We start from the raw sequence: 233,923 nt of genomic DNA on the forward strand, positions 1-233,923 counted from the left end.
CCACTTCTATTAATCTGTGTATTGCCACATGGCTTTGGCTTACCAGCTAAAGTTCCAGCATCTGTCTCCAGTGGGTTCAAGGTCATTCTCTGACCCTGCCTTTCTTTCTCCCAGCATTCAGCCTAGCTTTTCCTGTCTACCTAAGTTCTGCCTTGCTATAGGTCCAAAGCAGTTTCTTTATTCATTAATGATAATCACAGAACACAGAGAGGACTCCCACATCACCAACGTGGCTAACTAAAATCTACTTAAAACCTGATAAAGCTTAAAAAGTAATTTTAGACACAAAAGAACAGAATTAAGCAGGGCTCCTTGGTAGCGAGCATTTTGCTGGTGGCATGCCACAGCTCCTTTAAGAGAGGTTTTCCTGATTCTGTGGTAGCAGGAAAAAGTGGCAGTTTTGAAATGCCAGATTTCTGGGCCATGCTGCCAGTGGGAACTCTGACTCAGGCAGGAGATCCGGCTACAGATCATTTGAATGGGGTTTGTGAGCAGACTGCTGCAGCTTGCTTAATGGTGACATGAACTGGCTGTGTGCCTGAGAATGGGGTTGTGGGAATGGCTCTCAGAGGTAGCAAACAGTTCCACCATGCTGGGCTGGGCAAGGCAAGCAGAACGTACCGTATACACCCTAGTAATGGTGCAGCTTAAATTTTTAAGAGGCCTTAGCATTTTAAGAAGCACTCTTGGACAGTAAAGATTTACTGATATTCATGAGGACAGAATCAGACATAAAAAAAAACCCTAAATGTGTCACAGTGTTGGATAAATATTTGTAGGCTTGGAAAAGAGAATTAAATGAGTATAGAGAGTTGCTCTGTGTGAGCCTTGTCAGTTTGGTTGCTCATCTTCCTGGACTTGGGGGGAGTTGGGAGGACCTTGGACTTAACATAGTGTAGGGAACCCTGATGGCTCTTTGGCCTGGAGAGGGAGGGAGAGGGGTATGTTTGGAGGGGAGGGGAGGGAAGGGGGGGAGGAGAGGAGGAGATGGAAATTTTTAATAAAAAGAGAAACAAAAAGAAAAGAAAAAAAAGTAAATGGGTTTTTTTTAAAAAAAAAAACAAAGGCTTTAAAGACACAGAGTACAGATAGTCATAGATTAAAGGTGTAAAGATAATAAAGTAACAGAGTAAAAACAAGCCACGCAAAAATGGGAAATTCACAGAGAGTCTAGATTATGTATATTATTGTGATATTTTTGATTTTTTTTTTTGACCATGAAGGAGCTAAGTACAGAGAGACATTTCATTGTATGGGCTGCTAACCTAAACCAGTTTGTATATTATAAAGGTATTATGACTTCTAAATTTGGGTCTAAGGATATGTTACTTTGGAAAAAAGGTTTTTCTTTTGTTTTCACAGAGGATGAGAACCTCTGGATTCATTTCAGGCTAATGTGGCTTGATAGACCAGGACCCCCAGAGAGGTTGCCATGAACACCCCCAAAATTACTTCACCCAATAAACAGCAGGAAGAAGTTTGGATAAAAGTATGCCCATATTCTCAAATATTGTTTCTTAATGCTTCCTTACATTTAAAGAGGGATATGCTATAGAGATTTTCATTGGTATGGATCTTGGTTTATTGATACAAATTTAAGGTCAATTTTGTTATATGTATATGTATTTTTGTTTTGTTTTGTTTTGTTTTTTGAGACAGGCTTTCTTTGTAGCTTTGGAGCCTGTCCTGGAACTAGCTCTTGTAGACCAGGCTGGCCTCGAACTCACAGAGATCCACCTGCATCTGCCTCCTGAGTACTGAGATTTATGGTGTGCACCACCACCGCCTGGCATATTTCTGATCATGATTAAGGTATTGTGTTTGTCTAGCTCATTTAGAAATATCATGTATAATTAAGAAATATAAGTTAAGATCTGATGGGAATGGCAAAAATCATGAAGCCAGCATGGCTGCTTGACAAAAATTCAGCAAACCTGAGCCACATGATGGCCACCATGACACTTTTGGTTTTATCTCCACCTGTTTCATACTTGGAAGACTTTAAATATTTATACAATTTGGAGCACAGACACTGAGAGGAACATTTAATAAATGGGACCTCCTGAAACTGAAAAGCTTCTGTAAAGCAAAGGACACAGTCAATAAGACAAAATGGCAGCCTACAGAATGGGAAAAGATCTCCACTAATGGGCTGGAGAGATGGCTCAGGGTTTAAGAGCACTGACTGCTCTTCCAGAGGTCCTGAGTTCAATTCCCAGCAGCCACATGGTGGCTCACAGCCATCTGTAATGAGATCTGGCGCCCTCTTCTGGCATGTGGTCATACATGGAAGGAATGCTGTCTACATAATAAATAAATAAATCTTAAAAAAAGAGAGAAACAGAAAACCAGTGTTGAAGGCACAAAGCTAAATAAATATTATTTTAAAAAAAGATCTTCACGGCCGGGCGGTGGTGGCGCACGCCTTTAATCCCAGCACTTGGGAGGCAGAGGCAGGTGGATCTCTGAGTTCAAGGCCAGCCTGGTCTACAAGAGCTAGTTCCAGGACAGGCTCTAGAAACAACAGGGAAACCCTGTCTCGAAAAAACAAAACAAAAAAAAAAATCAAAAAAAAAAAAAAAGATCTTCACTAACCCCACATCAGACAGACAGCTGATCTCCAAAATATACAAAGAACTCAAGAAATTGGACACCAAAAGATCACATAATCCAATAAAAAAATGGAGTACAGACCTAAACAGAGAACTCTCAACAGAGGAATCTAAAATGGCTGAAAGACACTTAAGGAAATGTTCGATATCCTTAGTCATCAGAGAAATGCAAATCAAAACAACTCTGAAATTCCATCTTACACCTGTAAGAATGGCCAAGATCAACTTATGCTGGAGAGGTTGTGGGGAAAAGGGAACACTCCTGCATTGTTGGTGGGAATGCAAGCTTGTACAACCCCTTTGGATATCAGTATGGTGATTTCTCTGAAAATTAGGAAACAACCTTCCTCAAGACCCAGTAATACCACTTCTGGATATATATCCAAAGGGTGCTCAATCATGCCACAAGGACATATGCTCAACTATGTTCATAGCAGCTTTGTTTGTCATAGGCAGAACCTGGAAACAACCTAAATGCCCCTCAACCATAGAATGGATAAGGAAAATGTGGTACATTTACACAGTGGAGTACTACACAGCAGAAAAAAATAAAGACATCTTGAATTTTGCAGGAAAATGAATAGAGCTAGAAAACATTATTTTGAGTGAGGTAATCCAGACACAGAAAGACAATTATCACATGTAGTCACTCATAGGTGGTTTTTAAACATAAAGTAAAGAAAGCCAGCCTACAAACCACAATTCCAGAGAACTTAGACAACAATGTGGACACTAAGAGAGACTTACATAGATCTAATCTACATGGGAAGTAGAAAGTAGAAAAAGACAAGATCTCCTGAGTAAATTGGGAGCATGGGGACCTTGGGGGAGGATTGAAGGGGGAAGGGTAGAGGCAGGGAGGGGAGCAGAGAAAAATGTAGAGCTCAATAAATATCAATAAAAATGTATAAAAAAGAAATATAAGTTAATATATACTCATCTATAATAGTCAAGCTTACAGACATGTTAGATTTTCTAGATGTATAGAGATATATTTCAGTTAGATAGGTATTCTTTAAATCTTTCAGAGACCTTCAGAATATGGCATTTAAAATGTTTTAACAACTTAAGACTTTTCATGACAATGAGGCACATCTGCTCCTGGCAGCACCAAGCTACTTCAAGAGGAAGATGGGTATCAAAGAGGTTCCTTATGGAGTTGGTTAGCCATGTGGGCAAGAAACTGGACATTCAGGACCCGCATTGAAATGACTGATGAACTTGCCTAAAGGTGAAATGGTCCTTCGGGATTCCTGCTTCATGAACGTGTCCACCAGACGTTCTGCAGGACACAGAAGAAAGTGACTGACAAACTACCAATACAGGTGGAGCTGTCTTTGTAATTTCCTGCTTCATGGAAAAGTCTGCTGGATGCTATGGTCCAGTAGGCTGAAGATGGATGCCCCACAGTACAGAAAAACTCTGGGTGACTGTCCAGGCAGCGAGATGTCTCTGTAAATTCTAGAGTTTTGGAAGTTGCTTACAATGTACTTCCTGTTTACTTAGGAAATAGTATAGCCTTCTGGAGTCTTTGATGGAGTTGAAGAATTCATAGTTATAGTTTTCCTTAGTTATGATAAAAGATAAAGTAGATATAAATATTGTAACTGAGGGCTGCAGAGATGGCTCAGTGGTTAAAAACATTGTCTGTTCTTCCAGAGGACCCGGGTTCAATTCCCAGCACCCACATGGCAGCTAACAACTGTCTGTAACTCCAGTTCCAGGGCACCTAACACCTTCACACCAATGCACATAAAATGAATTTAAATAAAAATAAATAAATAAATATTGTAACTGTAATTCTTGTTTGATACCTTTTTTGTTATATGTAATTTTACTATGTTAAAGTTAAAACCTTCCTTTTTATTTAAACAGAAAAGGTGAGATGTGGGAGTCCTCTCTGTGTGCTATGATTACTATTAATGAATAAAGAAACTGCTTTGGATCTATAGCAAGGAAGAACTTAGGTAGGCAGGAAAAGCTAGGCTGAATGCTGGGAGAAAGAATGGCCGAATAAGAGAGAAGCCATGTAGGCCTGCAGGAGACAGATGCTGGAACTTTGCCAGTAAACCACTGCCATGTGGCAATACACAGATTAATAGAAATGGATTAAATTAATCTGTAAGAGTTAGCCAATAAGAAGTTAGAGCTAATAGGTCTAGCAGTTACTTAATTAATACAGTTTCTGTGTGGTTATTTCAGGGCTGGGCACCTGGAATGAACAAGCAGCCTTCCTTCTCCAACAAGAACATGTTTCTGATTTCTTTCCCCTTCTGTGCTATAGTTCTGATAAGCTGATAGAGCAATGACTACTTACTATTTGGGTCATTTATTTTGGTTGTCATCTAGGTATAGACTTTAAGATGTTTCTCATCAGGCTAAAGACATCTCTGAACAATCCATACCTGGCTGTCTGGACAATACAAAAATATACAAACCAAAATCTGTAGTTTTAGCTAGGACTCAAAGGTATGCTGCTGTTTTACAGATACCCCTTACCCGCTTTTTTCTATGATGTGGATTTCAATATGGGCCTGAAAGTTTCAAATGTATTCTTTTCCTTTAAATACATAAATTTTAACTTCTGTTCCTAGTTTAAACTTGTGTCAATAGGTTCCCACTTGGCTGGCAGACACATCTAAGCACCAGTTGCTGACTACAACCTGCTCTGAATGACTGTGAGCCCTGGACTTCCTGAATGCTGATGTGGACCAGTCCAGCTGATGTGAGTGCTCCCTGTCTTTTCAATAGAGTCTGAAAACCAGATTCTTCTGAAGAATGCCCCATTGCCTGAACTGCCTCCTTGAGTTTGGTTAGCCTTTCAGCCTCCTGGGGCCTGATAACAATGCCCCAGTGTCAGTTTGAAGTTGCTAAAGAAAAGAACATGTTGTCCCATGTTCCCTGTCCAAAACAGGCTAAATGCTGAGACAAGGGTACTCCCTGCAATGGGGGACAAAATGGCTACCTTTAGAGCCCACTGACATAGCAGAAAAATAGGCCCAGATTGTCAATTGATAGATTTATTAACTAAAGTAATTGCAATAAGACAAGACACTTGACCTTCTTCATACAGAACCAAAGAGGTATTATAAGGCCCTAAAAAAACTATTTCTACATAGATCACTTAGGATTATAATCTGGCTGTACTCAAAGATCAAAGATACAGGGCTTTAAGAACGGCAATAGATGCAAATGTCACTGCCCTAGAAAATTTGTAGTGAGATCCCAGTACCACTGCCTTGAGTCCCTAAGCAAGCAGGACCCATGACTGGCTCCTGTCACCTGGTTCTTGTGAAAAGGGGGGAATGTGGGGCCCAGGGCAGCCTGACCACACACGGGGGCCCAGGCCATGTGGGGCTCAGGCTGCACAGCTGCCATAGCAGGCAGCACCGGGTTCCAGGAAAAGCCCTAAGCCTGCACCGCACAGGAACAGACCATCCAAAGGAAATTCCTAACGTTCCAACCACTGTAGATGGGAGCCCCTGCCAGCACACACACCCATCGCTTTTCACCAGGACACCCCTAGACAAGTGTCAGCAATCATGGGTCCTGAGCCTTAGAAATCTCTCACCCCTACCTCTGTTACTATAAAAACCCAACCCTAACTGAGCTCGGGGCTCTCCGATCAATCCAATACGTTGCACACATGAAAAGTCCGAGTTTGCAGACTTGTATAAGAATAAAGGCTCGGGGCTGGAGAGATGGCTCAGAGGTTAAGAGCATTGCCTGCTCTTCCAAAGGTCCTGAGTTCAATTCCCAGCAACCACATGGTGGCTCACAACCATCTGTAATGGGGTTTGGTGCCCTCTTCTGGCCTGCAGGCATACACACAGACGGAATATTGTATACATAATAAATAAATAAATATTAAAAAAAAGAATAAAGGCTCTTTGCTTTTACACACAGGACTCGGTCTCCTAGTTGGTTTTGGAGGACTCCGTGATCTGGGTATAACATTAACTTGACCATATTTGAAGGTGCGAACATTCTTGGCGTTTAACTTGGGTCCCCAGCAAGGTCAGCCAGCTTGGACCACAAGACACGCACAGCATACACAGCAAGTGTGCTAGAAACACCTTCAGTGATTTACACGCCACAAGGCAGATCTACTTGAGGCCCCCTCACACACACAATTTTTTATTTATCCCAACCATTTTCTTTCACATCTCCTGGTTCTCTGCCCAATTCAAAGTGGAGCTCCCAGCCCGGCCACAGGACCAGGAGCAGAGCACGGACAGAGAACCTGGGTCAGGAGAGGCCACAGGGTTCCAGAGAGGGTGCAGCTCTGGGGACGGTGACGAGGCCTCAGAAGCACTTCCTGGGAAATGCGTCTGCTTTGGGAAGGGCTCTGCTGCTGCCATCTTGAGGCAAGGCCTGGCCTTCATTTTGCTATCTCAAGAGTGCCCTCTTGAGGCTGTTCCGCCCCAAGACCTAGAAAACACACCTGGCAGAATGAGTAGGGCCGACCGCCCCAGCTCTTTACTAAGGCCTGTGACAGAGAACCTCCACCAGAGTCACTGTAGTGGGCACAAAAGCCTGAGCTCCCCTGAAGCCAGGCCCTGTGAGGCTTAAGGTTCCTATATTTGGGGAGCCCCTGTATCACCTCTGAATTGGGGACCAGCCACTTCTTGGGTAGGAGTGGCTCTCCCTCTTGTGCTTCTAACTGCTCCTTTTCTCATTCATGCCACAGGGATGTCTTCTGGGTGACAATCACCTTGCCAGCTCAGGCTACCCAGAACAAAGTAAGGAAAAACGGTTCCTTTGGGGACAACTTAGGGACTCACCATGGTAGTCAGGGAGGATCCTACAGCAGACTCTAACTTTCTTTGAATGTCCTGACAGACAGGATAAGGCTCTCTTCTCCTGGCCATCCCTCTGAAGTCCCAGCTCCTGTTCCCACTCAGCAAACCGTATCTAATTGTCTACAGAACAGACTAGCTTCCTGTCTTTCTGTCTGGTAGGTGACTTCACAGGGCGATGGCTGGGCAGACCTGGGAGAACTGGCTGGATCTATCAGTGCCATGTGTCACCCTATCCTCATGGTTCTTGCTGGGGATATGGTTCTCTGATGTGGGATTTGTTGGCCTTTCTCTTATAGTTTTTACATCCTGCTTTCATGGGTCTTGTAGCTCTTATTTGTCCCTGTCCTCGCTCCTCCAAGACTTCAGCCTCAAAGGTCATCTCTCGCTCCCTGCGTCTTGTCCTGGGTCAGCTCTACACAACGGCAAACAGTGGCTGTGATGGGATGGGAGCTCTCGGAGAAACTGCACACACCTGGGCATTGCCCAGAGGGAAGCCATGATACCCAGAACACGACTGTGTGAGCATGTCAGGCTGGACACCTGGGGTCATGAACATCGGCTGCTGGACTATTCCACTTTAGCTGTCCTCTCTTCCTCCCCAGTTCTACCAGGCTGGAGACCCATTTTCACTACCCTCCTTGCAGACAGCACTGGCCTCTGCTTCCTCTTCAGTTGGCCTGACCGTAACACTAGCTAACCCACACGTGGCAGGAAGATGCAGGACTGGCACTGGCTGGGATTTAGCCAGAAGCAGGGGGCTGGCAAGCTAAACTCCTGAGGTAAGAGGGGCTAGGGCAAGTGGGAACAGGCCAGGATCCCAACCTCAGGACCCCACCGACAGCTGTCCTCCTACCTGCCTGGATCCTTCTAAGCAAGTGTGTCCAGGGCCACCAGGCTGCAAGCCTGATGAGGGCGACAATGCTCCTGTCCCACGCAGTCCCGGGTGGTGTGGCTGGCAGGGGTCCCTGTGGGGAAAGCGTGGCTGCTGTTGGCCAGAGTTTGGGGCGGGCAGTGGTGTTGGATTCTGCGGGCTCTGCTGTGAGCTCCCGCCCAGAACCCCCACTAGCCTGGCCTGAGAACAGCCACGCTCATTCTTCCCAAGAGCCCACCGCAGCGCCGCTCCTACAGAAGAGTGTGGGGACAGCTGACTGCAGGACACTCTTCTCTTCTTCAGGCAGGTTTGACCAATGGCTGGGCCCTAGTAGCCGGGTAGGAGATGTATGCCTAAGTGGGGAAGGCAGGCAGGGTTTCTTATAGATCCCATCAGTCCAGCAAGGCTGACTATAGGCCCGGATGGGCTGGGGCTAGATTCTGTCTGCCTCCCAAGAATATAAGAGAACTCGCAGCCTGATACTTTACAGTGTTAGGAACCAGAAGGTGGAACTCTGAAATTACCCAGCAAAAAAACGTGCTTACATGAGGGGCTAGGGCTTAGGGAAGCTGGCAAATTCTACACTAAGGCTCCAGAATACTGGGGCAGGGATTAGGCCTATGATATGGGCAGGGGAAGCATCCTGTTTGGTAAATGGCAGTGTGGCACAAGCCTGTGTAGCTCTCAGCCCAGGTACAGATTCAGAGGTAAGGGTTTATGCATGGGGTCAGAGAAGTCCCCAGGTCTTCAATTCTCAGTAGGGAAAGTGGAAGGCCTTAGTCCTAACACTTCCTGGACTCTGGATTTCCGGTTTCCAAGTGCCCTGACATCCGGCACACACCTTATGCTACTTCCTGCTTTTTGTCTTTCCTCCCATATTTAGACCCCAACATCAGCTCCCCATCTGCTTTGAGGGCCTGAGCATTGTGGGAAATGTGGGGATTTGGATCTGTGCCTGAGATTCAGGGTAGCAGGTGGGATCCCTGCCCAGAAAGGCCCTAAAAATCTAACTGCAGGGTTCTAACCCTGAGTTCTAACGGAAATTCAGGCTTCTGCTCTCTAGCTCCCAGGTAGTGTTGGTTTCCAGCCCCCGTACTCCATCCTTCCCTCAGCTCTGTTCTCTGGTTGGACACCTGGGTGGGAAAGGGTTAAGGGTAGAAGGCTGGGGTAGACAGCAGAGAGGCCAGGGCTGTTTGGCAATAATTCCTCTCCATGCACAGCGTGTGGAGAACAAAGTTAGAACCCCATGTGGGAAAAGCTTCCACTCTGATCTACGTCGGCCGAGGCCTTGGCCTCTGCTTCTGATTTCCCTTGGGCACCACCCGCTGGCTCTCCCTTCCCTCTTAGGCTCCTTACTGTACTCGGGCTTTCCCGAGTGTCTCTGAGCCAACCTGCTCTTCCCTCTCAGCCCCAGGTCCTCCTAGTTTCATGCCATCCAACTACCCATTCTGGTGTCTGTCCTCTGTTCTACGGTCTGGCTTTCCCCAAGGTCAGTGTCTCTTTCTTCCCCCAGCCATGCCCTCCATCTCTTCCTTGACACACCTTTCTAGGTTTTCACATCTGTTGGCACCGCTGCTTCATCTACCCCTCACCCTCTCCCAGCGCCTCTACCCCCTTGACACTGATGGATAACTTTGGGGTGTTAAGCTCTGGATTAGTTCAGGCAAAATTCTTGATTTTGCTTGCGTTCTTTTCCCTCTGGGTTATATAAACAGTAATTCTCCCCAGATGGAACTATTTTCCTCGCTTCAAGGCAGTTGGGGAGGGGGCTCAGGCAGGGCGGGAAGGGACGCAGGCCCACAGGGATCCTCAGCAGGGTGGAGCTGACTGAGGCCCCATCTACCACCTCTGTCTACAGGTGCCGTTTCCTGTGGCCATGCCCATTGCCTTTGTCCTCTGGCTTCTCCTTAGCCAGGCCACCTCAGATCCATGCTATGATCCAGGAGGGCGCCCTCGCTTTTGCCTCCCTCCAGTGACCAGGCTGGCTGGCAGGGTAGCAGCGCCCTGCCCTCAGACCTGTGCTCTCCCTGCAGTCAGTCCTGGCTCTCCCTGCAACGGCAGTCTGACCCTGGACCTGGATGGCCCCTTCCTCTTGACATCTGTCACCCTGCGATTCTGCACCCCGGGGCCTCCTGCCCTGGTTCTTTCTGCTGCCTGGGCCCCTGGAGGACCTTGGAGGCCACTATGGCGCAGGCCTGCCTGGCCTGGAGTTCTGGGGGGGCCCGAGAGGGTAACCTTTCGCTCTCCACCAGGCCCCAAGGCCAAGATAGTGGTCAGCCACCTCCGTGTGGAGTTTGGGGGCCAGGCCGGGCTGGTGACCACTGGGGTAAGAGGCCGCTGCCAGTGCCATGGCCATGCAGCCCGCTGTGCTGCCCAGGCCCAGCCCCCACGCTGCCGCTGCCGCCACCACACTACTGGCCCAGGATGTGAGAGCTGTCGTCCATCCCATCGAGACTGGCCCTGGCGGCCTGCCACACCCCAGCACCCTCATGCGTGCTTGCGTAAGTCGTGGGTACTGTCCCCAACCCTTCCACTACTTGGCCCCCTGGGACAACTTGCAACTGGCCCCTGTCCCAAAGCATGCAGAGTGCTCTCCCCTCAGAATTGCTTCGCTTTGCTCAGCCTCACACTGTGTGGTGACCTGGTTCCCTTTCCTTATTGGCCAAGCATGTCAGATACATAATCCACACACACACACACACAAACACACCTACCCACCCCCCACACAAACACACACACACACACACACACACACACACGAACCCCTCTGTCAGGGGCTCCACAAGCAGCCACCTGACACCAGAGGCAGTACTGAGCAGAACATATCCCAGGGCTTGGTGTGGCACTGGGTTCAGGCAAGGGTCCAAGCACATACATTTCCTGACTCCTAGGAGACACGACACAGAAATATTTAATTATAAAACATTATAATGGACCACCAACTGCCAGCCCACTGTCTGCATGGAGAGACTGTGTTCTCAATTAACTTACACAAGGTCACACAGGTACCAGGTATGACCGTGGATCCCCTCCTGCTCAGCTCCCAAGGGTGCTATCATACCAGGTGCCCCTGGACGCGATCAGGAGCAGCTCCAGCAGATGGCCTTGGCACACAGCTGTGTGGCCCCAGGCAAGGGAGCTGACTCACTGTCCCTGTTTTCTTATCCTATGAGTGGGGCCAGAGACTACAGTATCCTGAAGGCTGCAAAGAAGCAGGAAGCCCGGTGCACAAAGTGAGCACAGCCTCATCCCTCCCTCGGGAGCACCTGCTGCCTGGGACACCACTCCCAGGCAGAAAGGAGAGTTGAGATGACTGAGGGACTTGTCCTAGACTCTGTCACCCCCTCTTCCTCCAGCCACACTGTCCGCTCTGTTTCTACCTGTCTGCGACCTCAGCCTTGTGGGTGATCAATGCACTGGCAGACTGGCAGACAGGTGCAGACAGACAGACATTCCTCAGTCTTTCAGGGAGGCCATGTCCCAGCCTTCTGCCCTCCACCACCCCCAGAAACAGCAGGAGAGACTCACGTGTCCTGAGGCTGGGGCAGGCTCCATCCTGGGCTTGGATAGGGCCTGGTTGCTAAGGAGGCTGTCTTCCCGAGTATGATCACAGTTACCCAAGTTAAGAGAAGTGCAGCCCTGGGGACCTGGATAAAAGGCAGTGATACACTCCTGTGGCTCTACAGATGAGGCAGCTTGACTGTCCACTACCTGTCATGTTGTTTTCGGGGGAGTGAGGCAAAGCTATCACTCCGGATCAGAAAGGAGCTAAAGTCTGCCTCTACAGAGGTCCTGGAACAGCAGGCCATGTAGAACCATCTAAACCCTCGGGGAGGGCAGACAGCCTCACTAGACAGGGAGCAACAGGGGTGGGGGAGGGAGTGTCACTCTCAAGGACATACAGCCGTCTCTACCCTTACTACATCGCCCCTCTGCTCTGCCCCAGGGGAGCTGCCAGCCCAGGCTCTCGGCCTCGAAATCCAGGTCCTGCCATAGAGTTCCCGGGTACACTGATTTAACATCTCTGAAGTTCCTGCTAACATACAGATCCCTGGGCCTGGGGATGCTGACTCAATTATTCTTTGATTTATGTGGGTGGGTTTTTTTGTTGTTTCATTTTTTTTAAAGACATGTATTTATTGTGTATACTGTGTTCTATCTGCATGTATGCCTGCAGGCCAGAAGAAGGCATCAGATCTCATCATAGATAGTTTTGAGCATCCATGTACTGGGAATTGAACTCAGGACCTCTAAAAAGCAGCCAGTGCCCTTAACCTCTGAGCCATCACTTCAGCCCACCTCCCCCCATTCTTGACAGTGCCTCACTATGTAGCTTCAGCTGCCTGGAACGCAATATTTAGAGCAGGCTGGCTTCGAACCCATAGGACCCACCTGCCTTTGCTTCCTGAGTACTGGGATTAAAGGTGTGCCCACCATGCCCAGCAATTTATGTGATTAAGAACTAGCTAGGCAGCCAGACAGTAGTAGTGTACGCCTTTAATCCATGCACTCGGGAGGCAAAGGCTGGCTGATCTCTATGAATTTGAGGCCAGCCTGGTCTACAGAGTGAGTTTCTAGACTGCCAGGGCATTACAGAGAAACCCTGTCTCAAAAAACTCAAAGCACCAGCCAGGCATGGCAAAACTCTATTATGTACCAGTACTCAGGAGATGGAAGCAGTAAAATTATAAGTTCTAGGCCAGTCTGGTCTTCATGAGGCCCTGTTTCTCCTGCAACTAACCAAACAAATTATGAAAACTCTCCTAGTGTTTCTGATCAGCAGTAGGGTATGTAAGATATGAAGGTCCTTGCGCTGACAGATAAGCACCAGAGAACCAGGAATGTTAAACACACAGTCGTCCCTTCAAAGGGAGGGATGTATGACCTGTTATACATGTTATAACCCAGAAGCTGGAAGCAGCCCTGGTTAATATCCTGGTGACCTGTGCACTATCTGTGTGGCTGAGACCACACCAGATCCCGCCAGACCCGCGTTTACTGTTTTCAGTCTGCAGAACCCATCTCTATAAAAGATGTCACTTGTACTTTACCGAGAGTTTCAAGGCAGTCATGTCTTAAACTTTGTTGTGCACACAGGATTGAGTTCATTATCACCAAGAAATGTCACCAAATTGTCCCGTGCTTAACTATGCCTAAAATAAACTCCTCAGGGTCAGACTCTCAAAGCTTTAGCCAGCACCAGTACTGAGTCATATTGCACTGAACTATCTTCTTGCTTCCCGTGGGCCGTTACTCTGCTGGCTGTGGTGGCTGCAGAGCAGTGGGGTTTGATAGTTACTGCCTTCATGAATCTGAAAAATGCTCCCAGGAAAACACACGTGTTCAACAAATCTGTGGGCTTTGTGGAAGCCTTAGGACACAAGCCCAGACACTGCTTCTGGCTCCTTCCTTGTGCTACCTCCAGCAGGTGACTTCAGCGCTGTGCTTCATATCCCAACCTATGAAACTGGATGGTGGTGTCCAGGATGGTGCACACTCGGTAAACAGTGCCTAACGTATGGCAGCACCACAGGCTTAGCGCACACTCTATGCTGGGTTCTAGTTGAGCATGCTTATCTTAATCTCCTTGGATGTAAACACAGCAAATGTCATCCTGCAGGCAATGGGGCTGAGCTACAGGATAGAGTAGTCCCCTTCATGCAGAGGCAGGGGTTCCCCCAACCTAGCCCATTCTTTCAGCACTATGACCTCTCAGGAGGGTCACAGGCTAACTAGTCCAATGCCACAGCTCAGCATGTGAATTAAGACATCCTGGGAATGAGCCGAAGGCAGTTTCTAAAACCACAGAACTACCTTCTTACCAAGAACAGGATGGTAGAGAGAAAGCTGGGGATGGGAGGTAGACCTGGCCCTAATGTGCCTGTATGACAGTTTCTGACATCATCTTATCCCCAGCCTGCTCCTGCAACCAGCATGCCCGACGCTGCCGATTCAACTCCGAGCTATTCAGGTTGTCAGGTGGCCGTAGTGGGGGTGTGTGTGAGCGGTGCCGCCACCACACAGCTGGGCGGCACTGTCACTACTGCCAGCCAGGGTTCTGGAGGGACCCAAGCCAGCCCATCACTAGTCACAAGGCATGCAGGGGTGAGTGTGGCCTGAAGCCAAGCCAAAGGGGAAAGGACACCGCTAGGATTCTGTATTGGCAGACACAGAGATGGGTGTGAGGGAGGAGGCTGGATGTTCAGGTCTGGGGGATGGTTCACAGGCTGTAGAAAGCCTACTGGTCCCAAATAGCTCCTTCCCTTTGTTATGAAGCCTGCCAGTGCCACCCAATTGGAGCAACGGGAGGGATGTGCAACCAGACCAGTGGCCAGTGCTCTTGCAAGTTAGGGGTCACAGGCCTGACATGCAGTCACTGTGGTCCAGGTTACCAGCAGAGTCGCTCACCCAGGATGCCCTGCCAACGTAAGTCCCACAGCACTTGACTCCGTAAACCCCGAGCTGGGACAACTGTACTGTGGCTTTTGCTTTTGGGTGTCAGTGGATGAACTCTGATTCTTCAGAGAATCTGGGTCTGAAACTAAATTACAGACTCTTCAACCTTGGGAAAAAGGCTAAGGTTTTGGGCTCCTTGTTCTTACGAGGGAAGGGATGGGTAAAGGATGGGTGCACCTTTGGGAGTTGGCTTGCCTGGATCCCTCACAGTGATTCCTAGAGATTAAACTGAATTTCCCCTCTGCTCTGACAGGAATTCTGGAGGCAACAACTGCCCTTGCTACTACCCCTATTGCATCTCGGTCTGGTAAGAGGCTGGCATAGACACTGCGGGCAGCAAAGGGGATCTGGGAAGGGCTTCCTGGGGCTGGAAGGGACCCAGCCCTCCTTTTAATATTTATTTATTTATTTACTTATTTTTATTATTTTTTTTTTCACTTGGTTTTTCGAGACAGGGTTTCTCTGTGAAACAGTCCTGGCTGTTCTGGAACTTGCTTTGTAGACCAGGTTGGCCTTGAACTCACAGAGATTTGCCCGTCTCTGCCTCCCAAGTGCTGGGATTAAAGGTGTGCACCATCACTGCCCAGCGGTGTATTTTTGTGGGTTTTTATTTTTGAGATAGGCTTTCTCTGGGTAGCCCTGGTAGAACTTGGTCTGTAGACCAGGTTAACCTCAAACTCACAGAGTGGCCTATCTTTGCCTCCTGAGTGCTAGGATTAAAGGTGTGTGCCACCATGCCTGGCCTCCAGCCCTTACTGAGGTGTAGACAGTTCAACTGCCTGTGGAAATGGGGTGGGGAGATGGGTTGTGCTCCAGGCCGCCATGGAGCGCACTGCAGAGAGCTTGACCTTCTCCAGACCCACAGTGTCAAAACTACTGCAATGTTTCGGACACCAGCGTGCACATGAGCCTTCAGAGATACTGCAAGCAGGATTACAGTAAGTGATGAAGGAAAAGGGGCTGCTTTCTCCCCACCCTGCCATTTTCTTATTTTAAATGGGAAAGAATGTTAGAGCCCAAAGGACTCTTCCTTGCCAGGATGTACTGGAACAGAAGACAATGGTGGGGGACAGTGGGGAGGAACCCCTACCTTCCGTGTGTTCTCCTGTCGCCCGCCTGGCATCTGGAATGCTGCAGAAAGAGGGGCCTAGATGAATAGAGGGCCCTTGTTCTGCCTATCCTCCTGACATGAGCCCGTGTCTCCTCCCACGAGGGCACACCAGTCCCCAGTCCTGAGGCCCGTGAACTCAGCTCTCATACAGGAGTCAGGGCTAGCTAAGAGATACAAACCAAGCCCAGCCACTTCCTTCTGTACTGGACCATGGCCCCTTTGCTCTCAGGATCATCAACCGACTTCCCTGTCACAAGTCTTTGAGGTGGAACTTCTTCCCCCCCTTCTCAGGGGCACTGACCTGGCCTGTTGGTCAGAGACTTTAACCTAATCGCAGGCCTTGGCACTCGGTTCATCCTTTGGACCCCCAGTTCACCCCAGATCCATCTCTCCCGAGGCCTCCACTCCCGGGAGAACTTCTCAGCGTTCCACCAATACTCTGAGTTTAGCTAAGCACAGCAGTGCAGGCTCAAACTCACCAGTTCCCAGGAGGCTGGGGCAGAAGTGCAGTGAGTCCTGGATTAGTTTAGGTTACAGAGTAAGTCCTAGCCCAGAGTCAACACTTCACTGTGACCTTGTTGCCGGGACAGGGGAATCCTGAGGCTACTAGTAACATGGTCCCAAAAGCTCTAGCCAGAATTATCAGAAGCTCTCAGCAAACTCTCGGTGCCTGACCCGCAGCATCGTCCTGAACCTCCACCTCCCTCATCTTTCTCAACCACAACCCGACTTCACAGGGCCCTTACGACCCTGATCGTGGACTTCCCCTCCCGCTCACATACGCCACGGCCCCCACCATCCTAGACCACCTCACGCGCCTTCCCAGCTTTGATCCTGGCCTCTACTTCATATATTGAGTGGTTCTCAACCTTCCTAACGCTGCGACTCTTTAATATAGTTCCTCATGCTGTGGTGATCCCCCCAACCATAAAATTATTTTGGTTGCTGCTTCCTGTAACTTTGCTACTGTTATGGATCACAATATAAAAACCTGTGCTTTCCGATGGTCTTAGACACTCCTGAGAAAGGGTTCCACCCTAAAGGGGTCGAGACTCCACAGACTGAGAACGGCTAATCTCGACCCTGCCTGCTCCTTCCTACCGCCATTTAGTAGGGTCTTCTCCACCAGGCCTGACCTCACTCCTCAGGGACAGCCTCCCTCCCGCTTGTCTGACATGGTGTCTTCCCGCAGTTCTGCACGCACAGGTTTCAGCGTCGGAGGCGGTGGGTCCTGAGTGGTGGCGCCTGGCCATGCACGTGCTGGCTGTGTACAAGCAGCGCACATGGCCCGTGCGCCGCGGTGGCCAGGAGGCCTGGGTGCCCGGCGCTGACCTGGCCTGCGGCTGCCTGCGCCTACGTCCGGGGGTCGACTACCTGCTGCTGGGCAGTGCTGCGGCCAGCCCCGACCCTGCACGCCTCGTCCTGGACCGCCACGGCCTCGCGCTACCCTGGAGGCCACACTGGGCCCGGCTGCTGCGACGCCTACAGCAGAAGGAGCGCGGTGGCGCCTGCCGCAGCCTGCGGCCTCCCACACCCAGCCGGCCCAGCCGCTAAGCTGAGCCTGAGGGCCCCAGGAGCCATTCTGGGTGGGAGTCAGCAGAGCCTCGACCTCGACGGGAGCGCTTCGCTGTGGAGCCAATCAGAAGCTGCGGCGCTCGTGGCGTCATTCCGCACGACTTTTAGCCAAAGGCTTGAAGCCGCATGCAGGCCTTAGGGGCCCAAAGTTGTCACGGAACAGCCTCATGTCCGGTGGAATTGTGTGTACAGACCCCTGATCCATGTTGGGAGAGTCTTTAGGAGGCGAATAAAGAAGGCCTTGAGTAAATCTGCCCAGCGGAAGTTCTAAATAAGTTATCTGAGAGAAAGGGGCCAACGCTGTTGGGAAGGACTCCAATAGAGACCCTGAGTGCTAGTTAGATTCGTGTCGCTTGATGAAAAAGACAGTAGGTTAGGTGTGGCTGGGAACAGCAAGACATTTGACAAAGGTACCCAGTAGTCTCATATATCTAGAAAGTTTGGCGTTCATATACTTTAGTATTCTGATAGGTATTAAGATAGTCTCTGCAGGGGGTTGGAGAGATAGCTCAGTGGTTAAGAGTACTGCCTGCTCTTCCAGATGGACCTGCGTTCAATTCCCAGCACCCACATGTCTGAAGATCCAGTTGTAGGGGATCTGACACCTTCACACCAATGCAAATAAAATAAAGTTAAATAAACCATAAAAAATAAAAAAAGATAGTCTCCGCAGGGCTAGAGAGATGGCTCAAAGGTTAAGAGCACTGGCTGCTCTTCCAAAGGTCCTGAGTTCAATTCCCAGCAACCACATGGTGGCTCACAACCATCCAAGATGAGAACTGGTGCCCTCTTCTGGCCTACAGGCATATAGAACACTGTATACACAATACACAAATCTTTAAAAAAAAAAGTCTCTGTAGAAGAAGGAAACTTGAATATCACCTGGTCTTGAAATATGGTGTAGAGCCATGGGGTACACATCTCAGCCTCAGCAGATGGAGGATCAGGAGCCCAAGGATTTAGCTAACAAGTGCTATTTTGCAGATAAAACCGATTTATCTACATGAAGGGTTTGGACCCGGCCTGGCCCAGAGCAAGCACCAAATGAGTTTCCTGTTGTTATTTGAAAACCCAGAGGCCTCCCTGGCCTGCGAGTACTTTGATGGGCCGCAGGAGCCTTGCTGGGGTCCCAAAGCAGTGGAAAGCAGGGGGAGAGAGTCAAGGAAGTTCACAGGGGCTGTGGGAACCCTCGGAGCTACTGGGCGCTGGCTGTCCCGCCTCCCACCCAGAGCCTGGATGAAAGTGTGGTGCAGAGGGAGCCTTACGTGTTTCTTGTGACTCAAACTTTGTTTCTAGCAGCCGAAGCAAATTGGCGTGAAATCCACATCTGTGCCACTTGCCGACCAGACCCTTCCCATCCCTCTCTCAAGGCGCCAGCCCTGCCTGTCTGTGCACAATAATGGAGGTGGCACAGGTGGCCGCCAGACCTCAAAGGAGGCCCCTGTCCACCTCAAAACATAGCCAACTGACTTCACTGCGGTGGGAGGGGGCGGCTCTCCTGAGCCTGTATTTGTTCTGTGAGGACCTAGCCTAGAAGGGTGGGGGGGGGGGGTTGGAAAGATTCAGTAACTGGGGCTGGGCCTGTAGCTCAACTCATAGAGTGCTTGCCTAGCATGCATGGGTCCCTGGATTTGGTCCCCTTTACTACCCCCCTGAAAATCAGGAGTGGTGGTAAAAGTCTACCATCACAGCACTGGAGAGCTACAGAAGAAAGATGAGAGGTTCATTCTCAGCCACAGAGTGAGCTAGAGGTCAGTCTGGGCTACATGAGACCCTCTGTCCAAAACAACAGCAAAACTCCAGCAACTAAAGGCAGAAGAGAGATTCCAAGCCAGGTATGGTGCATACCTGTAATCTCAGTGCTTGGAAAACTGGGGCTGGAGGAGCTGGAGTTGGGATTTGAGGCTAACCTGGGCTATACAGTGAGACTTTGCCTCAAAAACCTATTTTTCACAGTAAACTATATGGCTTAAGAAAACAGGTATTAGCCGGGTAGTGGTTCACACCTTTAATCCCAACACTTCGGAGGTAGAGGCAGTGGATCTCTGAGTTTGAGGCCAGCCTGGTCTACAGAGTGAGTTCCAGGACAGCCAGGGCTACACAGAGAAACCCTGTCTCAAAAAGAAAGAAAGAAAGAAAGAAAGAAAGGAAGGAAGGAAGGAAGGAAGGAAGGAAGGAAAGAAAAGAAGAAAGAAAGCAGGCATTGTGTAGAGTGATGGGGGCAGGCTGATCTCTGAGAGTTCAAGGTGAGTCTGGTCTACAAAGCGAGTTACAGGACAGCCAAGGCTATTACCCAGTGAAACCCTGTCTTGAAAAACCAAAAAACAATGACAATGACAAAAACAGGTATTTGTAGTCCCACATTCTAGAGTTAATTTTTTGTTTTGTTGTTTTTTGGTTTTGGTTTTGTTTTTCAAGACAGGGTTTCTCTGTGTAGCCCTGACTGCCTTGGAACTCACTCTGTAGGCCAGGCTGGCCTCGAACTCACAGATCTGCCTGTCTTGGCAGTAAAGGGCACTTGTCCTTTGATGAAGGTCTATCATAATAATGAAGGGGATGATATCTCAAATAATACTCAGGTGGTGAAGGATTGCCATCCCAGTCACACAGAACATTGAGGCAGGAGGCTGGAAAGTTCAAGATCTCTCTGAACTAGAATGAGTTCAAGGCCTGACTGAACTACTTACTAAGAAACTGTATCAAAAGAAGAAGCTACAGGGCTGAAGAGATGGCTCAGTGGTTAAGAGCATTGCCTGCTCTTCCAAAGATCCTGAGTTCAATTCCCAGCAACCACATGGTGGCTCACAACCATCTGTAATGAGGTCTGGTGCCTTCTTCTGGCCTGCAGACATACACACAGACAGAATATTATATATATATATATATATATATATATATAATAAATATTTTTTTTAAAAAAAGGAGAATCTACAAAAGGACTGGAGATGGACCTTATCTGCAGAACGCTAGTCTAAAATCCCCTAGTTAGTAGAGCACCTGCCGAAAATTCCTGCAGCAAGGGGCTGGGGGCATGACTCAGCTATAGGGTGCTTGCGTACCTATATAAAGCCTGGGGTTCAGTCCTCAATAATGGGGTAAACAAACAAACAATTCTTTAATCACACAAGCTAAGACCCCTTTGTCAAATAAGGCCTTCTAGGTTCCAGGGCTTGTGGCGTTTTAGCAGCAGAGTGAATGCTAGTCAGTCTGCTGCAGCGGGTGTCACCCTTGCTGGCTCCTCATTCCACCTGTGGAATAGGGCAGATGCTGACCCCACATTATGGGCATCTTCAGGGCTGAGAGAAAGACACAGCTGGGCCTTTCTGCCAGTGTCCCTGCTTCTGGTATGTTTGTTCTGTTTGCTCCCCATGCCCTGGTCTACATTTTTCCTTTGTTTTTTGAGACCTGGCCCAGGTGGTCTCCATGAACTTTTCCAACTCACCATGTCTCCCTGCCTGCCCCCTCTGTCCTAGAGGCTCTCTTCAAGTCATTCGGTCTGTGACTGGGCCCTCTCCTCTGCCTTTGGCTTTGCTTTCTGCATGAGTAACTGTGTTTAAGGTCCCCGATGTTCAGGTCTGTTTCTATGTTTCTGTCTTTTATCTCTGTCCTGCATTTCCTGCCTAAATGGTCAACTCTATCCTGTCCCTTAGTGTCTGCCTCACCCTATGTCTTTCTTTGTATCTGTTTGGCTCTGTCTCTCTCCTTGCTTGCCCTCCTGGCTCCTTTAATCCCATGGGTGGGTCGCTCTGCTTCAACCTTTAATGTATTTCTTTTCTTTTTCTTTCTGTTTTTCTTTTCTTTCTTTCTTTCTTTCTTTCTTTCTTTCGTTTCAATTTCGTTTTCAAGACTGGGTTTCTCTGTGTAACCCTGGCCTCCTGGGACTTGCTCTGTAGACCAGGCTGACCTCAAACTCAGAGATCCACCTGTCTCTGCCTTCTGATTGTTGGGATTAAAGGAATGCACTCCCACCCCAACTTCTAAAGTTATTTCTTGGTGCCTGCCTCTTCCCACATCTTTGTCCTCTGTGTCTCATTCATTCTCCTTCTCTGTGGGCTGCCAGTTGTTTTGTTTAGACAAGCAAGGTCTTATTGTGCAGTCTAGGCTGGCTTCAAATCTTCACCTCCTGAATGCTGTGGTAACAAGTGGGACCCACCATGCTTGGTCTGTGTGTTTACTGTCTTTGTTGCCTTCCCTGTGGCCTGGCACCATGCTTTTCAGTGCCTGCGCTCTTGTCTCTCTGTCTCTATCTCTCCTTTCTGCATGGCATCTTGATCATTTTTTTTTTCTCTAAGCATGTCTCTGACTCTGTGACTCTAACGTGTCTCCGTACTTGTCTTCCTTCCTACCTGGTTCTGAACATGAAGTCTCTCTGTGTCTCTATTTCTCTGTCTCTCCCTCCTATCTGACATCTTGCTTTCACCTGCCCCCTCTCCCCGCCTTTCTGAGCACCCAGCTCGCCTCCAGCCTTCGCCTCACACCGAGTCCCCTAAGCCTCTACCTCCCCCTCCCGGCCAGCTGCCTTTCTGCACTCCAGGTCCCCAATGCCTAGTGGCATTCTGGCCTTGGCACCTGGAGCAGGGGGCCTCGGGCTCTCTCAGCTGCAGCTCCTCCCTTCCCAGGGCTGGGTCCCGGGGTGCGGCCCTTTTTACTGCGGAGGCCCCCAGTCAAATATCAAACCAGTGGGAGCAAGCGGGTGGGGAAGAGGAAAGCAGGATCAGAGGTGATGGGGGTGGGGATAGGGAGGGAGCGTGGGAAGAGGAGGAGGAGATGGAAAGAGGGAGAGGCAGCACCGGGCGAGGGAGGAGGTGAGATAGAAAGGAAGGCTGAGTCGAACAGGGAGGAGGAGGACCGAGGGAAGAAGAGAAGGCAGGGTGAGGGAGGAGGCGGAGGGAGTGCACGCGGCGGGTGCGCGGCTGGGTTCTCTGGTTGAGAGCGAAGAGGGGGTGTGCATCGGCACCAAGAGGGACCCGGGGCCGGCGAGACCGATCGCAGCTCTGGGAGATAGAACGAGAGCAGGGCGCCGGCCCAGGAGGGCAGAGGAGTGCGCTTCAAACCGGCACTGGGGTGCGCGGTCCCAGCCCCTGCATCTCGGGAGCTAGGTCTCCCGTGCTGGGGACAGCCAGGCTGGAAGTCCCAGGAGGAGGGGAGGGGAAAAACTAGGGGGCCGGGAGCTGGGAAAGGGTCGCTCTGAGGCCTCTTGGATGGGGGGTGCGGCTCGCCTGAGCGCCCCTCAAGCGCTGGTACTCTGGGCCGCATTGGGAGCGGCAGGTAAGACCTGGGGGTCCGGGCAGTAGCCCCTAAGGGAGGAGCGGGGTGGGGTGCCTAGGAGAGGGATGCAGGCTGCTCTCTTCCTAGCTCACATCGGACCTGCACCTGATCCCGAGGACTGGTGGAGCTACAAGGAGAATCTCCAGGGAAACTTCGTGCCAGGTGCAAACAGGGTGGAGACCCGGAGCCCGACCCCGTATTCCTAGGCGCTGTTTTCCCCAGACTCCAGACTTTGGGTCCTCGATCCTCTCATCTTCCACAGGACCAACGCTCCCAACCCCTTCTTTCTTCCCCCAGGAGTGAGCCCCGGCCTCTGAACCTCAGCGGCTCACCACGGGACATTATACATGCGCATTTCAAGTAGTGAGTGGGAGTGAGTGCAAGGAAAGAAAAGTGTGGGGGTGGAGAGATGGAGGTGGTGTTTGCAGCCGGAGGCCGGTCCTATTCCTGCTGAAAGCACAGGCTCAATAGCTGTAGCGCAGGTCCCTGCCCCGCCCCTCACCCGTGTCTTCGAAGCCCTCTTCTGCAACTCTCCCCTAATACTCTAATCCAGCTGTGGGACTTGGGAGACTAAAAGAACTACAATTCCCATGGGGCATTGGGACAGAAAGATGAATTAGTTGGTTTCACCTCTGAGGCCTATTGGAGTTGTAGTTCTGTTTTTACATAGCCTTAAATTGGGAACAATACATGGAGGAGTTAGGAGCTTTTGGGAAAGGATTCCAAAATTCTTCTAGGAAATAGGATTCTGGCTTTTCTGTGCTTTTCTCTTAGCTTCAGATTTATGCCCTCTTTCTTCAGACGGGTTGGTTATCCCTGCCCCAGTCCAACACAGCAGGTCCTGACCGGGAACCAGTTTATTTCTGTTCCCACAGGGCCTCCCTTCTGGGGCCTGGTGAACGCTGCCTGGAGCCTATGCGCTGTGGGAAAGCGGCAGAGCCCCGTGGATGTGGAGCTGAAGCGGGTTCTTTACGACCCTTTTCTGCCCCCACTCAGGCTCAGCACCGGGGGAGAAAAGGTAAGGAGCCTTGCATTGGGGTGAGCAGAGGGCCTGTGCTGAGGCGGATGGTGAGCTGTGGGGAACAAAAGTTACCAGCTGGGTGGAGAGAGGCCAGGCACCTCACTCTCTGGAGATCACCTGTTCTTCCATTTCCCACTGGTTTCCTCGACTTCCCATGTTTGCCAAAATTGATGAAAACAAAATGCAACCCATGCCAAGTGTTTGAAAATGCTAAACCCACGAATGTGCACAAGACCCACACAATAGGTGCTGTTTTCTCATCTTTAGTCTATATTCTATATTATACACTCACCGAGGTACCATTTAAGAGAGCTGGCACTCTGAGTCAAAGCCTCAAATTCATTGTCTAGTGTGTCCCTCAGTTCCTCAGATCTACTTTCACACTAGGCTTATGACAATCATCCCTGTCCTTTTCATTTCCTGCCCCTCCATCGTCCTCCCTGTCCTTTGTCTAGCCTTTAGCTCTATATCCTGTAATCCATTATTCAAACTAAAGCCCCCCCCCATGTCATCCTAGCTACACAGAAGGCAGAGGCAGGAGGATCTCTGTGAGTTAGAGGCCAGCCTGATCTACAAAGCAAGTTCCAGGACAGCCAGAGCTGTTATAGAAAGAAACCCTGTCTCAAAACAAACAAACAAACACACAAAATAAATAAATAAATGAATGAATGAATGAAAGGAAGAGGACTTACTCTATAGCCTAGTCTGGACTTGAACTCATGGCACTCCTCCTGCCTCGGCTTCCTCAGGGCATGGATTACAAACCTGAAATAGTACTCCTGGTCTAGTACTCGTTAACCAAATTAATTCATCAATGTTGAATATCTGTAGAAGACATGGTCTGAGCCTGGGGAGTGGCTTATGCCTAATCAATATTAAATTATTGGACTCAGGGAATGGACGAGTGGAGCATGGGCGGGAGCCATCTCTGTGTCCCCAATAGCTTCTACCTCTCCTGCAGCTCCGGGGAACCTTGTACAACACTGGCCGCCATGTCTCCTTCCTACCTGCACCCCGCCCTGTGGTCAACGTGTCTGGGGGTCCTCTTCTTTATAGCCACCGGCTCAGTGAACTTCGGCTGCTGTTTGGATCTCGAGATGGGGCTGGCTCTGAACACCAGATCAACCACCAGGGCTTCTCTGCTGAGGTGGTGACCTCTAACCTATGACCCTCCACACTAGGCCACCCTATTTTTTTTTTTTATCTTTACCTCATCCATCTACCAAAGGCTACCTGTCCCCACCCTAAGTACTGATCCCTAATGCAATTCCGACACCAAATGCCTTAGCCTTGAAACCATTCTCTCGACCCCTTCTGCTAAGGACCCCTTCTCTGTGTGCCCCTACTCCACCAGGTGCAGCTAATTCACTTCAACCAAGAACTCTACGGGAATCTCAGTGCCGCCTCAAGGGGCCCCAATGGCCTGGCTATTCTCAGCCTCTTTGTCAATGTGAGCGGGGCAAGATGGGCAGTTGGCTTCCAGGGTGCAAGGGCCAAGGGAGGTTGGGAGGCTAGGCTCCTTATTCTGGGGTGGTGGGCCTTTTGGGAGCCCTGGGCTGCTGTCTCCTCGCCTCATGCCCCCTGCATAGGTGGCTGGCAGCTCCAACCCATTCCTCAGTCGCCTCCTCAACCGGGACACCATCACCCGAATCTCCTACAAGAGTAAGTCCCCAAGCTTGGGGTGGAATCCCAGCTATTAGAGAGGCTGGGGAAGGAGGGTGGCAAGGCCAATCTGGGCCGCAGAGTGAGTTCAAGGTCGGTCTGGGCTACTTAGTAAGATCCAATGTCAAGACAAGAAGTGAAGAGAGTGGCTGGTGATGGAGCATTGTGACAGAATCCTGATTTGAACCCCTCGGGGAAGGGCTCAGTGGTCCCTGCCTCGCATGCCTGAAGCCTAGGTTCAGTCTCCATACTGCAACAAAAACGAACTCCCCATGTATTGGTTGTGCACAGGTGGGTTCCCAGGGGACACCCTTTCATGCTGGCTTGCTATCCCCTCAGATGATGCCTACTTTCTTCAAGACCTGAGCCTGGAGCTCCTGTTTCCAGACTCCTTTGGCTTCATCACCTATCAGGGCTCTCTCAGCACTCCACCATGCTCCGAGACTGTCACCTGGATCCTCATCGACAGGGCTCTCAATATCACTTCCCTCCAGGTGACCTCCATGTGTGCATGCTGCCCCTATCCTAAGTACTGCATTCCCTGGGCTCCGACCTTCTCACTCACCTATGTCTTCCTGTGCTTCTTGGGGCAGATGCACTCCCTGAGGCTCCTGAGCCAGAACCCCCCATCCCAGATCTTCCAGAGCCTCAGCGGTAATGGCCGGCCCCTGCAGCCCTTGGCCCACAGAGCCTTGAGGGGCAACAGGGACCCCCGGCACCCCGAGAGGCGCTGCCGAGGCCCCAACTATCGCCTGCATGGTATGCTTCAAGTGTACTCTCCTTCTCGATACAGTCCACATTATTCCAGGGCTATCTGTGGGACACATTCCTCAGTCCTTTCTCCCTCTCCCCACGGAGACACCTGTTTTCCTTGTGGTACAATTACATACTCATCCATGCCCTCTGCCTACCAGCACTTTCCAAGATGGTACGATCCAAGTCACGTGTTTACAAATGGTATGACCCTACTTATGGCTAGAGTCTTGTCTTGGCTATCCCCTTTCTCAAAATCAGCGTGGTACAATCCCTCTGTCTTCTTCACTGCCCCCGGAAATCTTCTCAACAGGGTACCATGGTACAGTCCAGTTTCCCATTTTTTCCCCCTTCGTGTACAACAACCTTTACGCAGACCAGCCTAATCTGCACGTCCCATCTGACCCTCTTCCCTCCCTAAATGGTTCGACCCAGGAGCTATTTCCCCCAATTTGGTTTATTCCAGCATCCTTTAGCAGCCAGACTGTGGTAGAGCCTTATGCACTGAGACTCTCCACCACAAGCCGGCACCTTCTTTTGCAGTGGACGGTGGTCCTCATGGTCGCTGAGACCGCCCCCCCAAAAGAGGATTACTCCCGCCTGTTCTGAGCTTCCTCACGAGGAAAGGGGAGTCACCCTAAAACAAAGCTATTAAAGGGACTGAATGTGTCCAGCTTCTCGGTGGTTTGATTTTCAGTCGCGATTAAGAAATATCTGGGTATTAAAAAAAAAATCTTTCCTGAAGCTCACGTCTTTCTGCTTTAACCTGCTGTAATTGGTGTTCTGCGTTTTTCCTAAAGCAACGAGCCCGTGTCCACGCGGCTGCTTTAAGAGGCACCCCCTTCCTGTCCCACACTCGAATCGGGCAGCACGCGTAGGTCCATGTGCTTCCCCTTCTTCCTGCCTCATTGGCTCGAAGTGGGTCACGGTCCCGCCCCCAGCGCCTCCTCTCATTGGTCAAATATAGGTCAGTGTCCCGCCTTCTTCCAAAAGGAGAGGCAACTTCACAAGCTCGAACCCCTCACGCGCCTCCAGGGTCTTGGCAGATCCCGTCACTTCATTGGCTGAGCGTATCAAGGGCTCGAGATGTGATTGGCCCTTGCTTGAGGCCCGAGGGAGGCACGCGGCTGGGGTGCACGGCCCAAGAGGAGGGAGGGGGCCCAGAGGAGGGGCACGCGCTCTGGCGTCGGGTGTTTTGGTTTGGATTTTTTTTTTTCCGCGAAAGAAGTTTGCTTTGGCCACGCCTCAAGGCTGCCGCCTCCTCCTGCCCCCTCCTCCGCCCCTGGGCGCACACCTCTAGGTGCAGATTGCAAAGCGCCTTTCCTTGCGAGAAGTGCAAAATTTTCAAGAGCCAGAGGTTCGCCCTGCTGGTATAGAAGGAACGCGCGCCTGTGTCTCTTGGGGACTCTGAGTTGCAAAGAGACAGCTGCTTGTTCCCCAGTCGCCCAGACTATAGGATCCTTCCCAGGACACTCGGAGCTGCACCTTTCTGCAGAGAGGACTGCCTGGCCCTCGGAGATCTTAGGATCTGCAGCGATCGGATACGGGAGGCTTGCACGCCACGCGCTCCCGATCCTGGACACACTCGCCCGAACTGCAGAAGTGTGCAGGTGACTGGCCTATCATCGTCGACTCGCCATGAGCTCATGAACCTGGGAGCAGGTGTCCGGCGATGGCGCGGCCTCTGAGCGACAGGACCCCGGGCCCCCTGCTGTTGGGAGGCCCGGCCGGGGCCCCCCCTGGCGGGGGAGCGTTGCTTGGGCTGCGGAGCCTTCTGCAGGGGACCAGCAAGCCCAAAGAGCCGGCCAGCTGTGAGTTCTAGTCTCACTGTCTTAAGGACTCAAATGTTGGGGTGGTGGTTCGCGGCACCTATGTGCTAGGTATCTCGTCTTTGCTAGTCCTCATTCGGTCACTCAGGTGTTTAGCCATCTCAGTCTCCCCGCGTCCATGACCAAATCTGACACCTGGAAGGCCCAAGAGTCAAGTCCCCAGAGTCTTCCTCCATTAGGACGCAGTCTAGGTGCCAGCCCCCCCTCTGTCTTCCCCTTGGCCTCGGAGTCTGGACCCCTGGCGTCCTGGGGAAGGGAGGGGGTGTGTCGAATGCTCACACGGTGCTGACACGGGCTTGGGCGGGGCCTCACAGGATCACGTGGAGACTAGAGACGGGGAAATGTGCCTGAGCGGTGGCGCCCCTTCCTGCCCCGAAAAGAGCGTGGGGGAGGGGATGAGGGTGCCAGCGGTGGGGGAATTACTGAGCTGTTACTTTTTCTCTCTCACCTGCCCGACCTTTCACCCACCCTGTCTCTAAATCCCTCTTTGTAAACTTGCATCGTTTGTCTCTGGGTTGTTTGCTGACACTATCCCTATTCCTCTCTACACCGTCTCTTTCCTCTTTGGGTCCCTGTCCTCTTGACCCTCTCTCTGGGACTCCCCATCCTCTATCTGTATACCCCTCTCCTCTTTCTGGGTTCCCGTTTCCCTCCTTGTTTCCACTTCTCTGGGTCTTTGCCCTATGACTCCCATCTCCTCACTTCTTTGTATTTTCGCCATGCGGGTTTCTATACTTCATCTGTGACTTGGGGTTCCTCCTGTGTGTCTCCATCCCATTCCGTCTCTCCCTGACCCACAGGTCTCCTGAAGGAAAAGGAGCGGAAGGCGACTCTGCCCTCAGCTCCCGTTCCGCCACCGGGCCTGGAAACGGCTGGCCCAGCCGATGCCCCGACTGGGGCGGTTGGTGGCGGTGGGTCCCCGCGGGGGCGCTCAGGGCCGGCGGCTGGCCCGAGTCTTTTTGCGCCGCTGCTGTGGGAACGCACTTTGCCTTTCGGCGACGTGGAGTACGTGGACCTGGACGCCTTCCTGCTGGAGCACGGGCTCCCGCCGAGCCCGCCGCCCCCCGGGGCCCTGTCGCCGGCACCCTCTCCGGCACGCACGCCCGCGCCCTCCCCGGGGCCCGGCTCTTGCGGCTCCTCTTCCCCCCGCTCGTCGCCGGGGCACGCCCCCGCGCGGGCTACGCTGGGAGCCGCCGGCGGCCACCGCGCAGGTGCGGTGAAGGGGCGGGGCTGGCGGGCAGGGGACGGGCGTCGCCATGCTTTTGGAAGTCTGCCCAATGAGATGCGGTGATCCATTAGGGCACCTGGGCCCCCAAATGCGAGGGGGATTGTCTAGTGAGAGGCTGTATTTTTCTCTAGGACTAAGTTTCCTAACGCTCTTGGAGCCAAGACTAGAAACTCAGAACACCTTAGTTAATTGGGGAGCGGACTGTCTCAAAGTCTGTCCAGATTATGGGAAACGAGATAGGACTGGATTTCAAGGACACCTAAAATGGGAGCAGGCCAGAGCTGGGCGCTAGGTTCCCGGCTCCACCCCCTCCTTTCCAGTTGAGGGTGTTGCATTATGGCTCTCAGAGTCTTGAAGCAGAGAATGTCGGGATCCCGATTCCGGATTGTCCAGAGGGAGCTCCCCATATTCCTGCAACGGGCACCTAGGATCTTAGAATTGGCAAAGGGCTTGTCAGCCTGTTCTCCCACGATCCCCGTAAGTGCGGGGTGGGGAGGTAGGATCCTTGGAGATGTTGGAGCTGATACCAAAAGGAACAAGAGGGGAGGCGGACCCCCCTATCAAGACAAGGAGTCTCGATGTGGGATGCCTGGGTACACCTGTCCCTGATCCGACCTCCAGGCAAAACACTGCTGCACATTCCCGCGCCACGTGAGTCCTCCTTCCCTGCTGCGCGCACGCGCTCTCACGCGCGAGGAGGCGGGGCCGGGGAACGTGAGGGTGCGTGTGGTGGGGGGGTGGAGAAGGGAAGCAGTCGGCCGGCCACACGTGATGCGGCCCTGAACCGGTGTCCTCGTTTGGCCCCGAAATGGCTGTTCTTAAAGGCACAGGCATCACCTTTTTTTTTAGCCAAGCTCCTGGAACTTCGGAGCAGCTTCTGCTTTTCCATCACTCTTAGGAGTGAGTCTAACAGGTTTAAACTCTGAGCATACAGATGATTCAGTAAGTAGAACTCAGACGAGAGTGAGAACAAAGCTAATACCAAATATGAGGTTTGGAGGTTTTGGAAGCTGCTAGCAGACTCACGGGATGTTTGTGCCTTACTCGTAAAGGTAGAATTACTTTCATGGAGGCTGAGGGTCTTTGTCATAGGGTTGATGCTTGACCGGCAGGCTTTGTGTTAAGTGCAGAAACTTAACTGCCCTCTGAAACAGCAGCTCCCAAACTGAATACTCAGGCACTCGTGATGTGTATTTCTCCAGGCTTGCCCTCTAGGGACACACCCAGTCCTGTGGACCCAGACTCCGTGGAGGTGCTAATGACCTTTGAACCTGATCCAGCTGACCTTGCCCTGTCAAGCATTCCAGGCCATGAGACTTTTGACCCTCGGAGACACCGCTTCTCAGAGGAGGAACTGAAGCCTCAGCCAATCATGAAGAAGGCAAGGAAAGTCCAGGTGCCTGAGGAACAGAAGGTGAGCCGGTGTGAGGCATGGCCTTGATCAGGAAGGAAGCTTCTCTTTGGGATGAGGTTTCAGAGCCTCATCCCTATAGGCATACCTGGTTCATGAGGCTCCTAGGGACAGGCTTTGTTGTGAGAGTCACCGAGATGGTGTCACTGTGGAGTCCAGTCACATGGACCTAGAACCCCCATGTGGATCAGGGCACAAGTTCCCAGAGACCTCTTTGCTAGTTACAGCTTTCTTTAGCTTCCCATTAGCATCTCAGCAGCTGGCCTGGCTGGGGCTGACATTGTCAGCCTGGGGCCTGAAAGTCACCTCTTACCAGCCATGTTCTAATTTTCAGGAGATTCATCAGCAAATGAATCCTAACGTTCTGCTTTTGCTGTTATTGGGGTCTCTGCTAGCGAAGGCGGCTTTTCTCGTGTCTTTAACACGACCTTGCATTTATAGCTGTTCCAGCATCCAGTTCCCTCTTAAGTGGCTTTTCTTCTACAGCGCTCAGCTGTTGCTAGGGAATGTGAATGAGTCCTGGGGGGCTGGAACCTTTAATTAGGAAGCTGGGTGGAGGACCCTTAGTATCCTCAGGGGAAGCGTCAGCTTTCAGCTCTTCCTTCAGTTAGGTACTGGAGAGAGAAAGGGGAGGGCAGACAGCCCCCCTTCATCAGCAAGGGCAGAAGGAAAGAAACTGGGTCAGATCATTGGGTCTACTTACAGCTCCTGTTTACTTACTGAGATGAGGTTGCCTTGGCAACCAGAACATCAAATCCATGGTGGGGGGGGGGGGCTAACCAAGCTTTTCTTAGCAACCAGGGTCTGGAAAGGTGATGTTGTAGGGCAGTGTGCTCTTCTATAGGATAAGCCCCTTAGACCCTGAAGGCCTCGTTGCTAGGTAATAAATATCCATAGCAACCAGCTTTCCATAGGTCCTTGTCAAGTGGCCAGGCTTGCTCTGCACAGTGGAGAATTTGAAGACCAGTTATTTTTTTTACATATGTGTACCTGGAGTCTATCTCACGTTTTAGCTTTCTGCTAGGGACCTGTTCTTAGCAGGTGGGGCAGTAGACAGCAGAACTTTGGGTACCTATCCCAGCACAGACCTTTAGGTCTTACTGCTGTGGGAGTGTTTCCAAACCTGCCACTTGTTCCTTTGTTGAATCTCAGTACCTTTCCACCCCTCCGTCCCCAGGATGAGAAGTATTGGAGCCGGAGGTACAAGAACAATGAGGCAGCCAAGAGGTCTCGAGATGCACGAAGACTCAAAGAGAATCAGATATCAGTGCGGGCAGCTTTCCTGGAGAAGGAGAATGCCCTATTGCGGCAGGAGGTGGTGGCTGTGCGGCAGGAACTGTCGCATTACCGCGCTGTGCTTTCACGCTACCAGGCCCAGCATGGGACACTGTGAGGCTCCTTCCACCCTGCCTGGACAGCGCCCTATTCCTTACTCAGACTTGCACCTGACACTCTTCCTCCCTCCTCGTTCCGTGGCCAATGGTCTGGCCAGCTAGGTGACCCCAGGGACGATATGATACAGACAAATACATTTATATTTTTAAGAAAAAGCTAGCCTTCTCCCACCTCCCTCATGGAGGTGGGGAGGGTCCTGTGTGTGCTCTTAGCACTTCGGGGAACCTGTCTACCCAACCGCCTCCGTCAACACAATCCTGAATAAATCTTGAGAACCCAGGAGACAGCTCTTGTGGGGGACAAAGCAGCTACTGGCTCTGAGTCCAAAGCCAGCAGCAGCTCAAGTTGGGTGCATCTGCTGCGACCCTTAAAGGACAGATGTCACAGAGAGGACCGTCTGATGGAAGGGCGACTAAGAGAGCGACACTTTTATTGCATAGACCTTTTCAATTGCTTTTTAGACCAGGGACACACAAGACATACAACATGAGAAGTGAATCTCCCACCCCCAACCGGCAAGGGGTGGACCATTAGTGCAAATCCTGGGGGGGGGGGGTCCTGCCCCTCAAGGGCTGATTGGCCAGTCAAACGGAGGCACTGGAGTAGGCAAGAAACCCTGGCTGGCCAATGAGCTGAGGCCTTGCTAGCTCATACATTCCAGGCCCCATCACTGGACAGCAAAGAAGGCAGGCCCCACCCTCAGCCGCTAGGTCCTCTGGGAATTGAGGGTCAGGACCAGTATTCACCCTTGCTACTGTCAGTCCTGGTGTTGCTTCTACCTATAAAAGCCAGGCCATATCATATGGTACTGTGGTCCCACCACCTTGTAATATTTCAGGCTCCTTTAGGTTTACGGCTTTTGACCCGCAGGCCCAGTGAGCAGCGTGGCAAGACTGGGGTGCACCTGTGCCTGCATTGGCCCGTACTCCACTAGCTCCCCGTCCACAGTGAGCACGCCACGAGGCGTGAGTGGCTCGAGGCGGAAAGCTCGAGCTGCAGCATAGCTCAGGTGCGGGCAACCCAGGCTGAAGTGGTTTCCGTGCTCCATGGCCAGCAAAATACGCAGTAGTGCAGCTCGTGAAATGCCGCCGCGCACCCAGCACAGGTGCACCAGGCCGTCATCAAATCGAGCATGTGGGGCGGCCACCAGGTCTGCACCGAGGTGGCTGGGCAAGATGGCCAACATGAGCACAAACTCGCCCTCTATCGTCACCCAGTCTGGGGGCAGTGGAGAGCCCAGGGGAGGGAGCAGGTGGTCAGATGGGCCCCAGGCGGAGACTTTTGGAGTATTGGAAGTAGGAGGCGCGGACCCTGAGGATGCTGGCATTTCTGGGGGCGCTTCACTGATGGGTGAAAGCTGAGCTGTTTTGGGAGAATTGAGGGGTGAAGGAAGCAGCGGGTCTGGGGACAGAGGTGCATCTCCAGCTCCCCCCCAGTCTCCAGTTAGTTCAGGACCACCACCATTGAGGGAAAGACCAGGTAGAGGTTCAGGAGAGCCAGGGGAGGCCAAGGCAGGTTGGGGCAGGGGTAGGGGCAGGTCAGACACTGAACGATGTAGGGGCGAGTGGGTGACGGCTGGGGGTGGGGCTGGGGCCAAGACTAGTTCTGACTTGGCTCGAGGCAGGCTATGGCCTGGGATGGGCAAAGCTGGCTCTGTAGTAGCGGGGAGGTAGGAGAGGCGTCCACGGTAGGTATGCAATGTGGCCAGGCCTAGCACTGCACCCAGTGTGAATCGAGCACTGCCCAGGGCCCTGAAACGCTCGCTGTGAATGTCCACGTCTGACAGGAATCCCCAGGCCACTGACAGGAAGGAAAAACAGCGGGATCCTGATGCTAGCGTGACGGAGAGCAGGTCCAGAGGCTTGCTGCCGCCGCGGCAGAGGAGCAGCGAGCAGTTGAGCAGCAGGTCAACACCGACAGCAGGCTCAAACCTTCACGGCCAGAAATGGGTGTCACAGGGGAAAGAGCAATGGGGTGGGGGTGACATAGCCGGGGGAGGGGGGGGAAAGGGGGACAGTGTGCCCACCAGGGAGCCACCCCCCCAACAGGAAGAGGGGCAAGATGCTGAATTGTCTCGGGACCCTGTAGCTCCAGACTCATCCCTCTCTTCAGCAGGTATCCCTGCTGTCTCAACAGAAGTAGTCAACATACCCGCCATGGTGGTTAACCGCCCCAGCTAGGGCATTGCCAGAACCGCAAGGGAGGACCCCAATGGGCATCCGCACGGCATCTTTCCAGTCTGGACGATCAAGGAGCCCGTTCAGCACCTGCGGTTGGGATAGGGCTGCCTGGGTCCTCCTTACCCTCTCCAGTTACCCCCAGGGCAGGGTTAGGGTGTTTGTGGCTTTACCTCATAAAGCAGCCCATCTCCAGAAACAGTGACGATGCCTTCCCATTCACTGAGGTTCAACCCCTGTACCAGCTCACGAGCATGGTTCTGTCGTTCTAAGTAGACAAAAAGGTTAGTCAAGAAGCCTCCTCATCCCTCCACTCCCCTCCAGAAAATCCCGGGAGTATCCCTCCCCACCCTACCCCACATCCCCTACCTGTCTGTATGAGGTTAAAGGACAGTCCAGCCTCGGAGATCATGGGCACCACGTGGTCCATACAGCGCTGCCAGGCCAGGCCCCGCCCCCCAAAAGGATTAACCAATATAAGCAGCCTTGGCCTCCGGGGCAGCAGTTCAGGGGTGATTTCTGGAGAGATAGCAAGAGAGAAACAAAGGGCTGACCATGCCAGAGGCCAGAAACCAGAGCTCCTCCTCTTGATAAAGGAACTCCAAGGAGACTTGATAAGTCAAGGGCAGGTACCCAGGGCCTGCTGGGAGTTTCCCTTCTGTCACCTGGCCTGTGTGGGCAGCCCAGGTTTCTCACTGGTGCTGAGATAAAGGGTTGGTTGTGAAAGCAAATGTGTGCCCTTTGAGCTCTTATATGGGAGGTGAAGAAAGAAGCCTTGATCCCTCAACACTGTTAATGAGCTCTGAGGCCTGGGAGGCACACACAGGACATGGGGCTCTGGGTGAGGAAGGCTCTGCTGGGAAGAGTCCTCCCTGTGGAGACCTGTGTGGTAGCTCTCACCACCCTGTCAGCCTCCCAGGTGACGGGCTGTCACTCATCTGTGGTCCAGGGAGGGACAGACAGTACAGCCAAGAGCAGAAGACCTCACTCTTCTGAGACAGACCCAGAACAACACAAGGTACAAGCACACGGAAAGAGAGAGAAACCCCTTTGTGGCTCTTGCCCCGCATCTCACCCTGCTCCCCAGACAGAGGCACTCCTCGAAGGAGACACATGAGGGCAGTTGCCCAGCGCTGGGCCTCTGCACGGTTCTCCTCGTAAGTGGCCGCGCCATCAGCCCGGAAGGTCCGAATAGCTCTGCATCGGCCCCCGCGCCGGCACCGTGGGTAGGTGTAGACACAGAAGTAGGCTGCGGTGTCTGAGGAGCTGCGGCTCTGCAGAGTGCCACAGCCTGAGACCTCTGCCAGAGGGACTAGGCCATTACGGGGACGGGCTTCTGGCTTTGGGCGCAGACGCTGTATGTGCAGGGCTTGCACTGTAAGGGTGAGAGCAAACCGGGGGCCATGGGCTGGGTAGGAACCAAACTCGCCGTGCAGGATTGGAGTACTGGAAGCCAGTGGCAGTACTGGTGGTGGGGCCATGACTTCAGCCCGGTCCCAAGCACTCCTAGACCCCTGGCTTGTGGTCAGCTTCTGGTCCAGCCTCTGTGGGGAGGGAGAAGACAATGGTCAGAGTCCTGCATCCTCGCCATAGGTGGGGAGGGGCTGTGAGAAGGAGACAGAGTATGGGAAGGGAGTACCATAGACAGACTCAGAAGAGCATGGAGAGACGACATGATGCAGGGCAGAAAAGCCAGTAGCCAAGCATGAAAACATTTATTTATCTTGCAGGTAATTACTCAGGACTCTGTGTGCTACTAGTTATACCCCTCCCACCCCCATATCCCCACACCTGCCCAGGCAAGGCTTTGCACAAGGCCAGCCAGTGACACCTTGTTTCTGGAAACAACCCCACCCACAGAGAAACAACTAAAACCCACACCAATCAGAAGACAAGAAAGAGCAGGGCCATGGTGGCACACGCCTTTAATCCCAGCCCTCAGGAGGCAGAGGCAGGCAGATCTCTGAATTAGCAGCCAGCTTGGTCTACAGAGCGAGTTACAGGACAGCCAGGGATATGCAGAGAAACCCTATCTTGAACCACCCCCCCAAAAAAAGTGGCCAAAGGCTAAGATACATGGTATACTGGGTGATGGCAAGGGCTTGAGGGAAGGGGAACAAGACACAGAGGGAAACTACATGACAGAGACAGGAAAAAATAGGCTGAGACAGAAAGACACCATCCCCTCCCACACACTGAGTCACCGTAGGTAGAGAGTGGAGAACCATGCATACACATAGGCACAGAGAAGGAAGGGATAACTCCAAGAAGCAGGAAACACAGGCGACAACAGCTTTTGAGGCACAGGCCAATAGAATACTTAAAAGTTTCTCACCCCAATGAAGAAAGCAACAGACAGGAGAGACCGGGCATGACACCCAGAGCGGTCAGAGGGCAGCCACATGGGAGTGACCAAGGGAGTGGCCGGCCACCAGCTGGTTTGTCGGGAAGCACTAACCTGGCTGGTCAGCCGCCTTCTCTTCGAGAAGAGGGTGGGAGCCAGGGCTGAGTCCCTTCTGCTGTGCATAAGGTCCAACCACTTAACTGCTCACCTCTGGGCAATCTTACCCAGCCACCTGGGACACGCCCCCATGGACACTGTCCCTTGGGATCTACTTCTGTCCGCTGCCATGGGCCGCTCTCTTAATGCCCAGGTTATCTACCCCGCCCTCAAACCTCCCTCAAATCAGATACCAGCACAGAGTCCTATACATGCTCCATTCTGGGTTGGGTCTCGGCCTCCCAGGACTCCAGATTTGGGCCTCCATCCAAAGGTTCCCAGCTGTCCGCTCCGTCTGTCCCTGGTGTGTACCCTTATTCCAGGGCCGCAACGCAGGCCTGGGTCTGGGTCTCCATCCCAGGCATGGCCCTGGTTTGTTTCCAGATCCCACCAAGTGTTTCGTCTGGACCTGAGTGTCCGCCCCTCTAGGGTCATCCGGAACCCCACAACCTGCGCGCACGCCGCGTCCTCCTGGCCGCCCCTCCAGAGTCAGCACTACCGCCCCCATCAGATCTAGGGGTGGGGGAAGGGTGTGCGCCTGCCCAGCCAATGCCTGCGCAGCCAGTCTAAGGCGCACCAATAAGAGAGCAGGGAGGCGGGACCGTCCGCCTCCGGAACTACGCGATGAGACCTGACCGGTCGAGTGAAGAAACCGGGAGGGGCTACGGCCAAGCAAGGAGGCCCCATCATAACTGAGGGCACACACGCAGCAAAGGTAAGGAAGTGGTTCGAGGCAAAGCTTAACTCGCCATCTTTGTTGAGGTCAAAACGGCCTGTCCCAACAGAGTTTAAAAAAAGAAAAGGGGCGTGGGGAAGAAGTTCATCCACTGCAGAGGCCAACTCTAGTTAATGTTGGTAACAGGGAGAGACAGAGCAAAGTAGAGATAGAAACAAAGAAATGAAAACATTAAGATTGGGATTAGTGTGGTGGTACCCTGTAATTCTAGTACTTGCGAGGCTGAAGCCGAGGCATGTAGTGTATGTAGGTCGTCTGCCTTTGCTGCACAGATGTGACAGTTATGTGACCTCTTGTGTCGAACAACATAACAGTAACAGACCCCAGAAAATGACCACCATAGGTGGAGACAGTTCTGGAATGACAACCAGGATGGGGAAGCTCATTAATTTACAACCTGTTTAGCTTGGACTCTAGCCTAGAGGAGGCAGAGTGAGATTAACATCTGCCCAGGAAACCACCATGTGACAAGACAGAGCCCCAGAGAGGCAGGAGGGAGAAAGCTTTGGAAGCCTGGAGTCTGAGACAAGGAAGCCCAGGGGGAAAAAAAATGTTGACAAAGACAGGCAAGACATGGTGAAATGAAAGCAAAGAGCAAACCGAGAGGACAGCGGGGACTGGCAGCACGCGCGTGTGTGAGTGTGTGCACCTGTCCAAATGCACCTCCCACACTGGGGGCAGAGCCCACTCCCACTGAGCTACACTCTCACAAGACAGGGACAAAGCTTCACAGAAAGTGCCAAATCCCCAGCAGCAACAGCCCCAGATGAGTGCTAAGGAGGGGGGCAGCCCCAGTGAAATGGGGACTGGGAACCCACCCACTGAGCTCTGAGAACAATTAAGGCAGAAACCAAGACTAAAGGAGAAGGAAGACCTCAGCAGAGAAAGGGAACAAGAAAGGGGAAGTGCTGGCTCACAAAGTCTTGTGCACTCACCCTGGTAGCCTCGGTTCACTGTCTGAGAAGAGGGCTGCTCACGGATGGGAGGTCTAAGGCAGATGATAGAGACTCTGGGGCACTGGGGTTCCTTACAGTTCCTCATGCTGTGCTGACCCCAACCTCAAAATTATTTTTGTTGCCACTTCACAGCTGTAATGTAGCCGGGCGGGGGTGGCGCACGCCTTTAATCCCAGCACTCGGGAGGCAGAGGCAGGCGGATCTCTCTGTGAGTTCAAGGCCAGCCTGGTCTAAAAGAGCTAGCTCCAGGACAGGCAACAAAGCTACAGAGAAACCCTGTCTCGAAAAACAAAAAACAAAAAGAAGAAGAAGAGGAGGAGTGGGGGGAGGGGGAGGGGAAGGGGAGAGGAGACGACGATGACGACGATGAAGAAGAAGAAGAAATTGTAATGTAAATATCTGATATGCAACCCTGCGAAAGGGGAGTGGCGACCACATGTTGAGAGCCATGGCTCTAGCCAGAGCCTTACCTGGTTCCATTGCCCCTTGGATTCATGGTGTCCAGTGGGCAGCCAGATCTCTGCTCTGTCACAGCAGGGCCTGAGCCCAGCACAGGAGTGTCTGGTGGAAACTTTTGCCTTCTCACTGTGCAGTCCCAGCTTGCGGCTCTGAAGACCAAGGGTACATTGCAGGCTCAGGGTCCCAGAGCCAACATCTCCCATCCAGCTAGCCCACCTTGTCCTCCCAAGTTCCAGCAACTGATTCTACCTAGCACTGCGAACCAAGTGTTGACTGAATGCTTAGAGACAGACACGACCAGGGAAGACACCCTGTTAGGATTATTATCACGAGGAAAAAAATATAGAAAAGTGACTTAACCAAGGTCACAATTTTAAACAACAGTCAGGCACTGTAAAACTGTGATCCCAGCTGTAGGAGCCAGCCATGATAAGCTAAATAGAAACAGACCACCCAAACGAAGTTCTTTACTTCCAACTATTATCATCTGCCAGAGTAGGACTCAGCCATCGATAAGTTTAATGGAGGCCTGAGTCTCAGTAGTTTACCCTAAAGCAACCTGAAGCAACATCTGGTTGCAGGAAGGACCATAAACTGAGATTACCCAGCACCACCCAAGAACAGACCACCCAAAGGAAACGCCTAACTTTCCAACCACTGTAGATAGGACCACCTGCCAGCACACTCACCAGGGCACCCCTAGACAAATGTCAGCCTATCAGGGGCCCTGAAGCTGAAGAAACCCCTCACTCCCACCTTTACTACTATAAAATCCCAACTCTTAACTGAGCTCGGGGCTCTCCGCTTATTCCAATAAGTTAGACATACGCAGAGACCGAGTTTACAAACTTGTATAAAGTAAAGGCTCTTTGCTTTTACACATGGGACTCGGTCTCCCTGTTGGCTTTTGGGGGACTTTGCGGATTTGGGCATAACACCAACTACATGGGAGGCTGAGGCAGAACGACTGAATCAAGCCAGGATGGTCGACTTTGTGAAACCCTGACCTTAAAAAACAAAACAAACAGCCTAGTCTGAGTAGTTGCCAATTTTCCTCTCTCTCTCCTTCGGCGGAGAATTCCCTGGGCTTTTCTCCTTCTCACCCTCACCCCACCCCTGCCGGGGTCTCAAGCTCTTTCTCTCCGGGGCAGTTCACTCCTCAGGAGCCTGTTATCCAGCCTTTCCACTCCAGATCCGATCCCGGCCGAGGCTCCGCATACCATCTCTGCACATAAATACTTTGTATACTAAAAATGTTGCGCCAGTTCAAACCGACTGGTCAAGAAAAGAAAAAAAAAAGAAAAATACGTTCTCTGAGGAAGGAGACTAAGGAGAGATCGGGGCAGGGGGAAAAGCTGAGTCCGTATGGGGTGGGGGTTAACTATTGCAGAAGAAAGTCTCAGGTTAGAGACCTTGTAGGGCTCCCTGAACTTCAGTTGCGTCCATTTAACTGAGCATAAGGAAAAGGCAACTGCGGATTTAAGGAAATTCACGGAAATGTGAGATTAGCTTTTTCTTCAGGCCGGGACAAGCCTCACCTCGAATACACAGCCCACCCGGTCCTCCGGGAGCCACCGAGAAGCGGTCGGCCTGCGGCCAGAGCGTCACCGCGAGCTTCCTCCTGCTAACTCCAAGCATATCTCTCGCTCTCGGGTCCCTTTATCCTGAAGAATACAGAGAACAGGGACCGGGACAGGCTAGAGAGGCTCTCTGCGTGCCAGCCCTTTTCTCTGGTGTCGCATTGTTTTCTCTTCGATGGTTCTGTGGGACTCTGTAAGGGGGTCATGCACTATACCATAGAGAAACCCAGGTTGCGGTAGAGCGACGCGTCGCGCCCATGTGGCGTCACCAATACACCACAGAGATACGCTACTCGGGGTAGAGCGTCCTGCGCGCGTCACGAGTGCGTCCCGCAGGGAGCCCTTTCCCCGCCCACCCCGGCGGAGTTCTGTCTTTCCGGACCAGGCCGTGCAGGAGGCGCCATCATGGTGAGCTTGCCGAGTGGCGCTCTCGGCTGTCCCATCCGCAGCCATCCTCAGCGGAGCCGGGTCGCAGCGCGTCGGAGGGGTGCGGGTGGCCGCGGCTGGTGCCAAGGAAGGCTGGGGGGTTGGTAGCGGACGTGGCGCCGCCGGCAGCAGCGTCCGGCCACGGGCGCCTTCGGAGGCTCGTCTTTACGAAGTTTCGCTCTGTAGCCCAGGCTCACAGGGAGCCAGTCCGGCCTCGAACTCACGGCAGACCCGTTGCCTCAGCCTTTTGAGTGCGCGGGCTGCAGGCAGCACCCCTAGGCCCGGCCTCCTTACAGGGAGAGTGGAGTTGTGTGTTCCGGGCTTGGGCTGTGCTTAGTGAGCAGTGCCAGTGCGCACTGTCTTGTTGGGCGGAAGGGGGGTGTAGTAATCCCGTCCATGCCATGTGAGTGGGGGAGACGTTCGTGTAGGTGCAGGTTAAGCCGTGCTGTTAGCACTTAGTAACTACTGTTAGGGAAAGAGCGGGGATAACAAGCATCTGGCCTTCCTAGGACTGTTTTGAAGTAGATAACAGACTCTCACTTTGTCGTACATAAAGATATTGCCATGTCTAGAATGAGCTGTTGGCTTCTTTTGACTATTTTCCAGATTTGGGGTGGGTTTTGAGCACATTCTTGCAAGGATCTGAACCCCCACCCATACTGGGCATAGAACCCAGGGTCTTTGCGTGATAAGCGAGTTCTAGGTAGACTGAGCTAGCCGTGTGTCTTGTACATCTTAGGTTTTATTCCAAGACAGATTTCCCTGAGTTTGGGAAGAGTGATCCCATATCGTGGGTGGAAATGTCAAGTGGGAGCACCCTCCTGGGTCCTTTTGGGATTTTTTTTTGTTGTTGTTGCTTGAGAAACTTGCTGGCAGAAATTCCAGGCCCATTACTGTCTCTCGCTACTCTGGACCACTAAGATGAGATTTGAGTTTTTATTCTATGAGTATTTGAAACTGCTTGGTGGTGGGCCTGGGGTTTGAATTGTAACAATTTCATTTTGTAAATCAAACAAAAGTAAAGAGCAGCCAGGCAGAGGCAGGCGGATCTCTTGAGGACAGCCCTGTCTTGGGAAAGAAAAGTTTTGATGTGGGGCAGTTATCCCGGTTAGGCATCGGCTCCATAGTCTTGTTTGACCTCCCACAGGGTGTTGACATCCGCCACAACAAGGACCGAAAGGTTCGGCGCAAGGAGCCCAAGAGCCAGGACATCTACCTGCGGCTGCTGGTCAAGGTAAGCTTCCAGACGCCCTATTGGATCAGGGGAGGGTGGGCCAGAAGTTGGACAGGGATGGATTTTGGAGGGTGGCTGTCACATGATCGCTCTTCTTCCTGCCCCCCAGCTGTACAGGTTTCTGGCCAGGCGAACCAACTCCACCTTCAATCAGGTTGTGCTGAAAAGGTTATTCATGAGTCGCACCAACCGGCCACCTCTGTCCCTGTCCCGGATGGTTAGTGCCTGAGCGGGGGAACTGGGTCTGGAATGGGTGCTTGACACCAGATATCACAGGGCTCCACCTCTGCAGGTCGGGGCCAGCAGGGGGTGAAGAACTCTGTGCTTGGGTTCCACTTTGCCGCCCCAAGTGACAGTCACTTGTGCTTTTCTCCCTGGGCATTTCTCCGCCTAGCGAGGCCCTCAGAGCCTTATCACTGTCGGGGAGATGGACTTGGCTGTCTGGGTGATGGGTGGATTCAGAGTCACTTGGCCTGTTTGCTCCTCTCAGATCCGAAAGATGAAGCTTCCTGGCCGAGAAAACAAGACGGCTGTGGTTGTGGGGACAGTCACAGATGACGTGAGGATTCTCGATGTGCCCAAACTGAAGGTAAATGACCAGTAAGGACCTAGGGAACATCTCTCCAGCCAAACTCCAGCTTTGCTGTGGGGTGTTGGCCATCTACAAGAGAGGTTGTGGTGGCAGTTGGGGTCAGTCTGCTGTATGAGGTGTGTGACGGTCTGCCCCCTCAGGTGTGTGCACTGCGGGTGAGCAGCCGGGCCCGAAGTCGCATCCTCAAGGCTGGGGGTAAGATCCTCACCTTTGACCAGCTGGCCTTGGAGTCTCCCAAGGGCCGTGGCACTGTGCTCCTGTCTGGTAAGTAAGGGCAGGTTTGGGGAGCCTTCCCTGTGGTCAGAATTCCTGGTCTCTACTTAACCTCTCCTTCCCGGGCCAGGACCTCGGAAGGGCCGAGAGGTGTACCGGCATTTTGGCAAGGCCCCAGGAACCCCACACAGCCATACCAAGTGAGTATCAGGCTTTGTCCCCTGTGTACCTTTTAGCTGCAGTGGTTGGTGGGGGGTTGTCATAGCTATGGGCTACCCAGAGCCTGTGCCAAACTCTTGATTGGCATGTGGTCCCCATGAAGGCTCTCCTAGCCCAGAAGAGGTTCCCAGCATTACAGGAACAGGCCCTATTGGCCACTGTGAGCTGGGCTTCTCTCACCCGTATCTTCTCCCCACAGACCCTATGTCCGCTCCAAGGGCCGGAAGTTTGAACGTGCCAGAGGCAGAAGGGCCAGCCGCGGCTACAAAAACTAACCCTGGATCTTACTGTTATTAAAAGAAGCTTTGGATGTTAATGGTCCTGTGTGTTCATGAAGTTGGGATGGGGCGGGATGGATTGAGCCACCAGTGAGTGATTGGCAGTTGGTACAGGCCCAACTCTGGGGAGGGGCCGTGTGCAGCCTCTGCCTGTGGTCAGAGCTCCGCCTACGCTGGCTATCAGGTGTCTGCTTCCTCCTAAGATTAGTCTTTCCTGAGATGGTGGTGTGGGGAAGGCGTGGGAACAGGCGAGGCACTCCCTGGGAAGCTGGTGAGACAAAGGCCAGTCCCTGAGCAAGACGCCCATAGGCCCTCCCCTGCATTTGCACAAGGGGTTGTGTCCTGACTCCAGCGCCCAGTGGGGCAGTCCCGGAAGAGCTGCACAGGCGAAGGAGGACAGCTCTAAGCTGGCCCTAGGCCTCGGGGCCCAGCGGGACTAGCGCACACAGATGGGGAGACCCGCCCTTATTCCAATTCCTCTGAGCTGTGTGATTCCAGGCCGGAAAGGTACATGGGGTGGGAGAGGGTTCCTATCCAGGAAGTAGGGTGCAGCCAGGAGACCTTGAGACTGGTAGATACCCAGGCTAAGTTCTGGATCAGAGGATGAAGACAGCACTCTGGTCTTGGGGGTCATGGTAGGGGCATACCTCCCTATCCTGAACCTGGGACGTCCCTGAAGGAGCCTGGCAAGTGCCTGGGGGAGAATGATGGATTCCTTCTGTCCCCATGGAGGACCTAACTGGGAGGTGGGAGCTGGTGGACAGCAAAGTTGACTGAGACTCATCAGGTGCTGACATGATCTGCTATGCTGCTCTGAAGACAGTGGGTATACACCATAGACAGTCCAAGCCTTGGAACCGCCGGTTATAGGCAGTAGGACTACCTGGGACAGGCAAACAGCCATTTACCTGGAAATGGTTGGGCAGGTTGCCAGAATTACTAGGGCAGGCAGGTAATCATCCAGACAGGCCTGAAGCTGCCAAAGGTCACCTTAGACCACTGTGGCTCCAAATTGGAGGTGGTCCTGCAGTTTGGCAGAGGCATCCCTTCAGTGTACCACAATGGGAGAGATGACCCACTGACAGGTGGCCCTTGGGCACATGGTTTTTAGATAGATGGTGTAAGGAGTATGGGTAGTCCATGGGAATTGAGTTAGGGACACCTTCAGGGAACTGGATGTTCACAGGGCTACCCTGGGTGGCTACATAGTATCGCAAGACCCCAGATGCTCAGACCCCAAAAGCCATACAGACCTTTCAAGAACTGGCCTCTTGATCTCGAGGTCCTGTGTGGCTCCAATGGCAGCCTCCCAGCTGGCCGCACTGGAAGGAGAGGGGCTGGAGACTGAGCCAGCCCTGACCAAGGCCAGCCCTGGCTTCTTGTACTCTGAGGGCCAGCGGCTAGCTCTTGAAGAACTGCTGAGCAGTGGGGAAGAGGCCTTCCGGGCCTGCGTGCAGCAGGAGAAGCTGCCCCCCTTTCTGAGTGCAGATGAGGCTCAGGCCCTGGCTGCAGCTGCTGAAGACTGGACAGTACCATGCCAGGAGCCATGTGGCGCAGGCCCAGGGACTGCTATCACGGATGGAGATATTGGCAGCCTGACCTACTGGCCCGGGCAGTCTGAGGAGCCGGCACCTGTGCTGCGGCTGGGCTGGCCCGAGGACACTGCCTGGAAGGGCATCACCCGAGCTCAGCTCTACACCCAGCCGCCAGGGGAGGGCCAACCACCTATTAAAGAACTGGTACGCCAGGAGATCCAGGCTGCTAGCAAGGTGGGTGTCACCACATCGCCAGTCCCCCATACCTTCCTGGAATTTGCAAGGCTGTTCCTGCGTTCCTCTGGTCCATGGACTTGGAACCTAGGGTTTATCCCTTTCCCTTCAGAACTGGAGGCCTCTTACTGAGACCTGGTGTCCATGCTTCTGAAGTTGAGTTGTGACCACTTGCGTCTGCCCCCTTTTGTACCAAACCTCCAGGAAAGCCCTGGGGGTGGTTCCCCACTCTGTAGCCCCCTGAAGCCCCATTTCTTAGGGAGTCTTGGCGTTTCCCTGACTCCAATACCAAGTGGTTAGTATATACAGCCTTTCACGATTCAGTTTATGCTCTTTAAACTGACTGACCTGGCTGGTGAGTCAGACGCCATCACAACCTCACCTGCCTGCAAGTCCGAGCTCTCGGCACGCCTTGGTGGCCTAGCCTTCCTGACCTCCAACACCCAGCCTTGTCCTGGAGCTGGGAACTTTTTGAAGAGTTTTCAGTTGGAAACGGGTCTCTTAAAAGGGCTGCCTGACTCACTCCATGCAGGAGAGAGTGTGTGGGTGTCTCCCTGCAGCCCCTGAGCATGTCTCCAGAGCCCATGTCTGCCTCTTCCTTTTCCCACCTTAGTTAGTGGCTGTGGTCATGGACGTCTTCACCGACCCTGACCTGCTCACAGACATGGTGGATGCTGCCAAACGCCGCTGGCTACCTGTCTATTTACTGCTTGACCGCGAGCATCTGCCTGCCTTCTTGGCACTAGCCCAGCAGCTAGGGGTGAACCCCTGGACCACTGAGGTAGGGGCCAAGCCAGAGGCATCTAAATGTCTCTGGCCCTCAGAGGGGGACTTTTCCATGGGTTTCTAAGTCACTGGGGTTCCCTAAGATCTGAAACCCATGTCACTGGGGAAGGGGTTGGCTGTCCTAAAGGGATACTTGAGCCAGAGCTTGGTATCCCCAAATCTAAGATTTAGTATCAGTGGCCCTATGGGATCATAGAGTTTTGCCTTTCCAGAACCTGGATGTCCGGACGGTTCAGGGCCATACCTTCCAGAGCCGCAGGCAAAGGCAGGTGAGCGGCCACGTGCGGGAGAAGTTCCTGCTGCTGGATGGTGACAGGGTCATCTCGGGATCTTACAGGTGTGTCCCCTCATGACGCCCTGTGCCCAACCCTTCCTCCACATGCTCAGGTGATGGGGGAGGGATTGCAGGCGGCATACCCTTTCTGCTCATCTCTAAAATGGGTCCATATGCCCTTCCTGGGGAAGTGTTCTGCTACGGAGAACACTCAGGGCCTTCTGAAGTGTCTCTCTAGCCTGGTGAATCCCAACTTGGGAAACTGAGGCATGAACTCTAGGTGCCAGATGGCTGGATTCAGATCCTAACCCTGCCAGCTATAACAGTGTGTCTTCAGGCAACGTGCTCCCTTCTCTGCTTCAGTTTCCTCACTTCAGAATGAAACGATAGCGATCAGACTATTGAGAGCCCTTCCATGTGCATACTGAGCCTCATCCCCACCTCCACCCAGCAGATGTCAGTGGTGTCCCCTACCCATTCTCAACATGACAATCACAGCATCCCCCAGACACGGCCAGGTGCTCCAGGGTATGAGGTGCCATCCAGGAGCCACTATTCTTGAAAGGTGCTGAACCACAGCTGCCCACATTCACCTGACCGCTGGTGGGGGCATGCGTTCCTGGTACGTTCCCTCTTGGTGCTGAGCCTCCAGCCCCGAGACCACGGCGCTGTGCAGCGTCACTATCGTCTTGGCTTTGCCAGAGGACAGAGCAGTGCCCAACACATGGGCTAAGTGCTTCAGAGCTGGATGTGGTGGTGCACAGCTGAGAGAAGGAAGATCGCCAGCCTCAGCTGTGTAGATAATTTGAGGCCATCCTGGGATGCAGGACACTGTGCCTCAGAAAAGCACCCTGCCCCACAAAAGAGCTCTCTGAAACCCCATCCGGTATTACTGGTACTGTATTTCACCAACTCTAAGGTGACGCCGACACGAAGCACCTGGGCAAAATAAAAAAAATGTGCATCTTAGAAACAACGGGGCAGGGCAGAGCCGTGAGAGTCACAGGCCGTAGCCCACACAATGGCATGCCAGCCGGGCTCCCATGGGCCCTGGAACGGAGGAAGCCAGGGCCACGGGAGGTAGACTGCACCTCTGGCCATTTAATGAGGGAAAGGGGTGGAGGTGGGGGCACAGGGCACAGCCCCAGGCCCAGCGGTTCCTGTGGGTCACCACAGCCAGTATTGAAGCCGCAGCAACAGGCCCAGGAACAGCTGCAGACCCAGCGCCAGGCTGGCAGGTCCCGTGGCGGAAGCAGCACCCCCATTGCAAAGGTGGCCGGAGCAGCAGGTGGTGGTGAGGCTGTAAGTGAGGCCCATGTAGCTGATGGGCTCCTCGCGGCCACAGCTAGTGGAATGCACGCAGCCTTTGTTGATGATGGGCCCCACACCCTGTGCTACTCCGCGGCCTGTGAAGCAGTCCTCGTCGTCCCCACAGCGCATGGGTGTGCCTGGGCACTGAGTGGAGTCAGTCAGCTCACAGAAGACGCAGTCCTTGATGCCTGTCGCACCTGGGCACAACACCAATACCAGAAGCAGTGGCCAGCCAAGGACCATGGTGGCCTGGCGGCGTGGAGAGCACCCAAGCCAGGCCGGGGGCTCCCGTGACCTCCTGGATGGCACCTCCTGATCCTCGTCCTGGCCTTGGGGGGTCAGCACTTGGAGTGTTCCTGGTTCCCAATACAAAGTGTCCCTCTCAGGAACTCGAGTCCTTGGGTTGGAGATGGGCCAGCACCCCTGCCCACAAGCCTTTGGGCCATGGAACTCAGTGACCTCACAGACCCTCAGGGTTCCCTGACTGCTGCAGGTGGGGGAGGGGTCATAGCCTGTTCCACCACAGGCTGAAGGGCCCAGAACTGTCACCTGCCAAGGTAAGGACCCTTGTGTAATGCTAACTCACTCATGCCTGCGCGCAGCGATCTTGCTTTATCGGTGGCGCACTGAGCCACAGTAGGGTGCTTGATGCGTGCAGAACCCCTGAACCAGAGACACCTCTGCTGTGTCACATCTGTGAAGGGTGAGGGCAGTGCAGGTGCCACCCTATGCGACACAGGCCCACGCAGGGCACTTGCTCTGTGTGGCGGACGTGCTCCCTGGATCCTGGTGCACAGTGCACATGCTTAGGACATAAATGCAGCATTTCTGGGGAGCCTGTGGAAATTCAAATAGTTCCCTGGGTATTAGAAGACCAACCCCATCTCCTGATAAAGGAACTGAGGCACCGAGCTTTCTATCCCTGGGGACAGAGCAGAGCCCATGCTGAAGGCTCTTCTGACTTCACGTGATCAGTATAAAGACTTCCCAGGTTTGACTATTTGGTTTTGTTGTTGTTTTGTTTTTGTTTGTTTGGTTTTGGTTTTTCGAGACAGGGTTTCTCTGTAGCTTTGGAGCCTGTCCTGGAACTAGCTCTTTTTTTTTTTTTAATTTAAAAAAATTTCCATCTCCTCCCCTCTTCCTCCCCCTCCCCTCTGGAACTAGCTCTTGTAGACCAGGCTGGCCTTGAACTCACAGAGATCCGCCTGCCTCTGCTTTCCCAGTGCTGGGATTAAAGGCTTAAAGGCCTGTGCCACACGCCCTGTGGCTTGTTTGTTCGTTTTTGATAGTCTCATGTAACACAGGCTTTTCTGGAACTGTGTAACAAACTCCTGATCTCCCCGCCTCAACCCCGAGTGCTGGGATTACAGATGCTATTACCAGGCCCAGCTTGGTATAAGTGTCTTATCTCCTGTTGTCCCCAGGTTGGTTGTGACAAACAGCAGGGTAGATACTTCTTGTCCTACTCACCAGAGAGGCTGAGGCCTGTGAGATCATGACTTAAAGTCACAGTGGCTGGGGACTAGGGTGGGTGCCACCCTGCACAGATCCTGACTATTACTCTACATCCATAGCTTCACGTGGAGTGACTCACGCCTGCATCGGGGCCTGGTGACCTTGCTCACAGGAGAAATTGCGGATGCCTTCAGCCAGGAGTTCCGTGTCCTGTACGCAGCCTCCAGTCCACTCCCACCACCACCAGCTCGAAGCCCCTTGCTCAGCCCTTCTGAGGGTCCACGGCTGCCCCGAAGCCCACACCATGTGGCCCTGCGCTGTCCTGTGGCCCCTGTGGCCCCATTGCTGTCTGACAAGCCTTTGGCCCACCGCCTGGCGGCCTGTCACATCTTTGAGGGGAACAGACAGGAGACCCCCACCACCACAGGGCCAGCTCTCAGTGACATCTTGAGGAGTGTCCACCGTACCAGGACAGCCAGTGGTCCCCCAACCAGGCCCAGCCGCTCCCTGTGGGACCTTAGTCGCCTGTCCCAGCTCTCTGGCTCCAGTGATGGTGACAATGAGGTGAGACCCCCCCATAAGGACTGAGGCAGACAAACAGATAGAGAGGCCCAAAGAAGAAGCAAGTTCTCTTTTTGAAAGAGTCTTGGAGCCCCTGGCCTTGAGCTGATTCTCTTGCCTCCACCTTCCCCCAATGGGATGACAGGTATATACCACGCCTGGCTAAGTGGGTTTAACTTAATCTACCCACTTCACAGATGGAGAGACTGAGGCACCAGAGAGAATCCTCCGGCAGATGTATGTGGAGAGTGGGGATCCACTCGGCTGCTTGGTTAACCCTGGGCTAGAAAAGGTTTTGCCTCTGAACCTCAGTCTCTCTCACTATGAGACGGGTTGTTACATGAGAAGAAGCAGAGCCATGTGGGGCGACAAACAGCCCCCCCCCAGGATGCAGGCAGGTGGGCTTACATCCCTCAGTGAACTAACCCCTGCCAGCCTCAGTTTCCCCAGTCTGCTCTCTGGTAACTGAGCAGAATCACTTGTGTCAGTGAAGCCAGAGGAAAGGGAGTGGGCAGGCCAAGGTCCTTGCCTCGCCTCTGCTGAGGTTCCCCTCCCTTGACAAATATTTGTCCCAGAGACGGCACAGCTGCTTCCTGTTCTTCCACAGATACAAGGTGAGAGGCATCCTCTGTGGGTCTGGGGTTCCAGGTCTTCACTTACCCCAAGACCTTTGCTCCTAGAATCCCCCCCCCCCTTGTTTTTCTTTTTGGTTTTCCGAGACAGGGTTTCTATGTAGCTTTGGACCCTTGTCCTGAAACTCCCTCTGTAGACCAGGTTGGCCTCGAACTCACAGAGATCCTCCTACCTCTGCCTCCTGAGTGCTGGGATTCAAGGCGTGCGCCACCACCACCCGGCACCTCGTGAAGCCGGATGTTGCCGCTGGAGGTCCTTCCTCTGTCACTCTTCACATTATTATCATTATTGTGTATTGTTGTTCTAAGGCAAGGTTTTCCTGTGTAACAGCCCTGGCTGTCCTGGAACTTATTACTCCCTCTGGAGACCAGGCTGGTCTCAAACTCACAAAGATCTGTCTGCCTCTGCTCCCAAGTGCTGGGATTATAGGCGTGCATCACCACCGTCCAGCTTGCCTCCTTATTTTGACAGGGTTTCATGTGGTCCAGGTTTGTCTTGAGATTCTGATCCTCCTGCCTCCACATCCTGAGTGCTGATACTATTGTGTGCCTGTTGTGCCCAATTTATGTGGTGCTGAGGACCAAACACAGGCCCTGTGCACGCCAGGCTAGCACCGCCCCATGAGCCCCAGAAACTGCTCACCAGATTTTTTTTTTTCCCCTTTACAGCTCAAGAAGTCCTGGGGCCACAAGGATACTCCAGCCAGGGCCCTGATGAGGCAGAGAGGCACTGGAGGGGGACCCAGGGGTGAGATGGATTCTCACTCACTAGCCCGGTCACAGCCCTGGAGTGGCCCCCTCCCTGGGATTCCAGCCCGCCATCTGCGTTACTTATCTCCAGCCCAAAGGCGGTTGGGAAACAATGCTACATCAGACTGGGCCTCTGGCTCAGGCCCTGGAAGGCACCGCTGATGGCCAGATGTGGCTAGCCCATCATGGGTCAGCTCAGAGCCCCTACCAGACATTGGCTGTGTCTCAGTCCTCTGGCCTGGGGTCTGGCAGTGGAAGGGATTGGTCTTAATTGCTCTCGAACTGGGTGAGCTCAGCAGAGCTAAGGGCTCGGGCAGAAGGTTCCAGAGCAGCCGGTCTTCCATAGGACTGCTTCAGAGACAGGTCTGGCTGCCTCACCAGTTGTGCGGCAACCCCAGAGAAGCACCCACACCCATGTGTGGAGCAGAGGGTAAACCGAGTCCAGGAGAGGAGTGTTAGCAGTGATGGAGTTTAAGAGGGGAGGGACAAGGCTGAAACACAAGGGCCCAGAAAGTATGGGGACACTGAGACACTGGGTATGTCTGGAATGTTTTGTGGGAGCTGATGGGGAGCAGCAGAGCGTTCTCTATTTCTGATCAGATTAAACTCTGACAACACAGACATGAATTGCCATGGTTTCCAACCTCCCCCACTCCAGAGTCCAGACCACGGCATCCTCCCCAGTTCTCCTTGAGACCCAGGGTTTCCCCCGCAACTTCCCTCCCTCAGTTCAGGCCCAGCCTGGCGGTCCTGTTGCGTTCATGTTCAGTGCAGGCTTCCCCACCTCCTTTGTTCTGTTTTGGTCCCTGAGTAACCCAGGCTGGACATGAATTTGCAATCCTACTGCCTCTGCCTCCCAAGCACTGGGATGAGATGTGAGTCACACTGACCCTCTGCAGCTCCTTTGCATCCTGTCTCTGGTGTGTGATCCCTGTCCTCTGTATTCCACCCCATTGTCCCCTCCTGCTACCTCCCCCACTCTCCCCTCCCACTTCCCCCTCCCTCCTGCTCTCCCCCCTCCCCTTCCCCTTTGGCTTCTACCCCCCACTCTGGCTCTCTCCTCTCCTCCTCCCTTCCCCCTCTCCCCTCCTGCTTCTCCGCTCTTCCCTTCCCCTTTCCCCCCTCCCTTCCTGTTCTCCCCTCCTTCCACCTCTCTCCTCCCGCTCTCCCCCTGCCCCCCCACTCTCCCCTCCCCTCCCACTATCCCCCTCCTCTCCCCTCCCCCCACCTCCCCCGCTCTCCCCTGCCCCCCCACTCTCCCCTCGTGCTCCCCCCCCCGCTGTCCCCCAAAAGTGCAGAAGGAGGAAGGGGCAATTGGAGTGTCAACTTTATTGTGAGGCTGCTGCGTTGGGGTCATCAGAGGGTCCTGGGTTAGGGCCAGGACTGGGGCTGGGCTCAGGATCAGGGTCTCCATCAGGGCTGGTATCCTCTGGGGACATGTCCCAGGGGAAGCTCGGTTGTCCTCTCATCTGCTCACGGTAAACGCGGTCGAAGGCCTCACTCTGCGCCACAGTGAAGTGGTTCTTCCAGTCACCACTGATGCCTGGGGGGTGACAGAGGAATGGACCACTGAGGAACTCCCCTCAGGACCAACTACACCATCTGCGTCACCTGGCCAGGTCACCCCATGCTTATTGCCTCTTTCCCTTACACCTCGGTGATCCTTGTCAGCCCTGTCCTTTGACCTCTGACTTTCCAGATCTCTCCCCAGAACTCGCTTCCCTCTTAGCACCCAAACACCCCCTTTTCAGCCTGCATCACCTCCCCAGGGAGTTGCCTCTGCTGGCACAGGGCTCTCTCATCCTAGTACCCCTCAGACACCCAACATGGCCTTCAGCAGGCTTGTGCCTGGATGGCCAGAGCATGCCAGTCAGGCACTCTGGAAGCTGCACGAGCTTGGACCAGCTTGAGGTCCCCACAGCCAGGGAGCTGCTTCAGCGAGGTGCCCCCCAAGCATGTAATCCTGAGTGCTGGTCCCTTCTATCACAGCTTGTTGAACTTTATTGCATGTGAGTCTTGTTGCCACTGGTGAGATCAGGAGTCTCGCCAAAGGGGGCTGGTACACCTTAGAGATACTCATTTCTTGGGGTTTAGAACGTGAAATTACATGGCAGCAGGATCAGGCGGCTGGGGACCAACCTGAACCACCTGGGGATCCTGTGTCCTCACAGCTTTGTTTGGAGACAGAATGTGAAGCAACCCAGCCTGGCCTCAACTCTATAGCTGCATAGCTGGTTTGATAGGCAAGCACCACCATGTCTGACTAAACACTGAATTATTCGGCACTAAAACAAAGGTTCCTGGGGACTTCATCCTCATGCTGTTGGAGCCTGGCTTTGAATGCCCTCAGAATGCTTGGTTTCAGGCAGATGCCCAGATGGAGGCTGGTCAGCAGGCAGGCACCTGGAATGCCAGGCCTCCTACTAAGAGCGAAGACTACTAGTCTAGGTGGCCCTGTACATTCCTTGCAGCATCTGGGCAAATGAAGGCCCACCGATGCTGTGAACCGTCCAGAAGCACCCAGTGGTACCTTTGCGCAGGAACGCCCCTTGGCGGTGGTCCAGCAGGCTGGCCGGCAGCAGTGTGTAGTTGGACATTGTATTGGCCTTCATGGCACCGAAAGCTGAGTGGGCCACCACAGAGCTCAGGGCCTCTTCACCCAGTGGCCGGCCCAGGAACTCACAGACACGTTGCACAGAGCCTCGCAGGTCCTGGGGTGGGAAAAAGAAGAGTGAAGTGGGGGCCACTTTGGGCAGCCTTGGGGGGGCGAGTGTAGGCTGGCGGAAGTCAGGCCAGCCGTTTACAAGTTTAATCAGAAGCTGACGGCTGTGGGTAGGGCCGCTCTGCCCCTTCCCACACCCCCAGCACTGGTCTCTAGGGCCTCCCCTTCCCCGGCTGCCTCAGCCCAGATTCCTGTCCTGCCTGCCTTCTTTTGCCATGTCTTCATTTCTGAGTCCCCAACATCCTCACCCTGGCCCACATCTCATCCTCCCTGACGCCCCTCTCCCAGCCTGCCTGCCTCCGGGGGGCCCCCCATCTCCTCACTTGAGCCAACTCTTCCCTGGCGCCTTTGATTCAGAGTCCTCCCTGGCCTGGTTTTCAAGGGCAGGGTGGTTTGGTGTGAGCCCCTGCTTCCCACACTGCTGCTCCCGACCTTTCACCCCTCCACATTTCAGCACAAGATTTCTTGATAATCCTTGCCACTGATAAATTCAGTTGCTGCCTTCCTCATGACACTTGGCTAGAGTCCCTGGAACCAAACTGTGACCCAAGTCCTCGTTCACATTTGTGCTGATCCTGCCATCAGCTTTGCAAGAAAGGTCACACCCTAGCTGACAAACGGAGGTCCAGAGATAGCAAGATACTTGTGCAAAGTCACATAACCCCAAAGCTCAGACTCAGTCCCCCAAGTCCCACCGTCCTCTCAACCTCCCAGCCATGGCATTGGTGCTCGGCATAGCTGGTGGCTGCGTAGCCCCACGGTCAGCTTTTCCAGGTCAATTTCTCTTTCATAAGCCTTTGTTCTCTGAGCCACAGGCCTGTCCCAGAAACACACATGTGGGCGGCGCCGTGCCCCTTGCAGAGTCCCAGAAGCTCCGCTCCACTCCGTGGCCCAGTTTTTGGTTTGAAGAATAAAACTCGATTGGATGTAGGGAGGGAGACACAGCGCCGAAAGCTTTTCCAGAGCTTTGCATCAGGAGAAAGTATCAGGATGGAAAAATTATGGGGGCTGCGGGGAATCTCTGTGTGTCCGGCAAATGCCTGACTCTCTCCAGAGTGCTAAAGCTCATACCCTCCTCTGAACGGCTGTGAGGACTTCCCAGGGCGAACCTAAATAATTACGATTTCCACAGCTCAAAATTGGTGGCCTATTGCTATTTTAAGTGAATATGTACATATAATATAATGTAAATTTTTATTACATTCATGTGTGTGTGCTGTGTGTGTGTGTGCACATGTGGAAGTCGGAAAATGGCAGAGATCAGTTTTCTCCTTCCACATCTGGGGATTGAACTCAGGTGGTCAGGCCTGGTAGCAAGTGACTTTACCCTTTGAGTCAACTTGCCAACTCTTTATTTGTTGTTGTTTGTTTGTTTGTTTTTTCAAAGACAGGGTTTCTCAGTGTAGCACTGGCTGTCCTGGAACTCACTCTGTAGACCAGGCTGGCCTCGAACTCACAGAGATCCACCTGCCTCTGCCTCCTGAGAGCTAGGATTAAAGGTGTGTGCCGTTACTGCCCGGTTCAACTCTACTTTTTAAAAAAATTATTATTTTATGTGTTTGAGCGTTTTACCTGCAGATATATGTGCCATGTGACCCACGGAGGCCAAAAGAGGACATCACATCCCCCAGAACTGGAGTTACCACCAGTCGTGAGCCACCATGTGGGTGCTGGGAGCCAAATCCAGGCCTCTGCAAAAAGTGTTCTTGTTTGTTTGTTTGTTTGTTTTTTGTTTTGAGACAGGGTTTCTCTGTAGCTTTAGAGCCTGTTCTGGAACTAGCTCTTGTAGACTAGGCTGACCTCAAACTCACAGAGATCCTCCTGCCTCTGCCTCCAAGTACTGGGATTAGAGGCGTGCGCCACCACCGCTGGGCCAGTGTTAACTGCTGAGTCACCTCTCTAGCCTTCTTATTTATTCTGCTGTTTGCTTTATGTTTTTGAGTCAGTCTCACCAGGTAGCCCTGGCTGTCCTGGAACTCTCTCTGCTGCCTCTGCCTCCTGCGTGCTGGGGACAGGCTCTTGTGGGTGAGTCTTTCCTGGGCTTCTCCGCCCCGCCTCTGGCGCCCGCCTCTGGGCAGCCGCACACGGACTCTCATTGGTCCTTAGCAGTAGGTGTCAGGCTCTGGTTGGCTCTCCTGGTGGCCAGTCCCGTATGCCCTTACCCAGACCTTGGCACTCAGCCCCACGTGCCCTCACCCAGACCTAGCTAGCCATCCGCACTCTGCAGGCTGACCCAGGGCTGGGCAGGCTCGGGGTAGGCACAGCACACCAGGGCCGGGCACACTCCTCCCGGCTGTGCTCGGAGCTGCCCTGTCGCTGAGAATCTAAGGTGGTTAACTACCATAAGTGTCTCCGGAAGCTAGACCTGGTGACACAAGCCTGTCATCTTAGTCTCCCTGGAGACAGAGGAGGATTGAAAGTTCAAGGCCAGCCTGGGAACCTTAGTGAAACTCCAGTTAAAATTTAAAAAGCAAAGCAAAGGCTAAGGACGTAAAATCCTTGCCTAGAATTTCCCAGCAAGGACTTCGAGTTACGACTCATTTGTTACTTGCCCAGTGTATATACAAGGCCCTGGGTTCAATCCTCAGAACTGAAAAAGGTGACAGTTGTGGAATATGCCTGTAATACCAGCACTTGGGGGAGACTGAGTCAGGGAGATCTGGAGACAGAGGACAGCCTGGTCTAGAGAGTGAGTTCCAGAACAGCCAGGGCTACACAGAGAAACCCTGCCTGGAAAAATAAATAAAAGAGAGAGTTTGCTGCTAGAAGGCCTGAGTTGTCCCTAGCACTGCAGGAACCAGGCATGGGGGTACTCCTGTAACCTCGGGCATTGAAAACAGAAGAATTAGAAGTTCAAGATCAGGCTGGAGAGATGGCTCAGTGGTTAAGAGCACTGGTTGCTCTTTCAGAGGACCTAAGTTCAATTTCCAGCAACCACATGGTGACTCACAACCATCTGTAATGAGATCTGGCGCCCTCCTCTGGCATGCGGGCATACATGGAGACAGAATGTTGTACACATACTAAATAAATAAAATCTTAAAAAAAAAAAAAAAGAAGTTCAAGGTCATCCTCAGATACTTGGGCTACAGAGACTTGGAGTGATGGAAGGGAGAGAGAGTGGGGGAGGGGCGCTTCCCCAGGCCCTTTGCCCTGGCTGCTCTGGCTACAGACTCTCTTAGCCGCTTGTCCATCCTATCTGATCGTGAGCTGACGAGACCTGTCTGCCTATAGTTACCCACTTCCATCTCCAGACCACCATAGGTTTCGTTTCCCCAGGATGAGGCCGGATAGGAGGTTGGCTGACATCCAGGAGCGTGTGGTGAGGGAGAGGTGCCAGGGGCACACACCAGACCAACCTGCTGCAGCTCTTCGTAGGTGATAAACAGGAAGTTCTCATGGCTCTGCATCCGGATCCAGCCCTTGATGTGGTCAAACCAGGAGCCAAACTGCACTGCAGACGGTAGAGAGGTGTGAGGGTCACATGGCTCTCAGGACCTCCCCACCCAGCTCTTGTCTGTGCAGTTCCTCCTGCCACCACCCATACGTCTGACTCGCAGACAAGGGACAGCAGCTCTGCTCTGGTTTGTCTGTCTACTTGGTCTCTATCTCCATCTCTGCTCTCCTTGATCTCTGCCTCCCCCACTTTCTGTGTCTCTCCCCATCTCTGTCTCTCCCCGTCTCTGCCTCCCCCACTTTCTGTGTCTCTCCCCATCTCTGCCTCCCCCACCTTTGTCTCTCCCCATCTCTATCTCTCCCCATCTCTTTCTCCCCCACTTTCTGTGTCTCTCCCCATCTCTGCCTCCCCCACCTTTGTCTCTCCCCATCTCTATCTCTCCCCATCTCTTTCTCCCCCACTTTCAGTGTCTCTCCCCATCTCTGCCTCCCCCACCTTTGTCTCTCCTCATTTCTGTCTCTCCCCATCTGTCTCCCCCACATTCGTCTCTTCCCTTCCCAGTGCTCACCTTCTCCTTTGAGGAAATCCTGAAGGAACTGGTCAGGTGTACCAGGGTCCTTCAGTTGCCCTGCAATCTTAGAGTAATAGTAAAGGGACACCACGACGTCCCGGGGGTTCCGGCCCAAGTAAATCACCTGTGTACAGACGGCGGCGGAGAGGGAAGAAGGTGTCAGGTATGGTAGGACCTGCCCCCAGGCGGCCTGACTTCCTCCCCCTCTTCTGACCCTGCAGGCAGGACACACTCATGGTGGAGTGGGCTCAGCCCAGTCCAGCCCATTCTTAGGGACAGAGCCTCCCCCAGTCACATGAGAAGGAGGGCTGTTTCTGAGCCAGTTTGGTTTCTGGAAACAAAGTAGGGAGGAAGGCCTGAGAGTCAGGATGAGGAACATGGGACATGCTGCCGGGGAGGCAGTGGCATCATTCTGTAGCCTAGGGTGCCCTGGAAATCATGACCACTCTCCTGCTTCAGTTTCTCAAGTGTTGGGGTGACAGGCACATATGACCACATCTGGCCGAGAGTCGGCTCCCCTTTAAAAGGCAGACACCCAGGGCCACACGTCAAGACTGTTTTTGCCATGAAGCTACTCATGATTAGTCTCACAGCCTCACCCACCTCTGCCCACCTCACCTTGGCCTTGGAGCTGAAGGCCGCCTTGGTGAACAGTTGAATGGGGAGGTGGGAGCTCATGAGGCGGGGGCTGGGCCGGTCTGGGAGACTGAAGGCGCTTATGATGGTCTCGCACCAGGGTGCACGTTGCCAAATGGGCTCAGAACGGATCCACGAGGGGTCCCCATCTTTCAAAATTAAGCATAGGATCTCAATCATCCAGTTGGTACCTACAGGGAGAACAGAAAGGTTAGCTGGGAGCAGAAGGGACGGCAAGGGGTGGGAACGGAACCATGCTCCCAGTGGTGGCACTGTGTCTGAAGGCACCTAGGAAAGAACGAGGCAAGGCAGGGAACAGCCTGGCCAGACGCTGGACACGGCTGTCATTACAGCACTCTGAGGCCAGTCTGAATTGTAGTGTGAAACCCTGTCTCAGAACAAAACCAGGTATGTGGTGGTTAATTAAGAATGGCCCCCATTGGTTCATAGATTGGAACGTCTGGTCACCAGGGGGTGACCTTGATGGAGGAAGTGTATCACTAGGGGTGGGCTTTGAAATTTCAGGGGTTCAGGTCAGGCCCAGAGGCTCTCTCTCTTCCTGCTGCCTGTAGTTCCAGATGGAGAACTCCCAGCTACCACGTCTGCCTGCACGCAAACTTTGCTCCCTGTCATGAGAATAATGGGTGAAGCCTCTGAAACCGTAAGCCAGTCCCAATTAAATGCTTTCCTTTATAAGGGATGCAGTGGTCATGGTGTCTCTCACAGCAACAGAACACCAATGAAGATGAGGGGGGGTGGAGAAATGGCTTAGGATCCTCGCAAAGGACCCATGTTCAATTCCCAGCACCAAGATGGCAGCTCACAAACCACTGGTAACTCCAGTTCAAAAGGGATGTGACGCCCTCTTCAGGCCTCTATGGGCACTGCACACACACTGTGCACATACCCATCTGCATAAAATAAAAATTAAAAGAATTTCAATGAAAGAAAAGGCTTAGGGCCAGCAAGATGGCACAGAGGGTAAAGATGCTTGCTGCCAGGTCTGCTTATCTGAGTTCAGACCCTAAGATTTACAGGCCGAGAACTGACTCCCACAAGTTCCCCTCTGAGCTCACTTGCTCTGTGGCACACACACAAAGACGGGGGCTATGTTCTGGCCTTTTCTGGCCTCTGTGGGCAATGTGCACACACATGTCTACAACATCCATATATATAAAATAAAAGCAAACATAGCCCGGAGCCTCCGGTCCTAGAAGAGCTATGCCCGTCCCTGCGCTGGCCGCTTATGGAGATCCTGGGCTTCTTGGGAGTGAATACTGCTACCTTAGTGTGCATTCCTTCCCCTCACTGACCTCTGCCTCCCTGCAGGACATGCTGCAGCCTAGCGGATAGGTAGGAACCCCGCATTCAGCCACCAAGCTGCATACTACACGCAAGCTCTGCCTTCTGAGTTGACTGCCTCTCTGCGTGCCTGTGTGTGTGTGCCTGTGTGTGCATGCATGCGTGTGTGTGTGTGTGTATGCATGCGTGTGTGTGCGCGCGCGTGTGTGTGTGTGTGTGTGGTGCCTGCCTGCTTTGGGAAGATATGCCCACTTCTGAATGTATGGAGGTTGGAGGAAAATACTGTCTCTTCTATAACTCCGCTTTATTGTTTAAGAAAGGGTCTCCTACTGAAATAGACCTTACCATCTCCCCTAAACTGGCTGGCCATGGAGCACCTAGAATCTGTCTCTACCCTCAGCACTAAAGTTATAGGCACAAGCCACCTACCATGCTTGGCTTTTATGTGGGTCCTGGGACTCACATTCAGGTTAGCAGCCTTGGGGGCAAGTGAATTTACCTGGTGAACCATTTCATCATCCTTATTTCCTTAATTAATTAATTTTGTTATAGTTGTTTTCGAGACAAGAGCTTGAAACCTTTCTCGAAAGCTTTCGAGAAATCCTATCTCAAAAAACCCAAAACAAAAAACAATAAAACAAAAACCAAACCCCCAAACGAAAATACAAGAGACCAGCCGGGCGGTGGTGGCGCACGCCTTTAATCCCAGCACTCGGGAGGCATAGGCAGGCAGATCTCTGAGTTCGAGGCCAGCCTGGTCTACAAGAGCTAGCTCCAGGACAGGCTCTAGAAACTACAGGGAAACCCTGTCTCGAAAAACCAAAAAAAAAAAAAACAAGAGACCCTGGCCTAGCAAAGACAGCAGGCCAATCCCAGCAGGTCCAGTTTATCTTATCTGTCTGATGTCAACCAGGAGCCCTGTTGTCTCTTCTACCATCAACCTTCAAGGGTCTTGGGCGCCTGGGCAGAGAAGGCGCTCTCTAGCGAGCCGTCCCAGTTCTCACCCACCAGCGGGGGGCGCCAGAGGAACATGAATTATCCGACATTGTTCTCGGTGGCAGCCCTCTTCCGCGCCTCGTCACTAGGGCAAGGAACACACAATGAAATGACAAGAATCCTCCACCTCTCCCGTGAAGCTGAATCCGGAGAGAGGAGCAGGGAAGTCCCGTTCTCCAATTTACCGCTCCCTGGGGTTCCCTTTTCCCGCAGACGGTGGGGGTTACTCTCGCGTCTGGAGCTTCTCTATGCTCCAGTTCATAGTTGAAGTCGGCTGGCAAGTTTCCCTCCCCTTTGTGTTAGAATACACACAACGCAGACCTCACCATCCTAACCATTTCCGTTTGGCAGCATACATACAACCACATTGTTCGCTACAGTCGGCCCCATCACTAAATAATGTCCTCCTTTCTCACCTCATGCCGCCCCATACCTGATCTCTGCCTCAGTTTCTCCCTCCAAACATGGCTGCTTTAAGGGCTTCATGTGAACTCTTCTGGGTCCGGTTTATTTCTCTGAGGATGGTGTCTGTAAGGCTCGCTCTTGCAGTAGCTAGCATGAGTCAGACTTTTCTATTTTTTAAAGGGTCTTCTCTGCCTCAGGCTGACTTTAAATCCAGTCTGTAGCTGAGGATGATCTTTAACTCTGGCTTTGCTTCAATATGCTGGGATCACAGATGTGCACCACTTGACCTGACCCAGCTCTCCTAGTTAGCTGCAGCTGTCTACACAGTCCAGAGTTACCCCGGTCTCCGCTGGGGCATTGCCTCCGGGACGTGTCTGTGAGGCGTTTCATTATTTATTTATTTAGCTCTAACTGGCCTGGAATTTGTCCGTAGACCAAGCTGGCCTCACCTGCCCTTGCCTCCTGAATGTTGGGTTGGGCATATTCTTGACTACTAATTGATGTAGAAGGGCCCAACCCACTCCCAGGCAAGGGGTCTTGGGTTCTATAAGGAGCTGGGAAGCAGTGTTCTGCTTGGTTCTGCTTCAGGTCCCTCCTGAATTCCTGGTCTGATTTCCCTTCCTGATGTACTGTGGCCTGGAAGTGTGAACCACTGAGCCATCTCAATATCAAGGTGTTTTTTTTAATATTTATTCATTTATTATATATATAATATTCTGTATTCATGTATGCCTGCAGGCCAGAAGAGGGCACCAGACCTCATTACAGATGGTTGTGAGCCACTATGTGGTTGCTGGAAATTGAACTCAGGTCTTCTGGAAGAGCAGACAATGCTCTTAACCACTGAGCCATCTCTCCAGCCCACATCAAGGTGTTTTTTATCACACAAAGAAAAGAACAAACTGGGTGGTGGTGGCACATGCCTTTAATCCCAGCACTCGGGAGGCAGAGGCAGGTGAGTTCTCTGTGAGTTTGAGGCCAGCCTGGTCTACAGAGCGAGTTCCAGGACAGCTAGGGCTATTACACAGAAAAACTTGTCTCGAGAACACTGACTTTCCTTATCTGTGAGGCCGGGTAATTTCTGTGAGTTTAGAATGATGTGGAGAGGAAGAACATCCCCACCAACACATTAGGCAGCAGGCGTGGTTCAGGAGGATCACAGAAAACAGCAATGTCCAATGCAGACAAAGCTCTCAGGGAAAATTCAGGAAAGCCTTCCAGTGAGAAAGCAGATTCCATCAACGAGGCTGGGCCTGGAGGCACACATCTGCCTCCCAGAACCTAAGACACTGAGGTGGGACGACCAGGAGTTCAAGGCTAGCCTGGGCTACATGAAAACCTGTCTCAACAAAAAGTACTCACCAGACCACACAGTGTCTGAGGGGATAGGGGAGGTCTGGGGACACTCAGTGCTGTGGGGGATGAGGGAGGTCTGGGGACACTCAGTGCTGTGGGGGATGAGGGAGGTCTGGGGACACTCAGTGTTGTGGGAGTTGAGGGGATGGGAGGTCTGGGGACACTCAGTGCGGTGGGGGCTGAGGAGATGGGGAGGTCTGGGGAGATGGTTGCAGCCCTGGAGGGGAAGGGGGTTGGCCAGGTCTTTGGAGTCTGCCTGTAGCAGGGAGTTAGTGGGCAGTGCCCAGGACAGTGCTTCCAGAAGAGGTTTGCGGGCTCCTTCCCTCCCCACTTCTCCAGAGCCCAAGCTGTACGTACCTGATTTGGGGTAGGTGACAATGAAAATGTCCTCATCCCGCACATTGTCAGTGTTCTCTGCCAGGCTGAGGCTCTCGGGTGAGTACATGCCGACAGGGAAGGGAATGCCTTTGTACCGGAAATATTCCCCCTGCAGCTTCTGGCTGCGAGAGAGGAAGACACACGTGAGGGAGAGCAAGGAGGCGGCAGGTTGCAGGGCCCCTCCATTGACACCCTGCTGAGGAGAGTCCTTTCTCTGAGCCACAGCCACCCCACCATGTCATGTTTGTTATCTTCATGGGCACAGAGGGTGGGAGAGGCTTTCCCAAAGTCGAGCAGCTGGCAGGAGGCAGAGTCCTTCCTATCTGTGAGTGGAGCTCAGTGTTCCTAACCCTGGAAGGTGACACCATGTCACCAGACCATTTTATAAAGGTGGCAGGTGCCCTGCCCATGCTGTGTGATGCAGAGCACACGAGAAAACCCCCCCATGACTCACCGAGAAGCTAAAATGATCTAGCTGCTTTTTCTAAAGCCATGACGCATTTATGCAGCCACAGAACTGACTTTCCAAAGAAAGAACTGATCCAGGGCTTCCGGAACGGCACAGGAAGTATCCTACCACCACGCCATGCCCTAGCCCCACTGGAGGATTCTAGGTAGGGGCTCTACCACTGAGCCATGCCCATAACCTATTAATTTGTTGGGTACAGGGTCTCACTGAGCTGTTCTGGATAGTCTTGAACTTTTGATTCTTGTGTCTCTCAGCCTCCTAAATTCCTCAGATGACAGATCTGGGCCACCAGGCTCATCTACGACAAAGGTTTTGTCTAATGAGTTAATACTGACTGAGCTGGCGTAGGAGCCCACTGTCCTGCTGATGAGCTACAACCCTTGGATTTATGTTTCCTGGGGAAAAGAAACCACAGCATATTGCTTTGTTTTGGAGAACAGTACCCACTAAAAGTTCATAAGGACAGCGTTTGGCTGTATGTGCTTCAGACTCTTGATGGCAGGACTGAGCATGCTCAGACATGGATTACAAGGTCCTGACTGGACTGAGCATGCTCAGACAAGGATTACAAGGTCCTGACTGGACTGAGCATGCTCAGACATGGATTACAAGGTCCAGTTTCTGTCGACAGTTTCATGTCGCTCTATCTCAGGAAGCAATTTCCGCACTCTACTTCTGTGTAGCAACTGCAAGCCTTCAGTGTCCCACTGAAGTTCTGCATGCTACCGTTGCAGGTCCCCCATCTCTGTCCCTGTCAGTATGGAAGGGACAGGAGACCCAGGGAGGTTAGGATGGCCAGAACTGTGGGTATCACCAAATACTCTTCAAACACCCAGCTCTCTTTGAGTGACCAGTGGATCAAGCAGTTTGTTCCCAAGACAAAGGAGGCTGAGACGTGAGAACAGAAAGCTGAAGTTCATCTCCAGAAGCACAGGGAGATTCAGTCTCAAACAGTAAGAAGCTGCCGGGCAGTGGCGGTCCACACCGTTAGTCCCAGTGCTCAGGAGGCACAGGCAGGCAGATCTCTGAGTTCAAGGCCAGCCTGGTCTACAGAGTGGGTTCTAAGGCAGCCAGGGCTACACAGACAACCTTGCCTTAAATCTCCCTACCCTCCCCTCAAAAAAGGGACTGGAGAGTTTTTGGCTCGGTGGTTAGAAGTACTCACAGCTATTTCAGAGAAGCCAAGTTCTGATTCCGGGACCCACGTACGGGATTCCAGCGCACAAATAGCTAATGCCTCTGATACCTTCTGATGCCCTCTTCTGGCCAACATGGTACCCACACAGACACACAGACACACATACAGATGAATACAATAAAAAACATCTTAAAAAGAAAGAAGAACGTTTGGAATGTAAACTCCCCAGTGAGGGGTATGGCTCAGTAACAGAGCTCCTGCCTGTGAGCCCCCAGTGAGGTGTAGGCATGGCTGTGTGGTCTGTCACAAGGTCCTGGGTCTCATCCCAAGAACAGCAACAGCAAAGATGATGGTGAGAGTTTGTTCTGAACACATAGGTGAAGCCCAGAAACATGGAGGGTGACACATTCAGGAGTCCACACCGTGGGTCGCTGTCTTGGGATATATATCTACAAGGTGACAAGGTGGATATATATAGCCACCTTGTCACCTTGTAGTATTTTATAAAGAGCTCAAGCCTCTGTCTAGCATGGAGAAAGTGCGCTATCGAAGCTGGTCTAATAGAGAACCGTAGGAGGCTGAAGTGGTCAGTGTGCGGTCTGGTAGCCTGGTTGGAAGCTCAGATCCTATAAACCTGCGTTAAAACCATCACTTTCTGCAACAGTGGAGCAGCCTGCGGTGCAGTGTGCCTGCAGTGAGGTGGAGATTCCTCAGCTACTTCATTTGCTCGGTGAGGTCATCGGTTTCCCATAGGTTGAGCCTGAGGGTAGAATGTGTGATATCACCAGCTACCAGGAAGATTTAGCTCCACAGGTGGGAGCAGTGAGGTCACCAGTTACCAGGCAGACTAGCTGATGCTTGCCTGCCCAAGGCTATGCCTAACCCGCCTTGCTGCTGAGCCTCAGTTTCCTCAGCTGTCATAAGCAGACAGCAATAATCACTGCTTCAAGCCTTCCATCCTACTGAGGATTATAAGGGCTTGAGTATCTTAAGTACCGGGTTCTTGAGAGACACTTAGTAGCCCCAGGTATGATTTAGTCTTTGATCTCAGCAGCTCCTTGAGAGTTATTTCTTTCCCATTATAGGAGAGGGAAACTGAGTCACCTTCTAGGGGAGAATATTGTTCCCTTAGGCACCCTGAAATGATTCCTGGATGATTAAGTAAATTAATGTGGACACCTGGGCCACTGCTCCACTGATAAAACAGAAACAAAAGTCTCTGAATGCAGCTCACGTCCCGAGAGGCCAAGCAGCAAGGGCCCAGGGCTTCTGGCTCAAGTTACGTGTGACATATGAATGAGTGAGGGAGAGAGTGGATGGCTGGTACAGGAATGGCCGGGAGGGGGGGGGGGGACGACGACAAAGGGACAAGTGGGAGAATGAGTGAATGAGAAAAATGCACAAACACCTGACTGACTGGGAGCGTGAACGAATGAACGGTTCAAGAAAAGAGTAGCCGGGCGGTGGTGGCGCACGCCTTTAATCCCAGCACTCGGGAGGCAGAGGCAGGCGGATCTCTGAGTTCGAGGCCAGCCTGGTCTACAAGAGCTAGATCCAGGACAGTCCCAGAGCATCCACGTCCCCTCCCTTGCCGGTGCCTCCAGCTCTGGATGCTGCAGAGACTTTACCAGCCAGGAACTGGAACTGGAACTCAGATTCTCCTGCAGGCTCCTCCACAGTCCTCCCACGCCCTCCTCCTCATCCCCACCTTCCCGCCAGCTCTGGCCTCTGCGGAGGAGTCCTTCTCTCTAACCCTGCTGCTCCTAGGCTCACGCAGCCTCTTTGGATTTTATGTCTTGTGGTTTTCTCATTCCTGGTGCCCATGCCCACCCACAGGCGGTCTCCACATTAGCACTGAGAGTAATGAGGACAGGGCCTCTGAAGGCCGCCAGCTCAGCCCCTTGGGCGGGGAGAGAGGGCTGAGTTTGCAAAGGCCTCTGTGTCGGGAAGAAGAGACGCCATCACTTACAGCCTCCACTGCTGCAGTCACCTGTTTTTATGACCCGGTCCCCACTAAGGCCCCCACGGTGAGTTCTCCCACCAGCAGGAGAGGACCCACCTAGAACCAGCTCTGCCCTCTGCTCACACCGCAGCGCCTGTCTTCCTAAAAGGCATAGCTATGTCATTACAAGACCCCACACGGCGTCCCGTCTGCCCTGTCCCTCTGTGCCATCAACTCTGTGGCCCCACATTCCGAGTCAACCCTGCAGTGGGGTTCCCCTTACCTTTCATTCCTCTCCAGACTCTTCCCTCCCTGTGTGAAATATGCATGTTCTCACTGAACCTCACCCTGGAGGACACCTGTGGACAATGGGCTGGACACGCATACATCCTTCAGCCAGCTGCGCCCCAAGCCCACACATGCGCCCACACACGCGCCCACACACGCGCCCACACACGTGTCCCTTCTGAATTGTTTCAGTTCACCCAGCTCAAGCTGAATATTGCCTCATCTCACCCAAACGCAGGGTTCAGAAATGTCACATGGAGACTTTTGTCTTTTGAAATAGTTGCACACACACACATACACACATACATACATACACACACACGCACACACACATACACACATACATACACATGCACACACATACATACACACACATACATACACATACATACACACACGCACACACACATACATACACAAACGCACACACACATACATACACACATACATACACACATACATACATACATACATACATACGCACGCATGCACGCACGCACGCGCACGCGCACACACACACACACACACACGCGCCTTGGAAAAGAGACCTGAGTCCAAACTCCAGTTCCAGATGTGTCCCGCACACTTTCATAGCCACAAAGGTATTTCACCTAATATTTTTGTTCCCCATGTTTTGTCTCTTACTTGGTTCCATGAGTTCAGGCATGCAACCTTCTGCCTATGGTGTCAGGCCAGCACTAAAATAGGTTGGGATTCTAGGACGCTTGGGGCTTCAGATTTACTGAGTGAAGGTAGTCATGCCATGTATTCTGACTATCTTCGTTGTCCAGGGGCTTTCAAAAGTGAAAGATTGTCTTTAGATTAATTTATTTATGTTATATGTGTGGATGTTTTGCCTTCATATGTGTCTGTGCACCACGTGCCGTGCCTTCAGAGGCCACTAGAGGGCTCTAGAGCCCCTGAAGTGAAGCTACAGATGGTTATGAGCCACCATGTGTGTGCTGGGAACTGAACCTGGGTCCTCTGCAAGAGCAGCCAGTGATCTTACCCGCTGAGCCACCTCTCCAGCCTCAACGACTGTTTATTTTTGGTCTGTCTGTTTTGGTTAATGTCTCCAAAATACTCCTAGCACTACCAGCAGTGGAGAGAACTTCAGCAACACCACAAGGCCTCTGATGATCCCTGACCCACAGAGGAGACAATGGAGGCTCAGAGAGGTGGAGCAACCTGGCTAATGACACACAGCCATGGAAGGCAGACATATTTGAATTCCATAAGTCAGGGAGACACGAAATTGACCCAGGGTGTTCAGAGATGCCCTGGTCAGACCTGCACCCAGCCCCACCACCATGTCAGTCCCATGAACTGCTCAATGTTATCTTATAGTTAATATGCCTGAATGAAGTATTGCAACAATCCAGGTGGCAAAGCACTTGCTTCTCTTGGGTGCTTATCCAAGAGAAACAAACACTTGGTAATTGCTTGCCCCAGAAGCACGTGAACTTGGGCTTGCTCCCAACCTTGATATGGAAGCCCTGGTGGGTGGTCCTGCAATCCAGCACAAGGGGGACAGCGGACCCCTAGAGCCCACTGGCCAACTACCCTGCTCTAAACGGCCATCTTTAGGTTCAGCGAGGGGCCCTGTCAAAAGAAGACAGACGCATCTGGCAGGATGGCTCAACGGGTAAAGCCACGCCCTGCCAGGCCTAACAACAACCTGAGCTGTGAGCACATGCCGCTGTACACACACGCCCACACACACCATACACACACACTCGAAATAAGCAAATAGTGGGTGACACCTCTGACAGCCAAGATTAACCTCTGGCTTTCATGTTCACCCACACATCTGTGTACCTGTGCGCATGCACACACACACACACAGAAGCAGCAGTGGGCAGCAGGAGACGAGAAGAGGCCCTTGTGGTGCTAAGGTTTGCAGGGAGTCATCCATCAGCCTGGAAGCCAGAGAGCGGGACAGCGCTATGCATACACCTGGCTCTCCACCATTTTTATGTGACTTCCAGCCATGACTGTGTGTGTGGACATTGTGCCAGGACAGGAGCAGGAAGCAAGCACAGAGACACCCTCAGATAAGCAGAGGTCAGGGGACAGCCCCGGCTGTTGGAGGGGCTTTGCGAGTCTCCAGAGGTCAACTTATGTCACATCTCTGTCATTTTGCTTCTTGAGACAAGGCCTCGCCTAAGTAGCTCAGGCTTGACTCAAATTCCTGGCAGTCCTTCCGCTGTAGGCCCCTTAATGGTGGGATTCCGGGTGTCACCATCACACCAGGCCTGTGTGGTACTGGCATGGAACCCAGGGCCTCATTGTGCTGGGAAAGTGCTTTGCCAGCTCAGCCTGAGCCTGTGATTCTCTCTTTTTTTTTTCTGGAGTGTGTGGGGGGGAGTAAGAGGTGGGGTGGCTGTTCTGGAACTCACTCTGGAGACCAGGATGGCCTCAGACTCACAGAGACCCGCCTAGTCCGGCTGTGGTTCCATCTTTTACGAGTCTCATTCAGATAAACTCAACATCTGTTATTACAATGATGGCCAGGGACTTTTTTGTCTACCCAGGATATTTGAGAAGACACTACTACCCCACTGCTGGGGGACATGTGAGCAGGCTCCTTCACTGGGGTGTCTGTTCTTCATTGATAGTCCATGAGCCCTGGTCAAGGGACAGGGGCTCAGAGAGTACTGAATCCTAATGACAGGATTGATCCAGCCAGCTCCAGATGACATCATTATAAACATCAGAAAGTGATGCTATGTGGGTCTGAGACAGGAGGATTGCAAGTTTGAGATCAGTCTGGGCTACATATCCGGACCATGTCTCATAATAAAGGAAGTGAGAGAGGAAGGAAGAAGATGAGCAGGAGGAAGAGGAGGAGGGGAGGAAAAGGGATTAATCTCAGATGGGGAGCTCTGGAACAGGACATTTCCAGTTTGGTCACAGAAGGTCTGGGCACCCCTCTGAGGAATGCGCTGTGGGGGTCTCAGAGGAGCCACATGAGGACTCGGGTGTCTGACAGGCTATAGCCCTGCTCAGCCAGCCCCCACTGTCACAAATGCCAGGCTGTTCTGCTGACTCACGTTGGGGTCAGCTCACCAGAGTCCCCCAGCCTGAGCCAGCTCCAGTCACATCATGGCCAGTGTTTACAGCAGTCCAGCCGCCCAGACTGTGCCTCCAGGATGCCCTTCCTCACATCCGCGCTCACCTCCACGCTGGCCGCGGCACGGAGTGCATCTGTGCCAGCGTCCCTAACTCCACTCGGCAGGATGACTCACGCGGTAGCCGGAGCCAGGGGAAATCTACTGAGTCGACGCTGACTTAGGCTCGCTGGGAGCTTCGTTCCCAGCATCACTACGATGCGCGCTGGCGCCAGCCCAGGTGCATCACTGGGTCTCCGCCTTGTTTACTGCCCCTACCATCACGTACTACTTAGTGACTGTTTTCTTTGTGTGTTTCCTTCTTTCAGCGCAGCTTCCACACTGATAAGGAAGCTGGGATGGTGTTCCTCCGACAAGAACCAGGAACAGCAGGGTCGGGGGCAGTACTCATCATATCTGTTAGATGAACAAACTTGTCCCCCACCCCTGAAATGTGCCGGATGCGCAGACGACCTTGAGAAAGAACCCAGTAAAAGACACAAGGTGTTGTCGGCAGCACTGAAGAACCAGAAGCCAAGAGGGAGGAAATGAGAGCTCAGGAAAGTCTTGCACCCAGCCCCTCACGAAGACATGCTTCTATCCCCCGCCCCTCCCCGCGCGCCACCTCCACCCCGGGACAGGGTTTCGCTGTGTAGCTTTGACAGTCCTGGAACTCGTTCTTTTTTTTTTTTTTTTTTTTTTTTTTTTTTTTGGTTTTTCGAGACAGGGTTTCCTGTAGTCTCTAGAGCCTGTCCTGGAACTAGCTCTTGTAGACCAGGCTGGCCTCGAACTCATAGATCCGCCTACCTTAAAGGTGTGCGCCACCACTGCCCAGCAGTCAGCCTGTTCTACATAGAGACCCTACCTCAGAAATAAAAACAAACAAAACCAAAAGTAAAAGAAAGGGAGGAACACATTTGACGGCAGAGCATTGGCCTGGCATGCAAAGGGCCCTGGGTCATCCCAGTGCTACCCAAAACAAAGTTTATTTAGGTCATAAAGTATTTCTAGCTGTAGATCACATATATATATATATATATATATATATATATATATATATATATATGTCTGCAACCATTTATTCATGATTGAGCAACTGCCAAGGTCATCACCATGTGAACCTCAGGAAAGATATTCATGTGTTCATGCGTGTGTGCATATGTGTGTGCATGCATGCACATATGTGTTTGTGCACACACTTGTGTCTCATTTACTTTATGCTGCTCTAGGATTCCTCCTCTGGTTCTCGCTCTTCCCAGCCTCACTCACCGCAAAACTCACACCCCCTCTCACTCCTAACCGTGTTTGCTATTTGGTGACTTTGAGGTCCATCTCACCTCACCCCCAATCCACCACCCCGAAATGGAATTGCATGCAGGGCCTGGTTCATGTTAGACCAGAGCTCTATCACTGAACCACATCCCAGCCCCTAGGCAGGGGCTCTACCATGGAGTCATGCCCCAGCCTCATCTCATGCTTTGCAAAGAATACCCTGCTCACTCCTGTTACCATCTTCTGGGACTGGAGAAATGGCTCAGTGGTTAAGAACACTGGCTGCTTATCCAAAGGACCCAGGTTCAATTCCCAGTACATACACGGTGGCTCCCAACCATCTACAAGTCCAGTTCTGTGGGGTCTTATGCCCTCTATAGTCACCAGGTACATGTGGTAGACAGACATACATGCATAAGAAACAGCCATACACATGGAATAAAATATATATATATATAATATATATATACATATATATAAATGTACACCCTTGTCCTTCAGAAAGCGTTTTCACTTTGAGGAATGATGCCCAACAAAGTATTTCTGACAAGCAGAAGTCCTATCTGCTCTGATATTCTCCACCCCAGACTGAGTGAGACCAGCCCATCCTAGGATCTATTCCCTGGTGTCTGGCTGGTTTTGCTCAGGCAAAGAGCAAAAGATGGTTGCTCTTTGCCTGAGCAAAGATGGTTGATGCTTCCTAGGTTTGTAAATGAAGTCACCCTCAGCACAGACAGGACCTGTATAGATTCCAGAATGTGAGAATGTTCCAGTCCCTGACATAAAATGGAATACCACGGACCTGGCCACACAGGCCTGTGACCCCAGTACTCAGGAGACTGAGGCAGGAGGATTGCTTCAAATTTAAGGACATCCTGGGCTATAGACCCTGTCTCAAAAACAAAACAAATATCTATCTATCTATCTATCTATCTATCTATCTATCTATCTATCTATCTATCTATCTATCTATTGGTTTTCTGAGACAGGGTTTCTCTGTGTAACAGCTCTGGCTGTCCTGAAATTCACTCTGTAAACCAGGCTGGCCTTGAACTCAGAGATCTGCCTGCCTCCCTAGTGCTGGACTAAAGGCGTGCACCACCATGTCCAACTCAAAACAAAAAAATTTAAATTTTAAATGGTGTTTTTATCTCCAGCAGCTGATTGACGACAGAATACCTAATTTAGATTTTGAGGTATGGTCACCTGAGGGAGACATACCTGCTCAAGATCCTCTCAGGCCTGTCTCCCTGAAGGGCCTGCAAGGCCTCCTCCCCACCTGCTCTCGACCAGCTCAGTCTGTTCCCTAAATGTTCCACGCTCTGCCACACCAGGTCTCCCAGTGACTTCTTGCCTGAGGCTCTTTCCACCTCTCTCTGCTGTGTACCCCCATTTATTAACCCCCCATCATGTGCCTTTACTACACGGAACCTCATAGAGACCCAGGTACTGTCTAATGCCACAGTCACCAGCCACATGTGCTACTGAGTATTTGAAATGCGACCTCAGGGACAGGGGGATGGGGCTCTGCGTCTTCCCCATCTGTTACTCAGGAAATGTCAGTTCTGACCCAGGAAAGCTCTGCTAACCGGCTGAGAACAGCCAGGGCCTGCTAGCCAACTTGTCAGCCGTGACCGGGATGGGATCGAAATGCAAATGGATCTCTCCCCAGGCAGAGCAGCTGCCTGAGCAGTCACCAGACAGAGAAAACACAAACCGCAGCTCTCAGGCTTAGTGTGGGAAAGAAGTAACTCTACTTAATAGAGTGTGGTTTGTTGTTTTTGTGTAAGACTGGGTGTCACTCTGTAGCCCAGGCTTACAGCCTTCACTTCCTACACACTGAGACCCCGGTGTGTGCCTCCTCCTCCACTGGTTTGTAGCTGTGGCGTCGTTGAGGAAACATTTGCCTGGGGCTCGTGCTGTATCCGAATCAGGGAGGTGTTGGGAGGCTGAAGGCAGGACTTGTGGCAATGTCCCTGTCTAGAATCCTCCAGTGGGGTATAGGGTGTGGTTCAGTGGTAGAGCCCCTGCCTTAGAGTCCCCTACTGAGGAGCTGGGGTGTGCCTCAGTGGTGGAGCCCTGCCTAGAATCACCCCCCGGGTGGGGGCTGGGATGGGGGGCTGGATGTGCCTCAGTGGTTGTAATGTGCACAAAGGCCTGGATTCCATCCCACCTAACACAGCAGAAATCAGGAAGAAGGTTCAAGCTAGGGAGATGGCCTGGTATCAAGAGCTTTCTGTGCAAGCACACGTGCTTAAATTAGGGTCTCAGCACCATATGAAGTTGGCACTGTGATGTGTGTCTGTATCTCAGTGTTGTGTGTGTGTGATCAGTGCTGTGTGTGTCTGTATCTCAGTGTTGTGTGTGTGTGATCAGTGCTGTGTGTGTCTGTATCTCAGTGTTTGTGTGTGTGATTAGTGCTGTGTGTGTCTGTACCTCAGTGCTGTATGTCTGTATCAGTGTTTTGTGTGTGTGTGTATGATCAGTGCTGTGTGTGTCTGTACCTCAGGGCTGTGTATGTGTGTCTGTATCTCAGTGCTGTGTGTGTGTGATCAGTGCTGTGTGTGTCTGTACCTCAGTGTTTGTGTGTGTGTCTGTATCTCAGTGCTGTGTGTACGTGTGTCTGTATCTCAGTGTTGTGTGTGTGTTTGTGTGTGTCTATACCTCAGTGTTGTATGTCTGTATCAGTGTTTTGTGTGTGTGTGTATGATCAGTGCTGTGTGTGTCTGTACCTCAGTGTTGTGGTGTGTGTCTGTACCTCAGTGTTGTGGTGTGTGTCTGTTTGTATCTCAGTGTTGTGTGTGTGTCTGTACCTCAGTGTTGTGGTGTGTGTCTGTTTGTATCTCAGTGTTGTGTGTGTGTCTGTACCTCAGTGTTGTGTGTGTGTCTGTTTGTATCTCAGTGTTGTGTGTGTGTCTGTTTGTACCTCAGTGTTGTGTGTGTGTCTGTTTGTATCTCAGTGCTGTGGTAGGGCAGTGAAAAGCGGACCCCTGGGACTCTCTGACCAATCAATCTAGACAAATGGAGAGCTCCAGCATTTGTGTGAGAGACCTTGTCTCAGAAAATAAGGTGGAGGAGTTAGAGAGACAGCTCAGCAGTGAAAAGCACTTGGTGCTCTTGTGAGGGACAAAAGTTTAGATCCCAGAACTCATGTCAGGCAGATGACAACTGCCTATAACTCAACTCCAAGGGCTCTAGTGCCCTCTTCTGGCATCCTATGGCACCTGCACCAACACAGCAATGCGTATGCACACACACACACACACACACATACACACACGGACAAACATGGACACACACACAAATAAACAATGTAGAAAGTAATAGAAGCTGCCAACTTCCAGCTGTCACATGTACATGCACAGGTGAGTAGACCAGCACACACGTGTGCACACAATACCTACATCACATTCAGAAGCACACACACACACAAACACAAAATAAAGGAAAAGAAAAATGAAAAAAGTCAGGCAAGGTGGCCATGCTTTTAATCACAGCCATCAGGAAGCAGAGGCAGGCAGATCTCTGAGTTCTAGGCCAGCCTGTCTTATAGAGATAGTTCCAGGACAGCCAGAGAAACAGAGAGAAACCCTGTCTCAAACAAAGAAAGAAAAGGAAAAGAAGAAAGAACAGAAGGAGGAGGTTGGTGGTGTGTTACCCAGGAGTGAGCCTGTGAGCAGGGCCCTGCGCTCAGGTTTGGCAGGGAACATTCTCAGGCCGCTCCTGGTCTCTCTTTCTCCTCCTGCCTCCATTTCCTGGCCCAGGAGGACTCACTGGAAGTTGGGAAAGGAAGTAGGAAAAACAAAATCTCCAAACTAGCTAAAAATGCTATCATTTCCCAGCACTTGGGAGGCTGAAGCAGAAGGACTGCCATGAATTCAAGGCTAGCCTGGGCTACAGAGTGAGACCCTGTCTCAAAAACCAAAAACTAGGGCCGGAGAGATGCCTCAGTGTGTAAAATTGCATCCTGCTCCAATCTTCATCCGGGAGATTGAGGCTTAACTCCTCGGACACACACTGGCAGATCTTAACCAGCTACAGCTACAGATGAAGAGTCTGGCTCTTCTGGCCTCTATGGGCGCCCACAGCCTTGTGCACATGCTCACAAACACACACATATACAGAAATTCATAAAATATAAATTATCTTTGAAAAAACCCAACAAACGACCGCTTCCCCTCATAAATCCCTCCTCGGAACAGACAGTTCCTTTCCATATGGGTACCAATCTCATCCCCCAGCTGTTACCCACTGTATAGACACTGCAGCTCCTCTGGGCCATCTATTCTGGGCAGCAAGGCTGGTGGCCTTTGAGCTCAGGATGCCTGGTCCCTACTGTAATGTTAAGTTGGGGGCGTCACTCCAGTCCCTGGCATCCATCCAAGACCCCTGGCCTGAGAGTTGTATTGGTCTGGACCCCAAATCCCAGCATGCCAGGTCCTGACCCCTCCCCGGGGTATTTAACTGGGTGCCCAGAGGAGGAACATGTGGTCTCGGGTTTTGCACGTGCTCCCTGCTTTTCTGTCTCCCCTGCCATGCTCTTGGCCACCGAGAGTGCTGCGTTTAATAAAACATGGGCATTTTAATTCGGTTTGATTTGACCTGATTGGATTTCTTTGCACTGGCAAAGCAGCTTGTCTTAGGATTTTTCCTAACACCTGCTTTCCTGGCCTTGGTCCCCTCTTGAGGCTTCTGGTTTAATCTCCCTGCTGCTACTTGGTGTCCTTGATGTCTCAGCATTTGATGCCACTAATGTCTGTTGGATCCCACATTTCCTCCTACAATGACCACACACACTGGGAGTTTCCACTCTCCAGCTTCTGTCCTGTTGGTGTGCCCTCGGGACAGTAAATCATGGCAGAGGGGACTGCCTTGGATCTCTATGGGCTACAGATATCTGCTCACTCTTTCTTTCTTTCTTTAATTTTTTGAAACAGGGTTTCTCTGTGTAGCTCTGGCTGTCCTGGAACTCACAGAATCACCTGCCTCTGTCTCCCATATGCTGGGATCAAAGGTGCGAGCCCCCAGCCCCCAGCCATCTCTTGCTTCTTTTTCTTTTTTTCTTTTCTTTTCTTTTCTTTCTTTCTTTCTTTCTTTCTTTCTTTCTTTCTTTTCTTTTCTTTTTGTTTGTTTGGTTTTTCAAGACAGGGTTTCTCTGTGGCTTTGGAGCCTGTCCTGGAACTAGCTCTTGTAGACCAGGCTGGCCTCAAACTCACAGAGATCTGCCTGCCTCTGCCTCCTGTGTGCTGGGCATCTCTTGCTTCTTACCAAGGGGCCTCTACTCTGCCAGCTCAAGCCCCAGGTAGACATCACTGCTGTGTTTATTACTTAAAACCTTTCTAATAAATCCTCAAGCAGAAAACCCAGCTCCGTGCTCCATGTTAGGTCTGTGAAATCTCCCCAGTGTTGAACTGTAAAACCAGAGACAGAGACTGCCTGGAAGGCCTGATAGCCCAACTATTCAAGAGGTAGGGGCAAGAGGATCCCAAGTTCAAGGCCAGTATGGACACCCTAGCAAGATTATGTCCCAAAATAAAGACAGGGGAAGTGTCTCCCTGGATAAAGGCCCTTGCTGTCAGTCTGAGGACTTGTGTTCCATCCCTGGGACCAGCATGATGGAAGGAGAGAACCAACTCCATAGAGTTGTCCTCTGACCTCCATATGTGTGCAGTGACAGTCACAAGCCCACACATATGTACAAGAAAGAAATAAAAATAACAAAAATTTTGTAAAGGAAAGAGAAGGCTGGGGGCGTGGCTCAGTGGTAGGGACTTGTATAGCATCTGTGAGGCCCAATGTTCACCAGAAAAAGATAAAGCACCCACAGAGATTACCGGGTGGGGAGAGTTCTCTGTACAGGCACAGGAGCCCAAGGCTCCTCTGGTTCTCAGTCCTAGACCTTCTCCAGAGGGGGTGAGGGACTCCCCAGTGAGCACTCACTAAGCCTCTGTGCTTCAGAGGACCGCATACCTTCTATGTCCCGCTCCTCCCCACCTTCCTCATACCCAAATTTGTGGAAGGAGAGATTTTGCTTTATGTGACTGAGATCTTGGCTTCACACTATTTACGTCTGGGTGACCTTAGGCAACCCTCTTACTTTCTCAGGCTCTCAACTCTTTGGTGGGATGCTGATATTCGGCCATTCATCTGACTCCCTCTCACCTGGTCAGGTCATGGGGAGGATTAACTGGAAGGAAACACACGCAGATAGGTTACTAGCGTGGATGAAGAACCTCCTAGGCTCCTTGCCACCATGGTTCTGACACCTGCTCCCTGTCCTTGCCTTGCCTACCTTCTATATCGCTTTCCTCTTACCTCCTCCCCTTTCTTAAGAGAAAAGGGCCTCATGTAGCCTAGTCTGATCTTGAACTCACGCTGTAGCCGAGGATGACAGTGAAGTCTTCACCCCCTGCTCCACAGTGGCTGCTGTGGCCAGAGCTTCACACACTAGGAAAGTGCTCAACATTGAGCCACGCCCCCAGGCTTATTCTGTCATTAGGGTCCTCCAGATTCACAAGAGGCTGTGAGGCTTCATCCATAAGAAGCGCACTGCATGACCAACACCATTAGCTAGAACAGTCCAAGGGCTGCATCTTGCCGACTGTCCTTTAGTCCGGATTAAATCCTGGACAGTTTGCATCACATGACCCATATCTAGAACAGATAATGGATCACCTGTTCTTGTTCAAGAGGCTTAAAAGTGGAATCATTTGTTGCCTCTGGGGTGTGGTAGGATGAGGTGCTGCTCTTTGCCCTATGGGATTCTGTTGATGCCCTCTGCCCACCACGCCTGGTCCCTCCTGTAGTCCTGACTCATCCCAAGAACAAAGGTTTCCTAATCTCATTCTTCAATTCATTCATTCATTCATTCATTCATCCACTCCTGGTCACTGTTCTCATGAGTTCCTGTGCCATGGCAGGCTGTCATGGTGCCCAGGACAGATCTGAAGATGGGCCATGATAGTCCGGGTTCTGTGGACCCCTCACTCCCTCTCCCCTGCAGGAACCCTAAACAGCTGAGGTCTGAAATCCAAAATTACATCTTTAACCTTGACAAGCAGTTTGACCAATAAAAGGGAGCACAGAGATTACCAGGGAAGAGGAAGGACCAAGTGCTCAGGCCCAGAGGTGGACTGTGTGCATGGGGGTGGGAGAGGAGAGTCACAAGGGGCTCAGTTTGCTCAGATGCACCAGGAGAGGAGAGCTGGGAGGTAGGGTGCAGACGGGTGGGCCATACCTGTCTCCACCTCAGATCAGATCCATCCTGTCCTGATTTCTATTAGTTTTTTTTTTTGGGGGGGGGGTTCAGGAAATTCCTTCTAAACAGAACAATTCTAAGCTTTAAAGAGCATTGGAGGTCATTGCCCTGGGTGCTGGGGAGCCATAGAAAACACTGCAGCAGGGGACAGTGGTGGACTTGTTTAGAAATGAACCTTTCTGGGACTCTCCACAGAGGGAAAAAAATCAAAAAACTGGATGTGCAAAGGTACCAGGGCAGGGAAGAGTGGGGTGTGACCAGGGAACCTGAAGTCGTGGGGTGAATGGAATGTAGGAGAGGAGGAGAGTGCTGGGGTGGGGGGTGGGGCCGGATGCTAGGGAGTCACATCGCGGCTGTCAGGATGGGTGAGGCAGCTCTGGGACCACTGGGGTCGGCAGGCTGGGGAGAGGCTCGAGGGAGATGATGGGCCATGAGAAGAGTCTGGGAAGGGGGTGTGGTGTGGTGTGGGGACTGGCAGGTCCCAGAGACACACGGGAACACACGGAAAGCCGAAAGCACTGAAGCCTATATCCAGAGTGACGGTGCTGAGGTGCAGAGAGAGAGCAAGTGACCGACACTCAGTTGCAGAGAACAGTCATTCCAGGGACCCGGTGACCCGGCTAGGAAGAAGCACAGCGTCAGGTCGGGTTGAAGAGAGGCACAGAGAAGAATGTTGAACCAAAGCTGAGGGCCCCAGGGATGCTAGCAAGCTTGTCTGGGTCATACAGCAATCAGGGTTCAACTACCTGGGCCCCAGAGTGTGGGTCCCTTCATGCCTCTCCACACCCTGGCAGGTGAAGCGAAGCAACCAAGGTGGCGACAGGACTTAGCTGCTCCTCCAGCCCCGTCCCCCCACACGCATCCCAGGGTACCAGAGGGTCCTGGGAGGACAGAAGAGTCCTTCCTGCCTTGTAAGAGTGTAAAGAGTTGGTGACGAGGGCGGCAGCTCACTGTGTGACCTGAGGGAGCTGCGAGCCCTTTCTGGGCTTCTGCATGCTTAGCCAAAAAGTGAAGCCAAGGGGAGGGGTGTGGAGTGGTTACAAAGGCTCCGGGAGAAGGGGCTCTGTGATCAGGACACTTTCCCACCAGCCTCAATTTCTCCATCTGGTAAGTGGGTACTCTGAGTGCCTGACTCATCTCCAGGAACAGAGGAACTATGTGCACTCCCTACACGAGGAGCAAGGTGGGCCCTAATCTCTCTGGGTTCTCTTGGCACCCAAGACCCATTTTCCCCTCTGTGAGCATCCCATGCTCCCTGATGTCTCCCAAATGGAGTAGGCACACGTGAGAAGTGGGCTTTATTGGGAGTCCCCAGCTGATGCAGGATCCAGCAACCTTGGTCTTTCAAAGCTTCTGGGGACCAGGTTCCCGGTTCCCCTTACCCAGTTTAGGTTAGCAAAGGTCCTAACCCCCGTCCCACGACAGAACAACCGGAGCATGAGAGAGGCATCCCATGTCTGAATCCAGTGGGGGTCCCTCCCTGGCCAGGGCCTGACCCCACCCTCCCCAGGCCCTGGCAAGCACGCCGCCTCACCTAATTTCGGAGATACTGTTCTCGAACTTGCCCCACAGGGCCGGGGGCTGTGGCCCGTCCATGGCGGGCAGGGCAGGAGCTAGCCGGGCGTGCGTCGGGGCCAGGTGCGCAGCGTCTGCCGCGCCCGCCAGTGCCAGGTGCCTACCAGGCCGGCCCAGGGGAGGGGCACAGCCGGTTCTCCCAGCTGCTGCCCACGCCTCCTGCCGGCGGCAGGGAGGGAGAGGCTGGTGCCCTCCCAAGGCGAGGGTGGAGGCTCCACGCGACCAGAGTCCAGGGCCAGCTGTGGGATTTCCGGCTGTACCCCTACCCCAGTGGTGTGTGGTGCCCAGCTTGTGCCCGTCTCACGCCAGCGGCCCTCTTCGTTTTGAAGGTTTTGCTCAGCACCTCCTGTCCGTGTGCGGCTCTGCTGAACACTCGGCATGCTGGAGAAGGGCAGTGTCCACCTTGTGGGCTGATTTTGTAAGAGACAAGAGACAGAGGTGCAGCCAGGGGAGGACAAAAGGAAAGGGACAGAGAGACACACAGAGATCATCAAAGACAGGGAGAGACAGAAATAGTGAGAAAGACAGAGACATGCACAGACAGTCGGAGACAGAGAGAAGCACAGAGGTAGAGACAAGCAGAGACACAGAGAGACAGAGACACTTCATACAAGCTTTGTCTGTCTCACAAGGACGGGTCTGCTGCGTGTGTATCAGCTGCAGCTTCCCAAGGAAGTGCTTGAGGTGCTGTGGGCTTGCTGGTGGGCTAAGTCACTCACTGCCCAGAGACAGGAGCCAGTGGCAGAGTATGGGTGCCAGGGGCCAGCTGAGTCTCCGAGTACATGGAAGGCAGTGAGCAGATTCAGAACTTACAAGAGGGCTTCAGACTCCTGAGGGGTACAGAGGGCAGCTTCAGGCAGTGACAGATGGGAGGGACATTAATGGAGGCCACTAGATCACAGATATGGAGAGGGTCGTGGGCACTCAGGCACAGGGAAGAGATTTGAAGGTGGACACAGTAGCAGAGCAAGGGACCTCACACCGCCTGGGGTGGATGGAGGAACAGAGCCCCAGTGAGAGTCCCCCCAGCCAGGCACCCGCTTCCGTGTGAATACAGTTCCTTCTCCGGAAGGGTTCAAGACCCAGAGCCCTTTGTTGCTGGGATTATGAGGGTGGAAACTTAATACACCCATGATGTGGAGAGGCCGAACCTTTGGGAAGTGATTAGGTGAGATTAGGTCACCGAGGTGGAGCCCCCTCCCCCCACATCCAGGTGGCTTTAGGAGAGGAAATCACCACAATCAACAGGACAAAGAACTCCGTGCAGGCGCCCGCACACACACCTGTCGTGAGAGGTGCAGACATGAAACCACATGCATAAGACTGTTTAGACCTGGTCCTTCCAGATCTGGGAGCCCAAACCAACCTTTTTCCTTCCGAAACAGCCTGACTCTAGTATTTTCTTCTATTAATGAAAAGCTGACTAATACACACGCATCTAATCACAGATTCCTCCCGTCACAGGTGACCCGCCCATTCCCCACGGCTCATTTACTCCACCCACTCATGAATCCATCCTCCTATAGATTCCTACCTTCACCTAGCCACACTCTGATGTACTGTTCACTTATCTATCGACACATGTACCCACTCCTCCACCCACTGACATACCTCCCCTGCCCGTCTGTCCGTCCATCAATAAATGCACATTACATCCACAGCAGCACCCACTATCCATCCGTGCACCCATCCACCGGTCTGCACACTGATACACTCAATCGTCGATCGACTAACTTACCTGTTCATCACCCACACATCCACCATCTGCCTTCTACTGCTCTATCTGTTCATCCAGCTCCCCACCTCTTCGCTCATGAGCCCATTTTAATCCATTTATTCATCTATCCATCCACTAATCCACCTACCCACCCATCTCACTCACCCATATCCAGCTACTCATCCACCATGCATCCCTACCACCCACTGATACACCTGTTATCAGTCCATCCACCTACCTACTCACCATCCATCCATCCACCCACCGTAACTCCCACACATCCACTGACCCACCTATTCATCTACCAGCTACCCTTGATGCATGCATGCATCCATCCACTGAGCACATATGCAGCCACCCACCAATGCATCCATTTATCCACCCATTCATCTACCTACTCTCGATGCAGTTCCTCTACTCTGCACCCATTCATCTAACTAGCCACCCATATACCTACCAAGCCCTGGACCCATTTATCCGTTCACCCAACCACCTATCAATAAATCCATCGTTAGCCAGGTGATGGGGTGCACACCTTTAATCCCAGTGGCATGAGGATCTCTGTGAGTTAGAACTCACATCCTGGTCTACAGAGTGAGTTCTGGGACAGCCAAAGCTACATGGAGAAATCCTGTCTCAAAAAACAAAATTAAAATTAAAATAAAAAAATCCATCCTCACACTCACTGACTTATCCACCCATCCATCCTCCCACTCACCCTTCCATCCAGCCAATCGTTTGTTCCTCAATGAACCACCCACCCAATCATCCGTTCATCTGATAACTACATATTCTCACTCATCCATCTACCGTTTATGTGTCTACTCACCCATCTGTCCACCCACCCATGCCCACACCCACTGCTCCATCCTCCCATCTACCCATCCATTCATCCACACATCATCCATCCATCCTCCCCCCATTCACACATCCATCGTCCTCCCATGCACTTGTCCCCATTCACACATCCATCGTCCTCCCATGCACTTGTCCGTCTTTGTGCTCACCCATCCAATCACAGATCCAGTCACCTGCCACCATTCATTTAGACAGCAATCTTTTTTCAAATTTCGTTTTATCGCATAGTATTTTGCCTGCATTTATATCTGTACTAAATGCCCAAGGAAGCCAGAAAAGAGCATCAGATGCTTGTGAGCCACTGTGTGGGTGCTGGGAATTGAACCGTGGTCCTCTAGAAGAGCAACAAGTGCTCCTTACCAGGGAGCCAACTCTCTATCCCTGGATATCGATCTTTCAATTTATTAATCCAGCCACCCACCCACACACAGCTATCTGTCCATCTATCAACGCATGCCACCCACCTATTCACCTCTCTACCCTTACACATCCACCCACCTGCCTGCCTTCAGCTAGCCTCTGGAGAGGCCCACCGTGACTCTCGTAAGGAAACCATGGAGTTGAGCTAATCTATTTAGAACTGAAAATGAAGTACATGTGACTAAGAAAATAAGACCTTTCAACCTATTCCTGTCAATTAATTTAAATAGCAGTACACTTTGGGAGATTACATGCCAATTAAACCATTGAAAATTGGGCATTGCCATTGAAAGTACGAGACCTGTAGACGATCTCAATAAATGGGTATGAATTGCATTTTGAAATGATTTAATTCAAGGTACCTTGGATTAAATAAATTACATTTCCAAAATTAATTTCATCTATCTTTTTTCAACTTTCAAAGATAATTTTGAAGATTTTATTTATTTTTAAAAGTTATATATGTGTGTCTGTCTGTGTTTGGGCATGTGCATAAGAGTACGTGGGTGCCCAAGGAGGTTAGAAGAGGGCACTGGATCACCTAGACCCGAGTCACAGGTGTTGGTGCTGGCACTGAACTCCAGGCCTCTGTCTGCCCTTAACTGCTGAGCCTTCTCTCCAGCCTCTTTCCACTTTAGAAACTACATTGTGGTGGTGCCACGGGACAGCTCCCTGGTTAAGAGCATGCACAGCCAGATGTAATACATGCCTTTAACCTGGCATTTGGAAGGCAGAGGAAGGGTGTATCACTGTGGATTTGAGATCAGACTGTCTATTGTCTACATAACCAGTTCCAGGACTACACACAGAAACCTTGTACAAAAAGAAAAGAAAAGAAAAGAGAGAGAGAGAGAGAGAGAGAGAGAGAGAGAGAGAGAGAGAGAGAGAGAGAGAGGAGAGAGAGGAGGGGAGGGAGGGAGGGAGGGAGGCGAGGGAGGGGAGGGAGGGAGGGAGGGAGGGAGAGGAGGGAGAGATGGGGAGAGAGAGGCACTCTTTGGTCTTTCAGAGGACCTAAATTCAGTTCACAACACCTTGTCAAGAGGCTCACAACAACCTTTGACTCTGGTTCCCGGGCATCTGATGCCCTCTTCTGGCCTCCAGAGGCAGTGCACTCATGTGCACAAACTCACACATAAACCTAAAAATAATTTTTTGTTTGTTTTTCAAAACAAGGTTTCTCTGTGTAACCCCGGCTGTCTTGGAACTCACTTTGCAGAGCAGGCTGGCCTCAAAGTCACAGAAATCTGCCTGCCTCTGCCCCTCAAGTGCTGGGATTAAAGGTGTGTACCATTATGCCCAGTAATAAAATATGTTTGAAAGGCATTAGGAACACGGTGTGGTGATGCACACCTGGAGCCTGGAGTGACAGTGTTTCGATTTTGAAGTCAGTCTTTGCTATAAAGAATGAGGCCACAAACCGGGCCGTGGTGGCGCATGCCTTTAATTCCAGCCCTTGGGAGTCAGAGGCAGGCGGATCTCTGTGAGTTCGAGGCCAGCCTGGACTACAAGAGCTAGTTCCAGGACAGGCACCAAAGCTATAGAGAAACCCTGTTTTGAAAAAAAACAAAAAATAAAAAATCCTCACAGAGAATGAGGCCACAAAAGTGATCCCAAAGCTTTAAAAGTTATATGATGGGCTGAGGAAACAGCTCAGCAGTTAAAAGCACTGGCTGCTCTTGCAGAGGACCCAGGTTCAGTTCTCAGCACTGACTTGGTAGTTCACAACCACTGGCAACTCTAGTTCTAGGGAACCCGATGCTGTCTCCTGACCTCTGAGGGTACCAGGGACATCCCTGGTACACAGCTGTACATGTGGACAAAAAGCTCATATGCATAAAACAAAATAAATAAATGTTCTTTAAAAAGCTTTGTGATGGATAAACTAGGAAACAGATCAGTTTATAAAGTACTTTTGCTGGATAAACATAAAGAATGGATGAATTTGGATCCTTACAACTCAAGTAAAAAGCCAGGTCTGGCAGTGCGTGCCTGCCTGTGGTCTCCAGCACTGAGGTAAGAGGCTGGGGCTTGCTGGCCAGCCGGTCTATTCTCACCAGGGATCCCCAGGTCATGGTGACAGGGACCCTGTCTCCACACAGAGGTGGATGGCTCCTGCAGTTGGATGCTGGCCGCTACATGAATCCATGCACGCACATGTGAGCGTGCACACACTCACGCACATGCACTGTTGCGGATGCGAATGGTCGGACGGTTGGGTGGAAGGGTAGTGAGTGGATGACTGTAGAGGTGGGCATGGCATCCATGTTGCGTCTGCCAACTGTGGCTGGCATTAGAATGTGGGCAGTTAACCTGAACAGGGAAAACGGTGGCCAGGATGGCACAGCAGTGTGAGATCAGAGAAGATAGGCCTGGTGGGGGGCAAAGCTGGAGAGGTGCTGCAGGGAGGGGCTCCAGCCACGGAGGAGAGCCAGGAGTGACTGTCCCTGGCCCAGACCCCAGTGTCATTTCCGAGCTCCTCTAATGTGTCTTTAGACCCTTCCCTTCCCCCGCTCCCAGCACTGCAAAGTCTCACTGTGTTGATGGAACTCACGTGTGGGAGAGTGAGGTCACTGGGTCATGAGGTCATGCATCCAAAGAATCAGGCCATTATCACCTCCAGAGCCGAGCCTTTCCATTAAAATCCAGTAATTGCCAAAAATACCAGAAGATCTCACTGTGAGAGGCAGGGTTCCCCAGAGGGCGAGGTTGGGGCTTCAATCCTGAGTCAGGGAGGAGGAGCTTGGATGGGGTGGGGACAGACCTGGGTTCCCAGAGCTCCAGGACACGGACAGATGAAAGTGGACATTTAGCATCCTAATCCTGGAAATGGGTGGTAAAAGGGCAAGTTATGGGAGGGAACGTCCACTGTCCCCAGGCTACTGTAGGGTCCCTTTGGGAAGGAAATGAAGACCTCACACAGGGTGGGGTGACACCCCAAGTTGGCTCTGCTTGCCTCCTGTCCCCCCTCTAATCAGCAAGTCCATCTTGAGGTGGGTGGTGTGGCAGAAGCCCCACCTTCTCTCCACCCTGATTGCTCCATGCAGAGGAGCTACCGCCCGGCACCCGTATCCAGCCCTGCTTCCCTGTGCAACCCCGCACAGAGCTCAAGGCCACATGGAAACCCCCGCTCCTGTCACCACTCAGAAGGTGTGGCCTGGTCTACGGCTGGTGGACACTGAGAGAGATGCTCCATACAAGAGAACCTGGGTCTGGATGGGCTGCCTGGCCGCAGGCAAGATAGCTAGAGGCAGATAGGCAGGCAGAGAGCAGGAGAGTTGAGAGCTCCCAGGGATTCAGCATGGGTGAATGTGGGAGCAGGAGCATGGCGCCTGGGTCTAGTCTGAGGAGGTCTAGGGTCTGGACTCCTGCATCTGACCAAGAAAGGCCAGGTCTAGACCCACGGGTCTGAGGGAAAGGAATTTCACGTGTGCCAGGGAGGAGACAGGCACAGCCTGTTTTAGATGTGGGTGTGGCATTTGGGGGTGGGGTGTCAGGTTTGCAGGAGGGACAGAGGATAAAGGCACTTACTCCCCCTTCTCTCCAGGACCTAAGGTTGTCTTAGCAACTCTCACCTCTCCCTGGTGCTGTCTTTTGCCAAATACAGGGACCAGCCAAACCCGCTGTGCCAGTTGAGCACCCCCCCCCCGTGTCCCCCTCCCCATCCTCTCCTTTCCCTGCGGTGTCTCCTGCAAGGCCCAGCCCAAGGAAGTTGCCTAGGCAGACTCAAGTGGGAGAACAGGACGCCCCAATCCCTGGCTCAACCTTCCACCTCCTGCCTCCTGGTGGCCCATCCCTGCCCCACACCCCTGCCTTCAGGGGCCTGGGTTTCCTCCTTGGCCCTTGGTTCCCAAAAACCTGTTGCACCAAACTTTCACCTTCCTCTCCTTCGCTGTTCCCAGAGCACTCAGATCATTCCCTGCAGAGCGCCTGCTGTGTGTCTGGCTGCTCAGGGCGTCTGGACAGACTGCAAGAAGCAATGACAGTGGCCTGGATGGTGGCCCAGAGAGCCTGTGGCAGGAGGAGCCCTGCAAGGTCCAGGCCAACTGGGTTACTTAGTAACTCCATATCAGACAGAGCTCCAGAGTAAGACTTGATCTCAAAAAACCAAAAACTTCCAGCTAGGAGGTGGAGACAGGAGAGGGTGGCCAAGGTCGGCTACATAGTGGCTTCTAGGCCAGCCTGAGCTACATGAGACCCTAACAAAACCCAAACACCAAAAAACCAAAATACACCCACCAGTGGGGCTAGAGAGATGGCTCCACAGTTAAGATCACAGTTCAGTTCCCAGTGTCCAAGTGAGGTGCCTGTTAACCGTCTGCATTGCCAGCCCCAAGACCTGACGCCCCCTGCTGCCCTCCTCAAGCACCTGCACTCACAGGCACATACCCAACACAGACCACACATGCTCACACATGAATAAAAATAAGACTAAGGGCGGAAAACCCGCTACATTTAAATTTGTTCTGTGAAGCAGCTCCACATTGTTGATACAAGGGTGAAAAGGGAAGACAGGACCAGACAGTCACCCAAACTGATGTGGCATGACAAATGACAGAAGAGGACTCAGGGCAACTGAGCCAGCTGGACTGTGCAACGTGACGGTTTTAGGTGGGCAAAGGTACCCTTTGGAGGCAGGACACAGACTGTAGCTGACTGGGGACATGTTCCAGGCATGGGGAAGAACCAGTGCAGAGGCCCGGTGGTCAGCGGGACCTAGAGACCTGAGGGGAACTGGGGGCTGGTGTGACTGTGGCCAGGACAATTATAAACGACAGCCCTTTCTCCAATGAAAAACAATGAAAGATTTTATTTTTGCTGGGTGCCACATGCCTTGTAATGCAGAGGCAGGAGGATCTCTGGAAGTGTGATGCCAGTCAGGGCAACATAGTGAGCACCTTGTGTGTACCATTGAGTGCAGGTAGGTACCTTCGGAGGCCAGAAGAGAGCCAGTTCCCCTGGAGCTGGAGTGACAGGGGAGGGGGAGATGTGGAGCCTGGGTACTAGGAACCAAACTTCGGTTCTCTGCAAGAGTAGTGCATGCTCTCAACTACCGAGCTATCGCTCCAGCCTCTAGTTTTAAAATAATATTAATGGGTTCCACCTGAGGATTACTAAATTTAATTCTTAATTTTCACATAGCTGCTAAAGCCTTTATTTTTATTTAATATTTATTATGTATACAACATTCTGTCTGTGTGTATGCCTGCAGGCCAGAAGAGGGCACCAGACCCCATTATAGATGGTTGTGAGCCACCATGTGGTTGCTGGGAATTGAACTCAGGACCTTTGGAAGAGTAGGCAATGCTCTTAACCTCTGAGCCATCTCTCCAGCCCTAAAATAATATTAATGCCGGGTGCTGGTGGCACACGCCTTTAATCCAAGCACTCGGGAGGCAGAGGCAGGCAGATCTCTGTGAGTTTGAGGCCAGTCTGGTCTACAAGAGCTAGTTCCGGGACTGGCTTCCAAGTAACACAAAGAAACCCTGTCTCAGAAACAAAAACAAAAATAAAACAATAAAAACAATAAACAATAAACAATAAAAAAATAAAAACAATAAAAATAAATATAAGGGAGCTGACAACTATGTTCATAGCAGCATCATTTGTAATAGCCAGAACGTGCAAGCAACCTAGATGCCCCTCAACTGAAGAATGGATGAAGAAAATGTGGTACATTTACACAATGGAGTATTACTCAGCTGTAAAAAAAAAAAAAACAATGACATCATGAAATTTGCAGACAAATGGATGGAACTAGAAAAAAATCATCCCGAGTGAGGTAACCTAGACCCAGAAAGACAAACATGGTATGTACTCACTCATAAGTGGATATTAGATGTAAAATAAAGAATAACCAGGTTATAATCCACAGCCCCAGAGAGGTTAGGTAACAAGGAGTGCCCAAAGAGGGACACATGGATATATATATTAGCATATCAGTGATGCTTGGATGGTACTTGTCTATAATATCAGCACCCGGGAGGCTGAGACCAGGAGGTCTTTTTTTTTTTTTTTTTTTTTCGAGACAGGGTTTCTCTGCAGCTTTAGAGCCTGTCCTGGAGCTAGCTCTTGTAGACCAGGCTGGTCTCGAACTCACAGAAATCCGCCTGCCTCTGCCTATTGAGTGCTGGGATTAAAGGCGTGCGCCACCACCGTCCGGCGCCAGGAGGTCTTGAAATCAAGGTCCGCCTGGCAACACAACAGGACCTAGCCTGGAGACAGAAAAGGCAGTTTGTATGTGATTCTGCAACTTTGTGACTGAAAGTGCAGTATCAGAGAGAAACGTAAGGCAGGTGGGAGGGGCTCGAGAGACAGCTCAGTGGTTAAAAGCGCTGCCTGCTATTCTAAAGGTCCTGAGTTTAATTCCCAGCAACCACATGGTGGCTTACAACCATCGGTAATGAGATCTGGTGCATGCAGGCAGAATACTATTTACACAGTAAGTAAATCTAAAAAAAAAAAAAAAAAAAAGACAGGTGGGAGACTGGAAGGCTTTGCGGGCAGGGAGCCAGCATACCTCTATGCAGGCGCACACATAAACAAACGATATAACAATGTCTCTAAAGGTCTTTGCGCAGGAAGGGAGTGAGGCAGAGTGGGGTGGCTTAAGTAAGAGGAGACTTTCAGGAGTCGGGACTGTAAGACTGCGCCTCCCCGTGGACAGGACAGAGTCGGAGTCGGACCCTGCCCATGCCCTTTTCTCTTTGTCTTTGGTGCTGACTTTTTCTGGGAAGCCTTGCTAACACCCAGACCCGCACCAGCACAAGGCCAAATATCTAGGAACACAGCCCCATCACAAGATGGTCAGTTTCGTTGGTCAAACACACAGGTCAGGCCAGGCGATGGTGGCATACGCCTTTAATCCCAGCACTCGGGAGGCAGAAACAGGCAGATCTCTGTGATTTCGAGGCCAAAGAAGAAGAAAGGAAGGAAGGAAAGAAGGAAGGAAGGAAGGAAGGAAGGAAGGAAGGAAGGAAGGAAGGAAGGAAGGAAGGAAGAAAGAAAGACAGACACAGGTGGGACATCCTCGGTATTCAGTCCTGGCCAAGAGATCAACAAAGCGGGGTCTTGTCCAGCCTCTGAGGCTGTTGTGTCCGTGTGTCTGCTCACTGCCTGAGCTGGAGGAAGGGCAGGCTGGGTGGGCAGAAGTCTGGGCTCCAGTCAGTTGTAGAGAATTCTGTGCTGTCCGAGGGTCGGGTGGACAGGGGACCCAGGAGGCGCAGGGCTGGGGATGCTATGTAGAGGACAGTAATGATAACTTGAAGACTCCTCACTGTTTGATACAGAAGAGGAGACAACCAGTAGACCAAGAAAATCCAAAACCAGGCACCCAGAAGCATCCTTCCTCCACCTGTTCTTTCAGTGCGGTTGTAGTCTATCTTCATTGCCTGTAGTGGCGATTAGCTTGCTGCTGTCATGTGACTTTTGGGCAGTGAAGAATGTCACTGGTAGACCAATAGTTGGCCCACCTTGGTGGAATCATATTGATGAGGATGGGCAGAGCCACTGGGCGTTTGAGTCCAGAAAGACAACTCCACAAGACAATAAAACTGTTTCTGAGCCAGGCAGTGGTGGCGCACGCCTTTAATCCCAGCACTCTGGAGGCAGAGGCAGGTAGATCTCTGTGAGTTTGAGGCCAGCCTGGTCTACAAGAGCTAGTTCTAGGACAGGCTCCAAAGCTACACAGAGAAACCAGGTCTCGAAAAACAAAACAAAAACAAACAAACAAATAAAAAACAAAACAAAAAACAAACAAAAAAACCCAAAAAAGTGTTTCTGAAGCTGAGTGAAGACTCTTGGTTAGGGCTCACCGCCTGCCCAATCCTGCGGGTGATTCTCCTTCAGAGTGAAGAGGCTGGCTGTGGTAGTCATGGGTGTGGTGCTGCAAGGTGCCAACCTTTGTGGTAATATCCGTGTAAAGTGGGCAGTAAGAACTAACCAGTGGCTACCTCATATCTTGGAGAGCAGTTCCTAAGACAAAACTCTGGGGATGGCCAGAAGCCATGAGTGAAAATGGAGCCTATGCCAAGGACCCTGGGGACGGCGGACAAGATTCTTGATCTTCAGAACTCAGTCTGTGTTGCAGTGGGGTGTTGTGTTAATTTCCTCTCTTTAAAGCATAATTTAAAAGAAGGAAACCTGGTTTCATCTTAAACCGTATGGGGTTAGAAAGTTTGGTGCTGCTGGAGACAGTCAGAGTTTGCGGCTGGTGGTGGCATGTGTATTAGACGGTCCTGTGACAGTAACATGTCCCAAGTTCGTGTGTCCTCCACCTGACGGATCTTCGCATTTTGATCCACAGAATGTAGGAAGAGGTGTTCAGTCTGTCTCGTCTCTGCAGAGTATTTTTGTACATTGTTCTCAGAGGTAAGTTTTGATTTAGTGTAAGGGTGAACATGTTAGTTTATGTATGAATTAGAAAGTTATTCATTTTAATGTGTACTTTATGATAACATTCCTTATCTTAGACATATATAAGCAGGTAAAAGATAAATTAGGACAGTTGTGTTAACTGATTTCTAAATTTTGTTTTTACTTGGTAATAAGTCATTTATTCAAGGTCTGTTTGATGTAAATGGATATTTGTAGCTGTGTGGTTGATTCCCCTAGGGGTTACTGATGCTATGTTTCTTTTGTGGCCATAATTCACTCTGAAACCATCTAAAATCTCTTAGTGGTTGGTGGGTTAATGAAATATTGGCTTTTAATAAGAATATTATTCTTATGTAACAGTGGGAGTAATTGTTTAAATACTTGGCATAATAAATGCCTATGGAACATTATATGAATCTTTTTCTTGTTATAATGGGAATATTGTAAATCACACATTTGTATTAAGGATATCTCTAAGACAAAGCAATATACTATAGAGTAAACCAAATGTAAACTATTGTAGACAGATGAATTCTTTTGTAGCTCCTGTGAATTTTGTTGGATTATGTTGTGAAAACATTTGTCCATTGTTGGCATTTTTAAATGTCTGTTTATTGAAGAAGGGTCTTTATTAAGAGTGTAGCTAGGCAGGTGCATAACTTTATATTTATATAAAACATCAGTTTACAAAGTGAGAGAGAGAGAGAGACAGAGACAGAGACAGAGAGAGAGACAGAGAAACAGAGAGAGAGAGATCAACAAAGCCACTTATTGTCTGGAAGGCTCTGAAGCCATTCCTTGTTCACAGTCAAGCCTAACACAAGGGTGCCACATATTCCAGCTGGTGTCAGGCTGTTTTAGGCCCCAATGAGAGGAATGAATTGGGCATAAGGCACAAACGTTGTGACTTCTTCCGGGATAACAATTCACACTTCATGAAGCCTTACCCAGTGCTACACAGTTCCCCCTGGTTCGCTTCTGCAGTGCTGGGTCAAACCCCAGTGTAACATGAGTAATAAAAACCCGAAGACAGATAACAGAGTTCAAGCTGAAGATCAGAGAAGCAAGGCGGCCAGCCACTAAAGAGTTCTCACCTCTACCAACGCGCGAACCCAGAAGGTGGTCCACTGAACCTCAGACTGTACTGCTCACCACCAGACCTCAGATCCACCGGGACCACACTGAACTCCTCCCTTACATTCTTCTCCAGTGCTGGGATTAAAGGTGTGAGCTCTGTTTCTCTTTTTAGACAGAATCAATCTCGTGTAGCCCAGGGTGGCCTTTAGTCCTGGGATTAAAGGTGTGAGCCACCACTCCCTGGCCTCTAGTGGTTTAGCTCTGCACTCTGGTCTTCAGGCAAACTGTATTTATTAAAACACAAATAAAATAATCACTACACCCAGGTGTTACATGGGTAGGCAAGTGGTCTGTTACAGAGCTATACCCGGTCCATTATTCCTCCTTCTTTTCTTCCTTCCTTCCTTCCTTCCTTCCTTCCTTCCTTCCTTCCTTCCTTCCTCTCTTCCTTTCTCTCTCTCCCTCTCTTTCGCTGTCTGTTTCTCTCTTTCTGGCTTATAGTACCACACTTGTTATTTTTATTTTGAGACAGTCACTAAGTTACTTGGCCTGCCTTTGAACTCCTCATCTTCTATGTCTCCCTCCCAAGTGCTGAGGTTTTTGGCAATGTCACCGCAAGGGGAATCAAACATAAACAGGAGCTATAAGGACAGACTTTCGGTATTTTTTTTTTCCAAGACAGGGTTTCTCTGTAGCTTTGGACACTGTCCTGGAACTAGCTCTTGTAGACCAGGCTGGCCTCGAACTCACAGAGATCTGCCTGCCTCTGCCTCCCGAGTGCCACCAATGCTCAAGGACAGACTTTCAGAACTGGTTTGGGATATCTGGTGACCAGTAAGGTGTGCTCTGGGACTGTGGTTTAAAATCAGAAGTGGCTAAAGTGTTGCCTGTCTGTGATCTCAGCATGCTAGGGATGGAGGCAGGATGATCAGTCAGCTCAACGTCAACCTTGGCCGCATAGTAAGTTTGAGGCCAGCCTGGATTACACGGGACCTTTTCTCAAAATACCCAAAACCAACCAAAACAAAACAATCCTTACCAGTAGTCTTCATTACTGACTCTCCTGCCTCAGGCTGGAGCCTGGCTGGAGGCCCAGGTACCCTCTATGCTATAGGTAGGATTTCTGGAATCCCCAAACTTGCAGTGCCTGTTTTTCTCCCTGACCTGTAAGTGAGGTTGTCCCTCATTGTCCCTTGCCTGAAAAATCTTTCTGTTCCTGAGGCAGGCTGTACCGTCAGCATTTTCCCTTCTGCGTGCCCTTTCGACCTGGCCCTTCATATCAGGAGCTGAAGTTTACATCTTGGCACCTGGAACCCAAGGCCCCTGTGATCATTAGGATTCAATAGAAGTAATAAAAAGTCCTGATTGGGCCGAGTGCTGGCACACGCCTGTAATCGCAACTCTCAGAAGAGGGAGGTGGGAGGATTAATGAGTTCAGTGTCATGCTCTACTGTGTAATGAGTTTGAGGTCACTGTGGGCAACAGGAAGCCAAGTCATGCCTTGTTCTCCGGGGACCAGTCTTAATACTCTTCCGTGCTGTGAGGAAACCCAACAATCCCCAAGAGAGAAAGCTACCATGAGAGCCCTGGAGCCCTGAGTCAACACTGACTGGGTCCCGGCTCCTCCACTGAATTCCATCCAGACTGCAGAAGCCAGAGCAGAAAGAGCTCAGGGTGAGAGGGGCAGGGCTCAGTACCCAGTACTTTGTCATCAGTGGGAGGCGCAGTGAGTGCAGGCCCCAGGCCTACCCCTAACACCAGGGACTCCCTTCTGAATTCTCCCACTGTAGTCTCCCAAGCCTCTGCTATTCCCAGCCTGTACTGGCTGCTGTGGCTATCTGAAGTCCTGCTTAGCCTCCTCCCCTTTTCAAAATGTCAGTCTGAAGGAGAGCACATCCATGCTGAGACATTAGCACACAGAAGTTCAAACACCGGGAAAATGCATCCTGTGTGTGTGTTGACAGTTGTGTTTCCTGGGCTCCTTTTGTAATTTGGCAAGTTATGTATATTTATTAAGTTTTGCAGTGTTGGGTGTGGAACCCAAGTCCTCTACTCCTGAGTCATGTGCCTACCAGCTCCCTACTGTCAGGACAGCTCCGAGAAAGTTTTAAAAATGGTGTAAACTGGGCAGTGGTGGCACAAGCCTTTAATCCCAGCACTCGGGAGGCAGAGGCAGGCAGATCTCTGAGTTCAAGGTCAGCCTGGTCCATAGAATTAGTTCCAGGACACTCAGGGCTACATGGGAAATCATGTCTCAGAAGAAAAGAAAAAGAGGAAAAAAGGAAAGAAGGAAGTCGGGCAGGCAGGCGGGCGGGCGGGCGGGTGGGTGGGCAGGGGCTCACTTTGTAGGCCAGGCTGGCTGCTCACTCGTGGAATTTTTCCTGCCCCAGCTGTCTAATGATCGGGTCTACAGGTGTGTGCCGCTGTCCTGGGTGCGTTTCCTAGATCTTCACCTGTTACTCCACCTGCAGCAAGAACAGGGGCAGTCTGTTACTGAGCATCAGCTTGGTGACAGCTGCAGGCTGCTTAGTTCCGGTGACCTCTGGGAACTGCCCGCAGCTGTCGCTTCCACTTAGCAGATGGTATAAATCTGAGTGATCCTGGAGGGTGGGGTTGGGGGAAAAATCAAACAAGCAAACATCACCTGAGTGTCAGAGAGGCTAACAGTTACTCAAAGTCACACAGCCTTGATGACACAGCTGTGATTCGAATGTAGACAGGCCTAACGTCTCTTCTCTCTTTCTCTTTCCCACACCTTCTGAAGTCCAGGCTAGCCGGGCTGGCCTCATGTCGGCTGTGTAGTTGAGAAAGTCCTTCAATTCCTGACCCTCCTGCTTCCACCTCTGAGTGCTAGAATCGCTCCTGGCTTGTGTAGTTCTGGGGGCGGAAGCCAGGGCCCGGTGCACACTGGGCAAGAGCCCTCCCACAGGGTCTCCTCTAGCTATCGTCTGACAATTCTCTTCTCTCATAATAAAGTTTCAAAGATTCTTATTGAGATATAGCATACATACATGAGAACGTATTCCACATTTACTTTATTTTAAAATTACACTTCTTTTTTTTTTTTTCAAGACAGGGTTTCTCTATGTAGCCCTGACTGTCCTGTCCTGAAACTCCCTCAGGAGACCAGGCTGGCCTCAAACTCAGAGATCTGCCTGCCTCTGCCTCCTGAGTGCTGGGATTAAAGGCGTGCGCCACCACCACCCGGCCACTTTCCATCTATTAAACCACAACTCCAGAGCACCATCTCCCTGGCCAAACATATACCAAGTAAGTGCCAAGACTGGCTCCCAGCAACTCATGCTCAGGCTTGCTTACCACTGTGGCATTACTGCCAAAATCCCACCAACTGGGAGACAGAGGCAGGGGGATCAGGGCTTTAAGGGCAGTCTGGGTAACCTGGTGAGATGATCTCCCAAAATAAACACTTAAAAGTGGTCTGGAAGCGTGACTCAGCACCAGAGCCCTTGCCTGTAGCCCGTCAGCCAATGCAGGCCAGACCCAGTCCCACCACTGAGAAAGTAAAGATAAGAAGTGAATGACTGAGAGTACCTGGGGAGGGGTGCAGGCCTGGTCCTTAGACCTGGGGGCAGTTCTAAGCAGACACCCCCTCTCTAGCTAGATACAGCCAGGTGAAGAGACCTCAGCTCCTGAGTAGAAGCCACAGGCTGTGAGCTCAGCGCGCTGGGAGGAGCCCTACTCACTGCAGCTCGGGTCTTAAGAAGTGTCCAGGGTCTGTGTGAAGGCCTCAGCCTCCAGCAGGGAACTGTGAAGGACATGCACAACAGAGCACTTTTCCGCCTGAAATAACAGGAAATGCTGTCACCTGCAGCAAAATGCACAGCCCAGAGGCCATTGCTGTGTTGAGTGGGATGAGCCAGGAGACAAGCGTGACCTCACAGGTGCAATGTGAAAAGAGGGTGGAGGGGGTGGGTGTTCCACAACCAAGGGGAGCCGAAAGCAGGAGCTGGTTTGGGTGCAGTGTGTAGGATGGGGTAACCAGTGTCAGAATCAAGCACAGAATCTTTAAAAGGCACAGGAAAGCGTCCTCTCAGCACAAAGAAGGGTTGAGTGTCTGAGGAGGGGGACATGCTGACCTAGACATAGTCAAAACTCGATGCCATCATGAGTGAGTACATGACAAATGAATGAATGAATGAATGAATGAATGAGGGAGTTAATGATGGTCTGGGACATATTCTGGGGTTGCCTCTTCTCTCCTAGCACCCAGTGTTTCTCAGATTTCATAAGGGGACTGTGCAGCCCCAAAGTGGCTGAACCATTTTGGAGACCCAGGAGCTGGACACAGTGCAGACGACATGTTCTCCAGAGCCATGAAGAGGTGGGCTGACCCCAGAGAGGAAGGGGGGCAGAAGTCAGGAGAAGACAGGGTGGGTGACCATCTCAGATGCCAGCAGAGGCCGGTGTAGTCCACCAGGAACTGAAATGCTCCTCAGCTATGGAGGACCATGGAGAGTGGCAAAACTCCTGGAGCATCAGGAAATGGCTGGGTTGGGGGTGAGGGGAGGAGAAGACCTGACGTGGGGCATGGAAAGATGGAGAGGTTTAGTGCTCTGGAGATGTGAGCCCTGGGTGGACTGGGAGCTGAGAGGAGCTGTGATGTGCAGACAGATTCACAGACACTGCTTTCGTGAGGAGACCACGGGGATGGGGGCAAAGCACTAGCGAGTGAGGAGGCTACCGCGATAGTCCGCGATAGTCCGCGATAGTCCGCGATAGTCCGCGATAGTCCGCGATAGTCCGCGATAGTCCGATAGTCTGCGATAGTCCGATAGTCTGCGATAGTCCGATAGTCTGCGATAGTCCGCGATAGTCCGCGATAGTCCGAGCTGACGAAGGCAGAGGTGACGACAGGCGGATAGACTGGCACAGCCAGTTGCGGGTTAGATGTAGGAGTGTGAGAAACGACTGTTGTAACAGGGCCTGGACCTCAGCACGACTGACTCCACACACAGACAGTACTACCTGCGAAAACTAAAACAAAGCCCTAAACATCAGAGGCCATAGTTCTGCTTCTGGCTAACTGTTCTTGGTTTTTTTTTGTTTGTTTGTTTTTCGAGACAGGGTTTCTCTGTAGCTTTTGAGCCTAATTTGGAACTAGCTCTTGTAGACCAGGCTGGTCTCGAACTCACAGAGATCTGCCTGCCTCTGCTTCCCAAGTGCTGGGATTAAAGGCATGTGGTGCTACGCTGGGATCCCAAGCACTCAGAGTAGTTGCTGGTCAGTTAATAAAGAGCTTCTATTGGTTTAAACCCATGTCCGACAATCTTCTTTGGTGGATGCCCATAATACTGTGACGTTTAGGAGCAGCGGGTGTTTCCTAAACGCCCCTAGCTATTTCCCTTCCTGGGGTTAGGAGTTGGATCATCCTTCTTACTTTGCCCCAGCTTTATCCTCTTCCTGGACACAGCAGTCCAAATGTCACCCTCCTCCTCCCTAAAAGGCCCTCTGCACAGGACCTTGGCCCAGCACAGCCCATGCCTTGTGTTCCCAGACCCTCTGCTCTTCCTCTTCCTGGGAATGGACAGTCAGAGATACCACCAAGCACTGAGGCACAGGAAGGCCATGATTAGGCAATGAACTGACCCACAGCAAGAGACACAAGTTCTTCACGCCAGCAAACATTTACTGAGCACTCACAGTGTGCTCAACTCTCTGCTAAGCCGTGGAACGGAACAGGACACTAGAGATGGAGGAAAATGTCAAAACCAAGATGGAGAAGGAAAGGCTCAGAGGGAATGGAGGATTCTGTGTGCTGGGTCTCTGCCCACGCAAGGCCTGCTCACCAGCAAGCAGGTGTCAGCGCTTTGTTCTCTCCCGTGGAATAAGGTCCACTGTGTGACTAGGCCACATCTTGTCTGTCCATTTACCTGCTGATGGGACCCAGGGCTGTCCCATATTTTTGCAAAAAAAAAAAGACTGCTGCTGTGTGCTGTGCTGCTAGGGCCATTTGTGTACAAAGTTTGGGATTTTTTTCTGTTGTTTTTTTTTTTTTTTTAAAAAAAAAAAAAACAACACCAAACAGGATCTTGTGTGGTGCATTTGATCCTAGGCTCAGGAGGTAAAAGCAGTCAGATCTCTGTGAATCATTTTGAGGATTTAAATATGTATAAGGTTTTGAATATGCATAAGTCCTGGACTGATTAAGTTAGTGGACTCAGCAGATCCCCCACCTCATTTGAGGCCAGCCAGGGCCACATAGTGTCACTTGTCTCAAAAAAAAAAAAAAAAAAAAAAAAAAAAAAAAAAGCAAAAAGGGAAACAAACAGAAACCAAGGCCTCCAGTAGCACAGGCTAGCCTTGAACTCCTGATTCTCCTAGGTCTACCTCCTGAGTGCTGGAATTCCAAGTGTGTGCTGCCATGACTCACAAGAACAAGTTTTTATGTGGACTGGCTGGACCACTAAACTACCCTGTGTTTAGTGTTTAGTCTTCTGAGTAACCGCCTTGCTGCTTCCTAAGGCAACTCCACATACCCCAGTATCAGATGTGGGAAGATGCAGTGCTATGCCACGGAAGGGGGGGAATGCAGCGCTATGCCATGGGGAGGAACGCAGTGCTATGCCATTGGGGGGGTTGCAGCTCTATGCCACTGGGGGGGACAGAGCGCTATGCCACGGGCGGGGGGATGCAGCGCTATACGGCAAGAGCAGTTGTCACCTCCTTCCCGCTCATCCGCTCTGACAACTAGGTGAGCCAGTGTCTCCCTTCCCTGTACTCCAGCTCTCTGCAGCCCTTTGGTACACCCTGGGCTGAGGACGCATTCAACAGCATTCAACAGCATTCAACAGCTGCCTGAGCCTGAGAAGCAACCCAAAGAAATAAGTGCCTTGCGCCCACTGCGCCCTGTGACGTCACTCGCTCCTTCTGCTCCTGCGATTTGAAGGTGGCTACACAGCCTCTCCCTGACCACAGGGTGCGCCAAGTCTGCCCACAGACAGCATACCAACACCATCCAAAAGACACTTGCCCCAGTTTCTTCCCAGACTACATCTGTCTTCCTTCCTCCCTCATCTGGCTTTGTTTGAAGTGACAGCTGACCTGAGGATTATCACTCTGGGTCTGTGAAGGAATGTGGATGTTGATGGGTGGCCATTACTTTAAAACCTGGGTGTGGCAGCTGACACTGCAGTTCTGGTACTTGGGAAACAGGCAAAAAATATTGTTGAGAGTGTGAGGTCAGCCTAAAAAGTGAAACCCCCACTTTTGTGGCTGGGGCTGGAGAGATTGCTCAGTGGTTAAGAGCACTTGTTCTTACAGAGGACCTGAGTTGCTGAGTGGGTTGATTCACGCCTTTAATCCCAGCATTTAGGATGCAGAAGCAGGTGGATCACTATGAGTTTGAGGCTGGTCTGGTTTACATAACAAGTTCTAGGGCTATATGGTGAGACCCTGTCTCAACCTCCCCTCAAAGAAAACAAAACAAAACCCCAAACAATCAAACACACACACACACACACACACACATATACACACACAGGAGTAGGTATAGCTTATTTTGTTTTGTGGCTCTGGGGATAGAACCAAGGGCCTTATCCCTCCTGAGCACACACTCCCGCTAAGCCACACCCTCCATGTGACAGGCTCTCCATGTTTCCTAGTCTGGTCTTTGGCCTGTGGTCCTTTTACCTCAGCCTCTGGGTAAACAAGGCAACAGGATGACAGGTCTGGCTGGGTCTGAGGTCTCATGTCAATAAAGTTGCAATTTAGAAAGAAAGAAAGAAAGAAAGAAAGAAAGAAAGAAAGAAAGAAAGAAAGAAAGAAAGAGGGGCTGGAGAGATGGCTCAGAGGTTAAGAGCACTGGTTGCTCTTCCAGAGGTCCTGAGTTCAATTCCCAACAACCACATGGTGACTCACAACCATCTGTAATGAGATCTGGTGCCCTCTTCTGGCATAAAGGCGTACATGCAGGCAGGATAGGCTACAAACTACAGAGAAACTCTGTAGGGGGAGAGGAAAAAGAAATCTGAGAGACACAGAGAGACACACAGAGAGACACAGACACACAGACACACACACACACACACACACACAGAGAGAGAGAGAGAGAGAGAGAGAGAGAGAGAGAGAGAGAGAGAGAGAGAGAGAGAGAGAGAGAGAGAGAGGAAGTTGGGGACCGGGGAGGTGGCTCAGTGAACGCAGTACTGACTGTGCAAGTGCCGGGACCCACACTCAGATCTCAGCACCCACAGAAATGCTGGGTACTGAGCGCACACTAGTACTCAACACAGAGGGCAGAGGCAAGTAAACCCTGGGGGCTTGCTCATCAGCCCATCTGAAACAATTAATTCCAGGTTCCAGGCTCAGTGATGGCCCCTATCAGAGAAAATAAGGTGAGGCTGATGGAGGAGAACCTGAGGTCAGTCTCTGGTCTCCATACTTGCCTGCACAGGTAAACACAGCTACGCAAATATGCACGCACCCTACAACACACTGACTGCATCCTATCTAACGAAGTTTTATCATAAATTTGGGAACAAAATATGTCCTAAACACAGAGTTGAATGGCCCACAAGTGTGACCTCAGCAATATCCAAACAGTCAGGGTATGATATCAGCAGTTCTGGTGCTCATGGCCCTAGTGTTTGTATACCAAATCCATCCTCAAGAAACCCTCTGGCGCCAGGCAGTGGTGGCACACACCTGTAATCCCAGCACTCAGGAGGCAGAGGCAGGCGGATCTCTATGAGTTTGAGGCCAGCCTGATCTACAAGAGCTAGTTCCAGGGCAGACTCCAAAGCTACAGAGAAACCCTGTCTCGAAAAACCAATAATAATAATAATAATAATAATAATAATTTCCTTTAAAGTGAGCAGATTCTGCTGGCTCTACCTTACTCCTTTCCATAATAATAAAAAACTGTTATGAATAACATTATTAATAACATTAAAGAAGCGTTCCTCGAAGCCAGAGGATTGTTGCAAATTCATGGCCATCCCGAGCTACAGAGTGAGTTCTAGGAGAGCTTGGGTACACAGTGAGACTCTGTCTCAACAAAGCACATTCATACAAAATTTTGGTGGAGATTGAGGAGCTGGGTGTCACAGCCAGCTCTTTCCAGCTGGCCTGACTTCTGGCTTCTAGCTGAACTAATCACATTGATAGTGCTGTAATAAACATTTGCTGAGTGAACTTAAGAACAAACAGCAAGCTTCCCGACCTCATCAATGGTAGCAGAAGCCAGACCTGACACCCTCATGCTAATCCCCGCAGGTGGCGCAACCTGAGCCTCCCAGCTGGACCGAAAAGGACTGCATTTCCCAGAAGACTCTGCGCAAGCCTACAACTCCCCATAAGCCTCTCTTCCTTTAGGTTCTGGTTCTTCAGCCAGGGAGGGGGTTTTGCGTGTTCACGCCCCGTTCACCCCAGTCCCGTTTCCTGTACCTTGCTGCTGTATCTCCATCCCACGATATTCCTGTCTCAGTTTCTCCAGTGAACCCCTGTGAGGCTTCCCCCCTTCCCAGTGCCCCCAGAGAGCAGCGCTGCGCACGCAGCTCCCGTCCAGCCTCAGAGGGGACGAGTCCCAAGTATTCCTGGACCATGGAGACATCCTCGCCGAGGGCGGCAGTCTGCGCTTCTGGGTGTGTCTGCAGCTCTGTGTACCGCCGGTTGGGGTGGGACCCCGGGACTGCAGGCTGGCACGTGATGTGTGTGTGTATGTCTTGTCTGATGTGTCGGTGTCCCTGAAGGCCAGTTTCCATACTTAGCTCTGTCGATTCCCCGTTGTGTACATGGGGCAAGTGACTGCTCCTCTCTGTGCCTCAGTTTCCTTACCTGTACATTACGCATGATAAAAGCACCTGTCTTCCTTGGGGGCTGTTGTGAGAATCAAAAGGCAATGCTCTAAACCTCGGGAAACGTCTGGCACAGAGTAAATCCTGCTAAGAATAAATACATGAAATAAACTATGCTTCTGCATCTTTTGTGCCCTTGTGTGTTGGTGTATGTGACGTGAGGCTGCAGTGAGGTAGCAAGTCCTCGTAACCATGTCTAAAGAGTGTGTCCATCCGTACTGTCTTTTTAGGTAGGTGGTGTGCCTTTGTGTGTATACTCGTGACTGTACTTTTGCACAGAGCATGTTTGTGTTCCTTGTCCTGTGTTTATGCTTTTGCATAAGCTGTGTGACTTTGCATATATGAACTACTGTGTGTTCCTGTGTGTGTATGTGTATGCATTGTGTATTTATCCCTGAGGGTGAGCAATGTTCATCCCCAGTGCCTGCATTCATGTATGTGTTGCTTCTGTATGTTCATGTATGTGACTGACCAGCCTGTGTCTGTGTGCATGCAAGTGTCTTTGCGTGTATGAGCTAGTGATGGCTATGTGCTCTTTGTTGCTTATATGGAATATCAGTTTATGACAGCATGCCTCTTCATATCCCAAAGGGTCTGTGTGGATCTTTGGGATACCTCCTTGTGTTTGGAGCTCTGTGGCTCTGTGGTGTGTGTGTGTGTGGTGTGTGACTGATGCTGGGACATTCCTATGTGACTGGGTGAATCTGTACCAAACAGAGGCTGGAATGCCTATGCATTCTCAGTGTGGTCTGTCCCTGTGTCTTTGTGTGTGACGCGTCCACGTCTCCGTCTGCTGATGGCTGTCCACCTTTGTATGTGATGTGCTTGTGAAGGTTCCTGTGACATGTGTCAGCTGTGTGTGGGCTGCGTGGGTTTGATATTTGCATCTTAGCATGTAGCACACGTGTGGGTACCAGTGGTGTGTCACAGTGGTGTCAGGGCCACGCACTGTGGACCCCGCCCCCAGCCCCCCCCAAGGGTCTGTTGGCCTCTGTCCCTCCTCCCCCTTTCAATTCTCCCCTCCCGCCTGGCAGCCAATGCAACCGGGAACCAGTTGTCATGACAACGCTCCGTCCTCCCTCCTCCCACCCTTCTTCTGACAGGCTCTCTGCTCCCCCAATCCCGGTTGTCCTCGGGGGCGGGGCCCTCGTTCTCCCCCCCCCCATCTTTCCCTCCCCCCCTACCCCAGCAACCCGGGCTCCCTAGCTCTTCTCCTCCGTCCGCCTCTCCATCCCTTCATCCGTCTGTCCTTTCGAGGAGGGGGAGGGGGGTACCTGAGCCAGTAAGCAGCCCCTCCCTCCTCCTGTTCTGCGTTTCCCGCCCCTCTCCTGGGCTGGGGGAGGCCAGGGTTGAGCGGGTCCCCATGGCTGGGGGCTGAGGGCCCGCCCCCCCTCCTCCCCAGCCGCCGATACCTCCACCTCCCTTCCATCCTGGACAAGATGCCTGCGCCCGGCGCCCTCATCCTCCTGGCGGCCGTCTCCGCCTCCGGCTGCCTGGCGTCCCCAGCGCACCCGGGTGAGTATGTCCAGCGGTCCGCGGCCGGCGCCCCACCCCCACCGGGCCATCCTGGCACCTGTGCGCAGTCCCTAGGGACGAGCGGGTCTGCAGGGCCAGGGAGATCAGCCAAGGCGGGTGGGGAGTGGGTTGCGGGCCGAGTGCATGCATGTGAGCGTGCATGTGAGATCATGTGCACGCGAGTGCACACGGGTGCGCGAGGAGATGGAAGGCCGCGGCCTTTCGGAGAGAGAGACCCTATTTCTAAGGGGGACACAGCTCTGGCTTTGCAGAGTCCCCTCCCTCAGGGTTAAGGCTGTGGTTAGAGAAAAAGCCTGTGTTCCCAGTGTCTTTAAAATAAACATTTCTCAGTCACCTTTCAGGCATGGGATAAGTAGGGGGTTCATTCAGCTCCGGGCAAAAATGTTCGAGCAACCCGCAATTGGGAGGGGGTCATGAAGCTATCAGTGGTAGCATATTATAAATCCTCAGAGCTTCCTCTAGGCCTCACTTTTGCTCGTCACTGGAATGTATCTAAATACAGGTTAGGGGATGCTATTGGGACGAGAGGTTGGGGGGGGGAGAGTCCCAGCTTGGGAGGAAAAGCGGGACCCCACCCCCAACCACCTGGGAAGGCCTTAAACTACAACTCCCACAATACATTAGGCCACCCGGCCTCTCTGCCAAGGAGGTCTCTGGGTGCTGAGCATCATGGGAATTGTAGTCCAAGACTGGCCCAGGATGGGAGGGGCATAGAGTCCTGTAGTCAGTGTCTTGAATCCCAGACCCCAACCCAGCCTTGTGCCCACAGATGGATTCTCTCTGAGCCGAGCTCCTTTGGCTCCGCCCTACGCTGTAGTCCTCATTTCCTGCTCCGGTCTGCTAGCCTTCATCTTCCTCCTTCTTACTTGTCTGTGTTGCAAACGGGGTGATGTTCGTTTCAAGGTGAGGTGCCCTGGGACTAACTTGGGGAGAAAGACCCCAGCCAGAGAAGGGGCAGGAAGTCCCAGAGCACTCCCAAACCTGGGGACTTGGGATCATCACACCAACGGATATGGGGCTGGGGATTTGAGGGACAAGTCTGTGAGCTGTGGGAAGGCAATTAGGGCAGGACATTGGCTTCTCAGCACCCCGCTCCTGGTGCTCCCGTTCTTTGCCTCTCGCACCCCAGGAGTTTGAGAACCCGGAAGGGGAGGACTGCTCTGGGGAGTACACACCCCCTGCGGAGGAGACCTCCTCCTCACAGTCGCTGCCTGATGTCTATATTCTGCCGCTGGCAGAGGTCTCACTACCAATGCCTGCCCCGCAACCTGCACACTCAGGTACTGCCCCTTCACCCCAGGATTCTGCGGTCCCAACACTGAGGGCTTCCTTTCGTGGCTCAGGGAGGGCAGAGGGCAGAGCCCTAGATTCAGGGAAGAAATTTATAGGGAGGCCACAAGCACCATCTTGCAGAAAACCACAGATCTGCTGGAGAATCCTGCAGGATGGCCCTGGTGCCATCAGCCTAAATCTCAACCTGGAAAGCCAGCCTATGAGCTGACTATCCTGTCTTGGAGCTAGGGTTGCCAAAGGGAAGGGCTGATTGGACTCTGAATCTTATGGGCAGCCAATGAGGAGGCTGGACCCTGCCATGGAATGTTGGGGACAGCCAATAAAAGGAGACTGCTGTCTACTCCGATCTCAGACCCCACCCACTGGTGGTGTGGGGTATCCTGGAAAGGAGAGGAGCTCAGGGCATCCCCTCCCGCCCTTCCTCAGACATCAGCACTCCCCTGGGCCTGAGCCGCCAGCATCTCAGCTACCTGCAGGAGATTGGCAGCGGCTGGTTTGGGAAGGTGAGGGGCCTGGGTGGGAGGCAGAGGGTGGTATCCATACATCTCTGGCCTGTGCTCCTGTTCTGTGTCTACCCCCATTTGTCATCTGCTCTTGGCCTCCCCAGCCCCTCAGCCTGCCCCTCTCCCTCCACTCCTTACCCTCTCCCACCCATCTCCCCCACATCTGTCGGTCAGCGCCTCCCTCCTCACTCCATTGACCACTCCGCCTCGCCACCCGGCTCTCCACGCGTCCGTCAGTCTGTCCATACTTCCATCCGTCCCCGCGTGCATCGGACTCTGGGCCTGTGAGTCTCTCACTCCGTGTCTGGTGGGGGACCAGGGAGGTGGGACATGAAGGGAAGGCCTGGAAGGTGGTTGCGAGTGTGGGGTGTGTGGAGCTAGCCTGGGGTGGGCTGCGCAGAGGTCAGCACTGACCGCAACACTCCTTGACCAGGTGATCCTGGGGGAGGTTTTCTCAGACTACACGCCAGCTCAGGTGGTGGTGAAGGAGCTCCGGGCTAGCGCAGGGCCCTTGGAGCAGCGCAAGTTCATCTCAGAAGCTCAGCCCTATAGGTAAGTCCATGGACAGGGCTTCTAAAAACAAAGTATCAGGTAGAGGAAGTGAAGTTGAGAAGTGGATGGAGCCCAGTTTGGTGCCAAACCCTGCTTCCAGTTTCAGATTTCTTCCTGACTGTATGGCTCTGGTGCTGGGATTCCCCTCCTGAGAGAGCCTGTCCACTCTGATCCTCAGGGTCTTCATCCAGCAGCAGACCATACCCACGCTATTACCACAGAGTCAGCCCCACCTCCCTTCCCCGCTGTGAGAAAACTATGAGCAACCTGCTTAGGCTCCTCCATTCTTTTTTTTTTTTTTTAATATTTTATTTATTTATTATGTATACAACATTCCTTCCATGTATGCTTGCATGCCAGAAGAGGGCACCAGATCTCATTAAAGATGGCTGTGAGCCACCATGTGGTTGCTGGGAATTGAACTCAGGACCTCTGGAAGAACAGTCAGTGCTCTTAACCTCTGAGCCATCCCTCCAGCCCGGCTCCTCCATTCTTAACACAGAATTGTGCTTGGAGGTAGGAAGCTGGGCGTGGGCTCACTAGACTCTGGCCCATCCTTGCTCCAAGACCTCCTATGGCTCCTTCTCAGTGCTCCCAGGACACGGCTAAGCTCTAGTCCACAGGCCCTGCATAGTCTGCTCCTATAGTCTCGCCTCTGTCCTCTGTCCTCAGTTTCCTTCCCACCCCTACTCAAACACACACACACACACATACACACGCACACACGCACATGCTGCAGCTGCTCTCCTGCCCCAAGGCCTTTGCTTCTCACTCTGTAGAATTCCATTTCTTACCTGCCCATCTCTAATGCTGAACTGGGGATTCATGTTCCCGTCTTCAGTCTCAGCTCGCAGGCCCCAGGTAAGGAGGGTCTTGCACAGGCTTGGTGAGCTTGACCTGCAAGTGTACTCAGAACGCTAGGGCAGCACGACTGTGAGCCTGCGGCCAGCTACAGAAGGAGACCCTTTCTCAGAAAGTGTGTGTTGTTGGAGTTTTGCCTGGCTACTTGCATATTGTCTGTTTATCTCTTTATAAACCAAGGCTCTTTAAGCTAAATAAAATGAAATCAGTTCAGACCTCATTAAGCCATATGGTGGTTCACCCCTGCAATCAGAACACTTCAGAAGTTGAGGCAGGAGGATCTCTAGGAATTTGAGGCCAGCCTAGGCTACTAAAAATGAATTTAAATAGTCATTTCCCGAGTGACACTTGGCACATTTTGGGTGCACCCCAGCTGACCCGTGTCAGAAACCTCTGGGGACAGCCCAGGCTGACTGGCTGCTCAGGTCCTCGCTGTCTGAGCACGGGTGTGACTAGTTCTGTCGGCCCTCAGTAGATGTCTACTGATCCAGACACGGACCTGAACGATATGGCCCTTCCTTTGTGACCAAATCCAATCTGTGTGGCCCTACGCAAGTTGCTTTCCCACTTCGGACATCTGTGCCATTCTGGGTCACCCTGGTCTTTATTCTGCTCCATGGAGTTGTGGTGAAGCCCTGGCTTTCTCTCTCCCTCGTCCTTAGTCCTTACCTCCTGCCATTTCTCAGGTTCCAGCACATGGCAGTCACTTTTCATAGGCTTTTAACCAAGTGGGGGTTAGAAGTCTCCTCCTAGGAGGGGAGGGGCTGAGGAGCCGGCCAAGCTGTGGCTGGAACAGAGATACTAGCCTGGCCCGCAAATGGCCCATAAGAGAAAGAACTCATGTGCACTGGCCTCACTTGAGGTATCAGGATGAGGAGGGTTGTGGGGAAGGGAAGGGTTTGTAACAATGACAGGGCTACTTTCAGAGACGGAGAGGCCTAGTTCCGTAGGAGCCAGCAGTCTTGCAGAGCCCTGTGGAAAGCTGGTTACAGCGAGAGAGAGAGAGTGGAGCGTGCTAGCATTGGGCAGCAGCCAGCAGCCCTGCAGACACAGCTGGGATGGAGGGTGAAAATCAAGTCAAGTATATGTCTAAGTGTCAGAGTAAAAGTAACAGTAATGGTAGGCCTGGTGGTGTACACCTACCTTGTATCCCAGCACTCTGAAGGCTGAGGCAGGAGGATTGTGCACTCCCAGGCAGCTTGAGCTGCAGAGTAAAACCTTACCTTAAATGTGCAGAATAGCAGGACCCACCCTCCTCACGAGCAGCTCCCTCACAGCACGCTTTCTGCATGGCTTCTGTGCAAGCCCCTGTCCCATCCGTCACAGGAGGGAAGCAGAGGAGGCAGCTGGCCTCCCCAGGAGACCTGAGAAGGATCCAGACCCAGGGCGAGGCTGAATGATGGGGCAGTGAAGGCACTTTGGGAGAGTATTGACGCTGGGGCCTAGGCAGTGGCGGAGACAAGAATGGGCTGCAGAGACGCTTCAGCGGTTAGGAATGTGCGCTGCTCTTTCAGAGGACCTGAGTTTAGTCCCCAGCCCTGAGTCAAATGGCTCACAAGGGCCTGCAACTCCAGTCCCAGATCTGATGCCCTCTCCTGGCCCTCGTGGGCACATGCACACACCCACACATAAACACATATGTACACATGATTCTAAAAAGCAAAAATATCAGGAGGAAGAGAAAAGAGTGAGGGCGAGGTATGGTGGGGGCGCACACCTTTAATCCCAGCACCGTGGAGGCAGAGGCAGGCGGAGCTCTGTACGTTTGGGGCCAGCCTGGTCTACAGAGTACAGGACTATATAGGGAGACCCAGAGTAAAAAAGAAAAAAAAAATTAAAAATGAGAGAGTGTACCCTATGGAGGTGGGCTGTAAGAGCAAAGGCCCAGGGACCAGGGAGCACCAGAGAGGGAGGGTCTCATGGCGCTGCTGGGACCATAGAGAGTTGTGCACATGTCAAACAGATTAGGGGCAACCGGAAGAGGAGGTAGAGCATCCAGGTCAGGTCTACAGGCCTGGTAAAGGGTTTGGTGAGGTGTGTCCATGGAATGGACACAGGCTGCTCTTTCTCTGCCCCCCAAAGGAGCCTGCAGCACCCCAATGTCCTCCAATGCCTGGGCGTCTGTGTGGAGACCTTGCCTTTCCTGTTGATCATGGAGTTCTGCCAGCTGGTGAGGGGCTGGGGAAGGGGGGCTACTGGGAGCTGGAAGCCAGCTTTGGTCTCAGGACTTGGAGGGGGGTCTTAGGTTCCTGTGGTCTCCTGTGTGGCTTCACTAGCTTCTTTTTTCCTTTTTCTATTTTTGGGGGCCAGGGATTGAATCCAGGGTATATCATGCATGTCAACTAGGCTGAAGCAGCAAGGGAAACTGAGGCTTGGAGGGGCTGCCCAACATGGGCCAAAGGCTACTTTGTATTTGCTTCAAATTGTGTTGAACTGCCCTTGTTTCCCTCCCAGGGGGACCTGAAGCGATACCTCAGGGCCCAGCGGCCACCTGAGGGCGTGTCCCCTGAACTGCCCCCTCGTGACCTGCGGACACTGCAGAGGATGGGCCTAGAGATTGCCCGGGGTCTGGCTCACCTGCATTCCCACAACTATGTGCACAGGTGAGCTAGGAGACCACACAGCAGGGGAAGCAGAGAAGGATTGAGGAAGAGGATTCTAAAGTGCCAGGCACTCTGAGCTTCTGAAGGAGGCAGAGGAAGAAACCGGGAGGAGCAGCAAAAGGGGAGGGAGGGGGGAGATCAGGAAGGGAGGAGTGGAGGAGGAGAGAGGAAGAAAAGGAGAGTCTGGGAGGGAGGAGCCAGAGAAAGGGAAGCATTGCTAGCAGAGAAAAAAGACTGAGGTGTCAATGAAGAAGGTGGGGAATGAGGAGAGAGGGCAGGAGTTAGTAGAGGAAAGCGGGAATTCAGGGGAGGAGGAGCCAGAACAGGAGAGGGAAGAGCAACCAGAGGAAGATGAGGTGTCAGGAGAGAGGGAGGACCCAGAGGAAGGGGAACAGGTGGGTGGTGTGGTGGCGGAGGAGGAGGAAGGAGTTGGGGTGGAGGATCTGCACTAGAAGAGCAGGGTGAGCAGAGGGAAGGAGAGGCGCTGCACTGTGGGCAGGGCTTTCCCCTCCCTCATTCTGCCTCCCCCACCCCTACTCCTCAGCGATCTGGCGCTGCGCAACTGCCTGCTAACTTCAGACCTCACTGTTCGCATCGGAGACTACGGACTGGCGCATAGCAACTACAAGGTGGGCAGTGAGTGTGCGTGTGTGTGTGTCTGTGCGTGTGGACCAGTATGTGTCACCTGCTGACCTGCTGACCCTGCCCGCCCCCAGGAAGACTACTACCTGACACCCGAGCGCCTGTGGGTACCTCTGCGCTGGGCAGCACCGGAGCTGCTGGGCGAACTGCACGGCAGCTTCGTGCTGGTGGATCAGAGCCGTGAGAGCAACGTCTGGTGAGGCCACCGCTAGCACCTGGGGGATGGGACTCCACTGCTCTCTGACCTCTGACCTCCTACATCCCACAACAGGTCACTAGGGGTGACACTTTGGGAGCTATTCGAGTTCGGGGCGCAGCCCTATCGACACCTATCCGACGAGGAGGTCCTGGCCTTTGTTGTCCGCCAGCAGCACGTCAAGCTGGCCCGGCCCAGGCTCAAACTGCCTTATGCTGACTATTGGTAAGGCACCTGACTCTGGTCAAGCCCAGGCCCAAACTTCCTATCCCAGCCTCTGAGCATCACCTGATGCCTGGTGTGGGGAAACTGAAGCAGGGTACTGGCGTGGAACTCTGCCCTAACCACCAGTCCTCACCTGACTTCATTCATCCCCTCTTCTCCCCCCTCCCGGGTCTCTGCCTCCCTCTGCCTCAGGGTCTCGGTCTTTGTCTCTCTCTCTGTTGGTCTCTGTTCCTCTCCTACTCTTTCTGGAGTTCTGGCCTCTCCATTGTCCCCTCCCTTGTCTTCCAGGTATGATATCCTGCAGTCTTGCTGGCGGCCGCCAGCCCAGCGCCCCTCAGCCTCTGATCTCCAGCTGCAGCTCACTTACCTGCTGTCTGAGCGACCCCCCAGACCCCCTCCGCCGCCACCCCCTCCCCGAGATGGGCCCTTCCCCTGGCCCTGGCCCCCCTCGCATAGTGCACCGCGCCCGGGGACCCTGTCCTCTCAGTTCCCACTTCTGGATGGCTTCCCTGGGGCTGATCCAGATGACGTACTCACGGTCACCGAGAGCAGCCGAGGCCTCAACCTCGAGTGCCTGTGGGAGAAGGCCCGGCGTGGGGCAGGCCGGGGTGGGGGTGCACCTCCCTGGCAGCCTGCCTCTGCTCCTCCTGCGCCCCACACCAACCCATCTAACCCCTTCTATGAGGCGCTGTCCACGCCAAGCGTGCTGCCGGTCATCAGTGCACGCAGCCCCTCGGTGAGCAGCGAGTACTACATCCGCCTGGAGGAGCATGGTTCTCCACCAGAGCCCCTCTTCCCCAACGACTGGGACCCGCTGGACCCAGGCGTGCCGGGTCCCCAGGCCCCCCAGGCTCCCTCCGAGGTCCCCCAGCTAGTGTCCGAGACCTGGGCTTCCCCCCTCTTCCCTGCGCCCCGACCCTTTCAGACCCAGTCCTCCGGATCAGGTGGCTTCCTACTGAGCGGCTGGGACCCCGAGGGCCGGGGCGCTGGAGAGACCTTGGCAGGAGATCCTGCCGAGGTGCTTGGGGAGCAGGGTACCGCACCCTGGGCCGAGGAAGAAGAAGAGAGTTCCCCAGGCGAGGACAGCAGCAGTCTTGGTGGGGGACCCAGTCGCCGGGGACCCCTCCCTTGTCCCCTGTGCAGTCGCGAGGGTCCCTGCTCCTGCCTGCCATTGGAGAGGGGGGACGCCGTGGCTGGCTGGGGGGGGCACCCTGCCCTTGGTTGTCCCCACCCCCCAGAGGACGACTCTTCCCTGCGTGCAGAGCGGGGCTCCTTGGCCGACTTGCCACTGGTCCCCCCTACCTCAGCCCCTCCCGAGTTTCTGGACCCCCTTATGGGAGCCGCAGCGCCCCAGTACCCCGGGCGGGGGCCGCCTCCCGCTCCCCCCCCTCCGCCGCCACCTCCCCGGGCCCCCGCGGAACCGGCCGCGTCCCCCGACCCCCCGTCGGCCCTGGCCAGTCCAGGCTCCGGCCTCTCGTCTCCGGGCCCCAAACCGGGGGACAGCGGCTACGAGACCGAGACCCCTTTTTCCCCCGAGGGAGCCTTCCCAGGTGGGGGGGCGGCGGAGGAGGAAGGGGTCCCTCGGCCGCGGGCTCCCCCCGAGCCACCCGACCCAGGAGCGCCCCGGCCACCCCCAGACCCGGGTCCCCTCCCACTCCCAGGGTCCCAGGAGAAACCAACCTTTGTAGTTCAAGTGAGCACCGAGCAACTGCTGATGTCCCTGCGGGAGGACGTGACAAAGAACCTCCTAGGGGACAAGGGGTCGACAGCAGGGGAGCCAGGGCCCAGGAAGGCGGGGAGAAACCCCGTGAACAGAGAGAAGGACCCAGGCCCGAACAGGGACCTGACATCTCTGGGCAACAGGAAGAAAGTCCCCACCTGGAACCTCCCGGTGAACGGGGTGACAGTGTTGGAGAACGGGAAACCGGGAGCCCCGGACATGAAGGAGAAGGTGGTGGAGAATGGCCTGGAATCTCCCGAGAGAGGAGAGAGAGCCCTGGTGAACGGGGAGCCCATGCCCCCAGAGCCCGGCGAGAAGGTGCTGGCGAATGGGGTTCTGATGTCCCCAAAGGGCGAGAAGGCGGCAGAGAATGGGGTCCTGAGGCTGCCCAGGAACATGGAGAGGCTACCAGAGACTGGACCTCGGAGAGCCCCAGGACCCTGGGAGAAGATGCCCGAGACTGGGGGTCTAGCTCCAGAGACCCTGCTGGATCAAGCCCCTGCGCCCTGCGAGGTAGCCTTGCCCCAGAACGGCTTGGAGACGGCCCCTGGCCAGCTTGGCCCAGTCCCCAAGAGCGAGAACCCGGAACCCGGGACCGAGTGGAGAGTCCACGAGACTGGGGGGGCACTGAGAGCCCCCGGGGCTGGGAAGCTGGACCTCGGGAGTGGGGGCCGAGCCCAGGGGGGCGCGGGGATGGTCCCCGCCGGCGGCCCCGCAAGCGGCGTGGACGCAAAGGTCGGATGGGTAGACAGCTCGAGACCACTGCCACCTCCGCCACAGCCACTGGGGGCCCAGCAGAGGAGGCCGGAGCCAGTGCCCCTGAAAGCCAGGCCGGAGGTGGCCCTCGAGGACGAGCCAGGGGTCCCAGACAGCAGGCTCGGAGAAGACACGGCCCCCAGCGTAGACGAGGACCCCCCCAAGCCGGAGAGGAAGGGCCCCGAGATGCCACGCTTGTTCTTGGACTTGGGACCCCCTCAGGGGAACAGCGAGCAGATCAAAGGTGAGGAGATGGCCAGTTGCTGGGGTAGAGGAGGTCGTGAGGGAAAGCTGAATAGGCCCTGGCACTGTGAATGCCTATGTAGGAGTCCTTGTACCTTGGGCCTAGCCTTGACTGTGGCTCCATCTGTATTCCTAAGGACAGGTCTTTACTGATCTGGGTCTCAGTTCCTTCCACCTGCCAAGAATGGATGATAGGGAAGGCCCCTACCTGGCAAGGTGGCTGTTAGGGGCAGGCCTTAGCAAAGCCCTTAGCTATGGCCTATTGTCACCCCTGAACTCTATAATATAGTGAAGGCCTGTCTTTGTTATTTAAGCTTGTGTAGATGGGGTCTCCAAGTTTGGAACCAGAAGGTACCCAGAAACAGGAAAGGGCTGGGGAAAGGTGGGGAAAGTTCCGTGTCTAGGAATAGCCACTCCCAGGAAGGCTATGGGAGTTGTGGAATTTGCTACTTTTTCTTGTTAGTTCAGTGTTCCGGGTGTTTGGATGGTTGTAGCCAGCTCTGAGGACTGGTGCTGCCGGCCCTGGCTGTGTGAGGGCTCCTCTAAGCTGAGAGTGACCAAGAGTGGAACCACATGGTGATAGTGGTCAGGGCCGTGTGAGGGCTCCTCTAAGCTGAGAGTGACCAAGATGGTACCACATGTCCATAGTACCAGCACTTGGGAGAGGGAAGCCAAGGATAGCTATGAACTGGAGGCCAACCTGGGCTGCCCATCAAGTTCCAGGCCAGCCTGGGCTACATGGTGAGGTCCTGCCTCAGACAAAGCAGGAGATAGCTCAGTTGATAAAATACTGATCCCCAAAAGCCACACAAACTAGGTGTGCTGCTGTGCTTGTAATTATATATAAAGAAAAAAAATTCTGGGAAGTAGAGACAGGAGGATGGCTGGAGCTCACTCTGGCTAAACTGGTGAGCTAAGGCCAGTGAGTGACCCTTTCTCAAAGGACATGATGTACTGAGGACACCTGAGGTTGTTCTCTGTCCACCCACATGTCCCCCATAAAAAAAAGGCAGGCAACATGGCCCAGTAGATGAAGGTACTCGCCACCAACCCTGATGCCTGGAGTTTGATCCCCAGTGCCATGGTTGAAGGAGAACTTCTTGTTCCCTAACTACCACAGACATGCTGTTGTACATGTGTGCCTACACACATGTATAAATACATGCACAGAGACATACACAAAATTTAAACATTTAAAGGCAGCAATAAACTGAGGGGTCTCTCTAATATGTCAGGCCATAGGTTTCCCGTGGCTGGACCCCAGGGGGCCAGGACTCACTGAGAGGCTAGGAGCAGAACGGTGAGCCACACAATGACATCTCGAGAGAGATGGTGCCCACCCAAGCTCCTGAAACCCTACGGAGTATACTGCCCTATTCCTGCTCTGCGCTGGCACCCCACCCATGTGTCTAGGAAGACACCAGGGTCACATGACACTATTGGGTGAACTAAAATGTCTCAGAGAGTCTGGGTAAAAAGAGGCTAGGAATGGCTTACTATTTTCCACCCAGGGAACTGCTATTCATCCTTTAACGTCCCACATAAACTTCCCCTTCCCTGGGAAGCCTTTATGATTGCTAAAGGCTATCATCCCAGCCTTGTGCACACCCACCACTCTGCACAGCGCCGTGGCTGCAGCAGTGCTTATCCCACTACCCTGAGGGGCAGGCACCTTCTGAGCCAAGGCGAAGGCAAGGAGGCAAGGAGCTGAGTGGATAGCAGGGGATGGGTGGAGTGGGCACCAGCTTGGCACATTTAGAGAGCAGCAACAGGTCAGTGAGACGGGAGTGCAGGAAGTGGCCTCACCTGTCCCCTCCTCCATAGAGCCTGCAGGTGGTTTAAATGTGCACTGAAGGAGGAAGGAGTGGCCCTTTCCTGTTGCCTGTGGCCCAGAGAGGTGGATGTGCTTATGGAGGGGCACAGTGAAAGAATGGGATAGGACTGGATGGAAAGTGGCCTTAGGGACCTTTGGGGCAGAGAAAGTGCTGGGAGGTGGCAACCAAGGGCCAGGCAGGGAAGAATTTCCCTTCTGCAGGGAACATGGGTTTATTAACCCTAGGGATTGTGAGCACTTCTCTGTGCACAGACCAAAGCTGAGCCAGCACTGTTCTGTTCAGAGACCAGGTACACTAACTAGGGCCGGACAGCTGCGCTAGGAAGGGGGTGTGGCCAGAGCATGTGGGCCTGGTCAGTGCTGGAGAACCGGCAGTGTTAATGTCATATACAAATGTTGAGAGGGGGCAAGAATAGGGAGTTCTGACTGAGATCGGGACAGATTGCAGAGACTAGCTGGGCCCAGGTGGGAGAAGCCTGTTGCTCTGGGTGCTGAGATTATGCATTGCAGTGGGGAGAGGGTCTCTCACTCTGCCTACAGAGAATCCCTCAGCACACAGCCGTGGGCAGAGCCTGACCTGTCTCTCCCCTTGCAGCCAAACTCTCCCGGCTCTCGCTGGCGCTCCCTCCGCTCACGCTCACGCCGTTCCCGGGCCCGGGCCCGCGGCGGCCACCTTGGGAGGGCGCGGACGCAGGGGCGGCTGGCGGGGAGGCCGGCGGGGCGGGGGCGCCGGGGCCAGCGGAGGAGGACGGGGAGGACGAGGACGAGGACGAGGAGGACGAGGAGGCAGCGGGCTCTCGGGGCCCCGGGAGGACGCGGGAAGCCCCAGTGCCCGTCGTGGTGAGCAGCGCCGACGTGGACACGGCCCGCCCGTTGCGGGGGCTGCTCAAGTCTCCACGCGCGGCCGACGAACCCGAGGACAGCGAATTGGAGAGGAAGCGCAAGATGGTCTCCTTCCACGGGGACGTGACCGTCTACCTCTTCGATCAGGTGAGCGAGACCTCAGGGCAGACCGCAGCAGGACTGGAGGGAGGCGGACCCCCGGCTGGTCCTGGTGAAGCAGGCGGGCTAGAGGGAGACTCACCTTGTGGTGCCCTGGGAGGCCGGGGTGGGTGGGCCGAGCCTAGCAGGAGGAGGACCAGGAATGGGCTAGGGACTTGTGATGCGAAGGGGTCTGGAGATCTAGAAGACTGTCAGGTAGCAGCCTAGATAGGCTGGGAGACAAAAATAGAGATTAAATACTGAGCGAATGGGGATGGGGCCCAGATCTCTGCGGGCGGAGCCTAGTGCTTTGGGGTCTGGTTTGTCTTTAACAACTTTAACGTCTGTGGACTTGACTCTAATTTAGTTTTTTTAAAAAGATTTATTTATTTATTACGTGTACAGTATTCTGAGTTTTCTGTCTGCATGTATGCCTTCAGGCCAGAAGAGGGCACCAGATCTCATTACAGATGGTTGTGAGCCACCATGTGGTTGCTGGGAATTGAACTCAGGACCTTTGGAAGAGCAGGCAGTGCTCTTAACCGCTGAGCCATCTCTCCAGCCCCTCTAATTTAGTTTTTAATAGTGTTTGTCTGTGTATATCAGGGAGTGAGGGTGCCTCCAAAGACCATAAACTTCGAGTGCTCTGGGTGGCCCAGTGAGTGGGTGGAGCCCAGAGGCAGGTGTCCCATGTTGCTCCTGGGTAACAAACCCTAGTCATTTGGAAAACAGCTCTTAGCCTCTAAGCATCTCCAGTCTTTTGGGGTTGGGCTTTAAATGGGGTAAATCTTATCATGTGTAGGTTTAAGAGGGAGCAGGCTTGGCTTGGTTGCTCAGGTTTGCAATCCCTGCTTTCAGAAGACAGAGGCAAGACAATCTCTAGTTTTTTTGTTTATTTATTTTGAGACAGTTTCTTTGTAGCCCCTGGCTGTCCTGGAACTAGCTCAGTAGACCAGGCTGACCTTGAACTCACAGAGATCCTCTTGCCTCTGTCTCCTGAAGGGAGCACTACCACCCAGCCACAGTCTGTGGCTAATTAAAGGCCAGCCTGACTTGCACAGAGTTCAGGGCAGCCAGGGCTACATATCAAAACCCTGTCTCAAACAAACAAATGAACGAACATACTAAAAAAAAAACGAAGTAACTGGGACCTGAAATCTCCATACTGTTGAAAATGGGAGGTCTTATGGACTGAGACTATCTGAGGCCAGGTTGTGAGACACTTGAGGACAGGATCAGGCACTGGGTTCAGGGACCTGGGATGCCAAAGTGGAATCTATGTGTAGCCCTGGGTGTCTGGGAACTCATTCTGTAGACCAGGCTGGCCTCGAACTCAGAGACGCACCTGCCTCTGCTTCCCCAGTGCTGGGATTAATTAAAGGCGCACCACTTTGCTGGGCTCAAGTGGGACGTTGAGAGTTTGAGTGGAGGCTGGGGTCATTGTCTTTTGGTGCTCAGCTGCCGTTAGGGATCGGGAGGGCCAGAAGAACAGGCTGTTAGTTCTGAGACACAGGTTTGGATCTCTGCAGCCCAGATCTCTTAAGGTGGTGGCATGGGCTTTAGAGCAGTGCCTTGGGTTAAGGGCTCTGAGTTCAGGCTGAATTTAGGAAGCAGAAAGGAATTACTGAGCTGGGTGGAGCTTCACAATCAGGTAAGAAACGAAGACCAAGGTGAGAGTAAGGCCGGTCGGAAGCTTACATTCACTTCGTCTAAGTTAGTGATTACAGGCTAGGGTGCCTAAAGCCCCAGCAATATCTTTGATTTTATTGTCCCTTGGAGCGGTGGTTGGGATGTGACAATTCATTCCCTATCGTTTCCTACCCTTCCTTGCTTTCACAGGAGACTCCAACCAACGAGTTGAGCGTCCAGGGCACCCCCGAGGGGGACACGGACCCATCAACGCCCCCAGCGCCCCCGACGCCTCCCCACCCCGCCACCCCAGGAGATGGGTTTCCCAACAAAGACAGCGGCTTTGGTGAGGGGCGGAGCCCACGGTTTGGGCGGCGGAAGGGCGGGGTTTGGGAAGGGAGGGGACAGGCCTTATTATGCAGTGGGCGTGTCCTGTAGGGAGCTCGGGGCTGGGAAGGGACCTGGGACTCCGGAGTCCGTCCAGCCTTGAAGGCGGGAGCCAGACCGAGGGTCCTGGGAGGAGCTCTGGAAGACGGCCTGGTAGAGGCGGCCAGGGGCCGGGAGGTAGCTGAAGTGGGAGGGGCGGGGCCTTGCTGGAGGGTGGGGCTAAAGCCTGCGAGACTGGTGTGTTTCTAAGGTTGGTCCACTCTCTCCCTAGGCGGCAGTTTCGAGTGGGCGGAGGATTTCCCCCTCCTCCCCCCGCCCGGCCCCCCCCTGTGCTTCTCCCGCTTCTCCGTCTCACCTGCGCTGGAGACCCCGGGGCCGCCCGCCCGGGCTCCCGACGCCCGGCCCGCAGGTACAGTGCTTCCAGCTGGACCCTGTCCTACCCCTCCCCAACCTGCCCTCCCTTGCCTTGTCTAGCTCGTAATTTTCCTGCCTCTCTCTCTTCCGTCCCCCCACCCAGTCACATTGACACCTCTCAGCTCAAACCAATTGGCTCCCTTTCACACCTTGGACAGTTACATCTCTTAACCTCAGTTTCTTCTTCAGTGATTCCCATATGTACACTCTCCTGCCCGTCTTTTCCATTTCTGGGCTCAGACACCTTGCTGGATCTCCATCTCCTCTCTGAAAGCACTTAAAAAGCCGGCAGAGGATATGGCAGACCCCCAGAGACAGGAGTCATTATAGCAGCGGCGAGTTCGCAGCGACCTGCCGCATTGTAAGCCACTCAATCCTCAGTGCAATCGTTAGAGTGGATTCTAGTCCCCTCATTTTACGGAAAGGAGAACTGAGGCACCTAGAAAAGAGGCTTGAGCCGGAATTTCTCTCCTGGCTGCTGGCCCTGAGTGCTGCCCTCTCGTGGTTAGCATCTGCTGCATTCTCGCACTCTTGAAGCCAGCCTCTCGGTTCTCCCCCTGCTGGCCACCATGTGGAACGCCCAGGATCGGCCCTGACTTTTTTCAGGGATGTAATGTGGGCCAGTCAGTGTCCCTCTCTGCCTCAGCATCCTCATCCATAGAATGGGTATGATAGACAATCATGCTCCTGAGTGTTCTGAGGGTTTAAGTGGTTTAATCCTCCTGATGGGCATGGAGACTGGAGCTTGTGTAATGCCGTTACTGACCCAGAACTGTGAACAGCTTGCATGAAGGCTGGAGGCAGTAGAGCTTAACTAGTTCAAGGAACAGAAGACTCTGCTCCTGAGGATGCAGAGTCAGAGTGAGGGGAAGGGATGGGACAGATTATTTTTTTAATTTTAATTTTAATTTTATGTGCATTAGTGTTTTGCTTACACATATGTCTGTGTGATGGCATAGCATTTCCAGACAGTTGTGAGCTACCATGTGGGTGCTGGGAATTGAACCTGGGTCCTCTGGGAGAGCAGCCAGTGCTCACAACCACTGAACAATCTCTCCAGCCCTGAGATGGGACAGATTATAAATGACTTGGGGGCCTGGTGTGATGCACGCCTTTAATCCCAGCACTTGGGAGGCAGAGGCAGGTGGATCTGTGAGTTCAAGGCCAGCATGGTCTACAGAGTAAGTTCTAAGACAGTCAGGGCTACACTGAGAAACCCAGTCTTAAAAAACCAAAACATATAAAATAATAATAATAAAACAAATAAAGGACTTGGGGAAATTTTGTCCAGAGGATGGTGGTGAACCGTGAAGGAGTGTAAGCAGGATGTCTTACACCTGAGATGGCCTGGTGTCTGTGGAGAGGCTGGCAGAGAGTCCAGGTAGGAGAGGCTAGAGAGCAAGCTAGGCAAAGGGAGAGAGAAGGGGGAGGGCAGAGTCAAGGGAAAGACAGGATTGGGGCTGAACCCCCAAATATTGCTTCCTGACACCTCCATCTCAGTATCCCCAGGAACACAGGGCAGGGTAGGCCCAGGGTGTGAGGACACTGGTTAGACAGGGAGTCAGGGCCAAGGCTGGTAGAATGACCTCACTGTTAGTCACCAGGAGTGGAGATGGAGGGCCCAGTGGTAGGAAGCCCCAAATCCTTACCTGCCATCACAGATATTCCCGCCAGGCATGGGCGGGGAAGTTGCTAAGCATGTCTGTCTCCCCAGACCACTGCAGGCACTCCTGTGGGCTCCACCTTTACACCAGCTCCTGAGTGAATAACTCAGCCCATGTACTTTGAAAAGGAGCAAGGGCCACGTTTTCCACTCAAGGAGGAAGTAGGCTCTGGTGCCTCCCCTTGGCCAGGCCCCCAGCATCACAGCTGTTAGCACAAAGTGTGAAGGAGGGCTGACCTCACTGGCCCTGGTGTTCTAGATCCAGAGAATGGGTCAGGCTGTCATGGTGTTTGGGAAACTGGAGGATCACCTTGTTGGTGAAGGTACTGTAGGTCCCATACACTATGCAGTGGAGGTACAGGCAGACATGAGTTCTTCCATTAACACTCAGAGCAAGAGTGGGATGCCTGAGGAAGGCTGAGGAAGCGGATGGTAGCCTGAGATGTCCAAGGGTGCCGAGATGATTCACAGTGGTTGTGAAAGGCCTCTAAGAGGGGGCCTGAATTACCTGGGAAGAACATTTTAGACACTGGGAACAGCAGATGCAGAGACCCTGGGGTAGACTGGTATCTGAAGCGTTGAGGGCAGAGGATGGGCTAGGCATGGTGCCACTACTGGACCTTCACCTTGACTGAGTTGGAAACCATAGCCTGTCTTCCCTGATTCTGTCTCTCCTGATTCCCATCCTTTCTCTACTCTTTATCCTCAGGCCCCGTGGAGAACTGACTCCCCAAAGACCCAGCCCCTTTGCGCCCCAAGAAGAGGGTTTGCGAGCAGAGTCTTGTGTGGACGATGCAGCCATTGCCCCTGACACTGACACAGCCTCTGGGGAGGCACCTGACGCTGGGCCCTCCTCCTCCTCCACCATGTGCCAAACAGGAGGCCCCGGCCCTCCACCCAGTCCCCCAGATGGGTCCCCTGATCCCCCTGACCCCCTTGGAGCCACATGAGGCAGGAAGCCCCATCGCTGGATAGCCACACTTCCTGGAACTGAACTGAACTCTTTTGGGCCTGGAGCCCCTGGCACAGCAGAGGTCCCTCCTGATCCACTCCTGGCCTCATGAGGGCCACTGGCTTCAGGAACTTGGGTCCCCATCTTGCGTCTCCCCTCACCCCCAGCCAGGCCCCTGGAGGGGCCTCTGGTTCAAACCTTCGCGTGACATTTTCACATTATTTAAAAAAGACAAAAACCAACTTTTTGGAGGAAACTGGGGCCTGTGTGTGTTTGGGGAATTGGGAGGGGGGGGGCTCTAGTAGACACTGAATGGCGGTCACTGTCCTCTCCCCGTAGCCCCAAGGCAAAACGCCCATGCAGCAGTGGGGCTTGCCTGCCTCTCCCCTACTCTGGGTCTGTTCCTTATAGCCCCTGACATTGGTGGCTGCTTCAGGTTACCCTTCCATGTTCCACGAGGAGTCCAAGCAGTTGTGGTGGTGACCATGTTTCTGCTGTCCCAGGGCAGGTGGTGGTGGAAAAGTGCTCAGAGCTGGTCTGCTGAAGCTCAGCTGTCATCTGCTAGGCACTGCCTGGCCTACCTGCCTGCATCAGCCTGTTTCAGCTCACATCTCCTGAAGAAGCACGCAAATACGGCACACACACACAGAGGCACGCAAATATGGCACACACATACAGGCATGCAAATACTGTACACTGGACAGTTCTTTGCCTGGACAGGCACACAACTACTGTACACACACACATGCACCCCTCTCTCTGACCCTGGACAGTTGTACACACACACACACCCCTCTCTGGCTTGGACAGCGGTACACACACACATACACACACACCTCTCTCTGGCATGGACAGCTGTTCTCTGCCTGCCTAAGTGTGCAGTGGCCTCTGACTCTGCTGCTGGCTCCTTCCTGTCTCTCTTCTCCCATGTGTCTCCCTGTGCTTCTCTGCCTCAGTTACATGCTGGGTTTTATCCCTGTCCCCTCCCTCTTCTCCTGTGGATACCTGTTCCTTAGTTTCTCTCTGGCTAGGCTTTTGATCCCACGCTTGGGGAACCATATTTTTTTTTTCCTCCGAGACGATGTTTCTCTGTACCTGTGTAGCCTGTCCTGGAACTAGCTCTGTAGACCAGGCTGGCCTTGAACTCTCACAGAGATCATCCTGCCTCTGCCTCCTGAGTGCTGGGACTAAACGTGTGTGCCACCATGGCCTGGCAGGAGAACCAGATTTATTGGTACATGAGGAGAGTGAATTTGCATGGTGGAAGAAGTCAGAGCAAGGGGTGGATTTGAGCAGGATGTATACTCTGGGTTATGACCTAAAGTGACAGGACAGGGGTCACACTCTCTCCACCAGAGGATCAGTGCCTAGCAAATAGTGACTGACACAACCTAGAGGCATGACAGCCCAAGTTGGAGAGGGAATCATGGTAGTAGGCCTTGAGGTCCTAGTTCAAATAATGAGGGTTACAGCCCTCAGGCCAACTCTGAGAACGGGCTAAGGCTAGGATTTTTCTTATATCTATTTTGCTCTGTGTGTGTGTGTGTGTGTGTGTGTGTGTGTGTGTGTGTGTATGCATGTGTGTAGATAGAGAGGAGAGAAGAGGGAGGGAAGGAAGGAGAGGAAGAGATTTACTGACTCTGTGGCCCTGGCTGTCCTGGAACTTACTCTGTAGACCAGGCTGGCTTCCAACCCAGAGATCAGCCTGCTTTTGCCTCTGAGTGCAGAGATTAAAGGCACAAAACTACTGTCTGGTCAAGGCCAGGATTTTTAGGTCTGAGGGAAAAGGGCTATGGGCGGAACTGGTGGGTGAGGGAGGACGGCGAGGACCTTCAAGCCTCAGTGAGTGAAGAGGATCAGAAGTCCTGGTGTTGAGAGGCAGCTGATCCAGGCCTGAGAGGCTAAGGTCCTACCTAGGTCCAGGGAGCAGGGTTTGAGTCCTCATTCTCTTGTCTGAGGGAGGAACCTGGGATGAGGATCCCGGCAACTGAAAAAGGCTGGGGCTCACCCTACAGACTCTCCAGCCACAGAAACTCACCGCTTCAGTTTTGGAGGCTAGAAGACACAGACCAATAACACCAGTATTTGGGAAAATCTCTTCTGTGGTGTTGCCAGCCTGGCCTCAGGTAACCATTGGCACTCTTTGGTTATGTACCCTACTCTGCATTTTTTCCACATGGCACCCTCTGTGGCCTTCTGCCTAAACACCCACTCTGGTGGGACTTTTTATGTGTGCGGACTTTTTATATGTGGCAGGCATTGGGGGAGGCATGGTCTCATATAACGCAGTCTGGCTTTCAACACCTTCTTTTTGCCTTAACCTGCCTCTGAGGACACCCACCCCCCATGCTTGGTCTGAAGGACAGTTTCAAGCATCTTGCGGACTTGAATGTTCTACACATCCTTGAGGCTTTGCAGCTTAGTTTGGCCAACATTTCCTTTAGCTCCTGTCAGGCAGCAACTGCCAATCATCAGAACTCTGGGCTCATGGTGGTAGCTTCTCAATACCCTCTTCTGCTCCAGTCCCTGGACCACCAAGGACTAGACATCTCTTTCCACTCTCTCAGATCATCCTGACCACTCCAAACTAAACACACTACACTCCTGTCTCACATGGTAGCTTCCCAGTCAGGCCTGCATAATGTTCTTGCCCCACACAGCCACACCAGCACACGCCAGTCACGTTTGCTAGGCACTGACCCTGTGGTAGGGACCCTACTGCTACTGTTTTCCTATGCCCCATGTCCTTGTCATCTTAATTTGTGAGAGTACACCATCCAGCTCAAACCCACCCCTTTCCAAACTCTACCAGTCTGTGCTACGCAAATCTGGTCCCAAGGTGTAATTGACAGGGTCACTCACGGATGGGAAACTGGGACCCATATCCCACGCAGTGCCTCTCTTCTGCCAGTCACCATTCCCTGACAAGTCCTGGGTTCAACCCATGGAGGCAGACACCATGGGTGAAAGGGTGGCTAAGAACCTCTGGAACAAGAGTCATTGCTCAGTGCTTTCCTGGCCCTTTGGGTGATGCTGTAAATCCCATTTTATTTGGGACTCTCATTTCACACCAGCTCCTGGGGAAGAAGTAGTTCATGCCTCCTTGCCAAGGTCTAGGTAAACTCCGGAAAACCTTCCATACCAAGGAGACAGGACTCTGTCTACTGACATACAGCCTGAGCCAGAGTTCATCTAGACTGTAATCTGGACACTCGTACTTTACCTGGACCAGTGCTGCTGGGGTGGACACCCAAAGGTGCCTGTAGCCAAGGGAAGGCAAGACACAGAAACCCCCAACAGAGGTTTGCAGATCCAATACATACCTTCTAGAATCTCAATTCCCAGAAGGCTACAGGGTAGCATCTTTCTTTCCCCGTTAGGCCGGCATGGTAAAGCATGCTGGGAAGTAGTGGTTCCTCTAGAAATACTTCAGGTCTGGCTTGGTAGCTAGCAGTCTATGCCAGCATTAGGAGGATGAGGCAGGATTCAGTTTAAGCTCATCATGGGCCAGGAAAACACAAACAAGCAGCTTCTTGGTTCCGAAGGCGGGCAGTAGGCACTGGGCCTTTGATCTCACAGAGGGCAGGACCAGTTGGGGACTCAGCATTCCTGCTTCCACTAAGACTCCTCCCATGGGTCAGGACACATGTGCCTAGGCCTTCTGACAAAACAACTACCTCTACAGGAGGCCGACTCTGCCACCTCCAAGGCCATGCCATGCCCCTCATGGTACCACCGTGCCCTCTCCAGTCCACACTGGAGCCCTCAATGGACAGCACAACCAGTTCCTAGTGTCCAACACAGGGTCTTCCCTGGCCTTCTTTCCTCCTGATCCAGGCCTTTGTTGTTCTAGTGCTAGTCTCCCAATGATCACAGGCCCCACAAGAACATGGTGGTCTGGCCCATGGGCAGAGCACATTCCAAGAGTATGCTATACCTGATACCATCCCTAGACACTATATCCTTCCTTCACTCAGCAGCTGAAGGGGCAGAGGGACTTGTCTGGGAAGCACCTGCCCTTCACCCTGTATCTTCTAGGGTCCTGGCTAATAGCAAGAAGATGGGTTCTCAGTTCTCCCAAACCCAAGAAATGAGGGCATCGGCAGGCGCAAGGGGTTAAATAATTAATAAGATTACCAACATGTTAATTACAAATAAGGAGCCAGGAGCTAGAGGCGGTGATTTTCCAAATGGGGAACCAGGATCCACAGCCCCAGGGCCCAGGGGTCCTGCCACCCAGGCGGGGCAGCTCCAAAATAAATAATGGAGTTGGGGACAGGGGTCAGGGTTGTTCCTGCTTCTTTTTCACAGAAATCCGCTTCTTTCTTGCTGCCAGCATCTCATAAAAGGGGTCCACGCTTACAGCAGCCCTGCAAAAAGGGGTCTGATGAGGACCAAGGGCCTGAGCCCAGGCCCAGCCCTCCCAATTCAGATCGCAGTCCCATGAGGCTCACTGGATGGACTTGATCCACTCGTCTTTCTCCTCCTGTGTGGGTGCAGAGATTCGATATACCATGTGGTTTCCCTCTACTACCCGACCATCAGCCTCAGTTTTGCAGGCTTTGATGAGCTGGCCTTTATTGTTGGGGATGTAAAGCTCAAAGCAGTTCTAGGACAGAGGAGGGGACAGGTCAGAAAAGCCCTGGCCCAGGACAGGGAGGTGTAGGTTTAAGAGCGCCTCATGAATCTTACCGGCTTCCGAGGATCATCCACCTCCCGGATGCTCAGGTTCTCTAGGGGGATAATCCCTCGGGGCTCCTTGTCCTAGGTGGCAAAGTCAGAGTTCAGGTTCCATGGGTCCCCCCACTGCCTCCCTCAGAGTGAGGGCTGAGTGCCCTGCCCCCCAGAATCTTGGCTCATCTGCAAGCTCCACCCTCACCGTAGTGTACTCAAAGTAGTAGAGGCAGTTGTCTGTAAGGATGAACCAGCGCCGCTTCCAAGTCTTCACCCGGCCCCCTGCAAGGGAAGGGGTGGGAGGGGCCGGGCTCAGCGGGGAACCGCTGGGGGTGGGGCAGAGTGGGGAAAGGTAGGGCTCTTAGGTCTAGGACAGAGGCAGTGAGGGAAAAGACAGGCAGGCAAGGACAGGCTGCTGGGGCCCCAGGAGTGGCACCCCTGCTTGGGCCACAGGTTCTGGCTATTCTATTGGCACAGGCCCAAGCCCCTCCCCCGGGCCAAAGCCAGGGTAGTCCCTCCCTCTCTGTTTGGGGGCGGGCAAGGACACCAGGTACCTACCTCCTGGGGCAGACAGCAAGAAAGCAGGCAGGACCAGGTGTGGAAGGGAAGGCAGAGGGATGGGATGCCCCCAAGAATCGCAGCGACAGAAATAGGGGGTCAGGGAAGGGATGCACAGGGGCCAGAGCCACAGCAAGAGAACAGGCAGAGGGGAGGGGGAGAGAGGAAGAAAACCAGTTACATCCACATGGGGAGGAGCCAAAGCTTCCCCTTGCCCACCATGCTCCTGGCCTGGCTTCAACCTTTCCCAGGGGGTCCTCAGCCTGCTAGAATGGTCCTAGAAAACACATTCCCTGAGACTCTCTACCCTGACCAAAGGGTTGGGGTGGTCTTAGCTGTGTGATCTTAGGAAATCCCTGGGCCTTTCTGATTCCAGCCTGGAGACCCACCCACACACATCTTGTCTGCAACGAGATGGCCTACTGTGGCCTGTGGATGAACAGTGCTTCTGTCAGCCATGATGGTTAGTAAGTGGCGGAGGCACCTCTGCACCTCAGTTTCTTCACGTGAAAAACGAGAGGGCACTACTGGCAGAGCTCAGAGCCCCAACTTGAGGGAAACTGCCTTCTTGCTCATTCCCTCTAAGGCTCAGGGAGACCACAGTGTGCTGAGGAGGCTGATCATCAGTGACCCTACTGACCTCCTTGCACCCTACAAAGGGGCCAGGGTCAGGGTGATGCCAGGGTGTGCACTGGCTGTGAAGATGCAATGCCTTGCTCTAAGTGCCCAATTCAATGCAGGACTTCAGACCTGGACGGTGCCAACTCACTGCTCGCCAGAGCCCAAGGAAAGTGAGGCCTGACTCTAACCGCGCCCTCACTCTGCAGGGAGTGCCCAACTGTCCTACTATGGCCCTCACACTGTCTCTGAGGAGTGACCATGTAAGCCTTTCCTCTATCCCTCCAGTTCAGGCCCAAGAGACAGCTAGCTGCACTACAAGTAAGTATTTGGGGAGCTGTAATGGTAACTAATGGCTGACCTGTACCCAGATCCTGCCTGCAGGAGCCTAGGGTCCTCAGGGTTCACACAGTACCCACTGAGTGTTGAGAACAACTCTCTGGCCACGGCTGGCTGAGCAGCTGGTTTAAGGCATGGTGCCACAGGACACATCCTCTGCCTCACGACCACCATTGCGCTGCTCCCTCCCCAGCCGGGCCAGAGGGCCCAGTCATCCTGGCTCTCCTAGGGATGACTGATGCTCAGCTGGCTGACAATGAGCCCTGGTCTAGGGCAGACAATCTACTCAACATGTGACCTGCCCTGGGGAGCTAACAGCCCGGTCCATCAAGCTCTGGCATATGAGCATGTGGGGGCCAGGAGCACTTTATACAGGCTGGGCAAATATACAGCCTGCTCTTGCTCTCAGCCCTATTTACAGGTGTGGAAACTTGATGCTCCCAGAGGTGCAAAAACAGGGTGCTCAGTCCTGATCCAAGCCACCAGGGCTCCCTGCAGGGTTGCCAGCAGGCTCAGGGAGGGACGTACCCAGCTTTAGGAGCCAGCCCTCACGGTCTGGGTTGAAGAAGGTGTGCGTGAGATCATTCCCATCATCCTCAGGGATCTTGAAGGGTTCATTTCGGATGCTGTCGTAGAGGTTCTGAGGGGCAAAGAACAGGTCAGAAACTCCAGGCACTGAGACGTCACAAGGGACAGAGAAATCATCAATGGGAGAAAAGCATCAAAGTGTGTAGAAAGGGAAACAGAGATGGGAAGAGTGAAGAAAAAAGATGAAGGGATAATGGTGGGAAAGTCTGTTGAGTTCTCAGAGATGACAGAAGACAGAAAATAACCAAGGGCCAGACCAGAAAACTGGGAGCAGAAGAGACACATGCGAGGGTCATGGGCACACCACTGTGAGCAGCCAGAGCAGCTCAAGCACCAGCAGACCCTGGAGCATAGGGTGGTGAGGCTGCAAGATGGGTGGAGCTGGGAACAGTACTGACCCTGAGCAGATCCTCAGGCAGATCTCCACCCTCATTGATGCCCCGGTTCATGGCCACAAAGCGCTCCAGGCCTGGCTTGTCCCTTACATTGGGGTTGTGAAGGCTGGTGTTCAGCATGATCACAGCAAAGGACAACACATAGCAGGTGTCTGCAACAACAGAGTAAGGTAGCTGGTGATGACCCAGGACCTTCCCAAAACCTTTGTCCTGTCCCCTCAAAGTCTGGGAATCTAGATCCTGGCCTCTTCCTTCAAACCCAGTCCAGATTCCAGCACTCCTCCCTCAGACTACAGGTCTATGCCCTGCCCTCTGGTCCTACCTGTAGACTGGAAGACCCCAGGGTTACACAGGCAGTATCGCTGGGCAAAGGCCTCCATCATCCGGTCAATTTTCTGAGCCTCTCCAGGGAGGCGAAAGCTCCACAGGAATTGCCTGGTTAGGGGAGGGCGGGGCAGGCACAGGTTTCAGGGCTGGAAAACACTCTACTTCTTAGTCCCTGTTAGAAGTGGACAGATCATTATCCAAACCCTGCCCAGTGTGGTGATGCACACCTTTAATCCCAGCACCCAGTAGGGTGAGGCAGATGGACCTCTGTAAATTCAGGGCCAGCCTGGTCTACATACAGTTCTAGGTTAATCAGGGTTACACAGTGAAATGCTGTTTCAACTCCAACCCCAAAACAATTAGTCGGAACCAAATTTCTCACCCCAGCTGTTTGAGTTTGTAATCTGATCAGAGCAGCAGGTTCTGGCCGTGAGCTCTGGAGGGTCTACAGAGGACAGTCTTCTCCACCCCCAAGTCTACTAACTGGACTGTGCTTTTGCTGCCAGGTAGGAGGCTCCACTGAGCACACCGAGAGAAAGGTGTGCTGAAGGAGGCCCCACCTGGACTTGTCTTATTAGAGACAATCATTTCCAGAGTGCTGCTTGTCTCTGTTGGAGTGGTTTGTCCCTCACAACTGAGAAAGCCCTGGCAGGTGCATCTCTGCCCCATTCTCACCGCAGGGCCTGCACCAGATTGAGGTCGGTGAACTCATGCAAATCCACAAAAGCATGGAGCACAGACAGGTTTAGCTCTTCCCTGGAAGGAGAGAGAGTCCCATCAGGAGATGCACCAGGAACTATAGTAGTCTCATATCTCGTTTACTGTGCCGCCCTCACGGCAGCTGGACCTCTCACTCGGCTCCATCCACAGGCTGGGTCCTGAGTAGGACACCTTGTTCTTGCAGCTTGTCTATCTTAGAGCACACAGACTACCCGATGGCATCTCTGTTCTCCTGTTCCCCGATGCGTTTATCTCAAGAACTGACCTTTACCTAAGAATTCACAGCCCGTTCCTAGTTCCTATGCACTCCCACGTCCACAGGTCGTCTCCATCACACACCTCAGCTCTGACCCATGATCAAAACTTCAGGACGACACTCAGATGCTAGCTTGTGTGTACGTGGTAAAGTGACTGTCACTCAGCCATCAACAGTGCCCCCAGATACAAGCAGAGCCCTTACTCGCGGGATGACCACAGGTACCCCTCCTACTGTCTCCAGCTCCCCCACTGCATCATGACTCAGGTGGAAGCCCCAAGCCTGCTCCCTACACGAGCCACTAACGAGGCTGGGGTACCACGCACGTGGGAGCTTACCTTTCCCCCAGGTAATCCCCGATGGCCGTCTTGTTCAGCCCCTCGCCCTTGTACAGGAAGCGGGCAATTTCCTCAGGTGTGTTCTGCAGAAGTTCGTGCTCCACCAAGAATTGAATCCCCTGGAGGGAGGGGGCCAGATTTGTGCCGAGGCAGAGGGTGCTGCGCCCCATAAACTTCAACACCCAAGTCTCTCCACCATAACAGAGTATGTCAGCTTCACACTCAGTTTCTTACAGCTCCCCTGAATCATCCCTAACCCATGCCCCCAGCCTCTGCTTAACTGATTCCAGCACGTACAAATGTGTCTGGCAAAGAACAGGTCTGAAGAATTAAATACGTTACCCACTACAATGAAAAGTGAGCGCAGACACCTGTCCATCAAGCTGTAAACATGCACCCCCTCCATTACTGCCATATCTCACCCTGAACTGTACACTTGGAGCTAGGGGGAATCCCCGAGAGTATGACAGGGCCTTAGGATTCCTAGCACAGCCAGGCTCCCAAGGGGCCTCAGTACACGGACATTCATGGAACAGATGGTCAGAGATCAGGACTCTGTTGCCTAGAGGAAACCTATTATCTTAACACTTCTAGAACCTAGGATGTCAAAACCAGGCCTAAATTTCTGCTCAGCTAACCTTCTTGGGGTCCATGTTGAATTTCTTCCTGCCCATTGCCATCTTCCGGTTCCGCTGCAAGGTCTTACTGCAAAAGCAGGGTGGGCAGCAGCCAAGGTCAATGCCTGAGCACCCAAGGCCCTGGCCAAGCCTTGTGCGCCATGAGCTCCCCACGGCCCTCACCTGCCCTCGTTGGCCTCCAGCCCCTCCACCTCGCTCATGGCTTCGCTCAGCTCCTCTCGCAGGCGCTGGATCTCCACCAGCAGCTCCTGCTTGCGCCGGCGGATGTTCTCGAGCTCCATGCGCTCCTCTGGAGTCAAGTCTGGGGGCTCTAGGGGTCAGGATCAGGAAATGAGATCTGGGGGCCAGGACTGCTGCATCCTGGATTCCTGTACTCAAGAGCAACGGCTACTAGAAACCTTAGGGGAGAAGAAAGATCCTGAACCCCTTAGTCTGGGGGATGAATTTCTGGGCCCAGTACTCGGAAGGATGGAGCCCTGGCTTCATCATGGAAGTGGGGACCTAGATCTTGGGTATGATTTGGAATGAAACCAAGGCCTGGACCCATCACCGCAGTTGGGAACTTGTGGGTCTGAATTTTGGATGTCCTGGCTCCTTGGTTCCATTATAGTAGAATGGGAGGCTTGGATACTAAAAACATTTGGAAGGACACAGGGCCTTGGGCTCACGGCTCCATCATCTCAGGGGATCTAGGGCCCTGGATCCTGGGTGTATTTCTCGAAAGGGAGCAAGTCCCATCATCATGGCTGAGGTCCTGGGGTCCAGGACCCTGGGTGCATTTCTTGAAAAGACACCAAAACTCTGGTTCCTGGCTCCACCACGGTGGGGACCCTGGCATGGACCCTGGGTACATTTCTTGTAAGGGGGCCGGATCCCTGGCTCCATCATAGTGGGAGTTGGGGTCCTGGATCTTGGGTGCCTTTCTTGAAAAGGAACCTAGGCTCTGGCTCCTGGTTCCGTGGTCTGAATCTTGGGTGCACAGGGAAGACAAACTAAGGCAGCAAGTCCCTAGGTCCGGGACAGCAGGCAGGAAGGTTGTAAAGAACCTCAGCAAGAAAGCCAGGCCGCGGCTCGCGCCGGTGTACTCCCCGCCCCGCCCCGCCCCGCTCTCGCCGCCCCGCCCCGCCCGCCGCCGCCGGAAGAGGGCTCGGCCCAAACAAAGCCCCGGAATTCCCGGCTCTCGGCCGGGCCGGAAGCCGGTTCCACGCGCAGAAAAGCGCCTCGCAACCGCTCGCCCGTCCTGGGCTGAGCTTGGGAGCCACTCCGCCCGTCCGCCTCGCCCGGCCTACCGTAGACACCGTCCTCCATGGCGGCTAGGAAGGCCCGCGGGGAGTCCGGGGCGGTTCCGCCAGCTGGGCCTGCGTCCGCGTCGGCCCGCGGGCTCGAGTGAGCCCGCTCAAACGCCCCAGGAGCCACCGCCGCCTCCTCAGCGCCCGTCCTCAGCGCCGAAAAGACTCTCCCTTCACGGCCCAACCGCCCGGCCGGTGGGGCCCGCCCCTCGCTTTGATACCACCCAATCCGCTGCGGGTTTCCCCGACTGATCCGCCCCCGACGCCACAGTATCATCTCCGGGGCCAATAGGCACGCGAGAAACAGTTGCAGGAACGTACAGCTGGCGATAGACTGCTAGAGTGACCAATCAGAATGCGGACAGAGTGTTTGATCCCGCCTCCGAAACAAAGGAAAAATCTTTGGCAGCTTTATTCTCCAATAAGAAAACTCAAAAAGGAGCGATCAGGAGGTGGGGCTTCGTGGAGCAGGGAGGATTGCGCCTGCGTAAAAGCCAGACTAGGCTGAGGAACCTCTTTTAGGAATTCGTTGTTAGGGGGCGGGATTTGATTAGTTTTGTTGTCAAGGGCGGGGTCTCAACCTAGAGTTGCTTCCTGGAGCCACACCTCCTGCGCCCTCCACGCTAGCTTTTGACCGCGGCGGTTGCCGAGCAACTGGGAGCCTCACAGGCCTGTCTCTTGCCTCCTTTCTCAGGGCACTTCTTTCTTCAGGCGGTTGCTATCTCTGAACTCTTTCCGTACCACCTCATGTGACTTTCCTACATACCTCAATATCCCAGAGTCAAAGGATGATAAACTAAAGGCATTATCTCTTCCAAATGTATTGGGAACCATGAGTACACTGGCTCTACCCTCCCAGCGCTGTCTCTCCTAAACTCTTAGCTTCCTCCTCCTCCTCAAATCCTGCCTTCCCCAGGCATTCTCACAAAACAACCTTCCCCCGCCCCGCCGCAATCGTCCGCCTGCTCTGACTTTCTCTTGGCAGCTCTCCAGGTCCCTGTACTTAAGGTCCTCCTTCCACCCAACCTTTTCTGTCCCCACACTCCTGCCCTTCTTAACCCCCTCATCCTCCTCCTTTTTGCTGTGCAGTGAGGGACCGGACTGTGATGGGGACTCTGGCATATTTGTAAATCAAAGGCCCATGATGAGGCTAGAGGGACTTCCAGGTCTTGTCCTCATCTGTGTCCCTGGGCTGCCCAGGTGAGGACGGATTCAGGGCCAGGACTTGGTTAAGCCTTTGGATTAGTCATGGAGTCTCTTAATCCCCTCTCTGACCTTTATGAGTGGCCCGGCCCATGCCCTCCCTTGCAGAGCTCTGGCTGGGCCAGCCCTCTCCCACCCTCTCCTTCCCAATAGAACCACATGCCCCTGCCTCTTCAGCCCAACTTAGCATCTTTCTCCAACATGGCCTCCGTCACCCTTAGTCCCTGCCCTGGACCTGGATGGGGGAGAGTTGCCAGCTAATTAATCCTGTCCGGTTATTACCTGGGGATTCTGAAGGATAAAGCATGATATGAGCCAGAAGAGGGCATGGGTGGATTCAGCACTCAGGCGAGCCGGTGCCAGTGCTGGCTCTCAGTCGGGAACATAGGTGAGGACACCTCCTTCTGGCAGTTCCCCTGAGGCTGGCCACCAGCCTGCTGGGCACTTAGGTGACTGCACTGTGGGTGAAGGCCAAGAATAAGAACTAAAATTCCAGAAACACAGGCACCCTGTTGATGCTCTTGGACCTTTAAGACAGTGACAGGGTTACCCTAAGAACTCCACTTTTCTCACAGTGAACATAACCCTGGAGATAACAGCTGCCTCTTCTATCCCCAGACCCTGACCTGAAGCAGGGAGGTGGTGACATTGACCCTTGGTGGTAGCCCGTGTTTCTTGCTGGTCCTATAATTTACATACAATATGGAACCAGCCATCAAGTCAGCATCCCCTTCCAACTACCCGGGAAGGCTGTGTGTTTCAGCATGAGGGTGGGGACAAATGTCCTAGCCTCCACAGGTGAAGGACCATCCTGCTTGGGAGGACCCTTGGAGAACTTCAAGCACTAGTGGTCATTGTTCCAGGAAAAACTGAAGCAACACAAGGAAAGGTTTGCCCGGAGTCACTTGGAGCTGCTGGGACTTAAAGTAAGTCTTCCCAGATCTCTGCAAAGGGCTCCGAGTGGCTTGAACCTGTTTACATCTTACTGCAGGAATGAACGGAAAAGATAGAGATCTGTATTTATATATGATACACATATGGATAATATCTTTGAGCAATAGACACACATCACTAAGTGTAGTATTCCAGAATATTTTAGGCTCCCCAGCCTCAGCCTCCCCCTTCCTTTGCCCCCTAGCCCTGGGATCCTCTAGGCTCTTGCTTGCAAGCGCCTCCCAGAAAAGTGTCTGCCTCCTACAACTACCAGGCTGTCCATCTGAAGGTGAGTAGGACTTTGGGAAAGGACAGCTCTGGGTCCCTGGAGCTTTGATTCCTTTTGGCATCACAAAACCACACAGGAAGTCACCCATGGTCATGGAGCTCCCCAACCCTGCTGGGCAAAGTGGAGCAGCAAAGCACAGGCATCTAGACTCCTGCCTGACCTCTGATCAGCCTCGACCCACAGAATCCTGATTCCTTTGGATGCTCTAAGAATGGCACTTCAAACAAAGCAAATTTACCCTGTGGACATGGAGAAGCCAGACTCACTCCATTAGCTGGACTCTAACGAGCCAGTATGCTAGAGTTCTCCAGCATCAGGAGCCTCACGTCATCTTAGTCCTACCAATGTTCTGTGTGTTGTGGTTTCTGGAGTAGGTCCCCTCCCTAGCCAGCCTGTTCTAGAATCCCCCGTGTCAACCTAGACTCAGGATTTCAACTCTTGGGCATTTCTTCACATAGAGTCCGGGTACCAGCCTCTCTTTGGCCAATCATGATGATCCCGAATCCTTGGAGTACTCTGCCCACTTCCTCCTGAGGGTAGCAAAGCCATCATCACTTGACTCCATTTCTTGATCTGTGTAAATTGACATCTTCTTCTCTGAATCCATGTATCTCACTGAAATCTAACCAGAATTCAGCCTTTATGCCTTGCCTCTTGGATGGTCCAGAAATGTGGATCCCTCAGCTCTTGTAAGACGCAGGAATCCAGTTCCTAAAGGGGTCTTGAGAGTGAGAATGGAGCAGAGAAATGAAGGTCTGGTATTGTCTGTGGCAGACAACCTCATGGGTAATGGTTGTCCCAGCAGGCCACTGGTCCTTGGAAACCCCCTCCTTCCAATGGAGTGTCAGTCATCTTTGGGAAGGGGAGCCACATGGGGAAGTGATCCTCAGCTGTGTCATGGAGGCAGGGTCAGTGCCAGGGTTGGTGTAAGAGCTTGGGGACTGTCAGCCCGATCTGGGGTCTCTGCTGAAGTCCCCTCCTTAGAATCCTCGTCTTCCTCTTCTTCCTGGCAGCAGCTCAGAGCAAGTTCATTCTCATAACAAAATGCAGCGAGGGAGCCAGGAAAACTTGACTTAGGGCTGTGGGAAGCCTGCTCTGCCCGTTCATCCAGCTCCTTGGCACTGCAGACTGGTGTCCCCGGGACCTCATATGTTCGATGGAAGTGGCGATAGTCAACCTCATACTGGGAGCCACGCTGGAAAAGGACTGGTTCAAAGCGATGTCCCCAGAGCAGCTCACCTGGGAGGTAAGATGAGCGGCACTGTGTCGTCATGGCTGTGGCCTCAACCATACCTTCAAGGATGACCACCAGCTCAAAGTCAGCCCTGGCCAGCTCCGCCCGCCCCAGCTCATACAGTGGACTGGCTGAGTCAATCTCATGTACAATGGTGATGGGAGACACGAGGAAGATGCGGTCGGTGCCTCCGTCAAAGCCAACATCCACATCCTGGTGGTCCAGCGGAATGTACTCACCCTCCGGGGTCACACGGGGCTGTGCAGAAGCAAGAGAACAGAGCCAGAGAGGTGAACACAGACTATAGCAAGAGAGGACTAAAAATACAAAGAAAGAAGAAAGAGCAGTGAGGTGAGATACTAGAGAACGTGGACCCAGAAGAAGGCACAGAGACTGAGAGAGGGAGACCCTCAGAGATAGGGGGCAGACAGACACCTTCCCCGGGGATGAGAAACCCAGGAGCAGGGGAAGACAGTGCGATAGAGGCCTGGGGACAGAGAGGGACAGAGAGAGAGAGAGGGACCCAGAGGGAGGGACAAGGGAGGCAGATCTGGCTCCAACAGGAATGACCCCACCACTGTTTCAGGTAGCTGTGCCTCTCCATCCCACTGAGTATAGGTGTGAGCCCATTGAGAAGTGTGTGTTATACTAGATGCTGGTGGTTTTGTCTCCTACCTACTGTTCTATGTGTCTCCCAGGTGGTGTCACTACCCACCCCACAGACCTCTGAAAGAAGTGTCCCCCTGGGTCCTCTGTTCTCTGTACCCCAGAGGCTTCTGGAAGCTGAACTTCTCACAGTCACCCACTCCCTCTTCTGGCCAATGCTGACTGCAGCTCAGCGGTTTGTTGGGAGCCCAGATGCTTGAGCAATGTGGCCCCCAAGTCTAGGAGCATCAAGGCTCCTACAGCAGGGCTTGGAGGAGGCTGCTACTCCAGTGCGGGTGGGAATGGCTTCAGTGGGCTGCTTCCCAGCCTCGGTGCTGTGCTCACTGTGCTCTGTTTTCCTTTCTCCTGGTAACTGTGCCCTAGATAGTAGCAAGGCCTCAGTCTTCACCACCCACTAAACACATCTCAGGCTGCTGTACAGGGCTTTCCGACTGCTGGAAGCTACCAGGAGCACTTGAGGACAGGTGTGGTTGCCCATGTCTGTAGCCCTCAGCTCCTGTAGGGCAGTCTCCAGACCAAGAAGCTCTCAGGTGTTCTACTGTCTCAAGCTCAGGTTCCCAGGAAGTTGCCTCCTGGTCCACCTCTATCCTGCAGGTAGCCCATGGCTCTGCTATTCAAGGTGCTGGAGACACACCTCCCAGATTCCTACACCCTGTCCTCCCCTAAAAACGTGCACACGCGCACGCACCCCACATCTGAAACAGCTGGGTCCCACCCGAACCTCCTTCCTCAGGCTCCAGAAACCCCCTCACCTGCAGCAGCTGGGCCCGCACGTGAGCCTCCACCAGGTGGCTGCGGCGCAGGTTGCCCACCCGCCACATGAGGCAGAGGCGGCGGTCTCGCAGAGCCACCACTGCGTTTTCGCTGAAGACCAGCGTCTCGTTGCGTTTCTTGGGCTTGGCCATCTTGGCCATGACTGCACCCACGACGAAGGCGTCGAGTACACAGCCTGCGATGCACTGTAGCACCACGGCGGCCACAGCAGCTGGACACTCCTCGGTAACGCTGCGCACACCATAGCCTATGGACGTCTGCGTCTCCAGCGCGAAGAGGAAGGCAGCCAGGAAGCTGGCCACCTGTGAGAAACAGGGCGCAGGGGGCGGCGGGGCCGCCAGGTCGCCGTGCAGTGAGGCGATGAGCCAGAAGGTCAGGCCGAAGAGCAGCCAGGAGGCGAGGAAGGAACAGGAGAAGAGCAGGCACATCCAGCGCCAGCGGACGTCCACACATGTGGTGAACAGGTCACTCAAGTAGCGCGCGCCCTGGCCACCCAGATTCACGAAGCGCACATTGCAGTGTCCATCTTTTTTGACGAAGCGCCCGCGGCGCCGGCTCCCAGTCACCGGTGCGGGCGCCCACCCATTGCGGCACAGCCCGGCCCCTGCCTCCTCCTCATCGCCGGCTTGGCTGTTTCCTGACTCCAGCGCGCCGCTCAGGCGGCGCAGGGCCCTGGCCAGGCCCATTGGGCGGGGAGACCCCCCTCTACTTGGCCTAGCGGGGGGCGGGCGCCCCAAACCTACAGGAACAAAAGATGGGCAGGAACATCAGTGGTAGCAGGAACTAGAGGGCCCATCAGTCATGACACTGTGCTGCGCACCCTCATCTACCAAAGGGTGGGCCAGTACTTACGGGACAACTTTTACGAATATCCTGCCATATGAAACTTGTGTATAGCTAACAACTGAAGCAGAGTGTTTCTAGTCCTCGTAATGCTGTTATGAAGAATGCCAAATTGGTGGCTTAGACTGTTGTAAGCCCTGCACATGAACTTACACATTTGTGGTTTGTTTTGTTTTGTAGATGGTACTGGTGTGGAACAAATAGGGATACTCCTGAATACTAGGCAGTGCTCTACCATGGATGTCCCTAGCCCCTGACTGGTAGAGGGCTGTCGGTGCTCTACCACTGAGCCACGGATGTCCTTAGCACTAAGAGCAGAGTTTTGAGATAACCACATCACTTTACAGATATAACCTTCTTAAGCCCACAGCTACTCAAGCTTTGAATACTAGCACTTGGTGCTGGTGATCATCAACATCAAGCATCAAGAGAAAAACCAGCCCCAGATGTGGCGTGAGGTGTGCATACTGCAATTCGGGCACTCAGGAGGCTGATGTAGAAGCATGGAGAATTTGAGGCCAGTTTGAGCTATGGAAGGCCCTGATTCAGATAAGGAACAAGGATTCTACCTGGCAGAAAGAAGAAATGATGGACAAACATTAAACCATATGAAACATCTCTTTGTTGAGGCTGCCTTATGTGCTCAAGAGATCTTTACACCTCAGTCCCTGGAGTAGGTGGGAACACAGGCCGTGTCAGGCATGGCTGTACCTCAAAAACATCTTAAGTGGGAGCAGCCAATTCCAGTCATAGTTCAGTTTCCTTTGTCTGTATATCCGTACCCACTAAGCTCAGGAAACTCAGACTGGAACATGCAGACTTTCTACGCATCGGTATTCCCTGAACAACATGGAGAAACTACATAACATTGCACTGCTGTGTACCAGAATCTAGAGACGATGTTTGTTTTTGAGACAGTTTGCACACAGCCCAGACAGACTGGCCTAGAACCAACCCTCCTGCCTCTACCTCCTGAGTGCAAAAATCACAGGCCTAAACCACACTGAGCTATAGAGATATCTCTAAACATATGGAACGGTATGTGGGGGTTACCTCCAGCTGAGAAAAGGGGGATTGGAAAATATGTAGGGTTTCCTTCTAAAGTCATAAAAACTGTCCTAGCTGCACCAGAGTGACAGCAGCTCAGCTGTTCAGCACTTGACATCACCGGAAGGATGAGTCTGCAGCTCAGAGCAGAGCAATGTGTTCCACGCCTCGGGTCTGGGCTTTCGGCCCCAGGACTCTCATCACATATGTTGATGGGTGAATGATGAATTATTTCTAAATGAAGCTACTAACAAGCAGGTTCAACCATGACCATCTGATCTGAGGCCACTCCTACTGGGCCTCAGTTTCATTAACAAGGATGGGAACATCTTCCCAGTACAGAGGGCCTTCTGGTCATACAGACTCAGGGTCTGCTGCTTCTCCCAGAGAAAGGTGGATTTCTGTGAGTTCCAGGCCATCTACATAGCAAGACCTTGTCAAGAAAAAAAAAAAGATTCAAGGTCTGATCTGGTTTAGACTGTAGCCTAGGACTCCTTTTTCAGTTTTGATTTGCCCATTTGAAGGATGAAGAGCAATAACCCTAACCTGAAAGGCAGGGCATCTGCAAGTCCTTGGGCAGCCCTAGGCTGAATCCTGACCCGGAAAGAAAGAGTTCTGATAGTCGTACAGCGGCTGTTTGCTGACCTTCCTGAGCCTCCGCTCAGAGCGGAAAACCGAAGGTCAGGGCCTTCAGCCACATCTCCAGCTACTACAGGGCTGATCTGGTCCAAGTGTTACCCAGCTCAGTCTATGGCTTCGTTTACTCTAAGCACACAAGACTAGACTCTATGGAACCTCATGGGCTTTGGTGGAAAGACCTGAGAGTTCCAAGTTAAGAAGGCTGTGTGAAGTTTGGCACTCATGGCCCAAGAATGCCTTGCACCTCCTTTCTTGGTCTTCATGGCATCTAGAATAGGTCACTAGGCCCACTTGACAGGTGCAAACCTGAGTGAACAGAGCTGGGCTGAGTCAGCACAGCAGCCCCGGATGTCGAAGGTCATTCTTAGGATGGGAGCAGGCTGTCTCCCAAGAGCAGCTTTAGAGCTGGAACGTGGGAAGTAATGGGCATCATGAGTGGCCTGTGTGGCAGGATTCCTACCCTGCAGGAGTTCCCCAGAGTGAACCAGGTAGAGAGGGAGGTGGAGTCAGCCAACCCGAGTGCCTCAGCTGGCGAGAGAGGTGGCAAGCTTGTGTGCTGAGCCCCAGGGACGGTGGCAGCTACCGAGTGTGGCAGTGGGCCAGGCCAGGGCGTATATGGAGGATCTGCAGCTGCCCATGGTACCTACTGCAGCCCAGGGTTCACCTTTGATTGTTCAGGGTATCCGGGCCAAGGGCTTTGCCCCATCTCAATCTGGGGCTCCTGTGTTAGGGTGGGAAGCTGGGTTGGGTCCCTGGTTCTGCCAATGCCCTGAGATGTATCCACTTGTTACCACCTTAGACTGGGAGGGACTTTTACCTTCAGGGAGCCATCTGTATCCCACAGAGCCCAGCACTAGGCTGCTCCCACAAAAGATGGGGGAAGGATACTGACCCCCCCCCATCTTCCACCTGACCCACAAGAGCAGCTTAATGTTTCCATATAAAGGAGCCAAAGGGCTTAAGGTACTTCAACTGCATGTCAAAGTCACTATATAATCTAAAGCCAAAAAACCCTGCCCCTCCCATTCACACAAGGTGGCACCCCTACCCCTGCCAAATAATGGGGACAGAGGGTACTGAGGGAGTCCCAAAGGAAGCCACTGAATAAGCAGGGACAGGAACTCTTGTCCTTTCTGAATCTCCAAGGCAGTCAGACAACCCAACCATACTGGGGTCACTAGGCTCAAAGATGCAAAGTCATGTAGCGTCAGCTGGGGGGATAGAGACAGAGACAGACAGAGAGAGAGAGAGAGAGAGAGAGAGAGAGAGAGAGAGAGAGAGAGAGGAGACATACAGAGAGAGAGAGACAGAGAAACAGGTAAGAAACACGAGCTGGGGGAACAGAGACCCATAGAGCGAGACAAGAGACCAACTCAGAAAAACAGAAAGCGACAGAGACCTGGAGGAAGAGGAGGTCAGAGGCATGAGCTGGGGGGAGAGAGATGCAAACGGGGTGGGGACAGAGATGGACTCAAGAGAGAAAGAGACCTAGAGAGAGGGAAAGAGACCCAGAAAGAGACAGACACAGAGTGACAAGAAACTGACTCAAAGAGACCTAAAGAGAGGAACAGAGATCACAGTGGCGTGAGCTGGAGGGACAGAGGCCCAGAGAGAGATGAGAGACAGACAGAGACAAAGACGGGGGGGAGGGGGCAGGTAGACAGAACTCAAGAACTCAGAGAGGTCCATAGACAAGGAGGCTAAGAATTAGAAGGGAAATGAAGTTCGTGTCTCATGAGATGGGAGAGGGGCTGCCTCTCAGAGCGAGAATGCGGTAGTGAGAAATTCATCATCAGTATTGGCCGGAGCTGGAGGCCAAGTGCTGGGGGTACTAGAGACGGGGAACTACTGGCTGGAGCATCAGGGAAGGTGCTGGGGGCTGAGGGAGGATGAGATGGGTTGGCTCATGTCTGCACTTACCTGGGGGGGCCGCCCACCCCCATGCCCAGCACTGGGGGTTCCTCTGCCCAGGCTGGAGAGGGGCCTCTGTGGGCGCTAATGTGTTCAGGTCTGTCCTCGGCCCCTGAGGCCTGAGCCGGGGCACTCAACCTCTGAGCTATAGCGGATCAGGGCCTCAACAGAGGGGGGTGGGGGTGGAGCCGGCTCAGCACTGCAGAGGGGGAGCCAGGGAGGCTGGCCAGGCAGGACACTGGGCTGCGGCCCAGGCAGACTGGAGAGGACAGTGCAGATAATGAATGGGTGGGAGGCAGGGAGGGACACTGGGGATCAGGAACATGGAAAATAGAGCCATAGGAAGGGCACCAATCGCCTACTGAACTTAGAAGGAAATACTGAGATAATAAAGGGGAGAAAAATGTGAGTTCCCATTTCTTTCCCCAAGGACGATGTCTTAATAAACTGGTGGTCCAGAAAGAGACACCCATTTACTGACTCAGAGCCAGTTCCAAATGGACTGATTTAGAAAAGGCCGAGTCAAAAAGGAAGAGCCCCAAAAGCTGCAGAGAAACCCTGTCTCGAAAAACCAAAAAAAAAAAAAAAAAGGAAGAGCCCACACAGGGTGACAGAGTCCCATACAGGGACAGGTCCCTGCATAATCCACCCCCTTCAGCTTTGTCACAGAAAAGCTCAAAGGATTGGTGTCTCGTGTTTGGGGCCTTACTGTCTTTTACTGCAGCAGAAGCCCAGACCTCCCTCCACTGCAATAGTGGTCAGCACAGTGAGGGAACCCGAGTCCTCAGCTGGGATCTCAGTGGAACCTAGCTGGCCAGAAAGCAAAGTGAGAACTAAATTCCACTGGAGCACCCAGACCCAGACTCGGCCCAGCATGGCAAAACCCTTCAAGTTCCCGGGGTCCATCAACAGCCAGAACTTGTTCCTGGGGCAGAGGTGTAAGTGTCAACACCGACAGAAATCTTATAGTGAGGCCACATCTGGGATGGGCAAGGGTCTTTGGTGTAAGGTGTATGAACCAGGGCCAATCCACATCCAGACACCAGGGCAGCAGAATCCATTACTTCTGTTCCACACAGGCCAGCTGAACGAGTCTTCCTTTCTGGGGTGCAGTTTATAGACCTAATGATCCCTGTGAGGTTAGCCAATCCAGTTCCCACGAAGATCCAAGGTGTGAGGCGAGTGCTGGCCACCTTAGACACTGATGGTGCGGAAGACGGTGAAGCCTGATAGGGCAGTGCTGATCAGGACGCCTGGGCACTGTGGGTGCCAGTGCAGCTCCTTCAGGTCGGTCTCTCCTTGGTGCACGAACAGCAACTGTTGGGGGAGTGCTGCCAGCCCAGGGTCTGCTTCTGCCTCTCCTGCCTCTGGGTCCCGCTCAACCGCCAGGTCCCACTGTGTGATCTGGTTGTCAGCACCAGAGGCTGCAAAGACCCCACTGTCCTGAGGGTGCCACTCGACAGAGGTCACAGGGGCCATGTGCTGCTTGAAGGTGGCCACAGGGGAGCCAGACTACGAGAGAGGGTAGGAGGCAGGCTTTAGTATGAATACTTGACACTCAGCTCAGAGTTCAACCAGGGCTCCTCCCTTACTCTCACACAAAGTCAGAGCCCAGGAACGAAACACAGGGAAAGGACAACAGGTAAGATGACATATGGTCACCAGGCAGTGATGATGCATGCCTTTAACCCCAGCACCTGGGAGGCAGAGGCAGGAGCATCTCTGTGAGTTCGAGGCCAGCCTGGTCTACAAAGCGAGTTCCAGGACAACCAAAGCTACACAGAGAAACCCTGTCTTGAAATTCCCCCCCACACACACAAAAAAAGGATGATGATGGCCCATGGGCTGCGAGGAGGTGTGCTGTCCACTGACCAGGCGACAGGAGCCTGCCCCTGCATGCCCCAAGCATACCTCAGTATTCCTTCCCCATAAAAAGAGCAGAGGGCGGTCCGTCTAGCACATGCTTGCCTATTCTTTAAGGTTGAGGCCTTCACAGAATAGAAACAGCCTTAAGGTCCCTGATACTACCAAGAGACAGCACTTGTGTTACAAGAAGTGGACTAGGAACAGAAGTGCCCGGGGCCATTTGGCACGGAGGGAGGGTTGCAGCTCCCTCTGGAAGTGTCCCCAAGGAAGATGCTATAGAACTGATTAAACCGGGCAGAGGCTGATGGCATGACGATGCAGGGAAGGCCTGGAGCCAGGAGAGGTCCTGGTTTCCTCTAGAGACTGGGAGTGCCTCTTCTGCCTGCCTAGAACACTGCTCAGCTCTACAGACAACTCTTAGCTTAATTGTGATGTCACCTCTGCTCCTGTTCTGTGCCTCAGTTTCCTTTCCTGCAAGAAATGAATGGGGCTCAAATTCCCAGCTGATGCTGTATAGTCCACTAAAACAGACTACAATTCCCAGCAGCCCAGGGCCATGTGGCTGTGTAGCCAGCTGTATCTCTGCCACATTGGCAAATGAGAGTTAGTCCTGCCCAGCTAGTGTAGCGACCTAACACAGATGGTGAGAAAGGGAAGACAGAAGAATAGGGTTCCTCAAGAGTCACAGTAATAGGGAAGCAGGGATGGGTGTCCAAGGTTGAATGAGTGATACCTTTGCTCATACCCACATCCTGCTGTTCCTGCCTTCTCTCTAGGTTTTAATTCCCAGTAGCTTCCCCAGCCCTTAGGAGCCCAGCTGGGAAGATACCTTAAACTGCCGTAGGTCCCAGACTTTGAGAACTCCATCATCCCCACCGCTGAGCAGGAAGGGTTCCCTGCGGCTCCAGCTGATGACATTGACATCCCCATCATGGGCAGTGGCTGTGGTGAGCATGCAGGCCTTGCCTGGGGCTGCTCGGATGTCCCAGATGCGAATGGAGGCATCAGCTGAGCAGGAGGCGAACACCTTAGGAGGGCGAAACAAGTGTAAGTGGGAAGATATGCCCCAAACTAAAGCCAAAGAACATGGTTATTGCCATTCAGTCTCCTCGTCTGAATCAGGCCCCAACTTGGGACCCTCGTCTCCCAAGTCAAGGGTTCAGGTTTCTAGCCTGCACCAATCAGACCCAAGTACAGGCCTCTAGCCTTTCCTCACCGTGTCCTCAGTTGGTGACCACTGTAGATCCTCCACGGAGCGTGTGTGGCCCACAAATGGTCTCTGGTCCACATGCCAGGAGCCACCATCCGTCGGTGTCCAGAGGTGGATGTTCTTCTGACAGTCCCCAGTCACCAAGCGGCCTGGGTAAGGGTTAGGAAACCACCTTATCCACCTGGCCATCTTCTTGTCTTCCCAAGAGTCCTACTGCCCACCTTCCCTGAACCACAAGAAAATCCAAACTCACCAGGCACTCGAGGGGACCAGTCAAGAGCAAAGCCCTCACCCATGTGGCCAGCAAAGGAGAAGATGGGCTTTATGTGGGCCTGCTCTTCCCGGAGGAAAATGGCCAGGGCCTGGGGGTCATCTACCACCTGTAGGAGCCGCCTCAGTGCAAACACTTCTACCTGGCCCTTCTCTGACCATACTCCAGCCACAGGCTCCTCTCCCAGCCAGGATACCTGCCAGGGGTGCAAAAAACAGAGAAGAGGCCTAAGGTTGGACAACAGACCTCCCGAATCATAACCTCTGCATGCCTACAGACAAACTACAGTTCCCAAGCAACTTTGCGAGATGGAAACTGTCACCACCTGGTGCATGCGTACATGTGTGTGTTAGTAGTGAGGATGACGCTCAAAGCTCCCACGGTGTTCTGGTGTCTCTGAAACACTCTGTGTGCTAAAGGGTCCTTTCACCTCTGCGCTCACTCCGAGACCCTTGGTCTGCCTGTGGCCTCTGGGGTTCTCCACTGTGCTGGCAAGTTTACGTCAGACTGACATAACTAGAGGATCTGTGGGGGGGGGGGCGCGTCGACTAGAAAATGACTCTGTAAGAGGGGGTTGCAGGCAGTGGAGCATTCTAAAGAAGTGATTGATGTGGGAGGACCCAGCCCATTGTGGGTGGGGCCATCCCAGGGCAGGCAGTCCTGGGTTCTGAAAGAAAGCAGGCTGTCTAGGTGGTGGTGGTACACGCCTTTAATCCCAGCCCTTGGGAAGTAGATCTCTGAGTTCTCAAGTTCCAGGACAGTTAGAACTATGCATAGAAACTCTGCCTCAAACAAAATCAAACAAAACAAATAATACACCCCCCCCCATAAAAACCCCAAAAAACCAGACTGAGCAAGCCATGAAGCAGCAACCTTCCAGGGCTTCCTGACTTCCTTTGGTGATGAACAGTGAAGTGTAAGTCGGATAAAGCCCTTTCTGCCCAAGCTGCTTTTGGGGTTTCATCACAGCAACAGCAACCCTAAGACATTCATTCACCTTGGGCCCAAACGCTGAGACCCATGCTTAACTATGTCTTCTTCACACCCAGCACCTACACTGAAAGCACCCTTCCAGATCTTTTTAATCACCTGTGCTGTGGTGGCATATGTCTCCACCGATGCCACCCTTTACATGAGCTGCCCCTTACAGAATCAAACATGTTTGGCTTCCTGCAGCCAACTTTCTACACAAAAGTCAGAGGGATTCTTTTAAAATAATACCAGACAGATCTTTCCTCAACTTTCCATCTTCCACTTGTTCCTAATTTCTCCAGAGGGAGAAGCCCAAGTCCTCACACTGGCCTACAGGGCCCAAACAACCGGTCTTCTGGGTGCTCACTTCCGCATCTTGTCATTGCCTCTGTCCATCCCGCTCCACACACTCTGGTCTCTCCTCGAAACTTCAGAACCTGCCGTGGGTCTCTATCCCAAGAGTACCTCCTCTGGCGGCACCATTTACAAAGCAACTCCACCCTAGGAACACCCTTCCTCCACTTTCAGTTTTCTCCACCACACACAGTATCTTGTAACAAACTACATATTTACAAGTTTCTTCTTGTTCCCTTCCTCACTAGGATGTTGAGTTCATAGATTCAGAGCCACCTGTCACCAGGCTAAATCTTCTGGGACTAGGAGAGTACCCAAGGCATAGTAAAAACTGGACAGAAACATGCAGGCCCGGTTGTGGGTGAAGTTTTGGTCTGAGTAGTCTTTATACACCACCTCCTTTACTTGTTCATCCACCTGACCAGAGGAAGACACTTCAGTCACGTGAGGTGAGCGCTCCACCACTGAGTCACCTTGGAACTCGCCCTGCAGCTTATGCTGGCTTTTCATCCTCATTTCCTAAGCAATAGTTGAGTAAAACCCTCATATTCCACAGCCAGGCGCTGTTTCAGCCCTTACACATTGTGTACATCTTCACCAGCCCTACCTAGGAAGCTTCATGCTTTCCAGCATTTGTCTAAGGGGAAACTGAGCAATGACAACCGTGGTAACAACGACAAGCAAAAACCACTACAGTCTAAAACCATACCTAGTGTGTAACAGCTACTACCCCTCTTAAGAAAAAAAAAACTATTAAATAAACGTGTAAAAGCTGAAGGGAACTGAGTGTGGGGGCTCATGCCTGTTATCTCAACCTTTAGAAGCTGAGGCAGGGAAACCACCCTGAGTTTGGAGTCAGCCTGGGCTACATAGTGAGGCTATGTCTAAAGAACAAAAACAAAAAACCTGCAGGGCAGGAGAAGGTACCGAGGGACTTGACTTTTGGGGAAGGGGTAAGCTGCAGAGAATGCTGCACAGCCCCTGGGAAGACAAGTACCCGAACTCGGTTGATGCCACCATAGTGGGGAACCATGGCCAGGTCCAGCTGAGGTTTCCGCTCCTCTTCATCCTCTTCATCCTCCTCCTCATCATCATCACTGCCCTCTGAGGGTGGCAGCCTGGTCCCATGGAGATTGTGCATCCGAAGCATCATCAGTCTGGGGAAGCAAAGGATGAATTAAATTAGGAACGGAGTGCCAGGACGTTTAGGGAAGAAGGAGGCCGAGGTAGGTCTGGCAGACACAGACAACCCTAACTTTTGGGTCCTTGAGTTTCATGAAAAGGTACTGAGTCTCACCTATTGTTCTGGGCGCTGTCAGCCTGGGTTCCCGCACACAGGAAGAGAGTGAGCGGGAGTTCTGTCCGGTTGTCACCCAGGTGATCTCGGACTATGTCAAAGCTGAGACAAGGGGCGCCTAGAAAGGGAGGGAAGAAGGTATAGTAGCAGAGTCTATGGCCAGCAGTCCGCAAGTTGATGACAACCCTCAGACTCCAGACCGCTCGTCCCCTAGGCTCCAAGTCAAGCCTTTCATTTCCCTGGGTCCAAGAATCAGGGCCCTCAGCTTACCAGTTTGCGCACGATGGTACAGCACGTAGGCCTCCTCGTCCATCACCAGCTCCTCCCCTTCTCCTAGTGGCGGTCCCTTGCCGGGCAGGTAGACCTGGGATGGGCTTTCGGATCCTGGATAGCAGGACTCAGCCTCCATGGGTTCCCCAGTTTCACATGTGCGCCTCCGGCCCTTGCGCGCCGCCATCTTCGAACCTTCTCGCCCCGACGCGAAGTAAGGACGTCACTTCCGGGTTTCTCTCTCTCTCTCTCTCTCTCTCTCTCTCTCTCTCTCTCTCTCTCTCTCTCTCTCTCTCTCTCTCTCTCTCCTCTCTCTCTCTCTCTCTCTCTCTCTCTCTCTCTCTCTCTCTCTCTCTCTCTCTCTCTCTCCCCCCCCCCCCCGGTCTAAGACCTTTCCCGCTGCACTGTTACCTTGGAAACCTGAGAGCCAGTAATAAGTAGGTGGTGCGCAGAGAGTTGGATGCCTCGGGTAACGGTGTCCTGGGCTAGTGAGAAAAGACAGATTAGCCCCAGTCGTGTCTTTCGCGTGACCTTGGGGAGTTCTTCCGCGGCAATGGCAAGGCCTTCTGGGAATTGTCGTTCCACGGGAGCCCTTGAATTCCGAGCCCCTCTCCAATTCCACCTTTCATTCCCGGGGCTGTCTTTCCAGTTAGTTAACTATTCATGTATGCAAACAAGCGCTTGCTGGCAAAGAGACTGGGCTTCTGTTCCCCGAGGACCTATAAGGCCGGTTTCTTCTCTCCTTGTTATGATGGCTTTAAATTATTTCAAAAATGCTTTAGGGTAGACAGGTTGGATATTATGTATAAGTTAGTAGATTGAATCTTTCCTCTGGGACGGTCCATTTCCCAAACAGGCATTCCCATGGCAGCACTGGTCAGCAGGCACTTGATCAGAAAGTCTCTCTTGAGGCCGCAGCTACAACTGTGTCAGCTCTCTTTATCCACCCTTGTGCACCCGAGTTTTGGCTAATTGGCGTAATGAAATAGGAATAGATTCTCACTGGGGAGATTAAGGGTATTCAAGACGTGGTTTGGCCACTCTTCGTTTACATTAGATAACCAATCAAACCATTCTTGCCAGTAGCCTTAGGAACAGGCATCTAGACTGGTCCTAACTTTTGCATCCCTTATCTTTTCCGCTACTCTTTGGGGCGTCTCTTCCCCACTCCCTCCACCCCTCTTTCCTCGGGTCTTTTGCCACTTCCTGGGCCTTGATGGTGCTTTCCCCATCTCCTGGGGACTGAGCGCGTGGTTTTATGAATGCTAGAACACTGCCTGTTACACCAGCTGCCCACTTTCTGTTGTCTGACTGTCTTCCCCACGGAATTTTCTCAGGTTCCATTTTCTCCAGAGAAGTTGAAGGGGCCTAAGAGGCAGACACAGAGCTCAGGCTTGGACTGAGGAGGCGTAAAAACATGTTTTATTCCAAACACTGCAGTGTAGTAGTGGGAGTGGAAAGGATCAAGTGTGGGCTCCCAGATCCGCCTCTCAACCCAGCCTCAGACCCTGCTGAGATCTGGGAAAGGAGGTCCGGGGGAGGGGGCGGGGGGATGTCTGCTGGGTCATCACTGAAGGATCACAAATAAGGGCTGAATTTAAAGATGTGGTTGATAGGGAAGTGGGGGAGGCAGGTGAAGGTAGGACTTTCGTGGAGGATAGGTCATAGGTCAGAGCCAACAAGGATCTAAAAGGAGGGGTCATCGAGGTCTGACATGAAGGGTCACAGTCTGGTCGGGGCACAGTCTGGGGTCAGATGATCATTGTAGGTGTTGGAAGTCACAGTCTGGGGTCAGGGGTTTCTGTGTGGCGGGGCCAAGGTCTGGAGTCACAGTTTGGCATACTCGTCTCACAGTTTTGAGTCCTGATGAATGAAAGGTTAAAAACAGGCTCCCCGGGAGGTGTGTCTGGGGCCAGGGAGCTGCACAGTGATGTGAGGGTCATGGCCCCGAGAGTGGGGGGCGGGGCGCGGCGAGACCCCGCCCCATCTCCCGCCAAATCAGTTGACGTTAAAAAGCCCTTTTCGGGGTTTAAAAAAAAAAGTCGGTGGGCTCCGAGAACCCCGCCCCACTTGCTCTCAGGATGGGTGAGATTTGGGCGACCAACTCCCCTCTGGCTCATGGTTTCCCCAACGCGAGGGGGCGCAGGACGCTGCTCCAGGCGGGGTCCGGCCAGGTCCGTTTCTGTCCTTCCCAACCCATGTGGGTCCTGTCCACTCTAGAGCGCCCCCTCGGGCCGTGGCCTGCGCTGACCGAGGGGGTGACGGGGGCCTCCCGGAGCCGCGTCATACCTCGGACTCCAGACTGGAGAAGTGCGCAGAGCCCCTGCGCGTGCCCAGGTCCCCGCCCCGGTGTCTCCGGTGCGGTGCGGGGGGCAGCTGCGGCCCCCAGTGCGCAGCGTGCGGGCAGCGGCGCGCGTGGCGTGAGGGCCCGGTGAGCCTGCGTGCAGGGGCCGCCCGCGGGCAGGAGCTCAGGTCCTCGAGCGAACGCGAGGTGGGCGCGGGCGGCGGGATGTCCCAGCCGCCTGCTGTGCGCCGGTGTCGGTGGTGGTGCGGCGCTGCGGGCGCACGGTGCGAGGCCCGCGGGCGGTGAGGGTGCGGGCGTGGGCACCCACAGCGTGCCCGGCGCCTGGGCGGTGGCCCAGCAGCCCAGGGTGGCGGCGGAGGCGCCCACCAGCCGCCGTCGAGGCCGTCGTGCGAGCAGCTGAGGTGGCGCGGTGGCGGTAGCAGCTCCAGGCTGGCGCAGTGGCGGCAGTGCCACGCGGGGCCGCTGCGCGGGGGCAGGTAGTCCCAGCTGCCGGCGCGCCAGCCCCCGAGCTTGTCGACCGACCAGTAGCGGCCGGGCGGTGGCCCGAGGCGCTCTGCGTACGGGTACGGGAAATCGGCGAACCACCAGGGCTCCAGGCCGCCGAGCGACGCTCCGCCCAGGCTCTCCGAGTCCTCGGAGTCCGAAGGCGACGGCTCGAGGTCCAGGTAGGCGCACGGTGGGGGCGCGGCGCGGCGCGGCGGCGGGGCGCTCGGGGCCCCCGCGCTCGGGCCGCCCGCGCCCCCACCCAACAGCGGCTGGCTCTCGGGGTCGGAACGCGGCCAGCGCGTGGGCGCAGGAGGACTCTCGTCCTCGAAAGCCAGGCGGCAGAGTGGCGGCCCGACGGCGGCAGCTGCGGCGGCGGGCGGCGCAGGCGGGGATGGGAAGCCGGGGAAGGCTCCGGCGGGGGGCTCGGCCGCCTCCTGGTCGCGCACGATGGCGAAGTAGGACGGTGGTGGCTTCTGCGGGGGCTGTGTGGCGGGTGGGGACAGAGGGCGTCCGGCCGCGCCTCTTGGTGCCGCGCGCGCCTCGCCGAGGCCCAGCCCCTGCGGCTCGATGGGACCGTAGTATCGGTGGAAGCCGTCGGCCAGCGCTGCGCCTCCCGGAGGCCCGGTGCCCTTGGCCCTGCGCCAGCGGTCGGCGGCTGCACGCTCTCGGGGCACGAAGGGTGCAGGGCCTGGGGGCGGGCGCGCGGTGGGGTATGCCGGGCTGGGTAGCGGTTGCGGCGGGGGCGGGGGCTTGGCAGGCGGTGGAGCCGCCTCGGCGCTGCAACAGCTGTACATGCCCTGTGAGGGGTGCGGACGGGTGAGCCGGGTGCCTGCACCCACTCCCTCTTCTTCTACACTGAGCCCTGCCCACACCTTCTATTTCTTTGTCTCTCCCTATCCCCCTTCCCCTCTGTTGGTGCTTCCCCTGCCTCCAGGTTCCCTTTCCTACCCTGGAGAAGGCCAGCAGGAAATCCATGCGGTGGGTAGGCCCCAGGCAATGCCGCAAGCGCCAGTACACCAGATGTTCCCAGGCAAAGACCAGCAAGGAAAGGCCCATGGCCACCAGAAGCATGTAGAAGACACCTGCCATGTTATCGATATCCAGCTTGCTGCTCATTACCTCGATTTTGTCATTGTGGCAGATCCCGGAAAGCCACAGCCGTTCCAGCATCTCAATCTCATCTGGGGATGGGGTCAGAGTCACTTACTGTGAACACACTCTGCTCCAACAGAGCAGAGCCCCAACCCCAGCCCATCCTCCCCAGGACCGAAGGCCAGCCCTCCCTTCTCCAGACTGGGACTTCCCGCCCAGCACAGCCGCACCGTCCCCCAGGAACTGCAGCAGCGCCAGGTCGATGGGCCGCTTCCAGCGGGAGCCCTTGTGAAGGGCGATGCCATAGCCGGTGGTAGCGAAGACCTTGCCAGAGCCGATGGTGACCAGCTTGCAGCCTTCATCCTTGCGGGCCATGTAGTTGAGCACTGCCGCATCGTAGATGAAGGCGTCCAGTTTCCTGAGGACAGGGACGTGGAAGACAGAGTCAGTCTCACGTGATGACCTCCAGGAGCCCCTTTCACCTCTAACCCCAACTGCTCAGGAGTTCCTGGGCAGGTACCGACTTGTGCCTCTTTTCAACCTTAATAAAAGGGGCCTAATTCTGACACACCAGCACGCTGAGACTTTTGCAGAGGTGATAGTGCCTGGGAAGGCGGTGCTGGAGAGATGACGGCCATTTCCCTGTCACGGGAAGTCTCTTAATGCTCATCCTATATTGCCGAAGAAAATACTGTTTTGTGTTTCTGTTTTTAGTGGAGAGTTCACATTAAAAAGGCTGGACAGTGGTGGCACACGCCTTTAATCCTAACACTCGGGAGGCAGAGGCATGTGGATCTCCGTGAGTTTGAGGCCAGCCTGGTCTACAGAGTGAGTTTCAGGACAGCCAGGGTTGCACAGAGAAACCATGTCTTGAAAAACCAAACCAATCAAACAAAAGGTCATGGGGGTGTGTGAATGTAGCTCAGAGGCAGAGCACTTGGTAGCGGGGGTGGGGAGGGTGGTGGTGGTGGTGGTGGTGGTGAATGTAGCTCAGAGGCAGAGCAGTTGGTAGCAGGGGAGTTCACAACCACTTAGTAACTCCACCTCCAGAAGCTCTGATGATGTCTTCTGGCCTCTGCATGTATCTGCACCCATGTGATGACACACACTCACATAGACACAGAAACTTTAAAAAGTAATTAATCTATTTATCGATTGTGTATACAGTGTTCTCTCTGCATTCATACCTGCAAGGCTAGAAGAGGGCACAAGACCTCATTATAGGTAGTTGTGAGCCACCATGTGGTTGCTGGGAATTGAACTCAGGACCTCTGGAAGAGCAGCCAGTGCTGTTAACCTCTGAGCCATCTCTCCAGCCCCCAAATATAAATATTTTAAAAGGCTTTAGACTTTATTAGTTGTGACACTGGTGGTGGAACCCGGGCCCCGTGCATGCTAACCATCACGCTCTCCTCACGCCATGACCGAGCCATGCCCCTAGACCCTTACTGCTGGGCGCTAGGAAACACCTAATAGCCACAGCCCAGCCTCTTGCCTTATAAAGAGGCTTGAGACTTAGCAGGGGGAATGGCAGTGACACCAGGGAGCCCTTCCATTTGACCTGTATTCTACCTATTGCTGTTCTTCAGACCCAATGAGTCATTTGATCCCCACAAAACAGAAGTAAAACTAAAACCTTTGTTCTTTCCAGAAGGGGAACCAGCCTCATCTGGGCCCTAAAACATTAAGCCTTGGTTGGGAGAGAAGTTGGGAAGTAGAGGTACCCCACGGATGCCTAGCACTACTGTCCTTCACTCCTGACCTCAGCTTCTTCTGAGACTGCCAGTCCCCGAAGCTGGCACATAGGTCTTCATTCCTAGCTCAGGCATAATCTGGCACATACAATGATTTCTTTTTTTACAGAATAAATTGTTGTGGAATATTTGTTTAACCAGGCAAAGATGTGTTAAATTTGTTCGCTTGTTAATTATTAAAAAGATGTGTTGCATTTGTTTCACCTTGCCAGCCTGAGGTACCTGATTGGTCTAATAAAGAGCTAAACAGCCAATAGCTAGGCAGAGAGAATGAACAGGCGAAGTCTAGGCTTGAGGGGAGGAGAAGGAAGGACATACCCAGGGGAAGAAACCAGGCAGGTGCCAGACAGACAGACATAGAGAAGCAGTAAAAGTAAGATACACAAAAACAAGGAAGGTAAAAAGCCCCAAGGCAAAGGTAGACAAAGAGAAACAGGTTAAGTTCAAAGAGCTAGCCAGAAATGAGCCTAAGCTAGGCCAGGCATTCAGAACTAGTGAGTCTCTGTGTCATGATTTGGGAGCTGGTTGGTGACCTAAAGGAAAAAGCCTGGCACAGTGAATTATAACTGAACGGTCCACATCAGTAAACAGCACTGCACCAGAGACGAGGCGCTCTGAGCCGCTAAGCCATCTCTTCAGCCCTTACAAGTCTTACGTTTATCTGTTTATTGCATGTGTAGGCACATGCATGCCATCGTGCACTTGTGGTCAGAGGACAACTTGCAGGTCTGTTTCCTTCCACCCTGTGGGCTATGGAGATTGATCTCCGGCTACCAGGCTTGGGAGCAAGTGCAATGACCCTATGAGCTATCACCAACCTTGCTTTTTTAATTTATTATTTTTACATTTATTTATGTGTGTGGGAGGGCATGGCGTGCACACGGAGGTTGGAGAACAACTTGCAGGAGTTGGTCCTTCCTTCCTTTCTACCACATGGGCTCCAGGGATTGCACACAGGGCTACAGCCTTGGGCCTGTGTCACTTTTGTTTTGAAATGCGTGTGAGCATGCTCAGTTTTTTGTAAGTGCTTGTGTGTGAAGGGGGAAGGGGAACCTTGGGTGTCATCCTCAGGACCACAGTCACCATTGAGACATGAAGTTTGTTTTTTGAGACAGGGTCTTACTATATACCACTAGCGGGTTTGAAACTTACTTTGTGGACTAGGCTAGCCTGAAACTCAGAGATTTGCCTGCCTCTGCTCCTTAGTGCTGGGCTGGAAGGCGTGCGCTTCCATGCCCAGTGAGACATACATTTTATTAGCCTAGAGCTCACCAAAGGGAAGCCTCAGGGATGTACCTGTCTTGGATTCCCCAGCACCAGTTTTTTCTGGCTCTGTCATCTCAACCCCGATGCTACTTTCTTTGAAGATGGCTCTTGCAGAGTTACCAAGACTGGCTTTAGCTTCATAGCTTCCTGCCTTGAGCCTCGAGTCTCTGTGATGACAGGTCAGCACCACTAGGCCTGCCCCTGTGTTTATTCTTTCAGTGGTGTAGCTGCGGGGTGAAGTTTTGGCCACACTTCTTACAGACTCCAGATAACTTCTAAGCCAGGGCCTCACCCTGTGCAGCATTGTCCACAAACCCTACCGTGGTAAGATAGACCCTGTGTGTGGACATGGTAGCCACTGTCCACACAGGCTCTAGTACTTGAAGTCTGGCCACAATGGGGAGATGGAATTTCAAATATTTCCTTGATTTCTTTTTTTAAACTAAAATACTACTGGGTGGGCCAGATCTGTGGGATGACAAGCTCAAGACATGACTGGAGGCTGACCACAGATAGGGAGGATTCGCCGGGAAGGAATACTTACCTTTATGTGGTGTGTGTGTGCATGCATGTGTGTATGTGTTCCACTCGGATTCTGGTAGCCGCCAAAATACATCACAGCCTCTAGACTGTCAATTGATTTAAACCCTGCTTTATTAAGCTTCAGAGAATCTCATGCGTAAATGCCTTGAGAGTGTGTGTGTATGTGTGTGTGTGTAAAGGACAGAGAAGAACCTGTCTATACACTCACCTCTACTGGGAAGACCTCTGGAATTGAGGTGATACAGCCAAAGCAAAGAAGAACTTGGGGTGAGGTAGAGGCTAGGAGGACCCGAGAATTACCTTTCATTTTGGGGAGGTCATTGAGCTTCCCACTTTGGAAAGGGGTCTCAGTTTTCTCTCAATCCTTAAACTGGCAGAGGGATCCCAGCTGACGTCTAGGAGTGTGTGGACACAGGGAAGCCTGCAGGCACTTCTGCCCTGTAGGCAAACTGTAATTCCTCTCTAGGTTTCTCTCTGTTTAGGAAAATGCCCAGGAGGGCAGGAAGTGGATTGCTCTCCAAATTTAAGTGGAGGTGACTTAGCGTTTTCAGGCTTGGACTGAGGGGAGAGATGGAAGGACTGGGGAATAGCATCAAATGGAGAGAGTCTTCTCGGAGGGAATGAGTGCACGCATTTGAGCCTTTGACAAGAGTGCTACCAGACAAAGCTTCCAAAATGGAAACAGTGGAGGAGCTTCAGCAGGTGGAACCAAACATCATTTACTTGTTAGTTTTTTGGTCCTAGTGGAACCAAGAGCCTCGAGCTAAACAAGAACTCCTCCACTTAACTGCATGTCTAGTTAGCACTCACTTTTATCTTTTTTAAGATTTATTTTATTACTGTGAGTGTTTTGCCTGCGTATTTGTGCAGCACATGCATGCAGTGCCTGTAGAGGCCAGAAGAGGGCATGGGGTCCCGTAGATCTGGAGTTACAGATGTCAATCACCATGTGGGTGCTGCTGGGAATAGAACCTGGGTCCTCTGCAAGAGCAAAGTGCTCTTAACTGCGGAGCCATCTCTCCAGCCCCCGTCATTCCCTGTAGTTATTTGCTCAGCCGTTCTGTGACCTAATGCCTGCCTCCCCTCTTTCCTAAATCTCTATTCATATTCAACCTAGGGCTGGAGACAAACTGCCTAGAATTCCCCTGTGAGGGGCTGGGAGCGTGACTCAGTGGTAGAGCCCTGTCAAGTGGGGGTGGGCTTTGAGGTTTCAAAAGCCCAGCGCAGGAACAGTCTCTGTCTCTGTCTCCTTCCTCTCTGCCTGCTGTTTGTAGATCAGGATGTAAACTCTCAGCTGCCACTCTGGTATCATGCCTGTCTGCTTCCCATCATGACGGCCATGGACTAACTCTTAAAAACTGTAAGCCATCCCCCAGTTAAATGCTCTCTTTTCTGAGACTTGCCTTGGTCACGTAGAACGGTGACCAAAGCACCTAGCAATGTACAAAGCCAATCCACAGCATGGCAAAAGCAAATCCATAGCCTAACCAGGTGCCTAAGTTGTGTTAGCATTTGAAAAGGTGAGGCAGGAGGATTGCTGTGAGTTTGAGGAGATCCCCAGCTATATAAGTAGAGCGTGCAGTCTGCTGCAGGTGCCCAGCTTCCTGAGCTGTCACCCATGCTGCAGTGGGCCTTGGTGATGCAGCTGTTTCTGAGTCACGTCTGCGCCTGTAAGTAACCCCAGGAAATCTCACTGGTACACCCAGTTGGACTTTGGTCTGTCTGTTATGGGCTCCCTATCTGGGATGTGCAGACGAATGTTGTGTCTCTCCAGGATAAGTCTTGTCACACAACAGCCCTGTCTAAAATAGAATAAACAAACAAAAACTCCAACCATTTCTCATATCATTTGCTTGAGTGTATATTAAAAAATAAAGTCTGCCTTCAACCCTGCTTTCCTCAGTATTTACTCCGGCTCTGTGGGCTGAAGGAGCTCCATGTTTTCCCAGCACCTGCCTCCTCAGCTTGCTCTTGCCCTGTCTCCTACTGTTCCCATTGGCTGTAGCTCAGCAGTACTGTGCCACGAGACACCTCTGCACCCCTCGTACCCTTGGACTCCCAGCCACACTGACCTAACATCTGGACCCTTGTACTGGTGTCCCCTCTGGAAAGTGTCCCCAGGCAGCAACTCAGTTCAGTCCCTCGCTTCCTTCTAGTGTTTGTCCAGAGGTATCTCTGGAGCCCCTGGTTTAACAGTAGGGCCCCTTCACAGGTCTCCCATACTTCCTATTCTATAGGCACGTGTCCCCTGCAGCAGCATAGCATAAAGTTTACTCGGCCTGTAATCTGCTTCCTGCACTGAACTTTACTCGGCCTGTAATCTGCTCCCTGCACTGAACTTTACTCGGCCTGTAATCTGCTCCTTGCATGGAATTTTGAGTTTCCTGAAGGACTTCCCTGGTTTCCTTTTTTGTTTTGTTAACTCGACACAATCTAGAGGTATCTGAGAACCACAACTGAGAAAATGCCTCCATAAGATTGGTCTATAGGTGCCAGGTAGACACCTCTAATCCTAGCACTTGGGAGGTAGAGGCCAGCTGATCTCTGTGAGTTCCAGGCCAGCCAGGCTACAGAGCGAGGCCTGTCTCAAGAAACAAAAGACAGTGTCGACTCTTGGTCACCATGGTGACGGACAGCTATGCATGACGATTTGTACTTGCATCTTGAGAATTAAAAATCTTGACTCGGAGCAGCTACATTTCAAGGGGTCTGTGTCCTGGACTACGAGTCTAACATTTTCCATCCACTTCAGGAACATGCTACTCTACTACATATGGCTGTCTGTGGACATAGGACTTGGATCTGATCACTGCTGGGGCAGGGCTCAGCCTCCACCTAGTGCAAGAAGACCTCAACAAATACTTGACAGAGGTGGGAGGGAGGGAGGAATGGACACAAAAATGCCTTTCCCCTTTCATATCATTAGTGCTTATCAAGCCCGTACCAGCCCCGATCAATTATTTCCTCCTTTGTTCCTTTCTATATTGTGTGTGTGTGTGTGTGTGTGTGTGTCTACAGTACACCAAGGAAAGAGATCCCAGCATACTGGCATTTGGGAATTCCCTGACAAACAAGGTTCGATTCAGCCCAGGGTGGATCCCGTGGTCAACAGCCCTGCTCATGCACTCACAGGCTTGTCCTTCCCGCCAGCGGCAGACCTCCCCTCCCAAACATGAGTAATATTGACATCAGTAAAAGCAACAGAATGAATGGGGAGAGGGAAGCAAACCGCTGAAGTATTACTACTACCGGAGGGAGAAGACAAGATATTGCAACCTTAAACATGAGCAGGACTCTATAAAAGACCATGCTGTGGAATTTATAAAAGACTAAAAATTCTGAGACCAGAAGCACCTGGTGTGGTGAGCACATCTATAATCCCAGCACTGGGAAGGTGTAGGCAGAAAGATTACTGAAAGTTCCAGGCCAGCCTGGTCTACAACAGGGAACGCCCCCCAAGTCAGAAAACAAACAAACAAAAACAAACCATTACCAACAAAAACAATTCTGAGACCAAAGGAACAAGTTCTTGGAAAGTAAGAATACACTTGGCCAGGACTGTTGGTGAGAAGCTCACCTACCGTGCCTGCGAACCCTGCTTCCATCCCCCACACCTCAGAAACATTAGTCAGCAGAATACGGTAGTGGAGGAGAGGAGGTTCACTGGGGCAGAAGGGATGTGAGAGAAGGGGCAGGGCAAGTGTTCAGACAGCACTTGCTTAGGCCCGTCCTGGGGTCGCGGGAGGGGAGAGAAGGGGAGCATCGGGAGAAATGACCCAGACAAAGACTTAGGAATCTGCACGATCTTGGGGTCTCCTCAGAGACACAACAGCGAAAAAGATGGTGAGAATGAAAGAAAAACAGAGAAGAACACACTGGAAAGTTCCAGAATCGGAAGGGGCATGATGGCGACGCAGAAGTCTCTGCCAGCCGGACTGTCCATCAGGTTCCAGGACAGAACAGACCTTCAGATTCACGCTGTCGCCAGACGCACACTACTCATGCCCTTTCTCTGGAAGCGTAAACTCCCAAACCATGAATTTGTGAAAAAGCAGAATCCATCTCGGTGGCATGACCCCAGCACAGTAGCCGTGTTCCAGACAAGAGCAGGCCAGAGGCCAAGACAAGCTTCTGCAAGATGAAGTCAGTTGGCTGTTGCCTCTAAACATAAGGAAACATTCAGACTGTTAGCGGGGAATTGAAGTTGGAATTAGCTAAGTACAGAGAATGAGCAGGCATTAAATAACTGAAAAAAAGACAATTAGTAACTCAGAGAAACAAAGAGCCATGGGGAGGAAGTAATCACGCTTTACTCTTTGCGGCAGCTGTGCGGCCTACCCACCGGACTAACAGAAACACGGAGTTCAGTCAGCACCGCGTGTGTGCGGCTGGGCTGATTGGAATATGAGAATGAATATTCCATGTGACAAGAGGCGGCATAATGGCTGAAATTAAACAACGAGAGTTAGCTTTGCAAACACGCTATTTAGAGATGAGGAGATAAATAGCAAAATGATACAGTAAAAGAGATGGATGTAGCTGTTTTTTCAGGTGGGAGAAATGGAGGGTAGGCAGATTTTTTTCACTAGGAAAGAAAATTCTTGTGTGGGCTTGGTGACACAGGCCTGTAATCCCAGCACTCTGGAAGAGAAACCAGGAGAAGCGGAATTCAGAGCTAGCCAGCTACCCGATAAGTCAGGGGACAACCTGAGGACTATCTAAAATTGGAAAAAGAAAAAATCCTGTATTTCACCCTCCAAACTGTGGATGGATAATTCTAATAAAAATAGAACTGAAAATTTTAAAAGTCAAAAGCAGATACCCAGGACAAAACAATTTAGCAAAGGCAGGAGACCATGGGAAGAATCACAGAGAAGTTCTGGGGAGCCTGTGGCACTTGTAAGGGTGAGAAGAAAGGTCAGGGGTTCTGAGAGGCAAGGCAGCAAGGAGGCCTGGGTCCACCTGACAGCGCTGGGAATGTCGCTGTGCTTCTGGGTCTAACAGAAGATAGACACCCGCCATGGTTATGAGGCAGCATGAAGTAAAGTGAGGCCACTCCCAAAATCATATTCCAGAGTCTGGTCTCTCGGCCCCGAGGATAAGAGAGCCTCAAGGAGGTCAGGTGGGACTATCCATTAACACCTGCAGTTTGACAGTACTGTGTGCTTCTCCCTTTCATCTGGCTGTGTCCCTAAAACCCCCATCTGAGACTGTCCATGCACGTGGACACACACACACACACACACACACACACGCACGCACGCACGCACGCACATGTGATGACAAGCTGAAAACAGCCAAATGTCACCAATCCAGGCACTGTAGTATGGTCATGTGACACTGGCTCAGGGGCATATCCAGCAAGTAGCCAATGAAATGTCTGTCACCAGTGTCTGGTGATTTCCTGTGATGTTCATGGTGACCAGAAGGGAGGAGAAGCTTTCTGGGGAGCCCAAGGTTCTGCATATCACTCTCTGGCTTCACACCATCGCCCCAGGACACAAATGCACATCTGTGCTTCCCCCTCACTTCATGGGCCCCTCAATGTTATTTTTTATCATTTTGGTTTCTGAGTCAGGGTTTCTCTATGCAGCCCAGGTTGACCTTGCATATGCTGTAAAATCCTTAGCCTCAGACTCCTGAATTAGGTAATTCAGCCACAGCACCCAGCATAGCACCCAACTCTTTTATTTAAGACTTATTGATTTATTATGTATACAGTATTCATCCTCCATGCCAGAAGAGGGCACCAGATCTCATTACAGATGGTTGTGAGCCACCATGTGGTTGCTGGGAATTGAACTCAGGATCTCTGGAAGGGCAGCCAGTGCTCTTAACTTCTGAGCCCTCTCTCCAGTCCTTTATTTATTTATTTATTTATTTATTTATTTATTTATTTATTTATTTGTATGTCTGTTTAATGAGACAGGGTCTTACTATACAGGCAGTTCTAGCTGTCCTGGAACTCAACATCATAGGCCAGGCTGGCCTGGAACTCAGATCCATCTGCCTCTACTTCCCGAGTGCTGGAATTAAAAGTGTGTGACACCATGCCCAGCCATAACCCAGCTTAAAAAAATCTATAAAAAGACATAGGATGAGGATTCAAGCTATTTTTACTCAATAAAGGCTATAAGTGTGGCTGATAGTTTTGCTTGTAAAAAATTAATTACATTCCAAGAAAAAAATTAATTACATGTTTTTGGTTCTTGGGAGTAGGGGGCAGAGTTTGGATTTAGTGTTTTCTGGGTAGTCCCAGACTACTCCTGTCAGATTCAGAATCCCCTTTGCTCCTCTTGCCTTCCTCGGGACCGAGTGCTGGATTATATGCTGGTGACACCATGCCCAGATGAAGCTCACTCTTTGACCCCTGAGCACTGAGCCAGGCCAAGAGAATGCTGTCCTGTCTATGCAACCTCACCTGGAGAAGGCAGCTGGCACCAGTGACGCTGTGGTGGAGAGCAGGGCTGCTCTATCCAAGGGGACCCAGGAATCCCTGGGGTCTCTCTAGAGGGAGGGGCTGACAAGAGGAGTCTTGGAGGGTGGCTAAGGAAGTGAATTCAAAGGTGTGGGGTCCCAAGCCCTCTGATGTGTTCTGTTCATGAGGCTCACTAGGCTGGTTTCTATGTGCTAATGCTGCCACGGCTAGCCACGTGCTGGTGTCAGGTCTCCGAATGCTAACGCTGCCACGGCTAACCACGTGCTGGTGTGTTCCGTGTGCTGATGCTGCCACGGCTAGCCACGTGCTGGTGTGTTCTGTGTGCTAACGCTGCTATGGCTAGCTGTGTGCTGCTGTGTTCCGTGTGCTAATGCTGCCATGACTAGCCATATGCTGGTGTGTTCCGTGTGCTAATGCTGCCATGGCTAGCTGTGTGCTGGTGTCAGGTCTCGGAATGCTAACGCTGCCATGGCTAGCCATGTGCTGGTGTGTTCCATGTGCTAACGCTGCCATGGCTAGCCGTGTGCTGGTGTCAGGTCTCGGAATGCTAACGCTGCCATGGCTAGCCATGTGCTGGTGTGTTCCGTGTGCTAATGCTGCCATGGCTAGCCGTGTGCTGATGTCATGCCTGCCTGCTGCTGTGCATGGAGCAGCTCTGAGATCAGATGCATTGTGAACTGAACAGCACATTGGATTTCGAAGACCAAGTGTTGGAGAAATGTAGGCAGAAGGTCTCAACTACTTGGCCTGTGTTAAAGGCCTGTTATCCTAGTATGTATGTGGAAAGAAAGCCACGGCAGAAGGATAGGAGTTCAAGGCCAACCTGCAATACACAAAGAGATCCTCTCCAAAAATGTGTGTGTGTGTGTGTGTGTGTGTGTGTGTGTGTGTGTGTGTGTATGCAAACCAAATTATGTTTGTACTGATGTATCCAAATAACATTTTGGGGGCCGGGCAGTAGTGGTGCACACCTTTAATCCCAGCACTCAGGAGGCAGAGGCAGGCAGATCTCTGTGAGTTCGAGGCCAGTCTGATCTACAAGAGCTAGTTCCCGGTCAGGCTCCAAAGCTACAGAGAAACCCTGTCTCAAAAAACCAAAAACCAATCAAACAAACAAAAAACAAAACAAAACAAAAAACCAAATAACATATTGGACTTGCTGGGTAGCTAACAGAAACACAATTGATCAGATGGCAGAAAAATATGAAGAATTTGGAAGACTTATGTGTCTACTACATCAACTTCAGGAAGGCATTCGATAGCATTTGGAGGAAAGGACTTTGGGAAACACTGAGGTTCTAAAGGCAACCAGAGAAAATCATAAGAATACTAGAAAATGCCTATAAAGATCCCTTTGCATCAGTCAAAGAACTAAGTGATGTGGGAGTCCACTCTGTGTGCTGTGATTGCCATTAATAAATAAAGAAACTGCTTTGGACCTATAGCAAGGCAGAATTTAGGCAGGTGGGGAAAGCTAGGCTGAATGCTGGGAGAAAGAAGGGTGGAGTCAGAGAGAAGTCATGGAGCTGCCAGAGTCAGACATGCTGAAACTTTGCTGGTAAGCCACTGCAACGTGGTAATACACAGATTAATAAAAATGGGTTAAATTAATATGTAAGTGTTAGCCAATAAGTAGCTAGAGCTAATGGACCAAACAGTGATTTAATTAATATAGTTTCTGTGTGGCTATTTCGGGGCTAAGCAGCCCAGGACAAACTAGCCTCCCTGCAGCAACCAAATGATGAGTTTCAGACAATCGCAGGAGCTGCAGGGATGCGGCCTCTCGCTGCTGCTCTTCAGTACATTCCTGGAATTAATAACAGCAGCAGCCCTGGAGGATGTGCAGATAGGTGTGCAGATAGGTGGTGTGCGAATCAATAATTTGCGTTTCTCTGATGATAAAGCACTGCTTGCTGAAAGTCCAAAGGAGCTGCAGGCTGTGGTAAATAGAGTGTTGGAAGTCAGTGAGAACCTTGGTATGAAAGTAAACATGGAGAAGCCTGAGATACAGCACATGGGAAGGGCGCACAGGATTTTAACATTGTAATAAAGAATCAGAGCCTCAAGCAAACAGGCAACTTTGTCTGTCTGGGAGGAAACCTCAGTTCAAAGGAGGGAAACTATTTCAGACGTCAAGAGATGGGTAGAGATACCGAGGGCTGAGTTCCAGGCACTAGGAGAGGTTTGGCCAGTGAGACACACCGACAACAGCAAAACTACACGCACATGAGCCACTTGTCGAGCCGCCTTCTTTACAGCTCCGAAACCTGGACAATGAAAGGCCCCTCAGAACAGCGGCTGCATGTGTTTGAGATGGCGTGTCTAAGGGGGATTCTAGGCGTCACATGAAGAGACAGGCTGTGCAACTATGACATTAAGAAACATCTCCATCTACAGAAGGAAGTGAACTACAGGATACGGCATTGGCGCTTGAGATACTTAGGCCATGTTATGAGAATGAATGACAGCAAATACCTGTAGATAGCACTGCTTAGAGGTGTGCATGGGACAAGGCAAAGACGAAGGCCCAAAAAATGCTGGATAGACAGCATGAAGCAAGACTATGGAACCTTGGGTATGACAATAACACAAGCATCCAGGACTGCCCAGAATAGGAACAACTGGAGAACAACCGTAAACAGGCTGCCCATGCATGCTTAAGCATTGCTGGGGCATAAATGATGATGGTGATGACGGTGATGATGATGTCGGTGATGATGACCATGGGGATGATGGTGGTGATGACGATGATGATGGTGATGGTGATGGTGATGGTGATGATGATGATGATGGTGATGATGGTGATGATGGTGATGATGGTGATGATGATGGTGATGATGATGATGGTGATGGTAATGGTGATGATGATGGTGACGGTGATGGTGATGGTGGTGATGATGATGGTGATGGTGGTGATGATGATGATGATGGTGGTGATGATGATGGTGATGGTAATGGTGATGATGATGGTGTCGGTGATGGTGGTGATGATGTGGTGATGTTATGTCCAGCAGAACATATTTGAAAACAAAATCTCTTCACTTGCTTCTTTTTGTCTCCCAGGGTGGCTGTAGGGTACTATGGCTCCATTCCTGCTGGGCAGCACCAGTGGAGTCCAATCCCCCAGCACACACCCTCTGGATACTTTCATGGGTTCCTAGGCTTCTGAGCTGAGAGACACATTTCAGCTGATGAGGTGGCTCCGACAGTGAATTAAATCAACAGAGGTATTCAGGGTAGGCAGAGAAGTCTGGATTCTTAGGAGTGAATCAGAACCATGATCTCAGTGTGACCTGGGGACTCTAGGTGACACTTGTGTGCCAGGGAACCAGGGCAGGAGATGAGGGAATAATGAAGGGTAAGACAAGAAAGAGGAAGGGAGAAGACAGAAGAAGAGGGGAGAAGAAGAAAAGGCAGGGAGTGGTGAGGAAGAATGGGAGCAGGAGGACTGGGGCATGAAGAGAGAAGGAAAAAAGACAAAAATGAGGGGAGGTTTCTTTTCCTTCTTTCTTTTTTTTCTTTTGATTTTTTGAGACAGTGTTTCTCTGTGTATCCTTGGCTGTTCTGGAACTTGCTCTATAGACCAGGCTGGCCTCACTCAGAGATCCTCCTGCATCTGCCTCCTGAGTACTGGGAATAAAGGGTGCACGACCACCAGAGTTTTTTAAAGCCTATACGGCTTATTTATTTATTTATTTATTTATTTATTTGTTATGTGTCCTGGGAGTGGAACTCAGAGCTGGCTCATGCTGGACAGGTACTGTACCACTGTGCCACAGCCACAGCCCCAAGGAGTTGCCTCATGGAAGTTAGAAAGTAAAATTTTTAGCAAAATAAAAATTTTATGATGCTAAAAAAATGAGGAGCAGGAAAATAACAGTGGATAGAGAGTTGAATGTGATGCTACTAGCCAGAGGAGGTTAGACAAAAATGTTTGACAAGTTGGTGCTTGAGAGATAGCTCAGAGGTTAAGAGCACTGGCAGCTCTTCCAGAAGTCCTGAGTTCAATTCCCAGCAACCACATGGTAGCTCACAACCATCTGTAATAAGATCTGGTGCCCTCTTCTGGCCTGCAGGAATATATGCAGACAAAACACTGTAGATATAATAAATCTTTTTAAAACACTGACAAGTTCAGAACTAAGTGGTAGTGCACTTGCGAGGTAGAGACAGCAGGATCTCTGAGAGTTCCAGACCAGCCAGGGCTACATGGTGAGATCCTGTGTCCAAAAGCTGTAGTAATAATAAAAAGAAAGGAAGAAAAGAAAAAGGAGATTTGGCAAGTCCAAACCAAAGTGCAATGGGAGCATAAAATATGCCTGGGACCTCTCCAAAGGCCGGGTGTTTTGTCAGGGCTTATATTAATTAAGTACGTGTTAGAGAGATAACACTCTAAGTTAGAGTAACAAGCATGGATTAACCTCATGTCCGTCTTTTCCTGACTTACACACACTTAGCTCACAGCTCTGTTCCAGAAGGAAGGATGCAGGGAACGGCACAAACACTGACGTAAGAAGGGACGAGGCCTGTATGTCAACCTGAACTGTGATATGCTAAGCAAACAGACCATTTCATGACAGAGGGAAGAGCGATTTAGAAAGGAGGCCATGAAAGCTGGGATCGCTGAGAATAAAGGGGCCTCCCAGCTTCAGGGTGGAAAGGAACGGAGGCAGCAGCAGAGGCCTGAGACAGAGCTGCCGCCCCAGGAGGGAGGCGAAAGCAGAAGCACACTGGCTAACAGGGGCATCAGGTTCTCAGCTCCTTCAGACCCAGGTCACCAGTTTCTTGGTGCTGCTGCTCTTGCTGTTCCCAAAAACTAACGGAATGCCAGGCCCTGGGGATGAGAACCATAGGGTCTCAGCACAGAGGCCAATGGTAGCTAAAAGACCAGGCGCTTCTGGCCAATGCCAGGAGTCTCTCTCTCTCTCTCTCTCTCTCTCTCTCTCTCTCTCTCTCTCTCTCTCTCTCTCTCTCGCACGCACTATGTACATGCTTGTATGGATGTGTGTGCACATCTGTGTAGAAACCAGAGGTCATTATTGGGTGTCTTCAGTTACTGTCCGTCTTTAATGTGTGTGTGTGTGTGTGTGTGTGTGTTAGTGTGGATGGCGTTTGTGTGCCTGTGCAAGTGCACGGAGGCCAGAGACGAACACAGTGTGATCTGCTCTGGCATGCTCCACCGCATTCCCATGAGATAGGGTCTCTCACTGATCCTGGAACTAGGCGAGCAGCTAGCAAGGCCAGCTGTCCTGTCCCTGTGTCCCGCACAGTACTGGGTTACAGGTGATCACACAGGCGCACCAAGCTTTTGATGCAGATGCTGGCCATGGAAGCTCCTTAACGCTTGTTTAGTGCCTGTAAGCTGTCTCTCCAACCATGGCTCCTCCCTGAGCCTGGAGCTCCCCCATCAGAGAGTGTGGCTGGTGAGCACCTGTCTTCCCTCTGGCAGTGCTGGGGTTACAGGCACATGCTGCCACTCCTAGCTTTTATTTGAGTCCTGAGGATTTGAACCCAAGCCCTCAAGCAAGCCTTCACTCAGCAAGCCACTCTGCAGCCCTGCCCACCCCACTATTTCTCCATCTCCAGTGGAAATCACAAGTGGATGGGGACTTGGGCATCAGGCCAAGGAACTACTAATGCATTAGAGGCGCTCAGGGAACATTTGCCAAAAAAGCTGATGAGTGGACCAGGAATCTGGATTCTGACTCAGCACTCCAGAGGCTGAGGCAGGTGGATCTCTGTGAGTTCCAGGTCAGCCAGAGCTACCTAATGGTAGCTGGTCTCAGTCTCAAAAACCAAACTAAAACAAAACAAAAAGACCCAAGGCAAACAAGGAACTGACGAGTACATGCTTTGTCCAATCCTTGGGGAGCAGGCTCTTTTCCTGTGACCCCCACAGAGCATGGAGCCCCTGAGGCCCAGGGTAATACCCACAGTTATTTTAGGTTCTGCTCTGGGAATCCTGGTACTTTGAAAAACCTCCACACTCATTCTAACCCTCCTCCACAAGGGAGAGGTCTGAGCAACTTGGGGGGCGTGAGCCAGAGATGGTGGGCATCCTTGAATAAAGGAAAGGCAAGAATTCAGCTTTAGGGAAAGGCAGGCCAGTCAATCCTTGTAACCCCAGGAATGGAAGGAGCCATCAGTCATATTCCTTTTGGGTTGTTTGGAGTCATCTGTCACGGCAGGACAGCTACCATGCTGGTTCCCTAGCTCACCGCATGAAGTTTTCCGTAGCACAGAGTCCTGGGAAGTTTCCAGGGTGCCTGCCTGGATTCTCAGCGACACCTGCCATAGGAATAGTGGGTGCAGGGAGAGGGTGGAGAAGGGGGCACCCACCAAGGGTTGAGGGCCAGAGCATACACTGCAGGAGACAAAAATGGAACTGCCCGATAGGAAGTGCTGAAGTCCGGTCCAAGGGGAGGCTCCCTGGCTCATAGAAAGTTTAGGTACAGAGTCCGTGTGACCCCAGAAAGAGAGGATAGAGAGGCAGAGACGGAGAGCTACCAAAGAACTTTGCTGGGCTAAAGCATGGGGCGGGACTCTGCAGATGGTGAGAGCGCTCCTCAGGTCACAGCCTCATCCTCAGCTCACAAGGCCATCTTTCCGGTGTCCCTGACAACTGCATATGACTGCCTGATAGGGTCTTATAAACACGGAAGTCCCTGAGAGAGGGTTTCCAGGAGAAGACCCTCCATGTTTGGAACTAGGTTGTGCTGCGTGGAGCAGCAACAGCCTTCCTGTGACCACGAGGCAACCAAACGAGTACAAAGGTCAAAACCGCAAGTTTGGCAGAGCCTAAATGCGTAGAGAGTTTAAATCTTTGAAATGTCCTGCTAGCCTAGCACTATTTTGTTTTCTTTTTTTGAGACAGGGCTTCACTATGTAGTTCAGAATGCCCTTAATCTCTCAATAGAGTTCATGGCAGGCATGAACCACCATGATTGGCTCCCTGGATTTTCCATCCCTGGAGACACAGAAACCAGTGTGTTAAAACTGGTTTTAAAATCCTACCAACCCAGGAATCTGCTTGCTGCCGACCATGGTTTTCAAGTACAAACCTCCCCCAGAACTGCTCTAGAATGTGCTCAGGAGTGGAGATTTCTGCTGCGGGCCCAGGCTGACCCTATATTGTGCCTACCGCGCTCAACAAACCACTGAGACAAAGGGGTAACAGATCCATCCAGGACGGCTGCTGGAAGGGCAAGCAGGAAGGTGAGTGGAGGAAGGAAGTTTCTAGATGACATAATTGCCTCCACATTGTTCTTGCTCCCCTATGGCCCCTCTACCATTCCCCACTGCAGTGAAGGACACTTCGGGACAAGAATGGAGTCTTCTTTGCTTAATCTCCTACAAAGGTGTCTCACCACTTTGTTACAAGAGCCAACTCTGATGTCCTCAGGGGTCACCACCGGTCCTACTCTCCTCTGCCCTTCAGCCACCTGCTTTTCCATATGTCCCTCCACACCGACCTCAGGAATTCTGTACACCTCTGCCTGCAAGGCTCTGCGTCTACCCTGAGAGCGTGGACACACTCACACTTCCCAGAAGGCCACCTGACTCCTGGTGACGTGACCGGGCTGAGGAGCCCACTCTGACGCCTGCTGACGTGACCCTGCCGAGGAGCCCACTCTGACGCCCGGTGACCCTGCCAGTTTGTGTGTTTGATACTCATTTTTCACCCTAGACCCTCAGCAACTAAGAACAAGAAATGTCTGTCTAATATTAGTCCAGCCCAAAAAGGCAATAAGAAAAGAATCATGCTAAAAGACTAAATAAATGAGGGGCACTCAACCTAGGAAACCGCAGTTCTGGGGAACGGACCCTGGGTTTGGGGCACATCAGGCCAGCCCTCTACTACTGAACCACAACCCAGGACCTAAACTAGATTTGCCATATCAGGGTGCTACACTCTGGGGACTGAATTTAACTGTATCCCTATGATGTACGGAGCTAACATAAAAAAATACAGACCCTTTCCTGTAACCCAAATATTCACTGCAGAGTTCAGAACTGATGACAACAGCACAATAACTATGGCAAAGCTGTTGTGGAGTAATCTGTGTGTGCACTGCGGATCTGGCTCTGCCAAGGCACCTTCCAGTTGGTTGATAAAGAGCTGAAGGGCCAATAGGTAGGCAGGAGAAGGTAGGCGGGCCTTCTGAGAAGAGGAGATGAGTCTAGGTACAGGAAGACCCAGAAGGGATGGAGAGGAAGCAGGAGGTACAGGATGTAAGAGAGGTAAAAAGCCCATGAGACAAAACATAGATGAATATAAATGGGTTAATTTAAGTTATAGGAGCTAGTGGGACAAGCCTAAGGTATAGGCCAAGCTTTCATAATTAATAATAAGTCATGTCATTTTTGTGAGCTGGCAGCTCAAAGAAAAATCTGTCTACAGAGAGCCACCGTCCTCTGGCCACTGTTCTGTGTGAATTAACTATGTTGTTCTGGTTGTTTTAAGACAGGGTCTCAGTATGAAGCCCTGGCTGGCCTGGAACTCACCAAGAGCTGCCCCCACTTTAATTCCAAATGGCAAAATTAAAGGCACATGCCACCACTCCTGACCAAACTTCGTTCTTCTACCAAGGAGCTGCCTTTATGGTCCTGACTGTACACACAAGAAGCAGACTCAGAGCACTGAATCAAGTGTCTACCATGACAAAGCACAGAAGCTCCGAGTCCTCCAGGCCCCTAGTGAACTGCCCCAGGCTGACCTCAGGTGCGGGCCCCACCCTCCCCACGGCTCGAGGCCCCATTGCCCGAGTCTGCGCTGACCCTGCCTTGAGCTGCGTGAGAGCCTCCTCCACTCGCGGCTGGTTGTAGCGCACCATGTAACTGTGCATGTCAGGGTAGTTGCTGCGGATGTTCTTCTCCGTGGACCCGTTGGGCACCGTCCCAAACTTCAGGGGTGGGTATTGCTCCTGGGGCCTCTGGAACTGAACAGAAGGGGGAATTGTTAAGGTATCTTCTAGGAAACTCCCAAATCTAATGTCCCATTCTGAAGAGCCAGCCCTTAGTTTGCTGGCTCTGGAGTGGGCTAAGCAGTCTATTCAGAAATAGCTCTGTGTGTAAGCACAAATGTAGGCCCAGGGGTGTGCTGGCTCAGAGTGCTGACAGAACCACACTCCCCTTGCTATATGTAAGGTATGACCATCTGCTATTCTACCTTTATTCCACTGAAAACAATGCTCAATGCAACCTACTCATCTACCCCACAACCCGCCAACTGTCTGAGAGGCTGGGCAGCCACTATAACTTCACAGTGTTTCTCATGGCTGCTATCCCTGTGTGCTGCGGCTGGCACCACAGGGCAAGAGCGCAAGCCCAGAGGGTGGGCATTCTGAGTGCTTTGACGGAATGGTTTTATGCATGTTGAATCTCATTAGTAAACATCTGGAGTTGACTTGACTGCTGTTCTTATTTGAGACAGGGACTCACTACGTAGCCAGCCTGTCCTTGAACTAATGGTCCTCTGCCTCCATCTCTGGAGGGCAGCGATTATAGGCCTGCATCATTAGCCTGAGTCTGACTCCTGTACGTTCTGATGTTGTGCTATCTCTACATTTCTAGTAACTGCTCGCTGGTGTATCTACTCACGCACAGTCTCCAGTGGATGGGCTGTGTCACAAATGACATCTTCTCTGCAGCGCAGGAGGCGTTGCTGCTCCTGGGACACGGGGGGGGGGGTCGCCCTCTCCCCCAGGACCGTTTAAACCACTCATCTTCTTCCAAACCCCCCATTGCTACCACTCTGGAATCCCTCTTGGGCGGCCTCCCAGGAACCCCTCTGTTCTGGGACAGGTGACGAGCCAGCTGGCCTACCCCTGTACACACCTTTCGGTCACTGAGCCCAGACACGGTGTCCACATATTCCTCCTGGATCATGAAGGCAGCCAGATTGGCTGTATAGCTGGCAAGGAAGATGACGGCAAAGAAGGCCCACACCAGAACCATGATCTTGCTGGTGGTGCCCCGCGGATTCTCCACTGGCACTGAGTTGTTGAACACCAGGGCCCACAGCAGCCAGATGGATTTCCCAATGGTGAAGGTCGAGCCACCAGGGCCTGTGGGGGCCAGGACAGGAAGGGACCTTACAGTCCTTCCACTCCCCAGGAGAGGAGAAAGGACTGCCGTTCTTAGCTCTACTCCAGGGGCTACTGGGAAATACAGTTCTGCATAGGGTCAGGCAGGAAGGGGACTCACGTTTGCCCGTGGCCAGGCTGCGGTTATAGCCCACAGGACTGAGGTACTCAAAGATGAAAACGGTGACGGCAACCACGGTGAGGCACATGACGAACATCATCACCCACACAGCGGGGCTGTAGGGCTCTGGGGACACGGGAGGTGTCAGCCAAGCAGAGGCTTGGGAGACCAGGTGGAGCCCGGTTGACTCCATCCTGCTCTGTTCCCTTTTCTGGTGCCCACTTCGCGGACAGCCTATCAGTACATACACTCCTTATGGGAATCTTTCTCAAGAGCTACCGGGACCATTTCTGTGGCTCTCACCCCTAATCTAGCTGTCTCCTAAATGCTCCCTGAGCCCAGGGTCTGAATCTTCACCTCTTAGCTTCCCCTCAGGGGCTATTCCACCACCCCAGGCTCTGCATCTGGGCACCCATGACAACCCAGCCCCAGGCCACACTCCTTGCCATCCATCTTCCTTGGTCATAGACAACAAATTTTGCCCCTGCTCCTTGCTCCTGCTCCTCAAGCTCCTTGGGCCTGTCCTCCCCACCCCCATGGCCAGCAAGGAACAAGCCTGGTCCCCAAGGGAAAGGATCTTTCTCCTTCTGTCTTCTCTCTTTCTCTCTCTGAGGAGCCTTGCTTAGATGGCCAGAGCAAAGGGGGAATGGAAGTGACTTGCTAGCCTTGTTCTCTTGCCCACATCTGTTGTCTCCAGAGATGGTGTTTCTACACAAGGTACCACAGTGTGGCTTCCTGACTACCCCAAACCCGCATCCATCCGACCTTGCCGCCATGCTTCTGCACATCTTCATCCTTTGTGTGGGGGTCACTGCGGTAGCCCCCACCCCTGCCGCTTCCTGCTCCCACAGGGCTATTATCAACTCACAGCTGAGCACATATCCTCATTACCTTCTGAAGTTAAGCCCTTGCCACCACAGAAAGAATACAGCCCAAACTTAGTATTACAGTCCCAGTCCAGCCAGACACACCACCCCCTTCAGCCTTCTGGCCACCCATTTCGCCCGGCTCCTCACCAGCCGCACAGGCCAGCCAGTCTCAGGCAGTCGTCACACCCTCCGTGCTGGTTGCTGCCTGCCTCCAGTGGTGTTTCTTCCAAATCTTTACAAAGGTGAAATTCCTTCCTCAAAAAGGCCTCTCTCTCCCACCTACATCAACCTCTACCCTGCGCCCCCCCCTCTCCACATCAGCCTGATTTCTCATGGTATCTATTACCATGGGAACTGGTCTAGTCTGTATCCCCTAAGGAGGCAGGCAGCTCCTAGGAGGTAAGAATTTGTCTGTCTTAGTCACCACGGTCCTCCAGGTCTCAGACTCAATCTCCAGCACTGGAAAAACACTAAACAAACAAACAAACAAACAAACAAAATCCCTCCTCATTTTTGAGCCTGGGTATACCTAGCCTTGGAAGGCCATCTTTAAAAAAGAAAGAAAGAAAGAAAGAAATCCTTGAGTTCAGGAGACAGAGATATAAAAGAATGGTTGCATGTTCAAGGTCAACCTAAGCTACATAGTAAGTCCATATCTCAAAAAACAGAAACAAAATCTCCCTGGTGGTGGTTGTGCATGCCTTTAATCCTAGCATTTGGGAGGCAGAAATGAGTGTATATCTGTGAGTTTGAGGCCAGCATGGTCTTCAGAGCAAGTTCTAGGACAGTCAGAGCTACACAAGAGAAACCCTGTCTCGAAAAAAATTACTACTGGGCTGGAGAGAAGACTTGTTGGTTAAGAGCACTGGCTGGTTTTCCAGAAGACCCAGGTTCAATTCCCAGCACCCACATAGCAGCTCACACCTGTCTGTAACTCCAGCTCCAGGAGATGTGGCACCCTCACACAGTCATACATGCAGAGAAAACACCAATGCACATAAAACAAAAATAAATCTTGAAGTAAAATGAAAGAAAACAAAAAATCTGGCTGGGTGTGGTGGGACACACCTTTAATCCCAGTACTCAGAAAGCAGAGGCAGGTGGATCTCTCTGAGTTCTGAGTTCTTGTACAGCCAGAACTAGATAGAAAGACCCTGTCTGGAAACAAAACAAAACAAAAAACTCAAACCAAACCAAACCAAACAAAAGTCAAACAATTACTGAGTGCAAATCCAGGATCAGAGCTGTGGCAGGCACTGCAATCGACAGCTCCTGAGCTCACGCTGGCCGAGCTTCCCGCTTAAATTCCGGCCAGAGAAAGGATTTCTCCCTGTGTATGGATCAGGAGCCTGAAGCTTGGAAGTGAGGGTCCTTCATGGGAGTCAGACACCAGTGCAGGTAACCCTGGGACAGGACCCAGGGCCCACACTTTGAGGCAGTTGTCCTAGCCTTGGCTAAGTGTGAATCCCTGTCCTGGCTGGCTCACCGAGGAAGGCAGAGGGGGACACAGTGCCATTGCTGCGTGCCACCATGACGCTGATGCCTGTTTCTACAAAGGGGACGGAGAAGTCCACGATCTCGGACCGCTCCTCATTGATGGTAAGAGAGCCGATGGCCATGTCCGCACGCTGATAGAACACCTGGGGTGGATCGAGGAGTTGGCAAGGGAAGCAGCTCAGGGGACAGAGGCCAGCGCTGGGCAAAGCCTGACCCTGGGAGACAGTGATGATGTGGGAGACAGGCTAGGAGGTCTGGCTGATGAGTGAGGAGGGGAACAGAGGGGCAGGGGAAGTAAGGGAGAGAGAGCAGAAGCAGGAGCAGGGCTCCTCTACCCACCCACGTCCGCTTCACTTGCTTAAGGCTAGGGATCCAGCCTCCCCACCTGCCCCCTTCTTGGAGTTCCACCCTCCCAAAGCCCTTCCCATGAATTCTGTCCTCCACCCCCACTTCCCAGGAGCTCCACCCTTCTAGCCCTTTCTCCAAGGTCCCTTCTGATGCTCTCAGAACTCGCAGTTCTCTTGGCTGTACCTCTGAAGATGCCCTCAGCCCTCAGCCCACCTCAGGCTGCACCCTTAGCAAGCCCAGCAGTCTCCCTTGGCCATGCCCTTGCTCCCTAGGATCCTCAGATTCCTCGCCCACAGGTTCTGCCCCGCCTCTTACCTCACCAATCATGCCGTTCCAGACTCCATCGATCTTCTTGCCATGCTTGCCATTGGTGACCAGGTAGAGGTCATAGCTGAAGCCAATGGTGTGCGCCAGCCTCTTCAGAATGTCAATGCAGAAGCCCTTGCAGCACCGCTTCTCTGGGCGGGGAGCGTCAGGCGGAGGGCTGCGGGGAGCGAGCAGGCTTGGAGAGGTTGGGGACCACTGTTAGGCTCTCCCATGAGGTGAGGGACAAGCAGCAGCTAAAACAATGGCTCGTGCCTTCTTGGGAAACTGAAGCATCCCTCAGGTCACCCAGCCGGAGGGCCGAGGAGCTGGGGCCTGACCCGCTGTACCTCTGGGGGAAGAGAAGCCTGAACCAGCTGGATCTGGGGCTGTCACCTGTGGGTACGGTTGAGCTGGGTCCGGCAGGGGACTGAGTCTCTGATGCAAGTGCCGCTGATGGGGTCCGCTGGCTCCACAATGACAAAAGGTCTCTCCTCCAGTGTGGCCACGGTGAGGTGCTGTGTATCATCCACTGGCTGCAGGAAGCGGCCATAGCGGGACCATAGCGGGTACTTGAGGCGGAGGGTCTGTTGTTCCCAGCTGCCCACCTTGGGGAAAAACAAAAACAAAAAGACAAGTCATGCTTCCTGGGGGCATTCCAGGGTGTCCTGGCTTTTCTGGACTGTGGGTCCCATCTTCCTCCAGAGCCCAGATTCCTTGCTCCTTCCTCCTTTAGACCAGAACCTGGGCCTTCAATTAACTTCAATTAATTAATATGATCTCGGAGTCTAGACCTGTCTCTCCTCCCTCAGATCCAGGGATCCAGGTGCCCTCCCACGGATGCCTGGAGTCTGGGCCACTCACCACTTCCCATGTCCTGTCCCTGGTGAGGGAGATAACCACCAGTGAAGGGTTCACCAGAAAACCATCTTCATTGAAGGAGTAGTCTCGGTTATCCCAGGTGATGTTCATGAAGTACCTGCCCAGGAGAAAGGGAGGTCCAGTGGGTGCTGAGGGCTGAGCCTCTTCTCTCACCAGCCCTAGCTGCCAGGCCTCAGGACCAGGTCCCACACTCTCAGCTTGGCCCTGACACCTTCAAGTCCTTGCCTGCCATGGTTTCACCTTTTCTGAAACTCCCTGTCTGGTGGCTTCCCACCTGGAAACTCTGAACAGCACTAAATGCGGTGTCGCTTGGAACATGGGGAGCGTTTACTGCCGCCAGGCCTTGGGGAGTGCTGTGCTGTTCCTGTAGAACTTTCTCTCATCTTGACCAGCTCCGAAATGCTGTGCATGCTCAGCTCAAGTGCCCTTCTCCTGGGAGAAAGCTCCCTGGGAATCTCTGGGTTCCTGAACATCTTCCCTGTCCAAAGTACAGCAGCTCTCCCACTGTCTCTCATCACTGCACCCGCTGTCCTCCAGCCAGGCTACCAATTTGCAAGTCCTATTCTTCCTCACTCACCTCTCCTCCACACCCTATAGTCCTGGACTCTCCCCTGGGGCTCTGGTCTGGCTTTCCAGTCTGTTTCCCACACCCAGAGAAGTCTTTCTGCACCTAAAGCTGATTCTATGCCAGTCCCCATACCCAGGACCTGTCTTAAGCCTTACAACTGTGCACACAAGGCAAAGCTTTGGTCCCACCCCCTTCCTGACCTCATCACCCCTCATCTGTTCTGTGCTATGGCGGCTTTGTGTTTGCCTGTTTTTTTCCCCCTTGCGTCTTTCTATATGTTTCGATCATGCTTGGAATTAATGTTCTCCAAATCTGTTGAAGCTGCTGAACACCCTTCGACTGAAGCAGGCTTGAAGGTCCTGCCCGTCTCCTTTGGGCCATTCTATCCGATCCATACATATGGCTGAAGCCCGGCTGCCCTTGCGGACTTGCTCTTCCCTGTTTACTCAGATTTTCCAGTGCTCAGCTCCATCTATGTACAATGATTTTATAGAAACATATATGTATGTGTGTGTGCCTGAGTGTACTTGTTGCTCCACGCTTGTACAGGGGCCCATGGAGGCCAGAAGAGAGCATTGCATCCCCAGGAACTCTCTCTCTCTCTCTCTGTGTGTGTGTGTGTGTGTGTGTGTGTGGTTGTGAGCTACCCAATATGGGTGCTGGGAACCCAACCTGGGACCTCTGCAAGAGCGGCAAGTGCTCTTAACTGCTAAGCCATCTCTCCAGCTCCTCCTCCATTTGTATCAGTTTAACCTCAGAAGCTTTACCTGCCTGATATGATCTAACCCCCTCCCCATTTATCTCATCTCAGAGGCTGCCACCTGAGGGCAGCTCTCTATTTCCTTGCCTGTTCTCGACTTGTCGCCCTTCCCTCACTAACCCTCCTCAGACTGTCGCTCGGTGAAAGCAGGGGATTGCTTCAGCAGTTCTGTCTGTCTGTCTGTCTGTCCATCTTTCTGTATATTCCGCTCATACATATGGATGTAGATCTCCATATCTTTGGAGGGCCTGGACTTCACTACCGAGACCACACCAGTCTTGAGCTCAGGGCTCTGCTGAGTGCTGGGATTAAAGGAGTAAACCTCCCCACCCAACTTTGCTTCTTTTGTGCCAAAGTGGTGCTTGTTGCATAGACTCTCAGTAGGGGTTTCCCAGTGGATGGACGTTTGGCTGGTCGCTCATCCCTAGGTCTCAGTTTAGAATTCTTTCCTCCAGGAAACCTCCCTGACACCATAGCTTACCCCACAGCTGCGCGGCCTGTAAACTGCTTGTCACTAACCACCTTTCTCTCGGGATGCTGGTCTACAGCGAGCCCTGTAGGTTCTAAAGTTATGAGGAAGTAGAAACTATGGATTAAGATCTGAACAGAGGCTGGGAAAGGTAAGCCTGTGTGTGTGTGTGTGTGTGTGTGTGTGTGTGTGTGTGTGCAGAATCAGAAAGACAAAGTCAGGAGATGAAAGTGAGGCTGGCCCGGACTTGGCCTCGATTCCTGAAGTCTGCTCGGTGCATGTTTATCTTTCCAATGAACCCGCTTTCTCCTGGGGAAATTTAAATGAGACTGCTTTTTCCAACCCAAAATGTCCTGGTTGGGCAGAATTCCTCCCCCACGTTCCCTAAGGCTGCTGCTATCTCCATTACTGCCAGCCTCACACTGTGTGGCCATTATTCCCATCCCTGTATGTCACCTCTTTAGGCCCTTGCAGTCTTTGAAGAAGTCTGTGGTCTTATTCATCCCTGTGTTCCCAGGGCCCAGCATGAGCCCTAGTTCCCAGCAGGCGCTCGGTGTTTACGATCACAGGATCCTTCTCTTACCCTCTTGTTCTGGGGTCCTGATTCCCAACCCAGCTGTCCATTCTCATCCCTTAGGTCCTCTTCTGCACCCACCACCTCCTCCCAGACTCAACCGGGCTCGGGATTAATGGCCTTCCTTCTGCCAAAGCTTTCCATGGTAGAGATGCTGTCGCACTCAGTGTTTTTCGAGCATCATAGGGTGTAAGCTGGACCCATGGCCACAATATGGGTGGACACACCCAGCACTTTGCAGCCACATGCAGGGGTGCTATTAAAATATCTAACTGTCAGCACCAGCCCATCAGAATGGGAGTCTAGCCAATCAGCAGAGATGTTTACGCAGAATGGCTATGCCTTGAACAATCAGTATGTCAGTGTTTTCAGTAATAAGATGTGAGACCTATGCCCTCTTCATCACTCCAAGTTGCTGTCTCTTTGCTACATCCTTCCTCCTTCTCTAGACCAGGCTCGTTCTGCCATGCCTACAACCCAACTTCCACTGTGCAAAGAGTAGAAAAACACAATTACCACATGGAGCCAGTTTCCTGACAACCAGGACTGCCAGGCATTCATCTCTGGGAAGTTACAAGACAGAGAAAAAATGTCTGCCTTGCACAGGTAAAGACCATTGGGTCTTTTTCTCACTGAGACTCAGCTCATGGTGTGTGTGTGTGGATTTTTTTAAAATCCAGTTTAAGTTGCTATCAATTATCACTGTTTTTACTGACAAGACAAACAAGCCCAGAAGCACTGCCAATTCAAACATGATAACTGGTCTATTAGAAGACATATTTTGATTTCAAAGACATTAAAATATAAAAGAAAATGGATATTTCTGTTTTAGATATTTTAGGCTTGTTTCTTGCCCCCGTCTTCAGAGTGCTGGGATGGCAAGTCTAAACTGCCACACTGAATAAAATCAGTGTTTTGAGACAGTGTTTCATGCAGCCCAAGCTGATGCAGAAGCACTGAGTCTCCTGCCTCCACTCCTGAAGTGCTTGAAATTTCAGTCTTTTATCACCATGCCCAGCCTTAAAATCATGAAATAATGGAAACAAACCCTTTGTAAACCAGGTGCTTTCCAAATCACCTGGCTAACCCCCAGAAAGGCCACTTAAATTTCCGCAGAAAAGGAAGTGAGAGCCGGGATGTGCTCCAACCCGAGCCATTCATTACTGAGTGCTCCAAACATTCCCCAATCACCTGTGCAGACTCTCCCCACGGTGGGTGCGATTCTGGGCGCGGCAGTCATGACCCAGTTCAGGCAGGAAGCCATAGTCTCGCAGCAGGGCTTGGGCACCTCTGGCGACCACCGCCACACCAGCAGCCACTCGACGTGCCAAGTCGTCACGCCAGCCAGCAGAGCGCACTGCAAACAGCCCCGCAGGCAGTGGGGCACCTCCTGGCAGAAGAAGGGGTTCCCCAGGGAGCCCGGAGCCCCCGCCTCCGGCCAACTGAGGTCCCACCATGAACCAGACGTAGCCAGGCCCAGTGAGGCCAGCCTCTTCTGCTGCCCGGAAAACAGGCTCTGCCTCCTCGCGGGCACAGAAGAGCAGGCGGATCTGCGCGCTGACACTCCGGAGCTGTGCGCCCAGGACGGCTTCACCAGCCCCGGGATCCAGTGTCAGCGCTCCTCGATGCTCCCAGCCCACCATGCTGCCATCAGTCAGCACCTCGATGTATGACAAGAAGGCCCGATGGCCTGGGGCACGCGTGGTCACTGCCACAAAGGATGTCCAGTCGTACTCCTCCAGCACCTCAAAAATGACCTGCAGCTGCTGCTCTGTGGAGGAGCCGAGCTGCAGGAAGGTGGAGCCCTTCTCCTGCGGGGACAGGGAGGACCAGTGAGCAGACCACAGTTGCCTGAGCCAGTGGCACCACAGCTTCCGCCATGGCTGCTTACCAGGCCTGGCTCCTTTTCCTTCTGTAGCACTGGCTTCATCTGGGTTATGTTTAACCACATAACTGAGTTCTTCCTGACCCACCTTAAAAAATCTCACCCTGAACCTTACTCTCCTGTCTGAGGGCAGCTGTAGAGACTTGGAGGAAAACTCTGAAGGCCTAGAGTCTCATAGTCACAGGAGGGATGGATACCTCCAGTCAGGAGTGAGAAACAACCTGCTGGGATGAGCTGCTGAGGTTTGAGGGTCTATCTGTGGCAGTACGTGATATTACTACCATGAATTCACCCCACATCTTCCCAGTATCCCCTGAGGCACTCTAGCCCAATTTGCAAAGAGCAGAACTACAATTCCCATCATGCTGTGGAATAGACTGACCCTTTCATTTCCCTCCTGCCCTCTTGGCCCCCATTTCTGGCTCCCTTTTTGGCCTCTGCTCCTCAATCAGAACCCTAAACACCCGTCCACACTCCCTAGCAAGGTCATTAGCCCCATGGCTTTAAATATTGTCTCTAGCACTATCCAGGGTTGTAGCCACTAGCAATGTGTAGCTATTCAAATTAAACTGGGAAAACAACTGTAGTTCCTCAGCTGCACCATGCGAGTGCTCGCCGGCCACCTGTGGCTCTGCAGCTGCTGCTGGATGGAGCAGACACAGTCCAGCTTCATCGCTGCAGGGAGCTCTGCCGCGTGCCCAGGGCCCCATCTTTGGTCACAGCCATTCCTGTGAGCTCCAAACAAACCTATCCCACTTTCTAGTCACCTTCTGCAAACCAGGGTTTCCACACGTGTCTCAGGAACCTGCCTGTCAAAAGCAGGTTTCGTGACTCTTTACAACAGCTCTAATCTAGAACCCCCTTCTCCTTCCCTCTAGGATCTCACACAGCATCACATATAGAACAGAGCTGACTCTGAACTCCCGCTCTTCTGCCCCCTCCTCTCCTCAGCACCACAGCACCATGGTGCTCTTGCCCAGACATCTGCAGCTCTCCGACACACTGCTGCGTCCATTCTCATGTCTTCTAGTTTGTTCTCCAAGCAGAACCAAAGTGATCGTTTCGGAATATTAATTGGAACACATCACTTCTCAATTGAAAACCTTCCAAGAATTCTACTTTAGAATCAAAACCTAAGAAAGTACCCACTGTGGCCCAAGCACAAGGTCTGTCTGAGCTCACTGCTGGCTACAGCCACTCTGCCTAGGTCTTTCTCTCTCACACAATGCTTCTTCCAAGCTTCACCCTTAGCAGTTGTCCCTCCTGGGGACACATTCCCCAGTTCTTCCATGCCTAGCGACCTCTCATCATCCTTCAGGGCCTGCACAGACACCACCTCCTCAGGAGGCTTCTCTTGATTACCATCCATTGGAGCCTTAGCCTCAGTCATTAACGGTTCCCCCTAGGGCAGATTTCACTATTTGTGGCTTCCTTTGTTTTCTTCATTAGAGCGCAAATTCCATATGGCCTAACCTCCCTCAACTCAGCTTTAGAATCCTTAACTGAAGCAGGCCCCAGGCCTCACAAGCCTTTCTGCAACCGAGGGAAAACAGCCATCAGATTTCTCCTTTGGCATATGCCACTGGTTTGATGCTGGGTACAAGAAAGCTGTCCTGAGAAGAGGGGGCTTCCCAGCATGCAGTGGAGACTCACAGAGGACCTCATCCCTCAGCAGGGCCTAGGTGCTGGCATGCATTGTAGCATAGCTGGAGTAGTGAGGATGACACCTTCTCCCACCCACGGACAGTGAGGGAACTCTATGCATCCCTAAAGGTGACAGGCTGCACACAGAGTGAATAACTGTGTTCAGTGGGTCACACTCAGCAGCAATGGAGGCACAAGGGACCATGTGTGTCAGTGTTCCATGGAGGCAGCAGCCAGGCCTACAAATCAAGCCAAGAATAAGGATATTGGAGAGGCCTTTCCCACAATGTTTTGGACAGACCTTCGAGTCCTGAGATGCCATAGTGACTGGGTACACTGCCACTGGCTTTCCTAGGAGGGAACTGACTCACTTAGGCCCCACCCACTCAGGTGGCTGCATCCTCCAGCCAATCCCACTTCTCTGTTTCACTTGCTCACCTCCAGTACCTCCCTTCTTTGGCTTCATCTGTCTCAGTCTGCAAACTAGGCTAGTCCAAGTCTCTTCTTTGGTACCAAACGCCAAGTACAACCCACTGTCCCTAGGCGTCTCCCATTTCACTTCGGGTGTCTGTGTCAGGCTTTCCACTGCCTGGGCTCGTTCCTTCCTGCGTCCAATTCAGGATCCTCATTTCCACACGTTTACAGTTTGACATGCTCCTTCTCAAAGCCTGCTCCAAAGGCCTACTTCCTTTCTTGGCAAACTCCTTTCATTACACTGCTTGGACCCGTCTAGCCTCAGCCCTATCCACTGGATCCCTCTTCTCCTTCCTTGAACTAGTTTGCTCTTCATCACCCCACCTCTCAGAATGAATGGCTCTGCTCTCGTTTCTAGGCACCATTCCTCGTGCCTCAGGACCCGATTCTCTTTCCTTACGGTCCCTGTCCCTGCCTTCCTGGACACTACTTCCTCACCAGACTCTACCTCTTTCTGAACCTCATTCCTTTCCAACTGACTCTTTCCCTTATTGGTCCAAGACCCATTATAGTCTCTGCCCCTGTCGCCCCTTACTAAAATCTATCTCTTCTACCTCTGGTTCTTTCCCAGTTTTCACTTGTAACCCACCTCCTCCCTGTTTATCTGACCCTTGTAAGTGATCTCTGGAAGGTGCTGTGAACACTATAAAACACACCCCTCCAAGTTAGATTCCTCTTTACCTAGACTTGACTCTTACCACCAACGTGGAAACTGATCAAAGGACGGCCCCGCCCCCAGTGGCTGTCCCCGCCCTTATAAGCCCCCAAACCTCGATGATGGCTCTCATGCTATCATAGGCCCCGCCTTTCAAAGCCTGCCTCTCGGAGTCTTGCCCTTCAGCCTCCCCTAGGCACTGCAACTCGACGAACGTTCCCACCCCAACTCAATCGAGACTATGCCCGTCCCCGCCCCCAGCAGCAAGGCCCCGCCCAGCCCCCGCGGTCGCGCGCACCTTGGGCGTGAGCACGAGCGCGGCGCCGCCGTGCACGGCCACGATGGGCAGCGAAGTCTGCGCCGACAGGAAGTCGAGAATGGGCGCGACGGCGGGCGCGCGCGAGTCGTCCTCGAACACCACGCCGTGCACGCGCAGCCCCGACAGCAGGTCGCAGAGCTGCAGCACAAGGCTGCGAGGGTCCGAGCCGTTGAGCACCAGCGCCACTGGCCGCACGTCCAGGCCCGGGCTGCGAACTGCCGCCGCCACGGCCGGGCCCAGGCGCGCCGCCTCGGCCGCGTACGCGGGGCCGGAGAAGACCAGCGCCACGTTGAGCGGCCGCGCCCCGCCCGTGCCCCCGCCGGCGGCGCCCGGCCCCGGCGCCTCCTCCGGGAACGGGCTGGCGCACGCCAGCGCCAGCAGCAGCAGCATCTTAGCGGGGCCCCGAGGGCCGCGGGGGCCACCGGCGCCGCGCATCGCCTGCGGGCCCCGCCGGGCGGCCTCTGCGCGGACGGGAGGCGAGGGCAGAGCCCGAGGGGAGGCACAGGAGAGACGGGGCGAGAGGGGAAGGGTGGGTGATGGAGAAGAGGGAGGGGCAGACAGGGAGAGAAACAGGGATGAGGGACAGAGATAAGGGGAGACCGAGACAGAGGGAGGAGACAGAGATAGAGAAACGGAGATGGGGAAGGTGGCAGTGGGACCCAGATAGTGAGGGAAGACACAGAGTCAGGGTGAGAGGAGAAAGTTAGGTGAGGGATGGAGAGGCAGAAGCATAAAGAGAAACAGATGAAGAGAGAGAGAAAGAGGCAGAAGAGAGATAGACACAGACCAGAGACAAGAAGAGACAGCGGGAAAGGCAATGGAGGGAGTGGAAGAGAAAGATGGAATCCAAGCAGAGGGAGGGGTGGGGGGTGAGATGGAGGAATGGAATGTGGGAACCAGGAGACACAAAGGCGGGAGGGGGTGAGTAATGGGGTCAGGGAAGATGCAGAGGTAAGAAGAGGGGAGAAGGCAGGGATGGAATGGACAGTAATCATACAGATGGGAAAGAGACCCAGAGACGGGACAAAAACCACAAACAGAACCAGAGTGAGGGCAAAGGAGAGGGGACAGTTAGATATGGTCAGGGAGAGATGGAAGGAGAGGCTCAAATGGACAAAGACCCAAGAGAAGGACCAAGCGAGAGGATGGTAGCCAGGCACGGAGAGACGGAGAGATAGATGAGAAAGTTGGGGGTATAGAAGGCAGGGACCCACAGCCACCCAGAGTCAGGCAAACACCAACCTCAGGAAGAAGGAACGGAGATGGAGGAAGGCAGGCAGAGCAAATGAAATACAGAGAAGACAGAAATAGCGAGGCAAGGCAGAGACCCAGACCCCCACCCGGGAGATGCCCAGCATAGACATGAAAGCAAGGCAGAGCCAGGTGGCAGAGAGAAAGAGAATAAAGGGAAGAGAGTAAAGGGGGAAATGAGAGAGGAAAAGGGGGTCAGGTGTGCAGGGAGAGAAAGGGGGAGAAATTAGTGGGGTATCCAAGGAGAGGAAATACCCACCACTCCAAACCATTCTTAGCCCCCTCCTCCTGTCCCTGACCCCACATTTTCGTTCTTGATGAAACTGAGTGACAATCCAGTCTTGGGGTTTGGGGGCACAGCTGTGGAGCACTGGTGGGGGGGCTCCCTGGCTTCCAGCCCAGAGCAATTTAGTAAATTAAAGGAAATGTTGCCTCCAGTGCCCCCTGTTGAATACTAGTTGCCTGGGGTGGGTGGGCTAGGCTCCCAGGCTCCTGGCTACTAGATCTATGGAGGCGGCCATGGGGGCCTGATCTCTGCTCCCAGAAAGCACTAAGGGCCTGCACTGGGGGTTTCCTGAACGGGTCAGGGTCCAGATACAGAAGGGTTCTCTCTTGGCTGTCAGTTTCCTGTCTTGTTGCCATGGTAGCACAGGCTTGTCCATTCTAGACAGCAAGGGTTGGGGCAGAGGCCCACACCCCCTACCCTGCCTGGAAACCTCATCCTCCAAATTGCTATCCCACCTTTCTGGAGGGCCTGAGCCTCTGTCTCCCCAGGGAAGGGGGTGCCCCTCCTGCAGGCCATGCCTCCTCCTGTCCCTCCTCTCCATTGCTTTTCCTTCCCCTAGCAGCTGGCTCAATCCGTGCTCAGAATAGCCCCCCCTTCCTCCCCAAAATAACGCACAGCTGTGGCCTGGCCCCTGCGGGGTTAATACTGGCTCTCCTCTCCCTTCCTGGTAACTGCTCAGCCATCAGCCCCCTCCTTTGCTTCTCATACCCTGGCCTCTGCAGTTTTGGGGTCTGAGGTTCTTGTCACTGTGAGGCCTAGGAGGGCAGTCTCAACCCCACCCCATCAGGAGGCACTGTCTCCATAAGGGAGGATTCCTGAGGGCAACCTTTCTGCCCAGCCCTTTCACCCCAGTATCGGTCCCAGAGCTCAGAACAGTGTTGGCAAAGTCCATGTCGACCTCCGCCTCAGGAGTTTAGCCGTGTACTCCGTCCCCACAGTGGCCTAAGCAGCGGTTTCCCCAGCCTGCTCTGTCAGGAGTCCTGGCCCTCCTTTCTCTCATGGTGCCCTCCCTAAATTCCCGACTGAAGACTTGGCCTGGCAGGCACCCCCACCGCACCCAGCACTGTGGTCCACTCATTTCTTCCTCAGGACCCGGACATCCTGGCCACCTCCCACCCCAACAGCTGGAAATCTTGGTTTCTGTCTTGTTCTCCTTTAAGGAGCCCCCCTTTTTTGCTCAGACCCCATCAGTCCCAACATCCTTGCTGCCCCAGTAGGTCTGGCCTCCCCAGTTGTTCCTCTCATATCTTGTCCAAGGCATAAGGAGGAAGGAGGTCTCTGACTCCATTGCCCCCCTAAACCATTATGGGAGTGGGGGAGGCTGTGGTCAGCAGCTTTCCCTCCTTGTGCTGCAGAGGGATTCCTGTCCCCCACCTCATGCACACACAAACCAATGTCTCCCACCCCAGTCCTGGAAGGGCAATCCAGAACCTTGAGGAAGGGGTGGCTGCTCGGGGCTGGGTGCTGGGCACTGGACGCCCTCAAGGTCCTTGGCGGGGGTATTAATAGCAGACTCATAGCTCTGAGGTGGGAGGGGAGAGCGAAAGGAGAGAGGGATAGCTAGCTATGGGGAGACTGATGCAGGGAAGGGGTGTAGAGAAGGGAGAAGGTGAGATGCAGAGATTGACAGAGGTGGGATTCAGTTCTGCACTGCCGGGGACAGGGTGAAGTGCCAGGGGAATAGAGGCCTGGGGTGGTTTTGAGGTGTAGAAACCTAGGAAAGGGGCAGAGAGAGTGCGCGCGAGCAGATGGAAGATAGTCCCTGAGGGATAAGGGGACAGAGATGTTTGGTTTGCTCACATTCAAACCCCTTCCCTCCTTGAGATCCCTGGCCAACTTTCCCTGCCCTAGATTGGAGGGGGCCATATCCCCACCCCCATCCCTTCATCCCCTGCCCAGCCTTACCTTTTCATGACCCTGTTCTGTGGGGGGAGTTGCTGGGGGGCCAGGACCGGAACCGGTGTCCAGAGACCCAAAGATTCCGTGGAGTGTTGGGGAGCTGGTTGGGGGCCAGGCCGAGGGCGGCAGCGAGGTAGCAGCAGCAGCAGCAGCAGCAGCAGCAGCAGCAGCAGCAGCGCAGGCAGTGGCGGGGACCTTTTGCCTGTCCCAGCTCTGTCCCTCCTCTTCTTGATCCTGCCCTGCCCTGTCCCCCAAGGTTGCGGCCACCAGACTAGGCAAGGATGAGACTACACATGTTGCGCTGGAAGTTGGGCCCCGGACATTGCAGAGGCTGTCGGGGTGTCCTCTTGCGGCCTGACCCCATGGGGATCCCCTTCCGCCCACCTGGGGTGCCCCCCTCCGCCGGCTTTAGTCCGGGCTCCTCCTCTGGCTGGCATGTCCCATCACCTCTCCCTAGCTTATTGGCATCCCCTTTGTGCTCTCAGCACCGGCTCCCTTGTCTCTGTCTGTCTGTCTGGGTCACCTCTGAAGCCAGTGGCTCGTGGATGTTTGTATAAGGAGCGTGAGGCTGCCTATCAAGGAAACTGCTTGCCCATTCCTTGCTTGGCCACCTCTAGACGCCCCCCCCACGTGCCCCCACTCTCAAGCACAGGCAGAAACACACATGCACACACACACACACACACACACACACACACACACACAATCTCACTTCCCTGGGATTCCCCCTCAACACCCCCGGAGCTTGATGAGGGAGACACACACACACACACACACACACACACACACGCTTGCGCAGGGCCCCAACAGAGGCGCGTTGTCACTGCTCTCAGTGGCTGTTTGGACAGACAGGAGGACACAGGCATCCAGGGACACACAGACACTCGGCTGGATGCAGGCAGAAGGCACAGAACCCAGGTGCACACCATCCATTCAGGTTTGGGGGCTCAGGGAACAGATTGGGGCGCCGTGAGGTTCAGACAGGAGGCTCAGGGTCGGTCCAGACAGACAGACCCCTCCTCCCTCAGCTACCGGCCGCCGCAGCCCTTACAGACACACCCCCCCCCACCAGCCAGCCTGACACCAAGACACACGTCCTCACCTAGCAGATGTCTGTAGCACGAGAGACCCCTGGGGGCCAGGCGGACCCACCCAGGCTGACACCCCTCAACAGGGCGCTGGTGGCCGAGGAGGCTGCGGGCGCTGGCGGAAGGTGGTAGCGGCAGCAGCAGCGGCCACGGATTGCAGGGGCCAGAGCGTGAGGGAATCACACACTCGCTGGGTTCTCGCACACTCACTCAGGATGCGATTAACATTCAGTCCCCGTTCCTCCCTGCCAGGAGACCCACAGCTCCCTCCCCCTTGGCTTCCCTAGGGACCCCTCCTCCTGTTAGGGTTGAGGGAGGGGGCCACTCCTTACCCTTTTTCAAAGCCTCTGTTTTCCTCATGGGACATGGGACTGAGGGGCTGTATTGAAATGGGAGGAAGCAGAGATGGGTGGACAAGGACATTGCCTGGAACAGACAGTTTGGGACCTAGACAGAGCGCTGGGGGTTCCTGAAATTGCCCCTTCCCTCTTCTGGACCTCAACATCCGCCATGCTAAGACTCATCCTGTGAGTTCTATGGCCCCAGAGGCAAGATGAAAGCTGGATGTCTGTCATGGAGCCAGTAGTCTAGGCTCCCAAGTCCCTTATCCCTTGGAATCAGATGTCCAAATGCTAGCTCACCTCCCTTAGACCCAGCAGACCAGAGCCTAGTCTCCCCGCCTCCCCGCCCCTAACTGGGGTTGGATTCCAGTCCCCCCACCTCAGCCTACAGCCCTCTTCCTATGGCACTGGATCCCCAGTTCCTTCCTTCCTTAGACCTAGATGTCCGGCTCTCTCTCCGACCCCAGCACTCTTTCCTGTGACCCAGGGATTTAAATCCTAGCGATTCTCCCTCGGACCCAGGGGTCCAGACCCTCCCAGAATTTCAACCCTTGGCTCTCCTCTATCAAACTTGGGGGGGGGGTCCAATGCCTGGCCCTTTCTTTCAGAACTAGGATTCTAGATACCAGCCCTCTTTCCTCAGATGGCAGGTCCGGGCCCTCGCCCTTCTCCCTCGTGCTAGGGTCCAGATTCTGAGCAAGTCCTTCGCCAAGGGACCAGATGGTCTCTCACAGCCTCGAGAGCTCAGTCCTGCTCTGCCACAGACACAGCCATCCTCATAGTCCTACCTTTGAGCTTCCATCTTGCCTCTGGGAGGGCAGTCCTTAGGTTCAGTTATACTGGAAGGAGTGTGCCTCAGCACTCCTGGACCCCTGAGGATGGTCGCTGGGGGTGGGGGAAGAGGATGTGTGGAGGCTGGGACCAAGGCCTGTAACTATCTTATCAGACTTCCTGTTTTTTGTGTCCTAAGATATGGGAGGACATGGGTAATGAGGACTGCTTCTGAACGAGCCGGCCCGCCGTTTGAGTCTTGGAGGAGAGCGGGATTGTGGCTGTAGGTTAGGGTGTTGAGTGATACAGGGATTGCCAAGAAAGGGATTGTAGAGGCAGTAGGCTGGGTGTGGCAGGAGGGCCTGGCTCTTCTCACTGAATTGGACCTAGAGAACACCAAGAAAGCCAGAAGTCTACCCTCTTAATCTCCAGGATTTATGTTGTTGTTGTTGTCGTTACTATTAGTAGTATTAGTATTAATAATTTGTGGGGGAATGGATTGTCATTATAGAGCCCTGGGCCTGTAACTGTGGATCGCTCTGCTTCATCTTCCCAGTGCTAAGATTTCTGGTTGCACCATCACCCTTGGCAGCTCCAGGATCTTTAGCGTTCAGAACTCAAGCGCTGCTAAGGGCGGGGAGTGTGGGATTCTAGATTAGTAGAAGGCAGAGGACAGTTTATTAGGCACGACTCTGCAAGGCAGGTGGCGTGCGACAGGGGGCGCCAGAGAGCCAACCCGCCCTCGGGGTGGAGCTCCAGCCCAGACTCCTCCCTTTCCACCCTTGGCCCTCCTCCCTTTTCTCCCTGCCAGCTCCGCCACCAGCTCCGGCCTCGGCTCACCTCCCAGAGCCCCCTCCCCGGAGCTGAGCTACCGAAGGGCTCCTCTCCCGCCCTCAGCCCAGCAGCACCGCAGCTCCGGGGCAGCCCGGTCGGCCAACCTTCCCCCAGCTCAGTCCTGCCCGAGCTCCCCAGTCATGAACCTCTTCCGATTCCTGGGAGACCTCTCCCATCTCCTAGCCATCATCTTGTTACTGCTCAAAATCTGGAAGTCCCGATCGTGTGCGGGTGAGAGCCCCCGCCCCGCGGAGAGGGGGCGGGAGCGGGCCGCCCTGGGGCACCGGGAAGGCAGAAGCTCGGCAGGACAGAGTCCTCCTGGACTGCCTGCTGGGTATTCTTCTAGATCTAGGGTCACTAGGGGGTCAGCTTCTTTCCCTAGACTAAGGGGTGCACAGAGTTTAGTGGTGGTGGTTTCGGGTGCTCAGCTCAACCTTCAGCACCCTTTGGGACAGCTATGGGTGTTCCGGGGCTGGGAACCAGGAGCCATGGCAGGCGGGGAGGTGGCTGGGAGTTGGTGACGTGGACTGTAAAGGCCAGGAAGGGAGCGGGAGGAAGGTGACTGGCTGAGAGGTTGAAGTCAGGCAGGGCTCTCCCTAGGTCCCAACGTAGGTCCAGACTATCAGGGGACCCTGAAGGAGACAAGGGTTCCAGCGAGGCCTAGCCTGGGACGGAGCCTCGGTCTGTAGTATTATTGGGGCCGTCTGCCCCCTGGCTGTAGATGGTGGGAAAGGGCCGTGCTCAGGCTTCAAGGCCTTTAGGGAGCGACAGCTCCGGGCCGGTCGGCCCAGGCCCTGCACTTCAGTTTATTGTCCAAGTAGTCCCCCTCAGCTCCCCGCACCCTCCCCTTGTTCTCTTGTTCCCCTTGTTTCAACCAGGCATTTCAGGGAAGAGCCAGGTCCTGTTTGCTGTGGTGTTTACTGCCCGATACCTGGACCTGTTCACCAACTACATTTCACTCTACAACACTTGCATGAAGGTAGACCTGCAGCCAGCGCCCCGTGTCAGGGGTCCAGGCCAGGGGTCAGGGAGGGGGCAGCAAAGAGGCTTGGGCCTGGAGCTCTGGCCTGAGGGAGGAGGTCTGGACATCTGGGTCTGAGGGAGGAGGGACTCATTATCTACTCTTGGGTCTAAGTATGGAAGACTGATGTCTAGACATTTGGGCATGAAGGAAGCGAGCTGGGTGGGGTCTGGACATCTGGTTTGAGGGAGGTAGGCTGGGAACTGGATGGAGGCCCCACTAGTGAGCTGCCCTGTCACCCGCTCTCATCAGGTGGTCTACATAGCTTGTTCCTTTACCACGGTGTGGATGATCTATAGCAAGTTCAAAGCTACTTATGACGGCAACCACGACACTTTCCGGGTGGAGTTCCTCGTTGTTCCCACGGCCATTCTGGCATTCCTGGTCAACCATGACTTCACCCCTCTGGAGGTAGGTTTCAGCCGGGACCGTAGTGGTCGGGTGGAGTGGCAGCTGACAGCAGACCCTCTCAGCTGTTTCCCTCTGCAGGAGCCCCACGCTCAGCCTAGGTTCAGAGGCAGGTAATGCTGTGTGCTGCTCTGTGCGGTTAGCATACAGTGGCAGGCTAAGTTCATATAGAGTGGTACCCCATTGTTAGATGAGGAAACTGATCCTTCCGTCGTCTGAACGCCCCAGGATACCCAGTTCAGTAGGGATGGGGAGCAGGACTCTAGAGTGAAGCTCCTTGGGCTTGAATCCCAGATCTGGGGCCTTGTGCATGCATGCGAGGCCAGTGCATTGCCCTTGAACCACAATCCCAGTCATTGGGCTTTTGAGATAGCGGCTTACTGTGGCTCAAAGGCTGGCCCGGAACACAGTCCTCTTGCTTCAGTGCCTGGATTATAGGGCTATGCTACATCTCCTGACTGGGAGCTCGTTTCTACTATAATGAATTCAACCTGTGACTTGTCCTTCTATGCCTCAGTTTTCCCACTGTGAAAAGGGTTATGTGAGAGTTACTGAGTTCAAATTGGTTATATGAAGACGAAGAGGCTCTGGAGTTGAGAGACAGGAATTGGAAGCTTGTCTTTAACTGGACACTGGTGGGACTGGGGGCAAATGTATGCCTGTGTTTGTTGTAAAATGGAAAATTGGGGGCTGCAGAGATGGCTCAGCCATTAGATGCTAATAGCTAAAAGGACACACAACCAAGAGGACAAAATGAAGAAGTCAATCCCTACTTCTCAGCATCCTTTCCTGGGGTGCAGGATAGAGCCTGGGCCTGTGCCCTCAGAGCTCCCGGGCCCTCTTAGCTGTACGGAGGTTAATGTAGAGTGATGTCTGGCGTGAGATGGGAAGGACTGGCCGGTGCCATGTATGTGACACCTTCTGCCTTGAGGTGTTGACTGTTTTGATTTTTACCCTTTGGTTGGGTCTGTATATTATGCTGCTCAGAGGACTTTTCGGAGGGCACCATCAACTGGAGCACTCTCTCTGCAGCGCACCTGTCTCCCAGGCAGCCGGCCTGGGTGTCAGTTATGCTGAGGTTTTCAACAGAAGCTGCAGTTTGGTACTCAGAAAAGTTATGAACTTCAGAGTTTTAGCCACATATTCAAAATATATTTCTTCTTTCTTTTAAAATTACCAATGCCAACTAACTATATTTCAGTCTGTCATGGTGGAGTACTGGGAAAAGTCTTTTCTTTCCCCCTTTTGGTTTTTTGTTTGTTTGTTTGTTTGTTTTCTAGACAGGGTTTCTCTGTGTAACAGCCCTAGCTGTCCTGGAATTAGCTCTTGTAGACCAGGCTGGCCTCGAACTCACAGAGATCTGCCTACCTCTGCCTCCCAAGTTTGCGTGCTGGGATTAAAGGTGTGCACCCAGTTGACAAAGTTTTCCATTAGCAATAACTGAACCTTGGATAAACCTCATTGGCTGTGTTATTGCCACTTTGCAAACTGCGTTTCTAAAAGTACTGTGCAGGCTAAAGCCAACTCTCACCCACAGGGAGGGTGCCTGTTGGGCTGGGAGAGCCTGGGACTGGGCTCCAGCCTCTGACTGGGCATTACCTGAATGTCGATGTGTTCTCTGCCACAGTCAAGCTGGGGTTACTGGACTCATTGTGCAGGCAGGGAGACTGACTGAGGTGGGTAGGCATAGGGGTGATTGTTTTCTGAGTCTGTGCTAGTCAGTAGTATGTTCTAAAAGTTATGTTTCACCCAGAGAATGAAAAATGACTTTTTTTTTTGAGACAGAGTTTCCTTATATAGCCTTGACTGTCATGGAACTCATTATGTTGACCAGGCTGGCCTTGAACTCACAGAGATCTGCCTGCCTCTGCCACCTGAGTGGTGGGATTAAAAATGTGCACCACTACTGCTCCGCTGAAAAATAACTTTTTGAGACAAGATTTTGCTGTGTAGGCCAGAATAGCCATAAGTTGAAAAAATACTCTTGCTTCAGCCTCCCAAGTGCTGGGATTACAAGCCTGTACCACCACACCTAGCCTGAAAATACTTTTTAAAAAAATTCCAGCTCTCTGGCTGGGTTCATGTTATATGTCTTTAATTCCAGTACTCAGGAGGCAGAAGCAGGTTGATCTCAGTGAGTGTGAATCCAACCTGGTCTACATACTGAGTTCCAGGCCAACTAAGAATACATAGTGAGACTCTGCCTCAAAAATGAATGAGTGAATGAATGAAAGAATGAATGAATGAATAAATAATAAAAATAAAAAACAAAATAAAGTTCAGCTCTTAGGGCTGGAGATAGCTCAGCAGTTAGAGCACTCCCTGAGCTTGCAGAATTTGGCTCCCAGGACCTGATCCATACCATACAGCTCACACTTGCCTATAAATTTAGCTCCAGGGTCCTATGCTTTTTTCTGGCCTCCACAGGCACCCAGTGTATTGTGACATTCACTTATATAGACATGCAGACATACATATAAATAAAAATAAAAACAAATCTTAAAAAGAAATTCAGGGGGCTAGAGAGAGATGGCCAGTGTTAGGAGCATTTTCAGAAGAATGTCGTTCAGTTTCTAAATATACATACATGTTTGATCCCAATCCTCTAACTCAAGTTCCAGGGGACCTAATACCCTTTTCTGACCTCTGTGGGAACCACGCATGGACATAGTGCACATACTTACCTGTGGGCAAAATAGTCATACACATAAATGTTAAAAAACTTAGCTGGGCATGGTGTTTCATGCTTTTACTCCCAACATTCTGGAAGCTGAGGCAGGTGATCTTGGTTCAAGGACAGCCAGCCTGGCCTACATGAGTCTCTCTCCCTTTCCCTCATCTTACACACACACACACACACACACACACACACACACACAGAGAGAGAGAGAGAGAGAGAGAGAGAGAGAGAGAGAATAACAAAAACACTAACACATAAATATAACTAAATATAAACTAATTCAGATGTCACAGAACAGATAAACTGCAATAGGCCTGCATTTGTGTGCTGTACTTGAGTTCCCCTAGGGCTACCCCAGGAAGAACTCAGTGTGCATCAGCCAAATGGGCTACCTGGAGGATTCTGGGTTGTCAAGGAGAGGGGCTGGAGCACACCTGCCCGGGAGTGGGGTTCTTTGGGCCCTCAGTTTGTTCAAATGAGGATAATAGCAGAACTCACCTTGAAATATTAAGGCTGAAGCCAGTTAATGCCCCATGGTGTAAGAGAGGTTCCTGGGTTTTTATGGGCATGTGCTGGTATTTCTCACTTCCTTCTTACAAACCAAACAGTTGTGGAGAAGCCCCAGCTGCCACTTGGCTTTGTTCTCTGAGGGGAGGTTTCAGTATGTGGCTGATGGTCCCAGGTGGGACTTTCAGACAGCTGTGATGACCTGGTCATAAGGTGGCTGTGCATCCTCCTCCCTTAAGGGTGGCCTGTGTTGTTCACATGGCTGCCCTTTGTAGCTGCACACTCCAGTTGACAATTGCCTCCTTGTTCAGGAGCTGTGCTGGTGTTGGGGATGCACAGAGAGGAGCTATGACAGGATGTGTCACAGGCAGTGTCTGTAGTAGGAGTCTGCTTGTGTTCCCAGCTGCCCAGACTCCCGAAATAACCACACAGAAGCTATATTATTTGCAACACTGTTTGGCCAATAGCTTAAGCATATTTCTGGCTAACTCTTATATCCTAAACTAACCCATCTTCATTAATCTGTGTATAGCCACATGGCTGTGGCTTACTGGCGAAGTTTCAGCATGTCTGTCTCTGGCAACAGCTCCATGGCTTCTCCCTGGCTCCATCTTCTTTCTCCCAGCATTCAGTTTAGTTTTCCCTGCCTAGCTCTGTTCTGTCCTGCTCTGCTATAGGCTCAAAGCAGTTTATTTATTAGCCAATGGTATTCACAGCGCACAGAGGGGAATCCCACATCAAGTGTCACTAATGAGCATGGAGTCCCCAACAGGAGGTGTTACATCTCCTGAGCCTGGGGTTACAGTTGTGAGCTGCCATGTGCCATCAAACCCAGGCATTCTGGGTACACAGCCAGTACTCTTAACTGCTCAGCCATTGTTCCAGCCCCATAATTTTTTTTAATATTTATTTATTTATTATATATACAATATTCTGTCTGTGTGTATGTCTGCAGGCCAGAAGAGGGCACCAGACCTCATTACAGATGGTTGTGAGCCACCATGTGGTTGCCGGGAATTGAACTCAGGACCTTTGGAAGAGCAGGCAATGCTCTTAACCACTGAGCCATCTCTCCAGCCCATTTTTTAAAAAATTTTAAGTAAAACAAATAAAAATAAATAAACAATCCCAAAGACAATGAAGAGTGGCCAGTGTAGACCTTTTTCAGGAAGTGCCTGCTGAGGTTGGGAGGCCTCGGCAAAAGGGAGGACCTTGAGGGATAAGGTCAGGAGTCTAAATTTTATTCTGACCAGTAACAAGCCACCAAAGGATTTTAAGCTAGAGAGCAATGTAGTGGGACTTAGGTCTTTGAAGGTCACATACTTAATGGCATCCTTAGGACAGCAGGAACAGTCTCCATTGCCGAGATGGGGTTGGGTTGGATATTCAGTGGTATCCTTAGGAGAGCAGAAATGGTCTCCATTGCCGAAATGGGGGTTAGGGATAGATATTCAGTGGTATCCTTAGGGAAGCAGGAACAGTCTCCATTGCAGAGATGGGGTTAGGGGTAGATATTCAGTGGTATCCTTAGGAGAGCAGGAACAGTTTCCATTGCAGAGATGGGGTTAGGGGTGGATATTCAGTGGTATCCTTAGGAGAGCAGGAATGGTCTCCATTGCAGAGGTGGAGGTCAGAGGTGGTTTAGAGTTGGGTGCCCTTTGCTCTCGGGAGATGAGGATGACAAGTCAGGTCCCCAGCTCTGCTGCTCGAGCTCTGTGGTCATGGGAGGGGTCTTCCCTCTCAGGCTTCAGTTCCTCTCGGTATAAGGGGGCATTAGGGCACACGATGAGAACAGAATGGTGGGCTCATCTTAGTGTTAGGTCGGGTCAGAGAGCTCCCCCATGACACTGCTGAGCAGCTGTCTCACCCTGCCCGCCCTGGCCTCTGCAGATCCTCTGGACCTTCTCCATCTACCTGGAGTCAGTGGCCATCCTGCCGCAGTTGTTCATGGTGAGCAAGACGGGTGAGGCGGAGACCATCACCAGCCACTACCTGTTTGCGCTGGGCGTCTACCGCACACTCTATCTCTTCAACTGGATCTGGCGCTACCACTTCGAGGGCTTTTTTGACCTTATCGCCATTGTTGCTGGCCTGGTCCAGACAGTCCTCTACTGCGATTTCTTCTACCTCTACATCACCAAAGGTAACCAGGATACTGGGCTGGCTGAGAGGCCTGCTCTGTCCCCAGTCCTGTATTCCCTGGGCCCAGGGTCATTCTGTAGCCAAATATCACCTGGGGGATGGGGCTTCCTTTCCTAGCTCTGGGGTTCCAGGCCTACCATCCCTTATTTAGATTTCAGACCCTGCCTCCCCAGGGCTCGAGTTTTGACTCTCAGGCTGTATTTCTACAAGTGGAGATCAGCAAAGCAGGGACTCTGAGGGTGAAATTCATTCTCATTGTACGAACTTGCTGAGTGTCGGCCATGTCCATGGCTCAGCCATGGAGGCAGGAGTAGTCGAGGTGCTCTCCTCCCTTGGACTCTCCTGAGGGAGGTGGCCATAAAGGGAGACTAGTGACTAGAGGAACACTGAGTGCATGAAGGCACCTGAAGACCAGGAATCCACATGTAAAGGGAAGAGGCAGTAAGAGCAGGCCTGTAATCCCGGCTGTGGAGACTAAGGCAGGATCGTGTCGAGTTTGAGGCCAGCCTAGGCATCACAAAAGCACAGTCTGGGGCAGTAGAGACAAGAGCCTGGATATCAGGTTGTTGCCAGGCCCTAGAATTAAGGCTTGGAAGGTTGGATGGGGTAGTCCTGCCTGTCAACCTTGCTAGGCTGTCTGATCCATGTGTATAGTCAGCATTACTGAAAACAAAGCCTGCTCTTGGCCCCTCTGCTCAGCCCTTGGTTCTACCCCCTGGGGGTTCCCTCTCCTTGCACAGCTCACTAGCGGACCTTGCTCAGGGTGGGAGGTTGCCCCTCTGTGGGGTGGAAGGCTCACCTTGTCTCTTTCTCCACAGTCCTAAAGGGGAAGAAGCTGAGCTTACCGGCATAGCCCTGGCCTCACCAGCCTTCACCGAGGCAGGGCAGGAGGCAGAGAAGGCTGCTCAAGATCAAGGCCTTCTCATCCAGAGTTGGCTTTTTAAAGCACTCACCTCTCCTGGCTCCCCACCCCTCCAGCTGGGTTTTGGGGTCAGTGAAAGATCCCTATCCTGGGGAGCTCAGGACCTGAGCTGTTTGTAGCCTTTTGCCTTTTAGAGAAGAAAAACAAAAAACAAATCTTTCCACTACTTAGTTTTTGATTCTGATGACTTTTTTCTCTTATACCCTGGCCCTGATTTTTTATAAACTGTTTTGAGTGTTCTCTGGACCAGGACCAGTGGAGGTCTACTTCCTTCTCTAAGCCACTTGTCTCCCTCCAAGATCCTTCCCCAGCCCCATGGTTGCCAAACACTACACCTGCCAATGCCTGCCTGCCCACCTTGGCTGTGACCACGATCCTCCCCACAAGTCCCTGGATTGGTAATAAGAAGGAAGAAAGTTAAGGAGGGTCTCCCTATTTTTTCATAATTTTTTCCAGAATTTGTTAGCTTTTTGTGTGTGGGGGTATGGGGTTGGGTCCTGTTTTTGTTAAATTAGAGGAAGCTTTGGACTTAGGCAAGGGAAGGAGGCTAGCTGGCCTGTTGGTCACCACACTCTAACACCATGTTTTTGTACAGAATTTGATGGCTGATTCTTTGTTCTCTTGAAATAAACTGAGGAAAACTGTCCTTCTCTCTGCTGTTCCTTGCTCGCTTTGGTTTGTGCTGGGCCCTGGCTTCTACTTTTGCACATGGACCGTCTGGAGATGGTCAGAGATCTTGAAGGCGCAGAAAGATGATTACCACAGAGGACCTTGAAGAGCATGCACGGCCTACACGTGACGGGACAGCCCTCATCCTTTTCTCAATTGGCGTTTAAAGCATGGTTTATGTGTATGAGTGTTACCTGCATGAATCTGTGTAATATTTGTGTGTCTGGTATCTGCAGAGGCCAGAAGAGGGCATCAGGTCCTCTGCAACTGAAGTTAAGACAGTTGCGAGTCACATGTGGGTGCTATGAATTGAAATCAGGTCCTCTGTAAGAGTAGCCAGGGCTCTTAACTGCTGGGCCATCTCTCCAGCCGTCCCCCAACCATGACATTTTGATACTGTTTTATAAAAATGAAAGAAAAAAAAAAGCTTTTAAAAACCAGATCTTTACATCCTGGTCTTCATTTCTAGCCTCTTTAAAAGAAGTCGGTGGGTTCAGCAGTGGCGGCCCTCATTTTTATTTTATTTTATTTTATTTATTTATTTTATTTATTTATTTATTTATTTTTTTTGGTTTTTCGAGACAGGGTTTCTCTGTGGCTTTGGAGCCTGTCCTGGAACTAGCTCTTGTAGACCAGGCTGGTCTCGAACTCACAGAGATCCGCCTGCCTCTGCCTCCCGAGTGCTGGGATTAAAGGCGTGCGCCACCACCACCCGGCAGCGGCCCTCATTTTAGAGGGCAGCAGATGGCTGGAGCTGAGGAGATGAGATGCCTGCATTTTTCCACATAGCTAGAAGTTAGTTATGGACTGTCACCATTTTATTACTGGGCTGACATTGTATGTGTTTTTAAGAATTAAAAGGCAAATGAAAGCAGGGTGTGGTAGCGCACGCCTTTAATCCCAGTACTCGGGAAGCAGGCACAGGCGGATCTCTGTGAGTTCAAGGCCAGCCTGGTCTGTAAAGCAAGTTCCAGAACAGTCAGGGCTGTTATGCCTCCCAGGCAAGTGCTCCTTCATTGAGCTCTGCCCCCAGTCAGCATCTGGAGTTTGACCCTTGGTTCAGTTAAACTCCCTATTTATCCTTTGAGAACTTCCCAGTTTTTAGTTGTGTCCAATTCTAGTTCTTTGGACAAGCTTCAGGGACTGAGGCTAACTTTTCCAGAGGGCTCCCTATACCCTGATATCACATGGATGTTCTCATTTGGCCCTGAGTCTCCCGAGGAAGGAACACTTTATAAATGACAGGATGGGCTTGTTCCTGGTGTTTTAGTGGGGCCTTCTGGGGAGAAGAGTGTTGCCCAGAGCCTGACAACACAAGCGCAGGGTGGGCAGGGCCCTGACCGCTTGTCTCTGAGATGCCTCCTTGCACACGGGTTGAGAACCAATTGTCTAAGAGAAAGTGCACGGCACGCTGAAGACCTTCCAGCTTATGACAGCATAGAAGGCTAAGGCCTGTCTCCCTGGTCAGAGTGCTTCCTGCCACTCTGCTGTTTTCTTCCTCTCCATGGGAATCAGGCTGTGTGACTTTTGTGCCCGACACACAGGAGGGCCCTCAAAGGACATGCCAGAGTCTAAATTTCACCTCGTAACTTGCATCTTTGTTCAGTTTACAAATGAGTGCTCTGCAGGTCATGCCAGCCCCAGCCCTTGTACAGGTTTGGTTGTGTGTGTGTGTGAGTGATGTATCCTAGGCTGGCCTCAATCCCTCAGTATTGAGGTTGACCTTGAACTTCTGATCCTCCTGCCTCCCCCTCCTGAGAGATGGCTGTACTCTCACATCTGGTTTTTGTGATGCTAGAGATTAAACGAACCCAGGGATCTGTGCATGCTAAGCAAGTGCAACAACTGAGTTACAGCTGTAGCATCCCACTTTTAAAGAAAAAGTCTGTTATCCACCAATTTCACATAGAAAAACAAACCAAATAACAACAAAAAAGATGTTTAAGCTGTTTCAGAGAAACCAGCACGAGGCTCAAAAGTGGTGCTGCCAGTGGGTTGCCCACCCAGCACCTGGCATGGCGATGCCAAGTGAGCTGTGCTGTGAGTGGAGGCATAGGGTGGAGTTTCATGGTGAGAGCAAATGTAAAAGGCAGTGGGAGCATTTAGTGCTGGAAGGGTGGGCTTGCCTAGAATCCCAGTATTGAGGCTGGGGAAGAGTAAGTTCCAGGTCAGCCTGAGATACACAGTCAAACCATGTCTTACCAAGAAGAAAAACTGAATTTTCAGATTGACTATACGTTGAAACAGTAACACATTGAATATATTAAGTTAAATGAAATATATTAAAATTGCTTTTTTTTTTCTTTTCTCAATGTAGCTTTGAGCAAATGTCTGCATCCTCAGCCCCATGGCTGGGTGGTGAGGAAAGGCTGACACTCTGGCACAAGGTGCCACCTGCCTGATCTCTCCTAGCAGGTCTGTAGCTTGTTGACCCTGGAGGTGTAGAGTAGAGACACTTGCCTCTTTCCCAGGCCATATGTAATGTATCTGAAGACACAGATCTAAATCTCATCATGGACTCGGTGCCCTGACTGCCTCTGGACTCAATTCGCCTGCTGAGGGTCTTGTCACTGTGGGTGAAGAGCGTGAGCTGCTGGGTCAGTGCTGCACTTTCACTGGTGCGCTGAGGGGAGAAGGTCTTTTTCTCTCTCAGCCCCAACCTTAGCTGCAGTATGAGGCCCTTGTGCCTCCTCTTCAAGGCCAATGTGGACTCAGGGTACAGGTGACATGGCAGGGCTTCCTGCCTGTCAACACTTCCGACCTGCGGTCAGCAGTGTGATTGGTACTTGGTAGCACAGAAATGTAACCTTTATCAGGGGACCTCCCTCCTTCCCCTGCAACTCAAGGGATGAGAGGAACAGACAGAGGACAGGATTATTCAGAAACCCCTCAGGAGAAGGAGCTCTTTACTGATGTAGGAAAGGCTGTTCAGCTGTCTGGCATCATAGCCAGGCGGGGGGCCTTTGGAGTAGTCAGGTAGGGGGACAGGGCTGAGCTGGTGTAACTCACACTATTGGGGCCTGTGGTGGGAGGGTTGGCAGGACTACTGGTGGATGACGGGGAAAGGGTGTTCAGCACCACAGCACCCTCATCCAGGGAGCGCTTGTAGGGGACTGGAGCCTCATCTCGGAGGTCCTGGAAGGCCAGGTATGCCTGGAATATCTGTGGGCAGGAAAGGGTAGGATTTAAGTTGGCTGGGATGGAACGGGAAGACAGGGAGACTCAGGAACTGTCATAGGGGATGCAGTGGATAGCTGTCTGCTCACTCCCCAACAGTACCCAAGATGGGGATGCCTGAGGAAGGTAGGCTTGGAGGATGACAGCAGAGGCCCCGGGAGAGTCCTGGTTGTAGCCCTCCCAACCCACCCTGGAGGGGTGCCAGGGCTTGTCCTCACCCAGACAGGGACGGAGAAGAAAGCAAAGGCAATGGCTGCCTTGGCGCTGCTGTTCCCCAAGAGGAAGTGCTTGGACTTCGAATGCTGCCACTGGCTGGCCAGGAAGCAGAAGGCCACAAACCAGACACCTGCCCAGATGACTGGAGGGGTGAGGGAAGAAAAGAAGTGGGTAAGCTTGCTGGGGCACAGGCTAGGTGTGCTACGGATGGGTTAGGGAGTCCTGTGACCCCCCCACCAGTGCTAATCTAAATCCCTCAAGTGTCCCCAGAAGTCAACTTCTGGAGTGGCGTTTCCACATGTAGCTGGAGCTACATGTAGTGTCAACTTCATCAGCGTCTCAAAGAAGCCCAGTTCCCTGTAGGCCAGGCACATCTCATGTGCTGGGGGCCTTCACAGAGGACAGACACATCTCATGTGCTGGGGGCCTTGAGAGAGGACAGCCTCTTTTCAGTGAAGAGCTTCTCTGACAGAAGCAGTCTCTGGCTCTGAGGAGCTGGGAATGGCTGCTAGGGAGGGGAAAAGAGGTAGTGTAAAGAGGATCTGAGGGCCTGGGTATAAAATGTGGGCTTTCTGTGTGCCGAGCTCCACAGATCTATAGCACGGTTATGGAGCACAGGGCTTGCCATCCACTGGGCAGCAGTGGCTCAGTCAGATGACTACCGCAGCCTCTGCTTTTCTTGTAAAATAAGATGAGCAGGACTTACCCCAAGGGCTGTCTTAGAACTGGAGAAGAGGAGGCTCACACCTTAATGGTGTGCCTAACAGTGGGAAGTGCTCAGCAGGTGTCCTTAACTCATTCCACACCAGAACTCCCTGCAAGGTAGAGTCTTCTTCCTAACTTTCACTGAGGGTCCATCTGGCTCAGTGCTCTGAATCAAATTTCCACCATGGGGTGGGCTTTCCAGGCTGTGTTCAGTGAGCCAGGGAGTGAAATGAAAGGAAGAAGCAGCTTGGGCTAGAGGCGAGGAGGAGATGGGAAGGATGAAGGACTAGAAGATGCTTCTGGGAGAAACCATGGAGTCAGACCCTCACAGTGGGAGGACCATCAGGCACAGGCTTGGTAGGGTGGATCCAGGACTGTGACCTGTAGGCACTGGGGAGCCTGGGAGGGCTGAACAGAAGGGTGCTCCGCATGGTCCCCTGGGACTCACCAGCCAGGATGAAGTCTAAGAGCTGGAAGGCTGTCTTAAAGCGGCTGCCTGTGATGCGGCTCTCACGGGCGTCTAGGGCAAGGAAGACCAAGCTGCTGAGGAATGACAGGAAGCCAGCTCCTACTGCGAAGGTGCAGGCCACGTGATTGCTGTTGAGGACACAGTGGAGCTGAGGAGACTCTGTCCTGTTCTGGTAACCATCAGTTAGTAGAGAGGAAAAGATGACCAGGGAAAAGACCTGTGAACCGCAGCAGACGGGGGAACTCAGTGCCTCCTTCCAGATGCCTTTCCCTTTGGGTGGCACTCTGGGTACCGGGCATTCTGCAGCTGCCCCTCCTGAGACTGCCTCAGAGCCCTGTGTCTGCCCTTCATCTCCTTTCCCCCATCCAGGCTCTGGCCTCATCCTTTCCCTACCCTCATCCCAGTCCCCCTCTGCTCTTCCAGCTTGCAGTCCCTCAAGGCTCCCCAGTGTCCCAGTTTTAGCCCATCACCTTGGCTTCCAACGCACTCTTGCCTTAGCTAACTTAATCTCTGTCCCCTCATCCTTTCTCTGTTCTGTACTCTCCTGCCACCACCCTTGTTCAAGGTACAAGACCTACTAAAAGGTGTCCCCCTCCTCTCCCTTCCACACCAGGGCCTTTTCATGTTAGTGAAGCACTCTACCACTGAGCTCTGTGTTCTGATGTGGGATTCCCCTCTGTGTGCTGTGCTTACCATTGATAAACACAGGAACTGTATTTATTTGGGCTATAGCAGAGCTATAGGGGAACAGAGCTAGGTGGGGAAAACTAAGCTGGGTTCTGGGAGAGAGAAGTGAGAGTCAGAGAGAAGCCATGGAGCCACCACTGGAGACAGACGCGCTGAGACTTTGCTGGTAGGCCAGGACCTCATGGTGATGCACAGATTAATGGAGATGGGTTCAATTAAGATGTAAGAATTAGCCAATAAGAAGCTAGAGCTAATGGGCCAAGCAGCAATTTAAATAATACAGTTTCTGTGTGGTTATCTTGGTTCTGGATGGCTGGGACAAACAGGTAGCCTCTTCCTACAGTGTTCAGTCCCAATTAACATTTATTTATTTATTTGCTTATTTACTTATTTACTTATTTATTTATTTATTTATTTATTTATTTATTTATTTATTTTAAGACATGGTTTCTCTGGCTGGCCCTGAACTCACAGAGATTTGCCTGCCTCTGCCTCCTGAGTCCTGGGATTAAAGGAGTGCGCCACCACTGCCCAGCTAATTTATTATTATTATTATTATTTTGGTGTTTTGAGAAAGAGTTTCTCTATGTATTCCTAGCTGTCCTAGAACTCCCTCTGTAGACCAGGCTGGCCTCGAACTCAGAGAGATCTGCCTGCCTTTACTTCCCGAGTGCTGGGATTAAAGGCATGCGCCACCACTACTCAGTTCATCTTTTTAACTTTTAAATTTATTAATTTAACATGTGTAGGTATTTTGTCTGTTTTTATGTCTACAAACTACGTGTATGCAATGCCCATGGGAGAACTGGAGTTACAGATGGTCTGTAAGCCACCCTATGTCTGTTGAGAACTGAACCTGGGACCTCTGGAATAGCAGCTAGTACTCACAACAGCAGATCCATTTTCTCAGCTCCCAAATCGTTTTTAAAGGATTTTAAATTATGCATGTTTGGCCATATCTATGCTCTGTGTGTGTGCGCGCGTGTGTGCCTGCTTGCCTGTGGAAGTGAGAAGGTATTGGATCCCCTGGAGCTGGTGTTATAGGTAGTTGTGAGGTAGGTGCTGGGAACCAAACTCAGATTCTCTGCAAGAGTAGCAAGTACTCTTAGCTGCCAAGCCATCTTCCAGCTCCCTCCTCACCCAATTCATTTTTTGAAATAAACTTGTGAAATAATCAAAATATACCAAAAATGTGCAAAGGCATAACAGACATGCAGTTGCTGATTACAGAATTAAAATGTCAATATTCTGACTTTTTACTTTGGGATTTTTTTTTTTTTTTTTGAGACAGGATTTCACAAGCAGCCCTGGCTGGCCTTGAGCTCATAGTCATCTTCCTGCCTCAGCCTCCCAAGTTCTGGGGTTATAGGCATGGAACACTGCATCTAGTTTTTGCTTAAGAATTCTTTAAAAAGCACTACAGCACTGCCTTGGTAACTGCGTCCACACCCGTGCACCTGCGTTCCTGAGGTGGCGCTATAACCACCCACGACAAAGGCACTGTTCTGATAATATGTATGAGGCACTGAGGACAAGGAACTGGATGAATTTTTCAGCTAGTGAGCAGCAGAGCCTCCACTGGGACCCCAGCCATATAGCTCTTCATCTTTCATGGTCTGCTTCATGCTAGAGCCAGCCTTGAGAGCAGAGGCTCCTATGAGCGCAAATCTGTGAAAGACTAAAGCCCCTGTCACACTGCAGTGTGGCAAGCCCTATGTCAGGCATAGAAGGAACCTGTGTGTGTCTACTGGGTAGAAAGGGAAGTTGGTCTAGCGGGCATTCTTCATGGAATGCTCCAGGATGAGAAACGTTGAGTAGTGGGACCATTGCTTGGAAGGTTGAGAGCAGGGCAGGGCAGGATCAGCTCGCAGTGTGGAAAAAGCCTTCGGGTGCTGTAGAGTTAGTTAGCTGGCTGAGGGGTAAGTCTGCATGCTGGGGAGTCAGGTCAGAGCAGAGTGGACAAGAGCTGAAGTTTGGGTGGAAACCGAAGTTCTGGGGCTGAATTTAGAAAGTAGTAAGTTGAGATCTGGATGTTAAGGGAGTTTTGCAAGGCATGGTGGTACATGCCTATAATCCATTGGCTCACAACCTTTGTAAAGCTGCGACCCTTTATATGAACTCCTCATGCTGCGGTGACCCCAAGCCATAAAATTATTTTAGTTGCTACTTCATAGATGTAATTTTGCTACTGTTGTGAATTATAATGTAAATATCTGATATGCAGGATATCTATGTAGGCAGGAGCTAGTGCTCAGAGACCTCAACATCACACCCAAAGAGGTGTGACAGTTAAAACTCTCATTTGAATTTTTTAATTCTAAGATCTACTTTATATGTATGAATGTTTAGCCTGGATGTATGCATGTACCAGTTGTGTCGCTGGTGCATTCAGGTCAGAAGAGGGCATTAGATCCCCTGGAACTCGAGTTAAGGATGGTTGTGAGCCACTATTTGGGTGGTCAGAGTTGAACTTGGGTCCTCTGGAAAAACGAGAGCCATCTCTCTAGCCCCTCATTAGAATGTCTTCAAGCAGGACATGTGCTCAACTATGTTCATAGCAGCTTTGTTTGTCATAGCCAGAACCTGGAAACAACCTAAATGCTCCTCAACCAAAGAATGGATGAGGAAAATGTGGTATGTTTACACAATGGAGTACTACACAGCAGAAAAAAATAATGACAGCTTGAGTATTTCAGGAAAATGGATGGAGCTAGAAAACATTATTTTGAGTGAGGCAACCCAGACACAGAAAGACAATTATCACATGTACTCACTCATAAGTGGTTTTTAAACATAAAGCAAAGAAAGCCAGCCTACAAAACCACAATCCCAGAGAATTTAGACAACAATGAGGACACTAAGAGGGACTTACATAGATCTAATCTTCATGGGAAGTAGAAAGTATAAAAAGACAAGATCTTCTGAGTAAATTGGGAGCATGGGGACCTTGGAGGAGAGTTGAAGAGGAGAGGGGAGAGGCAGAGAAGGGAGCAGAGAAAAATGTAAAACTCAATAAATATCAATAAAAAATGGAAATAAAAAATTTCTTCAAGCATGGAAGGGTCCTAAGATAGCTAGGGCGAGACCCAGGGATTGGGGAGTTCTGTGGGGTCACGTGGCCGATGGACTGTATAAAGGGTGAGGGCGAGAGAGAAGTTCACAGAGCAGGCTGGGAGGGAGGACAAAGCCCTGAGGAATTCAGACATTTTGACTCTAAGTGTAAACAATGGGAAGTTGTGCAGAAGAAAAAGGAAAATTTTGATAAGCTTTGAATTCCCAGGGACAGGTTCTTCAGGGGTGTGTATGTTTGCAGCAGTGCAGGTAGGACCTCAATTAATGTGTGAAGAGTAACTCTTGGGCTGGAGAGATGGCTCAGAGGTTAAGAGCACTGACCACTCTTCCAGAGGTCATGAGTTCAATTCCCAGCAACCACATGGTGGCTCACAACCATCTGTAATGGGATCTGGTGCCCTCTTCTGGCCTGCAAGTATACATGCAACCAAAACACTGTATATGTAATAAATAAATAAATCTTTTTAAAAAAAGAGTAACTCTTTCCATGTCCTTCAGTGTGTGGGGTGAGGTAAAAGGCCTTCCCGAATCACCTGCCTTTGTCCTGTCTTCCTGTCTCTCTTCTTGCCAGGTACTTTCTAGTTAAGTTCATGAAGGAAGGCTGTAAGACGGTCTGGGACAATGGTTCTCAACCTTTCCTACATTACGATTCATACAGTAGCAGAATTACAGTTATGAAGTAGCAATGAAATGATTTTGTGACACTGCGCTAGGAAGGATGAGAACTACTGGTCTGGGAGCTAAGGATCAGTCTTGAGGAAGCACACTGCTCATCCCAAGATGAGGCCGGGGAAGAACAGGCTTTGTACCCATGCTCCTCCCTGGAACTGTGTATCACCTCACAAAGGGAAGTATACATTACTAATTCCCTACCACACTACAGCACAGCAGAAAGAGCCACACGTTTCTGACTCTGCAAAGCTGTGTAGCTTTGAGCAAGTCACTCAGACCTTGGGACCTCAGTTTCCCAGTGTGTTTATGTTGTGGAGAACAGTGGAGGCTCAGGTCTGGTAAGTATTCAGAACAATATTGGTTCACAGTACTCACTAGAGAGGAAGCAGACCCTTAAAGTTAGCTGCTCTAGGCTGGGGCTTGAGTCCAGCCCTCCTGACTTCCAGGCCCTAGGGCTGTTAGTCCACAGTGGCGCCTAGGTCATTGGAAATGTGGGGAGGGGCATCAACTAGCTGGGGATCCTATTTCCTTGAAGGCTGAGACCCTGTCTCTTTCAGCACCCTCCTTCTCTTGTCTCCAGGAAGGGAACAAAGATTCATGCGTTCAGATACCAGCTGGCAAGAAGCATGGAGGACACAAATACCAGCTGCCCAGAGACTTCCACTCAGGAACTAGGCCAGGGGAAGGAGATTGTTGGGAAGGGAGGATGGGAGCCCAGGCAAAGTCCATGACCACAAGGTCTAGCATGGCTGGCTGCCTTCCCCCTGGCTTGCCCTTGGCCGTACCAGCTGGGCTCCCTGCTCCTTCATGCTTGCTTCCCCTTTCCAGGCACTGGAGACAGAGAGTGGATCTGAGTTTGACTTCTTCATCTGATGGGTAATGACCTTGACAGATCACTCAACCTCTGTCTGGGAGTCTCAGTTTCCCCTTGGATTATACATATTAGTATGTCCTTGTCATAGGTTGGGGTGAGGAGAGAAGGCACCAGGGAGCAGTGTGTGACAGTCATAAGTCCCCTCTTCTGACAATAAAAGACAGTGTGCACCAGTTCCTGTCATCCCAGGTTCCTCCAGCCCTCTCCTCCCTCACAGCTGAGAATTATTTCAGTGACAATACTTGCTATTTAAGGAGAGCTCAGCATTTGCCAGCCCCTGCTAGTCAGCGTGTATATGTATTGCCTTGTCTCATCTTCACAGCAATCCTGCCCAGGAGTGGGGGTATTGGGCACAGGTTTGGAGAAGATGGATGTGTCAGGCCACAGTCTGACCATGCAAGCTACTGAGCCAAAGGGTCATTTCTGGGAAGGAAAGGCACTGCTGCTGCTGCTGCTGCTGGCTATGCCTGGGGCAGCCCAACCAACGGTAGTTTGTCCCTCTGACAGACATACAGGCTAAGAGTCAAAGTTGGGCCTGTCTGAATTGTTCCAGAGGACAGAGAGAAGATACTCTGGATACTCTGGATTGGGAACCTGAGGAGACTCTCACTGCAGAACCAGGTCAGAAGGATGGTTCCTGCTCCCATGACCCTAACCAGATCTCATCATTGGTCCTCAGTTGCCAGCTCTGTCTGGGGAAAACAACAGAAGCAGAACAGGCTGGCTGAGCATGGGTGGCTCATGCCTATATCCCAGCACCCAGGGAGGCTCAAACAGAAGCTCTGTTATGAATTCGAGGCCAGCCTGGTTAGGCTACAGAATTAAGAGCCTGTCTCAAACAACAAAAATATACAAAAGACATCCCAGACGTAAAAAAGGGTGTGTGTGGGCATGATGGTGAGAGATGGCTCAGCGGTTAAGAGAATGTACTGCGTGTGGTGATTTGAATGGGAATGGCCCCCACACGCTCATATGTTTGATTTTTGTTTGTTTGAGACAAGGTCTCTATGTAGTTTTGGCTGTCTTGGAGTTTGCTGTGTAAACTATGCTGGCCTCAAACTCACAGAGATCCTCCTGCCTCTGCTTCCTGAGTGCTAGGATTAAAGATGTGTACCACTATGCCTTGGCCAGGCTCATATATTTGAATGCTTGGTCCCTAGTAGGTGGAACTATTTGGTAAGGATTAGGAGGTGTGACCTTGTTGGAGGAGGTGTGTCACTAGGGGTAGACTTCGAGGTTTCAAAAGCCCATGCCATTCCTGTTTGTTCTTTCTGTCTCTAACTTGCAGATAGGAAGTAGGCTCTCAGCCACTGCTCCAGCTCCATGCATGCATACATGCATACCTGCTTGCCGCCTTGCTCCCTGCCCTGATGGTCATGGACTCACCCTCGGAAACTCTAAGCAGGCCTTCAATGAAAAGCTTTCTGTGTAAGTGCCTTGGCTGTGGTGCCGTTTCACAGCCATACAACAGTGACAGTAACAGTGACGCTGCGCTTACAGTGGGTCCAGGTCTCGGTTCCCAGAAGCCCCGATTGTCAGCTCTGACTGCACTTCCAGATGATCTGGCACTCTTTAGCCTCACCAGTGCCTACATGCATGTGGTGCACATAAACTCATGAAGGCACATTCAAATAATTTAAAAGAGAAGGAAGCAGTGCAGGCTAAGCCCATAGACATAGTCTGTACTGATGTTGAGAGGCAGTGATTGGTTCGATGTCAGGGTCACACAGCATGAGTGGGCTGACTGTGGATTTTTCTCCCAGTGTCCTGACTCTCTGGGGATATGGTAGCGACTAAAGGGTGCACAGAAAGCGTCAGCACCGTGTCTGACAGTGACCACTCACACCCGATGCCTTAATCTGTTGCGTACTGCCTTCTTCCCATCTGTAGGTCTTTTCCTGTTTGAAATAGACCTCAGTCCCTGTTTTCCCCATCCCCACCTGGAAATGGAAAATGAATGGTTATCTCATAGAACACAGTGGTACTGCCCCTTTCTGTGTTAACTTTAATGGATGCTGGTTAATGGAATTTTCTGGCATGATGAAAATGTCCTGAACCTACGATGTCCAATGAGAAAGCCACAAGGTACTTGCAGCAGCTCAGCCCCTGAAATATAGCCACACTGAATGTAGAATGCTATTTGAATTAAATTAGTCGGAATTGGAGTAGCTCATGTGGTTTGTGGCTACCCCACTGGGCAAGCAGTCTTCAAATGCTCTGATTCCATTTATCAAAATTATGGGTTTTTTTTTGGGGGGGGGGAAGGAGTATATTTCTTCTCCTTTAAAGGGTTCTTTTTCACTTTTTTCTTTCTCTTACACTGTCACCTAGACTGGCCCCAAACCCATGACAACTCTCCTCCTGCAGTCTCTCATGTGCTGATATTACAAACCATGCCCAAGTTTGTGGGGTCCTTTCTTGTGGTGAGTTAACTGGTATTGAGAACGGCTAGTTGCATGACCAGATCATCAGTAAAAGGTGGCTTCAGCTTTAGGCTCCTGTGTGCTTGCTTCCCTATCTAACCCCTCCCTCTTTCGGATCTGAGAACTGATCTCTCCTGTGTCCTGATCCGCAGGGTCTCACCCCTCCGCAGACCCTCGAGATGCTCTTTGGTTTCCTCAGAAAGCGCACAGTTTCACTGTCTGCCAGGTCCTGCAGGCTTTCAGGAAGATGCATGGTGGCTGCTTTTCTTTGGGTGTCCTGGGAGGTAGGGGCAGGGGTGTTGGGTGCTGCTTTCTGGGCACCGCTGTCTGTGTGCTTCAAGCCCACCCCAGGGCTCAATTGCTGCAAGACAACACAAATGGGAATGTCTGAGTCGGGGTGCTGGGAGGCGGGAGCATTGGCCCAGGCTTGGGTAGGGTGGATGCTGGAGTCAGCATCTGGTGTCAAGGGACTGGGTGTCCAGAGGTGGGAGCCAGTTTGAGACTGAGGGTCCCCTGACCTGGACTCCCAAGGTGGGGAAGGATGGACCGAGGGGCTGTTAGGAGCTTTAGGAAGAGAGGGGAATAGGGTGAAGGGGTTGCTTCAGTTTCCAGTAGTCAGGAATATGGGGTGAGAACCTGCTGGGTGGTTCTGGGTGCTGGAGTAAGGGATGAGAGGTTCTGGGAATGGGAACCCAGGTCCTAAAAGTTGGAAGTAGGCTCAAGGACTGTTGGAGGTCTCAGGAGCTGATAAGGGCCGGAGGGTTCTGAGGACCCTGGCATTGGGAATACAGGATGAGGGTGATGAGGGTGAACAGACCTGCCGGGTCCTCAGAGTGGTTAGGGCCCCCAGGACATGGGACACTAGTGAGGAGGGCTGTAGACGATAGTCCCGGAGGGAGTGTAGCTAGCTCCCTTGGCATTACAAGGCCGTGGAGGGGCCCAGGCATATCTGAGATATTCCCTGACTTGGGTCATTTCCCATAACATGAGCCTTGCTTAGGCTTCAGCTCTGTCTCAGGGAAGACACATTGTCTCATACTGGGGTCTGGTCTGTCAGCCGGCCACTCACGGGGCAACCTTCTTAGAACAGGGCCTTCCCTCACCCCAGGGGGACGCTGCCGGAGGAGGACCACCTATTCTCCCAGGGCCGAGGACCAGCGTTCACCTCTGGGAGCTAGAATCCTCGTCTGCCCGCCCTCCTCTCCCGCTCCCGGGCGCCACCTCTAGCCTCCTTTTGGGTCCTCTTTTTCCCGCCTTTTCTGTTCTCTAAAGGTGATTGGCTGCACCCAAGTCCCGCCCCTTTCTTTTCCACCTATCCGAGCTGACTAGGGGAAAGGCGTAGTCTCGGCAGACGTTGGGCGGGTCGCCGTTGGCCGGGAGCGCGCTCGAGGGCCCGGCCCCGCCCCAGCCTCCGGCCTTGTCGCACCCGCCCCGCCTCTCTCTTTGAAATAGCGGGCCGGGTGACGCTTCTTTGGCGCGTGCGCACACCTAAACACAGATTAGCGGTGAAGCATGCGTAATTGAGATGAAGGCGCTTTAAAAAAAAAAAAATGGTTTCAAAGACCCAAGCTCTGCGCATGCGTCTAACTGTTTGCTGAAGCCTATCCTCTGGGCCCAGGATCTCTTCGTGCACATGCGCAGAAGGCTCAATGACAGTCGCGCGTCGGCTAAGGTGAGGGAAGGGTGGGGGAATTGCATGGCCCAGGGAGGACGGCCCAGCACTCGCTATTAACTTTTCCTGGTTTCCCAACACTCCTGAGATTCACCTCCCTGTCAAAGTTCCGCAGAGACCACCTGTACCACTACAGAGCCCCTGAGCCTGCAAAATGTTCCAAACTACAACTTCTGCCCCTAGTCTGTAACCCACCTAAATGTGCAGTGTAGAAGGAACCGGACAAGAACGCTAAGATAGAGATTGTCGTCCCCCCCCCCGAAGGGCGGGGTGCGTGGAGGTACTGCCTCCAACTGACCTTTGACACCCCTTCATTTGCTTATGTTTAGGCTCTGGGAAAGGGGGCTGGCCATGTTGCATGTGACCTGGGGGTCCAAGGTCCGAGTATGGTCCCTGGTGCCTGCTCTTCTTGGGACTCCCCGAGCTCTGTCGTCCCTGGCGAACAGGATGGGGGTGTACCGAAAGATGTGGAACCCCACGGAGCCCCGCGACTGGGCCCAGCAGTACCGCGAGCGCTTCATTCCATTCTCCAAGGAGCAGCTGCTCCGCCTCCTGATACAGGTACTGCCCACCAGTGGTCTAAGAGCCTGGGGACTACAATTTCCAGCCGACCTTGCGACTGCACCACTATACCTGCTATTGAGGATTGCTCTAGCGCCTCCCGGGAGTTGTAGTTCCTGGTCCCTTAGCATGCCTAGTGGTTGCAAGAAGAATTAGAATGCAGGGGCAAGAGCTCCAAGATGAGATGCCTAAAGAACTCCAGACCCGGGCTTCTTCCAGACTTTAAACAGGCACTCTGAGACCTGAGGTTTTCCTTGAAATAGATTTAACTGTCTTCCTCATCATTACTTTCTACTACGTAATAAAATCGTACCTTCAAAGCTGTAATCATAATTATTATCACACTTTGAATTCTTACCCTGTGGCCCAGGGCTACATGGTTGTCATGTATAGAACCATCAGAACAACTCATAAGAAAGAGACCACCACCATCCCATTTTACAGGTGAGGTAAAAGCAGAGCAATGATCACACTTGGTTGACTCTTGGAGTGAGTGCCCTACCTCACCCCGATGTACTGAGAGTCTGAGCTCTCAGCCCGCCATCACTGTCAGATCTACCGCTGTTGAAGACGATCATTACTATAAGTTACTTATTGATTGACTGCTGTGTATACCAAGTCCTATGCTAGACTATATACCTGTGCACATAGCGCACATATGGTCTCATTAAAATTTCCCATAGTTGGGCTAGGAATATGGCTTATTAGTTAAGAGCGTTTGTTACTCCGAGGAAGACCCAGGATCTGCTTCTAGCACCCACGTGGTAGTTCACAGTCATGCATTGCTCTAATTCCAGGGGATTCAGTGCCCTCTTCTGATGGCTGTTGGCACTAGGCATACATGTGGTGTCATATACATACATATAGTCAAAACACACATGTGCAAAAAATAAATACATTCTCCATAGCCATCTGCTCACGAGGAAACCGAAGCTCAGGCAGGCTTGGACATTCGTCTGGATAATGGCTATCTTCATGTGGCACTCTGGAGCCAGGGGGGCCTATCATGACCTTCAGCAAATGGCTTCATTGAGCCTGTTTCCCCCTTTGAAAAACTGGGGTTGTAACTCCACCAACCCTCTCTCTTCTCTGGAGGATGATTCTGTCAAGAAAGAGCACCAGCCACATGGCACACATTCTGGGAATGTTTGACATTAGTGCAGAGTAGGTGCCCAGCCTCTGGCTCTCCCTATGCGATGTATGCTGCGCCTGTACAATTGGTCCAGAGTTCCCATCCTGTATGTGGGGTACCTTGAGAGGGTTTCTCTGGAGGAAGAGGAAAGAAGCTTAACGAGGTTTTCTTCTGGCTACCAGGAGTTCCACTCTAGCCCAGCGGAGAGAGCGGCTTTGGAGGCATTCTCAAGTCACGTGGACTTCTGTACCCTGTTTCACTACCATCAACTCCTGGCCAGGCTGCAGGTCTGTCATGTCTTGTCATGCATGTTTGCTCTTTGTCTGTTTAGTACTTAGTACATGCTTGGAGCCTAGCTCTCTTTTAAGTTCTGAGGATAGACCAGGACAGATGTAGCTATACCCTCATTGGAGTTGGCCATTTCAGATGGGGAGCCTCTGAAAATAAAATGAGTGTAAAATATGATGTCTGGAGGGCGGATCTGCATGGGAAGTAAGGAACTTTGCCTTGTACCTCCGCCGGCTTCCTCCTCTCATTTACCTAACTTATTGCCTCCGACCGTCTCTTATCTCTCTCCGTCTATCTCGCAGAGAATACTCTAGACACGTATCCTACGCTCCCTGCTATCTCTCTCTCTCTATCTATATCTCCTCTCTCTCTCTTCTCTCTATCTTCATTTCTGTCTCTACTTCTCGTCTGAGATGTGTTTTAACTCTGCACAGACCAGGATCCAGGATGCTCTTGAACTCAGAGATCCACCTGCTTTTGCTTCCTTTGTGCTGGCTGGCATTAGAGGTGTGTGGGGCAGTATGCCTGGAGGAAGTTAGTTATTTGAGCAGCCTGTTGGCCTGCGGAGGATGACAGGAAGACTCTCTCTGTGGTGAAGAAGCTTTGGAAGGATGTGATGATACGAGACTAAGAGGATTAGTGTTTTACACTGGGATATGGTAACAAAAATGCAGTCTGTTGGCTGTTTTATACACTAGCATTTGAGCTCTAAATATCAACTCAAAGCATCCAGGATCTAGGACCTAATGGGCTGTGTTTTGGGTTTTCGAGACAGGTTTTCTCTGTAGCTTTGGAGCCTGTCCTGGAACTAGCTCTTGTAGACCAGGCTTGAACTCACAGAGATCTGCCTGCCTCTGCCTCCTGAGTGCTGGGATTAAAAGTGTATGGCACCACCGCCCGGCACGAGATTATTTCTTCATTCACACCTGTTGCTCTCAGCCTCATCCTCACACATGGGAGGGTTGAGCAAGAACTCTATGGTCTCTCATAAGGATCTCCGTGAGGGCCCTAGCCTCACCACCTCAGTCTAACCTGCTAATGTCACATTGTGGCAAGGAGACTGACCCTTTTTCTCTAGCTCGTCCATAAATTAGACAGAGCTGATAGTTTAGGTGCAGCCACAGTTACAGTGACAGCAAAGGCCACTTGAAGCTGTTACGGCTGCAGACCAACCAGACGATCATTATGAAGGGCACCCCTATATCCCTAGGTTAGGGCTCCTTCCCACCAGCTGGTGAGGGGCCAAATTTTCTTGAGATATATGAGGTTGGGACTCCACAGACCACTGAGTTGATTTCACATTCCAGCCTCTGGCTGCCCTCTCTTCCTTGAACAACTACAACACTTCTGAGCCCGGGTGCACTGTGCCTGGCTGCAGCCCGCTCTGCTACTGCTAGCCCCATTTATACAGACAAAAAAGCCAGGCTCAGGGAGGATCTGGGAATGTTCAAGGTCGCAGGGATCACAGGTACTGTGTCAGTCCCAGACCTCCTCACCCGCCACTGCCACCGTGTTCTGTCATTGGGGCACATGTGGCTTCTAGAGGTAGAATTAATTAATTCTTTTTTTTTTTTTAAAAATATTGCTTCTTGTTCTCTTTTTAAAAAAGATTTATTTATATATTTATTATGTATACAACATCTGCCTTCATGTATACCCGCATGCCAGAAGAGGGCACCAGATCTCATTATGAGATGGTTGTAAGCCACTGTGTGGTTGCTGGGAATTGAACTCAGGACCTCTGGAAGAGCAGTCAGTGCTCTTAACCACTGAACCATCTCTCCAGCCCCTAGAATTAATTCTCTTTCAAAATATTTCGCTATGTAAAATTTATTGTCCTTCCCTCTCTTCCCCCTTCCTCCAAGATGGGGGTCTCACTATGTAGCACTGACTGGCCTTGAGCTCAGAGATCTGCCTGCCTCTGCCTCCTGAGTGCCTTCGTGAAAGGTGTGTACCACCATGCCTGACCTTGCTATGTAAATGTTTAAATACATAGAGATGCAGAATAGAATATGTGTATACCATTATCGGTGGGGCAGATTTCCTGGTCAGGAGCTAGGAGCTTTAGGTTGGTGTTATGCACAGTCCCCACACTCCAAAGTGAAGTTACTGAGGAGGGTTTTGCACAGGGGAACCGGACCTATGGTCAGTGTGAGCAGGCACCTCTAGTGGTCTCTTAGTAGAAAGTGTGGTAAAGGCATACTGAAGTCCTGCAACCACAGCCCCAGCCATTGGTCCAGTGCCCCAGCCTGCCTGGACAATCAGTCCCCAGAACATGGGGAGTGGATTTGGTGATGGGGGATTCTTTCAGGTCGAGATACTGCTGGCCTCAGGTTCTGTGTCACCAGCTGTGTGCTCAGATCAAATCTAGACATGGTTAGATCCTGGGTCTACTTTGAACGTAGTGCGTTCAGACTGCTTTATGCTGGGACCTGGGCCAGTGAGAAGAGCCCAGGACGACCCAGGCTGTACCCTTCTCACTGAGGCAGGGAAGATGGTGAGTGGGCAGCATTTGGGTGCTGTCGGGGGTAGCCTGAAACTGCAAGGACTGGATCAGCCCTGGGCTGTACATCAGGACTCAGGTGGGAGGCCCCAGGACATGGGCTACCACCAGATAGCCATTGCCCTTATTCTCTAGCAACGTGAGGCTCTCCTGAGCCTGGAGATAGGCCTGTAGCCGCCCTCAGGGTGCTGCGTGGGAATGGTGGGGACAGACAAGAATCAGAGCCCCTTGTGAGTGCAGAGGACTGGTGGTCTGTGTAGCTACTGAGGCTGGCTGTGACTCTCCTGGAGGTCAGTATGCAGATTCTGAAATGGTGCTTCCTGCGGCTTGGCAAGACACACTGTTGCAGCAACTTTCCTCATGTGGTTTTTAAGTTCAAACTTGCAGGGACCAAGTCTGGCAGTGCACTCCTATAACCCCAGCATTGGGAGGTGGAAGATCAGGGTTCAAGGTCAGACTTGGATACATAAACGGGTTTTAGAAAAGCAAACAGAACCAATAACTCAGCTTATAAGGGTGCTTGCCACTAAGTCTGATGACCTGAATTTGATCCCTGGAATCCGCATGGTGGAAGGAGAGAACTAACGTCTTCAAGTTATCCTTTGACTTTCACACCTATGTTGTGGTGTGCGTGCAAGTGCACACACACTGTCATACTGAATTATATATATGCACACACATACAGGCTGGAGAGACGGCTCAGTGCTTTAGAGCACACACTGCTTTTCCAGAAGCCCTTTTGGTTCCTAGCACTCACATCAGGTGACTCATAACCACCTGTGACTGCAGCACCTGGGAGCCAATGCCTTCCTCTGGCTTCACAGTGAACACACATGCATAGTTAGAAGTAAAAATAAATCTTAAAAATTATTGTAATATAGTAAAATTTGTTCCTTGAAAGCTCCATCGTGGCTAATGAGGTGATTCAGTAGGTGAAAGTTCTTGCCATACAAGCCCGATGACCTCGGTTCCAGCCCAGGACCTATGTCAAGGTGGAAATAAACATCCCAATATTACATACAAGTTTTGTAGGGCCTTATAGGTGTATGATTCTGCTTCCCCACGGCAATGGAAACCTTGTCAGGGCTTTATTTATTTATTGAGGTGTGGTCTCATTGGTAGCACAGGCTGGCCTCAGATCCACAAATGCACAATCCTCCTGCCTCAGCCTCCCAAGCACTAAAGGGCTTTTGTAAGTAAGTGGCAGATCTGGGTCCATATCTCAGTCCCACATCTGTACGCAAGGATGGCAGTGGTCCCATTTTCACATGCTGGAAAATGTGCCTCCAACCTGCTTCGAGCATAACAGAAACGTGTGCAGGATTTCCGTTCGCCCTCTCTGTCCATCGCTGGGATGTCACAGCAGTGAGAGAATAAGCTGGCTGCAGGGCCCAGGAGACTTGAGTGTATCAGTAAGGTCTTGAGACCATCCAGATATGGAGGCCATGCTCAGGGCTCAAGCAAAGTTGGCCACAGACCACATCCTTAGATGCCCAGAAGGACCTTGAAGGATTGCATGGCTGGGACTGAAGCTGCATCCTTAGAAGATGAGGATGAGGGGAGGGGAGGGGCTGTATCCTCCAGGCTCCGCCACAGCCAGGTTCTCCTCTGACAGCTTTAAAGGTAGACACCCAGGCATGGTGCATGTTCCTGTTCTCCCTTCTCCCGCCTCCCTGCTCACCGATTTCCCTACTTACCCAGCCTTATGAGTCGCTGTCCAGCACAGACATGCTTTTCCCAGTTCACTGTACCCACCCACAATGCAGATCTAACCACCACCAGCTTCCCTTTTGTCTTTGTTTGTTTGTTTTAATTTTTTAAGATTTATTTTATATGTATGAATACTTTGCCTACGTGTATATATGTGCACCACATGCAGGCCTGGTGCCCACAGAGATGAGAAAAAGATATCAGATACCATGGGGTACCTGCTCAGAGATTGTTCTGATACCCTGAGACCCTGTGTCCCTCAATGTTGGGCTGGGTTCCACTTCCCTCCAAGGCAAGTCACACTATTTGGGACAAATTACATCATGCTGGGACCAGATAGGCTGGCAGCTGCAATTCTCCCTGATCTTCCCCTACCTCCAGAGGATTGGGGGTGGTTGTCAGTACAGAAGATGTGGGGGGCTAGGGCAGATTTGAGGGGCTCTTAAAAAGATTCACCTTTCATTCTAAATTCAGTGGAAAGCTGTGTGGCAAGGCTTTGCATTAGCTTTAAGTAGGGAGAGCCCATAAATAAACAGAAGCCTCAGTTGGAAGTGGAGGGGTCAGGAGAGATGGGGTTCAGTGTGTGAAATCAGAAATTGAACATGGGGTGATGATAGGAGGGAGCCTGCAGATTAAGTATCCTGGGAGGGGAGAGCTGGGGGGGGGGTGCTGGAAGTGACAGGCTGGCATGTCTAGAACCAGGTGGGCATCTTGTGGAGGGAACGAAGAGTGGCTGTTTTGATGGCATGTGGGCTGCTGCGATGTGAGGTCCTGATGGGGTGTTGGCACCAGTTAGTGCACAGGCTCAGCTGTACACATAGCTCTATCCAGGGCTCTAGAGGCAGGGAGTCCTGTGGGGCCCTGGGACAAACAATTCCTTCCATGTTACTGTCCCTCTGCCCCTTGAAATGGCAGCATTTCATCCCCGTGTGATCTGCTGGAAGTGTCTGTTTTGCTTTGTTCTTTTAAATATTTTTGCTATCTTGGGACCCAGGTTGCTGAGCCAAAACCTCAACAGGGGATTCTAGGCAAATTTTCTACCATGAACTTTATCAGAAACCTGCCCTTCCTTCCTTCCTTCCTTCCTTCCTTCCTTCCTTCCTTCCTTCCTTCCTTCCTTCCTTCCTTCCTTTCTGATTTTTCGAGACAGGGTTACTCTGTAGCTCTGTAGACCGGGGCGGGGGGGGGGGGGGGGGGCTTGAACTCCCAGAGATCTGCTCTGCCTTCACTTCCTAAGTGCCGGGATTAGAAGCGTGCGCCGCCACCACTTGGCTTCTTCCATTCATTTTTGAGACAGGATATTGCTAAGTTGCCCAAGCTGGCTTTGAACTTTCCCTGTTCTTGCTTCTTCTTCTTTAGAAGATGGGAAGACAGGCCATGGCACAAGGTCCAGAGTACGTTGTCTTTTTTCTTTTTTAAAATCATATAAGGGGAGGTTAGTCAGGTACAGCCATGGGAGGGGATGTGGGGGAGACCTGGGAAAGCATTTACTTTCCTCACTATCCTGGAGACAGGTGCCATCCAAAACACATTGTGCTGGGCCACACCAGGCAGGCCTGGGATGCTGGGAGCTCTGTTATGGTTCCTGAGACAGGCAGGGAAGAAGCAGAAGCTTGGGACCGCACAGGATGAGACCTTTTGTAGGCTTGGTGTGGTGGGCTGTATGTGGTCTGGTGACTCGGAGGAAATGGCCCTGTGGGAGGACTGGAGGCATGTAGGCAGCTTTCGACCAACCAATCACCTTGCACACCTCAGACACACTTCTGGCTGGGCCTCTGCTGCTGCTGGGATGGCCATGCCTTCCACAGCCTGCAAGGTTTTGTTCTGACAGAGTCTTTCGACAGCCCAGGCTCACTCACTGTGTTAGTCTCCTGAGTGCTGGGATGACAGTGTGTGCCACCATGCCCGTCAGTACCTCTCCCTGCCCTCTTCTTCAAGGGTTCTCCAGCCAAAGTGCGGGAGGCCCAAATGTACAAATTTTAAAGCACTCATAGTTCATCAGGCCACGTAGGGTTTGAGGCTTGCACAACAAGTAGGAGCACAAGTTCAGCGGGGCGGTTGTCACCTCCATTCAGTCCCTCTGTGTGCCCTGGCCTTGGGCTCTCCACCAGGCAGTCTGGCTTCAGGGCAGAGACGTACTCAGGGCAGACCTCAGAAGGAAGCTGGAAATGTGGGTTTTGTTTTTTTTTTGTTTGTTTGTTTGTTTTTTGTTTTTTAAGACAAGGTTGCTTTTTGTTTTGACACAGGGTTCTCACTATGTTGCACTGGCTAACCTGGAACTCTTTATGTAGGTTAGGCTGGGCTTTAACTCATGGAGATCAATTTGAGTCTGCCTCCCAAGTGCTGGGATTAAAGATGTACACGCCACCGCATCCAGCTGCCCAGTGTTTTAGGTGTGTGTAGCAGGGTAACACTCTCTCTTGGAAGAGAGCATAGAACACCGAGCTCTGGGCTTTCCCAGGCCCCAGGGGTCCATATCCCTGTGTTGTAACCTCCCTGTTTTTCCTGTTGTCTCCCCTCAGGCCTTGTATGACCCCATCAACCCTGACAGGGAGACTCTGGACCAGCCATCCCTTTCTGATCCCCAGCGTCTGTCCAGTGAGAAGGATGTGCTCCAGGCTCTGGAGCCCCTGCTGGCCCAGGCCAACTTCTCTGCACTCTCTGAAGATACCCTGGCCTACGCACTTGTCGTCCATCACCCTCAGGATGAGGTCCAGGTATCTGTCCCCAGAGGAGCCATATTTGCTTACCTAGAGAAAGCACCCCTCTTCCCCAGCCACTTTGGCCCTCTGCCAGGAATGGGTTATCAGATGAGGGTCTTGGCCAGGCGCAGTGCTGCCACCTGACAGTTCTGTGATAAACAGTGTAAAGCGCATTCCGTGGGCTGGAGAGGTGACACTTGTTGCTCTTGCGAGGACCCAGGGTCTGTCCCCTGCACCCACATGGTCTCTTACAGCTGCCTGGGATTCAGTTCCGGGAGATCCAGCACCTTTTCTGTCCTTTCTGGGTGGACACCAGGCATGCCTGCAATGCACTTACATACATGGAGACCAAACACTTATAAAATAAAAATAAATCTTAAAAAATTCATAGGCTGGTATGGTGGTACACACTTTTAATCCTAGCCCGTGGGAGGCAGAGGCAGGTGGATCTCTGAGAGTTAGAGCTCAGCCTGGTCTACAGAGTGAGTTCCAGGCCAGTCTTGACTATATAGTGAAACCCTGTCTCAATATCACCTCCAACATTTTGTGTCTAAAAAAATGCACCAAGCAATAACAATCAAAAAACCTCTCTGTCTTCCCTTCTATAAAGTCATCAAAGGCGAAGAAATACTAAAATCTTGGGGCTGGAGAGATGGCTCAGAGGTTAAGAGCATTGCCTGCTCTTCCAAAGGTCCTGAGTTCAATTCCCAGCAACCACATGGTGGCTCACAACCATCTGTAATGAGATTTGGTGCCCTCTTCTGGCTTGCAGGGATATACACAGACAGAATATTGTATACATAATAAATAGGTATTTAAAAAAAAAAGAAATACTAAAATCTTCCAGTTCTACATTTTAGAGAACTTTCAAGTGTATTTTTTCTGGACATGTTGTGTCATATTTTAGGATGTGATCTGCCAGTGGCGGTGGGACATGGTTTAAGTGACGATGTCTTGTCTTCGTAGTTGTTTCATAAATGGAAACTCTTAAAACCAGTGCTGTTGTAGATTCTTAGCAGTTTCTTGTGTGCAGCCCCAATCCTATGCAATGTACAACATGGACCATGCATGACTCCCTTACCTACACACTGCGTGTTCAGCAGCAGAAGGCAGGGTCCATTTCTGGTAGGATGTGTATTCTGGCACCCCGCCCTTACCACCCGGCTCATGCTCAGCTACCTCTGCTTCCTTTTTCCCCCTTGGCAGGTGACAATAAATTTGGATCAGTATATCTACATGCAGTTCTGGGCCCTGGGCCAGAGAGTTGGGCAGATGCCCCACATGTCCAGTGTGGGCTCCAAACGTGGCTTCTTCAGAAAGTTGCCCCCTGTGGAGAGGTGAGGAGCAAAGGGGAGCAAGGTTTGAGTTGAGAGGGGATGATAGGTCAGTGTCTGGCTTTGGTGTCTTTGGCCAGGGAGAAGTCCAGAAATGGGAGGTATGATTGTCAGAATGCAGCCTTTTCTTCCCAAGAGGAAGTGTGAACTGCTTTTTCTAGAGAAAGAGTAGGGGAGGCCAGTCATCTCCATTTTCTAGACGAGGAAAACTGAGGGCCAGAGAGGGGAGGCCACATCCCGAAGAAGTGGCACAGCCATGCTTCGGTGCACGACTGACAGGTCCAGTAAGAATATAAAGTGACCACCCTCCATGGCGGAACGTGTAATCTACTCCCGCCTCCTTATGATTAGGTAGCTTTCTAAAAGGCCATGTAGCATGGAGACATGAGTTTTAGGTGTGTATCAGTCAGAGCTCTTTAAAGGAACAGAGCCGATTATGTGTGTGTGCATATATATAATAAATCATATATATGTATATATAGATATATATGTATATATATCATATATATGATATATATGCATATACACACATACATACACACACACACACACACACACACACACACACACACACATATATATTAGACTGGCTTTCAGGCTGTGGTCAGGGTAGTCCAATCATGGCTGCCTCATGATGGAAAGGGTAAGAATCCAGTGTTCATTCAGTCATGGAGGTTTCTGGAGAGCTGCTGAGGAACCCTGAAGTTAGTCCTAACCCAGGAAGAGGAATGCCTCAGCAGCAGGATGAATTTGCCAGTGGGAGTGAGAGCAAGCAGGCAGAAAGCAGAAGCCTCCTTTCTCCTGCCCTTTTATTTATTTGTTTTGAGACATGGTCTCCCCTTATGTTGCTCTGACTGGCCTGGAACTCCCTATGTAGACCAGGCTGGCCTCAAACTCAGAAATATCTGTCTGCCTCTGCCTACTGAGAGCTGGAATCAAAGGCGTGCACCCCCAACCCCCAGGCCTTCTATATGGGCTGTCACTAGAGTGTGATTGCCAAGTTTAGGGTAGGTTTGCCCACCTCAACAATCCAGTCAAGCGCACCCTCACAGGAGTGCCCAACAGCTTGGGTTTTAGTTGATTCCAGATGTGGTCAAGGTGACAACCAGGAGTAACCATCACAGGTGAGACGCTCTGGCCCTAACACCCCTCACCCTGCACTCATACCCTTCTCTCTGGCCCTCAGGAGATATTTCAAGCGTGTGGTGCTGGCAGCGCGTACAAAACGGGGGCACCTGGTTCTGAAGAGCTTCAAGGATACCCCGCTGGAGGGCTTAGAGCAGCTGCTGCCGGAACTGAAGGTGCGCACGCCCATGCTGCAGCGCGCCATGCTCAACCTGATGCTGGTGGTCTCGGGAGTTATATTCTTCGTCAATGTGGGCATGGTGATACTGTCTGACCTCAAGATGGCCACCTCCTTGCTACTACTGCTCTTTGCTGCCTTCATGGGCCTGAGGGCCTCCAAGGTGAGCACCCTTGGGTCTCTGCTGCTTGAACTCCCCGGCCAGGCCCCCAGTACTTTCCGTTATTCCACATCCTGTTCCTGGTGCCCGGTGCCCTTACATCCTCCTTACTTCAGTCATCAGCACCCTTCACCCGAGCTGGGCTCCTGCCCTCTGTGCCTTGGCTTCTTCATCAGCAAAATAGAGAACTAGAGGAGCACAGGCATTTTAAGAGCAGAGCAAAGGTGTGTCCTTTGGAGCCTGCCGGACTGGATCTGGACGTGGCTACTGTCCTGCAGCTGTGCGGTCTTCAGTCAGTCGCTTGACTTCTCTCTGCACAGTGAGAATGGTGCAGGGTCTGCTGGCGAGGGGTGGACGGGATGGACAGGGATGGACAGGGATAGCAGGAGTCGGTGTGAGCCTGCCACAGTTCAGGACGGACCGTCAAGTCACTGCTGAGGTGATTATGGTTCCTACAGTGGGACTCTTTGTTTCCCACATTTCCTTCCTGGAGGGCTACTGTGATCAGTAAGAGAGCCCCAAAAAATGGGTTTGGAAACTCGGGGTCTGGGCCAGGAAGTTGCATATTTAATAACCTTCCTTGCTGAGCTGCAGCATGGAGTTCAGGGCCTCCTCAGAGAGGTGTTGCTCAGGAGCTAGGATTCAAGAACCCAACTTGGGGGCTGGAGATATAGCTCAGAGGTTAAGAACACTGACTGCTCTTCCAGAGGTCCTGAGTTCAATTCCCAGCAACCACATGGTGGCTTATGACCATCTGTAATGAGATCTGGTGTCCTCTTCTGGCCTGAAGGCATACATGCAGGAAGAACCCTGTATACATAATTAATAAGTAAGTCTTAAAGAAAAAAAAAAAAGAACCCAACTTGGGTTCTCCTTGCCATTGCATGCCTTGTTGGCTGAGATGGGTGGGAAGGGTGGTGTTTCTCAGTTCTTCTGGATTACAGTGCCCTGGGAGTGCAGCTTGCTGTGAGCGCTGCGCATCCTGTCATCTACCTGCCAGCTCATTAGTTCTCAAGCTGCTGTCAGCAGTTTTGACAGGCGCTATCTTGGGGAGACCTGTGATCAGTCCTGCAAATGATGGCCATATGCAGGGCCAGCACAGGGAGCAGGGAGAGGGGTGTGCAGCAGGGTTTTAGACAAGGCCCAGTATGGCCAGGGTGGTCCATGGGCACACATCATTCTAGGCTTCTCCTCAGGCTCGCAGGGGCCACAGGTTAAAAGCAGGGAGGAGCCAGGTGGTGGTGGCGCACACCTTTAATCCCTGCACTCGGGGGAGGCAGAGGCAGGTGGATTTCTGTGAGTTCGAGGCCAGCCTGGTCTACAAAGCGAGTTCCAGGACAGACTCCAAAGCTACAGAGATCTCAACCCTGTCTCAAAAAACAAAAAACCCAAACAGAGAGGAGCTGCAATGGAAGGGGCGATTAAGAGCAGGGGTCAGCCCAGTGAGGGCGCTCCAGTGTTGTGGGGAGAAGACACTGTCCCAAGTGAGCCTCCCTCACTCCTCAGCGGGCCTTACAGGAGTGGAAGGACCCAGTTTATCCAGTTCTGGTACTCTGATTACCTGTTTATTCATACTCCCCTGGGCCCCAGCCATGGCCTCCCACCAGAACTCCCAGCCATCTCTATCCCTAATTATTCATTCCTTCCGGGCTTTAGTGTCCCCGTGTCTGTTGTACCACAGGCCCCTGTCTTGGTCCTTTCCTGTCTCTACCCCTGTGGAACCATATGCTCTCTGCCTGGCTTCTCAGCTTCTGCCTTGGAGCAGGATACAGACCCTTTGTCTCCACCTTGAGTCTCTGGCCAGCTGGGCCTGAAGCGATGGTTCTCACTGGCTACTACGGCCAACGTCTCCCAAATCTGCTCTTTGTGGGGCTACCATTCCTTTTCACTGTCTGGTGGGTTCCTGTTCAGCTTACCTCATGGTTGGTTACAATCCTTCAACACTCTAACCTGCACCCCAGTTCCTTCTCTTTGTATGTTTGTGACACCTGAACTCTCCTGCTTCCCAAATTCTGCACCTGCGTGTGCCGTCCCCTCTGACTAACTGTATTCTCTCTCACTGGGCTGGCCACCCCTGTGCATTCCTTATCCCTTGCCCAGAGGCCATCAACTCCCTGAGGCCTTCCTGGATCACTTAGTCTGGGATGGATCTCTGGACACCCTACCCTATGCTGCCTTTGCTGTGCAGAGCAGGACAGGAGCAACCCGGAGGTTGCAGAGAAGTGTAGGTCCCTCCAGCGGGGTGAAGGCTGTAGAGACGGGTGGGCACATGGGCTGTAGGAGTGTGTAGGTCTCTCCAGCGGGGTGGGCACATGGGCTGTAGGAGTGTGTAGGTCTCTCCAGCGGGGTGGGCGCATGGGCTGTAGGAGTGTGTAGGTCTCTCCAGCGGGGTGGGCGCATGGGCTGTAGGAGCCTGAGGCTGCATCTGCTCCTCACTGTTTTCTAAGAACAGACTGTGGGGTAGTGCTCATTTGAAGAGCCAGGCTCTGAGGGGACGGGGCAGGTGGGCACAGCAGCGTACAGTGTGTGGGCTACACTGCGTTTGGAGCTTCAGATTCTGAGCCAGGGAAGCTCAGAGCAGAGCAGGGGATGTGGAGATGAAGCCAGGGAGGAGGCAGGGAGCGGGATGGGTCAGGGACAGCCAAACTGGCCAGGAAGGATGAGGATGGTGATAGGGTTTGGCCTGTGACACATAGAAGGCGGGGTTACCAGAGAGGGGACTGGGTAGTTGGGGAGCATGTTTGCATGCCAGTGTGTGGCGTACTCCCTTAGCCATGAGAGCTCTGCACTACAGTCTTAGCCGGTGAAGACAGGAGACCCAACTGTTCCATGCATGGTGGTCCTTAGATTCCTGCCTCTGTGGCAATGAACTCCAAGGCAGGATTAGACTCCTTGGTATGCGCTCTTAGGAAGTCCATCCACACAGCCATGTTGTGAGGCCCCCAGCTGTGTCAGTTCAGGCTGAACTCTTGGGACAGGTGGGTATAGCAGCTCCGTCCTTACACAGTCTGTCCAGTGTACTGACTTCCTGGGTCCTTGCAGCACCAACCTTGTAGTCAGACAGTGCTCTCGGGACCACTCTCAGTCAAGGGCTTGAGGCTGGTCGGGGATGGCAGAGGCAACATGAAGGCACAGGATTACCTTGAGCTCTTCCATCCTGGCTAATGTGGCAGAGGGCTGGGAGGGTGGAGGGTCCAGGCTGTGCCCAACGTTCTGATTGTATCACAACACCCCAGTCTCTGTACTGGGCCACTATAAAGCAAATCTTAGACATGTCATGGAAGAACGCTTGACAAGGATGTACTGGGACTGGAAGTGCCTAGGCCAGAACTCATGTTTAAAATCTTTGCGTAAACCCATTAACATGTTGCCAGATAGCAAAGCCGTGGGCCACTGGCAGCGGGGTGCATTTTGGCCTCAGCCCCCAACTCAGGCCCAGGGCACTCTGGTTTTGAGGAAGCCCTGCCCCTGTGTCTCCAAGCCTGTGTCCCCACAGGTGTTTGGGCAGCGGAGAAGCGCGCAGGCGCTGGAGCTGGCGCACATGCTGTACTACCGCAGCACATCCAACAACTCGGAACTGCTCAGCGCCCTGGCGCTGCGGGCTCAGGAGGAGCACATCAAGGAGGCCCTGCTGGCTCACAGCTTCCTAGCCCGCCGCCCAGGGGGCGCCCAAGGCCTCCCTGAAGGTAAGCCCTCTTGATGCCTAGGCCCTCCTGCCGTTGCTAGGCCTCCCTATTACCTCCCAGGCCCTCCTGGCTGTCCCCTATGCCAGCCCTTTGGTCCCCAACTCCTTACTGTCCCTCAAGCCCTCCTTTCTGTCCCTTGGCTCTCCCTGCTACCCCTGGGCCCTCTCTGCCAGGTTCTTCTTAATGTCTCCTGTGCCAGTGTTGTCCCAGGCCCTCCCCGCTGTCCCCAGGCCCTCCCCACTCTTCCCAGGTCAACCATGCTGTTTGTTTCCCATGCCAACCTGCTGTCCTTCAGCTTTCCCTGCTGTTCCCCACGCCAGCCGTGTTGTCCTTCAGGCCCAGGTCTTGTCTAGCTCCAGCTTGAACATAGTCTTTCCCCACAGAGACCTCCAAGTGGCTACAGTCTGAAGTGGAGAGCTGGCTTCTAGCCCAGTCCGGCTGTGATGTGGCCTTCAATGGATCTCGGGCCCTAGCCCACCTACAAGCCTTGACTCCCAGCTTGGGCTTGTTCCCACCACCTGAGTTGCCACAACTTGACCCACTGGTCCTAGGCACTCCAGAGGCCACGCAGGCTGCTGCTCCTGGTGGTAGCTACCCTTCATCCTGACCACTTAACCAGGTCCGGTACTGGCAGGGTGCCAAGCTCCGCCTCCTCCATAGCAAGGTGTCAGTCGCGGCAACTGTATCTCCTGCCCGGACTCTTGGTTGTGAACAAGGCCATTATTTCTGCTAGGCCATTAGTTTTGCTATGCTATGCACTTAAAAAGAGTAGTCAGTCAGGGCTGCTGGCAGTTGCTAAGCAGCCTCCTGAGGCCAGCCAATCAAAGTCGTGTATCTCAGTTTGTATTTTATTTCTCGGCCCCGCCCCTGACGGGAACCTCACCCAGGCCGGGTGGAGGGGGCGGGGTTTGGGGAGGTTTGACACAGCTGCTGGATTGCAGCTGCTAGAGTTGGAAATTGTGAGACCGGCCGGGCTGTGAAAGCTGTGCCTGGAGGCCCTGCTTTCGTCTTCCGTTTAGTCTGCACAGGAACTGGCTGCCACACGCACCTGGGCGGGGCCCACTGCCGCCCGCAAGCCGTTTGGTCCTTGCACATCGAGGGTGCGTACACTGGGCACCTCAACCACGGGCAGCCAATCAGAATTCCTGGAGGAATTCTGCGAATCCATGTGAGATGAGCCATCTGTTCTGCAGCTGATCCGTCCTGGTTAAAGGCAATGGGAACTGCCTGGCCCAAAGGAGACAGAGGGCCTGCAGCATTCTGCCCCAAGATCACTCCAGCTCAGGCCCAACCAGTCCTTGCTGCAGAAGCCGCTTTGGTATGGGTCTCCCTACTGTGCAATATTTATCATTTTACCTTCTTCCAAAGGAATAAATAATGTTTAATAAGTCTGGTCAGTGTGGCTGCAGGTGAAAGAGGGTGGTCAGAATCCTGGAAAGAGTGTGTGGTGGGGTCCCAGATGGGGGTCTCAGAAGGCACTGATGCCGGAGGAAAGCTTTGATTTCAAGAGTCTGGACCTCAAGAAGACCGGGCACAGCGGTGCAGACTGTCCAGCACATAGTGGGACACAGCCAGAAGCAGGTGGAATCCTGTGAGGCCCAGCGGTACCCACTGCCTGAGTGGAGGGGGTGCTACATTGACTGTACAGTGGCCTGTGTGGGTTCTGGGAGGGAGGGGAGAGCAGTCTGCAGTAGGAGACAACTCTTTCAGTGGTTGGGGCAGAGACAAGATGTGGAAGAGATCACCAGCTCAGAAGTGTGAGGCAGCCTGGGTCCCTGGGCTCTGAGACAGTTCTAATGAGGTCTTCAGGGAGGAAGGGGGTCATCCTGATCTTACCTAGGTCAACTGCCCTCAGGAAGCTGGCTCCAGCTGGCTTCCCAGGGTGGAGAACCTGGGAGTTGAGCTCTGACAGAGCCTGGAGAGGATGGCTGTTGTTAGGGAGGGAGGGAGCCGAGCTAGGACCGTGGTTAAACAGATTTTATTCTCTAGACACACAGCATTCATTCACGTTTCCGCAGGTGGATGTAGATGATGCCGCTGACCAGGGCGAGGGGGAAAGCCACCCAGGCCAGGGCGAAGCAGTAGCCGAAGCTGCCCCCGCGCGGGTACTTTTCCAGGATCTCCTCAGGATGGATGGCGTAGATCAGTGCCCCAGAGAACACGGCTGCACCTGGGGAACGGGAGCACAGTGTGAGGCTGGGTGTCCAGGGCGGCTGCACTGCCGTGGGCCCTCTGCAGTACACCAGGCCTCCACAGGCATCCAGCTGCATGGCTTTGGGTCCCCAAATGCCCATCTGTGAAATAGGCCATGGTAACCATCCATCCATGGAATTCTTGAGTTTTTCCACGAACCAAACATACAAACATGAGTAAGTAACATGGGTGGAATTTCCCAGGGAACCCAGGAAGATGTGTCCAAAGCCACCATGATTAACTCAGCCCTTTGTGTCCCAAGCCATGATTAACTCAGCCCTTTGTGTCCAAAGCCACCATGATTAACTCAGCCCTTTGCACCTAGAGCCAAAAAATTTAAAAAAAGAGCTGTGTGTTCAAATCTCAGTGACCTCTTCTTCTTCCCCCGACCCCTTCAAGCCTCAAATTATTTGACCTTAAAAAAAAGTGTGTGTATGTGTGAATGGGGTGGGGGGCGGAGAGATGGCTCAGTGGTTAAGAGCACCGGCTGCTCTTCCAGATGTTCTGAGTTCAATTCCCAGCAACTATATGGAGACTCACAACCATGTGTAATGGGATCTTGCGCCCTCTTCTGGTCTGCAGGCAAACATGCAGACAGAACATGTAAATGTAACAAATAAATCTTTTAAAAAAGTGGAACTTGACTTGATGGCCCACACCTACACTCTCAGCTGCTCAGGAGGAGGCGAGGATAGAAAACTCAAGTCCAGCCAGGACGATTTAGTGAGCCCCTTTTCCAAATAGAAAGAGGGTTGAGAGTACATGCCTAGAATCCACCAGTGTGGAGCTTGTCTGGCATGCCAGAGGCCTCTGTTACATCCCCAATATTGAATGAGGAGAAAACGTGAACTCCCTGAACAGGTACACAAGAAACAACAGTTGGCTGATAGGTTTCGTGGTATCTCTTCGCTGCCTCCGTTCCTGAAACCCAAATCATTTACCAAAACCTACTTCTCTAAAGTCCCAAGGCCTCCGCGGCACCTCTGAGAACTACAACTCCTAGCCCCTGCCGTCACCGAGGCTCTCCTTGGGGGAGGGCCTGGCAAGGTGGACTCCCATCCCCTGATCTCGGGGAAGTGCTTACTGGTGCAAAGCTGGCAGAGGCCAGTGGCATAGAAGAGCCCTCCTCTTCGCATGGTGTAGAGCTGGAACATGAAGAGTATGAAGGACAGGCAGCAGAGGATGAGAGAGAGCACCATGAGCACCTGCACTGCCTTCAGCCAGCCTGTTTGGGGAGACACAGTGCGGTCACAGCCCACCCCTACTTCCCCGCTTGCTGGTCTCTGTCCACTCCAAGTTCAGCCAGGCAAGCTTCAGGGGTGTATGTATTACAGGGATCACAGACCATGCAAACCCTCTCTGATGAGCTCCATCCCCACCCTCACCTGCGACCGTTAGACATTTGGGAGGAGGCAACTACATGCTTTTAGAACTCTGGCCTTTTCTGCTCTCTCCAGCTGCAGTGAACGGCTCTCACACACAAACACCGCTCCATTTCCTTACAACTTTGGAAAGCCTTACCTTCTCAGAATTTTGGGAGCTTTCTCTCCCCATTTCTTAAGCCTGTAGCATGTGGCCTCCACCCTTTCTGATCCATCAGGACAGAGGCAGTGGCCTTTCTATCCAGACAGACTGCCTATGCCAGCCCCAGATGCTGGCAGCCTAGGCTGGGTTCCCAAGCCCGACCCTGGCCTGTGCGGGGCCCTCAGCTGTATGCTCACCATTCTCGCTGACGTTACTGCAGGCCCATGTTTTGGTGGTGGTGTTCCACGTGCAGTCATACCACAGGTTCAGGGACTCCTTCTCTGGGAGAGTCCACCAGGACTGGGAGGGACAGAGGGGGGGTGAGGAGAGAAGGACGGAGTCAGGGAGAGTGGGGATGGAGGCACCTAGGAGGTATGGACCTGTGGGCCAAAAGGGTGGGCAAGGCTAGGGGAAAGGACTGGCCCAGAAATAGGAGTAGGGAGGTGGAGGCAGGGAGGGAGGCAGGGAGGCAGGGAGGCAGAGGCAGAGAGGGAGGCAGGGAGGGAGGTGGAGGCAGAGAGGCAGGGAGGCAGGGAGGGAGGCAGAGGGAGGCAGAGGCAGGCAGAGAGGGAGGTGGAGGCAGGCAGGGAGGCAGAGGCTTAAGAGACGGGCTGTAGCTGGGGTTCACAGTGAGCTGGAAGCTTACCTTGTCCAAAGTGGCCACAAAAAGCAAGACGAGAATGAGGATGTGGAGAGCAGAGACCACTAACAGGAGGAGCGACATGGCTGCCAGCCGCCTGGCTCAGAGCAGGAGGGACAAACCTGCAGAGTTTGGGAGCACTCTATCCTGGGCAAGAGGGCTGGGGTCTGAGGGAGGAAGCTGGGAGGACTCTAGGGTCTGAGGGAGGAGGACTTGGGAAGGCTCTTGGGTGTGAGGGAGAAGGGGAGTAGGTTGAGCAGTCTTCCCTGGGGAGCAGGAGGGTGAGCCCAGGGCTCCTGTGCTCCTGGAGCGGCCTAGAGATTCTCCTACACGGACTTAGGGGACAGACAGACAGGACTGACTATGCATTGGTGCATGTCCAGTGTCTTGTCCCTGGGCTATATGGGTTGCCCTATGGAAGTTTAAATTGACGCCCCTTTCGAATCCATCAGGGGCAGGAGCTGCCCCCAGGACAGGCCTCCTTGACTCACACACTCTCTTCTGAGTGAGTCATGGGTGACTCATCCCCCCCTTCCTCCAGCCCCTGGCTGAGTCTCTGTGGTCCTCACCCCACCCTACTGCGGACCTAAGGCTCTGGACACTTGGGGAGATGGACTAGAAAGGGGAGGGAGAGGTTTGAGGGGTGAGACCACCTCATACCACCCTTCAGCACCCAGAGAACTCAGCCCTGGGAGCCCTCCTGCACCGCACCCCTTCATCTCAGGAGAGACTGGAAGACCCCATGGGGGGGCTACCGGACATTTCCCATGGTGTGCTCTGTTGGGACCACAAGTTCTCTAGATGGTTCCACTCCTTCCTGTACCCCCCCCCAAAGGCTGAAAGGTCACTTCTTCAGCTACCATTGTCCTCGGGAGCTGTGAGGGTTTCTTCCTGCCTAGGATGCCCCTCCCACGGTGCCATGCTGCCCCATAAATAAATCCTGTCTGAATAACGGATTGCAAACTTACCGAGAGTCGCTGAAGAAGTCAGACTTGGAGTCTGTCCTCGGTTGGGCCTCTTGCCCCGCCCTTCTGCTCCCTCCTTCCAGCTGAGGCCTGTGCCTCCCTCAGCTGCTGTCCTCCCGCCCCTTACCAGCACCCTTCTATCTCTCCTTTCCCCTCCCTCCCCTTCTTTCTCTCCCGTGGTGGTTTCTGCGTCTCTTAACTCTCAATATATACCAACCCTTTTATATCCACTTTGGCCTCGCCCAGCTGAGTTCTGTACTCAGGGGAGGGCACAAGGACTTGGTTCCTGATTCTCTGCCCACCCAGTCATACAGTGGGCATGTTCTGGGACCTCCTTTCAGGGCTCAGATGAGAAAGCTTTGGGGCCCTGGGGTGGGGCACATGACCTTGGACAGAATGCTTGCTTTCTTTGATGGAGTTTGGGGCTGAGAATGACTCCTGTGACATAGGTCAAACTTTTGTCTGACTCTGAGATGGGACAAGAAGTATGAATCCGTGGAAAGGAGCAGGATGTAGCCTTTAAGAATGCCAACGATTTTCTGGTTGTGTGACTTTGGGTAGATTATTTCCTTTTCCTGGGCCTCAGTGTGCTAATCTGTATAGTGGGTACACTATACTGCCAGTTATGAAAAATGAGTATGGGAATAATGACTGGGTGGGTGGATGGGTTGGGGCTAAGAAAAACAGGATACTCCTGGAAGGTCTCTTGGAGGATGTGATATCTGAGCTGAGATTCAAGGAAAGGAGTCACTTGGACACCAGGGGGAAAAGAAAATTGTTCAGGCCCTGAGAACAAGCTCCTGTTGTTGGGGGAGCAGACAGAGGGCCAGTGTGGCTGGAGCACAGGCAGTCTAGGGTGTGGTGAGTAGGGACGTCGGAGGACTCACTTGACATTCATGTGGAACCCGGATTTTCCTCTGAGTGTTGTGGGAGGCCATTAGAATCCTCACAGCCGTATAGACCCAGGACTGTGATGTGAACTGTCTCAGGACACTGAGTTAGGGGATGTGGGGGGATAACTGGGTATATCTGCATTCCTTGGCAGGCGACCAAGTTCTGGGTCTGATGAAGTAAGGGCTTGGGGACCTGAATGATGGATGCGTGGACCTCTGACAGGGTGAGAGCGGGGCGGACTGTGATTGAGAGAGCAGGAGCTGGGCCCACACAGCACAGACTAGGAGCCCTCACTGGCTGTGTGATCCTAGGCAAGTCGCTGCGGACCTCTCCGTGGTCCTCCGTTCACCTGTAAGGACGGTAGCGCAGTGGGTAGCGTCAGTCTAGAGCAAGGCTTGGCAGCTTAGAGCACGCATTGGGACTCCCGTGGAGTCAGGGGAACTCTGGTTCAGAGGCTCTTGGAGAAAGGCAAATACTTGGGTCCCTTGAGTCCCAAAGCTAAAGTTTGGAAAGGGTGGCTGGAGGGGGGACAGACTTGGGGAAGCTGATCCTAGGGTGCTTAGTAGCGAGTGGGTCACTGAGGACAAAATTGGGGGCTTGGGGTGGAGTCTTGTGTTCCTCTGGCATGGCAGGGACAGGAGGCTACATCCCACATCCCACGCCTGGGAGCAAAGAAGATGCTGAGGAAGCCTGAACAGATTTAACATTCCTTGAAGTT

The 233,923-nt window shown here is 52.4% G+C and overlaps 18 protein-coding genes across 35 annotated transcripts; 9 read left to right on the plus strand and 9 right to left on the minus strand.

The window, feature by feature from the left end:
- The first annotated feature begins 10,161 nt into the window (after positions 1–10,161).
- Ntn5 (netrin 5) lies at positions 10,162–17,406 on the plus strand. Its single transcript, XM_038314154.1, has 6 exons — positions 10,162–10,786; positions 14,202–14,390; positions 14,562–14,711; positions 14,995–15,048; positions 15,599–15,679; positions 17,045–17,406. The coding sequence occupies exons 1-6, from the start codon at positions 10,162–10,164 to the stop codon at positions 17,404–17,406; spliced, it is 1,461 nt and encodes a 486-aa protein (XP_038170082.1).
- A 4,809-nt stretch (positions 17,407–22,215) lies between these two features.
- Ca11 (carbonic anhydrase 11) lies at positions 22,216–26,800 on the plus strand. 4 transcript variants are annotated; one of them, XM_038313700.2, is made up of 9 exons: positions 22,216–22,695; positions 22,783–22,857; positions 23,571–23,713; positions 24,678–24,863; positions 25,071–25,166; positions 25,306–25,378; positions 25,718–25,872; positions 25,972–26,137; positions 26,675–26,800. In XM_038313700.2, the coding sequence occupies exons 1-9, from the start codon at positions 22,629–22,631 to the stop codon at positions 26,698–26,700; spliced, it is 987 nt and encodes a 328-aa protein (XP_038169628.1). In that variant the 5' UTR covers positions 22,216–22,628; the 3' UTR covers positions 26,701–26,800. The 4 variants fall into 4 exon arrangements, with proteins under 4 accessions (XP_038169628.1, XP_038169625.1, XP_038169627.1 ...); XM_038313699.1 differs by adding an exon at positions 22,993–23,058 and having other exon boundaries at positions 22,634–22,695; positions 25,972–26,800; XM_038313697.1 differs by having other exon boundaries at positions 25,972–26,800.
- Positions 26,801–27,352: 552 nt separating this feature from the next.
- LOC119802539 (D-box binding PAR bZIP transcription factor) lies at positions 27,353–32,273 on the plus strand. 2 transcript variants are annotated; one of them, XM_038313494.2, is made up of 4 exons: positions 27,353–27,942; positions 28,761–29,171; positions 30,391–30,602; positions 31,777–32,273. In XM_038313494.2, exons 1-4 carry the CDS (start codon positions 27,804–27,806, stop codon positions 31,990–31,992), a joined length of 978 nt encoding a protein of 325 aa, XP_038169422.1. In that variant the 5' UTR covers positions 27,353–27,803; the 3' UTR covers positions 31,993–32,273. The 2 variants fall into 2 exon arrangements, with proteins under 2 accessions (XP_038169422.1, XP_041911944.1); XM_042056010.1 differs by lacking the exon at positions 28,761–29,171 and having other exon boundaries at positions 27,367–27,942.
- Positions 32,274–32,407: 134 nt separating this feature from the next.
- On the minus strand, positions 32,408–40,623 carry Sphk2 (sphingosine kinase 2). Of its 8 annotated transcripts, none has more exons than XM_038313491.2 (8): positions 40,361–40,623; positions 38,834–38,971; positions 38,343–38,639; positions 35,247–35,715; positions 34,541–34,690; positions 34,345–34,439; positions 34,146–34,261; positions 32,408–33,925 (listed from the first exon to the last, which is right to left on the minus strand). In XM_038313491.2, exons 4-8 carry the CDS (start codon positions 35,650–35,652, stop codon positions 32,845–32,847), a joined length of 1,848 nt encoding a protein of 615 aa, XP_038169419.1. In that variant the 5' UTR covers positions 35,653–35,715; positions 38,343–38,639; positions 38,834–38,971; positions 40,361–40,623; the 3' UTR covers positions 32,408–32,844. The 8 variants fall into 8 exon arrangements, with proteins under 8 accessions (XP_038169419.1, XP_038169420.1, XP_038169421.1 ...); XM_038313492.2 differs by having other exon boundaries at positions 38,343–38,643; XM_038313493.2 differs by lacking the exons at positions 38,343–38,639; positions 38,834–38,971.
- A 26-nt stretch (positions 40,624–40,649) lies between these two features.
- Positions 40,650–43,402, plus strand: Rpl18 (ribosomal protein L18). Its single transcript, XM_038313495.1, has 7 exons — positions 40,650–40,810; positions 41,976–42,062; positions 42,172–42,279; positions 42,553–42,651; positions 42,795–42,918; positions 42,998–43,067; positions 43,286–43,402. The coding sequence occupies exons 1-7, from the start codon at positions 40,808–40,810 to the stop codon at positions 43,359–43,361; spliced, it is 567 nt and encodes a 188-aa protein (XP_038169423.1). The 5' UTR covers positions 40,650–40,807; the 3' UTR covers positions 43,362–43,402.
- An 806-nt stretch (positions 43,403–44,208) lies between these two features.
- Positions 44,209–51,064, plus strand: Fam83e (family with sequence similarity 83 member E). The gene is made up of 5 exons (XM_038314167.1): positions 44,209–45,133; positions 45,747–45,914; positions 46,132–46,256; positions 49,079–49,523; positions 50,822–51,064. Exons 1-5 carry the CDS (start codon positions 44,663–44,665, stop codon positions 51,062–51,064), a joined length of 1,452 nt encoding a protein of 483 aa, XP_038170095.1. The 5' UTR covers positions 44,209–44,662.
- On the minus strand, positions 47,361–47,747 carry Spaca4 (sperm acrosome associated 4). The gene has a single exon (XM_038313556.2). It carries the CDS (start codon positions 47,745–47,747, stop codon positions 47,361–47,363), a length of 387 nt encoding a protein of 128 aa, XP_038169484.2.
- Positions 51,065–52,230: 1,166 nt separating the features above from the next.
- On the minus strand, positions 52,231–101,733 carry Sult2b1 (sulfotransferase family 2B member 1). Its single transcript, XM_038314155.1, is given in 8 exon segments — positions 52,231–52,445; positions 53,433–53,613; positions 56,984–57,078; positions 57,590–57,716; positions 58,211–58,419; positions 62,645–62,787; positions 101,568–101,625; positions 101,628–101,733. Coding segments are annotated over 8 exon segments (1,134 nt in total).
- Positions 84,948–90,719, plus strand: LOC119802904 (Golgi apparatus membrane protein TVP23 homolog B-like). The gene is given in 6 exon segments (XM_042056045.1): positions 84,948–85,060; positions 86,612–86,759; positions 87,555–87,630; positions 89,978–90,239; positions 90,570–90,622; positions 90,625–90,719. Coding segments are annotated over 6 exon segments (747 nt in total).
- Positions 101,734–103,387: 1,654 nt separating the features above from the next.
- Lmtk3 (lemur tyrosine kinase 3) lies at positions 103,388–121,223 on the plus strand. Its single transcript, XM_038313828.1, has 15 exons — positions 103,388–103,492; positions 104,283–104,416; positions 104,643–104,793; positions 105,233–105,309; positions 105,743–105,861; positions 108,805–108,892; positions 109,177–109,325; positions 109,870–109,954; positions 110,042–110,163; positions 110,239–110,388; positions 110,677–113,108; positions 115,537–115,931; positions 117,762–117,897; positions 118,210–118,347; positions 120,725–121,223. Exons 1-15 carry the CDS (start codon positions 103,417–103,419, stop codon positions 120,739–120,741), a joined length of 4,269 nt encoding a protein of 1,422 aa, XP_038169756.1. The 5' UTR covers positions 103,388–103,416; the 3' UTR covers positions 120,742–121,223.
- A 3,860-nt stretch (positions 121,224–125,083) lies between these two features.
- On the minus strand, positions 125,084–131,907 carry Cyth2 (cytohesin 2). Its single transcript, XM_042056042.1, has 12 exons — positions 131,708–131,907; positions 130,581–130,728; positions 130,419–130,485; positions 129,781–129,899; positions 129,142–129,222; positions 128,462–128,574; positions 128,143–128,291; positions 127,685–127,796; positions 125,847–125,923; positions 125,660–125,731; positions 125,422–125,576; positions 125,084–125,337 (listed from the first exon to the last, which is right to left on the minus strand). Exons 1-12 carry the CDS (start codon positions 131,724–131,726, stop codon positions 125,250–125,252), a joined length of 1,200 nt encoding a protein of 399 aa, XP_041911976.1. The 5' UTR covers positions 131,727–131,907; the 3' UTR covers positions 125,084–125,249.
- A 3,120-nt stretch (positions 131,908–135,027) lies between these two features.
- Positions 135,028–137,492, minus strand: Kcnj14 (potassium inwardly rectifying channel subfamily J member 14). The gene is made up of 2 exons (XM_038314217.1): positions 136,785–137,492; positions 135,028–135,624 (listed from the first exon to the last, which is right to left on the minus strand). The coding sequence occupies exons 1-2, from the start codon at positions 137,490–137,492 to the stop codon at positions 135,028–135,030; spliced, it is 1,305 nt and encodes a 434-aa protein (XP_038170145.1).
- A 4,445-nt stretch (positions 137,493–141,937) lies between these two features.
- Grwd1 (glutamate rich WD repeat containing 1) lies at positions 141,938–148,048 on the minus strand. The gene is made up of 8 exons (XM_038313402.2): positions 147,898–148,048; positions 147,487–147,681; positions 147,217–147,334; positions 146,917–147,076; positions 144,576–144,789; positions 144,329–144,471; positions 143,942–144,139; positions 141,938–142,758 (listed from the first exon to the last, which is right to left on the minus strand). Exons 2-8 carry the CDS (start codon positions 147,671–147,673, stop codon positions 142,441–142,443), a joined length of 1,338 nt encoding a protein of 445 aa, XP_038169330.1. The 5' UTR covers positions 147,674–147,681; positions 147,898–148,048; the 3' UTR covers positions 141,938–142,440.
- Positions 148,049–149,565: 1,517 nt separating this feature from the next.
- Grin2d (glutamate ionotropic receptor NMDA type subunit 2D) lies at positions 149,566–188,582 on the minus strand. Of its 3 annotated transcripts, none has more exons than XM_038313400.2 (15): positions 188,478–188,582; positions 187,681–187,727; positions 186,267–186,531; positions 182,804–183,285; positions 179,039–179,658; positions 175,459–175,573; positions 174,991–175,202; positions 174,607–174,775; positions 173,933–174,086; positions 171,578–171,703; positions 171,209–171,438; positions 170,150–170,310; positions 151,600–151,787; positions 151,226–151,458; positions 149,566–151,074 (listed from the first exon to the last, which is right to left on the minus strand). In XM_038313400.2, exons 4-15 carry the CDS (start codon positions 183,257–183,259, stop codon positions 149,770–149,772), a joined length of 3,969 nt encoding a protein of 1,322 aa, XP_038169328.1. In that variant the 5' UTR covers positions 183,260–183,285; positions 186,267–186,531; positions 187,681–187,727; positions 188,478–188,582; the 3' UTR covers positions 149,566–149,769. The 3 variants fall into 3 exon arrangements, with proteins under 3 accessions (XP_038169328.1, XP_038169326.1, XP_038169327.1); XM_038313398.2 differs by having other exon boundaries at positions 187,363–187,727; XM_038313399.2 differs by having other exon boundaries at positions 186,267–187,774; positions 188,478–188,537.
- Positions 188,583–189,243: 661 nt separating this feature from the next.
- Kdelr1 (KDEL endoplasmic reticulum protein retention receptor 1) lies at positions 189,244–197,620 on the plus strand. Its single transcript, XM_038314264.1, has 5 exons — positions 189,244–189,525; positions 190,173–190,273; positions 190,568–190,726; positions 195,801–196,053; positions 196,871–197,620. The coding sequence occupies exons 1-5, from the start codon at positions 189,435–189,437 to the stop codon at positions 196,903–196,905; spliced, it is 639 nt and encodes a 212-aa protein (XP_038170192.1). The 5' UTR covers positions 189,244–189,434; the 3' UTR covers positions 196,906–197,620.
- A 2,897-nt stretch (positions 197,621–200,517) lies between these two features.
- Positions 200,518–212,148, minus strand: Syngr4 (synaptogyrin 4). Its single transcript, XM_038313983.1, has 5 exons — positions 211,909–212,148; positions 210,099–210,299; positions 202,190–202,427; positions 201,039–201,178; positions 200,518–200,805 (listed from the first exon to the last, which is right to left on the minus strand). The coding sequence occupies exons 2-5, from the start codon at positions 210,189–210,191 to the stop codon at positions 200,572–200,574; spliced, it is 705 nt and encodes a 234-aa protein (XP_038169911.1). The 5' UTR covers positions 210,192–210,299; positions 211,909–212,148; the 3' UTR covers positions 200,518–200,571.
- On the plus strand, positions 211,503–229,543 carry Tmem143 (transmembrane protein 143). 5 transcript variants are annotated; one of them, XR_005283509.1, is made up of 9 exons: positions 211,503–211,610; positions 211,940–212,171; positions 213,486–213,590; positions 220,327–220,521; positions 221,713–221,843; positions 223,027–223,306; positions 226,800–226,989; positions 227,373–228,307; positions 229,008–229,543. XR_005283509.1 is itself a non-coding variant. In XM_038313979.1 (9 exons), exons 1-8 carry the CDS (start codon positions 211,588–211,590, stop codon positions 227,594–227,596), a joined length of 1,380 nt encoding a protein of 459 aa, XP_038169907.1. In that variant the 5' UTR covers positions 211,503–211,587; the 3' UTR covers positions 227,597–227,608; positions 229,008–229,543. The 5 variants fall into 5 exon arrangements, 4 of the variants coding, with proteins under 4 accessions (XP_038169907.1, XP_038169906.1, XP_038169909.1 ...); XM_038313979.1 differs by having other exon boundaries at positions 227,373–227,608; XM_038313978.1 differs by having other exon boundaries at positions 227,373–229,543.
- On the minus strand, positions 228,952–232,429 carry Emp3 (epithelial membrane protein 3). The gene is made up of 5 exons (XM_038313984.1): positions 232,315–232,429; positions 231,353–231,468; positions 230,904–231,006; positions 230,267–230,407; positions 228,952–229,159 (listed from the first exon to the last, which is right to left on the minus strand). The coding sequence occupies exons 2-5, from the start codon at positions 231,428–231,430 to the stop codon at positions 228,990–228,992; spliced, it is 492 nt and encodes a 163-aa protein (XP_038169912.1). The 5' UTR covers positions 231,431–231,468; positions 232,315–232,429; the 3' UTR covers positions 228,952–228,989.
- Positions 232,430–233,923: the final 1,494 nt, after the last annotated feature.

Source organism: Arvicola amphibius, chromosome 12 (assembly GCF_903992535.2).
Source record: "Arvicola amphibius chromosome 12, mArvAmp1.2, whole genome shotgun sequence".
NCBI classification, from domain to species: Eukaryota; Metazoa; Chordata; class Mammalia; order Rodentia; family Cricetidae; genus Arvicola; species Arvicola amphibius.

Excerpts from the sequence above, each read along its gene's own strand:
- Sphk2 (XM_038313486.2), bottom strand. The coding sequence starts at position 39,025 with ATGGGAGATGTTGGCTCTGGGACCCTGAGCCTGCAATGTACCCTTGGT. Across the intron at positions 34,691-35,246 it reads GCCTCTGTCTGGGGAGCAGG|AAATCACCCCTGAACTGCTG; the intron begins GTGAGATGCGGG and ends CTATCTCTCCAG. Across the intron at positions 33,926-34,145 it reads GCGGTTAACCACCATGGCGG|GTTTGAGCCTGCTGTCGGTG; the intron begins GTATGTTGACTA and ends CTGGCCGTGAAG.
- Tmem143 (XM_038313978.1), top strand. The coding sequence starts at position 211,588 with ATGACAGTCGCGCGTCGGCTAAG. Across the intron at positions 223,307-226,799 it reads TGGGCCTGAGGGCCTCCAAG|GTGTTTGGGCAGCGGAGAAG; the intron begins GTGAGCACCCTT and ends GTGTCCCCACAG. Across the intron at positions 226,990-227,372 it reads CGCCCAAGGCCTCCCTGAAG|AGACCTCCAAGTGGCTACAG; the intron begins GTAAGCCCTCTT and ends CTTTCCCCACAG.
- Grwd1 (XM_038313402.2), bottom strand. The coding sequence starts at position 147,673 with ATGGCGGCGCGCAAGGGCCGGAGGCGCACATGTGAAACTGGGGAACCC. Across the intron at positions 144,472-144,575 it reads CTGGTCCCCTCGAGTGCCTG|GCCGCTTGGTGACTGGGGAC; the intron begins GTGAGTTTGGAT and ends ACCCTTACCCAG. Across the intron at positions 144,140-144,328 it reads GGTCACCAACTGAGGACACG|GTGTTCGCCTCCTGCTCAGC; the intron begins GTGAGGAAAGGC and ends CGCCCTCCTAAG.
- Kcnj14 (XM_038314217.1), bottom strand. The coding sequence starts at position 137,492 with ATGGGCCTGGCCAGGGCCCTGCGCCGCCTGAGCGGCGCGCTGGAGTCA. Across the intron at positions 135,625-136,784 it reads TGCGGGCCCAGCTGCTGCAG|CCCCGTGTGACCCCGGAGGG; the intron begins GTGAGGGGGTTT and ends GCTTCTGCACAG.
- Spaca4 (XM_038313556.2), bottom strand. The coding sequence starts at position 47,747 with ATGGTCCTTGGCTGGCCACTGCTTCTGGTATTGGTGTTGTGCCCAGGT.
- Grin2d (XM_038313400.2), bottom strand. The coding sequence starts at position 183,259 with ATGCGCGGCGCCGGTGGCCCCCGCGGCCCTCGGGGCCCCGCTAAGATG. Across the intron at positions 174,776-174,990 it reads CAGCTCAACCGTACCCACAG|CCCTCCGCCTGACGCTCCCC; the intron begins GTGACAGCCCCA and ends CGCTCCCCGCAG. Across the intron at positions 174,087-174,606 it reads GGAACGGCATGATTGGTGAG|GTGTTCTATCAGCGTGCGGA; the intron begins GTAAGAGGCGGG and ends GATCCACCCCAG.
- Cyth2 (XM_042056042.1), bottom strand. Across the intron at positions 128,575-129,141 it reads AATCTGGTGCAGGCCCTGCG|GCAATTCCTGTGGAGCTTTC; the intron begins GTGAGAATGGGG and ends TCCCCTAACCAG. Across the intron at positions 128,292-128,461 it reads TGGGGTCTTCCAGTCTACAG|ACACCTGCTATGTGTTGTCC; the intron begins GTAGGACCAGAG and ends CTGTTGTTGCAG.
- Fam83e (XM_038314167.1), top strand. The coding sequence starts at position 44,663 with ATGGCAGCCTCCCAGCTGGCCGCACTGGAAGGAGAGGGGCTGGAGACT. Across the intron at positions 45,134-45,746 it reads AGATCCAGGCTGCTAGCAAG|TTAGTGGCTGTGGTCATGGA; the intron begins GTGGGTGTCACC and ends TTCCCACCTTAG. Across the intron at positions 46,257-49,078 it reads GTCATCTCGGGATCTTACAG|CTTCACGTGGAGTGACTCAC; the intron begins GTGTGTCCCCTC and ends CTACATCCATAG.
- Emp3 (XM_038313984.1), bottom strand. The coding sequence starts at position 231,430 with ATGTCGCTCCTCCTGTTAGTGGTCTCTGCTCTCCACATCCTCATTCTC. Across the intron at positions 231,007-231,352 it reads TTGTGGCCACTTTGGACAAG|TCCTGGTGGACTCTCCCAGA; the intron begins GTAAGCTTCCAG and ends TGTCCCTCCCAG. Across the intron at positions 229,160-230,266 it reads CCTCTGCCAGCTTTGCACCA|GTGCAGCCGTGTTCTCTGGG; the intron begins GTAAGCACTTCC and ends CCCGTTCCCCAG.
- Ca11 (XM_038313697.1), top strand. The coding sequence starts at position 22,629 with ATGGGGGGTGCGGCTCGCCTGAGCGCCCCTCAAGCGCTGGTACTCTGG. Across the intron at positions 25,167-25,305 it reads TTCTCAGCCTCTTTGTCAAT|GTGGCTGGCAGCTCCAACCC; the intron begins GTGAGCGGGGCA and ends CCCCCTGCATAG. Across the intron at positions 25,379-25,717 it reads CACCCGAATCTCCTACAAGA|ATGATGCCTACTTTCTTCAA; the intron begins GTAAGTCCCCAA and ends CTATCCCCTCAG.
- Rpl18 (XM_038313495.1), top strand. Across the intron at positions 42,652-42,794 it reads TCGATGTGCCCAAACTGAAG|GTGTGTGCACTGCGGGTGAG; the intron begins GTAAATGACCAG and ends CTGCCCCCTCAG. Across the intron at positions 42,919-42,997 it reads TGGCACTGTGCTCCTGTCTG|GACCTCGGAAGGGCCGAGAG; the intron begins GTAAGTAAGGGC and ends TTCCCGGGCCAG.
- LOC119802539 (XM_038313494.2), top strand. The coding sequence starts at position 27,804 with ATGGCGCGGCCTCTGAGCGACAGGACCCCGGGCCCCCTGCTGTTGGGA. Across the intron at positions 27,943-28,760 it reads GCCCAAAGAGCCGGCCAGCT|GTCTCCTGAAGGAAAAGGAG; the intron begins GTGAGTTCTAGT and ends CCTGACCCACAG. Across the intron at positions 30,603-31,776 it reads AGGTGCCTGAGGAACAGAAG|GATGAGAAGTATTGGAGCCG; the intron begins GTGAGCCGGTGT and ends CTCCGTCCCCAG.
- Ntn5 (XM_038314154.1), top strand. The coding sequence starts at position 10,162 with ATGCCCATTGCCTTTGTCCTCTGGCTTCTCCTTAGCCAGGCCACCTCA. Across the intron at positions 10,787-14,201 it reads GCACCCTCATGCGTGCTTGC|CCTGCTCCTGCAACCAGCAT; the intron begins GTAAGTCGTGGG and ends TCTTATCCCCAG. Across the intron at positions 14,391-14,561 it reads TAGTCACAAGGCATGCAGGG|CCTGCCAGTGCCACCCAATT; the intron begins GTGAGTGTGGCC and ends TTTGTTATGAAG.
- Kdelr1 (XM_038314264.1), top strand. The coding sequence starts at position 189,435 with ATGAACCTCTTCCGATTCCTGGGAGACCTCTCCCATCTCCTAGCCATC. Across the intron at positions 189,526-190,172 it reads GAAGTCCCGATCGTGTGCGG|GCATTTCAGGGAAGAGCCAG; the intron begins GTGAGAGCCCCC and ends TGTTTCAACCAG. Across the intron at positions 196,054-196,870 it reads CTACCTCTACATCACCAAAG|TCCTAAAGGGGAAGAAGCTG; the intron begins GTAACCAGGATA and ends CTTTCTCCACAG.
- Lmtk3 (XM_038313828.1), top strand. The coding sequence starts at position 103,417 with ATGCCTGCGCCCGGCGCCCTCATCCTCCTGGCGGCCGTCTCCGCCTCC. Across the intron at positions 104,794-105,232 it reads CCCGCAACCTGCACACTCAG|ACATCAGCACTCCCCTGGGC; the intron begins GTACTGCCCCTT and ends GCCCTTCCTCAG. Across the intron at positions 113,109-115,536 it reads GAACAGCGAGCAGATCAAAG|CCAAACTCTCCCGGCTCTCG; the intron begins GTGAGGAGATGG and ends CTCCCCTTGCAG.
- Syngr4 (XM_038313983.1), bottom strand. The coding sequence starts at position 210,191 with ATGCATCTTCCTGAAAGCCTGCAGGACCTGGCAGACAGTGAAACTGTG. Across the intron at positions 202,428-210,098 it reads TCTCGAGGGTCTGCGGAGGG|GTCTTTTCCCTGGTCATCTT; the intron begins GTGAGACCCTGC and ends TGCGGTTCACAG. Across the intron at positions 200,806-201,038 it reads TCTTCTCCGTCCCTGTCTGG|ATATTCCAGGCATACCTGGC; the intron begins GTGAGGACAAGC and ends TCCTGCCCACAG.